Genomic DNA, 288358 nt, shown 5'->3' on the forward strand with positions numbered 1-288358 from the left:
CACAGAAGCCAATTGGGGGCCCAGGTGAGGCAGAACATTATGGTGGAAGTGTGTGGTAGAAAAACAGCTCAAGACATGGCACCAGGAGGGAGAGGGAGAGGGGAGAAGGGAGAAGGGAGAGGGGAAAGAAAGACACCACTTTACCAAGGACAAAATATATCCCCAATTATCCACATCCTCCAGCCACACCCTACCTACCCTACCTGCCTTCAGTTATCACCCAGTTAATCCCTAGCTGGATCAGAAGATTTATGTACTGATTAGGTTAAGGCTTTTATAACCCAATCATTGCACATCTAAACTTTCTTGCATTGTCTCTCACATGAGCTTTTGGGGGACATCTAATATCTAAACCATAACATGCATGATGTCTTAGGTCTTATGTAGAACCAAGATAGTGAACTCTGCATATATGTCATTCATTCACTCTGCACTTATTGGCCATCACTACTTCAGTCAGGCCTTGGGCCTGTCTTCAAGAAGCTCACAGTCTTGTTAGGAAAACCGAGAAATAAAACTACTATCAAAATTCTATATGGAAAGTGCAGGGTGAGATGGAGTTGCTGCGGGTCCTGAAGTGTGGGCTGCAGCAGGTTAGTGGCCATGATGGTCTCTGTGGCTATTTATGAATTTTCTTCAGAGCAAATGATGTGAGAATTGGTACATTAGTGGGGGAAGACAAGTATGGAAACAAATACTACAAGGACAACAAGCAATTTTTTTGGCATCATTGGCTTCACTGTATGACTGATGATCCTCCAACAACAAAACCACCTACTGTTCATAAATTCATTTGGAAACCAGAAGTTCAACATGAGTGGCACTCCAGAACAGTATGTACCTTATTCCACCACCAGAAAGAAGATTTCAGGAATGAGTCCCACCTTGAACACCTTACAGGTAAAGACAGTGAAAAGCGGTTTCAACATGTAACATATGGAACTTTTCATGGACTTGTACTTTTTCTGCTTACCATTAACTTGAATAAATTGTTTAATCAAGTTAAAAAAAAGAGATCAGGTGTTATAGACTCACAGGTAGGAGCAATGAGCCCATATTGGGATTGGTGGGACAGGGCTGAGTGGCAAGCAACGGTAAAAGGTTCACAATGGAATTGATGTCTGGAAGGATAAGCAGGAATTATCTAAGTAAAGAGAAGGCCAGTGACCAGAACATAATTTTATGAAAAGAAAAAGTGCAAAGACAGTGACATAATGAGGATATTGCAAGACTGGGGAACCCAAGAAGTTTGTTGTATGTTGAGTTTATTCATTCCACTTGTTATTAACATACTTGTCTTCTGAGTCTTTGGATGGGAGGGGGTGCTATTTGTAATGATTTTTTGCCCCCACACCAAGCAGAAGGCACAAAAATGGAGTGCAATAAATATGTGCTGAATGAATGGCCAACCATATAATATAAGGAAGAAGAGTTAACAGTCCATGAATGAGGAAGGTCATACTAGCAGGCAGTGAATGAAACGAGAGATTTAAGAATTATTTGGACATTAGAATGCATAGGACTTGGTAATATTACTAGGCAACTCGAATACTGCCTTGGAAAGAAATAAGCTAGGCCATGTTGCTTGCTACTCCAGAAAATTTTGGAGTTAATTTGGTAAGAAAATACATTTTATTCAAAGCCAGCTTTGAAGGAAGATAGACAAAACCTAATTGTTTCAAAAGTTCTGTCTTGGAAATCCCTGAAAATTAGCAGAGACTTTAAAGGAGAAGAGGCAGGGAAGTGTAAAAGGCAGGAAATGTATAGATGTAGGTTTAGTTAGCCTGTGTTGGCACCAAGGACAATTTGTACTCCCATCATCTTTGATGCCTTTCAGGGTGGGGATTATTAGCCTCTCCAGCCTCACTTTCAGCATGAGAAAGCCATTCCCAGTTTCAGATGAGGGCCCCCAAATTCAGTTTTTCAGTAATATACTGCAGATGGAGTAAAAATATACTTGACTGGAGTATAAAATGACTTCCTAGGTCTTTATTGGATTGTAGGTAGATGATAATAGTAACGTCATTAATAATAATAGCTAATATGCAGCACTTTGTGTAGTACACTGAATGTTTTACATGAATATATTTCATATCATTTAAACTCAGCAATCCAGGGATGTAGGTATTTTTATTATACTCATTTATTAGTGAGAAAATTGAGGCTATTAAGAGATTAATTTGCCCAACATCACAGGGGGATAGTGATGGTAGTAGATTCAAAGCGAGAAATTCTGATTCTAACAGCCATATACATAACCTCCTTTTCTTACTTCAAAATGTGACCAATACACGGAATGATGGTCCTGTTCAATATGGATCAATGGATTGTATGTATTTCTTTATACATAGAGACCAGATGGTGACGGTCTCTCTTTTGTCACACTTTTAAAAGCTTGGTTCTTGTCTGTATTTTCACTTTTCCCACTTGGAGTTCTTAAAGTAGGGTGGAAGTTTAATAAAACAGTTCACACAAGAGAGAGAAGGCTGGCACAGAAACGACGTTCTCGAATACTCTGGAAGCGGCTGGAACGAGGGGATGTGGGTTCTGGGTTCTGTCAGGATTCCCTCCCCCCACGCCCGTTATCAGGTGTGTATGGGAGCCAAGTCTCAGGTTGATTCCAGCAGTACTCAACTCACAGTGAAGGTGCTTCTTCCGACTCCTAACGAGCCCAACACGCTGGAAGTTACCCAGAGGTCGCCTCTTTCTTCGGGAAACATCCCGCAGGGTATCTGGCGGTCTTTCCCAGGGAAACCGCCTGCGGAGGCACCTGGGCCAGTGCCGGGGAACCTGCGACGAGCCCGCCTGGCGCCAGGGGGCGCGGAAGCGCGTCGCCCCCGAGGCCCCACGCCCCGCCCCTCCCCGCCCCAGCCCCGCCTTCCTTCCCGGGGGACCGGCCGCTCCCGGCTCCCGGTCCCGCTCCCGGCGCAGGCGCAGTCCCGCGCTCCCTCGGCGGCACCCAACGCAGAGCGCCCGCCGCCGCGGGGTGTAGCGGCGTTGGCCCGCCTTCCCTCTCGGCTTCTTGTTGCCTCTCGGCGCGCTCCCTGCAGCTCTGCGAACGCCCCTGAGCACAGGCAGCGGCCGCCGTGGGTTCGTCAGGTGAGTGCGGCCGCGGGAGGGAGAGGCCCGGGGCGTGGAGCACCGCCCCCCTCGGCGCCCGCGCACCTCCTCCCGCGAGCCGGCCGGGAGGGGCGACCGCTGCAGGTGCAGGTGCCGGCGCGGCGGAGGGCGCGGGTACACGGCCCTGCTGCCCTGGCCGGGCGAGCGCCTCCTCGCCTGGGCACGAGGGCCGTAGGACCTTCCCACCCCAGCAGCGGGATTGGGGGCTTGGTCGGCCGGCCTCCCCCTGAGCAGCGGCTGGACGTCGGGGTGCGGCTCTCCCCTGCTCCTAGACTCGGGCGCATTACTCATTAACTGCGTGGTCCCGAGCGCCAGAGGCTGAGAGCCCGGAACCTAGTTACCTGTCGGCGGGCGGGAGCAGCCCTTCTTGCTGTCGCGGAGCGGGTGAAAAGACAGTTCCCGAACTAGTCGGAAGCGGGTCGCATTACGGGACGCCGCGCGGCAGCTGGTGTGGAATGAACCAGTGGTTGTGCAGCGAGGGTTCTACCATGCCCCCGTCTTAGTAAAAGACTTGCGAGGCACGGTGTCGAGGCGTAGAGGTCACCCTCGGGAGGTTTCGATGAAACCCGGTGGAGTCCCGCCTTAGCAGGGAGCTCAGCTCAGCCTCACTTTTCTGGGGAATTGAGACGAGCTGCCCAGATGTAGTTGTAAGGACACTGCCCTCCTAGTTTTGACAGCTCGCCCCCACTGCCCGCGGAAAAGCCAGTTTAGTGGGAGGAGAGGTGATGTTGCTAGATGGACTTTGCAGCAAGTGAAGAGTTTCCAGTTGTTACGGGGATTAAAACAGTATCTGTAATGGCAAAAGGATAAGGTCTTGAAAACCAAGAGGCGCTGAGTTAATATCGATTCCCGAAAGACAATTTAATATCACGGAAATGTTGCCTGTTCCCGGGCTACCTGTTAAACACTCCACTGTTTTCCCCAACCTCCTTCCTTTCAGTGTGTGGAAAGAGCCATGCAATCTTTTGCTGTGAAATGATTGCATAATTGGAGGAGAGACCGATAAGAGGATTTAAACAAAACTGTACCATTGTAAATCTGTTGAAAGACCTAGTTTCTGCTAGTTATCCTTGTTTTATTCATGCAGTTTCTTTTTAAAATGGTGAATGACGAATCAAGGAGAAAAGATGCAGAATAGGTTTGTAGATAATCAGAGTAAATATTTGATACTGTTAAATATTTCACCAGTTTTATGGGGCCTTGTTCTATTAACATTTGTTATTTATTTACTAATACTGTGCATTTTTATAGGACTTTTCATGTTTGGACAGAAATTGTATTCCGAATCTGGTTTATGTGATCTAATTCTAAAACCTTTGTAGAATTTATAGAAATAAAGTCAACAGTTACATAATTTTACTACAATAGTGTATTTCTTACTATTAGAGGAAGTTTTTACATTTTTTCTAGTACAATAATGTTATGTATTAGTGAATACATACTCTTGTGAACCAAAGTGTTTGATGTAACTCTTCCTTTTGTGTTTCATTAACCACCTGCTCTGTGATGTATTGAATACATCTAACCTTCCATCAAGATGGTTATTTGATGTTCACTTGCTTCATGGAGTTTCTAATTAGTGAGGTTTCTAATTAGATCCAATTGCACCCTTTGAATTAGTGTAGTTACACACATACTTCCTTTAATATACCTTACTGCTGATTTTCTCTAAATCTGTTACCTCCAACACACACATAGATGCTCTACAAATAATTTTGTAATTGAAAAGATTTTAGAAATAGTTCATTTCTCATTTTTAATATGGTAGAACAAAAATTTGTGGGTTATGTTAGCTTTGCATGTATTATAGTGGTTAGTATACATTTTCTCCCTTTGTCAGTGTCTCTCTTTGAAAAAATTAGTGAGGTTGGCCTAATGAAAAATTATTTAACCATCACTAAGCATATAATGTTTAGTAAATCATTCAATCTCTATGAGGTTATTTTCTCCATTTGTAATAGTGCCAGGTTGAAACATATGAAATTGCCAGTGTTTGGCAGTTTTAATGTTTACTGTCTAATAGGAACTTCATAATGGTGGTGTGAGGATTTATTGGGATATTCCTTGTGAAATGTGGGAAAGAAGGAACAGACATTAGCTTGGCAGAATGCTGAGCATGTGTTTGATATTTATTTCTCAGGACATTCCTGGGATATAGGTGGTTTATTAAATTTTGGGAATTAGGAAATTAAAGTGTAGAGTGTTGAAATAACTTGCCTATAGTTATTTAGTTGTCATTGATCATATCACTGGCTGATGGCAAAACCAAGATGAAAAATTATGTGCTCAAAGTGGAACTTTTAGTTCCTTATGTTACTGGTCTGCACCTGTGGAAAAAGAGCTTTGTATCTATAAGGAGGCAATGAATGAAAGGTGTTGTTATTTTTATTTCTATTTTTAAAATACCCAAGGATTCTGATGATAGTGGCACCACTGCTGCTACACTGTTGACTCAAGTCTAGTGTTTCTCATGTGCTAAGTCCTGGTATACTCACTATACTAACCTGTTTACTCTCACAGTGAGTTAGGAGATAGGTAATATTTTATGTCACTTTTATAATTGAGAAACAGACACTGAGAGGGTATATAAACTGTGCCTAAGATTATGTGGATAATTATATCATAGACCTAGATTAGAATTCAGCTGGTTGTCTCCAGTACCATTACTGTTATTCGCTATACTCCATCACTTCTTTGGGTTTAGTTGTAAGACTGAAAAATTGTTTGCTTTTAATCATTCTCCCATATCATGTGTTGTAATACTGAAGAACTGTTTTTAATATAGCTTTTATGAGATGCTTATTAGTGTAATATGTAATTCTCATGTCACCAGAGGTTTTTTAATCAAATATTCATTGAACATCTATTCCGCAAGTCAGTGGGGGTTGAAGGAAAATATTCATAGAGAGTCTGGAAAGTAGGTGGAATATAATCATTCCCATATCTTTTATAGGCTTCTCAAAATTTGGATGCATATATATTTATGTCATATATACATATGGATAGATAGTTATAGAGAGCTATAGGTTTGTTTTAATGAGTGCCAAATAAGAAAGCAAGACTAGTTGGGAAAGAAGGCAGGATAAATAGTAGGTAGAGACATTTGTGTGTTGAGGTAACGAGGGAAAGTTTTAAGGATGTTCTGAAGGTGTATTAATTTTCAAACTAAACTTTTGTCCAGTATAATTCTGGTTAAAATGCAGTTCAACAAAGGACAATAATTCATTTACTGTACACTTGATATCCTAAAAATGAAATGTCTTGAGTTTTTGAAAAATTCTTTCTAGCTAGTTTCTCCCTTTTTTTTTTTTTGGTACCATCTTTAGCTATACAGGTAGTACTTTTTAATTTTTCCCTTTATGCTTCCATAATTTTGAGTACATGCTTATATTTTGGTATTTATTAGTTTTGGTATTTGTGCTGTATTTGTAACTGCTTCTAGCACACTAGAATGGTGTTTGACAGGTGATCTCTATAGTCTGCCAGTGCTTGGAGGGCAGGGTTTAAGTTATCTCCATCTATTTTGTAACTTTAGCATTGGGCTTGATACCCAAAGATCTGTGCTGTGTTTCTGATGATCACTGAAATATATCTAGATCATTCAGAGTGAGAATTGAGGGGACTAAAGAAAGGAAGAGGGAAATACTTAAAACAGGTTGCATTATCTTATTATCTCTATTTTTCCTTCTGATTTTTCTTTTAATTATAAAACTGAGCAAGATAGTTTCATAAGCTTAAATTGTATATAGTCTTAGTTAAAAAAAGTGAAAAAGTAGTCTTTATTTTAGAATATTGGCAATACAAAACTAAATAGCTATAGACATAAACCAAGATTACTTACAAGAGGAAAAAAAAAGAATTGTTGAAATAATTCAAGTTTATGAGAGATTTGTTACTTGTAGTTAACACAGGATTGTAAATCTAATCATAGTGGAAGTTGATGAAATTCTGCTAGTGGATGTGAACATATACACACAGAAACTGACAATCTAGTAAACATTCTATTCAGGAAGATCAAAGTGCCCTAGATACATGAAGGAGCATGCAAATGATAGCTTAGAACCAGTTAAGTAAATGAATTATTTTTTGATCTGTCCAGATAAAAGTAATAGTATCATTTTGGGGGCACCTTGTTGACATATGGGGATAAAGTGTAAAAGGACAACCAGAATAGGTTTGAAAAACAATGAGTAAATGTGTATTGATTCACTGTTGGGAGGAGTATCATATTTCCTATGTTTACCTCAGAAAGACTAGTTTTCCCCCTTTGGTTTTATCACAAATAATAATCTGTAAGATAATATACTTAATGATTTATAAGATAATATACTATCAGTATATTTTTGCTATTTTCCCATCACTTAATTCTTAAATTTTTATAAATATTTCATTTATATTCTATTTTACAGTCTGTAAGACATTTTTATATTTATAACTAAGCCTTTTGATTTTCTTAAATATATACAGGAGAGACATTATCACCACCACTGTAGGTGTTAAAACTAAGGGTTAGAGACATTAAGTGACTTGCCCAAGTTCATACATCTAGTTTATGATTGAATCTGAATTAGAGGGAAAGTTTAATGAAGCTAGTCTGAGATAATGCTTAGTTTCTTCAAACTTTAAAAATGCAGTTTCTCCAGTCTTGATGCTATCTTAGGTTCTTATCATTTTATCTCTTACCTTTTTCAACAAAGGTAGCCTGGAATAGCTGTCTCCACTCTTTACTGCTTCCCTCTCTAAAAGACTCTTGTATATTTATCAAATCAGTGCATATTGAATGTGTATTGACAAATATTCTTTTATGTACAGAATAAGGCTTCCATTATTAGGAAGAAATTTAGAGGACTTGGGTTGTAGCTTGATGTAGAGTGCCTGCCTGCCATGCGTGAAACCCTGGGTTCAATCTCAGTACTGAAAAAGTTTTTTTTTTTTTTTTTTTTTTTTTTAAGGGAATAATTTTTTATATTTATTTTCCAAAGATTTGTAATTAAATAGTATAAACAATATGCTGTTAGTAGCCAGAAAGTTCAGAGCATTTTCTGAAAACCCTGAATATAAGCCTCTGCAATAACTAATATCACTAAACATGTCAAGAATACATTCAAGTGGTCTGTTTTAATAAAAATAGAAAGATGCCTTTTTCATTAAAATAGAAAAATGCCTTTTTTTCATTAAAAATATTGATACATAATACATATTTATTGGGTACAGTGTGGTATTTCAATACATAAATACAGTGTGTAATGATCAGAAATGGCACATCCATTTCCTCAAACATTTATCATTTGTGTTGGGAATGTCCAGATTCTACGAGTTATTTAGAAATATACTTAATTGTTGTTGATTGCTTGTTGATTGTAGTTACCTTACTGTGCTATAGAACATTAAAAGTTATTCTTTTTTTTTTTTTTTTTGGTACCAGGGATTGAACCTATTGGCACTTAACCACTGAGCCACATTCCCAGCCCTTTTTATTTTTTATTTAGAGGCAGGGTCTCAGTAAGTTACTGAGGCTGATCTCGAACTCGAGATCTTCCTGCGTCAGCTTACCGAATTGCTGGTATTACAGGCAGGTTGCACCACTGTGCCTGACTTTATTCCTTTTTTAAAGTTGTATCCCTATACCCATAAATTGTCCTTTCTCATCCTTGTTAACCTTACCCTGACCCTTTCTGGACTCTGGTAATCATTTGTCTACTTCTACTTTTCTGAGATCAACTTTTTAATCTTCCACATCTAAGTGTGAACATATCACATCTTTTTGTACCTGACTTTCTTATGATGACCTTCAGTTCTTGCCATGTGATTTATAATGATCTCCAGTTCCAGCCATGTTACCATAAGTAACAGGATTTTATTCTCTTTTATGGCTGAATAATATTCCATTCACACTTTTTTAAAAAAAAATACATAGAGATAAGATTATTTGGTAAAATTGAGCTTCTATGTATTTTGATTTATGTGTTTTTCTAAGTCCAATAAGGACCTGAATAAATATTTCAAATCTCAACATAGAGTCAAAATAGGACATAATGATAGCAAAAACAATAACTTAGAGGAAAAGAACAGAAAGGACACAGTGAAATAGCAGATATCTAGTTCAAGAACAGTACATTAGAGATTTCAGGTTTTTTTTTTCCTCAAAGAAAAATGTTCAGAGATTAAATAGTACTTCCCTTTGGATTTTTACTTTTTATGGTTGATACGAATGAGACCTACTTAAAGATTCTTTGTCTTCATCTAACCTTTATCTGTCACTGCTCCCACCCCGCAAGTTTGTCCTAGTTTATCTTAGATGTAGTGCAGTCAGATGTTGAAGTCAGTCACACCAGGCTTGAATCCTGCCTTTTATTTATTGGCTGTTTGATCTTGACTAAATTAATCTCTATGAGCCTCCATAAAACAGGGATAAGAACCATTTCAAAGGAATGCTGTGAGAATTAACTAGGTGTGTGTGTGTGTGTGTGTGTACAGATAGAAATGAAACTTTTGTTCTGAACCTTTCTATAGATTTATATTCCTCCCCCACCATTCCCAGGGTATTACTTACTGTGGCATTAGATCAAACCTTCTTAATTTCTTGTGTAACCTGTTGCATTAACAATTCTCTCTAGTTTTTACTCTGTAGCTAAAGCCCTTTTTGCCTTGGGAGTCATTTTTTCTGATTATATTACAATATACCTATACTTTCTAACATAAGGATGTGATCATCTCTTCGTGATAAATTCCAGGCAACATTTTCTATATTAAATCAGGGTTTTAATGGTCTGTCACTTAGCTGCCTCTCCAGCCTGACTTTTTCCTGGGAGTCTCATGTACATTTTACTTCTCCTTAAAACATTCCTTTCCTTCCTTCTTTCCCCATACCCTCAGGGTAATCATTCAGTGGTTCACAATAGGTTATGTGCTATCTCTTTAGTTCATTATTAGAATTTAGGGCTGGATTTTATTTATTTTTTATTATTTTTATTCTACTTAGTTGTACATGACAGCAGAATGCATTTTGTCAAACACAAATGTACAACATTTCAATTCTCTGGTCGTACACAATGTAAAGACGCACCATTTGTGCAATCATGCATATACTTAGAGTAATGATGTCCATCTCGTTCCACCATCTTTCCTACCCCCACAGCCATCTCCACCCCTTTGTCAGTCTAAAGTTCCTTCATTCTTCCAATACCCACACCCCTCAATCAGCATTCATTAGTCAGAGAAAACATTAGTTTTTTGGGATTGTCTTACTTTGCTTAGAATAATATTCTCCAACTCCATCCATTTACCTGCCAATGTAGGACTGAATTTTAATCTTAGTGTTGGAGTTGCTCTCAGGAGTTGAACCTGTTGATCATCCTTCCATTCTAACAAGAATATTTGATAATATATATGCCATAAAATAAATGTATTTGATAAATATAGATAGTGTTTTTAAACAAGTGAACTAATTAATGAAATTTTTAATGCTTTAATTCATTAGACACTTTTGAAGTAGCAATCTAATTTTTAATGCCAGGAGGTGTTTCTTCCATAATTCATATTAAATTTAGGATGTTATTTGGTAATTAAAATGTATCTGGACTTTCCTCCTAGTCCCCTACCTCCTACATCCCCCAACAGTCTGTGAATAAATTGAAAGATGAAAATAATACTTATGTAATCTTTAAACTTTTCTTTTAATCTACCTTTGAATATTTTTTATTTTTGTGACAGTAAAAGTAAAGCATTCTACATATGTAGTATAATATATAGATGTTTGCTTTGTTAAGGAGGAATATTTCAGAATAATAAACTTTTAATTTTTAATATTGTATTTAAACAACCAAACAACCATTCCTTTTTTTCTCCTTATTGATGATGTTTGTACCGATATATTGTGATAAAAATATTTGGCAAATAGCCATTAAATAATGCTTTACAGATCTTTATAAAAATTCTATTTTTTATTATAAAAACTATTTTAATTGATAGGTGTCAGATATAATGCTAAGCCCCTTATGTGTATTGTCAAACTTAATTCTCATTTCAACTTTATGAGTAGGTATAGTTATTCTATCCAGCTTTCAGATGAGAAGTTGAAAATTAGATTCTGGGGTTATGTTATTTGTAACTGGTCAAGCTAGGATTTGAGCCGGATTCCAGAGTATAAGCTTTTTTGGTGAGGTAGCAAATACCATTGGGAAGTCAAACCCTGGCCTTCCTTTTAATAGAGGGGTACACTCACCACTTCATCCCAACAGAATCATTGGGTCCAATTCCATCACTATATATATATATATATATGTTTAGAGAAGGTAAATGACTGCCCAAGTTCCTAGGAATAATTTAGAGCATGGTGAAAACCAGAACCTTAGCTTTCTTCTTTAGTTACTGGTGTTTCTAATTCATTTGTGATTCTATATAACCTCTTGTGTTGGAAATGATTTACTTTCGATAGTGTAGTACTTTGAATAATTTTAGTAAGTACAGAATTCAGATTGTTTAATTTTCAGATATATTAAATTGGCTTGGGAAAAAATAAAAATCACAGCTTTGATTTTTTTCCCCTAGACATAAATTCTGTGTTTCCCACTTATCAAAGGTAAATTAAATAAGAGGAATGTGCTTTTTGTGGGAAAATAAATTTAATTTATCCATTTAGACTACTTATAATATTAGGAGTAGATAATTTAAAAGTTTTAACTAGATTAGTGTTAGATAATATGCTGAGATAGATATATTAAGACTTTTCTACGCATTTACTTAATATATGTTAAAATATATGTAAAATTCATATCACTACTTCTTGACACATAGTGAACCTTCAGCAAAGATTGTTATTTTTGCCATGAGAATACTGATTTCTGGGAGAAAAAAATAACATGAAATACATATTAGAAAACAGTGGCATTGTTTTGATCAGTTTTTTCCTTATGAGTGGAAATCAGCTTTGTTACAGTAATAAGGCAAGACAAGTTGTGTTGGTGATTAATCTGTAAGAATTTAATGTGGTCATCTTTTTCACCTATTGGTTGTCCAATAGACTTATCCTTGCCAAGTTTAATTTATGAATTGGGATAATCTCCAATTGAAATTAATTCTTTTTGAATCACTCATTGCTTACTGCAAAGAGTACTATTACTTAAAAATAGTAGCTTATTTTACTCATAAAGACAAAGTGAAATCGATCTTAACATGTCCATAGATTTCAGAGAGCTAAAGACTTTCAGATCAGTGAGATTGGCAGCTCATTGCCAGCTAAATTACATTTTCTAGGAATTTCACAGACTTGAATGAGAGGCTAACTTTAATTTGAAAAGAATCTTTCCACAAGTGACTGGAATATAAACAATGTTGAAATGTATCCCCTAGAATAGAGGCATTGTAGGTAGAAGCTCAGCTAAGAGGTGCTGTCCAAATGCTAAAAGCATTCTCTCTTCATTTATCCTTTGAGCTAGAAAACCAAGATGCAGATTTCCTGATGAGAACTTAGACACAGGTTGCCCCAGTAATTTGACAGAAGCAGGATTCAAACCTACCTCTCTTGGAGTCTTATCTCTTGTATTCATAGTCTGTGCTTCATCTTATGGAATATTCATTATTTCCATAAATGTGTTGCTTTTATACTTAGGCATACTTGGAAAATGCTTCCAAGGGCTTTGTCTTTTTCAATATTTCCTATTTTTTGTTGAGGACTTTTCTTTGATTTTCTTTTTTTCTGGGAGTTCTTTGCCTATGATTTATTTGTCTCTCCTGTGTGATTTCTTCGTACCTTTTGCATCTTCTGAGGCACTTATCACATTATTATTGCTTCTACTTGTCAGTCTTTCTTGCTGTATTGAAGCTATTTGAGGAGGATTGATTAAAGAAAAAATTTTCCCCTCCAGAGCCTGGTATGTAGTAGGTCTTCAGTAAATACTTGTTAAAAGGAATGGCTGAAATATTGTATTTATGTATAGGAAAAATAGGATTGGTGTTTCAGGGATGATGGATTATAATTCCACATAAAAAGAAACATTTCTACTAGAATAGTTTAGTAGTGGAATGGGAAATAGTTCTAGTGGTTAAGGATTTGGACTTTGGAGATCCAGACAGAATCCACTGAAATATCCCAGAAGTGCACTGAAACGATACCTAATATTTAATAAATTCTCAGTAAAATCAGCTGTTATTATCATGAGAGAAGCCACTTTGTCTTTCTGTGTGACTGGGACTGGTAGTTGGATGGCTCAGCTCTCCAATTCCTCCATCTCCTCCTGGGCCCTTTTGTAGTTTTCTGCTCTCAGTCTCCTTTTGCTGTGCTGGAAATAGAACCCAGAGCCTCTGCGTGAAAGCATGCACCTACCACTGAGGTGCACCTCCAGTCCCTGCTTCCCCTCGATTATTTTGAACAAATAAACCAAGTAATCTTACTTCATATATAAATACTTTAGTGTATATCTTTTAAAAAAAACAAGGATTTTTAAAAACAAAACCATAATTCCTAATAATATCATTTGTTTGTACTGCTAGTTTACTCAAATAAGAATCCAGAGTCTATACATTATAGTTATGTCTCTTGTATCTCTTTTTAAAATTAACCAATTTTCTCTCCTTATCTACTCCACACCCTCTTTTAATAGTTTTTTTTTTTTCCCCCTGACAAAACCAGATAGTTTGGGGCTAGGGTTGTGGCTTGTGGTAGAGTGCTTGCCTAGCATGTATGAGACACTGGGTTGGATCCTCAGCACCATATAGAAATAAATTTTTAAAAAGGTACATCAACAATTAAAAAATATTAAGACACACACACACACACACACACACACACACACCCCAAAACAAAACAAAAACCAAAAAACAGATAGTTTGTCCCTGAGAATTTACCAAAGTCTGGATTTTTCTGCTTTGGGCCCTACAATATTATTTAATATGTTCCCTTTTCTTCTGTATTCATTACAAACTGATGAAGATGTAGAGGCTTGATTGTTTTGGGGGTCTTTTTTTCCTTGGGGTAATGTTTTGTGAATGGTAGTGGTATTCATTTCTTATTTACCACATAATACACAGCATCTGGTTCTCTCCCTTTTTGTGATAAGATGTGCTCAGTACTGTCATTCTGATTCATTAACTATAAAATTCTTCAAGCAGCCTTTTCTGTTATGGTTTTAATAGCTATTACTAATTATTTCATTAGAATTGTGAAGGTATGTTTGGAAATAGATTTTTTTCTTTTTTTTTTAATTTTTTTTTCTCACAAACTGTTTAGCTCCTTGATATACAGGAAGGTAGGGATAAATACATCATTCTTTCCTTTTATTTACCAATTTTGAAAATAGTGAATTGGTTCCATAGCAGTGATCAAAGGAGACCAGTGAGGGTTTCTTTGTTTGTTTGTTTTATTTTTAGTATCATTATGAACTCATGGACTTAAAAATATTTTGAATTTCAGTTCTTTGAAGATGTTCTCCTTTTTGATGTTCAGATGTCCCATCTTTGGTTAGTGGGAGTCCTTATATTATTCCAGTAATTTTTGATAACTTTTTTGCTTTCTAGTGTAAGAAGATGTTCTAGGGTCCTTTTGTAGGTTACTGCCCCAGGCTTGTAATCAGCTGTTTTTCCAAGGAGCTCTTGTTTATGTTTTTTTTTTTTTTGTTTGTTTGTTTAATAGAAAATGGTATTTCTCTGAGCATGTGGGTACCCAGTGCTACTGAGTTTGTCAGTGTTGCTGTACTTTTTCATCAGATATAAACATGGGACTATTTTTTAGTAGAAAGTTTTTCTGCTATTTTTGATTCAAATTTAGAGCTATGAGATTTTTAACTTCTTTGATTTTATACTTGTGTCCTTTTTTCTCAGATGCTGAAAAATCTTAGCTCCAAGTGACATTAACAAAACATTTGCTTCATCTTATATGTGTAATAGTTTCAGAATAACAGTACCAATGTTACCACTCATCACTGAAAATAGTTTGAGTTTTTTCCACTTCCTTTTGTCCGTAAACATTCCACTAGAGTTTTATACTTATATTACTGTGTTTTAAAATAATATGAAATAATTCTTTTGTATATGGTTAAGGTATCACCTCAATATATAGTTAGGTTTCTTCTATTTTTAGGGACTCTTAAAATTTAATCTTGTTTTATTATTTTTATGATTTTAAGTTCAGTTCAAATCTGTCAAGCAAGGTACAGTCAGAAAGATCTAGATTTCATGCCTGTTCATTCCTATCTGTTTTCTTCCTCCTATAGATAACTATTTTTTATTAGTGTTTGGTTTGCCCTTCCATTTCTACAATGTAAACATATATACATACAAATATATATCATATACATTTTGTGTAAATTTATAAATATATAAATAAATTGTACTTTTATTCTCCTTTCCTAGATAAAAAGTAGATTATAATACCTAGGTACTTATCCTTTAAAAAAATTTATCAGAATATCTTCAGGGTCTCTTCATAGCAGTGTGTAGATATTATTTATTTTTCTATAGCTATATAGTGCTTCATTATGAGAATGTACCCTGGTTCAATAAAATAGTCTTTTGCTCTTGCAAATAATGCTGTTAGCCTTATGAGTATGCATTTTTTTTTTGGAGGATAAAGCTTTAAGAGTGGCATGATGGGCCATGCACTAACTGAATATGCCATTTTTCTAGTTATTATCACATTTTCTCAGGATTTATATCATTTTTCATTTCCAGAAATGGAAATGCGTTTATACCCTATGATTCAGTTAAATCTTCAAGGTATAGATAGGTGAATTAGAAGTATATGGGATAGCTGGGCACAGTGGCACATGCAGCCTCTCTAGAGACTTGGGAGGCTGAGACAGGAGGATTGAAAATTTAAGGCCAGCCTTGGCAATTTACTAAGACTCTCAGCAACTTAGCAAGAACCTGTCTCAAGAAAAAGGACTGAGGATGTGGCTCAGTGGTAAAGATCCTGGGTTCAATCTCTAGTCCCCCTGCCACTCCCCACCAAAGTATTTGGGATAAAGGAAAGGAAGTGTCACAAATAGTTACTGATAAAAATGTCAATTGAATGAAAACATTGCAAAGGGGTTCTACCTTAAAATGAACTGATTAATGATTTAATATTCAAGTGAAAAGAAATATAGATTTTCCTTGGGGTATGTGTAATTATGAATAAAGGTGAAATTTATTTATTTTGGGTGAAAATAAATTATAATGGAGTATTAAACACTTTAAATTCCTTGCTAATCTGAGTTATGATTTGACATAGTGGATATTTTGCATGAGGAAACAAGGGTTAGTTAACATTTTGAGGACTGAAATTACCATTTGTAATTAATAGTTTATTGCATTTGAAAATGGCATTTGTAGATGCCAAACCAACAATTTTGGTCATTCATGTATGTCCTAGAGATCTGTCATGTAGTAATCTGTACTTTTGAGAAAATATATAAATATTGAGTCACCTCTTTCTCAACTTCACTGAAACCTTTTTATTCTCTACTTGAAATTTTAAACATTTTATTGGAGATATGAGAGTTAAATTTTTCATTTAGTTTAACATGTTTTTGTATTTTAACGTGGAAGAAATTATATACTCTACTGATGCTTGTATTTGGGAACTTTAAAGTTCTGGGAAGTATAATTCATGATTATCAAAGTACAACTGTAGTAGAAGTTGGGTTTAGATTGTAGAGGAATTTACTTTTCAGGCTAGTAAGTTTAGACTTTATTCTGTAGACAGTGGAAACTAAAGGGTTTACAGAATCTTGAAATGAAAAAGTTGAGTGGATATGTCTTAGTTTTCGTGTAAACTTTGTAATGTAATTGGGTAGTTTTATAAAATGTTTTTGTTAGCAGAGAACCTACATATACTTGTTATTGTTAGTGGCTATTATAACAATATTTATTTAGGTCGTGCTGTGTGCCAGGCATGTAGTATTCTACTAAGCACTTTAATGGATTGTTTCCTTTAATCCTCACAACAAGCAGAACATTGGAGGAAATTTTTTTGTCCTCATTCTCATTCCATCAGAGAAGAAATTTTAGGTTTAGGGAAATGGAACACATTATCCAGGATTGGATCCTGGTTCTATTTAGGACATTGTTGAGTCAATCAGTAAAATTTGATTGAGGTCTGCCCATAAGATGTTAATTTGATCAGAGTTAATATTCAGATTTTGATGATGATTATGTGATTATGTAGGAGATTGGCCTTGTACTTGGGATACAGTTTTATATATACTGAGATATTTAAGGGTTTATGGGTATCCATCTGAAACATTCTCAAATGGTCCAAAAATGTCAACAGTTTGATAATATGAGTGAATGAGCATATAGGAGCTCTGTAATATGTAGGTAAATTTAGAGAGAGAGAGAGAGAGAGAGAGAGAGAGAGAGAGAGAGAGAGAGAGAGAGAGATTGATTGTGTGTATCTTTACTGCCTTTTTAACTTTCTGTGATCTTGGTTAGAAAAAATATCAAGCAGATTTTTATGTATTCTTCATACTTACTTATCAAGTGTATTTACTTTAGCAATATTAGTTACCATTTTCAAGTTTCTTCCAAATCAGGTGGTTTACCTTTGGTAGTATGTATACTCTAAGGTCATTAAGTATTAAGTGATTGTAGGTCTTTCTTCTTTAGTCTCTCTTAAGTTTTTACTTTATTATGGACTATAAACACATAATTTATGCATCTTAATTTAGTTTTAAATATCAGCATCAAAAATAACAATCTGCTTTTTGTTTTAATAGGTTATCTTATGATGAGGCTTTTGCTATGGCTAATGACCCCTTGGAAGGCTTCCATGAAGTAAACCTTGCTTCACCTACTTCACCAGACCTTCTTAGTGTGTATGAATCAGGAACTCAGGAGCAGACTACCTCACCAAGTGTCATCTACCGGCCACATCCTTCAGCTTTATGCTCTTCTATCCAGGCTAATGCATTGGATGTTTCTGATCTTCCTACACAACCTGTATATTCATCCCCCAGACGTTTAAATTGTGCAGAAGTATCTGGTATCAGGTAGGATTATTTAGGATTATAGTTTTTAAAAGATGGGCAATTTGCTTAGTTACTTTTAAGTGTAACTATTTTTGAAAATTTGAATAACATCAGCTTCACTGTGTAGAGTGATGTATAATGCTTCAGAACAGGGGTTGAAAAACTTAATGTAAAGTGACAGATAGTAAATATTTTAGCCTTTGTAAGACATATAGTTACTGTTCCACCTATTCATTTCTGCCTTTATAGAGTGTAAAAACCACCATAGACAGTATGTAAATGAACGAGTGGGCTGTGTTCCAATAAAACTATATGGACACAGAATTTTGAGTTTCATATAATTTTCACATGCTATGAAATTGTATTCTTTTGAGTTCTTTTCAACCATTTGAAAATGCAAAAGCCATTTTTGGCTCATGTGCCTTATGAAAACAGGTGGCAGGCTTGATTTAGTTTGCAGGCTATAGAGCCGACCCCTGTTCTTAACATTATCCAGTAGAACTTTTGGTAATGTTAAAAATGTTCTGTTTCTCTGTTAATCTGCAGGAAAGCTATTAGCTTCATGTGGCTGTTGAGCCCTTCAAATGTGACTAGTATGATTGAAGACTTGCTATTAATTAAATACAGAAGCTACCAAATTGGATAATGCAGTTTTAGAGATATGGCTTATGCCATTTCTTTGGTGCTTATGCTAATACTTTCTGAAAACTGTTTCTTTTCTTTATAGCATTCATGTTACAGACCCAGCATCTTCTGTTACCTCTGGAGCTGCAGCTGAGTTCACTAAATTAACTACAAGGAAGGACAACTGTAATGCAGAGAGAGAGTTTTTACAGGGAGCTACTATCACAGAGGCTTGTGCTGGCAGCGATGATATTTTTGGGTTGAGTACAGATAGTCTGTCCCGTTTACGAAGCCCATCTGTTCTTGAAGTTAGAGAAAAGGGCTATGAAAGATTAAAAGAAGAACTTGCAAAAGCTCAGAGGGTAAGGAAAAAAAAATATTCTTCCATATATCATGTTAGAAATTACTGCTTCTCCATGGGGTAGGGCAACTAATTAATAGGTATCTTTACAGTTCTAAACATACCCTTCACATGTGCCCAGCCTCAGCTTCTGTGTTTTCCTTGCAGCATCAAGGAATATGAAATTGGCTGGGTAGTAAAGAAGCCCATCTAAGAGGACTTATTAGGAAAATGTGATTCTAAAACTCTTCTGGTCTCCTGTATTGACTAATCTCTGTATTACATTATCTGTAAGGCAAATTTAGTGGATTATATTCCAGATGCCTATTTTTTCCTTCTTATGTCTAATTGGCTTGATACTCATTTATTTGAAGTCATCTGGTCTAATTCATATTGTTTTGAGAATTGTTTTAGTAATATCACCTTTGTTATTCTGCTGTTTTTGAATATTTTCTGTATTTTACCTTGGAGAATTTTCTTTTCTTGGTAGATTATTCTGTTTCCCATTTGTTGTTCTTTAAATTTTTTGCTATTTATTTCCAAATTTGTGGCCATATATTACTTTCTTATGAGACAGTCTTTAAATTACAGAGGGAAATATATAACATTAAGAAGCAAAATATCTCAAATGAACATCTAAGTTCCCACTTTAAGAACCTAAAAAAATGAGAGTAAAATAAAATCAGAGCAAGTTGAAGGAAGGAAGTAATAAAGATAAGAGTGGAACTAAATGAAATTGATGAGAAAAAATAGAGAAAAATGAATGAAACAAAGTTCTTGTTCTTTTAAAGAGCAATAAAATTTAACATACCTCTGGTAAGCCTGACAAAGAAAAAAGACACAGATTATCAGTAGCAAGAGTGAAACCGGGATATCACTACAAACCCACATGTCTAAATACAATAAGGGAATAATATGAATGACCTTACATATTTAAGATTTGATAACAGTGGTGAAATACTGATTTACACATATAAATTAAAAAGGTAGGGCAAATATTCTATAGACATATAACTTTCAGCGTACTGTGACATTTCACAAACATGTATTTCACCTTTTCCCAACTATACTTGTCTCTCAAGAACAAGAACATAACTTTTTTTTTAATCCCCACTTCCTAGCATAAAACAATATAATGCTTACTGTATATGCCTCCTTATTAGTGCCTCAATAAATAGATGATTGTTAAACAGCCATGAAGATATGTCAAACTATATTTTAACAAAGAATGTTATCAGGAAGAAAAATCAATAGTCCTTTTAGTCTTTTCCCAAAGAGAAGGGATGTGGTGAGATGTGATTGTGTTTTGCTGCTACCATTTGGCTCAGACTTTATTTAATATACAGTATTTTAGTGAAATCACAGATACAGAAGTAAACTGTTAAACATATATATCTACCTTTCAAAGCACGTTGTGTTTACTTATTGATCACAATAAATCTCTTAGCTCATTTAGGAAATCTTTAGTTGTGTTTAGAGGTTGTTGAGATAATTGAAATAATAATGATGTATATGCACATATATAGTGAATTTTATTGTGATGAGTACAACATAGTTTTAATGTTAAAATTCTAGAAAGGACTCTTGAATATGAAAATATTTTCTGAATTATGGCAACTGTGATTCAAAACTTACGTCAACAGCCATTCCTGTTATTCCAATTTTTTTTTAAGAGAGGCCAGATTTTTTTGACATTTTTTTCTTTCTTCTACTTTTATTTGTTTCTATTTAAAGTGAGTTTCTTATAGGCAGGATATAGTTACATCTTGATTTTTTATCCTTTCTAATAATCTCTATCTTTTTTTTTCTTCTTCTTCTTTTTGGTAGTACTGGGGATGGAACTGAGCTATACCCCAAGTCCTTTAAAAAAATTTTTTTTTTTTTTTTAATTTGAGACACGGTCTCACTAAGTTGCCAAAGTTGGCCTTTAAGCTTAGAATCCTCCTGTCTCAGTCTCCTAAGTCACTGAGATTATAGCTGTGCACCCCCATAACCAGCCTTTTAATTGACATGATTTGAGTATTTACATTTCATGAATGTTGATATGGTTTTTAAAAAACTTCTATCATACTATTTGTTTTCTATTAGTTGCATATGATTCTTCTTTCCCCCTTTCTTCCTTTTATGATTTCTTTTGTACTCTATATTTTTTATGAATTGATCTTTTCTTTAGCATATTGGCTATGTATCTTTGTTGTGTTAATTCAGTAATTGCTTTAAGGGTTTATAGTGTACATATTTAACTTGCACTATCTTCAGTGATAGTATCCTACTTCACATACAGTGTAAGAATCTTTAAAAAGTATATTTCTGTTTTTCCCATCCTATTTTTGTTGTTATTGTTGTTGCTGTTACGTAATAATTGTATAGTATAGTGGTTGCATGGTGGCATTTTTGTATGTGAACATAACATAATTTGATCAGTTTTGCTCCCTGATACCTCCCCTTATCCTTACCTTCTCCCTCCCTAACTCCCTTTCTCTACTTTTCTGCTTTCATAATGTCCTCTACCCCCACCCCCCCACCCCAGCTTCCACATATGAGAGAAAATATTTAATACTTGTCTTTCTGAGTCTGGTTTGTTTCACTTAACTTGATGCTCTTCAGATCCATCCATTTTCTGCAAAAGATGTAATTTTGTTGTTCTTTATGGCTGAATAAAACTCTATTGTATATCTCATCTTTTCTTTATCCTAGTCTAGACACCTAGACTGATTCCATAACTGGGCAGTTGTGAATTGTGCTTTGATAACATAGGCACACATGTATTACTAAAACATGCTGACTTTAATTCTTTTGGGTAAATACCAAGAAATGGTATAGCTGGGTCATATGATAGTTCTACTTTCAGTTTTTTAGGAACCTCCATACTGATTTCCATAGTGGCTGTCCTAATTTGCATTCCTACCAACAGTTTATCTTTTTTCCTGAATCCTTACCGGCATTTTTTGTTATCTATATTCTTGATGATTGTCATTCTGATTAGAGTTAAATAGAATATCAGTGTAGTTTTGATTTGCATTTCCTTGATGGATAAAGATGTTGAACATTTTTTCATTTAGTTTTTGGCCATTTGTACTTTTGAGAAGTGTCTGTTCATTTTATTTGCCTATTTGTTAAATTGGATAATTCATTTTATTAGTGTTGGATTTTTTGAGTTCTTTATATATTCTGGATATTAAATACTCTGTCAGAAGAGTAACTGACAAAGATTTTCCCCCATTCTATAGGCTGTGTCTTCACACGGCTAATTGTTTTCTTTTGCTGGGCAGAAGCTTTTGAATTTGATGATATTCTATGTATTGATTCTTGATATTCCCTGAGCTACAGAAGTTTTATTCTAGAAGTTGTTGCTTGTGCCTATGTGTTGAACTCCTTCCCTTATGTTTTCTTGCAGCAGTTGGAAAGTTCCTATTCTTATACCTAGGTCTTTAATCTAATTTAAGTTGACTTTTGTACAGGGTGAGAGATAAGGTATTGCAGGGGGACCAGCACCCTGCCAGGGTAGATTCCTGCTCAGGAGATGTGATCCACCTGAGAGAAGTAGAAAGTCTGAAATAATTACTAAGAAATAGAGGCAGAGCCAGAAATTAAATAAAAAGGAAGCAGAGTTAGATCTTCCAGTCCTAATAAGAGCTAGAACTGAACAACTAAAAAATGGCTCCATTTTTAAAAAAAAAATTTTGTTGTATTCTATTTATTCTAATTTGTTATATATGAAAGCAGAATGCATTTCAGTTTATATTACACAAATATAGCACAATTTTTCATGTCTCTAGTTGAACCCAAAGTAAAGTCACACCATTCGTGTTTTGATACACGTACTTAGGGTAATGATGTTCGTCTCATTCCACCATTGAACCCAGGGCCTCACACATGCTAGGTGAGTGTTCTTCCTCTGAGCCACAACTCCAGCCCATCCAATTCTTTATTTAAGGGGAAGCACATCAAAGGCAAGGTTAAGGTTTCAGTGGAAACTGTGGAAACCTTCTCTGTGTTGCAGGGGTCTTGCAGCAAACAGGTTGATTGGCATCTTGGCAAGCCATACTCATCTCCGAGAGGCTGAGTGGCTGTGTGGCTTCAGGGGGTCACCCCATCTCCATTGCACTGCTGAACTTAGAGGCAGCTAGGTAGGAAGCCACGTGAACCAAGTATTCTCAAACCAGCAATATTGCTGCTGGGGGTTCTCACTGGGAGTTCTCCATACCAGGCTTTCCTGCTTAATGGCTTCCTTGTCTTTTAGGTTCTTGCACAGTTCAAGGATGGTTCCTGGCAATAGGGATCTAGTTTCATTCTTCTACACATGTATATTCTGTTATCCCAGTACCATTTCTTAAAGAGGCTATCTTTTCTGCACAACATGTTATTTGTTTGCATTAAACAGTTGATTATCGTTTATAGGGATTTAAATAATGATACATAGGTACCCATGTAGCTGTCATTTCTAGTGCTATTCTTTTCTGCATATGTATCTAGATTTTTAACTGATATCATTTTCCTTCTGCTTAAAGGACATTCTTTAACATTTTTGTTTTCCATGTTTGCTTTTGTCTTTTAACTTTTATATATATGAAAATGTCTCTTTTTATTTTTGTTTTTGAAAGCTATTTTCTCTGGATAATGAATTTTACATTGATAATGTTTTTCTTTTAGAACTGTAAAAATGTTGCTCTAGTATCTTAAAGCATTATTCATTATTTCTTACAAGTAGTCTGCTGTTATCCTTACTTTTATTCCTCTGTATGTGATGGGTTTTCCTCTAGGCGTTTATGAGATTCCTCTGCAAGTATTTTGATAATGATTTGCTTTGGAGTAGTTTTTTTTCAGGGTTTTGTGTGTGTACGTATGTGTGTGTTTGGCATTTGTTGAGTTTCTTGAATCTGAGAGTTTTAAGTTTTGTAAAATTTGGGACATTTTGGCCAGTATTTATTCAAAAGTTTTACATTTCTCATAATCTCACTCCTCCTTTCCAATTCCTGTTACACATACATTAGCTTACTGGGTTTTTGTTTTTGTTTTGGGTACCAGGGATTGAACTCAGGGATGCTTGACCACTGAGCCACATCCCCAGCCCTTTTTAATATTTTATTTAGAAACAGGGTCTCACTAAGTTGCTTTGAACTCATGATTCTCCTGCCTCAGCCTCCTGAGGTGCTAGGATTACAGGTATGCACTGCTGCGCCCAGCTAACTTACTGGGGTTCTATTTATTCATTTAAAAATCTTTTTCCCTCTTGGTGTTTCATTGTGGATAGTTTCCTGTGCTGGGTCTTCAGTGTCACTGTGCTTTCCTTCTGCATTTTCTAATCTGTTAATATCATACAATGTATTTTAAAACTTAAACATTGTAGTTTTCATCACTAAGAGTTTGCTTTGGATCATATACATTATGCTTATCTATGTATAGGATCTCTATATATGTATATGATCCAAATATATATATATATATTTATATATACATAAATATATTTTAGTTTTGCATAATTAGTCTTACCTCTATTCACTCTTGAGCATGTGAAAGACAGTTTTAAACTTCTCTAGTGTTTAATCTCTTCAAATAGCAATCTAAGGCTCGCTTGATTTGTTTCCCATTTCTGGAGGATCACTGTCTTTTGTTCCTAAATGTTCAATATCTTGAAGATTGTTGTTTCATATATATTACCCAGTTTCTTAGTTGTGTCAGGTGGTGGTAAGTTTGACCTTTGTTACTCTATCTTGATTTGAAATGAAAGTTGTATTTCCTATTTGTATTATTTGATTTTCTGTCCCGTCCTATACAAGTACACCCCCACATAAAAATTTACACTTCCACATACATGCTTTAGTTATTATGTTTGTGCTTATGATTATGTGCTGAGCATATAGTGAATTCTCAATATATTTTGTTAGTTAAATCAATAGTTCACATGTATACAGGTATAGTGGTGTATGAATAGGCACACATGCATAATATATTATTAGTTGAGGTGATTCTAGATGTTTATAAGTACCTCCAAAATTTTAGTGACTTGACCTAATAGAGGTTCATTTTTATTCATTTAGTACTCTGAAACAGGTGTTTGTAGTTGATAGGCACTTCTTTGTGAAATGGTTTTTATAATCTCTTAGAGCTGAACTACCTCTTCCCAGCAACAAACCCATACACTGTGAGTAGGGGAGCCCCCCATGTGACCACTGGCTTTTAGGTGCAGGAATGCCAGAGGTAATGGTGTTGTCCTTTAGTTGTTTGGACTTCCACATGTTAGTGCTTAAGACTGGCTTTTGGTGGAATTCTCATGTGTAATTTGAGCTTTGGTATGTCCTTATGAAAATGTAGACTTTTGTGCTCCATTCCAGACCTGCTGAAACAGAATTATTTTGTTGAGGCTTGGCAGTATGCATTTTCATCAAACTTCTCTGTTGATTTTTTTTACATTCACTAAAGGGTGAAACCTGCTGGGATTATCTTCAACTTTTACTCTTCCTTAAAAGAGAATTAAATGGTGTGAAAATAAAATGCAGTAGGATAACTTGCAGCCATAGGAAGTTAACTCAAAAACACATACCTAGTACCAATTAGCATGGGCCTACTAACTGTAGCCAAGAAAGTTTGTAAACATTTGCCATGTTCATTCATCAGCGAGTGTTTCTTTTTTTTTTTTTTTTTTTAAATTTTTTTTTATTGGTTGTTCAAAACATTATAAAGCTCTTCACATATCATATTTCATACATTAGATTCAAGTTGGTTATGAACTCCCAATTTTACCCCAAATACAGATTGCAGAATCACATCGGTTACACATCCACATTTTTACATAATGCCCTATTAGTAACTGTTGTATTCTGCTACCTTTCCTATCCTCTACCATCCCCCCTCCCTCCCCTCCCATCTTCTCTCTCTACCCCATCCACTGTAATTCATATCTCTCCTTGTTTATTTTCCCATTCCCCTTACAACCTCTTATATGTAATTTTGTATAACAATGAGGGTCTCCCTCCATTACCATGCAATTTCCCTTTTCTCTCCCTTTCCATCCCACCTCATGTATCTGTTTAATGTTAATCTTTTCTTCCTGCTCTTCCTCCCTGCTCTGTTCTTAGTTGCTCTCCTTATATCAAAGAAGACATTTGGTATTTGTTTTTTAGGGATTGGCTAGCTTCACTAAGCATAATCTGCTCTAGTGCCATCCATTTCCCTGCAAATTCTGTGATTTTGTCATTTTTTAGTGCTGCGTAATACTCCATGGTGTATAAATGCCACATTTTTTTTATCCATTCATCTATTGAAGGGCATCTGGGTTGGTTCCACAGTCTAGCAATTGTGAATTGTGCTGCTATGAACATCGATGTAGCAGTATCCCTGTAGTACGCTCTTTTAAGGTCTTCAGGGAAAAGTCCAAGAAGGGCAATAGCTGGGTCAAATGGTGGTTCCATTCCCAGCTTTCCCAGGAGTCTCCATACTGTTTTCCAGATTGGCCGCACCAGTTTGCAGTCCCACCAGCAATGTACAAGAGTACCCTTTTCCCCACATCCTCTCCAGCACTTGTTGTTGTTTGACTTCATAATGGCTGCCAATCTTACTGGAGTGAGATGGTATCTTAGGGTGGTTTTGATTTGCATTTCTCTGACTGCTAGAGATGGTGAGCATTTTTTCATGTACTTGTTGATTGATTGTATGTCCTCCTCTGAGAAGTGTCTGTTCAGGTCTTTGGCCCATTTGTTGATTGGGTTATTTGTTTTCTTATTGTTTAATTTTTTGAGTTCTTTGTATACTCTGGATATTAGGGCTCTATCTGAAGTGTGAGGAGTAAAAATTTGTTCCCATGATGTAGGCTCCCTATTTACCTCTTTTATTGTTTCTCTTGCTGAGAGAAAACTTTTCAGTTTAAGTAAGTCCCATTTGTTGATTTTTGTTATCAACTTTTGTGCTATGGGTGTCCTATTAAGGAATTTGGAGCCCGACCCTACAATATGTAGATCGGAGCCAACTTTTTCTTCTATCAGACGCAGAGTCTCTGATTTGATATCTAGCTCCTTGATCCACTTTGAGTTAACTTTTGTGCATGGCGAGAGGAGGGGATTCAGTTTCATTTTGTTGCATATGGATTTCCAGTTTTCCCAGCACCATTTGTTGAAGATGCTATCCTCCCTCCATTGCATGCTTTTAGCTCCTTTATCAAATATAAGATAGTTGTAGCTTTGTGGATTAGTCTCTGTGTCCTCTATTCTGTACCATTGGTCCACCCGCCTGTTTTGGTACCAGTACCATGCTGTTTTTGTTACTATTGCTCTGTAATATAGTTTTAAGTCTGGTATCGCTATACCGCCTGATTCACACTTCCTGCTTAGAATTGCTTTTGCTATTCTGGGTCTTTTATTTTTCCATATGAATTTCATGATTGCTTTATCCATTTCTACAAGAAATGCCGTTGGGATTTTGATTGGCATTGCATTAAACCTATAGAGAACTTTTGGTAATATCGCCATTTTGATGATGTTACTTCTGCCTATCCATGAACAGGGTATATTTTTCCATCTTCTAAGATCTTCTTCTACTTCTCTTTTTAGGGTTTTGTAGTTTTCATTATATAAATCTTTCACCTCTCTTGTTAGGTTGATTCCCAAGTATTTTATTTTTTTTGAGGATATTGTGAATGGAGTGTTTTTCCTCATTTCCGTTTCAGAAGTTTTGTCGCTGATATACAGAAATGCCTTTGATTTATGCGTGTTGATTTTATATCCTGCCACTTTGCTGAATTCATTTATTAGTTCTAGTAGTTTTTTTGTAGACCCTTTTGGGTCTTCTAGGTATAGAATCATGTCATCTGCAAATAGTGATAATTTAAGTTCTTCCTTTCCTATTTTTATGCCTTTAATTTCTTTCGTCTGTCTAATTGCTCTGGCCAGTGTTTCGAGAACTATATTGAATAGAAGTGGTGATAGAGGGCATCCCTGTCTTGTTCCAGATTTTAGGGGGAATGCCTTCAATTTTTCTCCATTGAGAATGATGCTAGCCTGAGGCTTAGCATAGATAGCTTTTACAATGTCGAGGTAAGTTCCTGTTATCCCTAGTTTTTCTAATGTTTTGAACATAAAGGGATGCTGTACTTTGTCGAATGCTTTTTCTGCGTCTATTGAGATGATCATATGGTTCTTATTTTTAAGTCTATTGATGTGGTGAATAACATTTATTGATTTCCGTATATTGAACCATCCTTGCATCCCAGGGATGAATCCAACTTGATCATGGTGCACAATTTTTTTGATGTGCCTTTGTATCCGGTTCGCCAGAATTTTATTGAGGATTTTTGCATCTATGTTCATCAGAGATATTGGTCTGTAGTTTTCTTTCTTTGAGGTGTCTTTGTCTGGTTTCGGAATCAGGGTGATGTTGGCCTCATAGAATGAATTTGGCAGAGCTCCTTCTTTTTCTATTTCCTGAAATAACTTGAAAAGTATTGGTATTAATTCTTCCTTAAAGGTTTTGTAAAACTCCGCTGTATACCCATCCGGTCCTGGGCTTTTCTTGGTTGGAAGTCTTTTGATTGCTTCTTCTATTTCATCTATTGTTATTGGTCTGTTTAAGTTGTGAGTATCCTCCTGACTCAGTCTGGGCAAATCATATGACTTAAGGAATTTATCAATGTCTTCACTATCTTCTATTTTATTGGAATATAGGTTTTCAAAATAATTTCTAATTGTCTTCTGTATTTCTGTAGTGTCTGTTGTGATATTGCCTTTTTCATCCCGTATGTTAGTGATTTGAGTTCTCTCTCTTCTTCTCTTCGTTAGCATGGCTAAGGGTCTGTCGATCTTATTTATTTTTTCAAAGAACCAACTTTTAGTTAATTTTTTCAATAGTTTCTTTTGTTTCAATTTCATTGATTTCCGCTCTGATTTTAATTATTTCTTGCCTTCTGCTACATTTGCTGTTGTTTTGCTCTTCCTTTTCTAGGGCTTTGAGATGAAGTGTGAGCTCATTTATTTGTTGGTTTTTCCTTTTTTTGAGGAATGACCTCCAAGCGATGAATTTCCCTCTTAAAACTGCTTTCATTGTGTCCCATAGATTCCGATATGTTGTGTCTGTATTTTCATTTATCTCTAAGAATTTTTTGATTTCTTCCTTTATGTCTTCTGTAACCCATTGATCATTCAGTAGCATATTGTTCATTTTCCATGTGATGTAGGATTTTTCCTTCCGTCTTTTATCATTGATTTCCAGTTTCATTCCATTATGATCAGATAAAATGCATGGTATTATCTCCACCCCTGTATATTTACTGAGGGTTGCCCTATGGCATAATATATGGTCTATTTTTGAGGAGGATCCATGTGCTGCTGAGAAAAAAGTATATCCACTTGATGATGGTTGATATATTCTATATATGTCAGTTAAGTCTAGGTTGTTGATTGTGATATTGAGTTCTATAGTTTCTTTATTCAGCTTTTGTTTGGAGGATCTGTCCAATTGTGAGAGAGGTGTGTTGAAGTCACCCATAATTATTGTGTTGTGGTCTATTTGATTCTTGAACTTGAGGAGAATTTGTTTTATGAACGTCGCAGCACCATTATTTGGTGCATAAATATTGATAATTGTTATGTCTTGTTGGTAAATGGTTCCTTTTAACAGTATATAATGTCCTTCCTTATCCCTTTTGATTAATTTAGTCTTGAAGTCAATTTTATTCGATATGAGGATGGCCACCCCTGCTTGCTTACGAGGACCGTGTGCATGGTATATTTTTTCCCAACCTTTCACCTTCAGCCTGTGTATGTCTTTTCCAATCAGATGTGTCTCCTGGAGGCAGCATATTGTTGGATTTGTTTTTTTAATCCATGTTACCAGCCTATGTCGCTTTATTGGAGAGTTTAAGCCATTAATGTTTAGAGTTACTATTGATATATGGTTTGTACTTCCAGCCATGTTTGATTATTTATCTTCTTTTTTTTTTTTTTTTAATTTAGTTTGTTTCTCCATGGTTAGCTTTCCCCCCGCCCTCTGTCTTTATAGAGGCACTTCCCACTGATGGTTTTGGTTATTGTTTTTCATTTCTTCCTCGTGTAGTGTTTTGCTCAAGATGCTTTGCAATGCTGGTTTTCTGGCTGCAAATTCTTTTAGCTTTTGTTTATCATGAAAGATTTTTATTTCGTTATCGTACCTGAAGCTTAATTTTGCTGGATACAGAATTCTTGGTTGGCATCCATTGTCTTTCAGTGTTTGAAATACGTTGTTCCAGGATCTTCTCGCTTTCAGCGTCTGTGATGAAAAATCCGTTGTTAACCTTATTGGTTTACCCCTGAATGTAATCTGCCTCCTTTCTCTTGTAGCTTTTAGTATTTTCTCTTTGTTCTGTATATTGGATATCTTCATAACAATGTGTCTTGGCGTTGGTCTACTGTGATTTTGTGTGCTCGGTGTCCTGTATGCATCTACAATTTGTATATCCGTTTCCTTTTTTATTTCTGGAAAGTTTTCTGTAATTATTTCTTTCAGCAGGTTACTCATTCCCTTGGTTTGAATCTCTGTACCTTCTTCTATCCCGATGACTCGTAGGTTTGGTTTCTTTATGTTATCCCATATCTCTTGGATGTTTTTCTCGTGGTTTTTAACCAGCCTTTCTGAGTTGGCTAGGCTCTTTTCAAGATGATATATTTTGTCTTCATTATCTGATGTTCTGGCTTCTACTTGCTCCACTCTGTTAGTGATACTCTCAATTGAGTTTTTAATTTGGTTTATCGTTTCCTTCATTTCTAGAATTATTGTTTGGTTTTTTTTTATAATCTCAATCTCCTGATAAAGATGCTTAACTTCTTCTTTTATCTGTCTATGTAATTCATTTTCAAAGTGTTCTTTCACTGTTTGGATTTGCTGTCTCGTATCTTCTTTAAGGTTCCATTCCATCTGTCTAAGGTATTCCTTGAGTTCTTTATATGACCATTTTTCTGCTGACTCTAGGTCCTCCTGAATATTTAGGCTGTCCTTCATTGTTTGTACTCCTTTTCTTCCTTGCTTTTTTATGCTGCTCATGTTACTTCTTGTTCTGTTTGACTGCTGAGTTACTGTTTACTCTTATAGATTTATTTGATGCTTGAGAGGAAAGATATTAGAAGGGAAGGGAAGAAGTCACTAAAGAGAATGAGAGTAGGCAGGTAGAATTCAAGGAAGGGGGAATAAGAAGATTGAAAAGAAATGAAAAGACAAAAGAAACAAGAATAACAAAGATTAGATAATAAAGAAAGAAAGAAAAGACGGAAAAAAAAATTTTAACAAAAATAATAGTGATAATAAAAAATGAAAATTAAAATTAAAAAAAAAATAATAATAAAATAAAAAAAATTAAAAAAAATAGAAACATTGAAAAAAAATTAAAGAACAACAACAAATAAAAATTGAAAATGAAAGAAAAAGAAGAAAGAAAAAAAAAAGAAAAAGAAAAGAAAAAAAAATGATAATAATAATAATAATAAATGCAGTCCTAGAGTTCTATTAACTTCTCTTCCAGTAGGTGGAGCTGTGCCCACTGGGCCAAGCTTCTCCTCTCAATAGGTGGGAACCATTCACTGTGCAGCAGCTCTTTCTCCTAGACTGGGCGGGTCTCCAATCCTGAGTGTCTAGGGCCTTGTCTTTTGTTTCCTCAAGCCAGGCCGTGCTCACCTGTGGCGCTCACCACAATACTGTCTACACGCCAGGTCTGCTGCTCCTGGGAGCCCTGTTTTCATGAACACCTGGGCTCACTCTCCCTGTTTGCCTCCCTCAGACCCTAAGTTTGTAGAGCTTGGGGCTGAGATCCCCCAGCGAATTTGCTTGCCCTCCTGTAGCCACGCCCCCGGTAGCTGGTGCAAGAGACCTCAGTTGTCAGCACTGGTGGGAGCGGTAGCCGGGAGTTCCGCGCCGCGAGTCCCGCGCCACTCCTGGTTCCCTCGGTCTGGTTATTGCGTTCACAGGAGAGCTGGGAGTGGCCCTTAAGGTTTCCCCGCTGTGTGGAGAGAGATGGCTAGGGGATTACACACCTGTCGCGCTGGTTTCACTGCAGTTATCTCCTCCGCCCATGACGCCATTTCTCTGCCATGGTGATATCCCATGCAAATGGTGACCGTTTGTTCCCTTTGCCGGATGACCAATGCAACGGGTGGGTCCTGACTGTCTCTCCCAATCCCCGTTTCAGTCCTGTGGCCACTGCCTATGAAGGCTCGGTTGGCTTTTACCTCTGTAAGTTCCTAAGGGCCGGCCAATTATTTCAGCGGGATCGTTAGTGCTGAGTCACATGAAGCAGGCGAACCGGAGCTTAATTGCCTCCGATTCGGGCTCTGTGTGTGTGTTCTGAGGGGCCCAGCCTGTACACCCCAGATCCACGTCAGCTCAGCATTGCCTAGTGATCCTGAGCAAACAGCATTTAGACAGTTTACGGCTCCCTATGCCCTCACAGTTGAAGATGTCAGAGACTTGATCTCTCTGCGCCTGCCACCATGTTACATCTCCTCAGTAATATTCACGTTGCCCTTACAGCTTCCTGGTATAAGCAAGTTCTTGGGATTATACAAACTGCTGCTTCTGTTTCCAGTCCAGATTTCTAGAAATGAAACTCTGGGCCGCGCTGACGAGCGTCCGCGCTTGTCTGCGACCGTAGCAGAGCCGCCCTGGCAAGCGTCCGCGCTTGTCTGCGCCCGTAGCAGAGCCGCCCTGGCCTCCGCAGCTCTTCAGCCCGGTGCCAGGCCCCAGGGCCCAAGCGGCTGCCGCCGCGGCTCTCCGTCCCCCTCCTCCGGAGCACGGGTCCCCTGGCAGGGGGGTGCAGAACGACCCCAGAGCAGGCTCTGCCCGAAGGTGCAGCGGCGAACAGGCCACAGAGACGCTCGAGGCTGCAGTCCAGCCTTCGGAGGACAGGGCTCGGCACGCAGCCCAGCTGCAACCTCTAGGTGCGGCTGCCGGACAGTTTATACGGAGCCATCAAGACAGCAAGCAGAAAGCAAATGGCGGCTCCCGCGGAGTGGATTTTCGGCACAGAAACCACAGCCCCGCCAGCAATCCCAATCCACAAACTCTCCCTGTATAAAAAATATTCAAAAAAAAAAAAAAAAAAAAAAAATAAGGCGGGGCGCACTGAGCTTTCTTTGCCTCGGGTACTTACAATCCACTGCTGATTGCACATTCAGCTTCTCCGCCCGGAGCGAAGCGAAAGAGGAAGCAGATGGGAGCAAAGCGCCCGCGGCTCTGAGCAGCCAAGCGTCTCTTTTTCGATTTCTTTGTTCTTCCTGCTCCTTGGCAAAGTGGTCCACTACAGATTAACGGTGAAAGGAGCTTTAACAGACTGTGCGAAATCTCTATTAAAGCCGCTGCTTTGAGCACCACGCTCAGCACTTCAGCAACCCCCGTACGCAGCGGCCATCTTCTCTATCGTAGCTCCAGCGGCTGTAGCGAGTGTTTCTTGAGTAACCAGAGTATTTACAGGATTGTATTAGGCTGTGTTGTATGCAAAATGTTAGATATGAACCTGAGTTTATTAGGGAGAAAAGACTTGTTTACATGGTAGTGTTTTATGGATTCTGAGCTGTACATTTTTTCCCATTAACTTTTCTGAAATCAGTGTGAGTCTTCTAGTTGCTGTCAGCTAGGCAAAGATTGTGGCAGTTGTCATTGCCTACTTGGGTGCAAACTTGTTCACTGTTGTTCATGTTATCAGTTTAAGACTTTTTCCCTCTGGTATACTGGGGATTGAACCCAAGACTTTATGATTGCTAAACAAGCACTCAACCAGCCCTCTTGTTATTAATTTAATTGAATTATGTGAATTGGGTGCTCTATTTTTTTTATCTTAAATACTGTGTTAAAAACATCTTCAGAAGGATTTCACTATAATATGACATTGAAACAAAAAGAAAGAGACAAAAAAGCAATGTAACATGATAAAATTCTGTTTATCAGTTTAGAAGAGTATTCCTTATCACATAAAATGGATATTCTAAGAGGAAAAAAGCATGGTGTGATAGTTTTATTAGCAGTGTATTTTCTTTCCTGATGTATAAAATGTTTATCTTAAGAATCATGAAGTCGCTGGGTGTGGTGGCACACGCCTGTAATGCCAGAAGCTCGGGAGGCTGAGGCAGGAGATCGTGAGTTCAAAGCCAGCCTCAGCAACAGTGAAGTGCTAAGCAACTCAGTGAGACTCTGTCTCTAAATAAAATATAAAAAGGGCTGGGGATGTGGCTCAGTGGTTGAGTGCTCCTGAGTTCAATCCCTGTACCACCCCGCCATACACACACAAAAAAGAATCATGAAATCTTAAATTTGTTGAAATATACTTCATTATAGAGTCCTGTTATTCTCTATTCTTAATACCTCTTGAATTTTCTCTAAAACCATTTTAAATCTGTATCTCTTGCCTAAAATATTACAGGAATTACTGTGTTCTTTCAGTCCAGTTTTTTTTAACTTAGCCAAACTCTAAAAGTCATCATTCTATATTACAAATTTGATTGTTGTTATATTAAAATCTTTCATAATCTTTTAGATAATTTCCTCTTGCTTTTAAGGTAAGTCCCAATTGTGTAAAAAAAAAAGCCTGCCATTTAAGGCTTTTCAAGACAGATCATAAACCTAACTTTTTTTTTTTTTTTGTGGCATCTACCCTCTTCATATTTGGCTATATAAAGCACACTTCTTAATTTCTTCCTTTGCATTTGGAAGATTCTTCTAGTACGTACACATTACTATTTATAAAATTGCCTTTGCAACCCTCATTAGGCAATGATGTCATGAATTTGGTCTTTTTTCTTTCACATCTCTTTACCTAGATGAATGCCTGATGTGTTGTTAACAGAAACAGTATTTATTGAAAGTATGAATTTTGAATAACTATATTACAGTACAAGGTTTTGATAATGAAAAGTACAAGTGAAGATCTAAAAAATATTCACATGAAGTACACATTTTACTTCATATTAGTAGATTGAATTGAACCCGGAGGCATAAAGAGAAAGTTATCAGCTGGGTGTGCTGGTACATGCCTGTAATCCCAGCAACTTGGGAGGCTGAGGCGGGAGGATTGAAAGTTCAAGACCAGCCTCAGCAAGTTAGTGATACCCTGTCTCAAAATAAAAAATAAAGAGGACTGGGCATGTGGCTCAGTGGTGAAGTGCCCCTGGGTTTATCTTGGTAACAAGAAAGAAAGTTATCAGTTATTCATGGGGAAAGAATTCAGGAGGATGGGATCAGCATGGCAATGAATGGAGAGCAAATAAGACCAGTTTAACTCACCTTAGAGCATGGATCATGGGAAGTAACTCTGAAAAGGAAAACGGCATATGTTGCAGAGCGTATTAAGGTGAGGTTTACTCTACTTTGGTAGATAGTAGGGAACTACTTGAGAATTTTGCTTTCATGAATGACATATGAATTGATCTGTTGGTTTGAAAGCTTCTCAAGGGTATAGTATTTTATTTGTTTTTGTATCCTGGAAATTACCATACTGCTTACGTAGTAGAAAATGTTGAGTGAAGTTAGATTTCACATAAAGTTGTAAAAATTAGGATTTGAAAGGACCTGACATTAAATTTATGCATTTATTAATGTGTAAATTAATGTAGGGAGAGCTGGCATTTAAAAAAAAATTTTGTGTTAGATGGACAGCATGCCTTTATTTTATTTGTTTGCTTTTATGTGGTGCTGAGGATTGAACCCAGTGTCTCACACGTGCAAGGCAAGAACTGTGCCACTGAGCTACAGCCTCAGTCCCAAGAGAACTGGCATTTTAATGATGTCTTTCTGTCCAAGAACATGGATTTTTCTTTCTATTTGTTTAGGTCTACTTTTGTGTTTTTTCATGACTATTTAAAAGTTTTCATTGTGCCTTGTAGTCTTTAGCATTTTAAATTTCCTTTGTCATCTTCAGTGATTTCAGTCCTGTCCTGTCCATTTTATTTTTCTTATATTGTTTTTGGTATAGTTCTGCCCATCCTTTTATTTTTAATCTGTCTGAATCACTTCACTTTAGGTATGTCTGTTGTACAGAGCATAGGGATGGATTTTGCTTCTTTGCCAGGTCTGAATGTCATTTTCTTTTAATAGATGAGTTATATCCACTTAAATTTATTAATAAAGATGCTGTTTGGGCCTTTTTTGTCACATAACTTTCCGATGTTTATTGTATGTGTATATGAACCTTTTCACTATGTACCCGGTTTGCTTTGTATTTTCCTTCAGTTTTTCTTTTTGGTCATTTGGAAGGCTTTTATTTTCATTCCAGTTGTTACTAAAGTGATAGTCTTTGATGTATCTAACAAATAGTTGTGACAAAACATGAATATTACTTTTATTTTTTAAAACTGGAACGCCCATAAGTACGTGGAGAGGTTTGTGTGAAATATTGAAAGACTGTTTGGGCGTTAGGTGTGTCATTAGGAAATCAAAGATTTAAGATAAATTGGCCCTTCAGTAGAGACTGTCTTTGGTCCCCACCACAAACAATACTAAAATAATTTAATAACTATTTCTTTCCTTTTTCTCTATAATTTAATTTTAGTTACAGGTACCATCATAATGTTAACCTCTGTAATCTGAACTATGTTCAAGTTTATACACATTGTTTTGTGAGCCTCAAGTTGTATCTGTTTACTTTCAGCTAATTTCTTAAAAAGTTAGGAGACTTAGTTTCATCTTTCACCTATTTTTTCATTTCTGTATTCTCAAAACTTATGTCATTTATATACTGTTTTGTTAGCTTTATCCCATTTAAAATATAGACACTTTTTTTTAAGAGAAATTTTAGGTTCATAGAAAAGAGGAAAGTACAGAGTGCCCATTCAGAGCCCTTCACCATAAGCATCACCCACCAGAGTGGTACATTTGTTATAATTGATAAAACTCTGTTGACTCATTATCCCTCAAAGTTCTTTGTTTACGTTTGGGTTCACTCCTGGTGTTTTATATTCTGTGAGTTTTGACAAATGTAAGATGTGTATGTATCCACCATTATAGTATCATAGAGAATAGTTTTATTGCTTTAAGAATCCTCTGTGCTCTGCCTGTTCATCCCTCCCCCCCCCCCAAAAAAAAAAAAAAAACACCCTGGTAACCACAGATATTTTTTAAAAATTTTCATAGTTTTACTTTTTTCTACTATGTAAGACAGTTGGAAGTATGTATGTAGTTTTTGAGTTTTTCAGATTTTTCACTTAGTAATATGCATTATAGGTTCCACCATGTCTTTTCATGGATTAATAGCTCATTTCCTTTTAGCACTGAATGATGTTCCATTATCTGGATGTAATTTAATCATTCACCTACTGAAAGACATCCTGGCTACTTCCAAGTTTTGGCGATTATGAATAACGCAGCTATGAATGTCAGTGTACAGGTTTTTGTGTGGACATGTTTCCAACTTGTGGGTACTTACCAAGAAGTACGAGTGCTGGATCGTATGGTAAGAGTTGTTTGGTTTTGTAAGAAACTGCCAAACTATCTTCCAAAGTGGCTGTGTTGTTTACATTCCTACCAGTGATGAATGAGAGTTCCTGTTGCTCCACACACTCACAATTTGATGTCATTAGTGTTCAGAGTTTGGCCATTCTAATAGGTATGTGGTAGCATCACTTTGTTGCTTTAATTTGCATTTCCCTAATGAGAAACGATGTTGAGCATCTTATGTGCTTAGTTGTCATTTATGTATCCTCTTTGTGAAATGTCTATTCTGGTGTTTTTGTCCATTTTAAAAATTGGATTGTTCTTGTCTGAATGTTGTTTTAAGCGTTCTTTGCATATTTTGGGAGCAGATATGTCATTTACAGATATTTTCTCCCAATCTGTGGGTTGACATCTCATTCTCTTGATATCTCCATCTTTTAGTCATAGTACTATGGTTCAGTGTGATTCCTTCTCATCTCCAGTCCTTAATTAAAGCTTCTGTAGATTTTTTTTTCCTTATTCATATTCTCTGCTCCATCATTCAGGCAGGCTGATGAGAGATTTTCTAAGGTCTTACAGATTTATGATACTTTCTGGCCTTATACGTGGAAAACACTTTGGCTGAATATAAAATACTCAGTTTACGTTTTTTTTCTTCAATATCTAAAAAATGTTACTTTGTTTTCTAGAGATGTTGCTGTAAAACTTTGATGTGATTTTTTTCCTCCTTGTATTTGGCTTGGCTTTGCATTTAGCTTTTTAAAAATTTCAACTGATAAACATAAATTGTTAAGTATTAATGGGAAACCATGTAATGTTTCAACACACATATAGGTGGTAGTGTGTTTAAGTCAGGTTAAACATATCTCCACAAAAAGTTATCATTTATTTTGCTGCAAAAACATTCAAAATCCTTTCTTAAAGCTTTTTGAAATGTAGAATTTATTTTTATATTTATAGTCGCATGTTTTTGTGCACCAGAACATCTTATCTTCTAACTGTAAGTTTATGTATTTGTGTTTTTTTCACATATTAGTGTGAATTGGATTTTCCTTGGCCCTTAGGAGGAAGTTCCTGTGAAGGAGTAGGATAAGCCTGGATAGCTTTCCCCTCTGTTGATATTGGCATATTTGTGTACACTTCCGTCTCTCAGAGGTATACCTTGTTCAAGCAGGTTTTCTCCTCTAGCTCAGTGTTTCTAAATGTTACAGGTGTAACATTTCATTACAAGATAGTTTTCTCTTTCCCTCACACTCTGTGATCTGTTTCTTTTTGTAACCTTGCCACCCCCTTTCTCCTCTTGTGTCGGTTCCTTCTCTCTGCTTATCGCCATTGTTTTTGTCTGGCAGTTTGGTTTCAAATTCCAAGCATTTTTCCCTTAGTATGAGACTCTGTCCTTGGCCAGGAGCTCTTTGCAGACTTCCAAGATCCTTAAGAGTTTAGAGCTTCTCAGCACCATTTGCTGCCTACAGAGTGGAATATACATGTTTGTTTTGTTTTGTTTGTCTTAATTCATCTACAGATGGGGCCTGTGAAAACCTTTCTGGTTTTCTCCATTTGTCCTCAGATTTGTTCTCTCAACAGCACTTTTTGAGTTATTTAGTGATTTTGGGGTTCTGAGATCCTTTCATTTCCTGTGATTCCCTTCTGATCCTGCATTGTGGGCAATATGAATCATTCTCTCATATTCTGAAATTAGTGGGGATTCTCTTTTACCTAGTTTTGATGATGATATAGTCATTAGGTTCTTCTGATTTTCTAATTGATATATTTGGTTTTTAGGAGTTATCTTTAGGAGATTTAAAAACTGTGCTCCTACTACAATTACAACACAACTATCTTGTATTTTGTTTCTGTAATTGTGACTTTTGTGTGTGTGTGTGTGACTGCTGTTTAAGGAGCTTGCTTTTTTTTTTTTCAGTGTTTGAAAGATTAATTTAGAGCTAGTTAGACATTTGAAATTGCATATTTTTAGCATCTTAATAATTTTTAGACATCTGTTTGTGACCTGTAGAGAAGTCACATGTAAATATAGGTTGTAACTTTTGTCATTAACATTGTTTTTGATTTTAAATGCTAATATGCATTGTTTACCTCTGGTTACTGTGTTAAATGGATAATCTAATAGAAATTTTAGATTTATTATAGTATGGCACATAGGTATCTATATGTAAACAACTTTTAAAATAAATGTGAAAAAACCACTGAACTTTAATTGAAATTAATAAGCATAATTAAAAACATTCCTTGCTGGATAGAAATAAATATGTTCAAGAGAAAAACGAAGGGGAAAAAAAGAGTGAAATCATTTTATTACTTATAATATATATTCATATTTAATCTTTGGGTATTTTATGAAAGAAATGTGAAATTTTAGTATATGTTAGTTGGATTATTTGTGATTTTAGACTATGTAAAATTTTAGCCTTTCATGTAATAAGTACTAGATAAACATTTTCAATGTGAACATGTAGGAGAAGCTAGTGTTAATAATTTGTAGTTTTATTAGCAAACATTTATAGCCTTTTGAATCAAACTATATACTGTGGAGTCCCCAAATAAAATTATTAATTTTTCACAGGAACTGAAGTTGAAAGATGAAGAATGTGAAAGGCTTTCAAAAGTGCGAGATCAACTTGGACAGGAATTGGAAGAACTCACAGCTAGTCTGTTTGAGGTTGGTCTGTTTACATCTTGGCCAACAGCAGCATCTTGATTTTTATGTATTGATAGAATTGTTTTTTGAAGAAATCTTTCAAAGGATATGCTTAACTTCATGTATATTCATAAGTCCTCTAAGCAAAAAAAAAAAAAATTCTTTAATAAATGTACAATCTGTAACTTAAAGAAAAACAAAATAAATAAAACACTATAAGCTACCCGTATCAGGTAATTTAAAATTATATGTGTTTAAAGAAAGGAGATAAACTTAAATTTTAAATATTTATAGGCTACTTTAGAGTAACTTTTTCTGATTCCGCAACAAAAATGACCTCTGATATGGGGTAATGTGAGGAATATTAGAGAGTATATTTGCTATGTCTAGCCTGCCACCAGGACCAAAATTTCTACCCAGCTGAAGCATTGATTCTCAGTAAGAGTATCAATGGCCCCTAGAAGCAGAAGTAATAGTGTGTGTGAAAGGGAGAGAAAGACAAAGATACTCAATATTATAAAGAATTTGCGCATGGAATTATGAAAGGTGGCAAATCCCAGGAGTTGCAAGGTGAACTGATACTCTAGAAACTCAGGTAAGCAGATGGTGTAGTTCCAGTCGAGTTTGAAGGCTTGCAAATCTGGAAGAGCCAATATTCTAGTTAGAGCCTGAAGGAAGAACGAGTTTTCATGCTCAGGAACTTTTTGTTTTATTTTGGACTTCAGCTGATTGGACGAAGCCCACCCATATTATAGAGAGCATTTGCTTTACTCAATCTGATAATTTAAATGTTAATTTCATCTAAAACAACCCAAAACCTAGAATACTGTTTGACCAAATATTTGGACATACTGTGACCCAGTCAAGATGACAATAAAATTAACCATTATAAGGAATTGCCACCAAAATGCTAATAATAGTCCTTGGTCATTTTGACAACTTTTAGTATCTCTAGGGAAAAGGATAGTACTTACATGGTAAAGAACCATTGCCATGAAGTGTCTCCTTTGGTAAGACCGCCAGCCTTTAGAAGTTTCTTAACAAAAATGTTGATGTGTTACCAGAATGAATAATGCCATCATCATCATTTAGCAATGTTTTTTACCCCTAAACATTTATTATTTATTTATTTATTTATTTACTGTGGTGGTGGGGATTGAACCCAGGGCCCTGTGCATGTGAGGCAAGCACTCTACCAGTTGAGCTATATCCCCAGCTCCAAAGATTTCTTCTTAAATTATTTATTATAATAAAAAAAATTGGAAAAACTCCATTCCATTCCATTCCAAATATGTACAGAACTCTAAAATTGCTTTTTGTTATTTTTATTCATGTGACATTTATTTCAGTTTTAGAGGTATGCATATTTTCCTACATATAATATTAATATATTTTATATTTTTCAAATAACACTTTCATTCACTAGTTGAAATGATAATCTATGATGTGCATGTTTCATAATTTGTTATTTTCTTGAATGGACATTTTAAAATGAATATATTTATTTCTTCAGTTACCTAGTCATCAGAAATGAGAGGAAACTAAATTTAAGAATGGTGGTCAATGGAAAGTTAAAAATCTAGAACAGGAGTATTTGATGTTATATTTTATAGTGAGACCAGGAAAGAAAGTATGTTGATAAAAGATGATTTTAGTAATGAAATTTGTATTCAAATTATTTATGAATTATGAAAAAAGTGCTGACAGTTTTTCTGTGGCCTTAATTGTGCCTTGCTAATCTTAGTTTATCATTATCTTATGAAAATATTTTTTTCTTGCATTTTTATGTGTGTATAATTTTTAAAATATTAAAATTATTCAGAATAAACTCCATTTGTACACTTTTAATAAACCTGACATGTAATTTCAAATTAGGAGTTCATTATTATGTTTGATGAATAATTTTGAATATTAATTATAGTTTATATGTAGCAAAATTGAGTCTTAAAATAACAAATATGTACAAAACTCTAAAATCGCATATATTTGTACTGTCTTCAATTTTGAGATAAGATAACAAAATTGTCAGTTGAAAGAATACTTTGCACTCAATATGGAAAAAATATAGGTAGTCATAAGATTTTTTTGTTTTGTTTTATAAGCCAGTTTTTTTTTTGTTGTTGTTGTTATGCTTTGTTTTCTTTCAACGGTAAAGAAAAATAAGATATAGAAAGTCTGTTGAGCAAGGCTAGTATTCAGATTTATTACCCTGACTCTTGCTTTAAATACTATTAAAATAATAACTGGCACTTCTGTTTGTCTCAGGCCATAACATTGTAGTCATTATGAGGCCTCTCTTTCCTTCATCCCACATTCAGGTTATTAGTAAAGTCTTGTGGTGCTACCTCTAGACTATAAAGCAAAGCATATTCCAAGCCACTGTTATTTACCTAGATCAATATATGTTGAACTTTTTGATTCTGTACCCAGTCAGTGATAGAGAAATTTGAGCATGTATCTCATATTTATTGCGGGCTCCCTATGTGCTGGGCTCTGTTATAAAAGCACGTAGACTTTTTATAAGTTGTATACATATGCTAACATTTATAATAATATATTACATACATTTAAGACAAAAACAATAATAAAACTACTTAAATTTTTATAATAGTACCAAAATATTTTATTCTCACCAAAGCATTATATGTATTTGTATTTTTATATGTAGTGAGGAATGTGATTGAATGTTACTTTGTTTTTGAAAATTGATTTTAAAAATTTATGACCCAGATGAAAGTCTAGTCTGAGTTTCATTTTTAAAATTAAATGTAATGTTGCTGGTAACTCACAGATTTATCAATCCATCTGTCATCAGTGTAGTGGCCCCTGTAAATCATGTATATGTTTTTTTTTTTCAGTTCTATTACCAGTTATGGGAATTTTTTTTTAAATCCTCCAGCGAATTTCTGTCTTCCCCAGTACTAACAAAGTATTATTATTATTTTTATTAGCACATTATAGTTTTATATAGTAGCTGGGTTCATCTCAACAAATTCTTACATGCATGGTATCTGACCCACTCCATTTCAGTCCCTGTTTGTTGCTGCCTCCCCACATGTTCCCCATTCCCATTCTATTCCACTGTCCTCCCCTTGCTCATTCCTCATCCATCCTTGATGGGTGCCTTTCACACACACTTAGTAAAGGTAAAAATCCTTGTAGTGTGTTTATTTATACACATAATATGATTTCTTTTCTTTTTTCTTTTTTTTCTACTGGAGATTAAATGAACCCAGAGGTACTTTACCATTGAGCCACACCCGCAGCCTCCCACGCTTTTTTTGAGACAGGATCTCATTAAGTTGCTTTAGAGCATCTCTAAGTTCTTAAGGCCTCAGCCTCCTGAGTCGCTGGCATTACAGGTGTGTGCCACTGCTCCTGGCTGTAACAGATTTTTTTGCAAACTAATCAGATGTTGTGTTTAAACATTATTAAAAACAAACAAATGAACAAAACAATAACAACAACAACAATAAAAACCCTGCCACCTCCTTTATTTGAATCACTACTGACCAGGTAGAATAAAAAATCTGTTTTCACAGTTTTTAAATACATACACAAATTGTTTAGATCAGAAGTCTACAGATAAGAGCCTCAGGATAAAAGCACCCTATGTTTCCTTTTGTCTAGCCTGTGCTAATAATGGGTTTTATATTTGTAAATGGTTGGAGGAAAATGTAACATTTTGTGACATGAAAATTTTAATATCAGTATGTAAATTAGGAGACAAGTATAGTAAGAATAGAAATTTGTTAGTGGAAACACAATATAGGAAGGAATAAAATCTGAGATTAATTATGTAAAGTGTTTATATATAGGGTGTACAAATTAGAGTGTTTGTGATTGAAATTAAGTTGTTATCAGTTTAAGATAGTGTTATACCTGGAAAATGTTCAGTGTAAACCCTGTGGTAACCAAAAACAAAACAAAACAAAAAACTAAACAAAATTTAGATACACAAAAGACAAAAAGAAAAGAATCAAAATATATGGCCACAAAATATCATCAGACCACACTAAATAACAACAAAAAAGAGAGGAGCAAGGAAACTACAACACAGACAATAAACAAACAAACAAATAAATAAATAAAAATAAATTTAATAAAATGGCAAGAGTAAACCCTTACCTTACAATAATTGCTTTAAGTGTAAATGAACTAAACTTTCCAATCAGAAGGCTAAGAGTGGCTGAATGGGTAAAAAACAAAATGCCAATTATATACTGTCTGTAAGAGACTCACCTTAGATTTAAGGACACATATAGTCTAAAAGTGAAAGGCTGGAGAAATAAAACTGGCAAAAGAACAGAAGTGCCAGCATTCCATTGAAAACCAGGTAAGCAAAGACATGAGAAAACAGCTATGGGTCAATATTCCTGATACACATAGGTACAAAAATTTTCAATAAAATGATTGAAAACTGAATTTAGCAGCATATGACAAGAATAAATATACCATGACCAAATGGGATTTATCCCTGTGATGAAAAGATGGTTGAACATGGGTAAATCAATCATTATAATACAGTCGTGTTAACAGATGGAGATCATGTGATCATCTCAATAGATGTAGAAAGACCTCTTTACAAAATTTAATATCCATTGATCATGAAAACTCTCAACAAAATAGGTATTGAAGCAGTGTAATTCCACACATTAAGAACTATATATGAAAAACTTATAGCTCACATCACTGTCAATAGGAAAAAAGTTGAAAGCTTTTCCTCTAAAATCTGGTACAAGGCAAAGGTTGCCTGCTCTTTGCCACTTTTACTTAAGACAGTACTGAAGTCCTAGCCAGAGTAATTAGACAAGAGAAAGAAAAAAATCATATATTTGAAGGTGATATTAACATATATAGAAAGTCCTAAGGATTCATTAACAAAAGTTAGAACTAACAAATGAATTTAGTAAAAATGCAGGATACAAAAATCAGTGGTGTTTCTATACACAGTGAACTATCTGAAAAGGAAATTAAGAAAATCCTGTTTGCAAAAATACTAAAAAGAATTAAATACTTAGGAATAAACTTAACCAAAGAGATTAAAGATTTGTATGCTGAATATTATAATATGTGGATGAGGGGAGTTAAAGAAGACAGATACATAAAAAGATATCCTATGTTCATGGCTTGAAAAAATTAATATTGTTAAAATGTCCATAAAACCAAAAGTGATTACAGATTCAGTGCAATCCCTCTCAAAATCCCAATGATTTTTTTTTCAGAAATAGAAAAAAAAAATCCTAAAATTCTTTCAGATCTGCCAAAGAGCAAAAGCAGTTTTCTTTTTTTTTGTGTGTGTGTGTATGTGTATACACACATACACACACACACACACATTTAAAAAATATAAATATATATAAATTGTTGATGGGCCTTTATTTTATTATTCATTTATTTATATGTGGTGCTGAGAATTGAACCCAGTGCCTCACACATGCTAGGCAAGTGCTCTACCACTGAGCCACAACCCTATCCCACAAAAGCAGTTTTCAACAAGAAAGAAAAGCTGGATATGTCACACTTCCTTATTTCAAAATATATGACAGAGCTACAGTAGTCAAACCAGTGTGGCACTGATAAAAAGACAATTGGAACTAAGTAGCCCCCAAATAAGCCTATGCATTTATGTGAAGGGTGCTTATAAATACACGGTTGAGAAAGGATAGTGTCTTCAATAAATGGTGCTGGGGAAACTGGATATACACATGCAGACAAATGAAATTGGATCTTTATCTCATGGCATAAACAACAACAATAACACAAAATAAACTCAAATTGGATAAGGAAAACTTGAAACCACAACACTACTATATCAAGAGCACAGGCAACAAAAGCAAATTAGACAAGTAGAATTGCATCAAACTTCTGCACAGCAAACTGAACAAAATGAAAAGGCAGCCTACTAAGTGGGAGAAAATATTTGCAAACTATGTATCTGATAAGGGGTTAATATACAAGGCACTCAATAACCAAAAGGAAAAGACCTCCTTCCTCCCCCCCAAAAAACCCCACAATTGAAAAATAGGTTAAAGACCTGCCTAGATGCTTTTCCTTAAAATCAATACATATGGCCAACAAATATATTAAAAGGTGCTCAGCATCTTTTTTTTTTAAGAGAGAATTTTTTAATATTTATTTTTCAGTTTTTGGTGGACACAACATCTTTATTTTATTTTTATGTGGTGCTGAGGATCGAACCCAGCGCCACGCGCATGCCAGGCAAGTGCGCTACCGCTTGAGCCACATCCCCAGCCCTGCTCAGCATCTTTTATCATCAGGTAAATACAAATCAAAACCCAATGAGATATCCAAAATATAAAAGATGTTGTCAAGTATATACAGAAAAAGAACCCTTGTACACTGTTGGTCGGTGTTTTAGTTTTGTGTTCTGTGACCAAAAGGCCAGACAAGAACAACTCAGAGAAGGGAAAGTTTATTTTGACTCATGGATTCAGAGGTTTAGTCCATGGTCAGCCAACTCCATAGCTCTGGACCTAAGGTGAAGTAGAACATCACGGCAGAAGGATGTGACAGAAAGAAGCAACTCAGGACATCACAACCATGAAGCAGAGAGAGTTCTGCTCACCAGGGACAAAATAGTAAACCCCAATATGAGGCAAGACATCATGGTGGAAGAGTGTGGCAAAGGAAAGCTACTTAGTTTGTTACAGCCAGGAAAGAGCTGGAGAGCTAGTACGAAATGAATCAGGGATAATATAATTCCACCGGCATACCCCTACTGGTCTACTTCCTCCAGCCACACCGTATCTGCCTTCAATAACCACCCATTAATCCATTCAGATTATCAATCTATCAAATGGATTAATCCACCAATCTGGTTACAACTCTTATACTCTTAAAACAATTTTGCCTCTGAACATTAATACATTTTCTTACACATGAACTTTTGGCAAGACACCTCATATTTATACCATTAAATTCTGCCCCTGGCCTCCGAAAGCTCATGCCTATCTCACAATGCAAAATACATTTAATTCATTTCCAAAACACTCTATCGTCTCATATGTTGCCATTTTATTTTGTTGACTGCTGTGCAGCATTACTCAGAAGACCAAGTCCAAAATCTCATCTGAGACTCAAGGCAAACTCTTTATCTGTGAGCCTCTATAAAGATCAAAAGCAGGTTACATATGATGGCACGAAGTACTTCCATTCCAAAAGGGAGAAGTAGGGACATGGAAAGAAGATGAGACCAAAGCAAGAACTAAGTCCACCTGGGCTAACAAGTCCTGTAGCTTAGGTCCAGCATCAAGGGGACATGGCATCATGATGTTTTCTCCAAAGGGCTTGTGTGGTTCTGCCCCCATAATATTGCTGGTTATAGCCCACGTGGCATTTCTCTTGGTTTGTTTCTGCTTGATTTCTGCAGCTTTGGCTTTCTTCTTACATCTTCATGCATTGCCTTCTCAGGGATTCCAACTCTGCTTTACTTTGCCTGGCTTCCCAGGTCTTCCTTTGACATTTTGGTGGAAGCCTCCATGACCCCGTGACTCCATCATTCTGCATTCATGCAGAACCAGCACCACATGGATGACACCAAGTTTTGCTGCCATGTTGAACAGTAGCCAAGCCTTCTGGCACCGTGGCTATAGTGGCCTGTGAGTGGCTGAGCATGGTGAAACAACTTTTTAGGCCACCCCTTGTGCAAGCAGGGTGCTCTCATTGTCTGGTCTCAAAGGAGTTTTTATTTTTACACCCTTGAGCCTGTGATAGATGTGGCCTTGCCAATTCCCAGTATGCCTTCAAGCTGTCTTTTCTATTGTCTGGCTGTGTGAAGTATTTAGCATTTCTTCAGTAGTTGTAAATTCTTCAACAACCACACTTCCTTGATCCCAGTTTTACTCACAATTTTCTGGCCAAATTGCAAGTTTTTCAGATCTTTCTGCTTTGCTTTCTGCTGCTGATTATCACTGTAAACTTGGCTAAAGGGCATCAGCAGTGTCCATACCAGTGCCTGAGTGGTCCATTCAGCCTTTGCATTTAACCTCATGCTAAGTCTCAGGATATGGGCAAAATGTAGACAGCTATTTTTGCCAAAAGTTACATGAATGACCTCTAGTCAATGACCTCTAGTTCTCTAAACTTGAGGACTCAATTTTAATAGAGTCCTCCTTCCCCTCTGAAACTTGAGCCAAATCTTTACTGTCAGCATTCCTATTGACATTCTGGTCTTCTGAGATCCCATCAGTCTCACCCATCAAGCTCTGCTTACAACATTCTAAGGCTTCTGCATCCTGCATCTCCAAACTTTTCCAAAATCCCCCTGCAAACCAGTTCCAAATACTTATGGACCACATGGTCAGGTTAGTCACAGAAATGGCCCCACTCCTAGAACCAAATTCTTGTTTTAGTCAGTTTTGGGTCATTGTGACCAAAACCCCAAAAGGATGAGGAAAAGTTTATTTTGGGTCATGGGTTCAAAGGTTAATTCCATGGCTGGCTAACTCCATAGCTCTGGGCCCAGTGTAAAGCAGAACATAATGGCAGGAGGGCCTGGCAGAGGAAAGCTACTCAGTTCATGACAGCCAGGAAGCAGAGAAAGAAAATAAGTACAAGGAGCAGAGCATAATATAATCTCCAAGGGCATGCTGCCAGTGACTTTCTTCCTTTAGCTGTACCCTGTCTGCCTAAAGTTACCACCCATTAATCCATTTAAACTATTAACTCATCAAATGGATTAATCCATGGATGAGGTTACAGCTCTCATAATGTAATCATTTTACCTCTGAACACTACTGCACTGTTTTACACATTTCATATCCAAATCATAACAGTGGGTATGTAAATTGGGATAGCCATTATATAAAACAGTATGGGGGTTCCTCCTCAGAAAAATTAAAAATTACCAGCAATCTCACTTCTAAGTGTATATCCAAAGGAAATAAAATTAGTATCTTGATGCCTGTACTTCCATGTTCATTGCAGCAATGTCTCAATAGTAAAGATATGAAAATAAAATCTGATGTTTCTGTATATCTTGGAGTATTATTCGACCTTAAAAAGGAAATTCTGCCATTTTAGATAACATTGATGAATCTAGAGGACACAGGTTAATTGAGAAATGCCAGATACAGGAAAATGTTGCCCAGTCTCCACTTAGATAAAATTTAAAATAGTTGAACTCATAAGCAGAGTAGATTGGTAGTTGTTTGAGGTTGAGGATTGGAGAAATGAGAGATGTTGGTCAAATGGTACAAAATTTCAGTTATGTAGGATGAATAAATTCTGAAGATCTAATGTGCAGCCTGGTGGCAGACTATATTGTATCTTTGAAATTTGGTAAGGTAGCTGCCATTGCAACCATATCCCTTAAAAGGCAACTTTTGCAAGTGGTAGCATGTTTAAAATGAAATTATATGAAATGTAACTTTCATTGCTCATAAATTTTTATTGAGATAGGCACATTCATTTGTTTATATATTACCCATGGCTGCTTTCACACTGCAAAAGATAAATTGAACATTTGCAACAGAAACTGTATATGGCCCTCAAATCCAAAAATACTATTTGGCCCTTTACAGAGAATGTTTGCTGATTCCTGGTATAGATGATTTTTTAATATCACTTTGAGCTTCAGAAGGACAAAGTGATGAAAAGTTCCAAACCTTTGAAAAATCTGCCTTTTGATGACTTTTGTCGATTTGCAAAATTTTGTGCATTATCTCTTTAGATACTGCTTCTGCCTCAGCCTAGTTCTTCTTTCCTTTTGGGACCCCAATTATGTGCAGAGGTATTTTTCATTATCACTTGTCTCTAGTGGAAAGGTCACCTCAAATTCCACCTCGTTTTTTTGTGTTTACTTTTTCTGGTCTTGACCTCTAATTGTTCAGTTTTCTTAGCTCTCAATGTTTTCAGACACATTAAAAACAAAAATAACCAACGAAACCTTGTTAGCTTTGCTAATTGTTCTCTATATGGTCCAAATTGTATAGTCCACTATTATTGAAAGTAGAGTCTATTTCCAAATATTTAAATATATTTTCCCCCATAATATGAGTTACTTTTATAGCTAATGTCACTTATCTTGAAAGGTCAGATTAGATTTGTTCATTATTTTGAAAATATCTGCCAGATAGTCTTCAGTTCACAGCTACTTATCCTGGAAAATTTTGGCAAATCTGAAACAATTATTTTTAAAAAGAAAATGTTCAACTCATTTAGTTATTAAGGACCTTGCCAAGAAATCAGCATAATGGTGCATGGAATATTTTTGTGGTTAATTTCATTTCATATAAATCATTGATAGTGAAGATTCTTATATTTAAACTAATGTGATTTATGAGTTCATAGGCACACACAAACCACAACTCTTTACAGTACTGTAAGAGCAAGTGGATGAATGGGATCACCATTGTAGGGAACTTCCACTCTTTGACCCAGCATTTGGCAGACCTAGTGAGGTGCAGTTTCAAACTACTTTATTTACTAAATGTCTTTAAACCTCCCTACCTTCTGTCTTTCCCTTAGAGAAAGTATAAGTAGAAACTCTGAAATATAAATTCTTATATTACAGGGAACTATATAATCCCATATTTTTCTAATCTTCCTGAATCCTGAGAATCATTCCATACAACAGCATAATTTTTAAAATATTTTTTGTTGTTGTTGATAGACCTTTATTTTATTTATTTATATGCGGTGCTGAGAATTGAACCCAGTGCCTCACACATGCCAGGCAAGTGTGCTACAGCTGAGCCACAGCCCCAGCCCCATGGCAGCATAATTTTTAATTGAGACCATGTCATACCTCTTCTTAAAATAAAAAAAGCCTTCCTTTTACACTTAAAAATAAAATCTGGAATTCTTGCCCTGATGTTTGATTATTAGAATGTAAGCTCTCTAAGAGCAGGGACCTTGTCTCTCTTCCCAATGTATTATCAGCACTAGAATGGTACCTCACAAAGAGATGTCATGAATAAATGCTCAATAAGTAAATATTGTATGTGTGGAAAGGAATTAAATACCTAGAGTTTCATATTTTCTGATTTTCCCTTTTTAGGTTGCTCTGTACAAAATTTTCACTTAGTACTATTTTGTGAATGTTTTTATTGGAAGTTCTGAGGCTTCTCAATTGTCATCCCTATAAACTACAATATTATTGATGCATTAATATTTTTGTCCCTTATCTTTGCTATGATTAATATGAATATATATATACATGTATGTATACACACTTATACATACACACATGTATACATATCATGATCAAATTATAAACACCTAACTGCAAGGAAGTTGGCTTTGACCTGTGAGCCATTATCTTTTTTTTCATCAAAGTCACAATCCTTATAAAAGCATTATCAGAATGATTGAACTCAACTTGGCTGCCTCAGTGGTAATAGGTACTAAATGGAGTGTACCTGTTTTTAGTTCCTAATAATTTGTCTCATGTCAACTGCTGTTTTGGTAGTTGATATTGAATTCTTAGTTTCAGGGTAAATTTTGGCAGTATGCATTTGCTTCAATTATAGATGCTTGGCAGTTGGCTTTTTTAGATTTTTTTTAATAGATGGACACAGTATCTTTATTTTGTTTATTTATTGTTATATGGTGCTGAGGATCGAACCCAGTGCATCACATGTGTGAGACAAGTGCTCTGCTACTGAGCTACAACCCCAGCGCTTGTCAATTGATTTTTGAAAACAAATGTTAAATCCTTTGTTTCCAAAATTTGAGATATTAACTTTTTCAGGAAGCTCACAAGATGGTGAGAGAAGCAAATGTCAAGCAGGCAACAGCAGAAAAACAGCTGAAAGAAGCACAAGGGAAAGTAAGTTTTTATGGCTTTTAATAGAATGAAATTTAAAGAAATTACTAATAATCATTTTAAGGATACATTAATACTGATTAGATTTTTGTTCTGGTTGTAAAAGTAGTACTTATTCTAGCTTTGAAAGCTATAGAAAAATGTAAAGAAGAAAATAGTTGCTACCTAGATATAATTAATAGTGAACATTGGTGTCCATTTATATTAGAACCAAATGATTTAAAGCCTTGTAAATCACATCTTAAAGTGAACATTTATTTTCTTAGCTTACTGAAAAGCCACATAAATGTTAGATGTTACTATTTTAGTAAGATCTATTTTTTACTATTAAAATTATTAAAATCTACTATTTTAGGAGTGAACTACAACTGATCATGAGTTATTAAATTTTGAAGATTTCAAAAGTTTATATACATTAAATATTTTGTTTTTGATCATTTTGATGACTAGTAATTGTATTCAGACCTTGTAGAAACATCAAAAAACTTGGATATACTTTCATTTTATTACTCCACAGGAAAGACAAATTAGGCTTATTTTCCATCTTTGAAAGTGTCTTGAGCAAATTGCTAGCATTTGGCTACATATGTCATAAAACATATTTAGTGTGTATTACTGTTGGTTTCTCTTCAAGATTGATGTACTTCAAGCAGAAGTAGCTGCGTTGAAGACACTCGTGTTGTCCAGTTCTCCAACGTCACCCACACAAGAGCCTCTGCCAGGTGGAAAGACACCTTTTAAAAAGGGGCATACAAGAAATAAAAGTACAAGCAGTGCTATGAGTGGCAGTCATCAGGACCTCAGTGTGATACAGCCAATTGTAAAAGACTGCAAAGAGGTAACTGGTCAAGGACTGTCCCCTCTGACTCTATTGATACTTGTTAATTCTCATCACTGAGGTCAGTTATGATTTTTGCCAGCAAAACTTTTAGTACAAAATATGAAATATTAAGATGGGGGAGGCTTTATCTAGAGCTGGCTGCTTTCAGGGATTCTTCACTTCCATTTTCTACTTGACTGCCCTTGGAGTACCTGCTGGAAACTTGGTAAGTTTCTTAATCTCAATTTTTCATTTAGGGAACAAACTGTCTTGTGTTATATAAAGGAGAGTGGGTGGCTTTAGTAACCTAGTTCTTAGGTTACTAAAATGTATTGCTAGAATGCTCTTGTAAATTACAAATATAAGAAATATGTGAAAATAAAACAAGGTGTTTTTGGTTTTTTTTTCAATGTTGGGGATTGGACCCAGGGTCTAGTGCATGCTAAGCAAATGCTCTACCACTGACCTTCATACCTAGCTTTAAGGTGATTTTCTTAAAAATTAGTGTATTGCTTTTATTTAATTCTGAGAAAAGTAGAATTTTTTATTATTAAGAGATTCTTAGAGTTAATTCAGATACTTAAGCAACAAAAAATAGAAATAATGGCAGCTTTATCATTTTAGAAGACATGTTATAAAGATAACTGAGTTAGTGTGCTAATGTTTTGAATACTTAAGAGTAAAAATTATGTTATTATAAAATATTTTTAATTTTATCATTGCAAACGATGGCAAAGCATTTCCCAGGGGATTCATCAATAATTCATGGAGCACCACTTCCTTGTGTTTTCTTTTCTTTCTTTCTTTTTTTTTTTTTAGTTGTAGTTGGACACAATACCTTTTTTAAAATTTATTTTTATGTAATGCTGAGGATCGAACCCAGTGCCCCACACACTCTAGACAAGTACTCTACTACTGAGCTACAACCCCAGTCCCATCCCTGTTTTTTTTCCTCAAGAGCTATATTTTACATTGTTGAATTCAAATCCATCATAATCTCGAAGAAGCTATTTATAATTTTTCAGTTAAATTTTTTCATGGAAGCCAGGAATTTATTAAATTATCTTAATTGAATTGCATTTTGTTTTGTTATTAATGAAAATGCTAATTAGAAATACTTGGTCAAATCTGGATGTTACAAAATATAAAATATACATTGCTTTCTTTGAAATATTTAACAAACATTTTTAGTCATAACTTTAATTTTGATTTCTTTGAACTTAAATAGCATTTTTAATGGCTTGTTCCCACTTGCATTTTTGCTATAGTTTCTCACTCATGTGTAATTTTGTTCTTTTCCCCTGTGTTTATACTGACAAAATTTAGATGTTTTCTCATGGAATATTTTAAAGGTTTGTTTTTTGGTTTTTGAAATTCCTTAAAATAAGAATAGGCAGCATATAACTTCAAAATAATAGCTTTTTGCTTTTTTAGGTATTATCTTATATTCTGATGTGTTATGAAAAATGTCAAAAAGTTTTAATAAGACAAAAAATTGGCCTAATGTAACTCTTAGAATCAGATGTGACTATCTCAAACAAAATATGCCCGTGATTCTGTAGAAAACCTGATGGGACATGCAGTCATGTTATTAGCAACCTATCTTCTGAAAGCCTTTAAAACTCATTTATGCATGCAGACACACACTCAAGGCAGTCTTTAAGATCATACTGCTCAGATTTTTTGAGTGTAGACTTTACTATTTTCTTACTGTATAGCCTTGGGCAAGTTACTTTATTTAAGTCATAACTTCCTTATCTATAAAATGGTGATTGTAATAGCTGTCTCACACAGTTCTGTGGATTAAATTTATAAAATGCTTACCATAGTTGTTGCAAGAGTCAGCTTTTAAGAAATGGTTTAAATTACTGCCTTTACATTAGACTCTTTCCTTAGAATACCATATCTGCCTTGGGGTTTATGTTCATTTTTTTAATAAACTTACAAAGAAAATGAATATGAAAACATTAAGTATTTATCTGCTAATATTCTTTATCCTTTTGCCTTTAATTTGATTCAAGGAATTTATGAATTGGGATGAAAAAATTCACATTGAGATTGTCATTATACATCTTAAAAGAAAGTCTGTAGTAAAGCTTGGATACCCTCAGCCTTTTGTTACTTTCACATAAAGAAACTGCACCTCTGATTAAGCTACTTAGAAGCCAGCCACAACTGTAGTCCCATGTGTCATACATAGGGTATTAAGTGCATCTGGAGAAGAGTGGCTTAGGATTGTAAAAGAACAAGGGAGACACTTCTCTTTGGGTGGCTGGTGTAGGTGTAGCTTTGTCTTCCAGCAGATGGTGTTGAATAGGTAAGTAGAGGGAATATTAGGATCTGCAGGGAAGAATACTTGGGGAAATTTTGTTATAGGGAGAAGGGAAAGAAGAGGAATAGCTAAAGAAGTGGTTAGGAAAATGAGTACCAGAAGTGGATTATTCTCAGTAATTCAAATGGTAATTACTAGATGTTGATGTACCAGAAATATCTAAACATATTTTAAGATAGTCAATTTAGCAGCCTAATGTGTGCTTCTTTTTGTCTTTTTGCTAATACAATGAACATTTTGGCAATTCTTCTAGAAATATTTTCAGGTAATAGCAGAGCAATTAGTGTCATTTTTTACCCCATATTAAGTTTCACAGTTTAGTCTCAGTTTGAGCAGTTTACTTCGTTAACTTGGCTCCACTTTATCATTGTTTTCAGAAAAGACTTACCCGTTTTTATATTAAAACAGTGTGCACCTTTGTCTTAAGAACAGCTCCAATGTTAATTTTGGGGGACCAGAGTTGAGGAAAAAGGTAGAATCATTGGATACCATAGTGGATACATTAAAAAGGGTCAGTCAGTCATTTCAGAGTCATTTTTTTTTTCTTAAAGAAAAATTGCTAACATGTTTTAAAACGAATCAGGGATGTTTCAGTTCATTATTTTAAATGAGCGTTTACTTTTCAGTAATGTTTAAATTAGATTTTTGTTTTATAAAATGGTTTTGTGTTTGTTCTTTTTATAAAGTTGTTTTGTGCTTTCTTTTGGTTTGTTAGGCTGATTTATCTCTGTATAACGAATTCAGATCTTGGAAGGATGAGCCCACAATGGACAGAACATGTCCTTTCTTAGACAAAATCTATCAGGAAGATATCTTTCCATGTTTAACATTCTCAAAAAGTGAGGTAATTTTTTTTTCTTTTTTGTAGGAATGCATTAAAGTTGTTTCTGTTCTTTTTACTAAGTCATGTTACATATTTTCATATTTCTTACATTAGTAAGTTATTATAAAATGTTATGTTTTGCCATTTTTTCCATTCCATATTAGAGTCATAGTTGTTGGCATTCAGTTACTGAACATCTTTTCTTCTTTGAGCAGAGGATCATTCACACTGAAGTGTGTGTTGCACTGAAGTGAAGTGTAAATACATTTAGGGAGGAGGGCTTATTTCTTGATCGGCAGTTCCAGGTTTAGTGTAAGGGAAGTTCTCTATACAGTCTTGTTAAAAGTTTTGTATGTGATAAAAATCCATGTTTAGTTTCTGCATCTTTTTAAACAGGAAAAATAACGCCTTCTTTGCCTTTGCCACAGGGTTAAGAGAAAGAAGTGAAGTAGATTATATATAAAAACTTTTTAAAAATACAAGTCATATACAAATGTAAAGTCATAATTTTACTTTGTTCTTCCATATAAAAGGTTTGTCTTCAGATATTCTGTAAATTAATGTTTAAGAAATTTAATCCTAAGAGTTTTGTATTAAGTCTTTTAAGGATTTAGTTATAACATTACTTTTAAGGAGAACTTAATATGAACATTGTAACACTTTTGATATGAATGTGTGTTTATTATAGCTCTGTAGCTGGTTTCAAATAGGCCATTCAGTATTAGTTATCTTGCTAAGCTGAAGAAGCTTGCTTTTTTGTGTGTGTGTGTGTGATGGTGGGGATTGAACCAGGCTTTATTTAGGTTGTCAAAATGCTCTGCCACTGAGCTCCATCCTCAGCCCTCAGAAATTTACCTTTGTTACCTACTAATCAGTTGTTACCTTCTCCATCTGGAGACTTAATATTTGATAATGCAATTATTTTTTGCAGTCTTTTATAAATATAAATACATATTGAGAAAATATATTGTCTAAAATTAGTATATGTTGCTGTGTTATAAATGACATGTATGTAAATTAGCAGAAGAAAGCATTAGGATATTCATTCTGAAATGGCATTTACAGTGGGGGTTAATTGTAGGTAAGAAGTGAACAGAGACTGGAATTAATACCTTAGATAATGAAAAAAGTTACTTCACTACAACTAAATTGCCTTTCATACCAGTATCTGAATTATAAAAGAAGTTAAATCGAGAATATGTATTTTTTTTTCCTTTTTGTTAGGTAAGGCCAAGTTAGTGAAACTTGGGGAAAGATTAATTCATAAAATTAGTTAACCATAGAATATAATTTGGTGCTTTTCTGCCAGCATGGCATCTAATACTTTTATTTTTTTTTTAAGTTGGCTTCAGCTGTTCTGGAGGCTGTGGAAAACAATACTCTAAGCATTGAACCAGTGGGATTACAACCTATTCGATTTGTGAAAGCTTCTGCTGTGGAATGTGGAGGACCAAAGTAGGTTTTCACATTTGTAGCTTGTAAAAATAATGAATTTTTGTGTGTGTGCATTTGTTAATTTTTTTAGTTTTAATTGTGGTTACATCTCCTTGGGTTTCTATTCAGAGCCCCAAAACAGATTCCCAGACAGTGTGGGAGATAACATTTCAAATTTAGCATCAAGAGAGTCTTTTAAATTACAAAAATATACATATATGATAGGGATCCAGGTAGACTAATGATTAGAAACATGGTTTTTGTTTTTTTAACCCCATGTTGTGACCCATTTAGTGGATTGTAGGCAGATTTTTATTTGTTATACTTGTGTATAGCTGTGTACACTGGGTGTCTGTGTGAAATATTTCTGAGGGTTACCATAAAAATAATTTGAGGAGATACTGAATTAGACCAAGTCTTATCAATAAAAACAGGGTGCCAAAGAAATTGGTTCAATCCTCACCTTGCATATTGCTAATATAAAGTGTTCTCACTTTTGTAAATAATCAGTTCTGTCTTTCATGTGTGAAAAGTATTTGGGATTTACATGTGTGTGTGTGTAAGTATGTTTTTTTGTGGTGTTGGGGATTGAACCCTGGGTCTTCTTGCACCTGGTGGACATGCACTCTACTTCTATCCCCAGCCTGCTGTTTGGGGTCAGAGGTAAGACTGCCATATTTCATAGCAAGGCAAGCTGTTTTCGTCCAATCCCATGAGTAGGAAAGATTAAAACCAGTTTTTAGATAGTGCTGGTTTTAGATAAAGGTAAATGTTTGGCCTAAAACCAACACTGAATTGTACCCTGTTTTATGTTTTAAAAATGACTTGGAAAACTTTTGAGGAAGGTACTTAGTTAGTATATAAAAAGCAGATCAATATGGGAGACTGGAAAGCCCAACAGAGCTTGTAGAAAGCAATAATTGACTTTCCTCAGGATTATTGTGAAGTCAGAAGATGAAAAGACTGGTTGAAATTAACTAATAAGTCTGTTAAAATCTGTTGTAAAAGTTCTGTTCTTCCATTTCTCACGATGTGCATACATTCTCAGCAAGCTTAGAGAATGATTGTATTCATGTGACTGTTTGTGGAGTCTGTCTGTGAGCCACACATCTACCCAGAGTCTGTCCTGTGTCACACTCCCCTTGTGACACACCTCTAGCACAGTGGCCCCTGAATCATAGGAAAGGATTTAAATTCTACAAACACCCAAGTATTTTTAACTTAGTCCTTCAACCCCTCAATTGAAGAATCAAATTTTGTGATAGCATTTTTTTATACTTTGAAGCTCTATGTCATACTTTATTTTAAATATAGCATATAATAGTTTTTATTGTATAATTTAAATTTTGTGTCTATGATATATCACACATATAATACATTTGCAAATACCATCGAATGATGACAAATAGGGGTATTAGTGAAAATGAATTTACAGTGTTTTAGTAAAACAGTTACATACTTAGAGAACAGTTTGCCAGTTTAAGGATACTGTGCTTGTTGGCATGAGCTCAGAAGCCAAGGAGTTTGTAGGATATATCATGTGGAAAAACTGAAGGAAGAGGTCTTTTTATTATTTTTTAAAATATTTTTTTAGTTGTAGATGGACACAATACCTTTATTTATTTTTATGTGGTGCTGAGGATCGAACCCAGTGTCTCACACTTGTAGGCAAGCCATTTTCCATTGTACTACAGCCCAGCCCTTTTTATTTATTTATTTGTTGGTATGAGGGATTGAACCCAGGGACACTTAACCACTGAGCCACATTCCCAGCCTGTTTTTATTTTTTTGAGACAGGTTCTCAGTAAGTTGCTAGGGCCTTGCCAAGTAAGTTGCTGAAGCTTGTGATCCTCCAAGTAAGTTGCTGAACCTTCTGATCCTCCTGCCTCAGCCTCCTGAGCCTCTGGGATTACAGGTGTGTGCCACCACACCTGACATATTGTCTTTTTAAAATGAAATGTAAAGTGTGGCCTTTACCAAGATTCTTGTGGTCTGGTTATGAAGATAGTGACTAAATAAATGTCATAGTGCTATAGGAATTTTGAGGAAGGCAAGATTATTCCAAATGTGATCAGGGACTCTTGAAGGGAGGAAGATTTGATCTGTTTTTATATCTATTCCCAGAAGAATAGTGTATATAAAAATAATTTTTATCAGCTTGATGCTACTTTTTCTTCTTGGGTAAATTATAATTACAAGAACTTCTAACACTGGAATCTTAAATTTATTGACCTTTTATTCTCCCCAAGTTAGTAATTAATACTTTGAAATAGTTATAAGTCATTAAAACAATTTGCTAATAAAGGAACAATGGAGACAAAATCCTTAAAAAGATCAAAAGTGTTTTGTGATTTTCATGGCCACCTCCAAAATTATCCTGTTCCAAATAACAACAAATTCCTCAGGGTGTTTCCTTACTATGGAGGTACATTTGTATTATGTTTCTTATAGAGCTGATATTTAATGTTTATATAATACATTTTTCTTTATTATTATATAACTTACAATGTAATATAAAATGCCATTTACCACTTTATTTTACTTAGAAAAGTGTTAAATTTTTTAAAAAATACCTTTATTTTTATTTATTTATTTATTTATTTAATGTGGTGCTGAGGATCGAACACAGGGCCTTAGGCATGCGAGGCGAGTGCTCTACCACTGAGCTACAACCCTAGCCCCATGCAGTGTTAATTTTATATTGATAAGAGTAATAGTTGTATTTAGCCAAATTCTTAGCTTCCTAGGGTGGCAAGTCTAGCCTGATAAGCAAGTGAGCTTCATCTCATGGAGCAGTAGTGACAAGTGGCTCATTACTGATGCATCAGTCACTGAATGTCAGCTGTGTGCCAGGCACGTGCTTTGTGCCAGGCACTTAAAGATGAATGAGACACTGTCTCTGTCCTCAAGAGGCTTACAGTCTCATCCCTGACAGGGAAGTCCTTGTGCCAAATAGGAAAGATGGTACAAAATGCAGTGTGCTGTTTATATGTGTGTTAAGATTCAGTATGTTTGTAATGTGGCTTAGTCCTTTCTACTTCTGCATTAAGTGCATATAAGCCAACCAATTAAACAAGGAAAAAAAAAAAAAGTACCTCATCCAGAAGTTGTTACCCTGCAAGCTATTGAGAACAGGGTTTGGGGGGTTTTTGTTTATTTGTTTTAAGACAGGGTTTTGCTACATTGTTGAGACTGGCTTCTTTGAATTTGTGATCCTCCTGCTTCAGCCTCCCAAGCTGCCCGGTTTACAGGTGTGCAACACCCTGCCCAGCAAGAACAGGTTTTGAGACTTGAACAGTCATCATTAAGTTCTCAGCTGAGAAGTTGAAGTCCTTGTACTAAGCTGAGCACTGTCCTAGGGCTGATTACTTATTTTAAATTTGTTCTAGGATAGGACATATCACACAGAAATATTTGGTTTCTGGTTCTAGAAGCATTTAGTGTTATGGTATTAAGCATATATTAGAATATAAACTCCTTAAGGACACAGATTTTGTTCTTTTCATCACTATAGCCCAGCATTCAGAAAAGGGTTTGTTACATAGTAAGTTCTCAAGTATTTGTTGTTTACTGAGTGAATATATAACTTATATTAAGGGCAGGAGCAAAATGCTTTTAATTTTAAAAAGTGATATTTATTATTTTACAGAAAATGTGCTCTCACTGGCCAGAGTAAGTCTTGTAAACACAGAATTAAGCTAGGGGACTCAAGCAACTATTATTACATTTCTCCTTTTTGCAGATATAGGGTAAGTGACTTAACCACAGTTTATTAATAAAATTCACTTTGATGCACGGCAATTGACTCATGACATTTTTTCCCTTTCTGCCTAGATCACTTCTGTATGTAATTTTTTTACATACATTCGATATATTCAGCAGGGACTCGTGAAACAGCAGGATGGTGAGTGTTCTTAATTTGCTGTAAGTATGTATATGAAGGTTTAGCAAAATGTATGACAAGTAATATCAAAAAAACTTTATTTTTTTACATTTATATTGAATCCCTTTTGTAGTTCTAATGAAATGTGTAGATAATTTGGGAATAAATCTCTCTTTAAAATATATATATATATATATTTAGTTGTAGATGTTTGTTTTTTATGTGGTGCTGAGGATCAAACACAGTGCCTCACACGTGCAGAGCGTGTATTCTACCACTGAGCCACAACCCAAGCCCCCAAAGTGTCTCTTTTTAAAAATAAAATATTCAATCTCTTTATTTGCCTCATTTTACACTCTTGAATTTTAAGCCAGTCCAGTTTTAATTTGTAAGGTATATGCGATCAATCAAGTGGTAAATGTTGAGGAGAGTACAAAGATTATTAAATTTGATTCTTAAGAGATGAAAATGAGAAAGCTCTAAAAGTGGTCAGATTTGTTTAAAACAATTGTTGGAAGCCACGAAGGAGCTCACGGTAAATTTTTTCTGTATTTTCTACTTTCACGTGTGAATTAATAAAGCAATCATGAGATGATTCTGAATGGAATAGATTGCTACATTCTAAACCAGCAGAAAGTGCACATGATGTTCCAGATGAGCCACCTCATACAAGTGTGTTAATATTTTTAATACAGTCTTCTGTGACTGCTCATGGTTTTATAGTCCAATGTCTTAAATATCAAGCATAAAAACTCATATGGCCTGACAGCTTTGAAGCAGTTTTTCTTGAGCACATGTAGTTTAGGGACAAGTCTATGCCAGTTTTGCATTTGAAATTGTGGGAGATTTTCCCATTTATATATTTTTAGGTACTGAAAATGTCTTTCAGTCACATAAACTAGTGAATCTCAATTCTATAGAAAAAGTAGTCACGCTGGGTGTGGTGGTGCACACCTGAAATCTCAGTGACTTGGGAGGCAGAAGAATCACTAGTTTGAAGCCAGCCTCAGCAAAAAGCAAAGTGCTAAACAACTCACTGAGAACCGTCTCTAAATAAAATACAAAATAGGGCTAGGAACATGGCTCAGTGGTTGAGTGCCCCTGCGTTCAATCCCTGGTACCCCCTCAAAAAAAAAAAAGAAAAAAAATTCATATCAACAAAACTTCAGTCTTTCTCAAACTCTGGTTTGTTGGAAAAATTGTATTTATTTAGAATCCCATATAATTGAACTTTAATGCCTAGAAGAATAGGAATGAAACCTGCCCTTAATTAAGCTGAATTTCAAAAGTCTGTGTAACATTAGTCTTTGAGCTGTATAATACTTTTTATGACTTTAAGAACACTGAAATCTTTTTAAATAACTGCTGGATAATATGATTTAAAATGGAGAACAGATGATTTATGTTGTTAAATTGTCAGCATATTTTTTTTTCCTTGTTAAAATAAGATTTGTAGGAAAGTCTGAAAGATAATTTACTTTATGAAAATAAGAAGAAAATGACATGAGTTATGGCGGCAAAGGTGATGCCTTCTCTGGTTTCTGTCCTCTTGGACTTCACATATTTGGTACTTGTCATAGACTGTGGGTTTATAGTAAACAAGTATTTTAATTTTAAAATCTGTTTTCTATGCCTTGTATGAAACAAGGATTAATGGCATCTAAGTCTAAGGCAGGGTTTCCTGACCTTGATACTACACCTTGACATACCAGATCTAAAAATTTAAAATGCTCCATGAAATGAAGCATTGGGGCAGATATGATGCCACAGGAAGAAAATCCTACACCTGACTTCATGCGTTAAGTTGTAGTCACAACACAGGCAAACTAAAAATACTCAAGCTATATGGATAAAGGGGTATGTAAGACATGAGTGAATTCATGTTTAGACTTGGATATCTTCCCCAAGAAACCTTATTTATATGTAAATATTCTCAAATCCAAAAATATCCCAAATCTGAAACACTTCTGGTCACAAACATTTCAGATAAGAGATACTCAGCCTGTGTTGACATTTTGAACTGAATAATCCTTTGTCAAGAAGGGTATGTGTTAGTGCATTGTAGAATATTGAACAGTATCCCTGGCTTTACTCACTAGATTCCAGCAGCAGTCCTTAGATGTGACAGTGAAAAATGTATGCTGACTTTGCCAAATGTGCCCTGGGGGACAAAGCTCCCCTGGTTGAGAACCACTGATAAATCAATCCCATCTGACATAGACCTTGTATTATTTGAAATACTAAATAGATTTTTCTACTTATAGTGGAAAATTATAAAAGAATATAGAGTTGAAATTTACAGATAATCCTTTACATTTATTTTTAATTTGAGCCCAACACAGACTTTTCCCTATTATTACAAAGAATGTTACTGAGTTTTCTGGTTTGTATCATTTTCCTTTTTTCTAGTTCACTCTCTGTTAGTGTTAACGAAGACTAAAATGCTAAAATATAGCGTACTAAAGCAAGAAGATCTATAAGTTTAATTATAACTTGAAAAATTGAACATTGAATTATACTCACTTCTGAGGGAACAAAATTGACAGTTACTCAAAACACTGAAGTATATACCTTTTGGGGGCTAAAATAATAGTATTTGAAGTATTGAACAAATAGTTCTGACAAAACATGAATATTACTTTTATTGATAAAACTGGAATGCCCATAAGTACGTGGAGAAGTTTGTGTGAAATATTGAAAGACTGTTTGGGCATTAGGTGTGTCATTAGGAAATGCCCAATTTGCATTGTTACCTAATCTTAAATTTTTAGATGTTTTGTTATGATTTACACAACTGTCTTCTCTGTTTGTATAGTTGATCAGATGTTTTGGGAAATTATGCAGTTGAGAAAAGAGATGTCATTGGCAAAGCTGGGATATTTCAAAGAGGAACTCTAATGCTCTGCGTGGGACCATGCATGAACCTCCCGGAATATCTGAAAAATGGCTGAATATTTTTATGGTTATTTGATATTTATTTCTAAGGAGTGGGCCCAAGACTTTTTCCCCTTATTGCAGATTACACCAAGAAGTACTGTGATTTCTTTTTAACTGACCTATGCTGTTTCTGCTTATTCTTTAGTTGAACACACTATAAAGAATTGCAGGTGTACTAGTGATTGTAATTTATAGCTGCAAAAAAAAAAAACCAATAAATAAATATTAGATTGAATGTTTGTGTTCATATGTGAACAACATGGCAATAAACTTGAAAATTAAAGTAAAGTGGAAAAAAAAATCCTAGGAGAAAAGTTTTGATTAAGAAGAAATCAGAGGGCTGGGGCTGTAACTCATTGGCAGAGCATTTACCTAGCATGCATGAGGGTTTGATCCTTAGCACTGCATAAAAATAAACAAATAAAATAAAGACAGTCTGTCCATGTACAACTACAAAAAGTAAATTTTTAAAAAAAGAGGAAATCAGAAACTTGAGCATTGCTATTACTATTAAAGGAAATACTTAAAACTTTACCCACAAGAAAATTCTAGGCCCAGGTGATTTTACTAATCTTTAAGGAATGGATTATTCTAATGTAAATTCTCTTCCAGAGAATAAGATTCTCCTATATCAAAAACAATATGACCTTGATAGTAAAACATAGGGATGATACAAGAAAGAAAAATCATGGGTCCATGTTAGACATGGATATAAACATGCAAATGCCTATAGAATATACCACACTGACCACGTGGCATTTATTCCAGAAATGCAATGCTGATATATTAGAAAACTGATAAAATCTCATTCACCATATTTGCAGAATAAAATTTGATCAGTAGTTGAAGAAAAACATTTAATAAATCAATGACCACTAATAACAACCAAGTTAAATATAAGTGAGAGAATACTTTTCAACTTGTTAAGGGTATCTACAGAAATCTTATAATAAATATCCTGGGGAGGAAAGTGCTAGAAGCATTCTCTTTAAAATGCACCAGAGAAGGGTAATAATTATCCTCATTTTTTATTTCATATTGTAGTAGAAGTTAGCCACTGCAGTAAGATGAGAAAAATAAAAGTGTGATAATTAGAAAGAATAGAGTAAAAGTATCATTTTCTACAGATGGTGTGATTGTCTGCATAGGAAAGTAAAAAAAGGTGTTCCATCAGATTATTAAGCATTAATTGGAGAGTTTAGTAAGATAGCTAAACATAAGGTCAATATATAATTGTGATTTACACTTTTATACACCAGCCATAGAAAATTTAAAAAGAAAAGAAAATTAGAAAACTGTTTTTTACAAGATGCCAAACAATTGCAAGAAGAATTCTAAAGTGCCTAGTAATAAATCTAACCAAATATATGCCAGACTTGGTTATAGAAAGTTATAAAACTTATAAAGATAGTAGGAGGATTAAAATGATGTTATGGTTATGAGAAGATATATATAGGATTAGGATGATATATCATTATATCATTTTAATATAAATAAACTGTCAGTTCCCACCAAATTGGTCTATATAGAGATTTGATATGTCTTCCAACTAAATCCCACCATTTCTCCTAGGTTTGACAAACTGATTAAAAAAAAAAATTTTTTTGACAAAGTTAAGGATGAAGAGTGAGCAAGGTATTAATGAAAAAGGAGCAAGAATTTTACTCTATTAGAAGGACTTTTAATGAAGCTGAAGTATTGGAGTGTGCTATTGGTGCAGAAACAGACAAAACGACCAAAACAAATAGAAAGCTCCAAGTTAGACTCTCACAAATATAAATCTTATACTGACTGGAAGCATGGTAGAATCAACAGTAGAAAAGACTTTGTAAAATGGAGACAACGAAAAAGAAATGAAGATAGGAAAATTGGATCTCTTCCTCACACCATGCACAAGAAAACCCTGTTTTATTCATCTTTTTCTTTCTTTTTTTTTTTTTTTTTGTGGTACTGAGGATTGAACTCAGGTCCTTACAAATACAAGGCAAGCACTCTACCACTGACCCACATCCCTAGCCCATCAACTCTTGTTTTGAGTGCCCTTAAACATTAGAACTTTTGATGTAGAAAACATTCAACTATGAGAAGGTATTTGTAACACAACTAATAGTAGATTGGAATCAAGTATATACACAGTTCTACAAATGAACAAGAATAAAGCAGACAACAGGAGAATGGGCAAAAGACAAGCAGGTCTTCCACAAAATTAGAAATACATAAGGGCCAATAGACATTAAAAATTTTTCACCTCTGTTAAGGAAACATGGAGACTGCAATGACACCTTTAAGTTTATTCAATTGGCAAAAATTAAGAAACCCAACAAAATCTAATTTTTAAAATTTCAGTCAATAGACTCATTTATTGCTTTTGGGAGTGTGAATTGATATATCCATTGTGAAAAACCATGCATTTGAGAGGCTGAACATTTGTATACTCATGGGCCAGCAAATCCTCTTCTAGGTATATTTTCAAAAGAAATAACTGTACAAAATGCCCCAGAATACATATGTAAGAATGTTCTGGAAAAAAATCCAGATATTTGTCTATAGAATAATATAATGTGTTCACTAAAGAACTGTTGCATGGCAACAAATGAATGAATTCCAGGTACTAGCAGCACAGTAACCTAACAGATGGAACAAAAAAGGCCACTCCCAGAAATCACCATGATGATTCTCTCATAAAGGTCAAAACCTACTACAACTACACAGCTGTTTAGACATACATATATATATATATATATATATATATATGTCTAAATATATGATAAAACCAAGGTAGTAACAAAGTTCAGGGTATCTTTGGGTGTGTGGGAAGAGACAAAGGTAGGAGAAAACAAATATCTGAGTAAGTCACCATTAATGTTCTAGTCCCTGGGTTGGGTTGTGGGTTCAAGAATGTTCATTTGTCATTAAAAGTAAATGCATGAATGAATAAGACACTTGGTGCTGTTACGAACCAAGGACTATGATTAGCTCATTTTGTATGCACCTACATTCCAAAACAAGACATAGCAGGAACTCTATGAATTGAATTTCAGAGAGAAGAAAGAAATCACATTTAGATCCTAGGTTTTTGGCTGGAGCTTTTGCTGCAGTTTATTCAAATGGAGAAATCTATGGATGGGGCAAATTTGATATGTGTGAAAAAGACAAGAGTTCAGTGTTTGACAGAAGTGACAGGCCCATTAAGCATCAGAGTGGGATGTTAAGTAGGTATTGGATATATGAGTCTAAATTCAATGATAAGCCAGGTCAAGAGATAAGTTTGGGAGTCATTAGCTAAAGGACCAGAGGAGCTGTAGGGGATACAGAAGTACATAGTAACTTGAGCCCTAAGTTACTTATGTCAGTGGTAAAAGTCCTCAGAGACGAATGAGGAACTGTTAGGAGCATTACTGCAAAAGAATTACTGTGTTAGTCAATTTATGCTTGGCAGATTATTTCTACACAGGATTTAACTGCCAAGATTACTAATCCTTAAAAAGAGGAAGACTTTTGACAAGTCTTTATCTTGGTTAGAGCTGGGAGGGGACCTGACCTTATATAAAGGGCTCTAGATTGTGGGGAGAATCACTCAGCAGACTTACACTCTGGCCCAGACTTGGCTTTCCTAAAACAAGGAGGTCATGAAGGTCACCACTTCTCTCTGGCCTCTGTAAAGACTGAATCAAGCGTTCTTCATCATCTCTCCCAGTCCTAAGACAATCACAGCCTTTGACTGAGTATGTACATTGAAAAAAAGAAAAAAAAATGTTTCTAAACATTGAGTTGTGGGAAGCCATTCTCTCACGTGATTTGAGTTACCTCTCTGGCTGGGTGAGAGGCGCTTAGACAACTGTGTCAGAGCCTTCACCACCCTGTCCCAGATGTGAGGGCTTGTCCCTGTGGAGGTGTGCCTGGCCACTGACCCGAAGACCAGTCACTGACCCTGACCTTGGAATGCTGCCCCCCTCAACCTTCATTGGATGGGATTTTCCCTTGAATTTTTGTTCCCTAATAAAAGCTCACTCCCTGGCGTGTGCGCTCTCTCTCTCTCTCTCTCTCTCTCTCTCTCTCTGGCTAGCCTCTTGTGTTAACCTCGCCACAGCATTAGGTGGCTGGAGGCGGGAGCTAGGAAAAGCCGTCTCCGGAGCTGGGCATTAAAGGTAACGAGAATTATGTCTGTTTAATTTTAAAACTCACTAGTTAATTTTTATGCTTCGAACCTCTTTTATGAAGCTCGCGTGCTGGTCGCGTGGCAGATTGAGTCTTAGTTCTTAAATGAACTTGGAATCACAGATCCACTGACCACCATAGCCACTGAATGGACCCCGTGTGTTCTTGTTTTGTGCATCCAGCATCTTAAAACAGATCTGCTTTTATCCAGAGATTTGTTTTCAAAAGCATTTTTTTTGTAGTGTTTTCCTCTAGCTGTGCTTTTTTTTTTCCTAAAATACACACAAGAATCCAAAGCACTATGAATCTGTTTTTATGCTAGTAAAAGGTTCTTCATTTTCTTCATGGAATGCAGCATGATTACCATCTCAACAGACAACTGGGTTTCTTGTCTTTTTATAGGTAGACAAATAGTAGTGGGTATGACTTTTGTACAGGCTTTCTAGAAAGAGAAAATTCCTCCTCGCTAAATTCATTCATTCTCTACACAGTTGAGAGGCTTGGAGGTGCTACTCTAGGTGGGGATACAGCATTGAACAAGATAGGCAAGATTCCAAGGCTCATGGAGCTCTGCCTAGTGAGAAATGGACAACGAATTTTAAAAGATGGGGTAAATGTGGTATAGGTACTTAAAATAGGGTCCAAGGCTAGAGAGGGAAATGAAAGATGACTTCAGATTTGGTGGTCAATAAAAGAAATATTAGGAGGTGACATTTTAAGCCAGGCTTCAAAAAGCTGGGCCCAGTCATGTGGGGGAAGAGAGCAGGGAGAACATTCTGAAACTGCTGTAAAGTTCCTATGGAGGCAACATGCCTGACATATTTAAAAAATGTGGAAGAGGGGCTGTGGCTATAGCTCAGTGGTAGAGCGCCCGCCTAGCACGTGTGAGGCACTGGATTTGATCCTCAGCGCCACATAAAAATAAATAAAGAAAAAAAATGTGGAAGAGTCCTGGAGTGCAGTCAGTGTTAGAAGAGTGGTCAGAAAAGTAGGAGAAGTGGACAGGGGTCAGACCAAGTAGATCTTTATAAGCCAAGGTTGGGAATTTGGAGTCTTCTGTGACAGCTCAGATGACAGTTCTGCACTTTGCTGGCTCTTTCTTAGCTTGGCCTTCAAATACTGGTATCTCCAGAGTTTTGCCTGGATGTCCCTCCTGTTTATCTAAATGTCCTTCAGATTTCACCTAGGGCTATTGCTTTAAAAACTATCTACATAACAATTGCTCATAATTCTACATCTTTAATGACATCATCCCTTACTTAGCTCCACAATTTTGTGTCTATCTACTTGCCAACTCAGCCTTCCCACTTGAATTTCTAATAGGAATCACAAACCTGAACATGGCCAAACTCACCCAGTCACTTAAGCAAAATTCTGAGGCTTGTTCTTGTTTCTCCATGTCTATCATCATTAACCCCAATTCCATCCCTCAACAAATCCCATCAGTGCTCTCCAGAATTTATCTAAAGTCCATTCACCCACTCAGCCCAGCCTTTCACCCAGACTTCTACCGTAATCTTTCATCTGGGGTCCTTGCATCCATTTCTGCCCTCCTACAATCTGCTACAGCAACTGAAGTGATTATTTCAAAACAAAAATCAGATAATGTCATTTCTCTACTTAAAAACCTTCAGTGTCTTCCCGTCACACTTAAAAAAAATATTCAAACTCAACAGAAAATCTTGATCAAGTTTTTACAGTGGTAGTTATTAATAGATAACAATAAAAATTAGCTTTAAAAACAATTCATAAATCTTTTTTAAAAACTGTAGAAGAGGATCAAACTTGCCAAAATTTAAGAAGACTAGAAACACTTCCTAAAGATAGTCTTTTAAGGAAGTTCACATACAGTTTACCTCAAGGACTGTGGCTTTCTGACTCAGAAAATCGGGTCAAATGTTTTCTCTTCTGTGAGGAAGTTAAAAGTAAGGACTTAAAAATAAGGGGGAGGAAAGACAGTGGAATGAGATGGACATCATTACCCTGAGTACATGTTTGAAGATGCGAATGGTGTGACTACTTTGTGTACAACCAGAGTTAGGAAAATTGTGCTCCATTTGTGTAATGTGAATTGTAATTCATTCTGCTGTCATATATAACAAAATTTTTTAAAAAGTGGGGAGAGATCTAATGATCTCTATAGAAAGGAGGTAGTGAAGTCAGAGAAACAGTAATGAGGGAGAAAAGGGAATGGGAAAGAGGAGGAATAGCAGAATGAAATTAACCAGACTAATATATCAGCGAATTCACTTTTATCTGTAACCATAATGTACCAATTAAAAGAAAAGAAAATAAAATAAAGGGACAAGGTCTGAGTGCTGTATTATAGAGCTGAAGGCCTCAGGGACAGCCTCAGGAGGGAGACAAGTTCCCATCACCCCATTCCCACATTTACCACATCTGTAGACTTAACTATGGTACCTCATCTTTTCTTTCTTTATCTTTTGAAGTTCTTTAGGAAACAGTCAATACCAAAACAAACCCAAACCACAGCTAATTAGGTTGCTATTCAAGAAAACAAATCCCTACTGAATTTGTACAAATGGGAACATCAAGAGAATAAGAAAACGTTAGCAATGTAAAGACAATAATGAAGGTAATATTTGTTACTGAGTGGAAGAAGTTTCAACTTAAAATTCCATTTGTCACCAGATGGATGGTACCCTCAGCTGGTTGCTCTGGACTCTAAGCAGGTATATTTCCATTCCCCTACCAACTTCCTTCTAAATTCCCTTGACTTTCCTTAGACCCTACTGAATGTCCAAACTGCTGGTGCTTGTACATCAGCCTCCTAACCAGGGGTCACATCCAGACAGCTTGCAGGCTCAGTAGTGTTTTCACATGGGTGCTATTCACCCTTGATGATGTTTTGGTTTATTTTTATGTTCCTTTTGCTTTAAAACAAATCAGTTTCCAACTTTTATAAATGAGACTTAAAATCTGCATTTCAAGTTTCTCTTAAAATTAGCCCTTTGGACAACACTTAGATGAAATTGTGATCCCACCCCCTGCATTTGGAAGGCTCTACCTATTAGCAGGACATGTCCTCTCTGGTTTGCTCTGTGCTCTGATTGTCTCCCTGACACCAAGGCTCAGGGTCGAAGGTCTGTGATCAATATGGTTGCATGGTTACTTTTGCTTATTTTGAACCATTTTACTCACTACCTGACCCCAGAAGTGTTTGAGTTGAGGCTCCATTTCTCTCTCTCTTTTTTAAATCAAGCTTTTTAATTTTATTTTTTATTTTTAGTTGTAGTTGGACACGATACCTTTATTTTATTTATTTATTTTTATGTGGTGCTGAGGATCAAACCCAGGGCCTCATGCATGTCAGGTGAGCAATCTACCACTGAGCCACAACCTCAGCCCCGAGACTACATTTCTAACCTTAGCTTTTCACCTCATTAAATGGAATCTAATTTCGTTCTCTCTGATGTTTCTTGTCATTCCTTACTCTGCTTCTGAGAACTTGAAGTCTCTGGGTGGACTGTTGGATAGGATCCAGAATTAGCATTTGGCCATGGATTATATAGTGTGACGACTTACTTCTAGTGGCCATAAAGTGTGGCTTGAAGCTTCCCTTGAAGTCTTAGATTTAGCTAGAAGCTCCACATTATAGTCATGTTAATTCATATTTTACCTGAAAGTATAAATCCTTCAAAATTTCACTTTTTGTCTCCCCAGTCAGAAGCCAGTTCTTGGTTTACATTATGTTACTTCAAACTTTACTACTGCCAACCTGGATTCTTTACCAGCCCTCAACTGGTCTAACCCGCACCAGCCAACACATTCTAACACAGCTATCTCTCCAAGTTTGCTGTAATTATATGCCCCACACCCAGACAGAAAGCATTAATAGATAGAATGAGGGGCTGGGGTTGTGGCTCAGTGGTAGATCGCTCACCTAGCATGCATGAGGCACTGGGTTCGATCCTCAGCACCACATAAAAATAAAGAGAAGTAAATGAAGGTAAAATAAGATGTTTTAAAAAAATAGAATGAACATGCATGGGATCATATTACTTTAAAAATCTACCACTCTTTTTCTCCAGCCATTTCCATTCTTCTCTTTCACTATCTGGGCACACAGCTCCTGCACTTGTGCTCTCTCCCCTCCAGGCCATTGCTCATGTTTTTAAAAGCATATTCATGAAGTCTCTTCAGATCCCAGTTCTGTGTGGCACCTTGCCAGATCCTCCCAGATTAAAGTGTTCTTTCCTTCCTGTGTTCTCTTGGGATATTTTCCCAAGATTCTATCAGTCTGCCTTGAGCTTTAGTTCCATGTGATTTTCTCATACCTGAGATCTGAGCTTGTGGAGGGTAAGGACCATTATTTACAAGGACCCTTTATTTTCTGTAACCAGCGGATAGCTCCCTGCAAGTTGAACCGAAACAAATTGAAAATTCATTCCTTTAAACAACTCGATTTTAAACCCTTATAGATCTGGGAACCAATGTGACCTTAAAAAGAGGCTTCTAAACCTCTTTTATACCCCCAAATAAAATGTTTGTTCACCTTCAAGGAACAACATATAAGTGTGAAATTTTAAAGTACATGTTTGGAAGTATATACTACATCACCTAAACTAATTCTAATAATGAAACAATAGACAAATTCAGAAAGAGGGACATTCTCCAGGACAAGGGGTCTAGACTATAGAACCATGAAAAACTACCCAACCAAGCAAATGAAAAAGGCAGTCCATGAACATTTATTGAATCCTGATCAGAAAACAAAAAGCCATAAAAGATATTTTTGGGAATGGTGGCAATTATAGATGAGATGATGGTATTAAATTAATATTAAATTTCTTTGGTATAGTAATGATTTTGTTATGTGGGAGAACGACCTTAATTGTTAAGAATTGTACACCGTGTTATTTAGGATGTCATGTCAAGACATTGGCAACTTATTCTCAAATAACTCAGTCTCTTCCACCCCCCAGAAATTTATATATTAAGAGGGGAAAAGCAAAAGTGTCAAGATAATAATAATTAGTAAATCTAGATAAAGAGTATGTGGATATTTTGTGGTACTATTTTTGAGTTTTCTCTAGATTCACAATTTTTTTTCAAAATAAAAAGCTTGGCTGGGGGGATGCCAGGTATGTGGGCACACACCTGTAATCCCAGAGGCTTAGGAGACTGAGACAGGAGGATCACAAGTTCAAAGCCAGCCTCAGCAAAAGTGAGGTGCCAAGTAACTCAGTGAGACCCTGTCTCTAAATAAAATACAAAATAGGGCTGGGGGTGTGGCTCAGTGGTTGAGTGCCCCTGAGTTTAATCTCCAGGACCAAACCAAATCAAACCAAACAAAATGGTAAGTAAGAGGGTAGAAGAAACTTTAATTTCCTAATTGTATTATTCTTAAGCTGTTACTAAATAAATAATAGCTAAGTAGTGAAGAAAACATTTATTTTGGTCTAGCTTTATATTTTGTAGTGGAATCAACTAGTAGCAAACCATATATTCAGTTGTAAGAATTATTAAATTGATAATGCAGATTTTGTTACTTTTAAGATAGACTTTTCATACTTGCTTTATGCTTTTTTAAAGAAAATCAACTAGAAGAAGTAGATTAAAGTATGTATTGAGGAATATAAGTTTTCACTGTAGGTTTGGAAATATTGGACAAATCCTAACTTTTCATTATCCCAAGCCTTTCTAAGTCATCTACTATTTTAGGTATCTAAAAGTAGATACCCCCTTTTCTAGGTTAAATGAAATTACTGTATTTTCTTGGTGCTCGCTAAATGGATCTGGTCGATAAAGGTGGAGATATAAATATATCAGTGTAAAAGGACAAATAAGAGATAAGACCATGCATTTATTGCCCACTTATGTAATTGCATGTGTCACTAAGGACAAAGGTCCTTAAAGCAAGACAAAAGGCAAAGTAGAAACTGCTCTCTGCATGAAGATAGATGGGCTTGCTGCCACTTCCCTCTTTGGGATTTTTTTTTCTACATGGTTGTATATTCTTCTAGTTTTATAATCATGTTTGAGAACTTAGCCATTTTTCTGAGCACGAGTTGATGGCGGAAGAGATGCTTTGCTCCAATAAAAAGAAAACAAGGATCTTTCGAGAGCATTCATAGACTGGGTCCAGAGGACAGCCCTTTCTTCCTGAGCTCTGACAACCCTTGCTTTAAGAGGAAATATTGACTAGGACCACAGCACCATGGATGTAGTAGGTGAAAATGAGGCCCTGCAGCAGTTTTTTGAAGGTAAGAAGAGTCTGGTTTCCAACGGGAAGTTACCACTTCTGAGAAATGTCACTTTCGCAATTGCAATTGCACCTTCCCCTCATTTACTTAAAATTTGTCTTGAAAGAAACCCTATCATATTTAGATAACTCTCCTGAAGCTGGAAATGGAGCTTGTTTGCTTCATTGTAGGAAAAGTCGGTAGAATGGATACTGATTTTAAAAAACAGAGAATTTCCATCTTACAGCTTGGTTGTTAAGAATCAAAGAGTCAGCATATTTATTATTTATTACTTGTGTCCTCTGTGTTTTAAAAAATGTCAGATTTGTCTTATCTCTAAAGTGACCGAATAAAGCCCAAGAAAAATGTAAGATTTAACTTAAAATATTTTTAGTTAGTATAAAATACAAAACAGACTAAAACAGCAAAGAAACACCTCCTTCCTCATTCCCATCTTTCTGTTTTTCTCACAACATTTTAAAAGTATGTAACTGAATAGGATTTGTTTTTTCAATCGAATATCGTTTTTTTCTCAGGGGAAAGACATGCTGTGGACTATTACACAGGTTTTCTTCCTAGTGAGATCCTAAATGGCAGGACACCTGTTCCTCTTTTGCTGGGTTGATATTGATATTTGCTGGGTTGATATTTTGCTGGGTATGCTGGCAATGTCTGTGAAGCCTCGTCCTCTGTGCTGTTCTTCTATGTGCCAGAGGGAGGCTCCATGTCGGGTGGCTTCAGTGTGATACAGGTTAGCCGTGCTCAGACTCCCCGTGAAAGGACATGTGGCTGTAGGTGTTTCCCAGGAGCGAGAATGAGGAGAACTGAGGGTGCTCCAGGGCAGACGTGCTAGAGGACAGTCAGCAGTACACCAGGGACGTGCACCTGGCAATTCTTGTGCTTAGTAAAGTGCCTGGCAAATAACAGATGTTCAGAGGTTGAATGGAATACAGAACAATAAGGAGTGACAGGTCATATAAAAAAAATAGTCATTCTAGTCATCATTAGAAGGAATCAACATAATGCGGTAGTTTTCGTGGTTTGGATTTTGCCATAAGTGGCAAAAAGGAACATAAGAATAAGAGAATTATCATATTCCCTCCATCCCACAGTTCTGCTCGACAGTGGCCAAGTTAGCATTGCCCACCGGGTCATGTTTGAGTTGTTGCTTCGTTGTTATTGCCTGATTTTACATCAGCTGTAACTGTCATTTGACCAGCAGGTTACAAGCTCCAAGCTACAGTTGCATCTGCACTTTTTTTTTCTTTTAAAAAAAGAGAAATTATTAATGTAGTTTATAAATGCAAAAAGTCTACTTCACTTCCTTCCAGAACAAGGACAATTTAATCTATCTTCTGTTTATTTTTTTCTGGAAGAGTTATTAGATCCTGTAGGATTCCTATGCTGTCCTTGTTTGTAATATTTTCAGAGATCGCTATGGTTTCTATAAATTTCCTCTGTAGCTTGTGGTAATACCTGATTATTACAAAGTATATTGATGGGGGAGGAGTCCATTATCTACAAAAGAAAAGAAAATGCTCAGCGTTTTTCTTATTATCTTTGAGTGTATAGCTGGGATAGGTGGCAGACTTTATGAATAAAAAATACAGGCATTAGCTTAAGTGACTCCCTTCCCCTCAAAATCACAGAGCTAATTGTCATCTTAAAAAAATTTCTCCACTATTCAGCAAGCATTAAGCACCTACTCTATGCCAAGTCTGACGATCACCTCCTTTAAGTGGTAGCCCGTAGTGCTTTGAAACCTCTCCCTTGGATTTTAATGATTTCCTTTCCCTGGACCATTTTCAAATCTTCCTTAGAAGGAAGGCAGCAAAATTAGATATGGTGTTGTGACGAGAAGGGACAGTTGGTGCCTGTCACGCTCCCGTTGATATTCTGCTGTTTCTAATCAAAAACAATATCATGAGAAATTTTTAAAAAACAAGGTCCAAAAGCCAAGAAAACTTTTGGCAAATTGTTATACATCTGAAAGCATTTTTCTCCATTTCCTCGGACTCTTTGTTCTAAGAAACTAAGCTCTAAATAATGCATTTTTCCTTAAGAACATTTTTGTATTCAAGAACATCTGGATTGAAAAGCTCATCTTGAATTAGCTCATTCTGACTTTAGTTTTTGTTATACAATGGCCAACTGAAACTCCAGCTCCCTGCTGGAGTCTCTCTGGGTAGCTCTTAGGACCAGAGGCCGAGGAAGGGCAGGAACCTGCACACAGGTCCTCAGAGCAACAAAGAAGACCTAACCAGGAAGCTGCTATCAAACAAGCTTTGGACACTTTCTTTCCTGTCTGTCTGCTAAGATTTACATTCTCCAGGTAGCTGTTATCAAAAGAAGGTGGTGGGGATGCAGGGAAGGTGGAAACATTTGCTACCCACAAGCTGTCAGGAACACCACGGCAGAGTCCAGTGTTCAGGGAAATGCTGAAGACCTTGGAGCAGAAAAGCAGTGATGAAGTGCCCTGTCAACATGGGACGAATCAAGAAAGACTTCAAGGGAGGCGAGGCTGAACTGTTGTAGAAGAGAGACGTAGCTTGGGAAAAATGTCTGCATGGCATCAGTAGATAGCAGGCATTCAGTAGTACTTGTAGAATCAATGAAAGAAAAAAGCAGTGCAAAGAACTACACCTTTCAAGAGGTATTGAATTCTAACTAGATTTGGGTCACTCAACAAGTTCAAATGTAGGAAAAAAGAAAAAAAAAGTGATTGATAAATGATCTAATGCCACCTTCTACTTTCATAGAGTCTTGTGTTCAGAATGCTTTCACAGAAAATGTCAGCAGTTTTGATGAGTGAGAAAGGTTACTTTCTTCAAGAGTAGGTTTGGTTCATCTCTAAAGATGGAGTTAGACATCTTGTTGCATGTAGCACATCTAAACTTCCCCCGCAGGGGTGGGAGTTTGTTCATCTGTGAGGCAGCTTCTCCTGTGTGGAGACAGCATGGACTTTCAGAAGGAGACTGGGAATAAGAATGTACCAACATCAAGAAGAACCAGACAGATCTTGCAAGAGATTTAGGGTTATTTCAACATTTCTACCTGATGTTGGTAGTTGGTTAGAAACTGTGTTGCCTTGGAACAGAACATCCAGAATAAAGAGGCTACTGGCTTGGTGCCACCAAGAAGAAACCCCTTCTTGCATGCTGGGATCCCCAAAATGAAGGTGGTTTAATTACAATTTAATATGTGCCATGATGAGATCAGAGCTGACCCTGGTCACCTTCACACATGCTGCTGCACTAGAAATCTGCCAGCCTTATTGCCATCTTTAGGGAATCCTGAGACAAAGTCACATGGACAAACCCTTCTGAGAGCAGGTTCCTCCCACCTTCTTTGATGTTATTAATGTGGTCATCATTTTCAACTTTGGAGTTAGGATGGAACTTCTGGCCAACTCAACAGTGTCTTGGAAGCTAAACATTCAACATAATGGCAATTTTGGAAAACATATAAAAGAAAATGATAGTCATTAGTATTAATCTCTGTTTGATTTGGTGTTGACCTTATGTGTTTTTTAAAACAAAAGTGGGGATTATATTATTTGTACTCTTTAGTAATGGTCTTTTTCATGGAACATAGAGTGAATGTCTCTTATTATTAGTTATTCTTGCTGATCTACAACAGAGATCCACAAGCTATGATCCATAGCCCAAATTTGGCCTGCGGCCTGTTTTTACAAATAAAGTTTATCAGGACACATCTAATCATTCACATATTGTCTATGGCTACTTTGATAGTGCAGTGTCAAGAGTTGAGTGGTTGCAACAGAGGCCATATGGCCTGAAAAACCTAAAACATTTACCATCTGGCTCTTTACAGGATATGTTGGCCAACCCTTCCTCTACAACTGAATGACTGTTATTTATTGAATACTTAGTATATGCTGGGTATAGAATCATAGTTAGGAACATGGATTCTAAATCAGCCATCCTGGGTGGGAATCCTGGCTCTGCCATTTATTTACTACCTCTGGATTAGAGACCAGTCCTCTGCAGGACTTAGCTCCTTTATTTATAAAATGGAGATAATTGTATTATCTCAAAATGTGGTTGAGGAGCCTTATGCATGGCACAAAGAGGTCAGTAACTGTTAGCTATTATTATTCTCATTGTTAATTATCACTTTTCTCCACTTACCATCAAAGCAGCTCTGTGCGGTTTTTATCCTCCCATGAGAAACACGAGGCTTATGGAGGTTAAGCAGCTTGCTGAAGGGTCATCCAGATAGTAAGTGGCTGCAGGATCATCATTGATTCCTTCCTTTTTTTATTCACTCAGCCAATCAAAAAATACTGGAGTGTCTCTCATGAGCCGGATGCTGTCCTAATGTACAGAGTATCAGTGGCCACAAACAGACCCCTGGCCCTAAAGGGGCACCTTTTCTAGCTGAAAGAATAAGAAGGAGATAAGATAACCTAGGGAGATACATAATAAAGATGATTTCAAAAATTCCTTAATTATAATAAAAATAGATGATGAGAAACTGAGGCAGGAGGATCGCAAGTTCAAGACCAGTCTCAGCAACTTAGGGGAGACAGACTGATGCATGGAGAGAGTGGGTTCCTAGAGCTATAGTGATCAGGAAAGACTTCTGAGAAGGTGACAGTTGAGGAGCTGGGAACTGAATAATGATCAGGAGCAAGTTATGCAAAAGTTTGGGAGAACACTCACGCACAGTTACTGAGTGTGGAATGGTTTGGAGTGGAGTGCGGAAGGAACAGTGAGGTGCAGGTGGTTGGAGTGTAGTGAGTGACAGTGGGGAGGGCGACAGCAGTAGAGTTTGACATTAGTTTGGGCTTTTATTGTCAGTGTCATGGAAAACTAGCTGAGAGTTTTAAGCAGTAGAATGGGCAGAACTGACAGATGAATGGGACGCGAGACTGAGGAAGACAGAGGAAACTGTTAAGGACGACGCCTCCATGTTGGATGGTTCATAGTGATAGGAAGATTCAGATGTGGAAGATGAAAGGAAGCACAAGTTGGTGTTTGTGTGTGTGTGTGTGTGTGTGTGAGAGAGAGAGAGAGAGAGAGAGAGAGAGAGAGAGAGAGTAATCATTTGGAACATTTTACATGATACCTTTTAGATAGTGAAGTAGAAATAGGGAGGAGGTAGTTTGATCATTGAATCTGAAACCCAAGGAAGGGGTGGTGCTCCTTATGTCAGTCTGGGAGTCCTCGGCATGCAAGGGGTGCTTAAAGCTTCTGAGATTGGACGGGATCACTGAGAAGTTAGTACAGGCAGGGAGAAGGATCCTACAATGATGTTGAGGATCCAGTGAGAGCAACTAGCAAAGGCATGTTAAGTAAGGTGACAGGAAACCCAGGAGAGTACAGTGTTAGCTAGGATAGTGTTTTAGAAAGTATAGGCACCAATGGTGGAAATGTGTCTGCAGTACTACATAACTGACCAAAAAACTGGGGCAAAAGAAGTTTGTGGGTGACCTTCCTAGGTGGGAAGAAAGCCCAGTCACTGGGTTTGAAGAGAGACTGGAAGGCGAGGGGCTAGAATTGATAATACTTTGGAGAAACTCTGCTCTGGTATTAACAGAAAAATGGGGCAGCAGCTGGAAAGTGCAGAGGTCAGAGGGGTTTTGTCTGATCATTGGTGTGGTTTTGATTTTAAGACAGGAGATGTGAAGTATGGTTTGCTGGTGGAAATGATTCAGTATAGAGGACAAATACATGAGGCCGAGAGGGAAGTGGGTAATGGTGGGAGGGGAACCCTGGGAAGGTAGGTGTTTTAGTTAGCTTCTTTGCTGTTGTGACTAAAACCAGCACAACCAGCAATATAGTAGAGGGGGAAAGTTTATTTGAGGGCTCACAGTTTCAGAGGTCTCAGTCTGCTGACAGCAGGCTCAATTCCTCAGGGCTCGAAGTGAGGCAGAACATCATGGTGGAAGACTGTGGCAGAGGGAAGTGGTTCACATGATGATCAGAAAGTAGAGAAAAACTCCACTCACCAGACACAAAATATATACCTCAAAGCCATGTCCCCAATGACCCATCTCCCCCAGCCATACATGACCTGCTTTCAGTTTCCACTCAGTTAATCCCATCAGGGATCAATCCACTGATTAGGTTAAGACTCATCACCCAATCACTTCCTCTCTGAACCCTCTTGCATTGTCACACATGTGAACTTTTGGGGGACACTTCACATCCAAAACCATAACAGTAGGCAAGGACTGCACCTGAATGCCTGGCAGGGAGAGTGTGCCCTTGAGAAGCAGGAACACCTACTCTAGTAGGAAGAGGAGAATAGCAATAGCTGGGAGAGAAGTCAGTTTGGTAAATATCAAGGTGAGAACCTGAGATTGATTAATTCTGCTTTACCTATGAAGTGGAGATGTCCTAAGAGGGAACTGGTGGTGGGAGGGTGGCAGGCGACTATTTGAAGACTTAAAGAAGGACTAGTTGAGAACTTGAAGAAGAAGGAGAATAAGTTACAAAATTATCGTCTTAGAGAGCATATTAACTTCCTAGGGCTGCCATAACAGATTACCATAAACTTGGTGTCTTAGCACAACAGAACTTTATTTTGTCACATTCTGGAGGCCAGAAGTCTGAACTAGAGATGTTGGCAGGGCGGTGTTAACTTGGAAGGCTCTGGGGGGAATCTGTTCCATGCCCGTCTCCTGGCTTCTGGTGCTGGCTGGCAATCCTTTGTGTTCCTTCACTGATCTCTGCTTCCACCTTCACCTCTCTTTCTCTGTGAATCTCTTTCCCTTCTCTTTTCTTTAAGGGACACTTGTCATTGGAGTTAGGGCACATCCTAATCCAGGATGATCTCAAGATTCTTAATTACATCTGCCAAAAATCCTTTTCCAATGAGGTCACATTTACTGGTTTTGAGAGGACATAACTTTTGGAGGGGTAGCACTCTTTCAGCTCACTAAACACAGTAGAAAAGCCAGTTTGCCAGGGCAATAGTAGGGTTGCTAGTCAGTGCAAAGTCCAGACTCAAAGTCAATGACTTTAATGGAGATCAGTCATAACACTTGTATGATTTTCCCAGCCACGTTCAGCTACCTAGGTGCAGGTTGAGCGTAGGTGAAGGGCTGTGCTTAACCAAAGTTGGGCTTTTCCCAGGTGATGCCACAGAAGGAGAGACAGGAGGAATGACAAGAATTTGCATGGGAGGGATTGGAAGGACGGATACTGGTATCTGAGTTGGGTAATAAGAGAAGAAGTAGTGAGAAATGGAGTGAAATGCAAAAATATGGGAATAAGGTCAACGGAAGGGGATCTGTGTGTGTGAAGACCTGTTAGAGCAGGGGCATAAGTGTCAGTGAACAGAGGGGTGAGCTAGGCAGAGGATACAATACTGATGTCAGAGGGTTATTGGTGATGTTAAGGACTTGGAAAGGGGTCATTCGAGGCGGTGTCTCAGGTGAGGTGGAGAAAAGATAGAGGTGAAGAGCTTGATGGTGAAGCAACCAGCAGTGATGGCAAGAGTAGTGTTGGAAAGGGGAAGAGAGGAAGGTGCTTAAGTATCCAGTGGAAAAAGGAGAATGACCAAAATGCTGATAGTCGCCATTAGTAGGAGGTGACCTTGTTGTTTGGCATATGGTTCAAATGAACTAAAGCTTATGAAGAAGAGAGGAGGAAAATTAGTCTGGAAACAGTACCAGAGACTAAGTAGAACACATCACCCTTTTTCAGGATCCAGGAACTTGTGAGAGAAAAGAAACCTCTAAGTGAGGTGCTCCATAATTTATCCATTTCTTATTGTCACACACTGAAGCCAGAACTAAACTTTTTACTTGTTCCTTGTAATGGAATTTCCCCTCAAATCTTTAATTACCTTGTATGAACCTCCCTAAAATAAAATTGATGACACACAGGATATTAAAAGCAATTAGGTCTTTGATTAGTTAATTATTGCCAAATTATTTGCTGGAAATTTCTAAAAAAAAAAAAATCAATCTGCAGACTGTACTTTTGCTACTACCTGGTATTAATTTGCAGTTTTTACTTAGAAAAAATTACTCTATGCTTAGAGTCCTTAACCTGAGATAATAAGATTCTCAGGGGAAAGAGGACAGAACCCTGTGAAATAGAGTAGAAATATGGATTTATGAATAATCAGTCCTACCTACAAGGAAGGCTCCATAGCCTCCATCAGATGCTCAGTGAGATCCATGACCCAGAAGAGGTTAGGAATCGTGGCAGTTGTCCCAGCTATTGCTGCTGCTCTCACCTGTGTCAAAGGAGGAGGAGTCAAAGCCTGAAGCCCTTGACCGGGAGGGTGTTCTCAGAATCAGGTGGGAGATTCTGGGCTGGGGCACGTTTCAATAATCAGAGTCTAGAAACTAGAGGCGATAGTCAAAATGTTGTTGAGGGATGGGAAAGGGTGATGTAACAGCATGATTAAAGGCAGTGATGAAGAAAATGCTAGCTGGTCGCAGTGACATATGCCTGTAATCCCAGTGACTTGAGAGTCTGATGCAGGAGAATCACAAGCTTGAGGCCAGCCTGGGCAATTTAACAAGACCCTGTCTCAAAATAAAAAATGAAAATTAAAAGGGCTGGAGATATAGCTCAGTGGAAAAGCATCCCTAGGTTTATTCCCCAGTATGAAAAAAATTACTGTTTCCTCTTTATATTCTGAGTTGTTACTATATGAGTAAACACTTATACCCAAACCATATCATAACCAGAAACGGGTGGCGGGGGAAGAGAAGGAATGAATTCTCTGTAGTCTGCTCCCAGTTTTCCTGGTTGAAAAAGAAAACCAAGTGACCTATCCCTGAGAGATTGACCTGACCAGGAAAAGATGACTGGTTTCTTTGATCTGGGTTTTTTTCTATTTTCAAGGATTATTGCTGAAAATCCAAGGCCAGAGGCACTTGAGGAGATGCTTCCAGGGACTGAGCTGGTGCCTAGGCTGCTTCTAAAAAGATCCTGGGGGATAATTAACATTAAAGGAGACTATCAAAATTGATGTAAAAGTTAATAGAAGGGAAAGGAGAGGGTAATAGAAACCTTGAGGGATAATAGTGAAATCAAGGTATTGATGGGTCAACATGGAGACTCCATATTTTTTCCCCCACTCTCCTCCAGACATTCTCCTGTCTCTTCCAGTTATCACCAAACTCTCATAAATACTCTCTTTATTCTTTACACATGTTCTCTTTTCAACCCACTTTAATCTGGCTTATGCCCCCATATGTTCTTTTTTAAAAAAATAAATTTATTTTATTTATTTATATGTGGTGCTGAGGATCAAACCCAGTGCCTTGCACACACGAGGCGAGCGCTCCACCACTGAGCCATATCCTCAGCACCCCCACATGTTCTTTATTCCCCTATTTTTAATTGGTGCCTTATAATTATACATAACAATGGGCTTTGTTGGTATATATTCATACATGCACATGACACAATAATATAATTTGGCCAATATCATTCCCCAATATTTTTCTCTTTTCTGTTCCTCTCTCTACCTTATTTCTAATCTCCTGACTTTCCATTGATTTACATGAGATACCCTTCAACCCACCTTCCTTTTTCTTTATCCTCTCTAGTTTCCACATATGAAAGAAAACTTTATATGACCCTTGACTTTCTGAATTTGGCTTATTTTGCTTAACATGATACTCTTATGTTCCATCCATTTTCCTGTGAACAACAATTTTGTCCTTCTTATGGTAAATAAAACTCCATGTTATATATACCACAATGTAATATCACGTTTTTAAATTCATTCATACGTTGATGGACACCTAGGCTGGTTCCATAGTTTAACTATTGTGAATTGTGCTACTATAAACATGGGTATGCATATATCACTATAGGATGATGACTTTAATTCTTTAGGAGGAAATACCAAGGAGTGGTATAGCATGGTGGTTCCATGCCTAGTCTTTTGAGGAACCTCCATACTGATTTTCATAGTGGTTGTACATTCCACCAACAGTGTAATAGTGTTACTTTTCTCTCACATCCTCCCCAGTGTTCATTATTGTTTGTATTTTTGATGGCTGGCATTCTACCTGAAGTGAAAAGAATCTCAGTGTGGTTTTGACTTGCATTTCCCTAATTGCTAAAGTCATTGAGCATCTTTTTCATTTAGTTTTTGGCCATTCGTAGTTCTTCTTTTGAGAAGTGTCTCCTTAGTTAATTTGCCCATTTATTAATTGGGTTGTTTGTTGTTGGTAAGTTTTTAAGTTCTTTTGACATTCTGTATATTAACCTTCTGCAAATTTCCTAATTCTTAAGCCTTTGATCCATTTTAAGTTGACTGTTGTTCAGAGTGAGAGAGAGGGATCTGGTCTAATTCTTCTACACATGGATAACCAGTTTTCCCAGAATCATTCGCTAAAAAGCATGTTTTTTCTCCAACGTATGTTTTTGACACCTTTGTCAAGGATCAGATGACTGTAGATGTGTGGGTTTGTCTTTGTGTATTCTGTTCTGTATCATTGATCTATATGTTTGTTTTTACACCAAGCATTTTTTGTTATTCTAGCTCTGTAGTATAATTTGAAGTCAGGTATTGCAATGATTCCAACGTTGCTTTTTTTGGCTTAGAATTGCTTTGGTTATTCTGGGTCTTTTGTTCTTCCAAAGGAATTTTAGGACTTTTTTTTTAAGTTCTGGAAAGAATGTCATTGGTATTTTGATGGGTATTACATTGAAGCTATATGCTGCTTTGGGTAGTATGACTATGTAAGCAATATTAATTCTGCCTATTCATAAATATGAAAGATCTTTCCATCTTCTTGTGTGTTCTATAGTTTTCATTATAGAGGTCTTTTACCTCCTGGGTTAGATTTTTTTCCCTAGATATTATTTCTATTTCCTAGGTTTTTTTCCTTTTGAGGCTATTGTGAATGATATTGTTTTCCTAATTTCTTTCTCAACAGATTCATTATTGGTGTATAGGAAAACTTGATTTCTGTATGTTGATTTTCTAATCAGCTACTTTGCTGAATTTGTTTATTAGCTCTAGCAATTGTCCAATGGAGCTTTTTGGATCTTCTAAATATAGGATTATATCATCTGCAAACAGTGATAATTTGACTCCTTCCTTTTCTATTTTCATCCCTTTTATTTCCTTTCTCTTTCCTAATTGCTTTGGCTACAATTTCTAGTACTATATTGAATAGGAGTGATGAGATCCTTGTCTTGTTCCAAATTTTAAAAGAAATGCTTTCAGTTTTTCTCTATTCACTATGATGTTGACTTTGGGTTTGCATGTATAGCCTTTATGATGTTGAGGTAGGTTCCTTCTATCCATAGTTTCTTCAGTGTTTTTTTTTTTAAATCATGAATGAATGCTTAATTTTGTTGAAGGTCTTCTCTGTATCTATTGAGATGATCATATGATTTTTGTCCTTGATTATATTTATGTGGTGAATTACTTTTGTTGATTTGTGTATGTCAAACCATCCTTGCATCCCTGGAATCAAACCAACCTGGTCAGATGTACAGTCTTCTTAATATGTTGTTGAATAGGACTTGCTAATATTTTATAAAGAATTTTTGCATTTAAGTTCATTAGGGATATTGGTCTATAGTTTTTTTTTTCTTGGTGTGTCCTTATCTGGTTTTGGTATCAATCCATATATTCTTTTGAATTTTTTTTTAATTGCCACATCACATTAAAAAAACAAAACAAAAACTTCCTCCCTCATCCTCCTGGAGTTCTCACTGGGTTTTGCCACTTTCACCTACTGTTTACTTATGGAAATTCTCTCCTATTTCCTTCCATCATATCTTTGCTCCTGGTTCTCATCCAGCCTCTCCATTTCCCCTCACTCTCTTTCAGTCCTCCTCCTCTGTGTCTGCCCCATAATCCTGTTTCTGAAATGCTTTGATTGAGCACCACAAGCTTACCCAGGGGTTCCCATAGATCTATAATCCAAACCCCATCACCAAGTTCTAGACCTATGTTCACAGTTGCCTAATGTACACACATGTCCTCAGCTTCCCCAAATTAGTATAGTCAAACTGGAACTCATTAACCTTCCCCATCCAGATTCCCATCTTCACTGTCTGCTACATGTTGCCACTTCTCCAACAAATCTCCTGTCTTGTTAGTCCATTTGGTACTGTTATAAAAAAAATGCTATTACCCATAGGTAATAGGTAATTTATAAAGATCAGAATTTTATTTCTCGTGGTTCTGGAGACTGGGCAGTCCAAGATCAAGGTCCCTGCACCTAGTGAAGGCCTTCTTGCTGCATCCTCACATGACAGAGCAGAAGGGTAAAAGAGCAAGCTGGCCAAATGCTGCATGAAGCCTCTTTTGTAAGGGCCTTAATCTCATTGCCTGAGCTTGGAATAATGGTCCTAATGTAGCATTCCAAGTAGTCTTTTCTCTGGGGACGCCTCCATATTCATATCTGTGAGAGGCAGTTTGATGTAGTGGTAAGAGCATGCCTAGGGCCAGAGTTCTAATCTTTTTCTTTTTTTCTTCAGTAGGGAATGAACCTAGGGTCTTGTGCACGAAAGTATTCTGCCACTGAGCACATCCCCAGCCCCGCCAAGTTCTAATCTTGGTACCACTTCTTTCTAGCTGTGTGATTTTGAAAGAGTTCTTTATTCTCTTGGACCTATAGATCTGTATCTATAAAACTGAGACAATACTAGCATTGACAGTGTTATTGTGAAGGTTAAATGATAAGGCTCAAACTAATACCTGGATTAGTGCCATGTTTGTTGTCATCATCATCAGTAGCAATACAGTCATTATTGTCATCTATGTACCAGCTACATTGAGCTTTTCATAGAATCTTGAATACACTTTGCTTTCTCATAACATGAGGCTTTAACTCCACCCACTCAATGCACTTTCCTTCTTCTTCATCTAGCAAGCTTCCCTGGCAAAGTTAGAAGCAAAAATTCATGTGCTTATTCAGTGCTTCATCTGTAGTTTTGGATTAGCACCCTTCACATTTGATACCTGTGAGATGTTAATTCATGTGTTTCATGTCTCTCTCTCTAGAAGACAGTGAGTACTTCAAGATTAAGACTTGGCTTTCTCTCACTTGTCTTTGCAGGGATGGTGTCTTACAGGTAGTAAGGTTAATGAGTTACTCAGAAGATCTTTGTTAAAGTCTTGACCACTACTTCTTGTGGAAAAGCAGGAACCTTGATCATAATATACATAGTATCTTGGTTTGTGCTTCTTTTCTTCATAAATATTTTAATATTAGAATCAACCAATCTGGGGAAGAAGTTGCAGCTCCTCATCAATTCACATTGTTCAGGTTCCTCCTGGATCTGTTAGCCATCATGGTGATTTTCCTCTGTTAGGTGATACTATTTCTCTTTAAAAGGAATTCTTTATTGGCAGGTAGTAATGGAGGTAGTGTGATATCCAACATAAAACATGGTAGAGATGCAAATTGGGGATGGAGAAGGATGGAAACCAGAGTCCACAGGGAAAAGTTCAGGTTGGAACTCAAATTGGGTCATGAGCTGAGCTGAGAATCAGGATCAATACTTGGAAGTCACAGGATAATAGTAATAATCAAACAGAGGAGAAGAAGCTGCATTCCTGAGTGAAATTAGAGGCTCTAGTGCTAGGAAATATTGTTATGGTAATAAACCTGGGTTGTAGGAATGATATCGGGAATGTCTGATGACAGCATCTTTCCCATCTGAAGCTGCATTTAATAGGCCACCCACCTCAGCTCTGAAAACTGAATACTATAAATCACACACATTAAACTTGAGCTCCTGATTTCCCTTGCATATGCGGTGATGAATGAAATTAGTGCTTAGGCTCAGACCTAGATTGCCCTGGGTTCAAATCCTGCTTCTATTGCATAGTAAGACACTGCCTCGGGTCTGGAGTGTAGCTCAGTGGTAGAGTGCTTGCTTAGCATGGGCAAGGCCCTGGCTTTAATACTCAGTACCAAAAAAATAAAGGAAAGAAAGATGATGTCTTGGCAAATGACTGGGCCTGTTTCTTCATCTATCAAATGGGAGTAATAATTACATCATAAGAGAGAGACGTGAGAAATAAGTGAGATGAAATATATAAAGTCTTTTGCACGGTACCTGACATATAGTTATTGATTAGTGAATGAAGTAGTAGTAGTACTATTCTATAATTTGGAAAGAATATTTCTTCTTATGAAGGAGCTCCACTAAGCAGCCTGTGATAAGTAAGAAAACCACTACCACATAACAGATGCTTGACTTTATGTTAGACATTATCAACAACACAATCAACAAGTATATGAGATGGTCACTATCTTACAGATGAGGAAACAGGTTCAGAGGAATTTCCCACCTTGTCCAAAGTAACACTTATTATATATTTGAGCTTGGATTTTCACAGAAATCTGTCTGACTTTGAAGGCCTGTGCTTCTAGCTGTTTCACATGCTGTTTTCTAAACAGGCTGCAATGGAATATCTATAGGGGTAACTGTAGAACTTAACAGTTTCTATTAAAATAACCGGTTGTATCTTTCTCTCGGTCTCTCTCTCTGACAATTTGCATGCATTCTGGACTGTGAGCAATTGGTACATTACTGCCATCTGGCATTTTTTGGCAAATCCCAGCTCTAGCACCAAAAGATCAGGTGTTAGTGGTAAAAAGGCAATGGTTTATGTTTACAGAGAAGATGGATAGAAACTCAAATGATAAGGCCACTAATAAGGACACAGAGGTAAAAGAACACCAACCCTGATCTGTAGTACTGCTTGGTGTATAACAAGGGAATTTAGGCAGCAGGTTTGCTCAGAAGTGTAGTGGAAATATTTACTCGTAATCTTGTAATTTTGAGTAGCCAGACTCAGGACAAAAAGGCCCAGCAAGAAGACACCCTGATATATTTGATGCCCTGGTGTTAGCAATATAAGAAACAAATGTTGCATATAGCAATAGAAGAAATATGATCTAAGGAGAATATCATCTGACCTGGTATTTGGAATTGATGTCACTCTCATAGGGTTAAAGCTATCAGTAGCTTTAAATGTTGAGAGCTGGGAGATGTACTTCCTAAGAAACCCTATAGTGTGCTGGTTAATCGAATAAACCTTCATTCACACTGACTTGGCTGAATCTTGGTTCTTTTGCTTCTCATAAGTATGACTTTGGGCTATTACTTAACCATTTAAAGTTTCCCATTTTTTCCCCATCTGTAAAACGGGGATAATAACATCTATCTCTTAGGGTTAAGAGGATTGATGACAAAATGTTGAAATGGTGAAATAAATGAGAGTTATTGATTTTTATTGTGACACTTCCAAGTGTGAAAAACCAAATTGCTTCCCTTATTTATTTTAAAACATGAATGTGTACAAGCTGTCCATACATTTCTTTCTTAAAGAAATACTCCTGTCACTGGGGAGTTATTACAACTTTTACATGTTCACATTAATTCCAGAGCCCTTATAATCATAAAATCCATTTATAGCCCTTAGTTGCCAAGCAACAAAGGACAAAGTACTGAGTATTTCCTTTTAGTGCAAAAGGTTCAGCTTTTCCATGTTGCTCTCAAAATCAACATTTTTCAGAAAAGACAGAACAGTGAAACTTAATAGCATATTTCTAAGGCTTAGTTGGCATTCCTTGTATGGGGATAAAAATCAAAGCTGAAAGGAATAGATTGTTATTATTGTTCTGTTTGGCATAGCCTAAAGCATTTTGTGCTAATTATGCAGCAAATCTACAAGAAGTTCTGAAGTCAGACTGCAAATTCATTTGAGGAAGAGAACTCTTTTCCTTTTACTTATGTTCTGTGATGCTCTGGCTTCCAAAGCATTGGTTCTTTTTTGTCTGTTGTTAATGATCTTGCAGGAAAGGCTGAGGTGGAGTTAAATTCAAATGAAAGAATGTTATCTTTTGACCTTGGTAATCACCAACTTCAAATAGGTCATTCACCAGTGCTTTGGCAAGGTCTGGAAAGCGGGCTTTTAAGGCTCATAACTGAACTAAATTATCTACTTCCTTAAAAGGGATCAAAACTTGCAATCACTTCGGTTGTTTTTATCCACAGATAATCAGCAGGTAAAGGTTTGGGAGTCCAAAATAATCAAAAGAATATTCTTTGCTGGATATCCTGTAAAGAACTCTAGTATAACTTATATTTTTAAAAGCTCATAAAAGCATGTATGCAAAACAGTTTTTAAATTTGCATAGCCATTTCTCTATTCATCTGTATTAAAACAGTGCAAAAGCAGATTCAAATGTTTTATTGGGTGTTTTACTGCCCTTGTCCCCATATGTCTCCTATGTATGTAGTGGGCTTCTATGGAATGCAAAGACTGGAAACAATGGTCTTCTTCTTTCTTCCCTTGTTGAGTTAGGACACTTGTTGCATTGAAACAAATCTATGGATATAAGTCATACTTAATGTTCTACCTATAGGAAGAAGCAGAGAGGAGACTTATAAGCTATTATAATTCCAGGAGGTAACAGTCAAGTCTCTTCTGCTGAGAGTAAATGTCCTTTGGAATGATTTTCATGCATGAACCTAAGAGTAAGATTTAGCTTGTTAGCATGAGCAGTCTGATTCCAATTGATGAGAAGTGGGAGATTTTGAAATCGATTATCCATGTGTCTCAACCTTTGAGTACCAAGAAGCATTTGAACTACCACTTCCTCTTATTATCTCCATGAGGATAAAACAAAGACCAAAGGGGAAAAAAAATTGCTTCCCTTCCCTGGGAGAAGCAGGTTTCTGTGTGAGAATCTGAAATAGCCTGAAATGAGGTTGAGGAGGGCAGTTGTGTGAAACAATGCTCCAAATTTGTTCTCTGTTGGATGCTTTTTATGGAAATATGGAAAAACCAAAAATCCCAAATCTTACATTGCTTATTCTCTGTTTCATTCCTAACCCATCTTTAGTTTCCTTCCCACTTTTGTTTGTATTATACTGTTTATAGAGCTTAATATTTCATATACTTTTATTTCTATCAACTCATTGCCCTAAAAAAATGGCAGATGTGTCTAAAATCACTTTGACTTTAGACACTGCCTTCTCCACACTGCCTAAAATCACCTTGATAAATACCAGGGTTGAGTTGAAATCCTGGTTCTTTTGCTCCAAATGCAACCCCATCTGCCCCTCACCCTGCCTTCCCCAAAGAAAAAGAAGATAGATACATACTGGCTTACGAGCTTCCATATTCTGGGGCTAGATGTCAGAAGAACATAAAGTAAAGATGCCCAGTCTTTGGAAAATCCTCTGGCTTTCTATCCCCTCCCCACTTTACCCCGGGCCCCTCATAATCTCTCACAGACTGGTCATGGGATGCCCCAATTCACCCCCTCTCCCAACAGAGGCAGCAGTTTCTAACTTTTAGACCTCACTGAACCCCCTCCCTGCTTTGATGAAACTGATCTGCCTGGAGTTCAGCAACTGGTTCACTGTTGAGTCTTGTCTTATGGGGAATACAGGTAGGGGGAAGAGAAGGAATAAGAGGAAGCACACTTACCATATGCAAGCACCTTAGTGGGATTATATGTGCTATTGTGCTTAGTCTGCAAATAGCGCTCTAAGGTGTGAAACCCACCCCCTTCCTCCTGATGGTGAAATAGGCTCCATGAAGTTAAATAAGGCTGGAATTTAACCCAGGTCTGCCTGATTTGCGGTTTCCCACATCTCATGTTCTTCTGACCTCCAGGTCAACCAGGGTCCCTCCTTCTGAGGCACTCCTCCCTCTCTTGTTCACAACTGTTCTCTCCAGGTCCTGGCTTTGGTGTCATCCCCTCAAGTCTTTTTCTGTGTCTGTCTTATATGGACAGAAGGAAAGAACTGGGTCTCATTCACTTTGTAGCTTCAGTACCTGGAGACTGGCACACAGCAGCCCCTCCAACATATTTGTTGAAACAGCAGGTGAAATCCCAAGCCTAGGCCCTTCCCAGGATTCCAGATCACCTGGATTTTCTTCCCTTATCTCTTGTATCTAAGAAAACCAGATCCTAATAATCCTAAACCTGGCTGAAGACTCAGGCAGTGTTCTGTTGGGCTGTTCCTCCCTCTCTGCTTGGCTTGGTTGGACCGGAAGGCAGTGCTGAGGCACTCCTGAAAGCCACAGGTGTGCAGCTTCCTTGTTCCATTTTCCTGAACTTGCACCACACAAGGGGCAAGATTGAATTTTCAATACTGTATTCCAAGTGAGTCGAACTTGTGAAAAGCCTGTGGCCTCTTTAGCTGTCCTTCCTTCAGGAAGGTTTCCTCCTCCTCCTCCTTCTCCTCCAAGAATAAACTTGGAGTGAGGATTGAGAAAATAAATAGTAAAATTTTCTTCCTCCTCCTCCTCCTCCACTTTCTACTCCTTTCTTTTGTCTTCCTATTCTCCCTCTGTTTTGGCTTTTGGCAAAATTAGACTTTCTAACAAAACAAACCAGAATAATTCTTAAAAACCTTGGATATAAAATCAGTGAGATTACTTGATGTGTTCCCCTGTCACTTAATTTTTTTTTTGTCAGTTTCTGTTTCCTAAATTATCTTCTATGGTTCTGTGGTGGAATCATTGATACTGGTTAATAGGCAGTCAGTTGTGTTTTATTTTTCTTCTGGTATTTTATTTACTCCTGTATTCATTAACAGTAATGTGTGTACTGAAGAGAAAAATGAATGAGGCATGAGAGTCTAATCCTCGTGTTGTCGGGCTGGGAGGAAGAATAGTTTTAAGTATTCAAAACTAACAAAAATGGATTCCCAGACTCCCAGGAAGGCCAGGGGAATCTTGCTTAATTTATATTTCAAATACTAATGTAAAGGGGAAAGATAAATGAGCTTGATAATCTATTAGTGAAGACAATGAAACTACTTCCATCAAAATAGAGGTCACATGATACAGCCAAGAGGCCATCTTCATTTATTTATTTATTTAGTTAGTTAGTTATAGATGGACACAATACCTTTATTTTATTTATTTATTTTTTTAGTTACAGATGGACACGATACCTTTATTTTATTTATTTATTTTTGTATGCGGTGCCAGGGATGGAACCCAGTGCCTCATGCATGATAGGCAAGAGCTCTACCACTGAACCATAATCCCAGAACCCCCGAGAGGCCATCTTCTCTTCTTTGAATCCCACATAAATTTTTAGATTGTTCACTAAGAAGCTGTGCAAATACCACAGGGGCAGCTCTCCAAAGATATCGAGCCAATCAGCACTCATTTATTATTTACTCTGAGTGACTCTTGAGTTTGTGAAAAGGCAATAAGGAACACATTCCTGTGGAATTTTAATAACATTAATGCTAAGAGAACTTAGACTCAGCATTTTAAAGTTATAAATATGGCAGACACTATCAGCTGACACACCTACCTTCAGAAGCCTGATCTGTTCAGTTAGAGGAGAGTCCTTGAATCCAGGAAGGACAGCTCTGACCCAGCTCTATCAGATGAACTGTTATTGGTTTAAACCCGTTTTTATAACCTCCATTCTCTCCTCTTTTTGATTTATAATTCAGGGATTGCAACTTTTTTTTTTTTTTTTTGCAACCAACATCTGTTTTATAAAGGGAAAATGCCTACATTTGCTGAAGTTTAACATTAATAATAATTTAACATGTTGTTTATTTTTTTATTAGGAATAATAATAAAATAGTTTTTACTAACTTTTTGTGGATTTCTTCAACCCTGCCTTCTTCTATTACTTTTTATGATTCTGCAGAAAGTAAGGAACACATATGTTATTTTATAGTAAAAACACCCGAGCCCCTGCAATGACAGCTGGGTTATTGCAATCTGGGTAATACTTAAGCTCAATAAGACTTTTTGCTTAAAAAAAATGTACTTTTTGCTTCTCTGAAAAGTGGAGATAATAATCATAGTGCCTATCTGATAGAATAAGCTTGGTGTGAGGATTGAGAAAATGAATGTAAAATTCTTAGCACAGTATTGGTACATAATATGTTCCCTAAATTTACCAAGTATTCTTCCTCTCCATGCAGCTCTCAATGAGTTGCTTTGTGATTCTTTTGCACCCTGCTGGCCTTCCTCTGGGCACTCCACTCTCATCAGCATTCCTCTTAAGTTTCATGTCTCGGAGGCTTGATCTGCACCCAGAGGAACAGGGATCTTACCTTCTGATTTCTGTACTCTCTGATTTTAGTATTATAACCTTACATCAATTTCTTTGTCTTTCCAACACTTCCTTATCACAACACAACTTAAAGACCTATATCTTTATTATCTATTCATTCATAGACCAGGTTTCTCTATATTATATTTACATAATTAGCAAAAAAACAACAACAATGTAAAGCTGCATGATCAACCTACTGAATTTCATCTTGTCACAATCCAGTCATTCAAGATTAGATGCAACATATACTGTGCCTTGCCTGCCTCCTTCTGGCTGGCTGCATACCTGGACAGTTTGCATTCTCTGTATTTATCCAAATTACAAATAGCATTATTCTGAAGGATGAGAATAGTGTTTTTACACTAAATATTAAGATTTTTTTTACCAGGTTAGCATTCTGGGGAACAGTTGTTCTCCCAAATACAAATTCACTTAATTCTGTGAAATACTAATGTAATTCCCTCTCCCTTTTTTGGTCTGAGTTATCATTACTAGACAACCATGGCCATCCATCTTCGACCTACCCTAACCTGCTGCTCTTCCAAAACGTCTCCTTAGGTCTGACTTTCACACTCTGCTGTCACTGTCTGTTTGTGCTCCCCTTCCCTACCTTGAAGGTGAGGCTGAGTGTTGCTCACCATTATATTTCCAGTGCCTGGTGCACAGTACACCATTAAATATTTATTGAAGGTAGAATGAATGAGTGACAGATTTTGTTAGGTGTCTACTTGAGATCAAGGCACACGTTTCCATTGAGAGTCTCCTATCAGCTGGTCAGGCAGCTGAACAGGAAGGGGAAGGAGGTCCATCTGCTAGGCTAGTTCTTGATGCAGCACAGTCTCCCTGATGTCTTCTACTTTTCTCAGAGTCCAGCAGCCAAGTTTATAATAGTTTTTTAGAATTCTGCATCTTCGACAGTCATAGAAAACCCACGTGAGGGCAGATCCTGTTTCACAATGTGCTTGAACTATTTTTTTTTTTTACTCAAGTTGGATAAAGATTAATTTTCATTTTATCTCTCAATTATCAGCCAATAAGTTCCAGGTGATTCATATCATGTTAAAGTCCAGAAAGAACCTTTGAATTCAGTCACTCTTTGCAACAGTGGGTCGTGTTACCTCTGCTCCATGAACTAATTAGATTCTTCCTAGGTCAATGTAAGACTCCCTATTAGGAGAGCAGGAAATTCCCAGGATTCTAGGACACTAGGTGGAGTTTTCTTGGGGGCACTGCCCTGCTGTTTACTTCTGTCTCCAAGAGTGCACATAGCAGGATTGACATGACATGGCCTTGAGCAGATGAACTCCTCCCCTCCTTCCCAGACTCCTCACCCAAATCTCATTCCTCATCTCAAGGAACCAGCATGACTATCAAGATAAGTCCTGTGGAATTGCCTAGACTCCTTCTAACCAGTCACAAAATCCAGTGTTTTATCCTCCCAGGTACTACTCACGTATGATGTGGTACTGGTCATTGTTTAATAGCCAAATATCTGTAGGGGGGGGGGTGGAAACCTGAAGGTTTATTTATCGATGGCCAATTTACAAGGTGTAATTACTCTCTCTGTGACTAGTTTCCAGCTACTAACATGATGTCACAAAATAGGAAGTTGGGATGCGATGCTCACAGGTGCAAGCTGGCTCCTGTTGAGTCATTTAGGTGTCCTGTACTGCCTTGTGTACATTTCCACGATCACCTCAAGTTGCTTTGGAAGATTTTTATGTTATTTTGCTCATTGACCTGTGAACGTCTCAAATATAGAAAATAACGATAGTGACAGAGTACAATTTATTATGTTGTTATCTTTGCTAAGCCCTTTGTGTGCATTATCTCATTTGGTTCTCAGAAAAAAACTCTGAGTAGATGCTCTTACTAGCCTTATTTTACAGATAAAGAAACTGAGGTACTGAGAGGTTAGATAACTTGCCCACAGTTGCTCAGCTGAGAAGTGTTTCAGCTAGGATTTGAGTCCAGGCCTGCCTGTAGAGCCAGGACCCTTAAATACTGATGCTCCTTTGCCTTTGTGTCTCTAGTTCCTGGCACTGTGTGGCCCATAACAGGTGTCCACTGTGTGGAGAGTGATATCATCAGGAAAGGCTAACACTGACAGTGTTCTCACCTATCTCTGCCCTAGCCTTGCATGGCTGCAGTCCAGTCGCCCAACTGTTGGCTGAATGACCTTTCAGAATTTTAAACCTGATCATATCACTCTTCTGCTTAAAATCTGGTGTCTTCCAGTCTCTAGATAAACTGTTCACCATTCATAAGTACATTTATTCCTTCAAAGTTCTACGTATCATGCAGTAAATGAAATAACTACCATATTCTAGATGCTTAAAATCTGTATACTCAAAGAGAATTTCAACCCTAGAGGGGCTTATTGTTGAGTGAGAGAGGCAGACACACAACACACAATTGCTACATGGTTAAAATGAAAGTCGTACAGCTGGTAGCAGGTCCAGGAAGGGCATCGCTGTCTCTGCTGTGTTCTTCACCCGCCTGCTGGATTTGGCCGGACTATTGGCACACTTTCACAGGAGTCCTGATGCTAATTATTTGAATTTATTTGCACCCTTTCTTTTCTGTTCCTAGAATGTTAATCATTCCCTTTCACCTTGCTTGAAAGTCCTCTCAAGTGTCACCTGCAGAAAGTCCTTGCTCCGAACCTGCCAGCCTGGTTGAAAGGCCTCTGTAGTATTCAAGCATATGTTCATTCGGACACTCTAGCTCATTTTCTCAGCCTCTCACTGTTTCTGATTTTATTCCTGGACACAGAGACGACACTAAGTAAATTTGCAAATAAGTGAATGAAACATATAGTCAGTTAATGATTGGAAATGTTTCTGGGAAATGTTATCCTTACTCATCTAACTCTAAGCTGGTTGTGCTTCTGAAATGTTAGATTTTAGATCCAGTTCAACTTCCAATGGATTTTCAAGGCAAAATTCTCCTTGGCAAATGTGAGAAGGGGAGTATTTTCTTTCCTCTTCTCCCTATTCTTCTTCCTCCTCGTCTATTACCATTTCTGCTCTAGTGTCTCATGAACACGGCACGTCAGAGGGTAACTATGTTTAAGTCCGAAGAGTAATTATTTGGGAGATCCTCCTGATTGCTTTTGAGAATTCTTCAACAACAACAACAACAACAACAACAACAACAAAAAACAACTATAGTTGTAACAACACATGTTGACATCTTGCCTGTCTTCTGGCATTGTTGTGTGTCACAGAGGATGAAATAACTGATGAAGAAAGGAACAAGAGTATGTGTTAAGCTTGTAGAAAGTGATTTGGGAAGGGGACCTATCCAAAGGAAACCAGAAGGGTCTTTACACAGGACTTGTGGGTGGTGGATGGGCAGGTGGGTGGAGGCGGCAGGGAGAATGAAAGGTCTTTGCAGTGCCTCCCATGCTCACACCTTGGAGAGGCCCCAGAGGCATATATATGTTTATTAGTAGGTCCTGTGAGTGCAACTTGGCTTTGCCTGTGTACTCCCTCATAACCTCACAACCCAGTACTTTACAAGGTGGCAGGACAGGTCAGCCTACTGCAACTGTTTCTGTGCCTGGAAGAGGAGGTATAGAACTAGAGTGAAGAAAGGCCTTACTTTTCAAAAGCAACCAAATTCAGCTGCTCCATACTCCCAGGGGCCCTGGGAAGCTTCTCTTGTGAGCAGGACTGTGGCAGCCCTTCCCAGCCTCAAAGGCATATGTAGAAAAAGGTGGAATCAAGGTATGCAGCTGAGCCTCCCAGACAGGAAACAGGATGTCCAGGGATGCACTCATCGCAGGCTTGGGTGTTATAAACAAGTGTTTCAGATATTTAGAGCAAAAGTGATTATTTTTAAAAGCACAGGATTTATTTTAAGAGCCAGTTGAGAGTTGCTCTCTGTGTGTAAAACCTCCTGAAAATAGTTTTATCTGACACTGTAGATTTATTTTGTTGAGTATTTCCTCTGGGTTTGGAAAGTGCAGATGTGATTTTAGAGTCCTAGACAAAGCCAGTTACTGCAGGGATCATCCTCCTTGCTCATGAAGGTGCTTGGTCAGCTCATGCCAGGAAGGCCCTGGGAACTGGGGCCCATCTATTTCCACCTGGGGAGTGTGTGCAAGTGACACATTGGTCAGGTCTTAGAATCTATGAGCCACCTATTTCTACCTAGGGAATTTGTGTGTGTGTGCACGTGTGTGTGTGCGCGCGTGTGCATGCACATGCATGTGTGTGTGTATTGGGGTGGGGGTGCTGTATAAAGCAGATGGGACACCAGCAGGGGCTTCAGTGGGAAACTAACCAGATTCCTCCCTCCATCTGTTTTTCTTAGCGATTGGCTTGCCCAAAGCCCAGAGAAGCAGTGGGAGCAAGCCAGTCCTCTTTGGTTGCTTGCATTGCTGGCAGAGGTGGAGGGGTACAGTGTGGAGGCAGGGGGGAATAGGGGTGGTGGTGAGAACATGCTCAGGATTCAAGGCAGGACTGGGTTGGCTTTCCTGTGTGTCACTTATAAACTGTGCAATTCTGGGCAAGTTAGTTAGTCTGTTAATCACTTGGCTTTATCCCTAAATTGGGATCAATACTAACATCCACATCCTGAGACTATTATGAAGATTAAATAGGAAAATGCAGGGAAAGTGCTTATCCTTTTGCTTAGTCTAGAATAAGAAATCCAAACTCTAAGTGTCCCTGTCTGGACAACTGCAGTAATGTTCAAATTTATCTCCCTTCTGTTCTCGTCCCCCTATAACACTTTCCCACGAAGCAACTACAATAACCTTTAAAAACATGTAAAGCATACCTTGTTCCTTCACAAAGGTTTTCCTTTGCTCTCACTTCCTCTCCTACTCCCTTGCTTTTGTGATCTAGACACTGGAATGATTCCTTTCTCAATATACTGAGCACAGTCCAGACCCGGCTGATGCCCTTCCCATTCCCTCTGCCTGGCATCCTCTGGGGCACCTCCTGCCTGACAAAGGCCACCAAATCAAAAAGAGTCTATCATACATACCACCTGCTTTATTTTCATCAGTATCTGGATGTATCTGTTTACGTATTTAATTTTTCATGTCATGTATATCCTACCTTACCCTCACTGTTGCTACCTTTCCCTCCCCCAGAATGCAAGTCCCTTATAATATTCTTTTATTTTTTTCACTGCTGTGTCCCTGGAACTTGGCACAGTTCTGGGCACATGGTAAGTGCTTAGTAAGTATTGGCTGAGTCAAGGAAAGGATAATGCGTCTTGTCCTGCCATCTCTACCTGATCCTTTCTTCAAAGTTTAACTCCAAGACTAAACTCCAGGGCAAGGTCATTTCCAACCATCACAGTTTTTAGGGATCTCCTTTTGCGAATTTGAGAGGCACTTGGGATATGTTCCATCTGTTTCCTTCTTAGCACATGTCCCTAAATACAGTTGGTGGTGTCTCTTCTCCACTTTCCCACAATTCTAGAACATAGGTAAAGAAGAAAATCCTCCAAATTCTTTTTTTTTAATTTTTTATTGTTGGTTGTTCAAAACATTACAAATTTCTTGACATATCATATTCCACACTTTGATTCAAGTGGGTTATGAACTCCCACCTTCACCCCATACACAGATTGCAGAATCACATCAGTTACACATCCATTGATTTACATATTGCCATACTAGTGTCTGTTGTGCTCCGCTGCCTTTCCCATCCTCCACCCTCCCCCCTCCCCACCTCTCCCCTCCCCTCCCCTCCTCTCTCTCTACCCCCTCCACTGTATAACCCTGAGGGTCTCCTTCCATTTCCATGCAACTTCCCTTCTCTCTCCCTTTCCCTCCCACCTCTCATCCCTGTTAAATGTTAATCTTCTTCTCCTGCTCTGATCTTAGTTACTCTCCTTATATCAAAGAAGACATTTGGCATTTGTTTTTTAGGGATTGGCTAGCTTCACTTAGCATAATCTGCTCTAATGCCATCCATTTCCCTGCAAATTCTATGATTTTGTCATTTTTTAATGCAGAGTAATACTCCATTGTGTATAAATGCCACATTTTTTTTTTATCCAATAGTCTATTGAAGGGCATCTAGGTTGGTTCCACAGTCTTGCTATTGTGAATTGTGCTGCTATGAACATCGATGTAGCAGTGTCCCTGTAGCATGCTCTTTTTAGGTCTTTAGGGAATAGACCAAGAAGGGGAATAGCTGGGTCAAATGGTGGCTCCATTCCCAGCTTTCCAAGAAATCTCCATACTGCTTTCCAAATTGGCTGCACCAATCTGCAGTCCCACCAGCAATGTACAAGTGTACCCTTTTCCCCACATCCTCGCCAGCACTTGTTGTTGTTTGACTTCCTAATGGCTGCCAATCTTACTGGAGTGAGATGGTATCTTAGGGTGGTTTTGATTTGCATTTCTCTGACAGCTAGAGATGGTGAGCATTTTTTCATGTACTTGTTGATTGACTGTATGTCCTCCTCTGAGAAGTGTCTGTTCAGGTCCTTGGCCCATTTGTTGATTGGGTTGTTTGTTCTCTTATTGTCTAATTTTTTGAGTTCTTTGTATACTCTGGATATTAGGGCTCTATCTGAAGTGTGAGGAGTAAAGATTTGTTCCCAGGGTGTAGGCTCCCTATTTACCTCTCTTATTGTTTCTTTTGCTGAGAAAAAACGTTTTAGTTTGAGTAAGTCCCATTTGTTGATTCTAGTTATTAACTTTTGTGCTATGGGTGTCCTATTGAGGAATTTGGAGCCCGACCCCACCGAATGTAGATCGTAGCCAACTTTTTCTTCTATCAGACGGCGTGTCTCTGATTTGATATCAAGCTCCTTGATCCATTTTGAATTCACTTTTGTGCATGGCGAGAGAAAGGGATTCAGTTTCATTTTGTTGCATATGGATTTCCAGTTTTCCCAGCACCATTTGTTGAAGATGCTATCCTTCCTCCATTGCATGCTTTTAGCCCCTTTATCAAATATAAGATAGTTGTAGTTTTGTGGATTGGTTTCTGTGTCCTCTATTCTGTACCATTTCCAAATTCTTTTTATTGTGGCCAGAATAAAGCATGAGCGATATTGGCGTGAAAGTCAGTTGATGTATTGAATATCAAGGTACCTGGAAAACACTTCATAAGTTCATGAAGAACAAGACAACATGCCCATCACACAGTGTCCTTGACATCCTTCTAAATAATGGGTTTGAGTGCGTTTGTGTATCATGGCATTTTAGAGAGCAGTTGACTTCAGCGGAACTGGCTCCTGTCTGCATTTTGCACAAATAAACAGTCTCAGTTTTTCTCTTTCTACAGTGGCATGAGGTGCTCCCATACAATTATTTGGGAATTGTATGGCTGCAGGGGAGGTTCTCATGCCACTCAAATGGCAGTGATAAGACAAAGCTTAGTCAGAGGGCTCTGAAGGAGACTCAGATTTCAAACTCCTTTGTTGTTAGGGTGCAAATATGTTTGCCCACCCACTAGAAATGGCAGAAAGGATGGGGTAAAGAAGGACACACAGAACAGGGAGCATATGCCCCATTTAGGTCACTGCTGGTTTTTTTTTTGTTTTTTTTTTTTTATACGGGGGATTGAACCCAGGGGTGCTCTACCACTGAACCACATCCACAATCCTTTTTATTTTTAATTTTTGAGAGAGAGTCTCACCAAGTGGCTGAGGCTGGTATCTACCTTATAATTTTACTGCCTTGGCCCCCAGAGTCCCTGGAATTGAGGGTGTGTGCCCCTTTGCCCGGCTGTAACCTTTTAAGTCAAGGACCATCGGTCCAGTCCTTTCAAGTAATTCATTCACTCATTCAGCCAATACACTTTGACAGTCCACTGTGAGCCAGGGAACAGGGCCAGGTGATGAGTTACAGTGATGAATGAGACAGCTATGGTTTTTGCCCTCTGAACTGTCTCTGTTGAGCAAGATATTGGCAATCATTAAGAGGTTTTGATTTGGGAATTATTAATTGAAAACTTTAGAGATAACATTTGCTTTCAACCTTGATTTTTATGTGGTCTGAAAAACTCGGTTTTTATGTAGTAATTTTGTGTGGGTGCTTTTCATTGTCTCCATCATGGTTTAACAACTCTCCTTCCAAAATGTACAAACATATGTCCCTTTTTTCTTCAAATAATGTTATGTTTTATCTAAATCTTCCATATATGTAGGAATTTATTTTGATTCAGGGTGAGATTATAGTATGTAACCTATTCATGTTTCATGAACATGAAATGATGCATTTATCATAACCTAACTACCTATAAATCTATTTGACTTTATTTATGGACTTTATTTTGTTCAAAAGACTGGTCTGTTTATTGCTACAATAAGAAATTTATATTACTTTCGAATATCTTTCTTATTAATAAAAATCCCTTATCCTGCTGGGTGTGGTGGTGCACGCCTATAATCCCAACAACTCAGGAGTCTCAGACTGGAGGATTGTGGGTTCAAAGTCAGCCTCAGCAAAAGCGAGGTGCTAGGCAACTCAGTGAGACCCTGTCTCTAAATAAAAATGCAAAATAGGGCTGGGGATGTGGCTCAGTGTTCGAGTGCCCCCGAGTTCAATCCCTGGTACCCACCTCCCCTCCCAAAATCCCTTATGCCAGTAGTGGTGGCACACACCTGTAATCACAGCAACTCTGGAGGCCGAGGCAGGAGCATCAAAGCCAAGCTGGGCAACTTAGTGAGACTCCTCTATCAAAATTAAAAAAAAAAAAAAAAAGGACGAGGATGTAGCTCAGTGATGAAACTCCCCTGGGTTCAATTCCCAGTACCAACAAATAAATAAATGCTGCTTATTTACTCATCTATTTTTTTCCCTAGGAATTTTCATATAAACTGTAGATTCATTTTGTTATTTTAAGAAATTTTAAAGTGTGGTTGTATTAAATTTATAAATTAATTTAGGAACATTTACATATTTATACTATTACCTCTTTTTGTTCTACCAAAATATGATTTTTATTTACTCAAGACTTCCTTTAATTATATGAGAATTTTAGAGCTTTCTTTTGATTTTATCAAGCTTATTACTAGGAATTGTATTCCTATTCTAAACGGGATTTTTCTGCATTAACTTTCCCTAGTAGCCGTTGTTTTGATTATAGAAATCTATTGATGCTTTTAAATGGTACATTTGTCTTGGCCTCCTTATTGAAGTCCATTATGTGTAATACATTTTGGTTGGTATTCTTTGGCTTTATAAATTTAAAGTTATTGTCCTCTGCAAATTGCTTTCACCTTTCTGACATTTATCCCTCTCATTTTGATTTCCTGATTACATCAGAAGCTAATGTATTAAATAATAACATGGTAACAAAAAGGCTTTTTTTCCCCAATACTAATGGAAACAATTCTAGCTTTTAAATTATTAAACATGACTTTGGTTGTTATTTGATGTGTGTTTTCTAGCACACACATATATATATATGACAAATATTATGTGTATATGGATGTATATAATCTTAAGGATCTAGTCATTGGAATCCATGTGGAATATTCCGTGCCTATTGGCATTGATCAAGAAGGTCAAATACTTTTTACTTTTAGAATGTGAATGGTAATATTGAATCATCCTTGTGTTCCTTGATGATAAATTCTCTTAATCTCAAATTCCACTTGGCAACATTCCATTTAGGACTTGAGTGTAATATTCACAGACAATATTAGTCTGTAGTTTCCTTTATATATTTCACCTATGTCAGATTTGGGCATTGGTTTTCTGCTGACTTCATTAAAGGTATCTGGAGACTTTTCTTCTTTCTCTATGTTCCGAATTGTGAAATTAGTGGAGGAATTATAACATTGCTGAAGTTCTAAAAGATGACATATGCCATTGGATCTTGCTCTTTCATGTAAGTGTAGGGTGAGGGCCATGGGGGAACATTTTCTACGTTTATTTCATGGATACTAGTCATTTTAGACTTTTTTTTTAATCTTTGAATTTATTTTGGCAATTTTGTTTTTAAATTATCTTAGAATGTCATTTTGTACAAAGTTGTACAAAATATTTTTCCAACATGTAAAATGATTATTTTTGAAAAATGTGAAATAACTTTGAATTCTATAACCTAACCAGTGTTGGTAGTGGGGGAATATTATTTATCACCTATGAATATTTACAGATAGAAGAATAAATAGGTGGATGGATAGACAAACTCTAGATAGGACAGAGGGGTGGGAGGGAAAGGAGCGGGCAGAGGATTAGCAAGAATGGTGGAATGTGATGGACATCATTATACAGAGTACATGTATGAAGACACAAATTGGTGTGAACACACTTTATATACAGAGTTATGAAAAATTGTGCTGTATGTGTGTAATAGGAATTGTAATGCATTCCATTGTAATTTATTTTTTAAAAATCAATAAAAACCTTATAGTACATTAATGTACTATAGTAATTCACCATATTAATTTTACTTGAATTTAACAGAATCAAAAGAAACTCTAGGGATTACAGAATTTAATATAGTTGCTTATTTACCCTTAGAGATATCAGTTCCAAAGGATTCTTCCAAGGTTAAGAACTGAGAAAGTTATTAAAAATTTGGAGTAGTTTTTTAAAACCTGAATGTACTGCCTACATTTGAACATGTAGGTAGTACCGTGTTTGAATGTGATTTATTCCCCTGAGCTCCTGCAGTTCAATCTCCAAATCCACGTGTTAACGGGATTAAGAAGTTGGAAACTTAATCCAACTGTGGTATTGAGGTGAGACCTTTGAAAAGTGATGGTTTAGATAAGGTCATTAGATTGGAGCCCCCGTTATTAAATCTGTGTGGCTTTATAAGAAGAGTCCGAACATATCTAGACATATATATTCCCTGTCTCTTGCTGTGTACTACCTTGGAACTCTGACGGCCAGAAGGTCACTAGTGGAACTTAGCCAATGTCAGCACCATACTCTTGAACCTCCCCAACTGCAAACTAAATAAGCCTCTGTTCTTTATAACTTAGCTTGCCTCATGTAGTTCATTATAGTTAAAAAAAAAAGTGACTAAAAAAGGTGGTGAAGATGCACTCTGAGATGTGAGGACACGATTAGTATTACATATTCTACTTTCAAACTCCTAATTTTTATTGCTTATATTATTCTTCCTTAGAGTTTCTTACTTTTAACTTTCCATCTGTAGCTACTCTTTCCTAGATGTTCAGTCAAAATCCCAATTTATACGAATTCATGGTTCATGAGTTTATTTCCTCTTCAGGTTCTGTTTTACCAAGTTCTTTATTTTGAATTATTCTTGATTGGTGGAATTTCATTGTCAAGGAATGATTTTCAAGAAAGGCTCATGAAAATTTTATCCCCTGAACTTTTTTGTTTTGAAATTGTCTCTCTTTTGCCTTTATCTTTGGGAAAAAAATTCCTGGGTACCTGATTTCTTTCTCTTGAACCATTGCAGAATTTATTAAATGTCTGCATAACATTTCATGGAAAGAATGTCAATTCTATATTCACAGTCAATTATTCCCAATCTTCTGTTATTATAAAAAAGCATGCCATGATATTCTTCTGCACATTTAAAAAAAACATTTATGTGACTTTTCCATTAGAGTAAATTTAAAGTAGAACTCTAGGTCAATGTAAATATGCACATTAAGATATTTAGAAACGTACTAAATTACTCTCAGAGAGATTATTTAATTTATGCTCCTTTCAGCCAGCCGTGAACAGAGGGACTTATTATTTCCATTGTCATTACCAGTGGGTTTTAGTAGTTCTCTGAATATATGTGAATTTGGTAGGCAAAAAATATTTTTCTGATCTTTTAAATTCTGTTCCTTAGTAAGATTTAAGATTTCGTACTTTGTAAACTGCCCTTTATCATTCTCTACTATTTTCCTAGGGGAGGTGTTGATGTTGATGGTATTGTTGAAAGAACATTTTATATATGAAGAATTTTGATTCTTTTCATATGTATTAAAAATATTTTACAGTTTGTCTTTCATTTTTTTTCTTCTATTATACTTATGATAATCAAAGAGTGCTAAATATTTTGGGTAATAATTTTTATAAGAAACAAAATATTTTCCCACTTTCAATTTTCCACACATTACAAAAGGAAAAGTAGTACAGTAGAGAAAGCTGGCAGACGTACCATAAACAAGGGATGAATATTAACATAAATAATGAGGCATTATTATCTTCCTGGTGTAAGTCACTAAAAAGGACATAATATCACTTATGTAATAGTCTTGCCAAACACATGTAATTTGAATGTAACCATTCAAATGAGAAAATATGAGGCAAACTAAAGTTGAATAGAATTTTATAAAACATCTTTTTTAAAAAATCTAAAAACTCATGGCAACTGAATGAATTGTGTTATCCTGGATTAGATTCTTTCTTAACATTATTAACACTTTAGACAACATTATTGAGACAATAGGCAAAATTTGAATATGGAATGTAAGTTATAAAATAAAACTGTATCACACAATGGAATTTTACTCAGACATAAAGAAGAATGAAATTATGGCATTTGCTGGCAAATATATGGAACTAGAGAATATCATGTTAAGTGAAATAAATCAGTCCCCAAAACCCAAAGGTCAAATGTTCTCTCTGATATGTGGATGCTGACTCACAATAGGTGGTAGGGATAAAGAGGGGAGGTTCCTCCATGGAGTGGAATGGGGGAAAGGGAGGGAGGATGGAAATGGGAAAGACAGTAAAATGAATCAGACCCGTGAAACTCCACATGATGTACAACCATAAAAATGGAAAGTTATACTCCATGTATGTGTGATATGTCAGAATACATCCTACTGTCATGTATAACTGAAAAGAACAAATAAAAAAACTGTATAACGTTGACAGTCCTGATTTTTATAATTGAATTATGATTGTGAAAGTAATGTTTTTGTACTTGAAAACACACTATGAAACATCAGGGATAAAAGCAACATATTTTCAATGATTCAGAGAAGTACGATAGGAGAGTGTGTGGTATGTGTTTATATATGTGCATGTGTATGAGGCGAGGAGGGAGAATAGTGCAAGTGTAATATAGTGCAAGTGGTGAATCTTGGTGAAAGGCATATATGAATTCCTTTGTTTTCTTATAGCTTCTCCATAGGTTTAAAATTAATTCAAAACAAAATGTTAAATGTTCCTTTTTCCTCAAAAAAAAAAGTGTAAAGTGAAATTTCTCAATCTTCTTTATCATTTCTGGTTTTCATATCTTTTCATAAGAACTTTTTTTTTCTATGATTTCATTTTCACATTGATCTTTGATCTATCTGAAATTTGATGTTGAAGTAAGAAAATGAACCAGGTTTTCTTACCTAAATGTCTAGCCAATTTTCCCCACAATGTCTACCGAATAATCACCCTTTTCTTGCTGGTGGTCAAAGTATATACATAATACGTACGAAAATTCCATATGTCATACATATATGTAATATTTCTCTGCCTTGGATTTGCATTCCTTTGATGCATTCATTTGTGTATCTCAGTACTCATTACTCCTCCTGGTCATTCTTGCATATGTATTCTTCCAAATGTTAAATATTTCAGAGAATTGTTTCAAAACATCTAAATGTGGGGATTATTTTATTTGAGCAGCACGCAAATCAATTAGAAAGGCTTTGCAATATTGAACTTTTCAACCAACAGTGTAGGTCTTTCCATTTTTTAAAATCTCTTCTTAAAGCCCTTCATGGAGGATTTTTTTAAATTATTTTTTTTAGTTAAAAAAAAAATTGTCCCTAAGTATACATTTAAATTTTTCATACTCTTGTAATTTTGAATGGAACCCCTACCCCCACCCATGATGTCCATATAAATAGTTGGCTGGTTATTATTTTTTAATAGCATCAGTTTTAACATTTAATTTTGATCAACCAATCTATTTAATTTTTTGATCATTTCTAATTGTCAGTTATTTATCTGGTTTGCTAGGTATAAAGTTATGGTATCAGCATATAAAGATGGTTTTGTCTTCTTTATAATATATATTGCCACATTACATTTTAGATTCTTTGAAAATTCTAACAATATATATTATAATCAGGCAGAAACCAACAAATTTATTTTCATTTTCCAAATTAAGAAAAAGGACAGAACAGTTGTATTATATTTTAAGAGGTCTACAAAAATAAAGTGAGATGTTGAACTTTTTGTTGAGCATGACAAAATTATTCATCAACCAACAAACCAGCCATATAACTGTTCGTCTGTCCATCCATCCACCAAACCTATCCAATAAATGATTACTGCTTGTCTCTTCTATGCCATGGATCCTTGTGGATACAATAAGGAAAACATAATCCTTGCTTTTATAGAATTGAGGGGCAGGGAGAGTAAGAGAGAAAAGCACAAGTGCACAATTTTTTTTTATTAGAGTATTATATTTATACATAGTAGTTGGGTTCATTTGGACAAAATCTACATGCGTGGGATTTTATTAACTCTATTTGAGTTCCCATATTCCTCTTTCCCCCCTTTCCCCCTTTCTCAATTCTCCTTTCTAGACTCTACTGATCTTCCTCTCGCCCATTTATTTATTTATTTTTGATTGGTGCATTCTACATATACATGAAGGTGAAATCCCCCATGGTGTATTTACATATGCACATATTGTGATTTTGTTGAATTCTGGATTTCCTTCCCTTTCCCATCACTCCTCCCTCTCTATTGTCTTCTTCTACTCCACTGATCTTCCCTATATCTTTATGATTTCTGATCCCTCCCTTCATCACCACCTTCTTCCCCTTAATTTGTTAACTTCCAAATCTGAGGAAACATTTGACCCTTGACTTTCTGAGTCTGACTTATTTCGCTTAGTAATGATATTCTGTGTTTCCATCCATTTACCCACAAGTGCCTTAATTTCATTCTTCTTTATGGCAGAGTAAAACCCCATTATGTATATAAACCACAATTTCTTTCTTTCTCTCTTTTTTTTTGAGGATTGAACTCAGGGGCACTGGACCACGGAGCCACATCCCCAGCCCTGTTTTGGATTTTATTTAGAGACAGGATCTTGCTGAGTTGCTTATTGCCTCACCATTGCTAAGGCTGGTTTTGATCTCATAATCCTCCTGAGTCACTGGGATTACAGGCATGCATCACCATGCCTGGCTAAACCACAGTTTCTTAGTCCATTCATCTATTGATGGGTATCTGGGCTGAGTCCATAATTTGGCTGTTGTAAATTGTGCTAATATGAACACCGAAGTGATTGTATCACTATAATAAGTGATTGTATCAATATAATAATATTTTAATAGCATTTAAGGTAAAGAAAGCATTCAGTGTTTTGGAAGCACATAAAAGGGGCACCTACCCAGCCTGAAGACTTGCTGGAGGAGGGTGGCATCTAAAGAGATTTCTGAAGGAAATTCTTAAATGGAAGAAAGACAGACCACACTCTCAATAAATGCATTGTGCTATGTTGTTGCTTTGAAATCTTGGGGTATGAGTTTGTCTAAGTGTTTAACAGTCATTCTGAAATCTTCATGGCTCTTAAGATTTTCAATTTGCCTTTGCAGCTCAGGGGCCCAATGGCACTCTGGAGAACCCAGCCCTGGACACGAGTCTGCTGGAAGAGTTCTTGGGCAATGACTTTGATTTGGGGGCCTTGTAAGTAATGAGAAAACTGCTCTCCCTGTAATGTTTAAGAAATTATGAAATAATTAAATGAACTGGGAATGATCCCTCCTTTTCCATTTTTTTTCCCAAAAGAGTTTGGTAGGATCGGTATTATTTCTTCTAATTATTATATAATACCAACTTTCTATTATAATATCAATCTTCTTTGGCAGATTTCACCAGCAAGGCCTAGAGTTTTCTTTGTGGGAAGTTCCCCCTGTTCCCTTCAACCCCTGCCCTTGCAACTGATTTGATATCTTTGGGATATGGAACTCTTCAGGTTATTAATTGGTAGTTGTCAGCTTAGGCAGTTTGTGTCTTTCAATGAATTTGTCTGGTGCATATGTCCATTGGTACAAAGTTCTTCATATTTCCTTATTATATTTTATCTATCTATCTATCAGTACCAGGATTGAACTTAGGGGCACCCAACCACTGAGCCACATCTCCAGCCCTATTTTGTATTTTATTCAGAGACAGAGTCTCACTGAGTTGCTTAGTGCCTCACTGTTGCTAAGGCTGGCTTTGAACTCACGATCCTCCTGTCTCAGCCTCCCAAGTTGCAGGATTATAGGCATGCACCATCGTGCCCAGCCCTTATTATATTTTAATGTGGTGATGATTCTCTTGTTCTTAATATCAGTAGTTTGTACCTTTGTTTTTCTCTATCAATCTAACAGGAGGTTTATCAATTTTCCTAGCTTTTTCACAGAACCAGATTAAATTTATACTCTTAATTGTTTTTCTGTTTTCTATTTCACTGGTTTCTGCTTTCATTCCCTTCCCTTCTTTTTTTTCCTTCCTTTTAAAATTTTTTACACAGGGTCTTGCTAAGTTGCCCAGGCTGGCCTCAAACTTGCAATCCTCCTGCCTCAGCCTTCCAAGTTACCGGGATTGTCACTGCACCTGGCTACTGCCCTTATTTTCTAATGTTAATATGGATAGTTCTTTCTTTTCTTTTTTATAGTTGTAGATGGACAGCTTGCTTTTATTTTATTTGTTTCATTTTTATGTGGAGCTAAGGAGCGAACCCAGTGCCTCAGGCGTGGTAGGCAAGTGCTCTGCCACTGAGCTACAGCCTCAGTCCCTATGTCTTTCTTTTTTATTCTTAATTTAGACACAGTTAAACTCAATTTTTTTTGTATATAATTCTGTAAGTTTTGACAAATTCATAAAGTCACATCACTACTCTCCCAGTCAGGACACAGAACAGTTCCTTCACCTGCAAAATTTCTTTTCCTTTTCCCCTTTGTCGTCAAACCTCCTACCCTAACCCCTGGTAACCTCTGAATTGTTCTCTATCCCTATAGTTCTGCTTTTCTCCAGGATATCACATAAATGAAACACACAGTATATAACCTTTTGGATCTTCCATTTCTCAATGAACAGATTGTCTTCTTATCAATAGTTCATTCCTGTTTATTCCTGGGAGAGAATTTGCTTATCCATTTATCCATTGAAGGATATTTTGATTATTTCCACTTTATGGCAATGATGAATAATATTTCTATAAACATTCATGTACAGATTTTTGTGTCATCAAAAGTTGAAATTTCTCAGGGCTGGGGATATAGCTCAGTTCGTTGTGTGCTTGCCTCACATGCAGAAGGCCCTGGGTTTGATCCCCAAAACAAACAAACAAAAGTTTAAACTTCTCTAGAGTAAGTACTTAGAATAAGGACTGCTAAGTCATAATGAATGATCCAATATATGATCATTCATATGTTAAACTGTAAAACTTGCCACCTTTTTCAGAGTGACCATACTGCTTTATTACCATTAGTCATGATGAGGTTTCTAGCTGCTTCTTTCCATCATTCATTCTTCATATTGTCAATTGAAAAAATTTTAACATAGCCATCCAAACAGGTTTGTAGTGGCATCTCGTTGTGTTTTAATTTCATTTCATGAGCTTATTTGCCATTCAGACATTTTCTTTGGTTAAGTTTCTGTTCAAATCTCTTGCCCATTAAAAAAAAGTTAGAGTTACTTTTATCTTATTGTTGAGAAAATTTAAAGTTTATTCTGTATATAAGAATTTTATTAGATATGTTATTAGTGAGTACTTTTTGCTGGTCTGTAGCTTATGTTCTCATTCTCTTAACAGTATCTTTTTTTTTCAGAGCAAAAGTTAATTTAATTTTAATTTTAATGTTCAGTTTATAGAATTTTTCTTATATGATTTGTGCTTTATATCTAAGAAATATAGAGTTTGCCTGATCCAAGTCCCCCAATTTTTTTTCTGAGTTTTAGAGGTTTACATTTTACATTTATGTCTGTGATTCATTTTGAATTAGCTTTTGTTTAAATAAATAAATAAATACACACATAAAATGTGTATACATGCAATGTTTTATGTATATGTAATGTATTTTATATATACACACAATGTTATATGTATCTCACTACATTTGTCTATTCATCCACTGGACACTGAAGTTGACTATGTGATTCCATCATCTTGGCTATTGTGGATAGTGATGCCATAAATATAAAAGTACAGATCTTTTCAAACTACTGATTTCATTTCCTTTCTTATGTACCAATGGTGGGACTGCTGGATCATATGATAGTCCTATTTCTAGTTTTTGAGGAACTTCCATACTGCTTTCAATAATGGCTGTAGTTACTTTTGACCCATAGTATTTGAGTTCTCCTTTCTCTACCTATTTGCTACCATTTTTGTTGTTGTTTGTTTTATAATAGTTATTTTAACTAGGGTGGGATGGTATATCATTGTGATTTCATCTGCATTTCCTTGATGATTAGCAGTGTTGAGATTTTTTCATCTATTTGGCTATTCATAGATCAATTTTATCTCTCTTTTCAAATAACCAGCTTTTGGTTTCATTGATTTTGGTCTGTTGGGCTTGTTTTCAGTTTCACTAACTTCCATTCTTATTCTCATTCTTCTGTTTGCTTTGGGTTTAGTTTGCTTTTCTTTTTTTTTTTTTTTTAGTTTCTTGAGGTGGAAACTTAGTTCTTAACAGGAGACCATTCTTTGCTAATTTAAGCAGGTGACACTATACATTTTTCTTTCTGTTTGGTTTAGCTGCATATCTGTGTTTTGATATGAGCGTACTGTAGCTACATACGTTTAAAAGTTTTAGACACTGTTATAATTTTTGCTTTCTACTTTCATACATGTTGAAGAATTTAAGAAGAAGAAAAATCGTTCATTATAGTGACCTAAGCATTTATCATTTTTGTTGGTCCTCTTCATTTGGGAAGCTCTAATATTGTTTCTGGGGTTGTCTTTCACTGTAAGAGCCCCTTAGCCTTTTTTTTATTTATAGCAGATCTGTTGGTAATGGGTTCTTTTAGTCTTCCTCCACTGAAAATGTATTTATTTTACTGTCATTCTTAAAGTAGATTTTTTTTTTAAAAAATCTTTTAGTTGTATATGGGCACAATACCTTTATTTTATTTATTTAGTTTTATGTGGTGCTGAGGATTGAACCCAGTGCCTCACACATGCTAGGCAAGCACTCTACCACTGAGCCACAACCCCAGTCCCTTAAAGTATTTTTTTTTTCTAGATGTAGAAATCTTGATCAAAAGGAGCTTTTTCTTTTTAGCACTCCTAAAAGGTTGACCCACTATCTTCAGGTCTCCATGATTTCTGATGAGAAATAGACAATGATTTGAATTATTGTTCCCTGTACAAAATGCCCACCCCCTTGGTAGAAGTTTTCTTTATCTTGGATTGTAATGTGTCTGAGTACAAGCATGGTTTTCTTTGAAAGTGTACTGTTTGAGACTTGCTCAACTTTGAAACTGTAAACTTGTACTTTTCATTACATCCGGAAAGTTTTCAGCTGTTATGTCCTTATATTTGTTTTTTCTGTACCAATGTCTTTCTTTTCTCCTTCTAGGACTCCAACAATCCAAATGTTAGACCTTTTGATATTGTACACAGTTTTCTGAGGTTCACTTCATATTTTCAATTTTCTCGTCTCTTTTGTTCATATTGGATAATTTCAACTGATCTGTCTTTCTGTTCACTGGCCCTCCTCTGACATTGTCATCTCTGTTCTGTCACTGAGCCCACTTTGGCATGACTATAAGTGTCCCTGCCAAGACAGAGAGCAAAATCAGGCCAGAATCTCAATAGTCAAGGGGAAACCTATTTGTGGATATTTCTAGTACCTGGCTCTTACTACTCTTTGCCAATGGAAACATCCTTGCCAACAGACTCTGGGAAGAAGAGAGCCTCAACATTTTGTAAGCAGGTGAGTTAAACACACACACATCCCTACAGAGCTAGTGTGCTGCCAAGCGTCTGAGCCCATATACTCTGAGCCAGCTCTTTGGCTCCAGGAACACCAGTTGCCCCTGCACTTACCCTCACATGGCTCACTCTGTCCAAGCAGCTGGTGTGAATTCAGGTGATCAATGTTGTATTCTTTGTGTCCATAGTGATAACAGGCATTCCTGCAGGCCTGCAGATATCCACTTATAGGCTTCCCTGTTGCAACTGAGTTCCAGACTTAGTTTGCCCCAAAATATTTCCTCCTTATCTTTGGGGGTGTTTTGAGGGGGCAGGTTGTAGATGATGTAGAGAAGGAAGTTAATATTGTTGGGCATTTACTAAGTGTTGGGCCTTGTTCTTTGCACTTTATACAGTCATTTATTTAACCTCATATTTGATGTTACATATTTCCTTCTCTTAACAAAGCAGCCAAATAGATAGTATTTTTGTAATATTAAATTTATTGTGTATATTTTACAGAGGAGGAGTCTGAGAGGTTAAGTGAGACTCCCTAGCTCAATCAGTAGCAAAACTGGGATAAAAATCTGCCTGGCTCCAGAAAACATGCCCTTTCTCCTGCATATAGTTTGTAGATTAATGAATATTTTAGGAAATGTTTTGAAGAAATCTGAATCTCAGGGAAATATATTTTATTTTATTTTTTTCCACATTTTTATTAGTGCATTTAAATGATATATAACAGGATTCATTATTACATATACATTCATGTACATGGTATAACAATATAATTTGGTCAGTGTCATTCTTGGGGAAATATTTTAAAAGTGTCTAAAATTATCTATCAAAAGGTTTGATTGGGCTCGGGAGGCTGAGCCAGGAGGATCAAGAGTTCAAGGGCAGCCTCAGCAAAAGCGAGGTGCTAAGCAACTCAAAGAGACCCTGACTCTAAATAAAATACAAAATAGGGCTGGGGATGTGGCTCTGTGGTCTATTGCCCCTGAGTTCAATCTCTGGAACTGCTCCCCACCCCCCAAAAAAGGGTGTGATTCAGAATGGATCTGAGCCTCAGTTTTGTAAAGATTGACGGGGAGTTCACGATCATTAAAGTCCTCAGATCAGATAACCTGTCTCTACTTGGTAAGTGCTCAGGTGCAGGCAGGGAGGTGGGGCTGCAGTATGTCTCTGTGGGAACAAGCAGAAACAGGTCTAGTCCCGGGCCGCAGGGATGCTGGCTGGTTCAGTGGTCATCACAACCTGCACAAACACTCTGTGTTCTGAGTATTTCTCACACCAGGCTCTTTAGGCAGGTTGGCAGGATTTCTCCCAATTGCCCCCATGGCCAGGGTTTTCTTGGTTTTTGCCTGAGGGAGCCCAGCTGAGATTCCAACCTGGGTTTACTACAAATCCTTACTTACTTACTTTGTTCTAAATTGCCCTGTATTGTGCCTTTAAACAATGTCAGTGACAACTCCTTATCTAAATGATCTAAAATACCACTAGGCTACAAAATTACCAGGAGCTGGATTGAATGTCATAGACAGATTTTTCAGAACTATATAAATGCATTAAAAACAAGAAGTATTGGTTTTGTAAAGCAAATTTCCCCCTAAATGCTCTATAGGAAATTTGTTCCAGGAGCTGCTGTGGGGAAAGAAAGAAAATTCCATAATCAGTAAATAAACTTGTGGCTCACTGGCTTAAACCAAATTAAATGAGCATCTTTTTGTTTTTTCAGAAGCACTTCTCAAAGCTTTTGATGCGCTAATGAGAAACTGGAGAAGGGAAATGATATTTCACATTCCTCAAATTTATTTAGCTACAGACCCCTTTTAGTAGGCAAGTATTCACATATGAGATTGGGATTTGCTACTTAGGACTTTCTCATCCTTCTGTGAAAATCAAATTGTCAGGCAGAGTTGGGACCAGTCCTATCAGCATGTGAAGGTTCCTGCAAATTGCCCTTAATGCTTTATCTCCACATGTGATAGAGTCCAGGTACCTAATTGTCTAGAGGAGCAGGCTGAGGCCCTCTTTGATTTTCTAGGTTATTCTACTAGGTACACCGGTTGTAAGCGCAAAATGATAGGTGCAGACCTCAACAGATTCAGGGAAGCCATTTATTGTTCTTCAGGGACTTGGGCAGCGTGGGAACTCATTTTCTGGATGCGAAAATGGCCATCGATTACAGAGGGGATTTTGGTTTTATAGGGAACAATTAGGGAGTTTCATCATTGGAACTTGTGGGTGTGCCGTTTGTTTGGCAGTCAGGGGCTAGTTATGAAGGTTAAAACTTTTGTCTCTGGAGGGCAGCTGTAAAAGGTTGAAATTCATTGTTACCTGGAGAGATAGGAGTCCAGATTGTGAGGGTGGGTATTTCTTCTTCTGGAATTTATTGTCTTCCAGAGTTTCAGTATATGCCTCCATCCTTCAGGGCCTATTGTTCAGTATTTACTGTGTATAAATAGGACTAATTTGCAATGGGGGAAGGTCAAAGTGCAGAGCCTAATATTCAGTATTCACCCGATGTTATCAGGAAAGGATTTACTGGAAGGTCAATGCTTGGCTAGTTTCCACTCCCTCCTCCTGAGCTGCATTATCTCTCAGCTTCTCTTTGGGGGTTGTTTTGTAGGATTATTATTTTCCATAACTCTTCATAGGTGAGCTGGAGTGATGGGATATCCTGGGAAGTGTCCAGATGTGGAATGCTACTTGGAGAGGGGGAGCAAGAAATGTAAGGGGCAGTATGAAACTCCAGAGGGTGCAGTGGAAAATACACAAGATTGGGTGTGAGAGAGAGTGTAGAGAAAGGAAAGTTCTGGGAGAAAAAGGCTAGCAGCTATGCAAGACAGGCTTCATTTCCTTGAGGGAAAAAAAAAAATTGCCCAGAGTTCACCGGCTGCTTTCCTGTACTCAAAGTAGGAGCCAGAGAGCCGTGGCATTGGTATCTCCTGGGTTCTAAAAGTGTGGCATTTCAGGCCCCACACAGAAACGCTGAATCAGAATCAACATTTTGACAGGATTTCTGTGGGTTTCATATCCACATTATGGTCTGAGAAGCTCTGCATTAGGTCACATGAACACGCCTCCCTTGCCCACCTCTCAAGTTCCAAGCCAATACAGTCACATATCACTTAACATTGGGGATACATTCCAAGAACTGCATTGTTAGGAGAGGTCTTCACTGTGGTAACAACATGGGGTATACTCACATCAATCACTCACAGGAAAATTTGAGCATCATAGGTTGCTACGATGTCTTTAGTGGGTATAATCTTACAGAATCACTGTCAACGACAGGTAGAAAGGATATGTAGCACATGTATAATTAGTAGTTTGGTTTGCTTAAGTATGCTGGATGGGGGTTGATATCCTAATGAGCTTTAGGTTGGCCTTGAGGCCCTGCATACAGGGTAAGAGGGAACCAATTGAGTACACTGAGTTACCTGGGGGGAGGGTGTTTGAATAGGTGACTTCCTAAGAAGGGGTTATGTAGAGACACATGAAGTCATGAAGGAATCTGCTCTAGGTTTCATTTTATTTCGTCCTAATGGATGAGCTTCAGCATCTGATATTAGGATTTTACTTAGGACCTAGCTTATTGGGGTTGGATGACATAAAGAGTTAGGAGCTGATTACCAGCCGCATGTCTCAATTTTGCCACCTGTGGAGAGGGCCAATAAGCTCTTTAATGTGATGTTGCAAGAGGGCGTGAGGTACAAGTTGTTCTGTGAGAAGAACTTGTTAACAGCTGAGTTCATTGGCTGACTTGACTCCTGGGTTCAAACTGATGTAGAAAGAGGAAGATTGGGCCAATGCATTACCCTGTATTCCTCCACTCTAAGGATATATTTGTGCAAAACAAAATAACCTGTAATGATTAATTGAATTAGGATGGTCTGCATTTACATCCTGATATTTAGGGGGTAAACTCTAGTGGTGAACCTCCATCTCCAGTGTGGAGAGTAGTGCAGGATGAATAATCTTAACCTGGGTTTCATCACCTGTGGATTAGAAACAATAACAGTACCCTTTTACATGGAGGTTGTAAAGAGGAGGCGAGATTACACCTGCAAGACTCAGCACAATGGTTGTGAGTCTGAGTCCAGAGGACTCAGCAGGGCAGAACAATCTCAAATAATAGCATTTTTCTTGAGGTTCATCAACACCCTTGATTTTAACAGTTTGCTTAGTTTTGAAGGAAACTATCATTAATCCTTCCTTCAAATTCTCTGAAAAGAACTGCAAAATTTCTTTAAATATATTAAATTGCATTGAGAATGGAAAGGATTAAATTACCATGAAATAAAAAAGAAGCTGTGGTTAAGTTTGGAGAGTAAATTATAAGGAAAAGTTAAAATTTTTAAATCTCAATTTTAAAACCATCGATATACACTGCTGTCCCGGAACACAGGGATTCTTTCATATTTCTCTGAAGAGTAAATTTCTTGTTTTAGTAGGCAACTGCTTTGCTTAGACCCAAACCATAAACGGTCTCTGGGGAAGTAGCCTACATTTCTGTTCCTGCCCCACACACATATCCATAGTTCAGCTCAGCAAGAGACTTGGGCAGTTACGCACAGAATCCGAATTCCCTCTTTCTGTACCTCTGTTTTCCAATATTTCCCTTGCAATTTTTTTTTCACCAGCCATGACTGTCCCAAACTCTGTCTTCTTGTTCTTCAGGCCAGAATAATTGTGGGTTTTTATTGATGTTTTATCTATTCTATATTCTAACATTGATCAGCCTTCAGGCAAAAAGCTATAACCAGGTAACGCACTCTCTGCCATTGCCTTCTTCAAAATTTCAATGCTCCTCCAGAGTCTTGTTGCTCTTTTTTCCACTTTCCATTGTCTTTGGATATATATATTTGGTACTGGGGAGTGAATCCAGGGGGGTGCTCAATCACTGAGCCACATCCCCAGCCCTTTTTTGTATTTTGTTTAGAGACAGGGTGTCACTGGGTTGCTGAGGCTGGCTTTAAACTCTCCATCCTCCTGCCTCAGCCTCTCAAGCTGGTGGAATTATGGGCGCGTACCACCACGCCTGGCAGTATTTTTTTTAATAGTTTTTTCCCCTTTTCTGGGAAAATCAGGTCTGGTAGGAGCCATATCAGAGCAGTTGCTGATTCTTTTTTTTTTAAATATTTATTTTTCAGTTGTAGTTGGACACAACACCTTTATTTTATTTATTTATTTTTTATGTGGTGCTGGGGATGGAACCCAGGGTGCTCTACTGCTGAGCCACAATCCCTGCTGATTCTTTTGCATTCGTATTTATCTAGTTGTTGGTTCTCTGTCTTTAGGGTTAAAGGCTTTCTGAAAATATCTGGTTTTTTATGTTTGTTCTTGTTTAAGAAGTTCTGTGTGCTCACCATTATTATGAAAGGATGGATTTCAGTGTAGAGTGATCAGATAAGGGTTAGCAAATTCCTTGGTGACTTCAAAATATTTTCTTCCCTCCCTGAATAATTTTTCTTGAGAATGATATTCCAATTTCTTTTTTGGGAAATCTGCTTGGATGCATGCAAAGCAGAATTGAGGAAGGGTCTCACAGTTCTACATTTAGATTTTTTTTGGTGGTGGTATCAGGGAGTGAACCCAGGGGCACTTAACCACTGAGCAACACCCCCAGCCCTTTTTATCTTTTGAGACAGGGTTTTGCTAAGTTGCTTAGGGCCTCACTAAGTTGCTAAGACTGGCTTTGAACTTGTGATCCTCCTGCCTCAGCCTCCCAACCCACTGGGATTATAGGCCTGTGCCACTGTGCTTGGCTACATTTAGATTTTTAATGCATCCCTTCATATTCAGCCAGCAGCTGGTCTTAACTGTGCCTGGTCACCCTGTACTACTGTGTCCCTGGTTCCATTTCTCCAAAGAATAAACCTTTTCAACTTATGTTGGAGTGATGGGTGGGGAAGCTGATCTAAAAGCCCAATTGTTTCTTAATCAAAACTTCAACTAAGCTTTCTGTTTTCAGCCTCACTCTTATCCCTTACTTAAGAGGCTCCAGGTACCTCTAGTGTCCTGGGCTTTTTGGAGTCCTCTTTGATTGGGTTACTTATCGTTGACTCCCATGTCATTCCCAATCTCCAGGCATTTTTATTTTTTGCTTTTTTCCATTCTGCTAATTCATTTCCCACCCATCCTATTTGTCCACTACCTACCCTATTTTTTAAATATGGTCTGCTGTGGTCTCTATTCAAGTTCTCTATATCCTTTTGTGTTTATGCTTCTGTATTTGCATTTATTTGGATGGTGTTTTATAGGAAAGTAAATGTATATTTTTTCATCCCTTATTAGTAGGGAGTAAATAAATAATAAGGAATCAGTTGGAGGAGTCAACTTTTCTAGTAAATGGTAAAAACAAACTTTTCTCTTTGTATTTTACTGGAATCTTAATCAACTGGGAAAAACAATATAGCTTACTCTTCAAGCAAGAGAATCTAGCAGAGGTGGTGATGCTTGTGTGAGAGGTAGAATAAGAGGTTTTGACTGTAAAGAACTCGTAGGTCTTTCATAACAGAGGTTTTCATGGTGAAAAATGAAATTGCACTTCACCTTGATATATAAAACAGAAAAAAGTGATTATTTTTCCACCAGAAATATTTACAAAATGTTCTTTTGTAAAACCTGTGAGCTCCTTCCAAAAACTTTGGGATTCTTCAGATATAGATGGAAAGCCACTGCAAAAAAATGGCATTAGCCCAAACAGTGTGAGCAGCCCTCTTTATGGTGTAAGCATGTCCAGAACAAAATGACACTCATTAAATTTTCTTGAACACCGTTTCTGTTCCCGGTATTATGTCGTGGGCTTTAGGGACATCATCTCAATTCTCACAACTACACTGTGAAGCAGGTGTAATAATTGGTGCCGTCTTGTAGGTGGGGAAATGGAGTTTTGGAGAACTTAAGTACTTGTTCATGGATACACAGTTAGGGAGTACAAAAACTGGAACTCAAAGCCTGGGTCACCTAGCCACGACACAGGACACTGGGCATGTTCTGATGGGCTTTGCTCCTCAACCCCCGGATTCACCTGGAACCATCACGTGGATTCTGTTCACTGAGGGCTGCCTCTGTTCTTGACAAAAGTATCATAGAATAGTGTAAAACAAAACAAAACAAAAGCAACCCATGTCTCTAATCCTCAGGCAACGCCAGCTCCCAGATACCCCACCCTATTCTGCATCAGACCCCTGCTCTCCTCCGCAGGTCAAAGGTGAGTGCGACCCACCTGCCGCACATCTTGTGCTGTTCCTATTCTTGGACTCAGAATAGCAAGAAAACTAGGCCCTTGATTGTGTCTTCCCCTAGGCGCGTGCTCCTGGACCCTGAGGCCTGCAGTTGTGCAGAATCGGGCTACCTTCCTCCACTCAGGAGCTGCAGCTGCCCCTGGGATGCTGCCTGCGCACCCGAGCACGTCTGCAAGGAGCGACTCCGGCGGAACCCCGGGCAGCTTTCACAACTGCTACCCAAACACGGGTCATCCAGCTCAGGACCAATCCGGGTCTTCCCATCTGGGGACAAGTTGTTCTCACCATCAGCAGCTGTTGTGCCACGTCTCCGGGTAAAGCTCAAGATATTTAGTTACAAGAGACCTCGCAGGAAGCCTCAGAGCAGCCCGCTGCCCTGTGACGTAGAGAACCGGCAGCCCGAGCCTTTCCAGCAGATGGCAGTGTTGAGACGCAGATAGGCCACGGCGGGGCCCGGGTTCTTGGCTTAGAAAGTCTTTTAATTAAAAACCCACTAAAACCAAGGTCCTCATTCAACAAAAAGCTGAAATGTCAGAAATCTATAGGGAGATTCCAGGTAGCGGAGGGAGCCGTGTGCTTATGCAGGCTCAGCCAGACGACTCAAGGGGATTTGTAAATGAGCTCTCAGAAAACTGTCAATCAAACATTAAGAAATATTCTTTTCTTTTGCTTTTCTCCTTTTTATTCCGTCTTCTGGGTCTAGAAGGTGGCAGAGAGAGGAAGAGTTATCAAAAATCGTGGTAAAACTCTACATTGAAAACATGCTCAGGTGTAAAACCTGCACCTGTAGTTGAAGTCTCTGAGTCCTCTGCCTTTTGAAAGTTGTAAGGTTATTTTTTTTTTCAGGGAGGTGAATATCAGGTTCATTGGATAAAACAAAATTAAGTTTCAGACTAGTAGGGTTCAAGTCATCTTAACTAACAGGCATTAGGCTTAGGAAAGTCCAGAGTAGAGACCTGGGAAATTAAGTGGGATTTAATGTAACATGTTGAGCAGAGAAGCCTAACCTCCCTTTTGGTTCCTTGATTTTAGAGCCTCGTTGCCTCCAGCCAAGAAGAGAAAGTACACACAGATATTGGATGACTCAGAGGACTGCAGAGTGTGGGCCCACCACTCCAGACCATGTGAGCAAATCTGGCTGTGACAAAGTCAAAGCCCTCAGTGTCTTAGCCATTGGATCAAAGCTTTTTACAAACCTTTGAGCAATCCTACAAAATTATGTTCTCTCTCACGGAGGGCAATGATAGGCTCTGGGAGTTAATTTCTTCCTTCTTGATGTTCTTCATGCAGGTGGGGTCACATAAGTGCTCCCAGGAAAGGTTGACCTTCTGGTGCAAGTGAAATGCCAGTCTTTCAATTTCAGGAACAATGTGTCTAAGAAGACAGGCTGCAGGCCTGCTGGTGTGCCCACTGCTTTCTTGAGTGCAGTTCTCCTCAAGTTTAATGTGCATAGATTTACCCAGGGGTCTTGGTAAAATGAAGATTCTGACTCAATCCATCTGAGCTGGGGTCTGAGACCTGAGTACCCAGATGAGGCCAATACTATGGGTTCACAGATGACCTTCCAAAAAGCAAGACTTTAGAGTATTTCTCCAGTGGAAGGAAAATGGAGAGTTGAACTTTCTTTGCACTCAAACCACATTGGCAGGTTTCTGATTGATCTTTGAAGTTATGTAAAATCATCTTAGAAGTCTTCCATCTGAGGCCCAAGTGGTCAGCTTGGTTTTTTTTTTTTTGTTTGTTTTTAAATCTAAAATGTGATGCATTGTGCTTTGAGCTTAGAGACCTGATCAAGTTGGGAACAATCTGGTCTTTGGGAGTCTAAGGACTTGAACTTTCAGAATTTTCTTTAGCATTTGCCATAGCATTTGCTAGGGAAAAGTATAATACTCCAGGCCAAATTTGTTAGTTACTGTAAATGCTCATATGCAGGCAGTGTGAACGGTGCCCCAAATTCAGGGATTAGGAATCTCTTCTCTCCCCATGAGTCATCTTGGCCAGGACAACAAGTTTTCCTCTTGGGGCTCCTACTCCTACTCCTGTCCCTGAGCTCTAGAGGATTACACCACTCTGAAAGGTGGCTTTCTCACCACCTGACGTTGCTTCCTTTGTCTTTAGCCACCCCTGGTTGGAGCTGGTCCTTTCAGGGATGTCTGGCTTCAGCTTCAGCGTGGGCTGGGGGCGTCCTTCAGTGGACAATGATGTCACCCCCTCAGCCAAATCCCCCATATCACCATTCCCTGGGAGTGCTATGTCATGACTGTGCTGGGTACCCAGCCTTGTAAAAGGTGAACCTCTTACATGGATCCACCTTTTACATGGATCCACCATAACCGACATCTAACCCCTCCCTCCTAGAAAAACAAAATGCTAAGTAAAGCCCCACCTTTTGATGACATAGAGCTCTTTGTCCACCTTCCTAAGCAAGGATACCCTAGTTTCTTCAGGGATCCCTGCATCTAGCCTGCAGCTTCTTTATGATTCTTAAACATAAAGCCTGAACAAGTTCCTAGCCAGACAAGGGAACCATCTGTTCACTTTCCTCCAGATGCACCAGCTCACTGGGGGATACGGGGCAAGTCACTCAAACCTTCCAGGAGTTTCCTCAACAGACTGGATTGTTGCTCTGGCCACTCCCAGAGTTAAGCTCCATCCTGTGATGGTTTTTCTGCTGCCCGTCCCAGACAGGGCATTGATTTTTTTTTTTTTACCATCTTCAAGTCCTGGGAGAGTAACTGAAATGTCTCAACACATAGGAAACCCTGAAGTCCCATTTAAAGGTCAGTAAAAAGGCTGGCTAAAGATAATTGGTTCCAGACAACTGTTCAAGAATGAAAATGAGCAGGTTCCCAGGGCCAGAGGGAGGCAGGGAGACAAAGGCAAAGACTTAGTTAATCCAAATGCCATGTTTTCATTACAGTTTATATTTTTAGCACAAGTTTTAGTGGCGATCTCCCACTGATGTTGCAGAGGATAGGAGTTTTTACAAGGTCCTGGGAAAAGAACACAGTAAGAGAGGAAGGGGGGAACTTCTGCAGTCTTATAAGCAGCAGAAAGTTTGCCAATTATTAATGGGAGATTTCTAAATCAATCATTTAGGCTTTTCTGGATCTTTTCCTAAGAGGTACATGTTGGCCAAGGGTTCCAAGATCCCATTTATTGAGGTCTGAATGTAGAATTCTTGGGTTGGTAGGAGCAGATGTAAAATCTTGCTTAGAGAGAAAACCACTTGTGGGCAGGCTCCTGTTAGCTGGTGCTTGGCCTCACTCAACCAAATAAAAGAGGTTCAAGGTCTCCCTGAGAGGCTTCAGCCTTCTTATGTTTTGAACCTCAAATGTGAAAGGGGTTTCCAGCTCCAAAGCCAGAGCCGTTGGCCCATGATGAGAGGTACATTGGCTGTGTTCACCCTCTAGAATCAGGAAAGTGCCTGTCTCATGTCTCTGGCATCTGGGAACTCTCAGATAATCTTTCTTGATTATCAAATGATAATTATAATTTCCACTTATCTCAGAGATTTGTTTAGAGCAAAGTACACACAATATTTTGAAAGGCGTCAGAGGCAAGCTTTCCATTTCCTCCACGGGGTGGGACTCAGGCATTTGCTGCCTTCACATTTCTGTTTCTCTCTGTGTTAGGTTTTCTCAAGAGATCTTGCATGAAGGGCAGAGGAGTGTTCAAACCCTAGCTCTTCCACTCAGCAGCTATGACACAGGGCAAATGCTGTCAGGACTTAGAATCTCAGTTTCTACTCTGGTTAATGAGATTAAGAAACCTTGCTTCACAACCACTCTAGAAATGTTTGGTGGCCTCTCTTCAAGCATATCTGCCAACCCGAGAGTAGACCTGGAATAGAACATATCATATCATATTATTCCATTTCTATAAACTCCTCTGTACGGTTAGATTTCAGGACAATTATCAGTTTTTGACAGGAGAAATTACTGGAAGAAGGGCTTTGGGGGGGGGGGGTCTCCTAGAGGTCTGGAAGCAACCTGTTGCTTGATAAAATGGTCATTACACAGAATTCATTTCATAAGAAAATAAAATTGTGTACTCATGATCTGTGTACTTTTCTTTATATGTAAAATACTCAGATAAAAAAAAAAGTTTATTGAAAAAGAAAAGGATCCTCACCTTGGAGATGACTTTAGGAGCTGGTGAAATACTAGGTGAAATGTCTGGGACCTTGCATGAATACAAAAATCAATCTTATTGTTAGTAGTAATAATAAGTCCCAGCATTAGGCTCAGCTTCTGTCTGGAACTTCAGCGTGGGCCTGTGGTCTCTGGGGCCTTACCAGTTGATAAACAGCTCACAGGAAAGCTATGACTGTGTCACTTTTACTGTTTTGAAACCTTTGCTGTTGTGTTAGGCAGGGCAGGAAGTGCTATGATTTCTGAGGATGATGCCAATAGTCCCAGTCCCCTGACCACCCTCCCTATCAGTGTCTGGAGGAGTGGAGCTGGCCTTTGGCCCTGTACCTGGGCACACTGACCTTGCTGCCAGGCTTGAGTAGGAAGCTGGCTGTGTTAGCTGGTTTGTGGCCAAGTACTGCCAATAGTTACATAGAGTTATGTGGAGGCCAAGCAGCATTTCCCAAGCATATCTGAGTCCCCTCGCTGCAACAAGTATAGGTGATAATGACAGGGACACTCATATCCAAAGGCAGTGTTGTTTAAATGCTGTGGTAGCAGTTGCTGGACTAAGCACTTCACAGACATTATTCCCTCATGGGATCCTTACACCACCCCTGGGAGGTATATATGGCTATTCCCACCTTGCACATGAGGACATGGAAATTCAGCTTAAATCATTTTCTTAGGAATGTTCAGCCATTAGGTAGTTGTGATTCAAACCCTTTGACTCTCCGTTGACCTTCTCTCCATTGTAGGAGAAATGAAAGAAGAAAGGAAGTACTGGTTTCCCCCTTTCTCTGAATTTGATGGAAGCAGAAATGTGGAAGGGCTTTATTTATTTATTTACTTTTTCAAAAAGATTTTAGGCCAGGTAGCTTTTTGAGGAGTGAGGGAAGGAGAAGATCCCAGCTTTGCCCACCTCCAATGTCCTTAGATGGGAAGAAGTTTTTCAGGATTTTCCAAAATCTCTCTAACATGGGAGATTTGGCCTTATAAAAACCAAAAAATACATGTTTCACTTAGGTGACATTTGATGATGATACGCCAAGAATATCTCATTTTCTGTGACATTTGAGATCAAAAGCAACTGGAAGCAGGTCTATTGATTTACTTATTTCAAGAAGACCTCAATAGAAGCCTAAAGAAAGGAAGAGTTAGATGAGCAAAAGAAAACCCAGCCCTTTGCTACTGCATTTCCCAAGCTCTGGGCTAAGTGGCACATTCAATAGAAGTTAATGTCCTATTTCTGGGTTATTGCTGACAGCCTGCACCTGGTCATACCAACGCCCACTGTTTCCCTTTCTCTCCTGACGTCAGGCATGAGTGATGGTAGGGGGTGTTAGAAGAAAAGGGAAACAGAAAATGTACCAATAGCATTTTACATAAACACAATCTGAGGTTGAATTGCACAGTTTGGGAGGCATATTCAAATTAAGACAGAGAGCTTGCAGGGATTATTCAAAAATAGTGGTCATCATGTGAAAAGGCTGTTATTTGACCATTTTTGATGAACAAAAGTGGCAATTTCATAGAGTTGATATTACATGCTAACAAGAACTCTGTTACTTTATCTTGGTTTGAACTTCTCAAGGTGTTTTCACTTTATCATTTTATTCTCTATCTTGGAAGATGGGCAGCACACATTTTAATTTCAATTCTACAATGGAGAGAAGTAAGATAGTAAGTGAATAAACAACTCATCTAAATTCAAAAGGGTGGTTAAAGTCACAGAATCTTGGTGCCACCAAGACCTGTAACAAATTAGGGTATTGGTTGCAATTAACAAAAACAAAAACATCAAATTGCCTTATACGCAACAAAGCAAAAGAAAGAAAGAGCAACAAAACAAAACAAACCCTTTAAAACCAGTGGCTCTATTGGCTCCTGTAACTTAGGAGGGTACAATTGGATCACAGAACTCAAATCAAATCATCTGACCAGGTGCGCCTCTTTATTAACTGCTTCTGCTGGCATAACTTCATTCCCAGATGGGCTTTTCCCTCATGTTCCAAAATGGTGCCAGCAGCTCCTGGACATGTTATCTCATGGGTTCAAACTTCATGGAGAAGAGCGAGCATCTTTGAACCCACATTTCCCAAAGTGCTGAGATCTACTCTGCTTGGGTTGGATTAGCCCACGTGGCCACCTCTGATGCAAGTACTAAATATTTACTTTGATCCATTTAGACCCTCCTAGGGCTGAACATAAGACTTCTCTGAATCACATGGTAGAAGTAGTAGATTGATATTAAGGATGAAATTTCCTACAAGTGTCCACCACCTCCCCATAGCGGTCACTGATCTCAAGTTACTTGTCTTACTGATGATGACACAGGCAGCAACATGCCTCCTGCCTCCAAGCATTTGACACCTGTCCCAAGGTCACTCTGCCTCACACATGGCCATGCAGCTGTCTATGAGTCTAGGAAGAAGAGTCTAGTAGGAAGAATCTAACTCACCTGTTTCTTTGCAGTGACAGGTAGGAGTCACAACAATGAAGTACAGGACCTTGACGGCGAGGGACAGAATGGGATGCCTGTAGACCAGTGCTCTCCTTCCCTGAAGTGGCAGCCATACCAAAGTGTTCCTTGGCATAGTTTATTAAACAGTCATTATGAAAAACTGTAAGTGGCCTCCCCAATGCCTGGGGGGGTAGAGGGCTAGAGGCTGAGGGGGAAGGGCAGTGCTGGATCTCAGTACTGAACCCAAGTATTTGGGCTTGGGTGTCACCCCATCAAATGGGATGGGTCAATGAGAAAGTGTCTGTCATACATCTGTTTTGCATCCTGGCTGAAGGATAGTTGGAACATGGGCTTCTGGCCTTCAGGACCCAGACTTATAACTCTAACTCATTATAATTTACCTACTAAATGCTGGGGAGAGAGGGAATCTTTCTGGGATCTCATGCCCAGTTTAAACTAAAAGCTGGAAGATTGAGTTTTCCCAATACACTAACATTTAGTCCAGCAGTTAATTTATAATACCACAAAAGACATTTTTGGGGTCACATAAAGTTGTTATCCAATGACCAACTCTAAAATCAGTATTGTCAACACATTGCATATTTTGAATGTTTAGCCTGCAACCATAGTTGGTGGTTTCTTTATATTAAGAGACTGAAATCAAATCATACAAATTATCCTAAAATTAGAAAAATTTCACCTTATTTTATAACATTACAGTTAAAAAAATAAATGTGCACTCATGCATTATTGTTTTTTAACATGCTTCTCTTTATTCCTTAGGGTATAATTTATCAACCCAAGGCTGCTGTTATTTTCCTTCGTTATAAATACCTTATTGAAACACTAAAAAAAAGTCAATGGTTAAAAAAATAGGATTTTGAAGTAATAAATATAATATGAAATGAGATACATTGAGCGATAAACTTGAAGACCTCCTGGTATTTTCCAAATTCAAATATAGCAAAGTTTATCATTAAGATGTTTATGTTGGACTAGAAGGAAGAAATATTTCTCTTAAAACAAAGCCTAAGCCAGGGTGTGATTACAGGCACACCCTTGTAATCCCAAGACATCTATTGATTAAATACCCCTATAATCCCAACAACTAGGGAGGCCAAGGCAAGAGGACTGTGCATTTGAGGCCAGCCTCAGCAATTTAGCAAGGCCCTAAGCAACATAGTGAGACCCTGTTTCAAAATAAAACAATAAAAAGGGTTAGGGATGCAGTTCAGTGGCTAGGTGCCCTGGGAGTTGGTGTGTTTAATAGGAGGCAAAGGACACCAGTTGTTGTATAATTGAAATGTCATGACTTCATATCTTTGCTATTGTGTGAGATCAGAAAATGAAAGTATGAAGCTATGGGTTTTGGTTTTGAGTCTCAATCTTTATTTGATTTTCTTGGGGCACAATCCACATTCTCTCTGAAGCATTAGTACCAATGTATGATAGTGTCCTACACAGGCACATGATTTTTAAAACCCTTAATACTTTTCCATCTGTATGCATCTGAGTTGATTGATCTTTGAGGTATTATCTCTCTCTTTTTACTTGAAGAGATTTATTTAAAACTTTGTTTGAACTGCTTATCTCTGCTCCAACAAACTGGAAAAAAGGGAAAACAGAGATGATATCAATTCAAAGGTAGAGAGGCAATTTTATTTTGAATACTTTGCCATAACTCACTTTTCCTAAGCAAAAAGGAAGCAAATTTATCCAGATTATAATTCAGGCTCTCTTGATTTTACTAGTCATGCCATTGAGAGAGAAAAATCACTTGTTTTTTCTTTGATAATTATGTAGACTATATTACAAAATATCTCCCTAAATTATGTAAAAGCAATGGAGTTAGGGATTAAAATGTATTTAACTTTAGTTCTGAATGATGTTTCAAAGTTGTGCTATAAAACAGTTTTTTAAAAGTCAGTTTAATTGACTTGATGTTTAACTTTTGATGTCAAAAACATAATTGCCCCATAATTCCAGTGGCTTGGGAGGCTGAGACAGGAGGAACACAAGTTCAAAGCTAGCCTCAGCAACAGTGAGGTGCTAACTCAGTGAGACCCTGTCTTTAAATAAAATGCAAATAGGGCTGGGGATGTGGCTCAATGGTTGAGTGCCCCTGATTCAATCTCCGGTATATACACCTCCCCCCAAATAATAATAATTGCATTCTCAGGTAGATTTCTATAATCAGAGATTGGCCTTTAAGGCCCAGAATCATCTTCAGTATAATTCTTGTTGGTTGATTCAGGCTTTCTTAAATTACAGACTAATGATCATGTCTGGGGTATAAACCTTACCTTCTTCTTTCAGAATTTTTGACAGTTAAGCATGGAACATCACAAAAAAAAAAAAAAAATTCCTTTTTTCTTCAAACAAAGACAGTTTTTTTTTTATTACCCTTAATAGTAAGTTTATACAATTCCATCCATCAAGGCCTTAGAGTGTAAATTAGCAGATTAGTTCTAGAAACCTGGCTCAATATAAATTTCGCAGATGGCCTAACACATACAGGTTTATCAAATTCTTCATGCAATGAATTTGCCTTTTGCTATTGGTGGGCACTATGATTGTGAAGCCTTTAACTTATTAGCTACTGAAGGTAGTCAATGACTCAGTGACTTGATCCATTGAGGAGGTGCTTAACTTACAAAGAACATGAACATTCTTTTCCTGCAAAACCCAATAATGGTTTCTGTTTCTGGAACTAGAGTAAAATTTAGAAACTCTATGTTGTTATTATAATGGCAGCCATCCAAATTGAGATCCCAGGAGGCAAAGATCCACAAAGTAGTGTAGTACTCATGGTTCCGTAGTACTCAAGTTTCTTTCCTGAGAAAAGAAATCCATATTTAGGAACCCTGAATTAAAAATCATTCCATATCTACAACCTGTATGGGAAAAAACTCACCAACTTTTATATTCTCCTCTCTACTTCATAATGAACACACTTAATTTGTTTCCTTTGAATTAACATTTTTAGAATATTTCATTAAACATCTTACACTCAAAGGATTGCTATTAAAAAAGAGCATGAGGAGCTGGGGTTGTGGCTCCTTGGTGGAGCACTTGCTTAGCATGTATGAGGCACTGGGTTCCATCCTTAGTCCCACATAAAAACAAATAAATAAATGTATTTGTGTCCATCTACAACTAAAAATTGAAAAAAAAATTAAAAAGTAGCAATGATAAAACAAACAAAGCAAAAGTCTGATTAACTATGTGGGCATTATCCCATTCCTTCTTCAACAAGGAAAGTCACTATGGTAGGTTTCTAGCACTATTACCAGATTGGAGAATAAAAAGGAAATGACTATACTCTATTAAAAAACAGGTTTCCAGTTAGCAGAGTAACTGGATTTGATGACTTTGGTTTAAAACTATTCCTGGTAATTCTGACCAGTTTGCTTTTTCATACCTGTACCAATGGACTTAATATTCACTCATTTGAGTAATGATGGCAGAGCTGAAGAGACTTTTTTTTTTTTTAAAGGAGGAAAGAAATTAATTCTATACCAGATATTCCTAGTAACACGGTGATTTCTCAACTTTTCGCCTACATCTTTGCATTGTGTTGTGGAGTCAAATTAAGGGTTTAGAAAGCACAAAAGGGATAGGGAGTCTAAGGAAACAGTGCTTCTATTTGGCAATAATTGAACTGCTTCCTTGTGAGAAGAAGATTAAAAATCTGGGAGAGAGCCCACTGTGTTTTGAAAGATTATTTTCATTTCCTCAGTAAAAATTCAAGACATCTATTGATTAAATATAGCAAAAGGCACCTCCAACACTATATTTTCTTGAAATGTTTTTACAATTGATATCATCAGTGAAAGAAAATGTATAGAAAATATTTGTAAAATTGGTTTTTTTGATTCCTCTTTTCATAGACCTGATGTGGGCTATCAAGTTGTCACAGACAAAGGATTTAATTTCTCGCCAGCAGATGAAGCTTTTGTTTGCCAAAAGAAGAACCATTTTCAGATAACCATTCACATCCAAGTTTGGGGAAGTCCAAAATTTGTTAAAACCCAAATGGGCCTAAAGCCAATAGAAATGTTTTACTTGAAAGCTTTTGGAATTAAGGTAAATTTTTAAATTTAGCTTAATATAATTCAGTCAACATTTATTAAGTGTTCCATTTATCTATTGCTGCGTAATATACCATCTCAAAACTGACTTAAAATAATAATTATTTATTTGGGCTACAAATGGGCAACTTGGTCCAGGGTTGGCTTTATGACAACTCTGTTCAGGAGTCGTCTGCTGGGCAGCTCAGCTGGGCCATTTCCAAGATGGATCACTCACATGCCTGTCACATTTGGGCTGGCCACAGTTTGGAGCTCAAATGGGACTGTAGCTGTGGGGTCTTAGCTTTTCTCCATCTTTCTAAGAGATAGTTTGCACTCCCTCACTGCATGGTGAATGGGTTTAAAGAATAAGTTTTCCTAGACACAGGAAGTGGACCCTGCCAATTTCTGAAGACTGAGCTCAGACACTGGCACAGCATCACTTCAGACTATAGTTTTTGTAGTTTTCAGTGTATAAATCTTGTCCTGCTTTTACTTTTATTTTTATTTAATTTATTCTTCATTATTTTATTCTTATTGATGCTGGTGCATTTTTCATATGGAGTAGACTCGTAGTTTTTACCAGATTCTCTAAGAGAAGTCTGACTTTAAAAAAGACAAAGAACCAGCCAGGCACGGTGGTACATGCCTATAATCCCAGTAGCACAGGAGAATAAGACGGGAGGATCACAAGTTCAAAGCCAGCCTCAGCCTCGGTGATGTACTAAGCAACTCAGTGAGACACTGTCTCTAAATAAAATATGAAAAAGGGCTGGGGATGTGGATCAGTGGTTGAGTGCCCCTGAGTTCAATCCCTAGTATCCCCAATCCCTGCAAAAAACCAAAGAACCACTAATTTAGACAGTGTCCCTTTTCCATGGTTTAATAGAGGGGAAACTGAGGCCTGGTGATGTTATGTAATCCATTCAAGTAAGTAAGTGACAGAGCTGAGTTTAGAATTCAGGTAGTATGACTTCTGAGCAGTCAAAAGGTATTTATTAAATTATCACTTCATAGCCAGCTCCTTAGCAGGCACGAGTATTCATTATCTACATATTTCATTCTGATGGTCAGCTTGGGCTTGGGTATGGGATATCCTAAAATGAGGCTTGGTTACTGAATACAGTGGTATGGTTGGGATCTGGAATGTCTCCCAAAAGCTCATGTGTTGAAGGCTTGGTCCTCAGTGCAACAGTGTCCATGAGTGGGGTGTGACCTGCAAAAATTCTAACATCCCCAATGAGATACTCGATTGCATGGATTAGTAATTAAATGGACTACTAGGAGGTGGTGGAAATTGTAGGCAGGTGGGGCATGGTGGGAGGAAGTAGGTCACTGGGGCCATTAGGGATGTTTCCTTGTCCCTGGTCCTTTCTCCCACCCTGCCTCCCCTTCCTCTTTCTCTGCTTCCTGGCTACCATGAGGTTTCTGCCTTGACGGCAGCTGAACATGGACTGAAACCTCTGAAACTGTGAGCCAAAATAAATCTTTCTTCCTCCAAGTTGTTTTCCTCGGGTATTTGTCACAGTGATAAAAAGATGATTAACGCACACATCAACTCTTGTGCTCCCAACACAGCTCTTAAAACAAACAACAACAAAGTAAATAAATACAAACAACAAGGAAATAAATAATAAATAATAAAACATACTTTTCTTACTGTGGAGTAAAATATTAATAAATTAATATTTTATATTGTTTCTTCATATTAGAAAAATTGAAACATAATAGAAATGTAAGAAGAAATAAAACTCACTCATATTCAGGATGCATCATTTGGTAGCTTAATTTTTCTTGTTATTAAAATTAATCTTGGCTGGGGTTGTGGCTCAGTGGTAGAGTGCTTGCCTGGCATATATGAGGCACTGGGTTCAATCCTTAGCACCACACATATAAATAAATGAATAAATAATAAAGGCTCATTGACAACTAAAAGTAACACATAACTTTAAAAAATTAAATGAATCTCATTGCTAATATTATGTTTTGAAAATACATGATATTATTAAGAACCCCATAAAATATTGTTTACAAAGATGATTCAGTTTTATATCCTAGAGATGCATAATGTAAATTTCTATACTATTGGAAGTTTCACTCACTTCCAATATTTTTAGGGTTATTAATAAAACTGCACTGAACATCTATCTATATGCACCCAGCTTTGCATGAGGTCAAATTCCTAAGAGGAATCAAAGATGTGAACCTTATGAAAACTCTTGACGTAGGCTGCTCAATTGCTTTCCAGAAAGATTGTTAAAATGCAAGTACCCACAAGCTACATATTACATGCCTGGTTTCATTAGGCTCTTGCCACTATTCATGGAAATAAGTATGCAGTAGGAAAAAAAGTATGTAGTAGGTGCTGAACAAATGTCACTTTCTATATTCTACTTATTTATATTTTATATTGTTTCTTCATATTGGAATATAAGCTTCCCCAAGAGCAGGTATTTTTGTTAATTTTGTTCACTTCTTATTTCTAATGTTTAGAGCAGTCCCTGGAACCTAGTAGGTGCTCAATAAGAGTTTATAGAATAGATGAAAAAAATGAAGGAATGCATGCCTTTGTGCTGCCTAGCTCCTGTATTTGCCTCCCGATGTTTCAGCCATCTATAGCCTACTCTGTGTTCACTGCTTACCTGAAATACTCTGTTGTCTTGTGTTGTCATTGTTTAACCTTGTAGGTCTTTGCTTGTTGTGTCATCAATGGTGCACTGCTTTAAGGCAGGAACCATGATTTTATATGTTTTTCCAGTGATTTACAATCCCTGCCCAAAGTCTAGCACGGTGCCTTGAAGACCTTTTTAAGTACTGAAATATTCTCTACTAGTGAACATTTTTATTAGTAAATAAATTAATTTGTTAACTCCTTAAGTAATTTACTTTTTGTTGTTCCATATAGGTTGAAGCCACCAATCAAATAATTGCTATTGAACAGTCCCAAGCAGATAGGAGCAAAAAGATTTTCAATCCTGTTAAGTAAGAATTTCTTTTCTGAATTCCTAGGTGAATGTTTTGGGAAGATCTATCATCTAATTTGTTTTGCTTATTTAAGATGAAATTCACTGTTAGAATCTAAATTAGTAATAGTATGTCAATATTATAAGTGCATATTTACCAACAAAAATAAGATTGGTAAAACACATTGAAATAGTATAGAAATTCTTTATTAAAAGATCCATTTAAAAAATAATTCTTTATTACTAAAAACCTTACTAATAAATTTGGTTCCGTAAAGTAGATTATAGCTATATCTTCCTTTCAATTTTTTATTTAAATTAGCATGGTGCTGATTGGATTAATTTCAAGGTTCCAGATCCAAGCTGTGTATACAATTCATTTTTCTTATTTTTTTAAGACTACATTGATAGATGGCTGAATGGATTCCAAGATAGAAAGCATGCACCACTGGTAGAATGCACAGCAATATGGCAGTCCAAAGTTAGAGTTCTGTCTCTAGAATGATTCAGAGTGGGGTTTGCTCTTTGGTTCATTTGGCTGGGAATGCAGTCAAGACCAGCTCAGGGTTTCAACCCTCAGTCAACCCCATTGGGCTGGGAAGAAGATGGTCCTACCACCAACAAACCAGGCACTTGGACAGACAGACTCAGATGGCTGGTATATCTGGTTCTCCGTTGCCTGAGCAGGCTGGGCATAGCCTTCCTTTGGAGGAGGCTGCCTCCTGTCACTAGACTAGGGAAGGACAAGTACTTAACGGGAAACCAAGGCCTTCAGGAAGAGCCTAAAGAAGTTGCTTGCTATGGAGGTGAGTGCTATAGCAACAGCACAGATGAAAGGCATCTTTCCTCCCCGCTGTGAAAATAACAGAACTCATGCGCAGTGTATGGAGAGCACAGCCCTCATGCGGCACAAACTCTGGGCGGAGCTTGTGCTGAGTAAGCATTTCTTGGTGGCTTGAAAGTCATTCCCTGGCCTTCCCTGGCAGCCACTCCTGACCCTGCTGTGGAGTGTTGACTAGTAATTGGTGGTTGGAATAAACTGTCCTTCACGGTGTGATGAGCCCTGGGCTCTAAGCACACTGGACCCACTTGAGAGTTTAAGGAGTGGATTGGATATGATCAAGGACTCTGTGTTCTCTCATGATCTCTTGGTGTTTCTGCTGTTCATTTTAGAATTGACCTACTGGCTGACCAGGTCACTAAAGTAACGCTGGGACGTTTACACTTCAGTGAAACCACGGCAAACAACATGAGAAAGAAGGGGAAGCCAAATCCTGACCAGAGGTATTGGTGCCCCTGCACACACCAGGTGGCCAGTCACACTATTTGACCAGGAAGTAGCCTAAGGGCTCTCTGGCAAACTGAGTCTCCTTAAACTGCTTTCCTCCTTTCTCTGACTCTTTCAGTTTAATAGTATATCCCATTTACCATCGGTGTCTTTCTTCTCCCATCCTCACTCCTCGTCATGCCCACCCTCCTGACCAGCCTTGATCCCACCATGTCTCATTGCCATCTTGAATGGAAGACTGATAGCATTTCTCAAATGTGTGTGCTGGTCATGAAGCACAGCTGTAACTTTTTTGATTAAAAAAGAAAATAAAATTGCCTGCATGATTTAGACTTGGGATTCTCAAAGTGTGGTCCCAAGAGTAGCAGAGAGAGCAATACCTGGATGTTAGAAATTCAAGGTCTCAGGTCTCACCAAAAACCTACTAAATCAAAAACTCAGGAAGTGGGCTTAGCAAATTGTTTTTTTAACAAACACTCCAGGTGACTCTGATACAATGCGTAAGTTTTGAGAGCCACTGGTTTTAGAACTGAGGTTTTGGTATTGGGCAGAATTGAGTTTAAACATTTGATGCTGCCATTTACCTTGGGCATGTAACTTAGACTCTCAGAAACACGTTTTCCTGTCTTATAAATGGTGACACTAACAATTCCTACTTGAATAAGGTTGTTTTAGGGACCCAAGTGAAATAACAGGTAAAATGCATACCCCAGCATGAAACATTTTGAGTTCACAATGGCAGTAGTTAATAACAATACTTGTGATATTTATTATTCTTACTGATTTATTTTAGATACATGAGCAGACTCTTGTTCTATACCAATCAAAGAATCTATGTAGTGTTATAAAAGAATTTGTTAGCTCTTTTTTTTCATGCAGTTTTTAAAGCCAAAACTTTTCTAGTAGGGATAGTCTTTGTTTTGATTGTCAAGCAACAGTTTAATCTTTTTTTTTTTTTTTTTTTTTTGGTCGTGATACACAGTTTATTTATTTTTTTTTAAATTTTTTATTGTTGGCTGTTCAAAACATTACATAGTTCTTGATATATCATATTTCACAATTTGATTCAAGTGGGTTATGAGCTCCCATTTTTACCCCATATACAGATTGCAGAATCACATCAGTTACACATCCATTGATTTACATATTGCCATACTAGTGTCTGTTGTATTCTGCTGCCTTTCCTATCCTCTACTATCCTCCCTCCCCTCCCCTCCCCTCCCCTCCCCTCTTCTCTCTCTGCTCCCTCTACTGACATTCGTTTGTCCCCCTTATATTATTTTTCCCCTTCCCCTCACTTCCTCTTGTATGTACTTTTGTATAACTCTGAGGGTCTCCTTCCATTTCCATGCATTTTCCCTTCTCTCTCCCTTTCCCTCCCACCTCTCATCCCTGTTTAATGTTAATCTTCTTCTCATGCTCTTCAACCCTACTCTGTTCTTAGTTACTCTCCTTATATCAAAGAAGACATTTGGCATTTGTTTTTTAGGGATTGGCTAGCTTCACTTAGCATAATCTGCTCTAATGCCATCCATTTCCCTGTAAATTCTATGATTTTGTCATTTTTTAATGCAGAGTAATACTCCATTGTGTATAAATGCCACATTTTTTTTATCCATTCATCCATTGAAGGGCATCTAGGTTGGTTCCACAGTCTAGCTATTGTGAATTGTGCTGCTATGAACATCGATGTAGCAGTGTCCCTGTAGCATGCTCTTTTTAGGTCTTTAGGGAATAGACCGAGAAGGGGAATAGCTGGGTCAAATGGTGGCTCCATTCCCAGCTTTCCAAGAAATCTCCATACTGCTTTCCAAATTGGCTGCACCAATTTGCAGTCCCACCAGCAATGTACAAGTGTACCCTTTTCCCCACATCCTCGCCAGCACTTGTTGTTGTTTGACTTCATAATGGCTGCCAATCTAACTGGAGTGAGATGGTATCTTAGGGTGGTTTTGATTTGCATTTCTCTGACTGCTAGAGATGGTGAGCATTTTTTCATGTACTTGTTGATTGATTGTATGTCCTCCTCTGAGAAGTGTCTGTTCAGGTCCTTGGCCCATTTGTTGATTGGGTTGTTTGTTCTCTTATTGTCTAATTTTTTGAGTTCTTTGTATACTCTGGATATTAGGGCTCTATCTGAAGTGTGAGGAGTAAAGATTTGTTCCCAGGATGTAGGCTCTCTATTTACCTCTCTTATTGTATCTTTTGCTGAGAAAAAACTTTTTAGTTTGATTAAGTCCCATTTGTTGATTCTAGTTATTAACTTTTGTGCTATGGGTGTCCTATTGAGGAATTTGGAGCCCGACCCCACAGTATGTAGATCGTAGCCAACTTTTTCTTCTATCAGACGGCGTGTCTCTGATTTGATATCAAGCTCCTTGATCCATTTTGAATTCACTTTTGTGCATGGCGAGAGAAAGGGATTCAGTTTCATTTTGTTGCATATGGATTTCCAGTTTTCCCAGCACCATTTGTTGAAGATGCTATCCTTCCTCCATTGCATGCTTTTAGCCCCTTTATCAAATATAAGGTAGTTGTAGTTTTGTGGATTGGTTTCTGTGTCCTCTATTCTGTACCATTGGTCCACCCGCCTGTTTTGGTACCAGTACCATGCTGTTTTTGTTACTATTGCTCTGTAGTATAGTTTGAAGTCTGGTATCGCTATACCGCCTGATTCACACTTCCTGCTTAGCATTGTTTTTGCTATTCTGGGTCTTTTGTTTTTCCATATGAATTTCATGATTGCTTTCTCTATTTCTACAAGAAATGTCGTTGGGATTTTGATTGGCATTGCATTAAACCTATAGAGAACTTTTGGTAATATCGCCATTTTGATGATGTTAGTTCTGCCTATCCATGAACAGGGTATATTTTTCCATCTTCTAAGATCTTCTTCTATTTCTCTCTTTAGGGTTCTGTAGTTTTCATTGTATAAGTCTTTCACCTCTTTTGTTAGGTTGATTCCCAAGTATTTTATTTTTTTTGAAGATATTGTGAATGGAGTGGTTGTCCTCATTTCCATTTCAGAGGATTTGTCGCTGATATACAGGAATGCCTTTGATTTATGCGTGTTGATTTTATATCCTGCCACTTTGCTGAATTCATTTATTAGCTCTAATAGTTTCTTTGTAGACCCTTTTGGGTCTGCTAGGTATAGAATCATGTCATCTGCAAATAGTGATAATTTAAGTTCTTCTTTTCCTATTTTGATGCCTTTAATTTCTTTCGTCTGTCTAATTGCTCTGGCCAGTGTTTCGAGAACTATGTTGAACAGAAGTGGTGAGAGAGGGCATCCCTGTCTTGTTCCAGATTTTAGAGGGAATGCCTTCAATTTTTCTCCATTCAGAATGATGCTAGCCTGAGGCTTAGCATAGATTGCTTTTACAATATTGAGGTATGTTCCTGTTATCCCTAGTTTTTCTAGAGTTTTGAACATAAAGGGATGCTGTACTTTGTCGAATGCTTTTTCCGCATCTATCGAGATGATCATATGATTCTTATTTTTAAGTCTATTGATGTGGTGAATAACATTTATTGATTTCCGTATATTGAACCAACCTTGCATCCCAGAGATGAATCCTACTTGATCATGGTGCACAATTTTTTTGATAAGTTTTTGTATCCGAGTGGCCAGAATTTTATTGAGGATTTTTGCATCTAGGTTCATTAGAGATATTGGTCTGTAGTTTTCTTTCTTTGAAGTGTCTTTGTCTGGTTTAGGTATCAGGGTGATGTTGGCCTCGTAGAATGAATTTGGAAGTTCTCCCTCTTTTTCTATTTCCCGAAGTAGCTTGAAAAGTATTGGTATTAGTTCCTCTTTAAAGGTTTTGTAAAACTCTGCTGTATACCCATCCGGTCCTGGGCTTTTCTTAGTTGGTAGTCTTTTGATGGTTTCTTCTATTTCCTCAATTGATATTGGTCTGTTTAGGTTGTCTATATCCTCCTGACTCAATCTGGGCAGATCATATGACTTAAGAAATTTATCTATGCCTTCACTATCTTCTAATTTATTGGAGTATAAGGATTCAAAATAATTTTTGATTATCTTCTGTATTTCTGAAGTGTCTGTTGTGATATTGCCTCTTTCATCCCGTATGTTAGTAATTTGAGTTCTCTCTCTTCTTCTCTTCGCTAGCATGGCTAAGGGTCTGTCGATTTTGTTTATTTTTTCAAAGAACCAACTTTTAGTTTTGTCAATTTTTTCAATTGTTTCTTTTGTTTCGATTTCATTAATTTCAGCTCTGATTTTAATTATTTCTTGCCTTCTACTTCTTTTGCTGTTGTGTTGCTCTTCTTTTTCTAGGATTTTGAGATGAAGTATGAGATCATTTATTTGTTGGTTTTTTCTTTTTTTAAGGAATGAACTCCAAGCAATGAATTTTCCTCTTAGAACTGCTTTCAATGTGTCCCATAGATTCCGATATGTTGTGTCTGTGTTTTCATTAATCTCTAAGAATTTTTTAATTTCTTCCTTGATGTCTTCTATAACCCATTGATCGTTCAGTAACCTATTGTTCATTCTCCAAGTGATGTATTCTTTTCCCTTCCTTCTTTTATCGTTGATTTTCAGTTCCATTCCATTATGATCAGATAGGATGCATGGTATTATCTCTACTCCTTTATATTGTCTAAGAGTTTCCCTGTGACATAATATATGATCTATTTTTGAGAAGGATCCATGTGCTGCTGAGAAAAAAGTGTAACTGCTTGATGTTGGGTGGTATATTCTATATATGTCAATTAAGTCTAGGTTATTAATTGTGTTATTGAGTTCTATAGTTTCCTTATTCAACTTTTGTTTGGAAGATCTGTCCAGTGGTGATAGAGGTGTGTTGAAGTCTCCCATGATTATTGTATGGTGGTCTATTAGACTCTTGAACTTGAGAAGAGTTTGTTTGATGAACATAGCTGCACCATTGTTTGGGGCATATATATTTATGATTGTTATGTCTTGTTGGTGTATGGTTCCCTTGAGCAGTATGTAGTGTCCCTCTTTATCCCTTTTGATTAACTTTGGCTTGAAATCTATTTTATTTGATATGAGTATGGATACTCCTGCTTGTTTCCGAAGTCCATATGAGTGATATGATTTTTCCCAACCTTTCACCTTCAGCCTATGTATGTCTTTTCCTATCAAATGCGTCTCCTGTAGGCAGCATATTGTTGGGTCTTGTTTTGTGATCCATTCTACTAGCCTGTGTCTCTTGATTGGTGAGTTTAAGCCATTAACATTTAGGGTTATTATTGAGATATGGGTTGTTCTTCCAGCCATATTTGTTTATTTCTGTTACTAAACATGGTTTGTTTTCCTCTTTGATTATTTTCCCCCCTTTAGTGTCCTACCTCCCACTGTTGGTTTTCATTGTTATTTTCCATTTCCTCTTCCTGTAATGTTTTGCCGAGGATGTTTTGAAGAGATGGTTTTCTAGCTGCAAATTCTTTTAACTTTTGTTTATCGTGGAAGGTTTTAATTTCATCTTCCATCCTGAAGCTTAGTTTCGCTGGAAACACAATTCTTGGTTGGAACCCATTTTCTTTCAGTGTTTGAAATATGTTATTCCAGGATCTTCTAGCTTTCAGAGTCTGTGTTGAAAGATCAGCTGTTATCCTGATTGGCTTACCCCTAAATGTGATCTGCTTCCTTTCTCTTGTAGCTTTTAAAATTCTCTCCTTATTCTGTATGTTGGGCATCTTCATTATAATGTGTCTAGGTGTGGGTCTCTTATGATTTTGCACATTCGGCGTCCTGTAGGCTTCTAGGATTTGGGGTTCTGTCTCATTCTTCAAGTCTGGGAAGTTTTCTCGTATTATTTCATTGAATACATTGCTCATTCCTTTGGTTTGAAACTCTGTCCCTTCCTGTATCCCAATGACTCTTAAATTTGGTCTCTTGATGTTATCCCATATTTCTTGGATGTTCTGCTCATGGTTTCTTAACAGTCTTGCTGAGCTGTCTATGTTCTTTTCAAGTTGAAATACTTTATCTTCATTGTCTGATGTTGTGTCTTCTAAGTGTTCTACTCTGCTGGTAGTATTCTCAATTGAGTTTTTAAGTTGGCTTATTGCTTCCTGCATTTCTAGGATTTCTGTTTGTTTGTTTTTTATAACCTCTATTTCCCTGTATAGTTGATCTTTTGCTTCTTGGATTTGTTTATGTAATTCATTGTTGAAGTGATCTTTCATTGTCTGATTTTGCTGTCTGATGTCTTCCTTGAGACTCCAGATCATCTGAAGCATGTATATCCTGAATTCTTTATCTGACATTCCATCTGCTGCAGCTATTACCTCTTCTAACGTTGAGTTGACCTGCAATGCTTGTGGTCCTTTCTTTCCTTGTCTCTTCATACTGTTCGCGTTCCTTTCTACTTGGTGAAACTGTTGTGCTATTGAATTTTTCCCCTATATATTTATATTAGTCTTGTATAGTTGCAAAGTCTCCCTCGCAGGCGCGGGCGGCGGCTCTGTCCCTCTGCGGGCCGCTAGGCTTGTTCTGTCGGTGGTCACAGTTCTGTCTACTTTTCAGGCGCAGGCAGCGGCACTGCCCCTCTGCAGGCCTCTGGGGCTGTACTGCCAGTGGGTCGCAGGTCTGCCTACCTTGCAGGCGCGGGGGGGGGCGGCTCTACCCTTCCTCAGGCCACTGGGCCTATTCTGTCTCTCGGTTGCAGGTCTGGCCTGTTCTGATGGTGGTCACAGTTCCCTCTACTTTGCCGGCGCAGGGGGAGCGGGCGGCTCAGCCTCTCAGCAGGCCGCTGCTCCTCTTCTGCGGGTGGGTCGCAGGCCCGCCTACCTTGCAGGAGTGATTGGAAGCTCTGTCCCACCGCGGGCCACTGGGCCTTTTCTGTCGGTGGTCACCTGGCAGGCGCGGGGGGTGAGGGGTGGCTCTGCCCCTCAGCAGGCCGCTGGGCCTGCTCTGTGCGTGGTCACAGTTCCCTCTACCTTGCCGGTGCAGGGGGAGGGGGCGGCTCTGCCTCTCAGCAGGCCGCTGCTCCTCTTCTCGCAACAGTTTAATCTTAAAATCACCTCATCAGTTTTGAAGAAGCAATTGGAGTACAGAAGATGAAAATTGCCTTGAGAGCAAATGGAAGGAAGGTTCAGGTCTTTGACTAAAGTTAAAACCTGAGAAGGTGCCGGAGGCACAGTCCAGAGGTCAGAGTGGGTATGGTGGGCTAGTCCTGCTGAGACCAAGCCCAGGACAGGGTGACTTGTGTGTCTCTGGACACAGGGACCTCTGGTGGCTTCCTGTTGTGTTTGTGAGGGGTCCTGTGCTGAGGGCCCAGGAATGGTGAGGGAGGCCAAATCAGCACAGGTGGGCTAAGCCCATGTTCCCGCCAGTATCTCTTCCCACAGAGGGCCTGCAAAACAGCTCACAGCCACCTCCAACTGGACATGGGGCAAGTGGGGGACAATAGCATAGATCAAATAATTGCTCTCTCATTTCACCCGGGGACGAAGTTTAAAGCAAAAGGGAAAAGACAGTCTCTAAATCAGCAAACTCAGCTAGGTAAGTTCACTACTGATTAACTGTTGCATGAATTGTGTCTCTGTTCCTGATGTGTTGATGTTGGTCTGCTGTTTCTGAACTAGATACTTCATGTTGGTGGTTGGACTGTATGCTGCTAACCAAGATCAGTTCTATCTGTTGTCAGCCCATATCTCTGAAAGGATCATTGTAAGGGTAAGCTCAATTCTCTAATTATTCTGCATCCTGGCTTCTTTTCTCCTTTGTAGAAAGGATTTGAATTTCCAATGACATGCTTGAAGTACTCTATGTCTTAATTGATGATAATGATGATGATAATGATAACATTAGAAACTACTACTTTTGTTTTTACACAGTGGCTCTCAACCAAGGCCAATTTTGACCCATAAGGATCATTTGGCAATGTTTGGAAACATTTTTAGTTGTCACAACTGGCATCTAGTAAGGTGTTGCTGCTCAACACCTTACAATGCACAGGACAACCCTTACGAAAAGAATCATTCTTCCCCAAATGCATATGATCCTGAGATTGAAAAATACTGATTTTTGCTCTGTGTTTTAGGCACTGAACTAAACAATCTATACATGACATCATTAGACATTGTTAGACAATCTACATTATATTCTTGAAGCCCAGAGGAATCGAGGCTCAAGAGGGTAAATAACTGACCCGTGATCCCACAGCCTGTAATGATGGAGACTGGATTATAACCCAGCTTTCTCTGACTCCAAAGCCCACAGGGTGAGCAAAGTGCCAGGGGGGTTGTCAGTTGCCCCAAAGTAACTGGTGACCCCAGGGAATCTGGGCCACTGTCTAGCTCATAGGAATGGCTCAATGCGTTTTGCAGAAGGATCACAGCTGTGGACAAGAGTCTTGGCAGCCAAACCCAAACATCAAGCTGTTGGCAGCTGCAGCAGCAGCTGCGTGAGGTAAGGCTGGCCACTGCCGAGAATGCCAGGGCATGAGTTAACAGGTAACCACAGGCCCGGCAGCCCTGGGAGGGGCCGTGTTGTCATCACTCTTTTGAAGTGATACAGGGAGGACGTGCAACTCCAGCAGGGAAAGTCATCAGGGACGCTGTTCATCTAAGGCCCTGGGGGACAGATCTGCCCACTTGGGAGTGGTGTCTCTCCTTGCCTGCTGTTCTGAAACAAAGGGCCCTCTGTAATTCTTTCAGTCAATTAAAAATAAAAAGCCACCTATTAGTGGAAATCCTTCAATGACCTCTCAGAGTTTTAGTGGAGGTGAAGTAATGATACGGAGTCAACACCTCATGGGTTTGGATGGCCCTGTGAAGGCCACCATACATGCCCCAGGCTGTTTTTTTGGGGGACTTGACATCATCTGAGGCAAGTGAGGTGCCTCTGAGCAAAGGCAGACAGAGACCTGTCCTGCCACAAGCCCAGCACAGAGGTGCCTGTCCATCCCTCACAGAGGTCAGGGTGTCTTAGGCATCTGATGTAATCTGGGATTCCCTGGCTGTTGCAGCAAATCTGATTTAAAGTCTGGAAATTGAGATTGCTTATTGTTTCTGATGTTGGTTTGGAAGAAATAAAGACAGTGTCATTGTTTTCTTTCTTACTACCCGCCCCCTTTTTTGGTACTGGGGATAGAATCTAGGGGTACTTTACCCTGAGCTACATCCTCAGTCTATTATTATTATTATTATGACCATCATCATCATCATTTATTTTGTGACACGGTTTTATGATCTTGCTAAGTTGCTGAGGCTGGTCTGAACTTAAATCTTTCCTGTTTCAGCCTCCCAAGTCACTGGATCACAGGTGTGTACCAACACGCCCTATGATGTGTCACTATTTTCCAAGTTGGCATAGACCAGGTATTGTGATGGTGCTGTTCTGAGCGGTGTGACTTGTGCCTGAGTCAGACAGGCCACTAGTTACCTTCATATTTTGAATAATTTACCTGGCAACAAGGTCTCTCCATTTGCTGCTGGCAGCTCCTGCAAAGCTGAACTGCAGCTGCACAAGTCCTCATTGCACAGGAGCAAGGAGAGGGAGAGGGAGGAGGTTTTCTGCTTCCTGGCTTTCTGTTAACCAGAACCTCTTGTCTAACTGGCACCTCCTCATACCAAAGCACAGTGACAACTAGCATATGTGATGACTTTGAGAAGTTGAAAGTTTCTGTAAGTCACCTTCAATATGAATATGAAAATCATTCAATTGCACTCAGCATAGATCGGGTGTATTGTTATTTACTAAAGTTTTATTTTAAAAAGATGATTGGGCCTCTCTCTCCTATAGAGAGATGGCCTTTATTTGTCAGCTCTGACACATAAACTCTCGTGTGTATCTCTTAAAAAAACAAACAAACAAACAACAACAACAAAACAAAACAAAAAAAAAACAGATGAGTGTAAGGTGTTTCTCTAGCTATAATTTTTGGTTAAAGAGAATATTCTGTAGTTGTGTTGGGCAACACAAGGTTACTCTAATATTGATACAGAAACCCTCATACACTCAACTGAAAATATCTCATGGATATTATTTCATTCTAACTCCAAAAAACACACAAGTGAAAATGAATGTAGAAATTTCAGTCTATTTAATTAATATTTAAACCAACCAACCAAGAGAAAAGTTGAATTTAAGGAACGACATTACTCTTTGATTCAGTGAGTTTTAGAGGTGTCCACAGCAAACATTTCCCTATGCATATGATTTGGGCAGAGGACAGATCAGTCTATATTCTGTACAAGAGTCAAATATGGTCCTAAGAGCCACGGCTCTGTTCTGTTAGTTTGACCTTCAGAATAAAGACAAATTCAATAATTAAAAAAAATTACAGGACCTGGCTACATTAAATGAACCTCAAACTGCATTTAGCAAATTGAAATTCATTTTGTGGACTAAGGACCACTTCTCCAAATGGTAGAGATAAATGTTTTACTCTTTGGTAGAGGGTGACGGTATGAGGGCCACACCTTGATGAGATTTAGGCTCCAGGAGATGTCCAGGAAGGACACACCATGTTTGTCACAATTCTCCTTGGAGAGAGAATGGCAGGCAGTACCCAGTAATTGTTCATCTGCATTGTCAATCAAAACAGCTTTAGAAATACATTATGTTCCTGTGGTGTAAATTGACCAATTTAATGGAAATTAAGGTTTATTCCAGAGAACAGATTTATTTCCCAGGTCTTTGTTTTTAGGACCTTTCTCCAATGGAGTTCCTTCAGTTTCCTTTGTTAATGACTAGGTTTTACTTCAGCTCCACTTTCCTTCTGAAACACTTAATTACACCTGGTTTGGAGTGCTGTGTTGCAGCAGGAGGGCAGATTATGTTTGTCTGCTTTTCAAAGACATGCCTAGATTTCCTCATTTTGATAACTAACAGATTATTCCAGTTCCTGTCCCAGAATAATAGAAATGGCCACATCCCCAAAACCCTCCTCCTTTACTTCTCTGCAAACCAAACTGAAGGGGCAAACAAAAAAGACCCAGGGGTAGGGAAGATGAGAGGCACGTTGTGGTTGCAAGGATGGGGATAAAGCAGAGCCATCTGGGTCTCTCAGCTCATTTTCACTGGCTCTTAACTATTTCTGACCACAGACCTACCTTCCCTCTCTTAGCACGCATGCACACATCCACCCACCCATCCCTCTTTTAGAGATTAGATGAATTTTTATTTAACCAAAGGCATCAGTTTTTGTGGAGTAATGTGTATTTTGCCCTGTGGTTGGACATGCACAGATGTCAGCCGTGGAAGGGATAACCAGAAATACAGAGTAAAGTCCTCAAACCACATCAGGAGTAAGCATCCCCTACAAACACCACCCCCTGGGTCCACTCCCAGTGTTTTTGGTTTAACAGGTCAAGGATGCCTGAGAAGACCCATTCCCCACAAGCTCCTGGGAAGCGCTGATGTGCTGACCTGTGCACCACACTTTGAATGGCACTGGTGGAGAACACTTCTAGACCCATTTTTGGAACCCCTTTAAAAAGTGCCAAAACCAATTTCCTAAGAGCTGCCTTCCTTAGGTCAAGCCCTCCTATTAACTCCTTGCTGCTGCTTTAGAATCCCACGCAATGGTCAAGCAAAGAAGTTCCAATCCTTTCCAGACTTTAGGACTTCAGTTACTATACTGCTGGCTCCTATTCCAAGCACCTGCAGGGGGCACTCTTTACATTGCCTACTTTACATTGCCCAGGGAATGGGGCAGCTCTGTGGGTTTGCTGCTGACAAGGGCAGATTATGTGATTGCAGGTTAAACAGAGATTGCTTTGTCTAGTGGAGCGTGACGAGGATGCATTTGTGACTCTTTGTCCTCATTTTTTGCTAACTATTCACGCACGCATGATTTCAATCAATTCCACAACAACCCTGAGATGGGTATATGATTATCTTTATTTTCCTGTACTCTGGTACAGAAAGATTAATGACTGCCCCAAGGTCACATAACCAGTTGATGTCATAACATGGACAAGAATGTTCTGGTATTTCCAAAATAAATGAGGCTGTGAGACAAATAACAAAAATATTTTAGAAACATTCGTGAATTCATTTTGGTGTTTGATATTCATTATTTACTATTAGGGCACATGTGAATACAAGCTTGTAATTCTGGAAAGAGAAGCTACATTACAGTTGGCATTGACACTTGAAGATTGTGGATTCCAGAGAAGGGAAAATAAGTTCCTAGATCTTATAGTTTTCCTCTCCTGATGAGGACCCTTCCCTAGGTCTATATATTTAGAACATTGTAAATCTGGTCCTTTTTCAAATATGATTTTAACATATTCTAGGGATTTGAGTTTTCATGTGATGAAAGTCAAAGGAGAGAGAATGTTGCAATTGTTTCAAAAAATTAAATCTACTTATATCTGCTGTTCCAGTATCAAGTTACCAAAATGATAATAATTATTCCAAAGCTCATTAACATCAACAAAAAGATCCATCACTGTCCTATTTTGTTTCCTTGAATTGGCTCATTATAGTCAGCACAGAGCAAAATACATCAGCACTTTATGTGGCATACCTTTGGATTTAGTTGGCTGCCCACTCTAAAAGGATTTGAGTCAAAGCCAATTTGCCATTCACATCCAAGGGGGCTCCAGGGACCTTGCAGAAAAGCCCTTTGTTCAAGTGAATTTACAGAGAAATAATGTTCATAGTTGTTACTTTATATTCTTTCACTGTTCTTGTCTATCAAGTGTCAGTAGATGAGTCTTCTAAGCAGCTCAGGGCTCAGAGAGGTGTGAATGAAATAAGAAGTTGAAGACACCTGAAAAGTTCTTCCACTGAAACCAAATTAAGAACTAAACTTTGCAACTTCTTCCAGTTATTTTAATGAGTAACACATGGCTATGGTAAAGCAGTAAGTACCAAGAGAGTATGTAGTGAACAGTTAATCTCCTTCCCACCCTGATTTCTTAGGTCTCCATCATTATTAGCTTCAGAGACCACCCATGCGTACTCAGATGCCTAGCTTGCAGGGTCTCATGACCACCAGAAAGGCAAAGAGTGAAGTCACTCTATTTGTACTGACTTTTTAAATCATCAGGATCCCAAATGTTTGTTTGGATGTGTGATAACCTTCCACAAACGCTCAAAAATCACAGAATATGTCATTATTTTAAAAGCAAATTAATCTTTTAATTTTAAGAAGTTTGAGGGAGTTAGAGACCCTTACATAAAGCTATTTGAAAATAAACTCAGTAGCTGCAGGGAAACAGGGAAGAAGGAAAACAGTGTGATGGAGAATTCTTTGGCAAAGAATTTTAAGGATAAAGTCTCCAGAATTTTGGCTACCATAATCATTTCACTTGGTTGTTTAGAAGATTTCCCAGGCTACTTCTAGGCCACACCATGAAATAGACAAGTTAGCGCCATTATGTATTCATCAGAGGAAGTATAGCTCCAGGATTTGTTAGCTGTGTGTTTTCAGGCAATTTTTTTACCCTTTCAGAATGTCAGCATCAATAAAATGAGGATAATAGTTCCTATATCACGGAATTGCAGTGCAGATCAGCACACAAAAGTGTAGCTATTATTATTCTTCATTACTATCGATGTTTAGGGAATAGTTGAGGTGTATTAAATATATTTGTATCATCATTTGCTTGTTGCTTACATATGAAATCAGTGCTTTGGTGAAACTACAAAGGGCTGGCTAAATGAAAGTTACTTTTATTCATCTGAACTTTCATAAACTTATAAAGCATCCTGATTTAATGTTCTGATTGTTGCATTATTATTTGTTATTATTATTCATGGAAAAAGAGTCATTTTTAGTTTTCTTCTACTTCTTCACCATCCACCTGGTATAATCTAAATTCCAGAGAAATATAGTAGAGACGGGATATTCCAAGCCATAGCATATAGAACCCCTGCTATGGGGGTCAAAATGGCTAGAGATGCCTCCCTGGCTCTCCTGGGGCCCTAAAGTTATTCCGTTATGTCAGAATGTTCTATCCAACATAGGAATCTTATGTGAAAGCCTAAGATAACATTCTGTTTTCCTTTGCTCCGAAGACTAACCATCGTGTATTCTTGATACCATAACTTTGGTTGTACCATGTTTATATATTTTTCCAGGCCTCTAACCCTGGGCAGTTTGAAAATGACAGTGATGCATTATGGCAGCGAGGACAAGTTCCAGAATCTGTTGTCTGTCATGGTCGAGTAGGAATAAACACAGATGCACCAGATGAAGCCCTGGTTGTCGGTGGCAACATGAAAGTGATGGGGACAATCATGCATCCCTCTGACAGCCGGGTGAAGCAGAATATCCAGGAGGTGAGCTCCAGGGCAGGCCGAGGGCTCCTCCTCGGACACCTTAGGTGTGCTCCATGCTCCTGGCCTCTGACCTGCGTGCTTGGGGCATCTTTACGTGTTGCCTGTGAGACTAGCATGCTGCTTAAAATTGATGACTGTTGGTGCTGTTGGGTGTCTCTGCTGAAACTGTGAAGCAGTTCCTACCCAAGAGACTGGATTTACCTGACAGGAGCAGTGAGCAGTGACAGCATGTCATTGGCTTCACACATGGCAAGGTTCAGAGACGTTTTCTACGGGCCATTGCCCTTCCTTCTATGCTTGTCAACTGCTTAAACTTGCTTTCTCCTTTCCATCTCCCTGCCTGAGCATGGCCTCAGTCCAGTTCCGGATCATGTTTCTTCTGGACCTCTCTAGCCTGCTCCTCCCAGGGTGTTGGCCCTGCTGGCCATTATCCGCTGCCCCCCCCCACCCCTGGCCTCTGCATCATCTTTGAGGAGCAGTTAAGAAGCTATTGGGTGAATCCCATGACCCAGGGGATCCAGGTGAGATCCCCTGGGCCATCAGACTGATCTGGTACCTTTCCCCTCTGTGGAGAGGCAGTAAGCCCAGTAGAAATCAGAATCAGACCTATATATCAGGAAGCCACAGCTCCACTTGGGAGTCTCCCCAGCTGTGTGATCCTACATAAAACACTTAACCTCACTGAACTCAGGGTCTTCTGTAAGATGAAAATGTGCCTTCCTACCTGACCCTCCTGAGTCTTTATTGAAATTTTTAACCAGTTAAGATAATAAGTACATAACTATCTTGGAAATTTACAAGTGCTGTGTGAACCAAATGGATTAGGATGAGGATTCCAATCCCTTGGCCAGGCCTCTCTTGGTTCCAGTCCTTCCATCAGTTTCCACTCACTACTTCTGTCCCTACCCTGCCTTAGCATTTGTACTACTCCTCCCAGAAGTATTTCTGAGGCTGTGGTAGAACTGTGTTTTTAAACCTCCTTTCCTCATTCTTTTTTTTAGCTAATAGGAGAACTAATCTGTAAATCGTTGGCCGTTGTTCCAGACTGCATTCCTTTCCCAGTGCAAATCTGCACTGGTTTTTCTAAACCAGCCAAGGAATGTCCTTTGCTGAGAGGATTCCAAAGAATGGTGGTAATTGTAGACTTTCACACTGCTTGCGAAGCTGCAGTTCATGTTAAAAGAGCTGTGACCCGCTGGCTGGTTGGGAACTCAGGACTAGAAAGTTCTCACATGTTTCCAGATATCAGTACTAGAGATTGAGCCTTTGAATTTTAGAGAGACGTGAACTGCATTTCAGATAACAGCAAGTCAAATATACCCTTGCAACTGACTGTACAACTCCCTACGGAGTCTCATTGAAATTTAAGTGGAATATAATAAGCAGGGACTGTCCTCTAGGCTTACAGAATCCTTTACCAAAGTCTTCAAGTTTTGCTTCTTGGTTTGAAGGAGAAAAAACAAACAACAACAAAACAAGCTTCTGTGGAACTTCTTAAATATGTTCAAAGAAGCCTTCATAAAAAATGAAATGTCACCCCAGTCCAGATTCTAAATGTGAATTTCCTCCATCCCCTTCCTGCTCACAGTACTCTGATAGAACAAAGAGATTTCTAGTGCATGGTTGGAAGATTGGAGACTTATTCTGACCCTACCAGTCCAAGGCTTTAGCCCAGAGATATTCTATGTCTCTGTTATCTGTGAAGAGAGAATGCTTATATTCATTTTACCCATGTTAAGGGAATTTTCTAAAGTCATATATGTGAAGCATTTTTTTAGCCATATAATGCTAAGCAAACGGTATTATTAATTTTGCTTGTACAAAATGCTCCATGCTATGTAATTCATTTATTAAATTATTTCATACTAATATATTAGTTCTATGCACATTTATGAAATGTATATTCCCAGAAATCTCATCTGTCTCACTTGCCATGTTTTACAGAGATGAGAGAGATGATGGTAATGTTGATGATGGTGCTCATGGTGATGTGAGCTTCATCTTCACCTCTCCCTTAGTCAGTTTTTCCCAATTAAAAAAAAATTAATTTGTTCTAATTAGTTATATTTTTTAAATTTTCAATTTGTTCTATGTTTTTCCAACTTTTAATAAGAGGACTATTCTAAATTCTCTGAGAGAAGAGTTGTCTTAGACCATTTGTGCTGCTATAGCAAAATACCATACATTGATAGAATAGAAATTTGTCACAATTCTAGGGTCTAGGATCCAGCTACTGGCAGTATGGGTGTCTGGTGACAGTCTGATTCTGCTGCCAGGGAGGTGCCTTCAATGCTGTGTCCCCATGTGGTAGAATGGATGGAAGAGCAAAATGGGCCTGAGCTACTTCCCATCAGCTCTGTTAAAAGTTACTAATCCATTCACAAGGGCAGAGACCTCATGACTTAATTATGTCCCCAAAGTGCCTTGCTTCTTAATTCCACCACAATGGCAATTCGATTTCAACATGAATTCAAACCAGAGCATTGACCTTGGTTGATATAATTATGTGCAGAGGACTGAAGACATTTTCTCCTCCTCTAAGGGTGCCTGCCCACTAGAGCTGGCTTGTGGATGAGCTGCTGTACAACATGGTGTCCCAGCATGTAAATCAATACTGTAACTGGGGACAATGAGTCTAGGTTGCTACCTTGCCCTGACTGTGTGCTCACACAAGGCAACAAAAGTTGCTTTGTGGAGAATGAGCAGACATGCGTGTGGGATGCAGAAGGGAAGATCTCTGGTGTTCACCCAGGCACACATCCAAGACGCAGGGAAGAAAACACAGAGGTGACTGAGACCCTGGTGGCTGCAGCGCTGGGAAGATGAGGGCGCAGCAGTTTAACTTGCTCAGTGTCATTGTGTCTACTGACGTGACTGCAGATTGGAGAAGGAAATGAATCTCTGACAGCGGAAACTGAGTGGAATCAGGTTGAAAAGTCAAGCCAGAAATCAAAGGGATGTGAAGAATATTCATGTCAATGCAAAACAAAACAAAAAACCATGAGGAAGTTGAGAGCTGAATTGCATCAGTCAAATTCTGTGGTGGAAGAAATTGTGGCATGATATTTAAAAATAAAATCTAAAAAAAGAAATCCGTTAAGACGAAAGCCTCAGAGGTTGTTTTGTTTTTCTCCCATGCATACCAGCCAGTGTACTAGTTGAGGACAAAATTGGACATGTGAAAAGCTTAAGAGAGTCAAGCATGCAAAATCTCCCCCCGGGCCACAAGCCAAGTGCAGAAGCTCCTCAGCTTGGTGAGCTGGTGTCCCCCATGCTGCTCCTGCTCCAGGCTGGGCCAGGCTGAGACCCTGACCAACTCATGGAGCCCAAGACCACCTTCCCTGAACACATGGGAGTCCTGTGGCCTGAAAGTTCTCTGTGATGCAGTCCTTGAGTTTATGACAAAGAGACCTTGGATATGACACAGCCTGATGATGGCAGCCAATTCTTTTGTGGTCAAAACTTTCCAAAGCTGCTGTGGGCAAGATCACATCAAATACCCAATTCCAAGCTCCTTGCTCAACACACACTGGTGCATTACATGCTCACCTGTGTAGGGCTCCTGTGCCGAGAAGGCACAGTTCTTGCCTCAAGGGTTTTTCAACTGGACACAAGGGGAACAGGCAATCCGGGCTGTCAATATTTGGCTTTGGGAAGTTCATAAACCAGCATTAGCAATCCGAAGAGGTATTCTTTGAAGAACAATGTTATAAGGTGTTCAGTTCTCCGAGTTAACCCTCAACGTTTTCTTTGGCTAAAAATCCATTTAAGACAGCATGGTAAAGTACTAGAGAACCCAATTGCCATGACTATGATTCTTAGCAATGTCTTTGGGGGAAATATAGTCAAGGATCCATGTTAAAAATCAAGAGCCATTTTCCCTCTCTGTGGTGTGGACAGGCTAAGCAAGGGCACAGCCTCTTTGGCTTCCCATCTGCAAGAAAGGAGCCCACCCTCCCTCCATGTTATTCTCTGTGGGGGTTCATGCAGGCTGTGCAGGATCCAGGAGATAATGAGAAGAGGGCACAGGACTGCCAGGGCCTCAGAGGGTGTACACTTGGGTAAACAGTGCCAGGCCAGTCCTAGATAGCTCCTGATTGATCCCCTTTCTTAAATTCATTCTCTCTTTCTCTCTCTCTCTCTCTTTGGTGCCAGGGATTGAATTCAGGGTCACTTAACCCCTGAGCCACATCCCCAGCCCTATCTTGTATTTGATTTAGAGACAGGGTCTCTCTGAGTTGCTTAGCACCTTGCTTTTGCTGAGGCTGGCTTTGAACTCTCGATCTTCTGTCTCAGCCTCGGGAGCTGCTGGGATTACAGGCATGCACCACCACGCTCGGCCCCTTTCTTCAATTCTGTCAGTAATTGTCCTTTCACGTCACTACCTTCCTTCTTTCTATTTCTTTTTTTTTCTTTCTCCACGGAAGATTTTTTCAGACTCTTTGTTAGGTACTGCACGGACCCTGAAATGAGTAAGACACAGACCTGACCCCAAGGAAGAGAACATTTATTAAAATCTAAGCTCCAAATAAGAAGTACTCATTGACTCTCCAGTACTGAGGATAGTATCAGCACATAGTAGCTACTTAATAAATATTTGTTTAATGAGTAAAGGAGCTCACAGGGACACATGTGCAGACCATAATGTAAAATTGTGATTACCGTATTTTACCTGACCTGGAAGGCCCTCCCTGCTCTGGCCTCCACCTTTATGATCACATTCTTAATGACACACTCGGCCTTGTGTAGACATCTTTCAGGGGATTTGCTGCCTTGGGCCTTGGTTTCTTGTGTTCTCTCTGCCTAGCATTCTCATCTTGGGTTCATTCCTTCCACCCCACCCCCTCTACATCTTTTCCCAACTCTTAAAATTATTAAGGTATGTGGCAACTATGAGTTGAGCACCCACAACATGCAAGGAGTTGTACTGGAAATTGGTCACACAGTGATGCACAGAAAATCATGGTCTCAAGTGTGTCTTCATTCTCATGGGGTGTGTCTCCAACAGGGAAACAGAGGACAGAGTGGACATAACTAGTTGTCTGGTGACAACTGTGACTGGTGCCATGAAAACGAGCAGGGCAATGAACACATCAGAGCATAGGGACCCTTCCTAGTCTTGAAGGCCAAGAAATCTTCTGAGGAAGGGGTATGGGGGAGATGGGGGTGTAAGATGTTGGGCTTTTAAGGCAGGGTCAATGGCACAAACAAAGGTCCTCAAGGGAAATCAGAACATATTTGAGGAGCCATATTAAGTCAAGATCTTAGTTGGACTTGACCATCTCTAGGAAGCCTCTCATTTTGATCTCCTAAAAATATTTTGGGTACCTTGGAGCATCTCTGATTTACTAATCATAATTCCATCATTGCCTGCATTTCTCCCATTGTAATATAATCCCGTGATATGCTTATCTTCCTGTCGAAGCCACAGACTTTTAAAAGACAATCATTTTTTTCAAGTCCCAACACTTAATAAGTCATAATATGTCCAAGGTGATTGGTAAATATTGGTTGAATCAAACTAATAATAAATGAATGGAATTTACTTCTCGATAACAGTCATTATAAAAACAGTGGTTTGCTTAAAATTATACTCCTGGATAAAACTAGGTAAAACTAGTCCATTTAGCCAATTAGTCGCTAGCCACTGTCTTCACAACCAGCCAAACTTATGAAGGTCTAGGAGTCCTAACTGATGGTAGAGGAGCTGTCCTGCCACCTCGTGGGGTGGTCAAGGGAGAAGTTGACAGTCATGGCAGGGTTTCTGAAAACAGCAACTATAGGGGCTTGGGGTTGTGGCTTAGCGGTAGAGTGCTTGCCTAGCATGTGCAAGGTGCTGGGTTTGATCCTCAGCACCACATGAAAATAAATAATAAAATAAAGGTATTGTGTCCAACTACAACTAACAAAAAATTTTAAAAACCCAGCAACTATCAAAAGCATTTTTGATTCTTCTATCACATGGATGGATGCCCCAGGCAGTATATTTTGATTGCCAGAACACCATTGGTTTTATAAGTAAATTTGGGGGACAAAGAGCTGCCAGTTTTTTATTTGCCAGATAAGGGCATTAGATAATGTTCCTGCTATTTTCATCAATTCATTAAAAAATAAAAAAAAAAAAACTCAAAAGGGGAATCCTTTTATTCAAATACATTTAACTTTGGGGAAAGTTTATTCTATTTTCTTGATTTGTTATCATTTTTTCTGAGGTCAAGTGATATTTTTTTGAGTACCTCACAGTGAGTTGAGAATACCTTTAGACATAAGAACACGTATCTCAGAGAATGATGCCATCATTCCCCAGATCTCAGAGGGATGGGGAGCTCTGGGTCCACAAGGACTCGTGGTTGGTTAAACCAGGTTTTCAAACCACTTGGAGAATTTTTCTCCAGCAAAATGTTCAAAGGCAATTCAATGATTATAGGAGGGGAGGCTTCCTAGAGATGGTCAAGTCCAACCAAGATCTTGACTTATTATGGTTCCTCAAATATGTTCTGATTTCCCTTGAGGATCTCTGTTTGTGCCATTGACCCTGCCTTAAAAGCCCAACGTCTTACTCCCCCCAGTATGGTCCCCCCATACCCCTTCCTCAGAAGATTTCTTGGCCTTCAAGACTAGGAATGGTCCCTTTGCTCTGATGTGTTCATCACCCTGCTCGTATCATGGCGCCAGTCACAGTTATCACCAGACAACTAGTTATGTCCACTCTGTCCTCTGTTTTCCCTGTTGGAGACACACTTCTAATGAATGAAGACACACTTGAGACCATAGTTTTCTGTGCATCACTGTGTGACCAATTTCTAGTACAACTCCTTGCATGTTGTGGGTGCTCAACTCATAGTTGTCACATACCTTAATAATTTTAAGAGTTGAGTGGGCTGGGGATGTGGCTCAAGCGGTAGCGCACTCGCCTGGCGTGCGTGCGGCCCGGGTTCGATCCTCAGCACCACATACAAACAAAGATGTTGTGTCCGCTGAAAACTAAAAAAAAAAATAAATAAATATTAAAAAAATCCTCTGTCTCTCTCTCTGTCTCTCTTTCAAAAAGATTTTTTAAATTGTAAAAAAAAAAAAAAAAAAAAGAGTTGGAAAAAGATGTAGAGAGGGGTGGGGTGGAAAGAATAAACCTGAGATGAGAATGCTATCTATACCTAAAGGTCAGAACTAGAACTAAGAACTGCATTTTCAATTTATAAATACAATTTTTGCTATGAATCTGTGCACTCTTTTGAAAATGATTCCTTGTGATTGTGAATAGCCATTTGTTTTTCTCTAAGTAAGGAAGCTCTTCTCAGAGAGGGTTCCCTACTCAGAGGAGAGAAGTAAGGCAAGAGCAGTACTAATGGAGCATTTACCCTGAAATTTAAGCTCAAAAACTCTGGATTCATTTATTAGTCATTAAATGGAAATCACTAATATAAACCATAAAAATTTGGCTTCTCTGAGAAATCCAGAAATTCCTCTTAAACTCATTTGGAAGAGAAGAACAGTGCCATTGTCAATATTCCAGAATTTCTCTGTGTCACTCTGGGCATTGATTTGAATAGCAAATATCTAAACGGTGAAATCTGCTCTTTAATTAAATTAGGTTGACACAAATGAACAGCTGAGAAGAATAGCACAAATGAGGATTGTTGAATACGATTACAAACCTGAATTTGCATCTGCAATGGGAATAAACACTGCCCATCAAACAGGTACACACACAAATTCCCATTTTAATTTTGGATTGTCAGCTATTAAATTTTTAATTCTCTCTTTATTTGAGATTGTGTGCTATTGCATTTGACAAAACCCTGATGATGTAACTCACCTGCTGTGAAACCCATAGTCACTAGCATAGGAAAGGTTAAAGGATTCCTGTGTCATCTTTACAAAACACCCACACTTTTGCAACCCAAGGTTCTGGTGGAGTATTTTGAATATGTTGTTTCTTTTTCTTGGAGTCCTCTTGCTCATGAGATGAGGGTTTAGGGGCAGATAGCAGCTCAATCTGTGGGAGGCATAGCATGGGGCAGTCTTGGGATGGAGAGAGGAGGTGGAGTGGGTCTAGGTAAGAGAAAGAGTAAGAAGTGATGTGTGCTCTCCACCCAGGAATCTTAAAGAGGAAAGGAACATTTAGGAGCAAAGACCTATAAGAAAAAGGAAATCAAGCCAATGCCCCACCCTGCCTTGTATGTACAGAGATTTTAAGGTGTTTAGTTAACCTTTCCAATATTTGGCAGAATTTAAAAAAAAAAAAGCAGAGAAAATGACATTCCTACTTTAAATCCTGTAGTGGTTCTTGGCTCAGACTTTCTTTGCCTCAAATGTATTGTAGATCAAAGTGAAAACTGAGAAGGGATAAGAATCTATTTCCAAAGATGCCCCATGGCCATCAGTATTCTATTCTGATACAGACCTGGAGCTTTTTCTCCTGGAAGGTCTGTCTGCTGTGGATTAAAACTTTTGGAGTGTTTTGTACACAGGAATGATTGCCCAGGAGGTGCAAGAGATCCTGCCCAGAGCCGTAAGAGAGGTTGGTGATGTCACCTGTGAAAATGGAGAGAAACTGGAGAATTTCCTCATGGTGGATAAGGTAATCAGCCACTCAGTCTACATGTGCGCTTTGGCGGTCACCCCACAGATTAAAAACCCCTTTTAATCAGGAAATAGAACATTGAAAAGAGTTCTTCACTGAGCTGTGGAGTGAGTTGGTATCAATTATCCCACAATGGCCACAGGCACCAAAAAGAAGGGACATAAGGAGGTTTCTGCCACAGGAGATGTCAAATGTCGGAGGCGAGGGGTCACCTGGTGGGTCAGCTTGAACTGGTCTTTCCACCTTATCTTAAAAAAGTCATAACATCGTTTTGGACGTAATACATATGGACAGCTATACTTTGTTAACACGTAATAATAAAAAGTAGAAGTCCCATAAAGGAAAAGAAAAATGAATATGCCATAGTAAGGATTCCTCTTGAGCAAGTGTTGTTGAGGGGAAACCAGCACTGGAAAGTCCACTCAGCACGAATCCTCTTAAAACAAGGGCCAGACATCATGATAAACACCAACAGAAAGTTTTTGACTAGACTTCATTTTGAAAACAGGACTAGCCAGTCACAGTGGCTCACACCTGTAGTTCCAAGTACTCAGAAGCCCAGGAGTTCAAGGTCTGCCTGGGCAGCATAGCAAGACCCTGTCTCAAAGAAACAAAACAGAACTAAAACTTATGAAAATCTCTCTTATGGAATACAACTTAAACCATAAGTACACAATGTGCTCCTTCTCAGAATGATGAAAGATTGAATAGAGTGTTGAATTATTTTAAAGTAGTTTTTTGATGAAATTAGGTTGGACTTTCAGAGTACAGTCATAAAGTAGGTCATTTTTATAAAGATACTTATTCCCTCCTCCCCCCACAAGGGCCTGTCTTAATCCCTTCAAATCATTCTCTTTTGAAGGAATGTCATCATGCCTCTGGCTTAGCTCCCCTTCACTGGGTGACAGGTCTCAGTCTGCCAGTTCCTTGCTTGTGGCCACAGTGTGTGTGATTTGTGAGGTTCCCTGATACTATGCTGTTGATCCTGTGAAATCTGCATTTTTTGCAAGGTTGGCAAATTCATGGGGCTGCCGGCTTGCTTTACATTACCTTTTTATACTTGATGCCCAGAGGAAAGACTGATTGTCATAGGGATTTTGTAGTAGAGGAGAGATGTTTAAGTGGAGATGAATTTATAAATGGTCATTTCATGGGGACATTGCTTCCCAAACTTCAAAGTGCACACACATTAATGGGATTTTACTAAAATGAAGATTTTTTATTCAGGGAGATCCTGCCGGTCTCACCAGCCTCCAGATGAGGCCGGTTCTGCCAGCCCTGATGGTCAAAAGGCACACTGTGTCTTTTCATGTTAGACCCCCTCCATTGTCTTCTACCTGCAAGCCACAGACAGCACTTAGATTAAGAGCGTCTCAGAGGCCTGCTCAGCTTTACTCAGCACTGGGCTGCAAGAGTTGAGTGGCAGAAGTTCACTTATTGCCTTCCCGGGAACATCTTTTAGGTAAAAGAAATTTTCCAGTTGCTCTCTCCTAGATCTAGGCTCTCACTTCATTTGACAGGTATAACATGAGATATTTATTTACCTATTTTCCAAATTTTTTTTTTGTACCAGAGATTGAACCTAGGGGTGTTCAACCTGTGAGCCACATCCCCAGCCCTGTTTTATTTTCTATTTTGACACAGGGTCTTGCTAAGTTGCTTAGGGCCTCACTCAGTTGCTGAAACTGGTCTTGAACCAGCGATCTTGATGCCTCAGCCTCCTGAGGCACTGGGATTACAGACATGTGCCACCTTCCAATTTTTTGTTAGAGTAAAAACACATACAACATAAAAACTATCATCCTAACCATTTTTGAGTGTACAGTTCAGTGGTATTAAATACATTTATAATGTTGAGCGACCATCATCACCATCCATCTTCAGTACTCTTCTGATTTTGTAAAATGAAGCTCGGGACCCATTAAACAATAACTCCCCATTCTTCCCCTCTACTTTATACCACCTACCTTTCTACCTTCTGTCTCTATGATTTTGACAAAATCTAAATACCTCATGTAAGTGGAATCGTACAGTATTTTTCTTCCTGTGATTGGTGTATTTCACTCAGCATTCTACCCTCGAGGCTCATCCCTGTTGCAGGATGTAGATTTCCCTTGTTTCAAGGCTGTATGTAAAGCCATCCATTGTATGTGTAGACCACATTTTGCTTATCCATTCATCCGTTGGCGGATGCTGGGTTGCTTTCACATTTTAGCTACTGTGAATGATACTACTATGAACATGGATGTAATATCTTTTTGAATCCTTGTTTTCTATTTTTGTGGCTATATACCCAGAGGAAGAATTGCTGAATTGTGTGGTAATTCTATTTTTTAAGTTTTTGAGGAACTGCTACGCATTTTCCAGTGAGTGTATCATTTTATCCTACTTACAGTATCCAGGGATTCCAATTTTTCCACATCCTCACCAACACTTGCTGTTTTGTTTTGTTTTTATTTTTATTTTCACGGTAGCCATCTTAATGGATGTGAGGTAGTGTCTCATTATGGTTTTGATTTGCATTTCCCTAAGGATTAGTGACACTGAGAATCTATTAATGTGATTTTTGACCATTTTTATATCTTCTTTGGAGAAATATTTGTTAAATTTGTTGCCCATGTTTAGACTGTTTTGTTGTTGTTGTTCTGGTTCAGTTTTAGAAGTTTTCTATTTATTTTGGACATTTGTCCCTTAATGTAATTTGAAAATATTCTCTCCCATTCTATGGGTTATTTTTCATTTACTTGATTGTGTCTTTTTATATACAAAAGTTTTTAATTTTGGTGACATCTAATTTGTTTTTTCTTTTATTATTTGAGTCTTTGGTGTCATATTCAAAATTGCCATATCTAATGCTACGAAAGTTTTGCCCTATATTTTCTTCTAAGAATTTTAGGTTTTACATTTGGGTCTTTGATCCTTTTGAAGTTAATTTTTGTTCACGGCATTAGACAAGAGTTCACCTTTATCCTAATACATACAGGCATTCAGTTTTTCTGGTACTTTTTGTTGAAAAAATACTTAGAAGTATTTGTTTGATAAAGTCACCTTTCCCTTAGTAAATGATGTTGGCACCCTTGTCAAAATTATTTTACCATATGTATGTTTATTTCCAGCTTGTCTATTCTATTCCATTGGTTCATTATGTCTGTCTCTATGCTGGTTTCACACTATTTTGATTATTGCTCCTTTGTAAATAAGTTTTGAAATTGAGAAGTGGGAATCCTCCAGCTTGGTTCTTCTTTTCAAGATTTCTCTTCAGGATGTCTTGAGATTCCTTTTGAATTTTAGATTGGGTTTTCTCTTTCTGCAAAGAGCACCATTGGGATTTTCATAGGGATTGCCTTAACTTGCAGATCACTTTGGGTATTATTGACATTGTAACAATGTTAAGTCTTTCAATCCATAAACATGGTATATATTTCCATTTTTTTATATCTTTCCTAATTTCTTTCAGCAATATTTGGCTGTTTTCAGTATAAATCTTCCACCACTTGGTTAAGTTAATTGATATTTTTTATGCTATTATAAATGGAATTGTTTTATAATTTCCTTTTCATACGTTAATTGTAGAAAAGAAACTAATTTTTATTGGTTGACTTTGTTTATTGCAGTGTGGCTGAGGAACTTGTTTTTAAACAATAAAATACTAAAGTTTTCCAATAATTTACTTTAAAAAAAAACAACATAGAAAATACTTAGAAGTATTTGTATGATAAAGCCACCTTCACTCTCTTGCATTTTTATACATCCTCTGGAGTGAGTGCACAGGTGTCAGTCACAGGTGCAGTTTATCATCAGCCTGCCAAGGTGGAGTCTTGTGGGGTTACCTATCTTATAGCAGCTATGTTTCTTCTGAATGTGATCCTTCTCTAGAATGCTCAGGAAAGAAGTGTTCCTGAGCAGGAAAGTATAGGTAATATCATCTTCCCAGGGCCTTACGACTGTCATTATTCAGCAAAATAATTAGTTCTCCTCTCTGTCCTCCATAATCTTCCCATTCTCCAGTAGAGTTGAATGGGAACATTTGGAAATTATTAGCAACAGAAGTTCTCTGGGCCACCCTGCTTCTCCCAGGAGAGGTTACAACCCAAGTTCCTTCCTAGGAAGGGAAACCCAGAGCTCTGGGAAAGTAAGGGACAGCATTCCTGTTCCAGGCAACCAGGTTCATAGGTCACCTGAGGAGAAAACCATGCCAAACCAGGATTCAGTGTATAAATAGAGTTTTACAAAATGGAAAATTTGCAATCCTTTCCATAGCAGAACTTTGTAGTGATGTAATCTATGGGGTTGTTGCTAAGGCCATCTTCATTGACAGAATCTGCAATACCAAAAGCAGGTGCACATTTCCCCACTTTGATGAGATAGGAGAAGCCCAGGATTGCTCTAGGACTCTCTTCTGAGGATAGACTTCATTTGCTAGTTAATCCTCAACATTGGAATCCTTTACAACATTGTAAGTGCATCATAGAGCATCTCCTTTATTCTTTCTCATTAGGAATACAGGGAATTTGGCTCCTCTTCTGCCATGATCTTTGTTAACTGTAAAATAAGCAAGATGCATAGAGAGCCACTTGATTTCCTGGCCTCCTACCCATTCATGTGGGCCATGTGGTGACTTTGATTGACACCTCCACGGCTGCTTGTTTTAAGGACTTTCTGGGCTTCATATGATGAAGTAACTGGCACAGTTCAGATTCAGATAGTCTCTCCAACCTTCTCTCCATTTCTTTTTCACCACCTGATTCTTTTTTATAAAGAAATTTTCATTGAAGCTAAAGTGAAAACTAGAAATGCTTATGAAAATGTTGAAATGTTGTTCTTCATGATTGCTATATCAGTTCCATGAGTACTTTGCTACTTCATTCCAAAATAGAAAAAAGAATAGCTGGATCTTCATAGACTATCCATATAACTAACCAAAGTTGAAAATTAGTGATGTTTGTCATAGTTGGTATGAGCAGCTTACTTCTTCCCCTTTATAGGACATATGACCTTGTAAGATAAACTTTTCTTATTGGGGTACTTTGCTGCTTATTATAAATTTCACTTGGCTGCCATGTGCCCCAGTGATCGCTCAGTGATAGGAGATGGATTCCAGTAAGAGAGTTCAAGGGTTGATCTTGAGAGCAAGGGGACCCAGGAGATTAGCAATGGGGAATTTTCCTGTTTGCGTGTTCATTTACCATTTTACTAGAAAACTTTGTTTCTTTGATTATTTGGGAGCAAGTGGTTATATTTCTTAAGCTTTATTATCAAGTGTGATCAGTATAAGAGCAATGTACTCCATACAGGTAAGAACTGCCTTAAAATAATTTACAACTAAGCTTATATAAAGATGAGGTGTATCTTGAACAATTAGTCCTCAAATGATTTATGTTTCTTTTTCATATAAGATTGCATGTTATAAGCCATCCTATTATGACTTAGTGTGTGGCTACTTTTTACTTATTTATTCTGTTTTTTCCTTCAATCACAACCTACCAGGAAATTGTCTATTTGGATCATGTTATGATTAAGTAATAATTGGTTCCTGTCTTCATGTAGCTTCTAGTTAAACAATGGGTGATGAGATAGGTACACATATTAAAAAACTCTAAGTGACAATGTGAATACTGTGAGATACGCAAAGCATTCTTTCAATTCAGAGAAAGGAAGAGAACATCTGGACATAGGGATTCATGGAGGGAAAGGAATGGAAAGAGCTTAGACAAGCAGAAAGACACTGAGGACTGAATGTGTGACCAAGAGAGAACAGGAGACCTCTTGAGCTTCCTGTTTTCTCATCCACCACATCCAAAGAGACACCAAGTCATATTGTCTTTCTTTGGTAATATCTGTTGTATCTCCGCTCCCATCTTTATTCTATCCATTTTTCTCCCAAACTATCATAATGACTTCCTAACTGACCTGGCAGTTGCCAGTAGACTTATCTTCCTTAAAAACCAAACCAACCAGGTTGAGGATGTAGCTCAGTGGTACAGCACTTACCTAGCATGCATAAGACCCTGGATCAATCCCCAGTACTGCAAAAGCAAAACAGAACAAAACATCAAATCAACCAATACAAAACAAATGTCCGATCATATAATCTTCCTTTACCAGTTTTGGCTCTTTATTCGCTACAGAACCCTCTACAATCTGATTTGAGTCTTTTATTTCTGACTCAGTTTCTAACACTAACATCAAACTCTTCACCCTGCATACCTTCATGTGAAGCTACATTGAGCAACAGGTTTCTCAACTTTTGTCAGGTAGGCAGGGCACTTTTTAGAACAAGGTGTGTGTGCACATGTTGTATCCCTAACTTGAAAGCCTTTGCCACCTCTCACCACTCACCTCTCACCTCCATATCCTTTCCAAAGTCCAGCATTTCCATCTCCTTGTAGGGCTTACCTTCCCTCCCTTCCAGGAGCTTCTGTTGCTTCCCTTACCTGGACCCACAGGCGTGTGTTGTTGGTGACACCTTCCCATATCAGCCTTTTTCTCTGTTTCTCAGATCTGCCATTGAGTGTTATCTGTCCTAATAACTCTTCCTTTGGACAAGCTCATCATTAGGATCTCCATGCACAGGCCTTCTCTGAACACCCATCTGAAATCATCTCTGCATCTCTCAGTTTAATTTTTTTTTTATAAGGTACAGGGTCCACTAAATTAGAAAACAGTGCCCCTCTGGCTGCAGACACCATCCGTCCTCTCAGCTGGGCCTTGGTGCTGTGAGCAAGCTGCAAACTTGTTCACAGAAGCTTGGAGAATATTTGTTCCATACTGAAATTATCTGCTTGTTTGCCTACTTGTTCTTTACTAATCTCCCCAAATAGCTGTGTGAGAAAAGAAATCTCATATATTTTTCAAAATTGTTTCTTCAGTACTTTATTTTGTTTTTTATCCCAGAGTTTCCAGGACTGTGGGAATTCAACAGATATTGGTAGAATGAACTAATGAGTTCTGTAATGTCTTGGTTGATCCTGTCTCTACGCTGCCTCTGAGGACACATCTTCTAGAGGATTTATCACATTGTGTTGTCATTCTCTTGCACTAGATCGTGGGATTCTATGGTTAGAGACTATGCCTCCTCAACCCAGTGCTGATTAGGACAGGATCTGATTTGTTGTAGATTCCCTTTGTTATAGTTGGGAATAACAAATTCCTTCAAAGCCTCATATGTTGAAGGCTTAATCCCCAAGACAGAAATATTCTGAGGTGGGGGCCTTTGGGAAGTGATTGGATCATGAGGATGCCGACCTCATCAGTGGATTAAGTCACTGATGGGTTCAAAATTGAATGGACTACTGGGAGCTGATGGACCCTGTAGGAGGTGGGCCCTATCTAGAGGAAGGAGGTCACTGAAGGCCTTCCCTGGAAGGGTATACATTGTCCTTGGCTCCTTATTTTCTCTCTCTCTCTCTCTCTCTCTCTCTCTCTCTCTCTCTCTCTCTCTCCCTCCCTCCTTCCTAACTGCCATAAAGTGAGCATCTTTCCTTCACCATACACTTCTGTCAGATGTTTTGCCTTGCCTCAGGCCCAAAGGGATGGAGACGGTTGACCATGGACTGAGACCTTTGAAACCATGAACCCAAACAGATATTTCCCCTCTTATTTTCCTTTTTTCATTCATTCTTTCTTTGGGGGAGAGGGTAGTAGGGATTGAACCCAGGGACACTTAACCACTGAACCACATCCTCAGCCTTTTTTAATATTTTATTTAGAGACAGGGTCTCACTGAGTTGCTTAGGGCCTCACTAAGTTGCTGAGGCTGGCTTTGAACTTGTGACCGTCCTGCCTCAGCCTCCCAAACTGCTGAGATTAAAAGGCATGCACCACCATGCCTGGATAAATGGTCTAAGATAGTTCATCACAGCAATGAAGATCTGATTAACACTCTTGACAAGAATTTGTTCATGTTAATGCCTAATGTTTTGAATCTCAATGAAAGGGAGAGAAGTAATTCAATTACATAAGGAAGTCTGAAGGAAAAGTGATTTTTCAGTGGGGGAAAGATGAGTTCAATTTTGACTTTGAAATGTCAACTGAACACTCAGATGAAAGTGTCCAAGGAAGTGACCGGGAGTGTGGAACTTGAGGGAGCAGTTGGGGATTGAAAGGAGGCTGCAGCCATGGATGAAAATATTAGGAAGGGGAAGATTAGGGATGAAGGTTACAGATGGAAAACCTGTGGCCAAGTCTGGCTTGCCGATAGTGTTTTCCCTCATGCTATTTAAAAACTTTCAAATTTGTTGCCTATATTAAAAAATGAGGAGATCTTCATACATTTCGGATTTTTGGCTTCCTTGAAATGTCAGAAATTCTGGGGACATGGTGCTGGGGCAAGGCTCTACCAATAGGGGCTTCCGGCACCTTCCTGTTGCTGGTCCCTGTTGTGTAACAGGCCCTATGGCCTTTCAGGCTCATGTAGAATGGGAAGCAAAGGAACCAAAGCAAAAATCCTGAGGACACATTCAGTTAGAGATAACAGAGGAGGAAGAGGAAACCTGTGAAGGCTGAAAGGATTGGGCAAAAGAGGAGGAAAACCTGGAACAAGCACAGTATTGAAAGCCACGTGAGCTGAGGATCCAAAGGAAATGGGGAAGAGGTAGATGAGATCCTGTCTCTTCCTGGCTCTCTCTGGGACCTACACCAGCCTTAACTTAATGAAATACTGGGATTGTCAGTCTTATTTCATAATGGCAAGCCATTTTCCAGATCCCCAACAATACCTGGCATTATCTGACATTCCGTTGTGCAATTCTGATGGACTTAAAGTAACATCATATTGTTTTCCATCTGTCTCTTTCTGATTACTAATACAGTTGTGTATCTCTTTCTTGTGTTAGTTACTTAGGTTCCTTCTTCTGAGAATTGTTTGGCCCAGTGTTCCATTGGTTTGTGTTTTTTTTTTTTTTTTTGGGGGGGGGTACGGGGGATGAGAATAAAACTTTTCACTTGGCTCTATTATTTTATTCTTTCCCAGCACTCTCGAAAATAAAACAAATACACTAAATCTATAGCAATAGCTTGAGAGAATAATAATTATTTTCTATTTCAAGGCCTTGGCTTACTTCCTAGTGTTAATTACAACTTCAAGCTCTATTATTTTACTTGTTGTTTATGATTATTATTAGTCAGTCTTCCCCATTAGAAAATATGCTCTATGAATGCAGAGACTGCATCTACTTTATCTGTTTTGCCTACTATTATTGTTTAGGAGAATTCTTAGGTGTTTGAGAGGTGCATCATAAAGAAATATTAATTCTATTCATTAATTGAATATTGAACTACATGTGTCAGGTTACAAAGCTGGCCCTGGGGAATCACAAGACACCACCACTGCCCTCCAAAGGAACTCAGTTGGGAAGCCAAGAAATCAAAGAATCACAATAAACTGAATGTGTGCTTGTTCAGCTGGAAATTTGTTTCAGTCGAAGGATTCAATTGCATTTAAACAGAAGTAACAAATATTAAACAAGAATTCTAAACTAAAAGAAGGGCAACAACAGTACATATAATTTGGAATAATTTTGTGAAGCTCATGCTCATCCCATGTGAGGCAGAGGTCAATATATGACCTCCCAGGAAATGAGCCCAAGAGTCATCCTCTTTGCAAGAGAAATATGTTTGGGAAGGAAGGCTCTCCTTCAGGGACCTGTTAAAAATTCACCTGGAAGCCAGAGCTTCATACCATCTCAAAGGTCTGCTTTTCTGGTTTGGGGATTTTATTATTTTAAAGCCATGTTTGGGCCTGGTAAGATCTCTACAGAATAAACTCATGGACAGGGATCCAAAGCTGAGTTTATTCAAAGCCCAAACAATGACCAGACACACCCATTGGCTAATGACAGTTTCTCTCTCTTCAGCAAGCATTTTTGTAATGCTCAATTAAGGCTGGGTTATTCTCATGATTGTATTATAAAACATCAGTCCATGCAACATCAGGTGCATCATTTACCAGAAGGAGAGATTTTTCAAGTCTGTGGCTCCTTTTTGGGGAAGACATAAAGACCTGTGTTAGCAGGGCTCAGTAGCACATGACTGTAATTCCAGCGGTTTGGGAGGCTGAGACAGGAGGATCACGAGTTCAATGCCAGCCTCAGCAAGATGTGAGGAGCTAAGCAACTCAGTAAGACCCTGTCTCTAAATAAAATACAAAATAAGGCTGAGGATGTGGCTCAGGGTTGAGTGCCCCTGAGTTCAATCTCTGGTACCAAAAAAAAAAAAAAAAAAGATCAGTGCTAGTGTTTGTTAATTCACCCACATTTCCATGGGCATTTCCTGACATGGAAAAGAAAGTGTATATTCCTTCCTTTTTTTTTTCCTGAGAGGAAACCTTATATAAAAGATGAAGGAGAAGTTAGTAACTCTCTTCATTTCACTAGAGAGCATTATCATGACCTCTCAAAGCCTCATGGCATAAACCACAGCTGTGACAATATTCATTCATGTGATCATCAAATAGGTACTGAGTTATTGGTCTGCTAGAGAATCACCCACAGGTGAGATATGGGCCCTGTCCTTGGTGAGCCCCCTCCAGGTGTTTACTATTAGGCAATTAAGACACTAGTGTAAGGAAGGGAGGAGGAGGAGGGCTTCATGTTGAGGGAGCAGCCAGTCCTACTTCCAGGCATTAGAGGAAGCGTACTATGCTCAGCGATTGGAAATGGTTCAGTGTGGCTAGAGCATAGGTTTGAAGCAGACTGTGGGGAAAGACAAGTTTCAGTTAAGATCCTACTCTATAGAGGAAGAAGAATGGGGGGCCAGGGAAAAGAGGGAAAGGGGCCTGAAATAAAATTTCATGCATGTGTGACTTTGTCAAAAAGGAACCCAACTATTATGCGTAACTACAATGCTATAATAATAATAATAAAAAAAGATCCTACTCTAAATAATAGCTCTGATGTTACAAATGCCTGTATTGTTTTCCTGTGCACACAGACTTGCCAAACTGCCCCAAGTGTTCATTTAGAAAATGTGCTCATGCTGTCCATATGTATGCTGACCAAAAAGCAAGTATTTCAAACAGGAAGTAAAAGATTCTTGTGTGATTTGGAACATTTGCCACTTTTTCCTCCACAGTCTCATTAGTAGATTTTGGTGGTGAAAATTGGTTTGATCATTTTTTCCATCCTAACTGTAAAGCTGTGTTTCAGCAGAGGCAGTGGGCCCCATTTAAAATTGTTACTATCTGGACAGAGCTGAATAATCAAATTAGGTTCAATTATAAAGAATGTTTATAACCAAAGGTGGTCATCAAGTGGGGAAACTTTTCAAAATGCCTCAGTGTACACCCATCACAACCCTACTGTATTAAAAAAAATAATTTCTCAGGCATTTGTGATGCACATTCCTGATCATACATTTGAGAATGTATCACCTTTGTAGAAAAGGACATTTTTAGAAAAATATAGATTATATTTTTTAATATGCTGGTCTCACTGTGGTGACAGAGGTCAGAAATAAGAACATTTAAGTAATCTAGCAAGAATCAATCCCTATAACGTGTTCTTGGAATTTATTTTTTAGTAATATTCCATTGCATCCATAAAGTCAGGACAAGTCATAATTATAATCAGAAAAGTAGTAAATTCCCTCTCCACCTTTATTTCCCCTTGAATAGGAAAACACATGAATTATCTCCTTGTCTATCGGACCTACCTGGAAGACATATGATGCTGGCAGATTTGAGCTGAAGAAATTAGAGCTGGCTTTTTATCATTATTGACAAGTAACTGGACAGTTGCAGCCACTGCTCATATCTCATGAGACAGTATTAAAAGTCCCATTGAAGAAGACACTGCAGGAATAACTCACTGTGGTTTAGTGGGGACTTTATCATCATTCTTTATGTTCCACTTTGGTTGGGGCTAAATCACAAATTAATGTATCAAGCAAATATTTAACTTGAAAAAAGGAAGAAGCCAGTTGCTAAGAAATAGAAAAAAGTAGAATTAGTTCCAGAAAGGATGGGAAGGAGCAGGCAGATGTGGGAGTGTTAGGACATGGAGCGGATAGCGCTGATAGATTGCCTGTCAAGGAGCAGGTCACAGGAAGGGGTCAGAGAGGATGATTGGGCTTCTGTTTGGGACTGCTGGGTTGACATTAACTGACCATGTGATCCACTGTAAATAATACAGTTATAATTATAGAATAAGGCTGTCTACAGTATAAACACAGTAAATAATCATTTAATGTCCGTTATGATTTAGAATCACAGACTGCTGTTCTTATCTTCATGATTTATGCCTTATTTTTATTAAAACAAATTTAGAAGTCAAGAAAAATTTGAACCAGGATTCAAACATTTAGAAGAACTTTTTTCAGGAGATTTTTGTTTCTATGTTTTGGCATTTATTTCTGTTAATAACCTTTTTAGTGAAAAATTTCAAATATATATAGAATTGGAGATGTAATGAAATCCCAAGGTATGTCTCACTCAGATTCTAGTTACAAATTCTCATCCAATTCTGTATTATTTAAATCCCCTGCCGACTACCTTCTTCCAACAGCTGGATTATTTAAAGTGAACTCCCAAGTTGCTAAAGTTGGGATCCTAAATGTCTCCAGAGGCCATTGGTCGCCAGTCTGTGACACTTGGCTGGGGCAGGTGGCAAGGGGCGGTAGAAACTTTAGAGAGCAGGGTCTAGCAGAAGGACATTAGGTCTTGAAGGGTGTGACCTTGAAGGGGATATTGGGACCTCAACACTTTCCTGCCTCTTTTTTTTCCCTCCCAACTACTGTGAGTTGAACTGCTTTGCTCTACCAGGTACTTTCCCACCATAGTACTGTTCTGCTTTGCTACAGGTCCAAAAGCAATGGGGCCAAGTGACCATGATTTGAAACCTCTGAAACTGTGAGCCACAATAAACCTTTCTTCCTTATTAGTTTATTTTTCTCAGGTATATTTGTTATAGCAATGAAAAGATGACTAACACAAATATCATATCATATTCTTATAGATGCCTTAGTATTTTTTTTCTAAAAGGGAAGAACTACCTCTTAAAAACAGAATCACTTATCATACTAAAAAACTTATAGGAATTCTTTAATATCAAATCCAGTCACTGTTGAAATTTCCCCAATTGTTTTTATAGATGTATACATGAAACAAAGAAACAAGCATATACTTATGGTTTTATCATCCATTGAGAATCATTGCCTAGATCCATTGTTTTATTAAGAGTCAGAAAATATTGATACTCTGTCATTGTTTTAGTCAACTTTTTTTTTGCTGCTGTGGCTAAAAGACCTAACAAGAGCAATTTTAGAGGAGGAAAAGTTTATTTGGGGCTCACAGTCTCAGTCCATAGATAGCAACTCCATTACTCAGGACTCCAGGTCAGGCAGAATCATGGCAGAAGAGTGTGGCAGAGGGAAGCAACTCACATGATGATCAGGAAGCAGAGAGAGACTCCGCACTTGCCAGATACAAATAACATACCCCAAGGGCACACCCCCAATGACCCATCTCCATCAGGGGATTAATTCACTGATTGAGTTAAGGCTCTCATAACCCAATCATTTCACCTCTAAACTTTTTTTTTTTTTCGTCTCACACATGAGCTTTTGGAGGACTTCTCATATCTAAACCATAACAATCATTTTTTATTCATTCTCTGGAATTCTAAAATGAAGAACTTTCTCTTATTAAATAGGTAGCTGATATGCAGGAAAGGAAAGATAAGCTTCACTCTTTCTTTTATTCATAAGCTTTCATAAAAATGAGTTAAACCTCTGCTATCCTCCAAAGGGTAGAAATAACATGTTTCAAAAAATTGAGTAGGATTTTGGATGCTTTTTAAAACACATTTGGTTCTTTGATATATTACAGTGATTGGTCCTTTGATGTCCCATCTTTAGCCCAGGGGACTTTCTCCAGTTGCCTCTGGAGTCATTTTGACACAACCTCACGATTCTCGTAGTTCCCTTACCTTCTCAGTTGTAAGTCATTCCAGGAATCACCAGTTTCCCAGAGTCCTGGTTCCTTTCAGCAAGAATGATATTTACAGACCACATGAGAGTGCTCATTGTTAGTAGTTGGAAATGTTTTTTTTTTTTTTCCTATTCTTTTTTTTTTTTTTTTGTGAACATAGCTAGGGATTTTTGTTTTCTTTTAAAAAATAGACTGTGTCAGGAATTCATAGTAATATTTCTAACTTAAATTTAATATTGCAAAGAATTTTACTTTAATGTTTGGCTTTATATTTGTATCTCTCTCTTAAAATGTTAAAACTTGCAGTTTCTAACATAATTAACTTAGCTATGTATTTGTTTCATCCAGTTATAAATGGGTATAGTGTATGCTTGTGTATTATCCATTGCTATTTTTTCTGGCTCTATGATTATTGAAAAGTTTAAGATCTCTGTTTTTTTTTTCTTTCTTCCTTTTTTTCCCCCTCTTTTGGGATACATCGCACTAAGAATAGACAAATTACTGTGCTTTCAAGACACTTAAAATAAGTCCTCTCTGTGAGGTTCATCCAGAAACTCAATACAAAATTGCTTCCTTTGTTTGCTTTTGCTTTTTATTTTTAGAGGATGTTTTGTAGTTTAATTATGTTTCATAATTATTTCAAAACTCACATTATTCTAAAGGCAAATTTATAGAACAAGGTATATTCCGAGAGCCTGGATTCTATTCATTTCACCCACCTCATTTTTTCCTTCCCATTATGTGTAAGAATTTTAAATTAGTTTTTGGTTTATCCTTCATTTTTTCCAACGCAAGAAAATTTGTGCATATTTTTGTATCCTCCCCTTGTTTTAAACAAAAGGTAGCATACTATACACACTTTTCTATACCTGTTGTTTTCTACCCATAGTATATCCTATACTTTGCCCCATAACAGTATATAGAAATATTCTTCATTTATTTTTCAAACAGTTCCATTATATGCTATTATGTAAATGTATCACAGTTTATTATAAAAACCCCTTATTGGTGTACATTGGGTTGATTTTAGTCTGTCCTCTTCCTCTTCCTCCTCCTCCTTCCTACCTTTCACCAGGGGATGAGGTCTAGAGTAGATTTCTAGGAGTGGGATTACTGGCTTAAAATATAAAAACGTAATTTTGTTAGATACTGCTGAATTCCACTCCATAATGATCTTATTAATTTGCAAGATTTGGGGGGATAGTTAAAGGGTATCTGATAAGACTTCAGGAAAAATTTAAGGTTTGGGGGTAACTTTTGAAAATTCAACAGAGGGATGTCTTTATTTATTTATTCATTTTGAGTTTTCTTAAACTAAGCATAGTCCTCAGGGATCAAGCTTTCAGCCATTGTGCTTCCCAAACAGGAAAACATTCTATTTTTTTTTTTTTTTTTGCAAGCTCTCAGTACACCCTTCAATTTACTTTCCTGTGGTCCAAGGGCACAGGCATGTGCTAAGTACTGGTAAGACATGCGCATAATCAACACAGTGGCTGCCCTCCACAGACTCCTACTGAGTGGGGAAACTGGCGCATAACACCTGGACACCACAAATGGCCAAGTGACAAAATCTAACATGTTCTGAGGACACTGTAGAAGAGAATGGTGTATTCTGGCCAGTGGCCTCTGGGAAAGTCCTGGCAACAGTGGGATGTAGACTGGCCTTGAGAAAGACATCTCTAACAAAGGTAACTACTAGAATTAGGAAAGGTTTCAGACCCCAGGCATGGAGACATGGGGCTCTATTAGAGCTCTGTGACTCTGGGACTTTAAGAGTCTCCAACGCTTTCACAAGACCTACCTGTCTTTAAGCCACATGAACTAAGCCTTAGATCTGTAAGGTTCAGCTTTTGATTCTACTCTGACTGATAGCTTCCCAGAGTGTTTCCCCTTAAGCTTGATTTTACGCAATGAGAATCTCAAAAACATGCAGCCCTGAGTTTGACCTCCCAACCACAACCACTCTAGAGCCATTGGCCTGGGGCTCATTTCTTTAGGCAGTGGACTAGCCTCTTAGAGATGCAAAGAATGTTTTGGCAGAGGAGATATCAGGGTGTCAGGATGCCAGCTGACAAGAATGTCCCAGTTTTTGTTTGTGTGTGGCTGAGAGACAGATATTTATGACAACTGAAGAATCTAGGTGTTGGGGAGGATGGCCTGGGTTCTCTGGTTTGGCAATCTCTCCTTTCTCTTTCTGATGAGTAAGTGTATTTCTTGGAACTAGAATAAGTGTGTGTGTGTGTGTGTGTGTGTGTGTGTGTTTAATCTTGTTTGAGAGTTCGGTTAAAATGTAAATTGTTCATGATAGTGATTGAGAGGTTAAAGCAGACATTTAACTCAAGACTTAGCCTCTCACAGAGAAAGAAGCTTATTACATTTTACCTGGGGCCTCACCTCTACAAAAGGTGGTAGTATAAGTTCCTTGCTTAGCATCTGGATGCCCATTCTAAGTGACAACTGCCATTTTAAGGAAAAAGTTTCACTTTCTCGCCCAGGGGTGTTTCTGAGAAAGATTCCCCACTCCCTCATACCAACCCAACCCTTCAAGGCCTGTGTTAGGACCCGCCTGGCTCTGATTCCTGAGCCTACCCCATAAGTCCTGGAACCCAAGCCTGTTTGTCCCTCTCCCACTATAAAGAGATGGCCTATATTTGTCAGCTCTGACAAATAAACTCTGCTATGTATCTCTGCCTGGTCTCTGTCTTTCATTCCTCCCTTACCGTCTCTCCTTTCTAGCTTTCCCTTCAGACAGGACTTCGAGAAAAGCACAGGTCTTTCTTCCTCCCTGCTTTGCCTCAGCAATTGGATAAACATTTTACTAGGGAGAGAGTTGGAGTCACTTCTTATGGGGATTTAGTGGTGAACACACAAATCAACATTCGGAAGACTGTTCTGACTCTTTTTATGACTTTTAAATATAGCATAATAGCTATTGAAAATAAATCTTTGGATCTTGAACTTGACAACGTCCTTCAGCTCCATTCTCTCTTAGGTTACAAGGACATATTTCCATTTTATTGCAAATTGAACAGAAGCAGTTTTACTACACAGCCAACAGTTTAGCAGACTGCTTTCAGTTTCAAACCTCTCCAGATTTATCTAGAATGAACTTGAAGTTGTGGGTAAATAACCGTTTCCACAGGGTGTTCTGACGGTCTTAGGATGGATATGGACAGTTACCTGGTGGCCTGAAACTGTATCTTTATGTACTTTGTATCATTTCCCTTTTTTAGGACCAGATCTTCATGGAAAATGTAGGAGCTGTGAAGCAGCTCTGCAAACTAACCAACAACCTTGAAGAAAGAATAGAAGAATTAGAAATATGGAACAGGAAGTTGGCCAGGTTAAAGCGACTCAGTAGTTTCAAGACATCAGCCAGTGAAGCGAGTTCCATCAGGTGTGTCCAGTGTGTCCACTAAAATTTGGGGGAAGGAGAGAGTGGGCTCTTTAAATAACTACATCAATATAAAGATCGGTCTTTCAATCAAGCAGCAATCATTGCTTTCTGATCACGAAGTCCCTATTTTTCCCTTAGAGTGTTTCGAACACAATGGCCTTATGTGATACTTTTCTTATTTTTTTCTGTTGCTGCTTTAAAAATCAAACAAAACATGAGCCATCTGTTTACTAGCGCTCGTTATAGGAAGTGCTCAATTTTAGCAGAAGGATGGCTTCTCCTTTATGAAGAGAGGTGGTTATTTCCAAATTTAGAACACCAAGGTTCGTCCACAGGGGAAAAACTTCTTATTCTTTGTTTTCATTACTTAAGGAAGTAAATGCACATTTTCTGAGATCTATTTCTGAGGAAAAGAGAAATGTATTTCTTAATGCATTCATTTATGCTCACAAAGGTTACTTTTTTTTTTTTTACAAGTGCCACCCTCCCACCCCGACCAGCCCAACTGCTTTGACTTTTCTCTTTTCAAGTTATTACTGCATTACAAAAGAAAGTCCTGCTGATGTGTTAGCGACAGCTTGGGCCTTTGTCATATAACTCCTGGAGAGGCATTTGAATAGTAATCAATTCTTTCTCTCTCTTTTTAAAGCAAATTTAGTAGAGCTGTTAGTACATCTTCTCCAAGAAGGGCCATTCCCAAAAAATCCAACAAGGTAAATATTTTTAAATTTATAATAACAGAGGTGATATTTTCTATATGAAATAAAAGTCTTTAGAGAAATTGATCAAGAATTTTTTTCTCCCATTTATTTATTTGCTGGTGGAATTCTCTAATTTGTATCTCATATACTTTAGGTCTTTGCACTAATGGTCATTCATACTAATGTTTTAATGGATATTAACTGTTTTTTAAAAGAGTAGAAGTTGAGAAAAAAGAATGTAGAACATGTCTATTTCAGAAATATGATTTGGCCAGTTTTGTTTATACTGTCCTGGTCAGGTAAAACTCAGTAGCCCCTACTTGAAAATGGCCATATGCTATAAAATCTATGTGTTTGCCTTGACCTCACCTAGTTCCTTATGAAGATCTCAAAGGGACTTCAGTTAATCCTCAAATCCCTCTTTTCCCTTCTAAATTTAATACTAAATATGTTAATGGGGGAATAGCATTCACTTGCTTGCAAAGGTTAAAATGTGATGGTTTCATTAATTAAGACAACTCACATCAAGTAAGATAATATTTCCAATAAAAAGTGAAGGTTAATTGTGTATTGACTTGAAGGATGCCCTCTCCATCAGAGACCTGTGAGCCAGTAGCTTAGTCCCCTCCTAAATTACTCCTCCACTCCGTGCAAGTCACAGAAAGCTGTGAAATTCAGCTTCCTCCCTTATCCACCACTGGTCCAAAGGTAGTGCTTGCCAGGGAAGATATGCCCTGTTAAAGGCTGACCCCATGTTCAGGCCACTGCTTCAGCTCACTCTCTACTCCCCTTGCTATACTGCGTTGAAGTATTATAAAAGGACTCAGAAGTATTTTACAATTCTTCTAAAAACTATTAAATTATTATACTGCTGACAAGCTTCTTGGTGTACCAATAAACATAAATACATGGGTAAATGTATTTATATACACATTTATACACACATACACACATTCTGAGCAAGTTACTTAATCAAATTGAGAAACATAATTCTAGTCTCCACCTTACAAAGATCTTTGATAGGATTAAATGTGCTAAATAGGTGCTAGGTACATATTGCTCTATAAACACAAAGCACTAAAAACGTGGGAAAAGTGCCCCTTTATACTAACTAATTTGCAAAAAGAATGAAGGAAATAATATCTACATCCAGGACAGTCCTTATAGGTACAGTTTGGTTACTTGCAATCTCTATAGCTCCCGTCTTAACACCCAAAGCTTCTCTTTATTTTGTAGTTATCTCAGAATGTTATATATGTCCATGAGAGTAGGTCCTGGGTTCACCTTCCTCACTCTGTGTCCTTAGGGACAAGTACATATTAGTGGCTCAAGAAATACTTGCCAGATGAATACATGAATGGAAAGTTCAGTCTGAGGGTATTCCCTGAAGGTTCACAATTTAAACTAAAAGCATAAAATGATTGAGTGTTTGAATGTGTGGATGGGGTGGGAGTTGGGGTGTGGACAAACTCTTTGACTCTTGCAGTTTTTCTAAGAGGCCAGTTGGTAGTAGATAAGTCAGATGTGATCTCTTCTTCTAAGGAACTACAAGGCACTCAGGGAGATGGGGAGAAAATAAAAAGAATGGTTTTAGCTGGATGTGATAAAAGTTGCAGAGGCTCAGGACACTGCCCTGAGTATATTATGAGAGCCTGGCTTCATAGACAGTATGTTTGGGCAACAGCAATGGATCTGTAGGAGAGGTTTCAGATGGAATGGCAGAAGCAAACCCTGGGAGCTGGAACTGGGTTCACTGAAGGACTAGGTGGGAGTTGGTTAAGGAGGATTGTGAAGATAAGTCTGAAAAATATATCTTAGGCTCAGAATTCCTGGATCACTGGAAGGGTTAGTACATTCAATAAGCCATGAAAACTTTTCAGATAATAACAACAGTGGCAAAATGTTTCCTTTTGTTTTTAGGGACAGAAAAATGGAGACAGCATAGCATTGTGTTTAAGAGCACAGATTGTAAAGCCGGATTTTAAAAATTCAAATCCTGGCTCTGTGACTTATTAGTGTGTGGTCTTGGGGTGAGGCATTTAGCCTTCCTGTGCCTCCTTTTCCCTGTCTCTAAAATTAGGATGATAAAAATAGCTGCCTCACAGGGTTATCAAGGGTGCTTGTGAGGATATGGGCATTGGTGTCTGCAAAGCACTCAGAAGAGCGCGTGGATCGTAGAAAGTGCTGGACACATGCTCACTGAAGTTGATGTGTTCAGACCTGCTGTTCTAGATTCTCATATGTTGGTGTGTAGCAGACTCACCCAGGGAATTTAATAAAGTACAAATAATGGGGAATGTTTTGCTCCTGCTGTGATGTCTTGGTAGGACATCTCAGCCGTGTCTGTGAAGTTGACTCTCCCTTCTAGGCCATCACCAACCCACTAGGTGACTTTTCTTCCTTGGGGCCTCCTTGAGTTATTGGGTCACTGAAATACATGTGGGGTGGGGAGTGGTACTCTTGGGTTGGTGGGGACGTTAATAAGCAAAGTGCTTTCTGTGAGCAGTTGATGGGCCTTACCAGATGGTAAGAAGTTTAGCTGGGAGGGGCCTCGACTTCCACATTGCTCCCTGTGCTGGCCAAGACCCATTCTGGAGAGAGCTTGAGGTCACCTGATCTAGCACCATCCAGTTGCTCTTCTGTTCCTCTCTTCTGCACCTCCAAGAGCTAGGGAGGTGCACCTCCAAGAGCTAGGGTGGGGTGAGGTAGAAAGGACTTAAGAATTCAAGTTAGAATTCAAAGTATGTGGAGGAGAAGGGAAGAGGGAAGAAATAGCCACAGATAAATATTTCAATTATCTTACTTCTCATAGAATCCCAGCCCCTCCCCCTTTTGGATGAGGCCTGTTTAAACAGAATTTTCCAGGGCCTTTAGGTTTTTAATAGTAATTCTTACACACATCTGAATTGGAGAACATTACATTGTTAATTGGAGCCACCCAATGACTCCAAAATATTGGCATATATTATTTTATTATTCCTGTCTTATTATTGATAAGGAAAATGAGGATCAATGACATTTAGATGATTTGTTCAGGATTGACTCCAAGTTGTACTTCAGGTCTTGGGTTATTTCCCTATGCTTGGTTAAAGAATTTTGAGAAAATCATGGAGATTTAAAATAACCAAGCCCCCGTGAAGAGTAGGATAATACTACTTAATTTAACAATAATACAGCATACTGTTAGGACATACCCAGAACAGTTCTACTAAGACACAGGAATGGTATATACCATTGACTTTTTGATATTCAGACTAACTTCCAGGGGCCAAATGGATGACTCAGTTATAATAATCCAAAGGGTTTGTGTACTTGTTGAAAAGTGTATAGTTAACCTCACCTTTTTACATTGAAGAATATTTTCTTTTTTTTTTTTTTAAGAGAGAGTGAGAGTGAGAGAGAGAGAGAGAGAGAGAATTTTTTTTTTTTAATATTTATTTTTTAGTTTTCGGCGGACACAACATCTTTGTTTGAATGTGGTGCTGAGGATCGAACCCGGGCCTCACGCATGCCAGGCAAGCGCGCTACCGCTTGAGCCACATCCCCAGCCCCAAGAATATTTTCTTTAATCAGATAACAAGCTCAAGAAATTCAACCTAAGACCAAATCGAAGCTATTTCTTAATTGTCTCCACTCTCCAATATGCTTGCAACTGAAATGTGAGCTTCCTATTCATAATTCCCAGTGCAAAGCGAGTATTATATATTAGCTTTCTTCTGGGGATACAGGGTAGGAAACTCATATTTAATGGGCAGAGAACTTCTCAGCCAGATTTCCTACCAGTTCCTCAGCTGTCAATCCTGTAATTCTCGACCCATTCCTTGTACACAAGTTTTTATGCCAACATGTATCAGTCTTTAAGGTTTGTCTCATTCTGTAATTTACTGATTTTATTTTATTTTATTAATATTTATTTTTTAGTTGTAGTTGGACACAATATCTTTATTTTATTTATTTATTTTTATATGGTGCTGAGGATCGAACCCAGGGCCTCACATGTGCTAGGTGAGCGCTGTACCGCTGAGCCACCATCCCAGCCCTGTAATTTACTGATTTTAGTATCTTCTATAGTGTTGTACACAGCAGAGCTCAATAAACACGTGTTGAATAGGTAGATTTTTGTAAGAATAAATAAGACACAGGTCCAGAGTTGTCCCCTTATAAATAGGCAGAAGAATTAGATACCAATGAGAGAGCTCATTGGAGAGCTTAGTTGGGTTTTATGCCATAGAATCTTTTTCATGTTCTGTCATGGTGCCTGAAATTCTTTGGTGGGGATTTATTTCTTTTCATCCTGAAGATACTTTGATTTTTAAAAGTATTCTAGTAAAAGATGGACGTTTGGGTTCTCACAGTGTCTTGTCATATAGGTGGTCTTCTCTGGGAACACTGCAAGAATAAGTGCCTAATGAATGGCATAGACTATTGTCTGCAGGGTATGGGGAAGGGAGAATTCTGCAGCTTGGAAGGGAAGGAAGGGCCTGGGGCTGGGCTTTGAATCAAAGTTGTTTTCAGAGAGGCGAGTGGGGGTGGGCATGGGGTGGTGTCAAAGACCCCTGCTGGGAGCAGCTCTTCCAGCTTCCTCCTTACAGTTCATGTGCTGATGTATCACTGTTCATTAATGAACTTTTTTGTAGGTTTATTTTTCAGGAAAAAAACAGTTTTGTCCTAGCTGGGTTTTCCAGACCTTGGTTATAATTCTCATTGCTGTGATGGCATTTTGGTAAGAAAAACTTCGATGTTATGTTATGTCAAGTCTTCTTTTCCTTCTCATCTTTCTTTTCTCACATGTGAGCTGGGTACTGACCTAATTTACTTGGAAGACAAGGAAGGAGGGCTTAAAACTAGGCACTGACCTTCAATAGCTTAGAGTGAGGGAGCCCCCTTTAAAATTCATATTTTTAAGAAGAAAGCACTGGCTTTCTGCAATTAAATATGAGCTGAAGGATGACAGGTATTTTTTCTATCAACTGTTATGTTTTAGCAGCACGTTCTTTAGTGTGTGTCTGTGTGTTTTTCTTAGCTTTGCAAATAACTTTCTCATATGGGGAAGAGGAGTGTAGGAAATCATCTGTAATCTACTCTCTCTGGTTACCCATGATCATTAGAACTTCTGGATTTTTCAGTGAACACAGTGAACCAAAGGGTTACCAAGATGTATAAAAAGGCAACCAGCGTGATGAAAGTATGACCAAATCTCCTGAGCAGTTGAATCAAGTGAAAGCAGTAAGGATGACAGTGTTTGCTAAGCAAGCTGGATGGCTTTTGACCACTGTCCCTCTGCTCGGAGGTGGGAGGAATCCCTTGTTGGGATGCAGGGTGCTTGCTCAAGCCTGTCTCCAGCCTCCTGCTACTGCCCCAGTGGCCCCCTGGCCTTTGATTACTGGTCATCTTGCCTGTGTTCTCTGGGCCTTTGAATACTCCTTTTTTGTTTTTAGTCTGACTATTCACATGGTGAAAGAAAAAAAAAATGCTTTGTGAGTGTGGGAAAGGACTGGGCCTTGTCTTAGGGAAGATAACCAACCGTTCAGAGGGAAAGCAAGCAAAGGCCCCAAGGTTTTTCCAGTTTCTTGATCTAAAGAAGCTTCCCAGCAGATCTCTTTGTGCCCTTTGCTCCCCACAGCATTTCACTCTCTCTCTCTCTTTTTTTTTTGGGGGGTGGGGGGGGTACTGGGGATTGAACCCTGAGCCTCAAGCTTGCTAAGCATGAGCTCCACCTCCAGCTTAGCATGACTTGGTACTGCCCACTACGAAAGAGGCCCAAGAATTTGATGCTACTATACAGAATCCCCATTAAGTGCCTTTACAGGTTTCTCACTCTCCCAAGTGCTTGTCTTCTCCTGGGATTTCCAACTCAGGAACAGACACACTTACCATGGTCAGCCCAGTGGAAAGGTGATAGGAAACCTAATTAGAGGTGAAGAGACTGCTTTTAAAACATATTTGTTGGATCTTATGAATTCCAATATTGTTGACCACTGAGACCATGAGTGGGAGGTATTTGGCTTCTTGTTTCTGGCCTGTGGTGTACCTGAGAAGAGTCTGAACCAGGGTTTACCCCAAAGAAAGGAGCAGATGTCAATTTCATTCTATGACCCGGGAAAACTGCTGGCCAAGTTTGGAGAACCAGGTGTGAAGTCAAGTTGGCAAGAAGTCCATTCAGTAGACCCTGCTTCAAGAAAGTACACAATGGAGACTGAAAAGACATCAGTAGACTTTCTTGTGTGGCTCTTGAGAATGCTGGAAATAGCCCTCAAAGAGAACCCAAAGTCTTTGGATGCCTGAGCATTGTTGGTATAGTGTCCCAGAGCCTAGACCCTTCAGGGAAGCCTTCCATTTGGATATGCAAGTTCTACTAATTGGAGGGGAAAGCACCTTTGTTATTTCGAAGTCAGTGTGGAAATGGGTGCTTAAGACATTTCTTTTCCTTTCTCTGCCCAATTTGGATGTGGAAAGACAGGCAGCAGGAAGAAGTCAAAGGTGGTCAAAGGGTTTGGCCTCCACAGCTGGCTACACCCGTGCCTCCTTCCATCTCCCTGTACTTTGAGGTAGATGGTCTTCACCAGCAGGAAGTGAACTTTGCCCTGGCTATTCCCTGCAAGGAGCCAAGGGCTGCCTCCTGCTCTTTACATGCTTCCTCTTGTAATCTTCCACTAGTGACAGCCGCATCTGAGACAGCTTGTCAGAGCTGCTCTATGGAAAAATCCATCAGTGTGGATACCCCAGGAGCCTCTGAGCGGCAGGAAGCCCCGGGCTTTTTCTCACCAGGGCAGAAAAGCCTAACTGTGCTGGTTTCCATGGTGTTTTTGTCAGCTATGGCTGCCCCTCCCCCTCGTGCCCATCTGTGTGGCCTGTGAGAGTACATCTTTGGCCAGCTGGATGTGTGAGATATATATGGAAACAAATCTTTCAGATAATGCTTTTTTTCCCCTCTCTTAACAGTGCTTTGATGATAGTCTCCCTTTACATACTTAGCTTGAAAGATCAAGACCAGCGTGTCCCAGATCTCCCTCCAAGGTGAGAGTTCAGATCTTATATTCCTTTGGGAGAAGGATTCTTGAAGGTCTGTCTCATTAATCCTTGCATTCTCTTCCAGCAATATCACAAACTCTCAGGAGGCAACTCTGCCACCCACAGTCTCCCCCTCAGGTAAGGTCTTTGCATTCCTGTCTCCCATGTGAAATGTCAATACAAGAAACCCGCCTTTTGGTTAACGGTTAACATGGATGCTTCCCTCCCCTCTGCTACATGCCCAGCAGTGCTTCCTACATCACTGGCAACCACACAGACCTCCTTACAAGTACCTGAAATTACTTTCTGTGAGATCCTGCCATGCCAGGAAACTTACTGCTGCCCCATCTGGGCAATGAAGAGTCCTGTGCTGAGACAATCCCAAGAGGAGAAGAAAATCCAGCAGAGGCGAGGGGCAGGTAAATGATGTTAAAAGAGAAACAAGGAGGGCTTTGAACTCCAGGTTTCTTCCCTGGTCAATATCTACTTGGATGTCTGTTAATGCTTCCGGATATAGTTTCGCTCTCCTGTTTGGAGTGGCAAAATCTTTCAAAATGCAAATACCCAAACTGGCAATCGTCAATAATATTGAGTTCCTTGTTCAGGGATGACATTTTGGTAGATTCAAGTCTTTATCATTTTCACCAAGTGGAAAGGGTCTCATTTGCCTGTTGCTGGCTAAGATGGTATAGTAGCCATCTTGGATGGTAGCCATGGACTGGTCTAGTCTTCATTTTCAAGGGGTTTTTGACCCTGTAAGTTCACTCCAAGTGAAATAATTATATGCAATGTGGGTTGAAATTTTGGTTCATTTAGGACTTAAAAATTGGTGTGGTATTTGGGCTCTCTGTCCAAGCAGACTATGGCAAAATATTGAGAGACTTTGGTCACTCTAATTTAGAGTTTTTAGGGCAGGCTCTAAGATAGTGAAAAACAAGGTTGGCATTCTACATTCAGAGAACCTTCTTCCTTTTACTTTTACACACAAACAGTTGTATTTCAAGTTAAAAAAAATTATAGAAACTTGATCAAGGATTATCGGTGTTATTATCTCTGTAAGATCAAGTGCAATTCTTCTAAATTTATACTAAATTATTATTTTTGAAGTCTCCCATATGCATATTAATAAATATCTAAAATAATATCAATAATAATGCTTCTAACAGTACATATTAATATGGCTTACTTATTAGGATGCTGTCAAAACAACAACACTCAAATAGTAGTGTCTCCATGTGGAAAGAATTTCTTTCTGACTCACTCTGTATTTCAAATGTGGATCAAAAGAGGGCTCTGGGTCATCATTCATTCAGGATCTAGCTGATGGAGATTCCATCTCAGTACACATTCCCACAATCTCTGTAGTAGTAAGAAAACAGGTCATGTTGTACACTGGCATTCATAGCTTCCACCCAGACACAACACACATCACTTCTACTCACACTTTATTGGCCAAAGCAAGTCATATTAGTCCTATCTAATTTAAAAATGGATGGGGAAATGAAAACCTAACTCATGCCTGAGAAGATGAACCAAAATATTTTTAGGCAGTTCTAATACCTGACACACTGAACATGGTCAGTGGATAAAGTTTTGAGGCACTAATGTAATTTCCTTTCTTTTTGATATTATTTCATACCCTAGTCTTGGATAAATAACTCTTACAAATCACTATGACTATGGCATAAGAAGGTTTTACTCTAGTGTCATGGCAACTTGCATCAGAAAATCAATCAATCCCCTCAAACCTGCAAGACAGGCCCTGTAATTGTCCCCATTTTTTTTCCCAGTGAGGAAGCTGAGGCAGAGAGTCCTCCCCATCACCCTCAACACCTATAAGAGGCAATGCTTGTGCTGCTTTTCTCATGAAAACACTGATTTGAACAGATACATCATTACAGAATGAAGATAAGGCTTCATTTTGAAGAAAGAAATTAGTTTTAGTCGTCATCATCTTTATATTTTTATATATTAAAAATAAAAAAACTAGTACTATCACAAACATTCCTAAAGCCTCCATCCCTTGTGAAAAGTATGTGGAAACTTGTGGCTGGCAAGCCTTTTTCTCACCTTGGGTGTCCTTACCAGGGACACTTGATATCCTTTTTTTGAGAGCAGTCCTTAGAAGGGACCATCCCACCTATGAAAGATGTATGGATAGCAATGGATTCTGAATAAGGAGAGGATGTGGACTGGCCCAGTCTTCATTTTAAAGGGGTTTTTGACCCTGTAAGTTCACTCCAAGTAGCAATGGCATCAAGAGAATATTGTGAACTGAGCTTATTGACCAGATAAAGATTTGCTGCTTTCCTTCCTGGGACAATGAGTGCCTGCTGATCTTGTTTCCGTATCTATGGAAATTCCTAAAGAGGGCTGGGATTGTGGCTCAGCTGTAGAGCACTCGCCAGCACAGGCAGGACCTGGGTTTGATCCTCAGCACCACATAAAAATAAAGGCATTGTGTTGTGTCCATCTACACCTAAAAAATAAATATTAAAAAATGAAATAAAATATATTATTAAAAAAAAGAAATTCCTAAAGAAAGAAGATCTGCTCCAAGGTGCCTGGCTATATTCATCTAGACAGAACTAGCAGCATCTCTAGCTAAAAATGAAATTTAAGTTCAACTTACCAGGCTCCCTGACACACTGGGAAAATTGTTCTCTCTTCCTTTGTTCAACTGGAGAAAAAGAGAGTTGAAATGTTTGATTCACTTTCATCTTCAGGGAACCTGGAAACTTTTAAGGACTTAGAGTCACAGATGACAGAGAGCAGATAGACCAGTGATATTCTATCTTTATGACCTTGTGGAGCCATTATTAACATGCTTTTACAATGATTTGATTGAGAAAAACATATAGGAAAAATTCAACTGTCACATCCGGCACAACAGTTTATTCAGGACTACATGAACCAGTTGATGAGAGGATTAGGAAAAAGACCAACAGACACAAGTAGAGAAAAGATCAGGGCTTGGTGGAGAGAAACTGACCATGAGCAAGCTTGGCACCTTTATTATATAGATTTAAACATCAGAAAGATTTATTATGAGAAAGCTTCTTCAAGATAAACAGAATCGAAGCTGAGGGTAGAAGCAGCCCAATTAGAACTTATCAGCTTGTGCCCATAATTCTCTACCTCCAGGCCGCAGATATTTTAGCCCAAGGTTATGAACTAGTAAAATTCCTTGGCTAGCAAGGAATTTCTCTTTGAATAGGGCATCACCACCCAACTGGGTGGTTTTGGATGGGTGCTTTTGCACCAAACAGTTCCCTAAGGGAGGTGTCCACCTTGGTCTTTGGACAGTTCAAAGACCCATAATTCATTCACTGCTCCTGACATGTAACTATATATCCAGTTAAGTATTGAATTGAATTATGTTTATTAATCCAACTACTTGACAAATTTATGGGAGAGATGTCCACAGACAATATCATAGACCTTTTATAGAATCCCTTAGGGTTTCAAAGGCCTCAGATCAGAAGAACTTTTGATTTATGTTAACTTACCCATTTTACAGCTGATAAAATGGAGGCAAAGGATCTGGCTTCAGATTCCCCAGTTGACCATGTTTAGTTGTATATTTCAAAGAGAGTAGAAAGATTTTGATTGTTCCCGATACAAAGAAATGATACATGTTTGAGGTGGTGGATATATCATACCTTGATCAGATCATGACAAATTGTATACATGTATCGCGACATCACACTGTACTCCATAAATATGGACAATTATTATGTGTCAATTTAAAAAATTTTGAAATCCAACCAGAAATAAACAAACAGACAAAAGATTCCCCAGTAACGAGCAAGGTCAGAACTGGAATCTGGTTCCCTTATTTCCATGTCTTGGTTTGCTTCCCATTCACCAACCTACCTCCATTTATTTGGATACAAGTTGTACACGTAACTGAGATTAACTCTAGAAGATGCAGAAAGTACCTACTCTATGGTTCTAGAAAGCTCCTGCTGTGTTCTCTTCCCCTCCAAGTTTGTCCATGCCCATTGAAATGTCCCAGAAGCAGGGTATTTTGAGGGTCTGAGCAAAGGATATTTGCTCTGCTGCTGGTACTTATTTCCCCTCTTCCCATGGCACTGTATAACTGTGGGGCTCCTCAACACAAAAGAAGAGAAAGTCAGGCAACTATTATTTCCAAACCAGATGTTTCTGAAACATTAAAGACCAATTAAAAATTAAGAAACAAAGATAAAAAAGAAATTCAAGGAATAAAAAAGAACTTTAGAAAAGCTCTCAGTGGGATGCAGAGTAATATCTAACAGTTTACTGAGCCCCAAAACACATTATCAAACTTCTCCCTGAGGAGCAAGATTACAAATAAAATAAGTGAGAAGAAATCAGCATTTTTATGACATGATGAGCTTAAGGTATTATTTTTCTTTTGGTTCTAAGTTGATTGTGGAAGTCTGTGTGAAGTCTTCAGAAAACTTATCTTTGCCCTCTTGCCCTGGTCTTACCTCTACCACACACACTTAGTTAAAGGTTTGGGTAAGACTAGTCAGGATTTGGAAAGTATTTTATAATATTGAGCTTCTACTCTGAGGAACCAACTGAATGCAATGGATTTTATTTTAATCCATAGAATCAATAAAGACTTACATAGACAGAAGAGTTGGATATTAAAAAGCAAAGATCCTGTGGGGGGAAAAAAAATCTATGGGATTCTCTAGATTGCAAGAGTTGATGAGATTAAAAAAAAAATCAAAAGACATCTGGAATTCATGTACTTTTTTTTTTTTTATTTTGTGAAAAAGCTTTTTTATTCTAAATCAAATTAGTTCACCAATCTAATCATAACAATGCTCAACATTTCCCATTTTGGCAATTTCTATCACTCTCAATTTTTGGTAAATCTGCCCTGTGTTCCCAACATCATCGAACCCATGGCCCTCAGCAACCATTCCAGAAAACAAAGATGATCTAATTATACTACCTGTTCTTAATTTCATCTAGTAAGTTTAAAATTCTTTCTCTACTAAGAATCATTAATAAAGTGTCCATGCTTCTTATGAAAGGCTTGCTATCATATAATGCTCCTGTTTGTTTGAAAGCAAGAACAGTTTTCCACTCTAGTCTTCATCATATAACTGTTAAAGGGGAAAAAAAGAAGGAAGATCCATATTTCTTGTTTTTGTTTTCTTATTCCCCAAACCCTGAATTTCTTCTCAATCTATAATGAACGAAACACAAAATCCACATTTCTTAGTGGAACTATTTTTCTTATTTGAGGTTTTTTGTTCAGATCCTGAATTTCTTCTAAATCTACAATGAAACAACCAGTGGATTGACAACATTGGTTCTGAGATAGACCCACTTGGTAACGAGAAAGTCCAATTCCAACTGGGGAAATTTACCTGAGTCCCAGCCTTTTCAGTTTAACATTACACCTACCACCTAGAAAAATAAATCCAAGTACCCATCTGGGTTGAGAAAAGAGTTACTTGTGACTTTATAAAAAATGGAACTATGTAATGTAAAATTCCAAAAAAGTCAAATGGTGCTACATAAGACATTTTTCTTTTTCTTAGGAAAAAGGAGTTATATGGAAACTTCTCATTATCTTTTTCTTCTCTTCTATGTCCAAAGTTCAAAGCAGGTCATACTATAGGGTCCATCTCACCTTCTTATCTAAAAAACTACTCGTGCTACTTTTCTTCCAGTTTTGGCCACACAGAAAACTAACTCTACTGTGCTATATGACTCCAGAAAACAGGATGAATAAAACTGTAATACAGCAGCCTCTCATCTTAGGAAGGTGAACAGGGTTCCATCATGGACTCAAACTGGGTTGTTCGCTTTTACCATTCTTTTAACTAAATGTAAGCATGCACTCACTTAGCTGCTACACAATCTGGTCCTTCTGTAGAAGAATGAAAAAATTTAAAAAGAGCAAATGTTCCAAGACTTGAAAAAGTAAATAACAGGTTCTGTCTCCAGGAGAAAAACCCCTCCTTTCATCCAAAAATGTGGATTTACACATGTAAAAATATGTATTTGTTCAGATTCTCTTTAGGTATCAGATATGAAATCAATCTTGATATCTTGTCTTTATGCTTCTTTATCACACCAAAGGGTTAACTGCAAAACTGGACCTTCATTTCTATCCAGTAAATCTGTCACAAGATGAACCAGGATATAGAGATATATGTAACTTTTTAACATCTTTTTCTTTTCAAATTACAACAAATATTTGGAATTTACTGCTGCAGTCTCAAATGTGCTTATCATAATAGTGGCCGAAACTGGAAGACATTTTTTTAAAAAACCTGAAGTCATCCATACTTGCCATTTATTAGTCTTCTTGTTTGGAGCAAAAGGCTAAGAATTCACAAATACCACAACCTAAGCACCTGTTTCAAATTACACGTCAGCCTTCAGCTTGCAAAATAATTTTTTGATAATTAAGCAAATTGCAGAAGACCCATCAATTGCTTTTTTTCTTCCGGGAGAAGTCAGCAGGATAACTGCACCCTAAGGGCTTCTTTCTGTGTTGAATTTGAAAGGTGGAACAAAAGAAAAGCAATCTTTTCCAATCTAAACCATGGAGGTAATGTGTAGAAAGGTATCCATATTTCAGTAGGGAAAGTGGCTGGATAAAAGAAGCAGGACTACCCGCTCTAGAAGACAACATAGAAATACCGGCCACATCCTGAGTTCAGAATTTTGTTTTGAGATGAATAAAAAGCACCTAAATGTAAGGAAAGTGTTCATCCTGTGTGACAAGAATTCTCACATGGTCCATCAGACGCAGTCTGCTTCCCGGGGGCCTGCACGCCCCCGGCCCAGAGGCCAAATGGCCAAATGGCCGAGGCGCTCCTCACTCCGCCATCTTCGCTTCTCCACATTTTATTTTTGAGACCAGAACTCTGAGAAGAGCAAATGGCCAAAAGAAAATGGCCTTCTGTGTTAAAGGACTCAGCAACTGATTGGTGGGTTCATGGACTTTTTTTTTTTTTCCTGTGGTGCTGGGAATCAAATCCGTGGCCCTGTGCATGTGAAGCAAACACTGTACCCACTGAGCTAAATCTCCAGTCCCTGACTTCTTCTTAATAGGAATCTGACTTAACAGGACAAAAGAAGGATATCCAAGATGCTATATTGGAACTCAGCCATCAACAGAGTTTTATGAGGAGTACAATATCCACCTTCTACCATGGCAGAATATACTTTGGTTGAACACCATCTTAAATCTCTCGTCTGCATAAGTTTCTAATTTAGTTTATGGGGAGGTCTCAGCTGCCAATTGTGAATTATATCTCCAATTTTATAATGAAAATCACTGGGAATATATGGTAAGCTCAAAGTGAATATTGCTGGAAGACATTTGTAAATTGAGAGTATTCCTATGATTCCAGGAAGATTTATAGCTTTCCCATAACCAGCCTTTCAGAGTTGAAGAGTCTTGCTCCAGAGAAGTAACAATTTGGAGGTGTTTTTAGAGGATTTAAAATTTATTTTCTACTTTTGAAAAACAATTTTCATAATTGTAATCTGTAATATTATCTCTTCTGAGCCTCACTGTTTTATTCCTGTTTAAAAAAATACTTTATCCTATCAGATTCTAAATTTTTAAAAAATATATATTTTTTTCAGTTGTACACAATGCCTTTATTTTTTTAATTTATTTTTACGTGGTGCTGAGGATCAAACCCAGGGCCTCGCATGTGCTAGGCGAGTTCTCTTCTGCTGAGCCACAACCCCAGCTCCACTAAATTTTATTTATAGGGGGGTCTCTGTCTCCAAGAACCTGAAAACACAGCTCAGTGGAAGCAAGGTGGATCTGTAGTTCTATTGCCAGAGTTTATAATGAGCCCCTTCCCTGAAAATTGAGCAGAAAAGTAGAATCCTGAGATGGTAACACTAAGGTACACGAAAACCCCCCCAGATAATCTGTATTTAATGATTTTGATTATCAACACTACTGATCAGAAACTAAATAATAAAACTAACATTAGCTTATTATTAATCAGAGAAAATTGGTTTACATAATATACACAATATGAGCAAGACCTTGTGCCAGGAGCTTCAGAGGATCAGAGTATTAATAGAGGTTCCCCATTCTGAAGTGGTCAAAAAAGGACCAAAAAAAAAAGAAAAGAAAAGAAAAAGTTAAGTGAAAATACTGAGATACTCTTAAGTCTAATGCACTTGAGTATAGTGATCGATACATCACTGATTGATGGCCACATGGGTGGTTCAGTAATAAATGCTACCATATTTCACCACATAATTGTCGCCACTGCATAAATGTTGCACCTACTTTTTCAGTCTAAAAATTGTCAGTGTATTTCCGGAAGCTGACTTGTGCGCTGGTACCAATGGTAGACCCAATTTACTCAAGTGATGATGTCAGAAAACCAAACCAAAGACAATGGTGCAGAATCTTCTGACCCGGAAGATTAAGTTTTGTAAGTCCACACTTCACAGCACTGTTGTAAATTTTCTCAAATGTAATATTTTGACAACAATACAGCACATCAATAACAACTAATGTGTTAACTTTTTTTTCCTTTTTTAGACCAGAAAATTATAAAGAAATGATGTGCATTGATTTGGACTATTCAGTTTTAACATATATTCATGAGTATTCTGTGCATCCTAATCTTGCACCAAAGCCGGTTTAGTAATAAATGATTTTTAAGTAATACTGGCACCAAACTTTTTGGCAAAAAATCTGCGACAATTATGCAGTAAAATGTGGTATGGCATTAAAAAGGAGGGAACTGTGAGCTACAGAGTCAACGTGGGATGGTGTCTTAGTTTGCTACTGTCACATAAATTACCCTTGATTTATTTTCTCATAGTTCTAGAGGCTTGAAGTCCAAGATCTTGTCTGAGGGTCTGGTTTCTTCTGAGATCTTGCTTCTGGCCTGCAAATGGTTGCCTTCTTATTATGTCCTCTGGGCATGAGTGCCCTGGTGTCTCCCTGTTTGTCCTAATCTGCTCTTAAGGACACTAGTCAGATTGGATTAGGCCACCCTAACAGCCTCATTTAAACTTAATCACCTGTTTAAGGGCTCCATCTTCAAATAATGTCACATTTTGGGAAATGGGGTTAGAATATACGATTGGAGGAATGGGCATTTCAACTCAAAACAGAGAGAGGGTGGGAAAACATTCAACTTATAAAGATAAACTAGGGCTTACAGGGTTTATTCTCATCCTGAACAAACCCTCTAGACTGACAGATGTTTTTCCTCTTTAGAAGAAAAAAGCAATTTGTTCCCGGTAAGAGATGAGCTCATCCGCTCTGACTGGCAGAGTGACTGTAAGTTGACATTTAAATGACACTCTTTTTGGTTTGTGGGGCCAGGTAGAATCATGAGCTGTAAAAGCATTACTGGAGTGGGAAACAGGAACAAAGGCTGTAGCCCACCTGCCACACACCCATCCGCTGCACATACCCATGGAGCTAGGTTTCTGTAATCGATGCTAGCTTGACCAATAATGAGGCATTAATAATGATCACCCACCAGCAGACAAATTGTGGTTGATCTTTGTGGGTTTAAATAATTTATTTGAAGTTCTCATTTTCTTCTTTTATTCTGACTATATTTTTAGTTTTGTTTTTTTTTTCTGTTTTCAGAATCGAATTGTGTTTCATGTTTCATCTTCATTTTCAAAATTTGGACTTAGTAGGATTTCCATGGTCCAGAAATTCTTCTGGATCTTATGGAGGCTGTTTACTGGAGCCTGTATTTTTATAGGCTTTCTTAAAATTTACTATCCCAAAAAACAAACAAACAAATCTTGGACCCTTCTCCTCCTCCTTTTTCCATTTGAATGTAAATAGAATCCATTTATCTGGGAAACTCTTATTTTATATTCTGCAGTTTGGGGACTATGCTGGTACACAGTCCTCTTTCCCTGTACAAGAGTTTACTTTGTTTTCTTTTTCTTCTCAATTCAGGGATTGATACAACCATTACTTCTATTCAGATTATGGAAATCCAGCAAATAATAGATCATCGGTATTGCAGTAGAAGTCTTCTGTGCGGGTAGGTGAGCCTCCCCATGATGCGCTCGTTGTTTCCAGAATTTATTCAGGGCTTCAGTTTTGAGACTGGAATGAAATCTAAAGCTACATGTTGAAACCAATGTGTGCTTACATTACTCCTTAAGTGAAAACACATTGGTTACATGGTGGAGAAGGGAATCATAAAATGGTTGGTATTAGCAAATGTCAATAAATCACAGCCCCAATGATTCTAGTCTCCTGCTTTAATGGACAAGTCCAAAGCAACATGTCTAGGAAGCATCTCTGTGGCTGACTCTCTGAGGGCACATGCCACAGGGACAGAGATGCTCATTAATTTTATAAACCACAAAGATAGACATGGCTACTCATGGCTCCAGGTTATAAGTGAGCTGACATTTTTATATTTTAGTAACTAGGGCTCTCATTATTTTAATTGCTGAAAAACATACGACTTATCTTAGCTTTTCAGTAAGGAGGAAAAAAAATCTAGATTTTGCAAAAATTATCAGCAATATCCATTTGCAGTGCCATATGCCATATCACCTGTATGGGGTGATGATACATCTAGGATAGAATGCAAGCCCCTCCAGCAAGCACAAATGCAAGTTGTTGGCATTAAGAATGGGGAGTGAGGTTTTCTTAATTTGTTAAATGTTTTACTGGGCGTCTATTGGGTTTAAAGGCAAGGCCTATATTTTGAACTGGTATCACAAATCCTGTGGATTTTCAGCCTTATTTATTTTTCAACCTGATAGAATTTGGCTCTAAGTTGATGGTCCTGAGTTATAAGAATAACCTGTTTGTTGCTTTCTGATTTGTTTATGATGCATCTATTTGTATCACATTGAATTCTCACAAAAGCCCTAAGAGTTTGGTCTTATTTATACCTATTATGTAGTTTTCAGAGAACTTGAAAAAGTTTGTCTAAGATCACTCATGTAATAAGTATCAGAGATCTTAATTAACGTAGCAGGACATATTGAAGAAGAATTAGACGATACAGGCTCAAATCCTAGGACTTGGGTAAAATGTCTATTCTCTTTGCATATTCATTTCTCATCTATAAGATGAGTCTATTATCAACTGAGCTGGTTGCTGTGAAGCATGCAGATATTGGGAGGCACATAATAGGAAATGAATTCCATTCATCTAAGCTCCACAGTGGAACAAAACACTCTTCATCCCAAGACAGTTCTTCCTCTCTCTATTTTTAATACACTCATTCACTGAAAGAACACTGTTCTTAACTTGGTATAAAAGTAGCACTCTTATCTTTCTTTTTTTTTTTTTTTTGAGGTAAAGTAAAAATTGTCTGTATTCAAAGTGCACAATGTGTTGTTTTAATTTGATATTTATATTCATTGAAATGGATATAATTTTGAAATGCCAGTTCTTTTAATTCCGTATATTTTTGCTTTCACATTTTTAACAACTTAGTTTAATCTAAAATGACTGACTTTTTTCCCCACTTACCTGATTTTAAGTTGTTTCTTCATATAATTCATGTAATTAAGTTGGTTATAATTTATCTTAAGTTATTTCTCCATATAATTCACAGGAAGACCAGTCATAAGGAACACTTTGTTTTAGATACAAATATGCCATTTTTTTTTCCTGGGATTTTTCATTATAATGTGAATTAGTGGAACTCTCCACTCCCCCAAGTATCTCTTAAATTTGGGAAGTGAGAAGAAACTTATGGATAAACAATTCTATCTTAAAATTTTCTCATTACTAAATTGTAATCAGGGCTATGATAATTGTAATAGATTCAGGTTCTAAAAGTACGTATTTTCTTTTCCTACATTTCCATATAGGTCGTTTTTATAACTCAGGACCATTGACTTAAACTCTAAGTTCTATCAGGTTAAAAAAAAAATAAGGCTGAAAAACATATTCATTGTTTTAAAGGAAATGATTTAAGGTTAAAATTGTATTTATTATTCCCAGTCCTCCTTCCCTGAGTCTGAAGCCTTTGCCTCATTTGTCTTCTGAAATCTGTATCTCTGTACTGGGGACTGAATTTATTTCTTCTGTTTTTAATTTTGAATATTTGGTCCGGGATTTGATTTTTTTTCTTGTATGATCTAAAAAAGTATAATCTTTGTAGTATGTTTAATATTAAGATATGAACGAGATCATTCTGAAATTTGACAAGCAAGTCTCTGAAAATCAAAACATTATACCAGGTTAAACTCGATTGCCTATATTTATTATTTATTATATAATATTTCACAGTTTACGTATAAATATTGAGTGGCAGAAAGCCTTTTAACATCTTTCTTGCATATTTTGATTTGTGGTTTTAATTTTTTCATATTTAGACCTGGAAATTATAATTACAATATTCCTGTTAATAAGTACACACCTACCAATGTCAAATTCTCTCTGGAAATCAAGTAAGTACATGGTATAAAATACAAATTTGAACAGTAAGTCTGAATTTAGTTCACAATTTAATCAATAAGTTTGGAGATAGAAAGCCATCAGTCAGCATTTACTAATGATAGGTGGAGAGGTGGCAAGTGGAGGGAGGGTTTTCAGAATGAGAACTGGGAACATCCATGTCCCTCCAGGAATGCAAGGGCTATACTCACCCCTGTGCGGCAGGAGTAGCTTTAGTTCCAAGTTCATGAGCTGCAAACTTCTGCTGATTTCTCTTCAGATTGGGGTGGGAACAATGGTAATAACTTGACCCCTGAATGGGGGGGCTGCATATTTTGATGAGATCCTGGTAGCAGTGCTAATTAATGCAGGTGCCACCCCTTTGCTCCAGGACAGGAGAGAATAAAAGAGGAGCCAGAGTTTGGAACTGGGCAGACCAGGGTTCAGATTCTGTCGCTGTCACTAATCCTATGGTCTTAGAAAAGTTACTTATTTTCTCTTAGCTACTATTTCTTCCTCCATAAAACGAGTCCTGCATTATGCCATGGCACATAGAGCTGCTGGGGGAATTAGGGTTAATACTGGTGTAGTGAGCAGCTGCCATTTGCTGAGCACAGGCTGTGTGCCAGGTACTGTACGCATTAATCCTGGGTCGTAGAATCCTCAAAACAGTTCTCCCAGGATGGCATTTTTTCAGTTTATGTTTTATAGATGGGAACTCTTGACGTATGGAGATTTAAAAAAAAAAATGTGCTCTAAAACACAGCTAGTATGTGGCTGGCCTGGGCTTCCAACACAGCCCTCCCTCTCCTGCCTCCCCTGGGAGAGGAGATGTGGAAGGGCATTGCCCTTTCCTGACTCATAGTACCACTCATAGAACTCAATTAATGGTAGCTTTTAATTATCTACCTTCCCTTCAAAATCACAGAACTCTAGTGTAACCTATTCTTATCTAATATTTTAAGTAATTATGGTACTTTGATTTTCAGCTCACTTCACTCAAAAATTGTGCCATGAAGAAATCATGTCTCTTGATTTTAGTCTCTCCTTTTTCCTCCTCCATGTCCCCCCAGCCCCGCTCTTTATCGTCCCTCTGTCCTCCCTACTCTGCCCTGCTCCTACCTCAGTTATTTCCCCCTCCATCATCCTCCATGGCCCCGCTGTCTCACTTGGGCCCCACTGTGTGTCTCACTGTATGCCATCTTTCATCTGCTTTGCCCACGTGAAGAGGCTCAGTCCAGCTGCTTACCTTGGAAAGATTTGTTTCAAGCAGCCAATGTTTCATGACAGAATCCACCATCTTTCAAGGCACACACAGAGAGAGAGAGAGAGCTAAATGTACTATTCTTACAAGCTAAATGTACCATTCTTACAAGCTAAATGTACTATTCTCTAGCATTCCTTGAATAACCTGGAATAGCATTTCCTTACTCATTTCTAGCTTTCAAGGAAGGAAATAAGATTATATGTTATAACTTCTGAAATGGCAAAAGATCACCTTGAGCCATTAAATCAGGCCTTTTGGCTTATGAACCATTTAAAAAATATGGTTCATTTTTAAAATAACACATATAACAGTCCTGCCTTATCCACCGTTTCTCGTTCTACAATTTCAGTTACCCTTGGTCAACCACTGTTTTAGTCAGCTTTTTCACTGCTGTGACTAAAAGACCTGACAAGAACAATTTTAGGAGGAAAAGTTTATTTGAGGCTCATGGTTTCAGAGGTCTCAGTTCATAGTCCATTCAGAGGCAGAACATCATTGTTGAAGAGTGTGGAAGAGGAAAGAGGATTCAGACATGGCCACCATGAAGCAGAGAGAGAGTTCACTGGCCAGAAACAAAATATTTACTTTAAAGGCACACCCCCAGTGACTCACCTCCTCCAGCCACACCCCACCTGCTTTCAGTTACCACTCAGTTAATCCCTGTTAGGGGATTAATTCACTGATTGGGTTAAGGCTGTCATATCATTTTTCCTCTAAACCTTCTTGCATTGTCCCACACGTGAGCTTTTGGGGGATAACTCACATCCAAACCATAACAACCACAGTGAAAAACTATTCAATAGAAAATTCTATAAATAAAACATAAAACTTAAACAATATATTATTATGATTATTCTATATTATTGCTATCTACTATTGTTAATCTCTTACTATGCCTAATTTATAAATTAAGTTTGATCATATGTGTATATGTGTAAGAAAAAAACAGTCATACATAGGGTTTGGTACTACTGTCTGTAATTTCAGGCATCTACTGAGGGTCTTAGAATTTGTCCCCCCATGGATAAGGGAGGGGATTACTGTAAACTCAACTGAGATTATAAATTGTTCCCATTTGAGCAAAAGTATTGTTTCCAAAGAAGGATGGATCTCATCCTTTTAGTGATGATTCATGAGTCAGTCTCTAGAGAGGAACCATCCTTTCTTGCAGGGCTTCTACTCTGATAACTTTAAAACCTGGTAATTTCTCATGGGATTCACCCCCAAATCTTTACTTATGTTTGTTACTTTGTTATTTCAAATAATATCTACCTAGACCAGGAGTTGGCAGAATCTAAAATCTTAGATACTTCGGGTAAGTGTAAATTTAGCTGCAAGTGTGAAGAGAGGGGATATGTCCAAAGATTATTTAAAAATCTCTGGAAATATTAAGTTCTGAAGTGAGGCAATCTCAGTCTTGACATTAGATTTTACAAACCATCATATGGTGTTTCAGTAGTTATCTGAAGGTGGCTTGCTTTCTATAATAATGAGATGTAAGCTAGTCTATCAGTATCCCTGAGCCTTGTATAATAAAATGGCTATGGTGAACTTCAGAGGGATTTCTGAGTTACATAGCCAATGGGCCCTCTTTGTATCTAATAGGAGCTGGAAACTGCTTCTTCAATTGTCCTCTCTTTCCTTTGTGTCTTGAAGCACAACAGAGCCATTGATAGTCTTCCAGTGCAAATTCACCCTTGGAAATATATGCTTCAATAGTAAAAGGGAAACCAAAGGATTCCAAAACCAAGGAGAAGTCTTCCAGGAGATGACACAGGTAATGTTTTCTGACTCCTTGACATTAGTTTGTTCCAGTGAAGGATGGTTAGAACTGTGGCCTCTGTTCCCTGCTGAGGGAGGGACAACACTGAACCTGGTCACAGGGCTTGGCTCAGCCTTTTTGTGTCCTTTAGAAGCTACAGACTGTTTTAGTGACACCTATCTAAAGCTGTTATTGCAGACACCTCTCCTGCAGTCGCTAAGGAAATGCCTCCTTGGGCTGTGCTCCTTCTAGTGCAGTGTGGAGTGTGGTTATGAAATGGATCTCTCTCATTCATTATTTAGGGATACCAGCACATTTGGAGCCTCCCTGTCGCCCCATTCTCTGACAGCGCATACCATTTCCGTGTGGCTGCACCAGTAAGCTTGCTTTTTTTCTTCTTCTTCTTCTCTTTTTAATAAGAAATTGATCCCTAAATAAATAAGTAAAATACTTCACAGTTAATTTTTACATTCATCTTTCTTTTCTCCTTTTCTGATAGGATCTGGCTGACTGTTCAACAGATCCTTTTTTTGCTGGGATATTCTTCACAGACTACTTTTTTTATTTCTATCGACTCTGCGCCTAATTTATTCAAGTTTGGGGATTTCACCAAAGAAACATGCTCAGAAATTCAGTCAACAGACACAGAGATCCCCTTGCAACATTTTTTCGTCTTTTTCTTTGAAACGTTTTACATTTATTGCTGAAGGACTCTTTTAGGCTTTGGCTTCCAACAGTTTGGAGACATTAATGAGGAGAATAAAGTGTTTGCTGGAACCTGAGAGAATGTGGTGTTTGATTGTGTCATGACGCTGAAGAAAACATATCCCCGAGAAAACCGTACTGTTGCATTTGAAAATACTGCTTCTGGTACTAAGGATGCTGTAAAGTCAAAATAAGCAGGTCTAGTACTACTTTGGTCTTATTGTGTTTTGAGGCTTATGGGAAAAAACAAAAAGCCATTTCAACTTGGACCTGCTAAACAGAGATTCTGGAGAATATGTGATGTGGTGGGGGTGGGAGTGAGTGGTATCTGATGCTAAGCTCACATTGAGGCAAATGTGTGTGTGCGTGCTTGCAATACTAGAGTACAGATGTAGCTTGCCAATGAAATGGATTTAAGAGAAAGAGTTGCAACTCTTCTTTACAATGCTCCATGGGCCTAAACTTGCTGTGTGGGTGGGATATGCCCTCTTATGAAGATGGAAGCCCAAATACCACAGGGCCTGCTGAAACTGTTCAAACTAGCTAATCGAGCATATACTGCCTTGCTCATGCATTCCTTGGACACCACAATAAAGGTTCAAACCTGCAGTTCTTCCCTCTCCCTCTGCTCCTGAAGGACCTGTGTGTTTTCCCATCTGGCCTCCTAAGATATAACATGGCCTCTCTTTTTGGAAAGGTAAGCAAAACGTCTTTTGATGTCTCCTGATTTGTTGGCATTATAATACTTCCAAGCTTCTGTTCCTGTGCTCTGGTTTAGAACTTGGAAAATCAAGCTCCTCTCCCTGTACTTCAGGGAATAGGGCAGTTGAATGGCTATTCTTCCCTTATCTTACTGTTGGTCAATTTGAATGAGGCTATTTTGTTTTTTACCTTCACAATGGTAATCAGCTGTAAGAATACACCTTCCTCTTTCTTATTTTTAGTTATTACTAGATAAGTACCATGTGGATAGAAATTAATTGTGAGACCTCAACATTAAGAAAAGACATGGTTCTTTCCAGGCTTGGTGATGCATGCCTATAATCCTCAGGGTTCCAGAGGCTGAGGCAGGAGGATCACAAATTCAAAGCCAGCCTCAGCAACTTAGCAAGGGCCTAAGCAACTTAGCGAGATCCTGTCTTTAAATAAAAAAATAAAAAAGGCTGGAGGTGTGGCTCAGCGGTTAAGTACTACTGGGGTTTTAACCCTGGTACCAAAAAAAAAAAAAAAAAAAAAAGACATGGTTCTTAAGATTTTTTTTTTTTTTAATTATTTTTAGGGCTAGGGCTGTAGCTCAGTGGCAGAGCACCTGCCTTGCACATGTGAGGCACTGGGTTTGATCCTCAGCACCATATAGAAATAAACAAATAAAATAAAGGCATGCTGTCTACCTACAACTACAAGACTTTTTTAAAAAAATATTTTTAGTTGTAGATGGAACAATGCCTCTATTTTATTTATTTATTTTTATGTGGTACTAAGGATCGGACCCAGTGTCTCACACGTGCTAGGCAAGACTTTTACCACTCACTGAGCTACAACTCCAGCCCCATCACAGAAGATATTTTGAAATAAATTTCTTAACACAAAGAGTTTAACCTCTGAAGCCAGGTGGTCCATTCCTTGAGTTCAAATCCTGACTTTATCTGTGTCTCCTCTGGCAAGTTATTTGAATTCCTTAAACTTCCATTTCCTCATTTATAGACCAGAACAGTGAGTATTTACAACAGACAGGATTAACTGAGATAAAGTGTGTAAAACATAGAAAGCTTCTTACTAAATATGAGCAATTATTATATCCACATAGAACAGAATCAGGAAGATTACAATGGGATTATGAAGGGATTGAGTAACTAAATACACATAAATCAAGCCATTTTTGTAAAAAATAAAAACCAAACAGCACATAGAACATATGCCTTTGTATTACATAACATTTATAATTTTATTATATTTTGAAAAACCATTTCTTCTTTCATGTTTAACAGCATAGCCTTTGTAGAAAATGGAATAGGGTAGTTAATTCTTGGGAGGAGTATTTCAGATTCCTCCAGTTTCTTAACTCAAATTCACATTTGCTTCTCCTGAGCTATAGTATTGGCCTGTCCCAGCATGACTTGGGGTTAGATACTGGAGTTGTCATTCCATGTCTTTTGTTCCCCTGGTGCTGGGGATTGAACCAGGTATGCTTTACCACTCAGCTACATCCCCGCTACTTTTTATTTTTTATTTTGAGATAGGATCTCACTAAGTTGCCAACACTGGCCTTGAACTTGTGAACCTCTGGCCTCAGCCTCCCAAGTCCCTGAGAGTATGCACATAGAACAGCAGGTGATTAGTGTGGGAGAGAGAGTCCATTAATCTGACTCCTCTTCTCCCAGTTCTTATTCATATGCTTATGCTCAGGACAATATGGAGGTTTCAGATATCTACTGAAGTTCAGTCATATTTGCTCTAAGGGGGTTTCCATACAGTATTCCCAGTAAATTCCATTAGAAGACTAGATGTTGAAAGTCTTCCAGAAGATAGTGAGCCACCTGTGGCACCCTGTGTCATGCTGGGATTAGTTAAACTTGCTGGGAGAAGAGACCTACTAGAAAATTCTCTTTGTATTAAGAAAACTAAGATTTCATCTCATTCCAGTCAGAAAGCAGCTATTATAATATAAGCAACAATAAGTATTGGCAAGGATGTGGGGAAGAAGGCACATTCATACATTGCTGGTGGGACTGAGAATTGGTGCAGCCAATATGGAAAGCAGTGTGGAGATTCCTTGGAAAATTGGGAATGGAACCACCATTTGACCCAGCTATCCCTCTCCTCGGTCTATACCCAAAGGACTTAAAAACAGCCTACTACAGTGATGCAGTCAAAACAATGTTTATAGCAACTCAGTTCACAATAGCTAAACTGTGGAACCAACCTAGATGCCCATCAGTAGATGAATGGATAAATGGCATATATACACAACGGAATATTACTCAGCAATAAAAGAGAATAAAATCATGGCATTTGCAGGTAAATGGATGGAGTCAGAGAAGATAATGTTAAGTGAAGTTAGCCAATCCCAAAAAACCAAATGCTGAATGTTTTCTCTGATATAAGGAGGCTGATTCATAGTGGGGTAGGGAGAGGGAGCATGGGAGGAATAGACGAAGTCTAGGTAGTGAAGAGGGGTGGGAGGGCAAGGGAGGAGTAAGGGGATTAGCAAGGATGGTGGAATGTGATGGACATCATTATCCAAAGTACATGTATGAAGACACGAATTGTTGTAAATATACAACCAGAGATATGAAAAATTGTGCTCTATATGTGTAATATGAATTGTAATGCATTCTGCTGACACATATAAATTAAACAATTAATTTAAAAAAAAACACAACACTTTCCCAGCTGTGAGATGTCCACTGTGGACAAAGCTGCTTCAAGCCTAAAGGCTTTTATTTTTTTATACCAGAGAATTATGACTTCAGTGGCATGACTTCAGATTGAAGTAATTTAAATGCCTGTCTTCCCTCCAAAACTCATAACCCCAGTGTAATCATGAGAAGACTATTAGTCAAATTTTAACTGAGAGACAGAAATTCTACAAAATATCTGATCAGCATTTCTCTAAATTGTCAAGGTCTTCAAAAACAAGGCAATGCTCAGAAACTGACACAGCCGAGAGGAATGTCAAGAGACACAGACTAACTATAATGTGGTATCCTGGGTGGGACCCTAGAATGGAAAAGAATAGGTGGTGAAAACTAAGGGAATCTGAACAGAGAATAAACTAAAGGATAGGCTTCAGTTAATGTGTCAACATTAGCCTATTAATTGTGAACAGTTACCATACTAATTAAGGTAAGATGTTTATAATAGGGGAAGAGGCATGGAGTTTATGGGAATTCTGTGTACTTTTTACAATTTTTCTGTAAATCTAAAACTGTTCTGAAATAAAAAGTTTATTTTTAAAACATTCAGAGAATGTTTTAAAACATCTTAAGGAAGAGCTGAGCTGAAATATCACATGCCACCAGGTGCCATTTGTGATAACATAGGGTAAGTTCAGCCATGAAAAATAGATACTGTTTTTTAACTTCAGGTCATTCAAAGTACCTTAATTCCCTGCTTTGCCAATTATTTAAGATCACATTCTATATAACACTTAATAGCCCCATAATATAGAATATTGTAAAATAATCACATATCATAAACAAATAGAATTCTAATAATTTCTATGAGTTCTAATAAGATACTCAAATACGACTTTGAAATCTCTGACAGGTTTTTGTTAAACAACTGAAATATAAAACTCCACTTACAAAAACTTGCACGCAGGTGTTTAACCCACCAGTGATTTTTTTTTGTTTTTTTGTTTTGTACTAGGGATTGGCCATTTTAAAAAATATTTTATTTAGAGACGGGGCCTTGCTGAGTTGGTAAGTGCCTTGCCATGTTGCTGAGGTTGGCTGTTATGGTTTGAATGTGAGGTGTCCCCAAAAACTCACCTGTGAGACAATGCAAGAAGTTTCAGAGAAGAAATGATTGGATTGTGAGCCCTAATCGGTGAATTAATTCCTGATGGGATTAAGTGGTGACTAGAGGCAGGTGGAGTGTGGTTGGAGGAAGTGGTTAATTGGGGGCATGGCTTTGGTGTATATATTTGGTGGAGAGCGGAGTCTCTTTCTCTGCTTCTTGATCACCATGATGTGAGCTGCTTTCCTCCACCACCCTCTCCCGCCATGATCAGTCTCACCTGGAGCCCTGAGGAAAGGAGCTAGCTTTTTTGGACTAAGATCTCTGAAACTGTGAGCCCTCAAATAAACTTTCCTCCCCTTTGGTTATGCTAGTTAGATCCTTTAGTCACAGCAGCAAAAAAAAAAGCTGACTAAAACAGAAATTGGCATTCGTTGGGGCTCGAGGTGAGGCTGAACACCAAGCCTCATTAATTCACTGATGAGGTTAAGACTCTCACAATCCAGTTATTTCTCCTCTGAAACTTTTTGCATTGTCTCACATGAGCTTTTGAGAGACATCTCACATCCAAACCATAACAACAGATTTGAACTCAAAATTTTCCTGCCTCAGCCTCCTGAGTCACTAGGATTACAGCCCACCAGTATTTTTAAACAAAAATCTCATAATATTCTTAACATGCCTTTTTAAAAATTTTTATTCTAATTTATTTCTCCTATGCTATTTTTGAATTTCATCTTTAGTGATAAATTTCCAATAACACATTGTTTGAGTCATAGAATTACAAATCTTCAAAAGAAAAGCAACAAAACTCCCAATTCTGTTGACAGTTTATCAAAGCACTTTCAAAGACCTTTTCTCATTGGATACTGACAACCCTGTGATGTTAAAAGTAAAGGCAATTATTCCTATTTCCCCATTTTACAGATTAGAAAGCAAAGGCACCAATAGGTCCAGCAGGAACAAGAGGTCCCTTTCCACTACACTACTTCTCTCATCCTTGAGAATTTTTTCCTTTCTTGTGACTCTTTGGAGTTGGAGACCGCCAACTGAGATATGGACATCCCCTCCCCTCCCCCACCAAAAGGCACTAACATATCAACGACCCTGGTAACGGATATTTCTTTAGGAGTAAGCTGATTAGAGGCCATTTAGTCATAATATAGAATAAGGGGAGGGCAGAAGGACAGTCATGGTGGAATCTCCTGCCACCAGCCACTAAGTTACATGTATTTGTGCCAGAGCTTAACAGCTCACTTTAGAGTGCTGCATATCAGCCTCACTCTGAGGAGCATGGCAGTGAATTCTTCCCTTGGCAAAGCTAAAAGTGTTTTGGCTTTCATTTCTTCAAGGGCATGTAGCATTGATTTTTGTGTCTGATTCTAAAGAGCCAATTGAGCTCTTAAGAAACATCTGAGGATTTAGAACCTAGTGCATTTTTGATGAGTGGTTGTTTAAAGCTAGTGGAAACACAGCTTTGGAGACTTTCAATTTACCAGCAGTGTTGAGTACACAAGTCCATCTTTTCTTGGCTGGATTCTACAAAGGAGACAGTCTTTGTCAGTTCTTATGCAGCCCGATGAAGGGATGGGAGCCAAAGATCACAGTCTCAATTCTTCAATTTCTTTATGGTCCCCCACAAATATGAAGTTAGATCCTATTTTAGAAAGACTCTCGATGACTTGTCTTCACCAGAGTCAATTTCTCGAGCCATTTGTAAGTTACACCAGTCTGACCTACAGTTTAGAATGCAAATTAACCGGGAAGAGAACTAAACACAGGGTCAGGAGACTTGGTGCTAGTCCTGGTGCAATTATTTGTCATTGGTGTCACCCTGGATAATTCTCTTAATTTCTCTGGATTTCACTTTCCCAATTGCAAAATTGGATTCATGATAGTCTTACCTACCACCAAGGATTTTTGTGAACATTAAATGAGATGATTATGTGAAGACTCTTTGTAAAGTGGTTTGATACTGTAAGAATACAGGAAGATACTGTGAATAGGAATCACTAAATTTGGTCTCTGGGATGTTGTTGTTGTTGTTGTTATTATTATTATTATTATTATTATTATTATTATTATTTGTGTGTGTGCGTGTGTTGCTGAGGATTGAACCCAGGGCCTTGTGCTTGTGAGGCAAGCACTCTATTAACAGCTACATCTCCAACCCCTGGGAGATATTATTTTGAATGAATAAATAAGACATTGACAATTCTCTCCTTTTGAGTTTCAGTCCATTATGCTTAGGGTAAGTTACCTGTATGTCTAATTACCATCTTCTCCACCTAGAAAACATGTTGCCTAGCACATAGTAGATGATCAGTTAACATGCAGTAGATGAGAAGTACATAAAAAGAGAACCATTGTCCTCTTACCAGGGAGGAAGGCAAGAAGATATAGTTAAAACAAATTTGAGTTCCTCTTACTCTTTCACTGCGATTATTTTTTATTGTTACTACTTGGGCTAATAGGATTATGATTATGTTATTATTATTTGGAATAAGAAGTTATTATTCTTTTCTTCAAGCACATTTCAAAAACCTCTGAGCGACTTCCAACAGAAACTACAGAAAATCAAATGGCTTATTGCCTGTTAGAGGATTCCAGAACCCTGATAGTCAGCGATAGCTTATTATTCATCATTTATATTTATACTGCTGCACTTAATTCTGTACAGCACAACTGCATAAGCATCTAAATTAATTGCAGATTAATCAGAAAGCATTTAGTGAATGTTTCCTTTTGTATCCAAACATTGAGCGCATTATGTCAGTAATTAGGCTGCTGTAGTCTTTCCACTGATGTGAATTTTAAGATCTCAGGCCCATCATCCTATGCAGTTGCTGAGAAACACTTCCTGTTAAGTGTGGACACTCTAGGCTGTCAGGAGCAGTATCTGGAATTATCTACAGTAGAGAAGCTACTCAAGACTATGTGAAAAAGAAAAGGCTGTTAGTCACACCTCCTAGAGGTAAGACAAGAAACAGAGTAAAACAACCACACACACCAGAACACCCCAGTGCAGAGGACCCTTCAATGTTACCTAGCTCTGCAGCACTTAGCTCATTTTCACTCACTCATTTCATGCATATCCCTGGGGACTTTCTATGTGCCAGACTTTGTGTGAGGTGCTAGGGAACAAGAGAAGCATGGGGTCGGCCCTGACCTTTTTGCACCATTGTGGACTAGCCAGACAGCCACACAGTGAGCCATCACCTGATACTGCCAGGTAACCATGGCATTGACATTGTGCTGTGAAGGAGCAGAATGTGAAGGAGAAAGAGGAAGGTGAAGGGTAAGAGTAAGGTAAGAGTAAGCCTGGTAAGAGGATGGAAGGGAGGAAAGAGAAGGCTGCAAGCCCAAAGAGACACCTGAGCTATCTGGGTCCAAAAGGTAGAAGTTACATATGAAGCCACTTTTTATAATTAAAAAAAAAAAAAATCTGATTTTAAGTGCACCAGAAACTGCCAAATGAGTAATTCCCACCCCACCCACCTTATCCAGGGCCTCTGCTGGCTTTGCTTATGGGAGAGGTGCTCTTGTTTCTGAAAGACACCACTTCTTTTCCTCAGCTCCCAGAGCCATCCATCTGTCCCAGGAGAGTCAAGGAAACTGTGGGGAAAACAAAACATGCTGGGTGGGGCCCTGGGTGACTCAGTGAGCTGGCAATGAGACTGTGGGTGGGGAAGCTGGGCCTCAGGACAGTGACTGACTCATCAGCAGGTAGTGCCCTCTCCCTCTACGGTAGGGACTTTTTTAAAAAAAGGTTTAATTTCTAAAGAAAGGTCACTTCTCATTTGTAAGTCTCAAGCGATCATGATGGGAAAGGTTGGAGAACTTAAAAGCCCTCCTGGCATGCCTTCCCCCCTCTGTGGTAGCAGCACCCCGATTTTTCTTCTAGTGAACTGCCATGCTTGGGCTCTTTACTTCTATGAATCAGGTGAGGCTGATGCCATCCCCATACTCCACCCAATACCCAGGTCTTGGCAAAGAAAAGATCACATTCCCTTGGCAACAGTGACTGGTTTAGGGTAAACATATGTCGCCAGTTAGGCCCATCAGAACGCCCCCTGAGACTAAGCAAAGAGATCCTCTATGTGGGAATGGTTAAGCTAGTAAGAGTAAGCCTGGAGCTGCAGGAGGCAATCTTGCCATCATGTTGGACCGCCTGCCAGAGAATGAAGCCAACATAAAGAAAAGAGCTGAAATATTAGAAAGATTTCTAAGTCAGATATGCCCCCATGGACTTAGGTGGATGCATGCATCTTCATTTTGCTTTTTAGCTAGATTGAATTTGGATTCTCCACATTGCCAAAATGATTCTGATAAATACCAGCCCTTTTAAATGAACATTTTCAATGCAGAATGCCCAACTGACTGATTCTTGATACCTTACTTGTGAGAGTTTTTGTTGTCACTCTGCAGGGTTTGGAAGGAATCTCATGGAACTGCTCTTGCCTGGAAGGCCATGCTGTGTATCCATTTCTCCTTTTTCCTACTGGGTGGCTAAATTCAAAGTGAAAAAAAAAATCAAAGACAAAACTAATCTTGTGTTTGTATGGTACTTTCCATTTTACAGTTTTACAATTATTTCTGTCTTCCATTCTCTTTTTTCAAGAAATAAAAAATTACACAAAACAAGTAAAGGACATCAGATTTATTGTATAATGATGCAGAAGAATTCTACACCGAAAGCAGACGTATAGCCAAGCTTCATGGGAACTAGTCAATCACCCCAGGCTAATCCCACCATCTTTATCTCATCTGGGGACCACATGGCATCTTGCCTAATTCTTTCTGCAAAGCTGCTTCATTCTTCTTTCTTCAGACTAGCTCACTCAGATCTGCTCACTCATTTGCTCGTACCCATCATGGCTAATCCCAAATGTTCTCTTGTACTCTGTTATGGTTGGTATATAAAATGTCCCCCAAATGTTCATGCATTGAAGGCTTGTTCCCTAATGGAGCAGTGTTTAAAGGTGGAGTTTTGGGGAAGTGATTGAATAGTGAGGTCTCTGACCTTACCAGTGATCAATCTATTGATAATTGAATGGACTATTAGGAGGTGGTGGAAACTGTAGGCAGGTGGGGCTTGATTGAAGAAAGTAGGTCACTGGAGAATGCCCTTGGGGACTGTATGCTGTTCCCATGCCCTTTCTGACTGTTATGAATTGAGCAACTCTGCATTGCTGTGCTCTTTTGCCATGATTTTCTACCTTACATTAGGACCAAGGCAATGCAGCCAGATGACAATGGACTAAAATTTCTGAAACCACGAGTCCAGATAAACCTTTCATCCTTTAAGTTGTTTGTGTCAGGCATTTTGGTCACAGCAACCAAAAGCTTGTGTTAACTTTTTACTTGGTTCTCCAAATCTAAATGTCTCAATCTCTCAAATTTCAAAATCCATGAAAAAGAATCTGAGGGTTAAACATGGCTCCACTGTCTACCTGGGGTTTAATCAGCTGCGGCCAGGTAAAAGGGTCATATGGTCTGTAGTGTTGCCCCTTACAAGATGGGGGTGGCGGTAGATAGATTCTCTAAGGAGGAAAGAAAATTAAAAGCACCTTCAGTACAACCTTTTTATCTCATTTGATCCCCTTATTTATGTGAAGCAGAAATTATTACTATTTCCATTTCATGTAAGATTTAGGGTAAGTGGCTTGCTTCTCTGAGGCTATGCAAACCAGGAGGTAACACACATAGGATCTTAAACCCACCACTTTTCACAGCAGATCTCAAAATAGTTTCCTCAGCACGGTTCTTTCTACTGTGGAATTGTATGGCCTCACTTTCTGGAATATCACAATGATATCTAGTCTTGATTTCCAAGGTTTGTTTTAATAGCACTAACACGTTGTTTTAAAGAAAACAGTGTGGGGATCCAGAAAAAGGTCAAGAAAGAAACTCTGAACTATGGATCTTGAACACCGCTCTGCTATCTAGCAATAAAGAAGTGAGAGCGAAAATTCTTCTAGGAAAAGTTCAAAGGAAAGCATAGGGGGAGAATGGGAGACCTGTGCTTGGGACCTGTATGTGGCTCATGGGCAGCTGCAGAGGTTTGGCTAAGATGGCTGGCAATTTGCTTTCCAATTGATAGGTTTGAGCAGTAAAGATTGCCAGCAGAAGAGTGGTTCTTGGTATGAACGGTCCTGCCTGGGGGTTCTGAAAGCCTGGGTGGTTCAAATCCAGATGTACAGCTCATGCTCCCCTAAACTTAGACATTTCTATTCTTCCTTTGTTTTCCATATCCCACCAGACAGGGTGGGAAGAGCAAAGTGAAAGCTCATTAATACGCTCACAAAATTATAAAATTTTCATAATTTTAGAGTGGCTTTTCTTCCCCTTTTCTCTTTTGTGGCTCCCTGGGAAGTTATTTTTAGTCATGTACCATGGCCAAATTTAGTGGCCCACCCACTGACACCTACCAAAGATGTCACCTACCTACCATAGCTGACACCTACCATAGCTGCTCAGGGTGCTGCTGTTACTGACCCTCAGTGGCTGCAGCTTGGTTGCCTCTGTCAAGCCGCGTGGAGGACTCTGTCCCCATCACCAATACAGGGCTGGATCTGATGGTGTCAGTGCTGAGACAGATCTTTCTTGGTAACATCATTTTCCTGGGATTCAGCCCCGTTAAATGCAAGTCACTTGAATCAGGGCATGATCTGAAAGTTGGACCCTGGTATTAGAAATGTCTCCCATCCAGAATTTGCTTCTTGTCCTAGAGCCAAGCTTCTGGGCTTCTCCTTGCTTCCTCTAGGTTGAGTCCATGGGTTTTTCATGTAAAAGAATATAGGGATTCACCCTCTGGCCAGCCAGGCTTGAATTCCGAGTGAATATAGATTTCAGAGCAAAATATAAATAAATACGTGTAAACACATGGGCACCTTCTGCCAGATTGTCCACTGGTATCAAAACAGTGTTTTACAGAATCCTGTCTCTGAGGGAGAATAAAACCAACTCATATGGAACTTTTGGGAAATGCAAATGTATCTTAGGACACACAGTTTTTCCTCAGCCCTCATGTTTCTGGGCTTGGGAGGACTTGGTGGGGACCAAGGACCAAGGTCCTCCTAGGAAACTCTACATCTGATACCGAAATGGTTGGTGCTCAGCAGCTAAATTCTCAAGGAAGGGGTGCCACTGTCGCTTGGATACACTCATTTCTTTTTTCTTATGTGTTCAAATAATTATAAAACCCAAAATATCACTATTTCTAAGGGGCACGATAACCCAACTGGAATATTCTCCAGTCGAGACAATCCTTCAAGTAGAAGATTTTTCTCTTCTTTGACCCACTTCAGCACACACAGATCCCTGACCTTTAAAGTTTTAGAACAATGCACAATTATTTAAGTCTGTGCACTAATACTCCATTGATGGGTTTTAATTTTATTTTATTCATGTCTTAGTCATGAACATTCTGGAACAGACTGTTTCTTAAACCAAATTTAGGACATCTATTTAAAATACTTGTGCAATGCAAAGAGGTTTTTGTAGATGGTGATTTGCAAATGGAATCATCCCTTTTCTATTATGGCACTTTGATGAGTTATTGAAGTATATGTGTTCCCATGGTTAATTTTTGATCAGGAGAATGGAAATTTCATATAATGATAACTATTCTGAAAAGAAGGAACAATGGTAACAACGATGCGTGTGTGGGAGTGTGTGCATACGCGTATGCTCATAAAATGGAGTCAAGCTAGCCCAAAGTCAAGAAGTTCTTACATTCTCTCTATCCAACCCCTGGTAGGCTAACAGGTTCAAAATTGTATTAAAGACCTGATAGTTAGGAAGTTGATACTGTGATCAACTTAGTTAAACAGGTATTCTTGAAACACCATATGTGTCTCTTGTACATAAGTAGGGATTTAATCAAAGACAGATTTATGATAAGAAGCCCTCTCATTCTGAGTTGCTTCCTTTAGTTGTTGCTCTCAGGCACATTGAGCAGGAAAGATTAAAGTCCACTTCAACTCCACTTGAGCTGTACTTATAACCAGTTGCAAATTTAACATTCTTTCCAAAGGGCTGAGATGGTTTCGTATATGTGGGTTTACATTTCATTGTTTCGCCCACCTCAAAAATGGTGAAGGACTTCATAAGGTGATAACTTTCTCAAGTGGTTCCTCCTTGAGCAAAGGGAATGACTCCCTAGAAATGCATGTGGTTGGAGTCATCCTCCATACCTGTGAGCCCACACAGGACCCACGGAAGGAGGACTATGGAAACCTCTAAGAAGGCCCTGTCCTTTAAATTTGGCCATCTTTTATTTCCTTGGCAGTCTATGAAAAGGAAAAAGAGCTCCAAATCACAACAGGCTGTATTTGTTTAGTGTTTTAGAGCCGGGCTCCTCAAACTTGAACGTGCATACAACTCACCCAGGGATCATGGTAGAATGCAGGTTCTATTTCAGCGGGTCTGGAGTGAGGCCTGAGGACTGGTCTTGCTAACAAACTCCTGGGTGGTGTTGATGCTACTGGCCTGCAGACCCACTCAAGGATCAAGAGAGTTTGCTAAGCAATTCCCTCTGTCCCCTGTTCAATCATTATCATATGCCGGTGAGGTGCTTGGCTCCTCCCCATTTCCAGAAGTGGAGGCAGGTTCAGTGAGACCACTTCCTTAGAGCTGCACAGCTGGTAAGACTGAAGCTCAGCCATCCGAGAGTCCTGTGCTTTCCCTCCCACAGTTCAGCAGCCTTCTCAGCATTGTCTGTGACATTGCAGGGAAATGCTACCTAGCAGAGCTTTTATTTTCAGAGAGCTTATTCACCAGCATACCACTATATTTATTCCTACTCCTTGTGTCTTGTTAGATAAAATGTTTTATGTTGCTCTTTAGCAGATTTGGAATGGCGATTCCGACATCCTGCATATTGTTAACCTTCTCTACTTCATACCATCCACAGGTTGGCCTAAAATCCCTGGTTTCTCGTATTTAATGATAAATACAGGCTTTTAAGTGATGTTTGGAGAGTCAAGTGTTGATGAATATATAGAGGACCAAAGGATTATATAAGCAGTATCTATGGAATTGGAATAAGAAATTAAATATCTTCTCACTGATAATAACAGCAACAAAATGATAGGAATAAAAACAGCATAAGCTAACGTTTATTAAAATATAGTGGATAAACACATGGACTTTGGAACTTTTAATCCTGGTTCTGCCTCTTACCAAATGTGTTACTTTGGGCCAGTTACTTAACTTCTCGTGCTTTGATGTTAAGAGGAGATGATATGATTTTTGTGACAACTGAAAGATTTGAGAACAAAAGGACCAGTACCTATTAAGTGCTCAATACATATTAGCAATCATCATTACCCATCATAGTCCAGTCTTCTTATTTTTAAGATCAAAAAGCTGCAACATTCTTTGCAGGCCCGAGGTGAGGCCGGACATCATGGCAGAAGGGCAGGGTGAGGAAAGCTGCTCAGCTGTGGCAGCCCAGAAACAGAGGGAGGACAGATGTAGAAACTGATATAGTTCAAGGTCATGCTTCTAGTGACCTGTTTCCTCCAGCCATGCCTCACCTGCCTTACAGTTTCTACCCAGTTAGTCCATTTAGCTATCAGTGGATTAATCTAGCAAATGGATTAATCCACAGATGATATCAGAGCCCTAATCATTGCCTGAAACCCCACCTCTAAATCCTGCTGCTCCGGGGACTGTATTTTCAGCACAAGTTTTTTTTTGGATATTCCAGATCCAAAACACAACAGAAGACACGTCGCCACACTTACTACCACCCTTGGTGTGCAATGGTTCTCTGATTACAGGCAGCATTGCACTTGACCCCAGTGACTTAAGTAGCCACCACACTTTATCTTCTTTCCTAATTTGTCCCAGGAGGAGTCTTAGAGTATGGAATGAAAGACAAGGAACCTTAAGCTGAGCCATAGGTGCTGAAGAACTGGTTAAAGGGGTGCCTGGCTAAATAGGTCAGGAGGGCTCTTAAAGTCCCAGTGCTTGGGCTGCTCTCCCCAGGTACAAGTGTCCAACCCCATCCAGAGATTGTTGGTTTTAGAACCAGCATAGTTCAACTGGCTGATATGCTATTGGCATCTCTGACCCTGAGAACCATAAGGAATTTGGTTGTCCTGGGCAGGGGGTTGGGGGACACTGGTTAGTAGCTGACCCTCGGACTGCATTAGGAGGTTCTGTGTTTCAACTGCATCTAAAATCCTTTGTCTTCAGAGAATTCTCTGGCTCTGAGCTTTGGTACTTTTGTTTGGAGCAGACTCTCCCTGGTCTTCAAATTTCAGGTAAGTCATCTGATATATAACTAAGGGATAAACACAGAGAGTAAAAAGATCTTTTATTACTTGTGTGAAGCCAGATATGTGCAAATAAACAGCAAAGAAGTGCAAATGAATTTGAAAGAGGAATTGTAAAACTCCAAAGGGACCATAACCCATATTTAAAAGGCACAAGTTACTGAACATTTCACAGATTTGTATTTTCATCTCCATTTAGAACACAAATTTATGGTCATTGGTAGCAACAACAACAACAACAAACCTAAGCCTCTTATTGCAAATTATCTCTTACAGCAAATTATTTCTGTTATTACATAAATCCTTCCTTCGACAATATTATCAATGAGGCCTCCTGTGGGTAAAGCCTGTGTGCACAGAAAACCCAGAAATGTTGAAAATGGACCTTCATGGTCATTCATATCAAGGGAGTTCATTGACCTCAATACTGTTTTTGGGGTTACAGCGGATAAAGGACTTCAAATTGCAGTGTGTAGGATGGATAATGTTGTGAATCTTTATCTTGAGACAAGGAAAGAAAGTAAGTGTTACTGGCTTCCCCATGCATAGACTTGAATGCATTTGGAATTAGACAAAGTTCATTTTAGAAGAATGTTGTCCTATCAGAGTGATATACATACGAGGCTTCAGATGTTGAACACAATTAGTAAGCTTACTGCTGAAACTATAGTTCTCTTGTACAAACTTTTTCACTCTTCAGAGGCAACTATTTTCTACTGTTTTAACTCATTGTTCTTGTACGGGGTCCATATTTCTAAATAATAAGCGTTTGCTGTCTTTGTTCATCAATTGTAGACATTAAAGTAGAGGAGGACTTTAGCTCCTACCTCCCACCCCATCTTTTAATATATTTACATCAAAATACTGTAACAATTCATTATTCTGGTGATACAAATATCACTCACAGTGGAGCATGAGTATGATTATAATTTCTGTAAATGTTTGTTGCTATTGCTTTCTGGACTCTGTTTCCTACAGCTGTGGGGACATTTTTCACCAGGCACACTTACTTACTTTGTTAAGTCGATGACTAGAATTTGACAGGCACTGTGGTCAACGGGCATCTCCACCCTCTGCACCTTTTCTGGCAGCACATTCATCTAGATTGATTCCTTCTGGCTTCTGCCCAACCTCAATGAGCTGCAAAACGTGAGGCCCCACCACAGTCCAAGAATCATATGTAGGATTTATAGATGGCAAGAACAGAGAGCAACATAAATAAAGGCAAGGGGAAAGCTCGAGCATGGGGTTGTCTAGAAAGAGCCTTCTGAGATCTTTGGATGCTGCATGCGCAGCAGGGTAGATGTGACACCAAGTCAGGGAGTAGCTCTAGAATCACAGTGGGATCTTCCATTCTTTTCACAATAAGTGATGTCCATTGGTACAACCTAAAATTTGATTTCATTCAGAAACATGCAAAATTTGCGATCACCTACCCCGCATTTAGCCATCAGGCCCCTTTGGTCTCCTTTTCTTGCCACTGGTTAAAAAAAGTCAAGCACCTGTGTGGAATTGCACTCCAGCCCCCATCACAGATCCGAGAAGAACTGAGCACAAAGGGAATCAGCATAGGCAGAGACACACACTCACACACACTCACACACACACACTCTGAAGAACTGAATATAAATGGAGACACACACACACACTCACAAGAACTAAGCACAGAGGGAATCAGAGCATGTGTGAGTCCACACTCAATGCTGGTCTTCACTGGGTTTTTAATTACCTCTTTCCGGTTTTTAAAGACCTTGAATACACACATCAGAATACATTTGAAACTTCGAGATGGAGATATATGATAAATGGTATTTGCCAGACTCTGTTTTTAAGTCTTGTCCATGAGCATGAGAACCACTCTGATTGCTGTGACTGCTGCTGCTTTATCCCTTTCGTTGTGGCTAGAGAAATAGAAAAGGGAATCAAAGAGGGAAGCATTGGCAGGCTAGGGATGGTGGGAAGCCTGATCCTGTTGGCATTTCTGCTTTCAAACCTGGATGTAGAAAAATAATCACCAATGCAAGTTACTTTAGATCCTAAGCCAAAGACATGAATAAGAAAATGCTGGGAAGTAATTATGATAGAAATTGAAAAGTTCCATTTCAGTTTTCTTGTTCCATGCGCCTGCTAGGGACAGAGACTACAAAGTAGTGAGGCTTCTCATGGCAAATGAGGTGACCCATCTCAGTGCTCCAAAACTGCAATTGTTTCTAACAGAATTTATTTTTCCAAAGTATGGTCTAAGGAGATTTGACTCAAGACTGTGGATTTTAATCAAAGTGGTATCTTGTTTGAAATCGCTCTCCAGAGAAATGGAAGTAACTTTGGAGCTCTCTATCAACATTTATTTAGGTTCCTCAGATTGCAGTCCAGGATCCGCTGCCTCATTTGTTTTAATTCCAGGGTCAAGGACAGAAAAGATTTTACTTAACTGCTAATGGAAATCCTTAATCTGAATGAACCTGAACCATTTGGCCCAGGAAAATTAGCACACCATGTCAGCAAATGACGTTCAAACAGTTTAAAATAATCTAATCTTCCAGAGCTCTGTGCTTGACTGATGGAAACGAGAATTTGAAGAGAACAAAGTGGAACCTACGTGCTTATAAATGTGCTTTGGGGCAGAATGGTTGCAAAAGCGATCACATTTTGTTCCAAGAGGTTTCACTGCACAAATACTTCATCTGGCCTTGCTTACAGAACAAAGCCATAGAGCAGCATTAAATGTGGGACAAAAAAGGAATTTGATCTACTTAGCCAGCTGGTACATCTCCAGATTATACAGAGGGAAGAAGAAGAGAAAAATGTAAAGCATAATGTGACACACAGCAATTTCATGAGATTACCCAATAAAAGATGCCTTAAATTTAAATGGATAAGAAAACAATAATGGCAAAATTTGGGGTGGGATGATATTTGGAAAATATAGAAAAAAAGACTACAGAGGTATGACCAGGGTAGGAACTGGCCTCTTTGGCTGTTCATACAATTTTATTTTATGTCAATCATTCATTCAGCCAATATTTAAGTACCTGCTAAATGTAAGGTCTTGTTTAATAGGAGACTATGTCTGTGGATACTTTTCCTTAATCTCCTTTCTTATTTTTTCTTCTATACTATAAGATCCCTGCTTAGTACCTGGACAGCCATCTTAAGTGACAGCTGCTGTTTTAAGAAAAATTTTCTTTCCCTCCCAAGGGCATTTCTGAGAAGGGCTCACCACTCCCTCATACCAACCCAACCCTCCACTGACTGCTTTAGGACCCGCTTGGCTCTTATCCCTGAGCCCACCCCATTAAAGTGCTGAACCCCAAGCCTGTTTTGCCTCTCTCTGTCTATGAGGAGATGTGCCTTTATTTGTCAGCTCTGACAAATAAACTCTCATGTGTACCTCTGCCTGGTCTCCGTCTTTCACTTCTGGCTCTCCCATCTCCTGGTTCCTCACTTTCCTTTCATATACCCCATTTTCAACTGCATTGCCCCCGAGGTAGTATTAACATAATGGTCATACTACTAAAAGGCTATGTAAACTTGGGGGAGTTATTTCACATTTCTGAGTCTTGATTTTCTCATCTGTAAAATACCAACATTATTAGTGCCTATCTCACTCTAAAATCCCCCACTAAATGTTAAATATGAATGATATTATTAGAGAATAATAATTTGCTTCATAAGTTGCCAAAGATAATTTAGAATACATCATTAGGAAAAGCAGCCTTAGTCAAAAGGGAATCTAGGATAATGTCCATACCTTCCAGTGATTTATATTTCTTGAGCATAAAAAAAAAATCATTAACATTTATTGAGCATGTGCTATACAAGGATATAAGAAAACCTTTTTCAATATGAAATAATCCTCTGGGGGTGGGATGTAATTATCCTTAGGTTCAGTTGCTGTGACTCTATAAAAGATAGATTAACAGGAAAGAAGTTTTATTTCATATGCACATGGCGGGAGTGCTCACAGAAATGAGGTGAAACCCCCAAAGAGGCAGTCAAACCTGGAGACTTCTATACCATTTTAACAGAGAGTGATAAATTATGGAGACATGACAAGACAGAAGAAAAGATGTTTACATTTCTATAGGTGGTAAATTTGGAGATGGAAAATGTATGGGGAATCTAATGGAAGATAAAGTTTGTTACGCATATTTATCTGGTGCTGTCTCTTGGCTTATAAGAGTCAAGAGTTTTCTCTCCTAAGTAGAAATTATTTTGCTCTTCTTGGTATGAGAAAAAGTGAGATGACTTCACAAAGGCAAATGAGGAAGGTGGAGGATTTTTCTTGGTCTGCTGTTTTTACTTTATTGCTTTCATCATAAAATAATTCTTATGCCAAATGGCATATTTTGAGGTGATTTATTTTGATCCTCTTTATTCTTTACTTGTCTAATAACCTTCATGCCCATTATAGAAACTTATAGACTCTTTGCTTACAGAGATTTTTTTTCAAAAATCATCAAATCTAAATTCTCAAAGCCCAGTTTCAACTCCTCAAATCTAACTTATTAAGCAATTGGCTCTATTGTTTTGCCTGCAAATTTGTCACAAGTATAGATTATTTGGTTTACCTTGTTAACAGAGCTCCCCTCAGAGTTCTTTGACAGGTTCTTGGTTTCCCATTAAATAGCTCTAAGTGTGTTTTCTTTTGGGGAGGAGATTCTAAAACAATTTTGGGGTTGATGAACCCAAGATTGATTGATATGTGGTCAAAAATGTTCAGTTCCTATCAACTCTTAAACACATAGAGGCCAGAGTAGCTTGAGGCTGTGGCAAGTATGAGGGTAAATCTAATATTGAAATATAGAAATATACAGTCAGGGTTAGGGTGTATAGCTCAGCCATGGAGCACTAACATAGTATGTACAGAGTTCTAGGTTTAATCCCCAGCACAGCAAAGACAAAAACAAACAAATAAATAAACAATCACTTTAATATTTTCACACAAAATCTTTACCTCTTAGGATATAGTCTAAGCTCATTTGCACAGGGGGAAATCTGGTGCAATGGTTGGGTATGCAGGTCTAGAGACAGCCTACCCAGCCATTGGACAATGGCAGCCATCTTGCTGCTAGGGGGAAGACTGGCCTGAAGGAGGATCCAATATGGTGAACCTCAGATATAAGAGAGTAAGAAACTAAGACCTGACAATGATCAAGCTGAGCTCAAAGCCAGACTTATCTTCCCAGTTTTTCAGACACATAAGCCAAAATATTTCCATTTTGCATTAACCATTTTAGGTGTTATAGGGTCTTTGTTTCTTTTGTCATTCACATCCTGTACTTCATATGTTGAAATTTTCTCTAATCTTCAAGCTCAGTTTGAAAGTACCTCTGTAGATGCAAAATCTTTCTTATTTCCTGAAGTTTTTCTTATTCCCACCAAAATGGCGTATGCCTCCTTCTCTCCCTCCCTTTTCCTGTAGCACTCAATTGGCACCTCACTTAAGATCCTTATCAATTATGCCTTGGGACATTAAGTTCCCCAGGGACTCTGGAACTCCTAGGTTGCAATCCTGATTTAAAACCCTACTAACTGTATCATATCATGGAATAAAAACAGCTCAAAACAAAGATTTGGGCTTGAGCCATTTTCCTGTTGTGTCACTCATATTGGTATCCAATTGTCCCACCCATGAGGAACAAACATTGTTTTTAGACCTAACTTTGTACATTGCCTTGGTGTCCTCCCACTACCTCCTTACTCCTGTATGAGGACTGATATTCCTTTTGCCTCCCTCTTATGCTCAAGTCTTCAGCCCTGCAAATAAGTTGGAATCTGGAATTCTTGGATCTTCCCCATTCTGTGGACACTTAATCAGGGTTACAACATAAATATACAACTTCAGTAGCTGACTTCATCTCTCTGGAGTCTGGAAATGGCTAGGGCTTGAAGACAGATAAGTTTACTGCAAAGGTTTGTCTTGACTGCAAATGATTCATTTTGACACAAAGACACCTCTATTCCCCATTCTTTGTTACTAAAAACAAAATAACAACATCAACAACAAAACAACAAAAAAACTGCTCCTTTTTAACCTTACCATTTGCCTTTTCTTTCCTGAGAGGCAGTCCAAAGGGTTAACTGTTGACAAAAATCCTTCATTTAAATGAACAAACTCTGAAGAGTTTATGGAAAGAATATTGTATCCAGATGTTCATCTAAGATATTGTCCTTGAGCAAATGGGAAAATAAAACAATATGATTTAATAGAGTCAAGATGCATATAAGCAGAGAACAGAAAGGATTAAAGACTTTTAGACTATGGCCTGGGTTATGACTCCATTTCTGCCACTTAACATATATGTGACCCTGGGCAAAGCACATAATTTCTCAGTGATCTCTTAGGAAAAAAGGATTAATAATAAGCTACTCTATCTCTATTAAACTGAGCCAAGATGACAAGCAAGCTGGCTGGAGCATAGTCACTTTGCTAACTAGATAAGCTATCCTTGTTGTTAGTACTATTACCAAGTGGTCCAGGGTGTGAAATCTAATGTTTAAAATCTTAGTGAGAGTTTTATACAACACTTGGCAAACATTGAAATCCAATGTTATTGAGAAACCTAAGTGTAATTCTTTATGAGTTGGCCACATTCATTTTGTGGGTAATGTAAGGTCTGAATAACTGAAGTTGGTTCCTGCTATTGTCATGTTTAGAACTGACAATTACAATTAGATTTGGTAACAATAATATAATCATATAAACATAATTCTTGTGCAGATGAATAAAGTAGAGCATAAAAGCAAGTAGAAAATCAATTGGTATTATTGAATAGGGTGTTAGCTCAAAGGTTCTTTAAGGCTTATATATTTGGACTTGAGTTTATCGAATTATAATAAGCATTGGGTTTCCCTGCTTTAGCATGAAGTAGCTTTTATTCAAACTCCTTGCCATAATATGAATTTAGATTCTTAGGTGCTATTGGATTTGTCTCCCTAAAGTGTCCCTTTAGCAAGATACTTTAGCTGAGGTCTTCCTGCAAATAATCACCATGTTGACTTTAGCACTAATGTTGCAAAAGCAATCTGGGTAAAATTAATGGTGCCTCAGCACAAACCAAAGCCATGGCATCACACCTGTTGACCATTGACTATATCTTCACCACCAGCAACTCTCTACCTTGGCTCCCTAAACATCTCCATGTATGCAGGACCTCTGACAGGATGGCCATGTAATGTCTTTGGGAGGCTAGGCCACTGAAATATTGAATGCAAGCAAAGACACCCTTCCCACAGGCCTAGCAGGGAGGTCCAGAGCCTCTGGACTTAGGTTTGGCAACATGATACTCAGGATGAACTAGGTCAAACTTGAGATTAGAGACCCTTCCCCTGGTTCTGGATTGCAAGAATTCTCCTGCAAACTTTCCACCAACCAGGTGGATTGGGGACTTAACCCATCTTGTCCTATCATCCCAGATATGAAACACCTATACAAATTTAAATTGAGCAAGAAATATACCATTTATTTATGGTAACTTTGAAATAACTATTATGTTTTTAGACATCTATTCTTTGAGAAAAGTAGAAGAGGAAAAGAAAAAAATATGTATTATATATACATACACTGTAGATTATGATTTCTAATCTACTGTAATATAACTGCATCAATTTCATTGAAATAGTCACAGAATTGAAAACTTAGAACTTAATGAGTTAAAAGAAAAATGAAGTTGATTTAAAAGAAATGAGGAAATGCAAAAGGAAAATTCTGGCACCTTTGAGATTATGGACAGAGATGAACATCTAGTACAATAATAATGAGCATGTGTTTGTCTTGTCACTGTCTAGACTGTTTATTCTGTGGAGGATGTGTCATTGAAGTGTACATCTGTATGGCATATGTTTTGTCCTAAAGCCAATTTTAAGTTTATTATGCTCTGCTAAGCCCTTAATGACTTGCAGGGTAGAGGTGCTTTTAATGCAATTGATGATACCATAGAAAAAGCAGGATCAGAATTTGGAAAGCCTTTGGCACGTTCTTTGGATAATGGATAAATATAAGCAGAAAGAAATCTAATAGGGAAAGAAGCAATTCACTAAGAGAGAAAAAGCAAATGAGGTAGAAAAGATTGATTTTGCACACATATTATCCACTTAGTCATTGGATCAAAGGACACAAATCAACAATTCCAGTGAACTCTTTGAATTCTCATTTTCTCCAAATAATACTCCTCATTTCAAATCCGCCCAGGTCATTACTTTCCTTTAATTACAGGGATCCAGTCCATCCTAATTATTCTACCTCATTTATGTGGCAAATATTTATGGAATACTTCTTACATGCCAGCATCATATACACAAAGAAAACACCATATGATCTTTAATGTAACGGAGAATATACCAGTGCAGCACCAAACCCTGTTTCCTATTCTTTCTAGGTAAACAGCTAGTTAGGAACAAACTAAAGGAATTTTTAAATAAGTTCCCTAGGGTCATACAGCTAAAAACATTGCAGAGGTCTCAAGATTAAAGTTCAAATGCAGGCAGTAGGCTGAAAGCAGACCATTAGTTGACATTCTCTGCATAAATCCCATGCCTAACTGATTTTCAGGAAGGACTTCACTTGAAGTCAAAGCTTCTAGTGGAGGGTTGGAGACCTACCCTGCAGTTATGTAAGGTCATGTGATAGAGCCTAATTGTAGAATGTGGGTGGGAATGGTATTTGCTCTGACCCCTAATAACCTCTCTCATAATCCTTTGTGGGCTCTTCTTCCCTTGTCTGCCAGCCAAATGCTGATGAACTAGAGGAAAACTCCAAGACTATCAGGGATGAGGAAATCACAGGATGGAACAAACTGGAGACCTGAATGACTGTGTGGAATAAATCACTCCAACTGACTCCCATCGGATTGTAATAGGAGTACCAAAGGGTACTAAGAGTTGAGACTTGTTTCAGCAATTCAACTACCGTGACTAATACATGTGTCGTAAAAGAAGAAAAAATTCATAGTACAGTTGGAGAAAAATGTACAAACATCACACCCCATAGTAATTTGTTCTCCCAGAAACATTACAGGATTCATGAACATGCTCCATGAAGATATTTATAAAGTCATTGTCCTAAAAAGAGCCTGGCAGATCTTCCTACATGTGATGCTTGGAACAAGAATAAAACACACAGATGTTTCAGGGGTCAGCTTCACATACTTAAGTGTGAATAAGCTTGAGAAGTAGTCAAATGTGTACCACTGGGAAGTTTTAGGAAGTGGGCCCAAACTAGAAACCAGAACACCTAGAACAAAAAGCAATCAGACTGACTCTTTTAAAAACTTTCCTGGCTAAACACTAAATCTCTACAGGAAAACTTTATTGAAGTCATAGTACACATGTGGGAGATTTTACCTAGCTGTCTCTAGGTTACCCATTCTAGTGCTGATTGTCAAGAAGTTCTTGGATATATAATATTTCCCTGTCCATTTTCCCTTAGAATTATCATTTGAAGGCAAAATTTCTGGTTCAAAATCCTACTGCTATCTTAAGTGCTTTATTCCTTTGATATCTGAAAGTATTGACCTCCAAGAGTCCAAATTATTTATTGGAAAGAGCCAACTATATAAATCCTGGAGCCCTTTACAAAATGAAAAAGGTGAGGCCTGCATTTAAAAAGCAAGGGGAAAAAGTGCTGTTTTGGTGCTAAAATAGGAACTTTTAGCATGCCAGCAGTGTCACGCCTTGGTTGGGAAGAGAAAGTTGTCCAAGACACTGCAAGCCACCCCCCATGTACTTGGCATCTGGGCTTTCACCTGCTGAGTTGCCCACTGAATGAGCTGGGGAGCTCCCAGTGCAGGGTAGCATGGCAGCAGGTACGTCACCCTGTACAGGTGCCCAACTTGCACTCTGCCAACTCCCACACCCAGACTGGGGCCAGAGTCCTCCCTGCTCTCCCCATGAACTGTTGGTCACCAAGGCTACCACAGGTGGAGTGTGAGCAGCTAAGAGCCCAGGAAGGGGGAGGAAGCACCATCTCTGTCCTATCAGACTTCATCAACAAAACACTAATTTGAAGATAAAATTTACTAAGACTCTCAAGTCAGTGACTGCACACTAAATCCAAGTGGAGAGCCTTCTGAGTGGGGGCCCTGCGCCACTGTACTACTCATAGACCCAGGAGTTGGGCCCTGATTGCCCAGCATGTTCTTCATGCTGAGCACCAGGACATGTTAGAAAACAAAATACAAGTCCCTCCTCTGGTGGAGTTTGCATTCTAATAAAGTCCTTACTGGAATGCTGATAAGTATGGGATGGGTCAGACTTCAGTGAACAGCTTTACTGGAGGGAAAGGTTCGCTAACAGTCAGTTCTGAGCCTACCATAAAGAAGTGAACTCTGGACCCTGTTCTTCCACCTTTCCTCGCACTCTGGTGATACTAGGAAGTTAGCACTCTCCAAGCCTGTTCCCTCATCTGTATCACGGGAACAATGACACCACTTCTACAGGCAAAGAGCCTACATGGGCACATGCTCATGTTTTCTACGATTGCTTTTCAGTAATAGTATTGGTATTATTAATGTAGATGAGTTGTAGCTTAAATGAACAGAAATAAAAATGCACAGAATTTGGGAAATGGGGGAAGGAGAGTAGGCAGGTGAAGGCAACACTTAACTCGTTGCAGCTAATTGACCCCACTTTGGGTTATGCTCACTTATTTAATGTCAGCTGAATTAGATTAGATTCTCTTTTCTTTCACTAAAGAGATTAAATGATTTGGTGCTGGGTGAAAAAAAACATCAAGTAATACAGCATCTTTCTATTTTTGTTAAATAAAACAGGTTTTAAAGTTAAGTGGAGCTCTGTTTATTTCTGATTGTTAGACAAGAGGAAATGATTGCAGGTGATGGACTCCTCACTGAACCATGAGTCATGAAATTCAGGCTTTATATTCATTTCCACCATTGATCTGAGTGCATGTGCTTTACTCTCTGGAGAATTCTATTTTGAGAAGTAGGTAAAATTCTCAAAACACTAGCAGTTTGTAAAAAAGAGAAAAAAGCAATGCAGATGCTGTTTCCTGCTTTAGGAATGTATCCAGAAATTGTTTGAAATACAGCTGAATTTCTACATATCTTGATCATGACCTTCCAGAAAGGCATTCGTAAGTCTGGAATTTCCCAGGATGCTTTGCCAAGAATTAGTGTTGAGTTACCAGAAAATCAATATGACACGTAGTACACATTTATCTAGATAGTAATTCAACACACACGCTTGCACAAGCATTCTCGTGCACACTTTTCATTGTTTATGAAACTCCACTAAGGAAAAAGGGGGTGCCCTAGCCAGAGATGAAAAGGGTTTATTTTATATATTGTTCCCAGCTAGAACGATACCTTTACTTATGATAAAAAACAAAACCAAACCAAGCCAAAAAAACTTTAGTTTTTTTTATGTCCATCCTGGAAAATAGATTCTGTTTTTCCTTTCAGATCTATTTATATGACTCATCAAGCAATTCCCTCGAGCCCTGCCTAATATCTCATTAATATGGACTGTACCCAATTTAAATCTTGTCCATTTTTCCCCTCCCTCCATTTTCTTTTCTTCCATTCCGTGTGTGTGTGTGCATGGGGTAGCGGGTGGGGGGATGGACAGATACCTTGGCCATTTCCTTTCAGCATCAGTCTTTATTATAGAGATTCAACCCATAGCTCTTTTCTGAGAACATGGGCAAAGTCTCCACAATCTTGTCGGGAATCATTCCACACTGTCTGATTCTTCTTCCCTGGGTCTGCATGTTTCCATACTGTCAGAGGTCTTTTCTGTGCCTGGCGGAAAGCCCAAGATATTTAGACTGTCTTGTATAATAAATTCTCTCATCTCTGGTTATTGTACTCCCTGAAAACACACACATTACAAGGGGATGCCAGGGTTAAAATCTCAAACATGCTGGGGGAGGAGAGAAAGGGACAGAAGCCTGGGAAAAGTGGTTAGGAAACTTGGCTCTTCCTTCATCTCAACTGTTACTTAATCACTATACCTTCAACCAGATCCTTAAGAGCACTCAAGAGAATTCTTGGTCTCTCTCAGGAAACAGATTACTCCCTCTGTGTGAAATCTTCCTTGGAAAATAAATTAGAGGGGTGGCGGGGAATTGGCTGGGGGGAGAGAGAGAAATGTTTCAGGCTCCCATATGTCTATTTCAAATAATTTATCCTCTCCCTGGAGCACTTGAGCTTCTTCATTTCTTGGGTTTATTTAAAAGAAAATCCCAGTAATTACCAATATTCAACAACCTAGGTTCTGCCCAATTTTGGATCAAATAGGTGGTGATTATCAGGCACCACGCTGGAATTTTCTCATTTGTTCAACGAAAAGTGAGGAAGTGATTCAATATCTTTTTATTTAAATCATCTCTACTTTAATACAAGGCTTAGGAAATCCACCAGTATTTGTCATTGAGGTTTGGAGCGCCCAGCAGTGAGCTGGATGTATTCTGTTGTGTCAGTTTAGGATGTTATAATAAGTATGGCCCGACACATTTGATAGCACCATTTGTAAGTTCTGTGTGTGTAACATATGCTATTCAGAGGGATACTTAGATGTCCTTTTCCACCAACATTCTGTCCACACTTGAATGCCTTTATGGAGCTCCCCATTGCTAACTATTCTTCTGAGCAAAAAGCCGAAGGGTAGGAAGAGAGATGAATGGGAGGAGAAGCTGACAGGTATTTTGAGGGCTGCTGTGTGCCAGCCATCACCCTGGGCATAGAGCATGGAGGCTAAGATTCTGTTTGATGTTAGTTCTGCCACTTATTCAGTGTGATAATTTGGGGAAGTTGTTAACCTTTCTAAGTCCCATTTCCTTATCTGCAAAATGGGGATTCTTATGTGACAATAGTTACCACTTTTTGAGCACTTTTTGTGTCAGGCATCATTACGTGCCCACATCAACTCTATGAGACAGACACTAGGAATAAAAGAGAGAATTCTAGTAAAGTGCTTAGCACATAAGTATTTAGTAATAGTTAGCTATTATCATTATGATATTTTATTATTATAATATAATATACCTTACCTAAAATGTATCTTATTTAATTTTCTTTTAGCTTCTATTAAGTTGGTAGCATCATCCCTAATTTTTAACCAGGAGGATATCAAAGGAGGCTAACTAACTTGCACATACTTGCTCAGCAGTTAAGAGAGAGCAGTAGGATTCAAGTTCAGGTCTTTGGGATTCCAAACTTATTCTCCTTTCACAATGTTGCAAAAACATTATTTACCAGTCCATTATATAGAAATACTGTCTTCTGCCTTGTGGCTGCATCCATGACCCTGCTTCAGAGGTGTGAACTTTGTCCCAATAGCATTGTTACAAAGAGGAGTTGGCATTCCAGGGCTCAGGCACTTGAGGTAACATTTGAGAATCATTTGTTGTCATTATGAGTCCATCCTTGACTTCTCACCTGGGAGAGCTTCTGGGATCCCTCCTATTCACCACCACCACCACCATCTCTACCATCATCATCATCACCTCCACCACCATCACCATCATCACCACCACCAGCATCACCATCACCATCACTATCACCACCATCTCTACCATCACCATCATTACCACCTTCACCACCATCACCATCACTACCACCACCACCACCATGCCCTGGCTAACTCTTGCTGATCTTGCAGAGCTTGATTTAAATATCATGTCTTAAGGAGCTCTTCCCTAAGCCCCAACCTTCTATTCTTTTAGTCACTCATTCAGCAAATTTTTAGAGAGGGCCTACTGTGAGTCAGTTGGTCTTCCAGAAACATCAGTATTGAACAAAGTTAATGAGACTCACTTCCCTAATTTTACTTTTGTTCTTGTTTGGGTAAAGTTCTCCATGGCATCCTGCAAGTCGACCTCACAACATACATTCTTATGATTATTTATTTGTAAGAATTTGAGTTAATTCAATTCTTCTCCATTAGTTTCTACATACAAAGAAGGCATAGGTCATATGAGATTTTTCTCCATTAACACAAAGCTATGCACTTATTAGACAATAGATACTGTCAAATAACCGTCTAGCAGAGGGGCACATTATTTCATCATTCCTCCAGGGATTCCTAGTGACAGGCATTCTCAGTACCAGCTCCTAGGATTTCCTCAGGTTCTTTGAGCTCAGGCAGTCAACCAGTGAGAAAACAGAAAGTTTAAAAGAGAAGGGCTCCATATTGTGATCTACTTGTTGAAAATAGTTCCTGTTCTGTGGGTATGAAAACACAAATCTTTGCACAGTGCTAATGGAAGTATAAACTGGTGCTTCCATTCTGGTAAGCATCTTGAAAACTTTAACCAAATTTAGTATTAATGCAATGTTCCCAACAAATATAGCTGCCATCCCAGGGATATTTACATACAGGTGCATAAAGGTATATATAAGAATGTTACTTGTTGGCTGAGGATGTGGCACACTTGCCTAACATGTACAAAGCTCTGGGTTCAACCCCCAGCATGGTAAAGAAAATGTTAATTGCAATCTCATTTGTGAGTGTATTCTATCACTGAGAACCAGAAGGGTGAAATGTTGTGGGTGCACACAATTGAGTATTATACAGTAGTTAAGAATAATGGATTAGATATGCATATGGCAATATAGAACCTAGCAACATATAGCCACACTAATGCTTAGTGGAAAAATTAGGTAATAGAATAAGATGATTAATATAACCATTTGCCTAAGTTAAAAATCCATGCATACAAGACATTACATGTTTTGCAAAACATGTGCAAACAAACAAGAAAAAACTCACATGAAACACATTAAACTGATTGCCTGTGGTGAAAGAAGACTGAGGGCGGTGATGGGAATAAATGTCAATTCATTTAATAAGTTAACTTATCAGTGAAATAAGGAAGAGACTTGCACAGACCAATGATGTCACTGAACAGAAAGTTCAAAAGCAAACAAAAAAAAAAAAACCTCTGTTTGCCAGAGCATCCACCCTGTTTATAGCACCACTGGTGAGGCTTGTCTGACAGTTATGTCTATGCCCTGATGCCAACTTTAGGTCACATGGCTTGCACAGGTGTTTTGGAGTATCATAAATTTATTTCTTCTTCCACGATGGTCACCCTAGTTCTGTTTTCACCATTGCAGTAAGTCAGCGACTCTGAATGCCCAATGTCTGCTCCTTTCCATCTGACAGGGGACTTTGGCAACTCAAGGTATGTCACCGAGGTTGGCTCAGCTGGCTCTACTGAGTTTGTGAATCCCTGTGGATGATCTCTCTCTGCCTTGCTGTGAGAGCTGAAGTCTCATCTGCTCAATATTTCAAATGTGGCATCTAAGGCAGGCCCTGGTCTCCCAGTCATGTAGAAACATTGTCATGACTACTGTTTTTAGTTTGGTGCTTGGTGCCACTTTAGTACAGCAGGGGCCTTTGACTGTATCCATTTTTCTGAACACGGGCATGATCCTTGGTCCATCCACCCCTAGCATTATGATCCCCCATTATGGACACTGTTGTTTTGCTACAGCTCCTGAGTCACTGTTTCTAGAACTTTTGGCTCTCCAGGCAACAAGCCACCACAGAGAAGCCCCTCCACCATGGTGTGGTATTGAGCCCTTATTGTACTGCAAAAGATAACAACTGTGCTTCTCTTGTGGTGGTTGACAGAGGCTGAACTCTCCAATGTAAAAGTCGTTGGATTGCAATGACCCAAGGGACATCCGGAATGTATTTTGGGAACTGTGAATCCAGAAAATCAGAGTATAGCCTGGGAAAGCCAAATGAGGGAACTGTGGGCTGGATGGAATTGAGTATGCTGAACTCTTCCGACTTGGCAAAGAGATAGGGGCTATTACAAGAAAGCCAGACAGATCATTTGTGAGGCACAGTCACAGAGAGCCTTGAGTTTTTATTTTTTTATTTTGGTTTCTGATATTATATCTAAGGGAGTATACGTTTAGTCCTAGAGATTGGGTTTAGGCCTAAGGTTGGAAGAGGAAGAACTTCATCACACCACTTTAAACTTGTGGTCTATTATAGGACCATAGTCAATAGTGCTCTGTAAATGAAAGTTTCACCACAAATCCTATTGATTATATAAAATATTATAGAATGTTTCTTTTTAAAAAATTTTTACTTGTTTTAATTAGTTATACATGACAGTAGAATGCATTTATGCACTTTGATATATCATACATAGATGAGATATAATTTCTCATTTTTTCTGAGTGTACATGTTGCAGAATCATATTGGTCATGCAGTCACATATATACATACAGTAATAATGTCTGTTTCATTCTACTATCTTTCCTATCCCCACATCTCCTCCCCGCCCCTCCCATCACTTCCCTCTACCTAATCCAAGGTAATGCTATTCTTCCTTAGTGCCCCCTGCCTTATTGTGTAGAATGTTTCTTTGATGACAACATTGATTTGTAAAATGTAAACAGTTATAGTAAACTATATATATATTGCCATTTCTTTTATAAATATATATGATATATATATATATATATATATATGTTTGTATATATCTGTCTTATATATGCTAAGAGACTCAAAAAGTGGAATTAGCATGACTATATATATTTATAAATATATATGCATATATTATATATTACATATGTGTGTGTGTGTGTGTGTGTATAGCCAGCCCTTCCATATATACACTTACACAAGTACATATGCTAAGGTACTCAAAAAGTGAAATTGGCATGACTATTTCAAACTCTGAGAAGCCTATGATAAAGTACACACACACACACACATGCACACATACACACACACACACACTCTCTCTTATCCCCCACCTCACAAATAGAATCAGAGGATACAAGGGGTTTTTCTTTTTAGCAAAATAAAAATACCTACCCTTCCATATGTATAAATATTGGTCTATATTATCCTTGTTAATGGTTTCATGGTTTTCATTATGTGGATATGCTATAATTATTTATCCAATTCCTATAGCTAATTAGTCAAGTCATTTCCAATTAATCAATATTGTAAGTTCCATAGTAATTTGCACCTATTTGTTCCTCTTAGCACATTCTCCCAACTATTTGCTTTGGGTAAATTCCTAGAGGAGGGACTTCTAAGTCAAAGGTTATAAAAAGGTTTTTCTACATGTTGCCAAAATTTTTCCAGAAGATCACACTAATTTACACTCCAACCAAAAAGATATTGCAAGAGCCAGGTTCCTCAAAGCCTCACCATTCTGACACGGGTTCTTTCTTTGAGGCCTGGGCTCTGTCACCAGTAGTTTGACCTGTTTCAAGGTTAAGTGTGTGTGACATCTTATGACTTTAATGCTGGCTTCCCTATCTCGGGACAAGTCAGTTTTCTCCATAAGCTAGTGAGTGCTTATCCTGGTCTTCAAGGTTGAACTAAACTGTCCTTTAAGTGTGTGTTTGAAGTTCTGAGTTTAACTTGCAAGGATAAATTGAGCTTATTTCCATGCTGAGTAAAATTGATGGCCAGGTGAAGGATCATGTGCCATCAGAGCCAACCTAGATTGCAAAATCGTTGTCAGACCACCACTGAATGACATCCAGGTTATTATCACTCATCTCAGAATTTAAGATAAACAAAGTTATTAATGTTCTTAAAAATCGATCTACTATTCAATCATACTATTTGTTTTAAGCATTTGAAAAATTTTGTTAGTAACAAACTATGTCACTTGTATTTAATAATATTAACATTTTTTTAATATTGGAAAATCATTATTTATTTGACGGATAACTTCTGAATTAATATAAAGAAATGACAGCAACTTGTATTTATATTCATTCAAAACATTTTCATTAAGCACCAAGTAGAATAGTTTCTGATCTTTTATATTTAATAATATTAACATTTTGTATTTGCTTCATCAGTTTTCTTTGCTGAAGTAGTTGTAAAATAGTTACAGAAATTATGACATTTAATCTCCTAGGAATAATTATCTTATAATTTATGTTGTTTTCCATTTCTGAATATTCTGGTTATTATTTCTATAAACACACACACACACACACGTGCACAAAACTCAAATAATTTTCTTCCTGCCGGGACTTACTTGTCCTCTCAAGAATTCATCTTCTGTCCCTTACTTTAAAAAATGTTGAGAACAAGAGCTCCTAGCTTTGTCCTTCCAGCTATGGGGATAGAGAAGCAGTTCATTAGCTCAGACTGGGTCTTCTGTCAGTCAAGGACAAAGTCCTGTCTAGAGATTCTGCCTTGATCCTCATGTGACATAGGTGTCTCTTTTTAGCCTGATTTTTGGAAATTTATATCAAGTGCTACTCAACCTACTTCCATATTTTATGGAGTTATTTTAAAAAAAGACAAAAGTGCAAATGTGACTTAGCTCATCTTATTGTTCTGGGGTAAGTTTGTTGGATAACTTTTAGTGCCTGAGAATCAGGAGACCATGGCTGCTTCACCCCACAAAGTAAAGAAACAGGGGTTGGCTCAAGTAATGGCTGAAGAAGGATAAACATATGAGTTAGTGGCAAATGCTGAGGATTATACCTGCAAACAAGGTCCAGGGTTTGGCTAGGGTGGCATGGGCTAAGAACACTTTCAAATTAGGCAAAAACAAGTCCAAACCCCAGCCAGCTCTGCCATGTTCTGAGTGATATTGGCCCTATTGTTTTTCTTCACTAAATCTCAATTTTAGTATTCATTTTGGGGTCATTTTTAGGATGAAATGAGCTAATGTATGTAAAGCTCTTAGTATGTGTTGCATAAACTACTTAATAATTTAATCTGTTATTATGATTGAGACAGGGGATCATCTTTCCTGCTTTGACATAGCTTAATATACTATTAAGGCAGTGTTAGGGATTCTACAGCCCATGCACCTAATTCAGTACTGCTTATGAGCAGTTTTACATTTATAAATGGTTGCAAGATGATCAGAAGAATGCAAATGATAGTGTCCATTAAGAACATTCTGTTGAAATGCAGCCACATTTATGCATTGAGAATGGTTGTTTTTGTGTTATAAAGGCAGAGTTGAATAGTAGCAATTCCCTCCCTTCTCTGTGCTTCCTATGGGCCCTGACCTTTCCAGTCTGGCCTTACTTTTGGAAGCAGTGGGTTGCTTGTTTACACATTGATTAGACAGTGGGCTCCTGGAGGCTGCAACTTTCTTATTTGTCTTTGCATCTCCAGTGCTTAACAGGATGCTGGTCACCTAATAAGGGTGTAATAAAAGGACATACAATACCTGATTGCAGAGAAGCAGAGCAAGAGTTTTTAAACAAGTGCACAGAGCTTTAGAAGAGGATCTGCTGCAATTTTCCACCTTCAGATCAAGTTGGGGGCCAGGTGGATGGGGGAGGTGAGGGAGGAGACAGACTGCAGTTCTCTCCATTTGATCAGTGTGTGAAAATTAAAGAAGATCAACCCTGATCATCGAAAAACTTTTGAAGAGTTTTTATTTGGTCTTCTTTTATTTTTTCTTCAAATCAATTGCCAATCAAGCCTCACACCCATTCCTGTCTTTCCTTTCCCTTTCTGCCTCTTTGCTTCCCTCCTTCCCCCTTCTCTGCCCCAAGGCATTTTTTGTTTTTATTTTTAATTATATTTTTGGTGGTTTGTGACTTGATGCAGAGCCAGGCACTGAGTCTGCATGGTGTGGAGTTCCTTCTAGGCTGTTTTCCCAGGTGATCAGGACTGGCCAGAGCCTGTCATAGTAAGAACCTATTTTGGGCAGAAAACAACATTGACTCATAAGGTGCTATTTTTACATTCTTTATTTTTCTGATGGTAACCATACTCCAGAAACATACTTGGATTGAAGCTTAAGCATGACGCACAGAAGCCTAAGGAGCATTTGGAGCAGAGTATAATTTTAGTTCTGACCACCGGTCATGCTAATAAGCAAGGAAACCTCCCACTGAGCAGTAAGCAAACTTCTGATTTGTCTGTGGTTTCAGTGCTAGGTTATTTTGCTCAGAAAACTAGAAGGGTTTGCTGGGTAAGGGAGGTAAACACTTGGTTCAAATAGACAGACTAACCCAAAAGAAAGACTAATTTCCTTGGGGCCAATCTCAAATGGCTTCCTCCAAAAAAGGGGTCACGCAGGGGAAGAAAGTTGTGTGTGTGTGTGTGTGTGTGTGTGTGAGAGAGAGAGAGAGAGTTAATTTTGATACTATACAATGAAGGATACAGAATGTCATTAGGCCTGTAGACCCATCTGAGGGTTATCTTACATTCATGGCTGTCCAATGTAAATGCTGTGTTTCATCAACCCTAATGCATATTTTTTTTCATAATTTAGTATCTCTAATATCAAGATGAGCTTTACAATCTATAACATACTATAATTTAATTGGTAGTGATTTTTATTTTCCTAGCAATACACAAAATTAATGGTGTGTGTGATGACCAATGATGTCCTAGATTCAAGGACATAATATCTGACTTGGGTACTTTCTCCATGCTTATAGCTGGAAAAGCAGAGTATACCTGTCAAAGTCTTCCAAGGTCAAAGAGCCAAAGTACTCCATGGAAGCCCATCCCTGGCACCTGAAGTATTGCTAAATTCTTCTGTGTCTCTCTATGTTACACAGTTAGCATTTATTGAGTTCTTACTACAGCCAGACAATATTCTAAGCACTTTACCTACCCATCTGTTTTCACAACCCTGCAAACTAGATGTTATTTACCTGTTTCTATCAGGGTCCATCCAGGAGACAGAGCTATTTAACCAGGAAAAACAAAACAAAACCCCTGAGGTCTGCATCACAAAGAAGAATACCTGGAAGATAAGCAAAAATAGCAAAATACATAGAACATGTCCTTATTTTTACATATGAAAAAAATCAAGATTCAAGAAATAGTAACGGTAGTGAGTACATTATCTAAGATGACATGACTCTGGTGAGCTACAAAACCAAGATCTGAACCTCAAAGTCTGCTTGATCCTTTACTCTATATGCTTGTTGACTACATAGACCTCTTTGCCCTCTGCCGCCCTTCAGCTGTTTACCTATCTATCTTTTTCATGTTTTTAGCCAATAGCTATCTCTTGAGTAGCTACTGTATTTCAGGCACTGTGCTTGCTCTGGGGAAAATGCCAGCAAATAAAATAGACCTTGTGCTGTGCTCAGGGAACTGGCAATCTATCTCTACTCAATACTGTGGGTCTTTCTTTCTCTTTTGCCAGTCTGTCTCATCTGCAATTGTGTATTCTTTTTTTCAGTTTTTTAATGTCTGCCCTTCTTTGCTTTGTTGTCTTGGTCTTTTAAGCTTTTAACCTATTGTGATCCTTTTTCCCTTTCCTGTTATATTCTTTTTCCTTCTTCATATTTCTCATTGTGTTAATTGGCCAACAGGTAGACCTAAGTCTAGGTTCCGTTTTGTTTGCTCTTATGACAAGTTTCACAAGATTTGTTCTGAAAAACTTGTAAGCGGATGAGCTAAAGAGTTTAGAGTTCTCAATCTTCAAACACAGATGAATAAAATATAATGCATTAGGCTTTTACTTAATGACCTTTGATTTGCTTTGTGTGGCTAGCTTCTCTGAAGGAATTAGTCATTGAGAATCCAAAGGAAACAGATCTGAGAAAACACAGCATTTGTAACAGTTCTTAGAAGCAGGATTTCCAATCTATCAATCATGACCAGCCAATTTCTTTCTGTTTGAAGAGACACAGTATGTGTAGCCGGTAAGGCTACAGAATCAGATTACCTTGACTTTGAGCTCCAGGTCCTCTAGTTCCCTGCTATGAAGCACTGGGCAAGTTGTTCCTTCTCTCTATGCCTTGGTTTTCCTCATCTGCAAAATAAGGACAGTAGTACTTGCACTACCTCACCAGCTTTGGGGAGAATTAATATACAAAGGCATTTGGTAGAGTGTCTTGCTTGTAACAGATGTGATTAGTGATCATTATTATTTATAGCACAAATTATGTCATGGAAATAATGGTCTTCATTTCTGTTATCTTTTTATTCTGTTTATCTATATACTTGATTATGTTCTCTACCCTTTTGAGTCATAAGCTCTGCTTTCTGTGGATCTGCTCATGTAAGTGCTGAGAAAATATGATGTCAAAAAACAACCAAGTTTCTCAGTTCTTTTTGTTTGTGACAGAAAACCAACTTGATTGGGCTTAACCAGAAAGAGTTTCGTAACTGGGAAGACGAGGAGCAGACCTGGCAGCCATGAGCAGGTCCAGGGCCTCCAGGGTGATCAACTAGGCGACTCCCCAGGTCAGTCTCTCACCTGGGTTTTTATCCACTGACTTCCTTCCCTTCTCCTATAGTCAGGCATTCTCCATGTGATAACCATGATGTCCTCTGTCAACTTATGATCTTCAACATTATAGCTACTCTGGGGAACCATACTCAAAAGCCCTCCTCAGGCCAGGTATGGTGGTGCACACCCGTAATCCCAGCAGCTTGTGAGGCTGAGGCAGGAGGACTGCAAGTTCAAAGCCAGCCTCAGCAACTTAAACCATAAGCAACTTAATGAGACCCTGCCTCAAAATAAAACAACAAAAAGGGCTGGGGATGTGGCTCAGTGGTTAAGTGCTCCTGGGTTCAATCCCTGGTACCCATACCCCGCCCTCTAAAAAGCCCTTCTAGTTCAGTGGCAGAGCACTTACCTCACACATGTGAGGCCCTGGGTTCCATCCCCAGCAAGGCAAGAGAAGAGCGAGTCACTCTTCTTACTGAGAGTCTATGCATATCTCAAGTTGAGACCTCTTGTAGTCCTTGCCGTCCTGAGTAACTTTCCCCAGGGATTGGGGCAACCTGGGTCTCTTATTTATCTGAAATGTTAAGTCCAGCATAACCAGGGCACAGGTAGCCAAGCTGATGTTCTTTTTGCTATTTCTTTCAGGTAAATTTGGGTGCCAAAAGTATATATAGGACTCTTAGTAGCTGGTTATGGTAACCCAGTATTCCAAGGCTGGCCTGCAAGTTAAGCCCTCACTGTGACCCCTCTGCACCACACTGACACTGTACCTGCCTAGTGACTGGTTGTGTGTTAAGGAAGGCAGTATGTGATAGCACTGGGCGAAGAAATTATTAGACCATGGGTTATTACCTACCAACTTAGTCTCAGAAACATCATATTTTCTGCCATTTCTTCTAGCATCTTATTTCTTATATTTGTCTTTTCAATAGACCTTTTCCAGCTAAGCAGATGATGGATTCTGGTGAACATATTTTCCAATGATCTACTCTAAATCCCTAAACATCTTTAGTCACTGAGCTAAGCAATATGAAGAAATATATTAAGCTCCTTAGGTTTCTAAAACTATGTAGAGACTTGTGATGTACTTCAAAAGTCTTTTTTGAAGTACATCAAATAATTTTTTTTAAAAAAGCAGTTATTGACAAGCAAGGATTAAAACATAAGTATCTTAGTCACACAGGTCATAGCTCTGGAGTATAGCTAACAAAGAGGCCACTACAACGTTCCTGATCCTAAAGAGCCTCTTGGACTCTGGGGCCATGTGAGCTTTTCCTGTTCTCTGTTCTCAACACGGATTCCCTGGACACAGTCTCTTTTCAAGGTGTCCCCACAGTCCAGCAACTCCTTGGCCCTGTGCACAGGATTCTGGCAAAGGGAGAGGGGTGGATTTGCCGGGAAGGATGAGGTTGAGTTTCTTAAAGTGAGGCTAGCCACTGAGAAACTGGGTGGAAATGGAGGAGCTTGCCTTGTGGGACCTGCGAGCTGAGGGAGGGGACAGCGAAGGGCCAGCAGGGGTGGCTGGGCTGGGAGCAGCCACAGGCGTCTGATCCTGAAAGGTTGGAAGCCATGGTCCCGGAGGCAGGGGCCTCTGTTTAAGGACTGTGGTCCTGGGTGGCCAGGACAGATGTTCTGAGCTCTGAAATCTTAGGCATGGCCAGGGACGGGATGGTGGTGCCCTGGAATCCAAGGAGGCTCCCAGGAGGCCCTCTGTAGGGGGCCCTAATGAAGTGCCCTGGGTCCTACTGTGCTTCTGTGGCTGTTACCCCAGAAACTCCCCAGGGTTACTGCTTGTGCTGCCGGGAGGGACAAAGGCTGCCCGTGGGCGGTGGACAGGCTGAAGCAGGCAGGGTGGGATGGCCTGGCCGCAGCCTGCTGTAGGGAGGGAGGAGGAGCCTGTGTCCCTTCACTTCTCAGAGGCCTTGAAGGTGCCTGAGGAAAGCTTGTGTTTTATTTCGGACAGAAAAAATTGGTCGAGGGCCATGAAAGTAATTCAGTTTTATTCCCTTTTTTGGTGTGATCTTTTTGGAAGGGAGAAATACAAAATGTTCTCATTTATCTGCTTTAAAATTAAAAGCAGGGGCCACTCGAGTGAAAACAAGAATTAATGAGAAACACATCTAGCAGTTCCCCATCTATTAAACTTCAGACAGGGATGACATGCTAAAAAAATTTTTTTTAAATGTTCCATAATGCTTTTAATTTTTTTAAAAATTACATATCTCTCTGAATTCTTAACCAGAGGATATGGAGTACAATCTAATCATCTTTGGGTGAATCAGCATTGTACTTATTTAGACATCAATTTCAGTAAATGTCTCCAGTCTCTTATGCTTTTTCTAATTTTCTTTTTCTCATCTCTGTTAAGTTCTCATTTGTTGCTCCTGTGAATTATTTCTTTTAGAAGCAGACTACAGTTCCTTCTTTTTTGTTCTAATTTTTTGCTCTTACAGTAGGTAGGAAAATAGATGAGTTTACCGGAATCCCCTCTGAAGTGAAGGCAGATGAATGACGATTAAAGCCTTTGCACCCTGACTTCTAGACACAGGTGCGGAGATCCACCATGAGTTCATGTGGACGTGCTTGGTGGTGGTTGTTTCCCAAGGAATTTAGGCCAACGCATTAAATATTTGTGGACTTCTTTTTATATGCCAGGCACTAGGCTACACACTGAAGGTCAAGAAGAAATCCCAGTATCTTTCCTTGAGACCCAGATAGTTCTTGGGGCATGACGGTCCTGACAACCAGATTCCCCTGACAAGACACTCAAATCTTATAAGAAAGTGTCAACAAAGTGCTTCTAGACCACCAAAGAGGGTGGTCTCAGCCAGATCTGAATAGATAGGGAAGGCCTCAAGGAAAAGTGGAGGCCTTAGATGGAGTCTCCAAAGATTTTATTTATATTTTAATCTTAAATAAAATTGAAATTTATCAAGCAAATAATACCATAAAGCAGATACAATATTGAGTCATAAAAGCACCACCAATCTTATATACATATTTTTACATGGAGCAAAAGAATCAAAACTATAAATGGGAAGGAGACCAGGCAGCTTTAGAAAAGTGTTGATCTCTGGGAAAGAGGCAGAATAATATTAGGGAGAGAGCCAGGTGCAGTGCAGCATACCTGTAATCCCAGCAGCTCGGGAGGCTAAGGCAGTAGGATCACAAGTTCAAGGCCAGCTTCAGCAAATTAGCAAAGCTTTAAGCAACTTAGTGGGACCTTGCCTCAAAATAAAAAATAAAAAGGGCTGGGGATGTGATTGAATGGTAAAGTGTGCTGGGTTCTAGTCCTCAGTTTTAAAGAGAGAGAAAAGAATTAGGGAGGGGTTTCAAAGGGCTTACAGCTCTGTAGCTCTGTCATCAGAAACAAAGTAAATATGCTAAAATTGTTAACAATCATTAGATCCAGGGGATGTGAATTAAGGCTATTTGCTATATTGTAGTCTGAACCATTCAAATGTTTCATAATAAAATAGGACACTAAGGGGAGAGGGATAGTGGGAACACTTTCTATTAAAATACAGTATGGTTCTCCCTCCATCACCAGGAGCCTGGAACCCATCCACCTACTGCATTCAGCTGTGCTGTCACTGCAGTGTGAGAAACACTGGTGTTTATATGTGTCTGGCTCTGCAGTAGGTTTATTTATGCCTAGACCATCTCTTCTTTCTCATTGATTATAAACTCCTCAAAAGCAGGAAGCAGAACCGTTGAGGTCTCAGGGGACTTCGGATCTTTCAGAACAGGGACAGTTTAGGTTTTCCTTTTGTATCCCCAGAACTAGAAGTATCTTGCTTGTGGTTGGAGTTGAATAAAGACTAGTGAGTCCAGGCTGACTTTCCTGAGTTGCACCTGTGGAGCTCAGACACTGGGGGTGGAGAGAGGCAGACACAGACACCTAAGTGGACTGCACAGGAGGGTGACCCAGAGTGGCAGGTGTGCCACCCAGGTCATTAAATCTCAAGAGGATGGCTGGGGTGGGCATAGTACAATTAAATTTCCAACATAATGTTGTCCCTCTTTGGGTAAGAGATTGTTCACCTTGGAGACTTGACTGAAATATGAATCTTCTACCTAGAGGGAGTAACTCATCCCCCATCATCACATTGGCATGTTTAGTTTATCAGATTGGCCCCAAGACTTGGCTAAACTGAGAAAAGTCAGAGTAGTACTATTGAAGATTGGCTTTTGAGACACAGAAACGTCTAGATGTTTGAATGGAGGCTGGGAAGCAGAGTTTGGAAGGCGCTTTGGGAGGTCCTACCTATGGGAGGTCCTAAGGCACTATGAAGGCACCGAGTGGGACCCGTGATGGGAGGGAATAGTGTACATGATAAGAAGAAGGTAAGACAGGGTCTCAGGTTTGGGCACAGGCAAGCATTGACTGGTTCACTAATCAGTTCATACAACCTGATTGTGCTTTTGGTAGCCTTGTAAAAGCTGTCAGAATCAAAATGGAGTCACTTAAGCTAACAAAATGGAGTCAGGAAGCCATAAAGGAGGGACTCTGAGGCACACATGTCTGAAAAATCGCAGCCTTCACAAAGGCCACAGCAACCTTACACAAAGAATACTGCTGCAAGGACATCTACCCAGCAACTGCCTATTCAACTTTGGACCAGTGCCACCCTTGCTATTGATCCTTGTAACCAAGGATAGTTGTTGCAAAACAACTTATGTAACCTTTCTCATTTTTGCCTTTGAAAATTTCCCCTTGCCTCAGCCTCTCTAGATATGCCTACAACCTGTTATAGGTTATGTCACATAACCCAGATTACAAACCCCTGGTTATTCTTGAAAGAACTTATTTCTTTGGAGAGCCTCTCTGTTGTGATTTCAGGTAGGCAGCCTCAATAGCTTCTAACAGAGTAATCTGTGAGTACCCACAGTCTGCCTGGAAAAGGTGCTGGTGGTACTCATGACTCCAAGGTCCCAAGGAAGCCTCTTGGTTCCTGCATTAAGCCCCCTAGGGAAAGAAGCTGAAATTGGTATCTGGACCTGCTTATGCCTCCCCGTGGCTAGGTAGGCTCAGATTAAATGCCTTGGTTGTGCCTCTGGCTTTTCATAGTTCCCTCTGATATGGCCTGTGAATGGCTGTCTTGACAATGGCATAGATAAAAGCAGCTTTGCTGAGGGTAAACTTCTAGAAAGGAATGGTAATCCTGCTCACATTCTCTGGCATACTTCACACACCCTGAATTTTTCTTCCCTTCCTTCTCACTCTTCAAGACGTGTAGAGTTGTATCGGCTCCTCAAGGAAGGCTCTGGTGTGTCCACATTTCTCCTGGGTGGGTCAGGAGGACCCTTTCCTGGGCTCCCCATAAAACCCCCTTGCGTTGCTATCCTTCCACTTACAACACTGTCATTCATCATTGGCTATGTGCTTGTGTGGTGGCTGAGAGCAGCTAGTTCTCTCCTTATTCACTTTGTCTATACTGTATCAAGTGCACAGAGGATGCTTAGAAGATTAGTTGAATGGAATAATCTGATAATGAACAGGAGACTCCTGTCCTCTATTTGCTACATTCTATTCCCCTGATTTTCTTTTTCCTATTCATTTTATTTTGTTGTATTGAGTACATGAGCAGTACTTAAAAGTATTTTTTGTTAAAGATTCAAGCAAAAATACATAGGGTAAAAGGCACAGGTCCACATGTATTCCCCCACCCCACTCTCTTCCCCAGAGATTGCCACAGTTACAAGCTGAGTTTGTTTCCTCTGCCTTTACAAACAATGTACATATGTGAAGAGGTTCAACATTTGGTTTTGTGAGTCTGCAGTTTGCTCTTATCACATAATGATGTATCCGACACTCCATGTCAGTGCATATGAGCCTATTGAGTTCTTTTTAACTCCTGTGTAGGAATCTGTAGAGACTAGAGAGAGGACTGGAATTGGTTTACATAAAATATGCACATATTGAAAGATGTTAGCTGGTTCAGAACTTGTGAGGGGCCAGGAGACCTAGAGCCTGAAGCCACACAGGCAGAGCAATGGCCCACCACACTCTGAGCACGTATTCGGGATACAGTGGAGCTTCTGTAATGAAGACCCCACTGTTACTACTTCCCAGTCAGAGAGGCTGAACTCCCAGAGCCCCCCACCCAGAACTGCACTGAAGAGCCCAAAGATCTCTGGCCACCCTTGCTGGGAAAGTGCTTTCCTCTCTAGGAATCTTCTCTGGCTTTATTGTCCTCATGGTCACCTTTGCAACCTCAAAGAGAGGAAGTAATAGAATGATCTCTGGGAACAGCTCAAATCTTGGGCTGCCAAATTGAGCCATGCATGTAGCGGTACACATGAACAATAGACCAGTTAAACCATTAAATCAGAAAATCGATTTCCCACACAATGGCAACAAGGATTGAAATAAGTAGGAATGAACCACCCAGTTTCATTTGAATCCTGGTTTCTAATATTCGGATGTCATAGAGTCAGAGAGAGGTCGAGTCGGTGACAGGCGGGTTTGCCCTCCTTTGCTGCTGTGCCAGGGAAGGTGAAATGCAATTCCACTTCAGTGCTTCTCCCAGGCACTAAAATTTATTGACAGAATCGTAATTAAAATGACAGGTGTGCTCTTGAATTAATTAAGTGCTCGTGTTTATGGAGGGTATCCTGCAACGCTGAGCTTATTTTACAGTCTAACTACTTATGCTTAGTATTCTCTACTAACCTCCACCCCATCCCACCCGGTACCCCCCCTGTGCCCCCCCTTACCCTCCTCTACTCCCCACTGGCATGTGGTTTTTCCAATGTGGCAGTATGTGTAAAAGCTCAGCTTTATTAAGCTCTTTTGATGACTTCCTATAATATTACATTTACAGTGATCATGTGCTCTGAACCCAAACTCAAATACATGCTTTGAGTAAAACAATTCAGGTGTTTTCTGCTGGTTTTATTGGTCCTCCTCTCCCATAATCTCAAACTCGGTAATTTGGTGAGGATGACTCGTTTTGACTGTATTTTGTGGTGATATATGTACCTTTGAGTCGCATTCACTTAAAAAATATATGTTCCAATTGGGTGTGAACCCTTGGCAAGTACTTGGAATCTCTTAGTCTCTTGGAGACAAGAAAATATGAGAAGAGATTGGGAAAGGGGAGAAGAAGGTAAGATTTGAATGAGTTAATATTTCAGAGAACCTTTTGGGGAAGAGTAAACTAAGCTGTCCAAATGCAACAACTTTTCTTTAAACTGAACTCTTGGGAGATCTGGAAACCCATTTTGTTTAATTCTGTCTGGAGGTCTCACCCTGGCTAGCCCAGTGCCTGGTACAGAGAGGCAAGGCTGAATCCTAACAGCCATCACAGTAGCGGGTGACATTTATCAGTCATTTTGCTATGTGGCACTGGGCTAGACATATGCACAATTCACTTTAAATCTGAAAAATATTTTGCATAGATATCATAATATGTATTTTATAGATTAAGAAAATGATGATTTTTAAAAAAATCCAAACACATGCAAATTCTTCCCCTACAAAACTCCTTTAAAGAGAGTCTCTTTCTAACGATGCCTAAAAATTGCACGATTCAAGGTTGCTTCATTTGAGTGAAGCTCTGAGCCTTCTTAACACACAAATGCTTTGGGAGAGGAATAACACAGTGGTGCCTCCTCAGTGTGAACAGGTTTATCAGATCTCCTGGGAACTGGTTGTGATAAGAGGCCAGACAAGTAGTGTAAGGACTAGAGAGACCCTCACAGTGGGGAAGAGATTGCCTCTGAGGAAATTTAGGAGTCAATGCACAAAGAAATGAATTTTTCTCAGAGATGCTTGATCAAATACCCAAACCTACTGGCAGGAATAAGATTGGAGAAAAGTCATGTGGTCAGAAAGGGGCTCTGGGTCTTTGAGACACCCTGTGGAAAAGGTCCCACAAGGGTAGAAAATGCACAACAAGGAGCAGAAGGTACAACAAGACCAGAGTCACTGACAGTTGCCATACAAGTGTGTGAATGCACTGTGTGCACACAGTTATATGTCCATCTCTGAGGCACGGGCCTGCGATGCCAGCCCCTCTGTCTCTAGGTGAGGGGTCTCATCCCTCAGGTACCTAGACCTTCCCTTCCTGCTCACGGAAAAATGTTTTCCTTTCCTTCTGTTCCTATGACTTTTCCTAAAAATAGATTTGAGGTGGGGGGCCAGGTTTGAGGTGGCAGGCCAGGTTTGAGGTGGTAAGCCGAGTTCCCTAGAGAAGTTTCATTAACTCAGGCTCTAGGCCACCGGCAGGCAACTGATCTGCCCAAGGAGCAAAGCACAGTTAAAACAAGTCTCCACACGAATAGCAGTGAGATGCCGGCTTGGCTTGCTCAATACAGTTCCTGCAAGGCCAATTAGATAGGAGGAGATCCTCTTGGGCCAAGCTTCCCACAGTAAAGTCTTCCATTTGCAATGAAGATTGTATGTTCAGTCCAAAGGCTACACTGTCAGGCCTGAAAGAAGGGGCTGCTTACCCCATACTTCAAACTCAGAAAACCACATCATGTGTATTAATTGTTTTAAAAAGTAAATCTAGACATTTCTTACAAAGAACACAATTATATGGTCCCGGTTTTGCTGTTATAAGCACTGAAGTGTGATATATTATTAAAACTCTTGTTTTGGCTTTTTTTTTTCAGTTTTTGTTTGTTTGTTTGTTTTACAAATAGCCTTGAGAAGCCCAGCAGATACTTTGGGTAACTCCATTTTTCCACTTCAAAGTTAAGATAGGAAAGAGATTGACCATTTGTTTGCTTGCTTTTCTTATCACTTAATGTTTGGCATCTCTTCTTCTTTCAAATACAACAATTATTTTATTATTTTTCTTTTCCCACCCATAGTATTCCCAGGTCATTTCCACACCCCACTTCATCCAGCTGTGTTGTCATTTATTAGCTAGAATGGACATATTTATCCAACTTTTTAATACTCTTTCAAATCATTTGGGGATACGAAAATTTTCAAGGGCTCTTCCACTCTTGTGTCCTCACTCTATGGACAACCTAGGGTTCCTATTCCCTTTGCCCCTCCCTCTTCCTGAAGCCCCACTGGCCCTCCTCCTGTAGAGCCCAGAGAGCCAAGATCTGGGTGGAAAAGTTATTCAACTTTGATTTTATTGTTTGTTTAGTCCGTTGATTCATTTCATGATGCTCCCAAGTAGTTCCTATCCAATATTTAGAAGACATTATATCCCTCTCCCAAGAGGAATAGTCTGAATAAGTTGATTGGTAGCAGCTGTTGCTAAACTGAGTGTGGGAACACACCTCCTTGGGAAGGCAGTTCAGGAGCCCTAGAGGAGGGAGGAGGTAGCATTAGGAAAAGAAGAGACAGGGAGGAAGCCTGGGGCCCCAGGCTGTCTATGGATTGAGTATTTGGGGTGAGAGGGCCTGAGGCCTCTGCAAGACTTCACATCTCAGAAAGATTTGTGCAAGAATTTCTACAAAGCTAAATTCCTATATTCTGCTTAACAGCTGAGAATATAGCTGAAGTAGGCAGGACAGACTAAAATGGATGGCCTGGGGGAAGCCTCAGTGGGAGAAGATACATGATAAAATATTTATAGATCTTGAAAGAAGAGATGTTAAAAGTTAAATAAGAGCGTAAACAAAGGATAGTTCTCCCAGCTTTCTGAATTCTAAAGTGCACAATGAAGATAGCCAAAGTATATGGGGCTTCTTAAAGGGGCTCTTTGTATAGAAAAGTGAAATAATGCCAAAATGGAATTTCAAAAAAGTGCAATGTACTGTAATTGACTACATTTAACAAATGCAAACCTAAACAGGATGACTGCCAGCAAAAATGAAAATTAAAGGGGAAATTTTATACCCCAAATGTCAAGATACATTTGAAATCACTCATCATACAAAGAACCAGAAAAATCTCAGCACGAGTTAGAAAAGGCAGTCAACAAATGTCAACAAGGAGATGAGACAGGCTGGTAGAATTTTAAAGGAGCTATCATAAAAATGTTCTAGCAAGAAATTATGAACATACCTGAAACAAATAATAAGAGAGAAAGTCTAAGCAAATCTAAGAAAATCTTTTAAAAATGAAAACTTTAGAAGTGAAAATTTTAATTAAAAAAAAATGCTTCATAAAAAAATGTGCAAAGGAGGGGCCAGGGTTGTGGCTCAGTGGTAGAGCACTTGCCTCGAACGCACGAGGCACTGGGTTCCATCCTTAGCACCACATAAAAATAAATAAATAAAATAAAGAATATTGTGTGCATCTACAACTAAAAAATATTTTTTAAAGAATGGGCAAATGACCTCAACAGACATTTCTCAAAAGAGGAAATACAAATGGCCACTAAATAAATGGAAAAAAATGCTTAATATTACTAATCACGAAGGAAATGCAAATCAAAATCACCATGAGATGGCACATCACCAGAAAGACAAAAAATAACAAATGCTGGTGAAGATTTAGAGAAAAGGGAACTCTCATATACACTGTTAATGGGAATGTAAATTAGCATAGCCATTCCTGAAAACAATGTGGAAGGAGGTTCCTTGAAAAACTAGAAGCCAAACCACCACATGATCCCATCATTCTGCTAGTATGTCTCCAAAGGAACTGAAATTAACACCTCAAAGAGAAGTTTTCACCCCCATGTTTTTTGCAGCACTGATCACAATAGCCAAGATATGAATCAAACTAAGTGTCCACTGGTGGATGAATGGATAAAGAAAATGTGTTACATACACAATGGAGTGTTATTCAGCCATATAAAAGAATGAAATCTGTCATTCGCAGCAACATGGGTGGAACTGGAGGACATTAGGATAAGTGAAACAAATCAGTTACAGACATACTGCAAATGTGGAAGCTAAAAAGTTGTTCACAAAGAAGTAAAGAATAGAATGGTGGTTATCAGAGCTTGGGGAGGTAAGGAAGGGGCCTGAAAAGCAGATGATTAACAGGTACAGGAGTGCATTAAGATAGGAGAAATATCTTCTAATGTTTTATAGCACAGTAGAATAACTATGACTGAGGATAATAAATTGAATATTTCAAAATAGTAGAGAAGACTAAATATTCCTGATACACAAATAAATAATATCTAAAGTGATAAATATGCCTATTATTCTGATCTCATCATTGTATATTGTATACATGCATCGAAGTTATCTTGCTGATATGTGCAATTACTATGTGTCAATTAAAAATAAAAATATATTTAAAATATAATTTTAAAAAAAAACCTCTCACTGGATGGAATCAATAGCAGAATGAATAACACATGGGAGAAAGTCAGAGAACTTGAGGCTAGAAAAAATAGAAATGACCTAACTTGAACAACAAAGAGAAAATTGAATGAAAAGGAATAAACAGAGCCTTATGCATCTGGGACTCAGTATAACAGGTTTAACATTCATAGCATAGAATTTCCAGAAGAGGAGAAGGAGGGTGGGGAAGAAAAGGCATTCAAACAAATAACGGCTAAAAACTTCACAAAGTTGGTTTTGAAAGACACAAAATTTCAGATTTAATAAGGTAAGTCAATCTCCATTGGGGTAAAGTGAAAGCAGTGCATGCCCAGAGACATCAGGATCACTTGTTAGACAGGTTCAAGCAAAGAAAGCAAAGCACCATCTTCAGAAGACCAATGATTCAAATGACAATAGATTTCTCATCAGAAACCAGAAGGAAGTGACAAAACATTGCTCAAGTGACAAAGGAAAAGAACCATCAATCCAGAATCCCGTATAAGTGAAAATATCCTAGGGAAAATAAGTGAAAACATACCCAGATGGAGAAAAGCTAGGAGACTTTGTTCCAGCAGACTTAATGAAATTTAAAATCCTTCAAGCAATAAATGAAAGAAAACTGGAACAGCAAGAATAAAGAAACAACCATGTAAACAGTAAAAATATGGGTGAATAAATTATCCTTTCTTTTGTGTGTTCAGAGTTGTGTTAGATGATTGAAGCAGAATTTTAACCTCATATGGTATGGTTTTTTAAATGTATATCGTGGAAATATTTACGGTAGCATAAGAAAATTATTTAAGAGAATATTGAAGATAATTATTACACTATAAAGAGGAGAAGATAAAGTGGAAGGTTTATGGTTTGGATATGAGGTGTCTCCTGAAAACTCATGGTTAGATTTTGAAAGCAGTAGCCTACTCAGTGGATTAATTTGATGGATTGGTAATTTAAAAGGACTATTGTACTAGGTGATAACTGTAGGCAGGTAGGGTGTGGCAGGAGGAAGTAGGTCACTAGAAGCATGACTTTAGGGTTTATATTTTTGTCCCTAGTGCCTAGATTTCTCTCTTCTTCCTGGCTGCCATGGACTGAGCAGCTTTGCTTCTCTACACACTTGTGCCATGATTTTCTGCCTCATCTCAGGCTCAGAACAGTGGAGGTGGTTGACCTTGGACTTAACCTCTGAACCCGTGAGTCCAAATGAACTTTTCCTCCTCTAAGTTGTTCCTATCAGGTGACAAAAAACTGACTAACACAGGAGGTGAAATTTTATACTTTACTTAAACTGGTGAAATCTTGACATGAGAAGGCTGTGATGCATTCCATATGTACAGTGTCATATCTAGAGCAACCACTAAAATTTCTACACAAAGAGACATGCTAAAAAACTCTATAAAGTTTTTAGAGAAATTAAATGGATGAATTAAAAATATTTTAGATAAGAAGAAAAAACGTGACATCATTTTTTCCATCTTTTGGTGGTCATATAGTATATCTGCAAGGTCTAGGACTATCTATATATTTATTACAGAGGAAAGTTTGTCACACTGAAAAGGTAAAGGGATCATAAACCCTTTTAACAAACATGAGATTTCAAAAAGCAGGTAGATCTGGGACTGTTTGGATTAATAGCAGAGACTAAGCTATTGTTTTAGAAATATGTGACTGTCACACAAATGCATTGAGGCGGATGTCTTCATTAAACTGAATCCTGGGGGAATTCATCACAGTGAGAATCTCTTCAGATGTTCCCTATGTTATTAATGAAAAAGTTCACTTCTAGCTTTCTCAGGGACACTCAACAAGGTTGTGTTCATTCTGGGAAGTGTGAGGTTTACTGTTCTCAGTTATTTTAGGAATAATATATGGTAGTTTTACAAATGATGTAATAAATATACTTTGAAACACACACATACATATGCATAAATGCATGTTATGCATGATAACATATATACTGGGAGTTTAAAGAATAATAATAATACTTCTTTTTCTTTTCTGATATCAGAACCACTTGAGAGGAAGATATAAAGTTCACTTAGATGAAAATCAGATACTATTTTTTATTATTGAACATACATTGGAAAACACAATTAGGGTATATAGTTACAATGAACTTCTCCTTAATTAGACAACATATTCTTCCAGTCACAGCAGGATGAACAATTGCAGACCTCCCCACGGAGAAAAGTTCCTGAGTACTAAATGGCATGTATACCTCTTATAGATGGGTTGTATGCAAACAGAGATGGCAGAGTGTGCAAAGCTGAGCATGAATGTTTCTTCTCATAAGATTCACCCATCACATATTCAGTTTTCTTCCTGTGGAAGAAACAGGCAAAAAATGAGATGAGAGACAGGAGTATTACTCTAGTGGATATTCTTTCTTCACACACAAAAAATTAGCCCAAGAGAGAGCTGGATAACCCCTAATAGAACAGCATATAATCCACAGATGGATTCTTTTCAAAAACTAAATAGTTCAAACATTTCAAGTTTTGATCCTTTCAGGAAATTGATTAATAGTTTAACGTGTTGACCCATCATTGTTATTAACTATAGATAATTTAATCTGTTCTCGAATCTGTCCTTGGTTCAATGTTCCTCTGTGGCATTCCATTAATACTTTTTTAAAATTAATTCTTCAAAAATGTCTTACTCAAATATAGACTACAATTAAATTTCTCAGAATTGAAAGAACTTGAGTTTCGGATTGAAAGGGCCAACTATGCACCCACCGCAAGGATGTAAAAAGAAACAGCAGTATGCTCTCTTATGAAGGCATAAAGCTAGAAGAGAGAAGAATATCTTAACATTTCTGATCAAAAATTATTTTCACACTAAAATTCTATATTCATCTGGTGTGAGGGCTTAATAAAGCATTTTCAGATAGTGAAGATTCCATATTTACCTTCCATGCATCATTTTTCAAGAGGCTGATCAGAGCATGTGCTTTAGCATAAACAGGAAGTAACGCCAAAGTAAGAAAACCCTGGCGTCCAGGGACACAGGAATCCCATCTGAAAGGTCAGAAACCCATGACATCAGCTGTGTCACAGACCTGGACAGCAGGTAAGTCAGTGGAGGGAGAGCTTGAATGGAACTGATATTTTCTGACATGTTTGAGCACTTGAACAATTATATATTTGAGTACGTAACAGATGTTTGAGTATGTGGGAAAAAATGAAGGCACAAAAAACACTAAGCAAGTGAATTTATAAGACATGTATTAACTTTCAGAAAGATCAAAAGTTTTACCAAAACTAATAATATACTACTTGACTTACTTAGAAGATAGCAATATTTACATTGTCAAAACAAGGGGTACCCTAAATTTTGGTTAAAAAAAAACACCTTTTTTGGCAGTTCTGGGAATTGAATTCACGGGTGCTCTACCTCTGAACTACATCCCCAATCCTTTTCAATTTTTCTTTGGGACAGGGTTTTGCTAAGTTACCCAGGCTGGCCTGGGTAAATTTCCTGCCTCAGCCTCCTGAGTAGCTGAGGTTACAGGAGTGTACCACCGTACCCAGCTAAAAATTTTAATTTGGTTATACTGTGAAGATAGTGAAGGAGGAAAAGACTTGGAGAAGAAAAGGAAAAGAGCTTAATCTTAATCTTCTATGATAGGAAGTCAGTAGATAATGTCTGTGTCAGTTTCCTGTTGCTGGGACAAAATACCTGAGAAAAAACAATTTAAAGGAGAAAAGATTTATTTTGTCTCATGGTTTCAGAGGTTTCAGTCCACAGTTGTTCAGGCCCATTGCTATGGGCCTGAGGTAAGGAAGAACATCATGATGGAGAAGGTAAGGTGGACCAAAGCTGCTCAACTCCTGGCAGCCCAAAAGAAGAATGGGGAGAAAGTGGTCATAGGGGTGAGGTAGGGTGGAGGAGTGGGTAAAGGGGCTGGGGGCAAGATAGGGGCCACAAGGGCATGTCCTGTCTCCCTTCAATGAGGTCCCACTTCTTAGAGTTTCTATCACCTTCCAGTAGTCCATTCAGCTATAATGAATTGATCCATTGATGAGGATAGACCCTCCTGAACCAATTACTCCCCAAAAGCTCCATCTCTGAACATTGCTGCCTTGGGGACCAAATCTTCAACACACAAAACTTTGGGGGACATTCCAGTTTCAAATTAAAACAACATCTCATACGAGAAAATCCAAAATGTCAGCAAACACATAACATTCAGAAGTTTGGAGGTAAAGATCAAGTCAACCATCTGGAAGAATTAACTGTATTTTGAAAATAAAATTGTTGGGGAAACAAGAGTGAAGGACAAATCCACACAAGCCAAACAAAATAAATTAACAGAACCCTTTAACCTGAGCTCTACCAGTTGTGACTGTACCTGCAGACTTCATTCGTAAGCTTCTACCAAGACCCTTGAGCGCTGTTCCAGGCATAGGAGCAGAGGATAAGGGGCTCTGAGGTACCAGAATAACCTTTTACAGTTTACTTTTTAGGCTACGGTGTAATATTGTATTTGAAGATAGCCTTAAACTGCCTTAACAAATGTGTGTTTGAAAATAACTGGCCCAGATATGTGGCACTAGAGAACACTCCAGAGCAGATATACAAGCCAATAAACCACCCAGCTTTTATTACTGCTTTCTGGAGTGTAGCTTTTAGATTTGCTAGGGACAGGAATGAGGAGAAAACACTGTTGGCTACAGGCAATGCCCCTGGCAGTTAGGTAGTAATAGTCACAGGACATGGGGTTCTTGGTGAAAAAATATACTGGCCCTCAGAGTTATTCCCTAACAGGTTTGGAATATGGAACAACAATATAAAAAAGTGATAGACTTGCATCCTGGGATATACATTTAAAGAACAAAGAAAGTATACACAAAGAGAGAGCAACCACCTACCGCATCCAGGTGGAAAAATTCATACATGTAAGGGAATGTATGAAAAAAAAAAAAAAAAAGAATAACTTTTGCAATCCTGAGCTGGGGCAAAGCACTTACCTAGCATGTGCAAGGCCCTGGATTGGATTCCAGCCCAAGATTTGATCCCAGAACTGGAAAAACAGCCCTAATCCAAGGATGCTGGGAAATGTTTATATTCATAGCATAAATAAAAAATGTGATCAAAAATATAAAAGGCCAATTTATACATGGAAGTTAAACCAGACATGAACTGAAAAAACCCGTTTCAAATCATTAGAGGATTAAAAATTTCCTGAGATAGTCCCAATTTCATGTTATTTACTCTTTTTTAGAAAAAAGTGGCTTATGAAAAGTTTAATAATATGATTTGATTGTTATGTTTTTATATAACTTTCTGTATAAATAAATTCACTAATTTGGGTAGGGTTTCTTTTATCAGACTAAGAACTGGAAGTTGGTGGAAATGGTATTGAGTTGCTTCTTTTAGGGTCCATTGCTTCAAAATCCAAATAAACAAGAAGAAATTTTAATATCTTCTATTTACAACAAATGGCAATCCTGTTAGCATTAAAGCTTCTTCCATCAGCCAGGGTGATTGTCCCTGGAGTCTGAGTTGGAAAGTGGACAACATGAAACGGAGGCAAAGCTGCCAAGGAGGAAAGGTCTGCTCATGGTGGAAGGATTTATGAAACACTTGGGATACGGATGAACTCTGAGCCAGTTCTGTGGTTCTGGAGAGTCAGAACGTCCAAAGTCCTGCTTCTGAAAAAGCTCTTCTTTCAGATTAACTTTGGGGTAACTTGATATTTTTCACATGGATGAAGTAGCTTTGGAGCTCTGAAATTTCCCAAGTGCATCATACATTAGGCCAGATCATGAATCACATATTGTGAGAACTTACTAGTTATTTTAAAAGGGAATGTATGGAAAATGAGATTTTTGATAAGCATATTTAAAAAATACTTTTAATTCTAAATATGCCATTCATATATTCATTACCTAAATAATATAATTTTTCAATATTAGAAACTACTGATATAATAGTTAAAGGAAAAATGTCATGACCATCTCTATAGGTTAGTAAAGATGTTTGACATCATGTATGTATTCTAAATCAAAACCTTAATAATATGATTATATATAGATACAGAAAATATTTCCTTTTTGGGGCGGGGTACTGTAGATTTAACCTAAGGGTGCTTTACCACCTAGCTACATCGCTTACCCTTTTTTTATCTTTTATGTTGAGACAGGCTCTCACTAAGTTGCTGAGACTGGCTTTTGACTTGTGATCCTCCTGCACCACTGAGATTACAGGCATGGACCACTATGCCTGGCATAAAACATTTTGTAACCTATTTTTAAAAAGTTTCCATTCTCAAACTAACTGCTGATACCATGCTTAGCAGTGAAATTCTTCTTTTTTTTTTCTTTGCAGTGCTGGGGATCAAACCCAGGACCCTGCATATGCCAAGCATGCCCTCTACCACTGAGCCCTTAATGGTGAAATTCTATAAGCATCCCTATTATATGCAGTGACACATGGTCATCACTTGCTTTGTGTTCTATAACTAAGAGCAATTAGACAAGAGAGATGATAGTAAAAATAGAAATATATCAAGAACCTATTATGTGTCAGTTACTCCATTAAGTTCTTTTTATGTTTTTTTTAAACATCATTTAATCTTCACAACTTTATAGATAACTACTATTGCAACCCCAACTTATTGATAATGTGTCCCACCTGTACTTTATCTAGCAACACCAACTATTAGAGAATAAACTCAAGAAATACCAGAGTTTTCACCAGGCTAGGAAACACTCAAGTCGCAATTCACCTTCATGGGAAGACAGAGTGGACACCTAGAGAATCGGTCACCAGAATAACTATTCCTTAAGAAGAAATCCAGTCCTGGGATATGGGTGAAATCTGAACCAAGAGTCTAGAAACTAGATGAGATCACCAAGGAAGCAAGTGTAGAGAGAAAAGAGAAGAAGTCCAAAGACAGAGCCCTGGGGACTTAAGTGTTAAGAAATCTGGGAGAAAAGATGGAACCAGTAAGAAAATAAGAAATGACCAGTGAGGTATGAAGACAATCAAGAGTAGGTGGTGTCCTAGACATTAAGTGAGGAAGGTGTATCAGGGAGAGGAGTAAGAGCCACCTGCCAAATGCTCCTGAGAATTGACCTCTGAATTTAATGGTGTCAAAGTCACCGGTGAAGTTGATAAAAGCAGCTCCAGTGGAATCGTGGGGACAAAAGCCTGACTGCAGTGGTTATGAGACAGAAGGCAAGGATGCGAATTGCAGAGAGCAAGTAAAGAAAACTCCTTTGAGGAATTTTGTTGCTAAACATAACAAGGAAATGGGACAGTAGCTGAAAGTGACTGGGACCAAAAGAAGTGGGTCTTGTTTGTTTGTTTGGTGCTGAAGATTGAACCCAGGGCCCTGTGCATGTTAGGCAAATGTTCCACCACTGAACTATCTCCCAGCTCTTTTTATTTAGTATTTTGAGATGGAGTCTTTCTAAGTTGGTAAAAGTTGGCCTTGAACTTGTCTTCTCCTGTCTTGGACCCCCAAGTAGCTGAAATCACAGGCCTGTTTTTATTTTTGATGGATAAATAATATAATGTTTAGGGATGTATGGGAACAGTGCAGTGAGGAAGAAAAAAATTAGTGCAATAGGAGAAGGAAAAATGATCTACCAGAACAATGTCTTTGCATTTGTGAAAGGGACTGGGATTGATATGTACCTGGAGGTGTCATAACAGGCAGCGAATGTGGGTACAGGTGTTGCTATGAAGTATGTTGAAGAAGTACACTCAAAGCACCTCATTTTCTTAAGAATCAGCAAGGAAAGTAATCATCTGAAGACAATGATGGGCAAGAAGTTTTTCTGAGGGTCTGAGGAGAAAGGAAAAGATGGGAAAGAGTTTCAGGAAAGCAGAATGGCAAATGGATCAGGGAAACACAGTGATTTTGCCAGGTAACAGTAAGGCCATTTGATGTTTATAGTCATGAATTTGGAGTGGGAGTAATCAGATAGAAGGGTGCTTCCCTTCAGTCAGATGCTTTGCAGAGTAGGTTGGGTTTTGGCAAGTTAATGCAAAGTGAGAGAGAGGCAAAGGAATTAAGAGTTCATGCACCAAAATGATGATCAAGAGAAGTGAAACGGTGGGATTGTGAGGTACAGGACAGATATTTATGACCAATGGAAGTTCTGATGCAGTCAAAGGATTATTGAAGTTGAACTTTAGATGGAAAAGATAAGAGGTAGGGAAGTGGACTTGAGATTAAAAAAAAAGAGTGGCGATTGTTGGTAATAAATAGCAGAATTGCAATATCCCATCAGAATGAGAGACTGAGGTAGCATGGAAGGAAAACCATTGGAGAAAAGAAATTAAAGGAACTATTGAAAGAATTATATTTGCATACAATGAAACTAATGAGAATTAAGGCAGGAAATGCGTTGGGGAGAATGAATCTGAGCTCTGCCGTGAAGGCTTTTGATTTGATTGAGTTTTGATAGACAGGCTAACAAGTACCATGGGCCAAGATATTTGCTGTGTTGGCAGAGACCCACCAAACACATTTTAACACATTCTCAATTCTAGCTGGTCTGCAGAGGTCTTCAGGTTTGTGCTGCATGAGAAGTAAGGGTTAATGTATTTGAAACTATCCCCTGGCAGACCTCCCAGAGCAAGAGTTGGCTTCCTGCAGGGTGGGACCATTTGGCAAAGATCCTGAGAGAATACCAAAGTGGAAGAACAGGACTGGAGACCAAGGTTCCACAGATCATACACCTGAAACTGCAAGACTGGAGCCCCAGCTCTGTTAATGGCAGGAAAGATCTGGTAAGGCCCACCTGATTCTGAGACAGCAGAAGAGGAATAACACAAGAAGACTTGGATCCCAGACCTCCATTGTACCTGAAGAGATGTTGGTGCTTCCCAAGCAAGCAGCTTATTAGCCCACAGAGTATGAACTGCAAACTCTTGTTAGTTCACTGTCCCAGAGTATGATAGGTAATGGAGGAACAACACCTGATCCTCTTCCTGTCAATCAGCTTCTCTGAATAAATATCCCTCCAGGTCTAGTGTGTGTGGTAGGCCATTCATCCTGTGTGTGCTTTACCAGCATATAAGATCAAACTCTCTCTTCTTCTTCCTATCTTATATTTCAAGAATAAAAAGAAGGAAAGGACAAGCTTTTCCCCCTAACCATACATCCAGGATCACAAATCATAATGACTTGCTTTGTAAAGGTTTAAAGAACAAGCCTGGGAAATCCAATAGAAGATGGAAGCTCAAAGCATTAAGGCATTTTGCAGTATTAACAATGGGTTGCTGAGGCAGGGTTGGCAAGAAGGAAGTATCCCATGCATCCATCACACTCCCAAAGTCATGGCAGACATCAAGGTGCTGATTTGCCCCAGAAGACTTTTTTTTTTTTTTGCAGAGTATTCTAGAGAACTATTGAACTTAGCTAGAGTTAGTATCAAATATCCTCCAATGTACCTTTTGTGATAAAGAATGCTTGATCATGTAACTCAAAGAATATGGATCCTTGGCGTCTAATACTGACTGGGGACCACCAGTGCAACATATTTGAAATTTTTATTTAAAAAACAATAACAATCCATAATTTTTGAAAAGCTATTTTGCTTCTCCAATAAATGTGTAGTCTAACAGGATCTAACAGCCTTGTCTCTTTCCTACCTCATTACCACCAGTCACATATTATCAGTCTTGGCTCAATTACTGATAATATTTAAAGCTGAATATAATTCAAATCATAGTTTTATAACACCAAATTCCACCACAAAACTGATCTCATAATAATGAGATTATTGATTAAAAAAATGTGGCATCTTATGGTGGATTTTAAAGCCAGACATGTGAATTTGTATCAATTACCATCTCTTTGAACTTAATCAGGGTTCATAGTATCCCAAATCTATTTCTTTTCTATAGAATGATAACAATTAACAATGGTGTACGTAATTTTAATCCACTTTAAATATTTAGTATTATATGTAAATTATCTAGTATGGAGTTTGGAATAGAATTAGTACCCAATTAATGGTAACTATTATTATAGATCTATAAGTAACATACGATCAGCTCAGTATAGGGCATGTGCAGGTTTCCTATGCCCTGAGTGGACTTCTTTATTTACAATTGTTTGCCATTAAATAGGAAAAAAAAAATCAGGCAGCTGCTTCCATGTGGACTTCTGATCTTGTGAGTCACTGTTAAAAACTTTGATGTCCTGACCGAAACCTTGATAGCTTCACAAGCTGTTTCAGAAATGGGTCACAGTGATTTTTTTTTTTTTAAATCTCTTTTAATGGGAAAATGAAATGGTGCTTTTATGTGTGAATGCTGTAATTTGTTAACCTCTCTGTTTCTTATAAATGTAAGTCTTTCTATAAAGAAGAGACCAGGTCAATTTTAATCATAACCACACCCCTGTGATAACTGAAGTTATCATTAAACTGTAATGGTGACTCCCCAGAGCTGTCACCATGCTTCCTCCAGAGACCCAAATTTCTAAGCCACAGAGGAGTAATCACCACTGCTGAGGAGGCTCTCCTAAGACAGAAAGGAAACTGGAGGAATATTCTAGTTCTTTTTGTCCACCCTCCAGTCTCCTATCAGTACTTTCCATTGTCCAACCAACAGGGTCACCTGACAAGATGGCCTGACAAATGCAGAAGCAGCCCCCTTTGATAACAGCATGCCAGGGACAGGAATGGATCTGAGGACCAACGGGAAAACAACTGATAGGCAGGCCTTCTTTCCTTGAAAGGGCCAAGCTCTTTGCCGGGTCAGAATGTTTACAAATTCTGTGTCTTCTGCCTAGAAATCTTTTCCTTCCACTATTCACCTGGCTGCCTCTTTATTATTCTCTGGCCCCAGTTTAAACATTACTTCCTCAAAGAGGGCTGCCCTGGCTACCTAATGTCCCCTGTTATTCTTTCTTTAGATCCCTCTCTTCCTATAACCTTTGTAAGTGTGTACAAATCTTACAACTGCCATTTAATATCTAGCTCTCCAGGGGCAAGGCATACCTGTTTGCTTTCTACTACATAGTCAGAATCTAGCACAGTGCCTGGCACATAGTGAATGCCCAACACCCAGTAAATAGCAGCTATGATTATCACTGTTATTTTTGATAGTAACTGGATAATCGGATGGAAGATGGCAGCCCTTTTTGGAGTGTATGCTCATTTATTTCTGATGCCATTTTCTATTTTATTCTTTCTGATATTTAGTAAATGCAGATTGCATGTTCCAGCGTCATGAACATTTTGAAACACTGTCTAGAATACCACATTTCTACATCTTAAAGGCCATTAGGAGAAGGGCTGATGCATACCTTGAACTGTCAAAACAAAAACTATGTTGGCAAACTTGAAATAAACAGATTCTTTCTGTCAAATGATCTGTAACTGAAAAGAGAAAGATGGGTATGGTAGTGCCATTTATCATCTGCAAAATCTGTTTTTGTTTTGCACATTCTGGTTTGAATCTTGATTTTTTGCTCTTTAAAACTATGGAACGATACATTTTCCTTGACATTTCCCAGGATATCTTCATTATTTTTCTTCTACAATCAACCTATTTTTTCCTCCAAAAAAAAAAAAAAAGTCAGATTCCTCTTTTTGCTCCTCTATAGCTTTAAGGGGAGAAGAGAAATACTTCATCTCTTATAGACAAAAGAAATATGGACTTCACATGAAGAAAGGCTGTGGTGTCTTTATAGACTCTCCCTGAAGTTTCCAGGCTTTCTTAACTTCAGTTTTCCTAACCCCATCTGCCTTGTTCTGCCTCTTTTATCATGCAGAGAAAAATCCCTGCAATCTCAGTAAGTGAGGGGTTAGAAATGCAATCAAGCTGGCAATGGGGTGACTAGGTGACTTCTTGCGGCAAGAAGCATGTATGGATCTCGTGTCCACTGCCAGGTTCATTTTGCCGTTACTCTACGATTTATTTATTCAAATGCCCATGGTGTATTAGACACTATGCTGGGGCTAGAGACATAATAATGAGTAAATTATCATTCCTCTTCTCCAGAAGCTTAATGTGTAGCATAAGGAACCAGACAAATAACAAATATTTACAATTCATTACATCAAGTGTTTTAAGAAAGGTAAACAGAAGGCATTCTGGGAAGACATAGCAGATCCCTCACCCAGTCTTGTTCAGGTGTGAGGGTAGGGGGTGGTACAGCAAAGTCTTCCTGGAGGAAGTGATGGTTGAAAGAGGAGTAAGAGCTGCTTACTATTCAAAGAATAGACGAGTTTTCCTGAAAAAGAAAACAGTATGTGCCAAAGTTCTTAGCACGGTGTTATCAGGGAATTGTAGGTAATCGAGGGCCAGATGTAGGCCAGGAATGGGAGCCAGAGGTGAACTGAAGAAGTAAACAGGGAACTTGACAGTTTTTACCTCGGGTAAGAATCTTTTTTTTTTATCATGAAGTCCTTCTGAATTAGCTTAAAAGAAACTGATGATAGATGTGGAAAGAAGGCAGAATTTTTGCTGTCAGACAACATGGTTTTGAACCTTGGTCCTATCACTATTTTGTGACCTTGAGCAAAATTACTTACCCTCTGTGCTTCAGCAATAAAAAAAGAGATAATATCTGCTCTAAAGGATATCATTAGCACTAAAGAATATAATATGTGTAGTCTCCATCACGTAGCAAGGTGCCATGTTAAACCTCAATAACCATTATAGAATAAATTGCTATAATCAGGAATAACCACACAAAGCCTTGAGTCACATACTTGAGTGAACATAAACTAGACTCTGGGTTGTCTCTAGTTACCAGAGAGCTATTTATCCTGCCTGGGCCTGTTTGAATCCTTTTGTTTAGTCTCTTGGGCTGTGTAACATATATGTTTCACAATTTGGTGCTGTTTCACTGCCTAATAAATGAGTTGTTTGGAGTGAATTATTATGTCTTCAAACTTATACCCATTTCATTTTCTTCATGCCATAGAATTTGTGAGCTAAAAGAGGTTATAGGACTCATCTATGGAAATTGGGAACGGAGCACAATTTTGGAATAGAAAGGTAGGCAAATGAATTGAATATCCATCACTAGAGAAGTGACTCAATAAACTGATAGGTCTACTCTGCAAAATACTCTGCAACAGCTACAGGGAATGAGATAATTCTCTATGTACTAATATAGCTGGGTTGTCACGATCTATTGTTAAATCAAAAAGCAGGCTGCATAAAGATATTTTCAGAGTGATACAATCATTCTTCATATATAAAAACATATACTTTTATAAATGATATTTTTTGCTTTCTATGGTTACATGTATAGTGTGTAAACATAGGGACTCTGGAAGAATGTACACTAAGATGATAAGCAGATACATATTGTGACAAGAGAAGTTTTGTCAGGCAGGGACAATATTCCAAGGAGACATTGGCTTTTTCAGAAACATTTTAATTTTTACAAGTAATGTTCACACTGTGTGTATAATTCAAAATCTATTTTCAAAAAACAAAGAAATAGAAAGGACTTGAAGGTTGGATGAAATAGGCTTAAATCACAGCCTCAGCAGTTTATTAACTCCACAACTTTTGGGGGAAGATGTGGCACTTCTGTCCTATTTCCTCATTAATAAAATGAGGACACCCTCACCTGTCCTATGGTTCCTTGTACATTACCTGCATTCCATGTACTCATTACATTAGTTGCCAATGTCCCCTGAACTGAGTTCAATGGCTATTTTTACAAACTAGGAAACCAAATACAAAATGATTAACTCATTTCCTACAAGTCACACAGCTGTCTAATATGAGAGCAAGAACTATAGCCCAGGAGTCCTGTATTATAATGAAGTCAGCATTCTATGCTAGTGGAAAGTTGGATCATGATGTGTAATATGGTTTCTTCTAGTAATAGTTCCAATGTTCAGATTCCGTGGGGCAGGTTTGTTTGTAGATTTGTTATGGACAGCATTATATTCTGGCTTGGGTAACTATTGGACAAACCAAACCAAGAATGGCTAGGCAGGGTGTGCCCAATAGACCTGCAAAGTTGTTTCTGGCATGACTGTTATTTTGACCTTATTAACTCAAAAGGAGACAGCCGATTTATTCTTCTCCTTTTGTCTCTCTTGCCAGAGTATTTTGAGATGCTAAGATGCTGTTTATGTGACTTCTTGGTTGGATGAGCTTGTGGATTTGAGTAGTGTCAATAGCTTTGACCTTGATAATGGAGTCTCACATTGGCTCTCCCTTTTCTGCTTTGCTCTCCTGTCCTTCACACCCAGAACTGCATTCCCATTGATACAGAAGAGCCATAAGTTCATTGCCTTGGGCTCTGTTCTCTGGGTAACTCAGGATAAGACAACACCACAGAATTCCAAAGATGAGAGTATGCCAATGTAGCTGTCTTTGGCCGTTTTCCCTTATTTGAGAATCCTTTCTGTGTTCTCTCTTAATTACATTCTAAATGTGTGACTTTGGGAAAGTTCTTTAATTTCCCTGAGTCTCATATTCTTTAACATAATATACTAATAATGCCTGAATTATGAAGACTTGGAAGGATTAAAAGCAATGTGATTGTAAATCAGTATAGTACTTGGCATGCAGTGAGTGCTCAATAAATGTCAGTTGCTGTTACTATTATTATCATAAAAATCATTCTTATTTACAACAGATGGGATCCCAAACACAGGAAAAGGAAAGGGGGCTCAAAGATTCTTTAAGGAGGTTGGAAAGATACATGTGTGCACATGTGTAAGTATGTATGATAATATCTCACAATTATCCCCTACATTCCATTACAAAATTAAAAGATTCAGCAAAGGAACCACAACTTCTTTTAGAGTTAGACTTAAGTGATCATAGTGAAAATAATCATTTTGAACAGAGGGAAAGGGAAGAACTTGGTTAAATTAAGACTGAAATGTCTCAGTCTCTTACTTCGTCATCTTAGTTCCCTTCCCCAGGGCTAGCACAGCCCAGCAATGTCTGGAATGCTCTCATTTGAAAGCTCTGTCCATTGATTCTGAGCTGTGCGTGGGGTTCCTCATCATAGAGGGCCTGACTCTCATATTTCTCCATGCTCTGATCCCAGAGCTTCAGTGGTATCACTTTAAAAAAAAAATTTATCCATGAAGATATTTGTGTGATTGAATTTTCCTCTGTCTCTGGCTGTCAAAGATTTTGGTATTGTGATGTTTGTAGGAAACTATATCAACTACAACCATTTTTTCATTGTTTTTGTTGGGTAAGTTTTCACAATAGCAGGGAAATCAGAGTGATTTGTGGATTACTAAATTATTGGGCTTTATTTAACATGTAATTTTTTAAGTTTTTTTTTTGGTGCATTACAACTATGAGTAATAATGGGGTTCATTTTGACATATTCATACATACACATAACATAATTTGGTCAATTTTATTTCCCAGTAACTCACAAGCCAATTTACCTCCCCTTGGTACTTGTCCTATACTCTACTGTTCTCCCTTCTAATTTTATGAGATTCCCCCTGCACCACGACTTACTTCTTTTTCTCTCTCCGGTTTCCACAAATGAGAGAAAAAATATTAACATGTAATTATTATGACCACCAAAGCGAACTAAGGTCTTAATATTTCAGAACTTCATATAAGAAGTAAGCAGAATGAAAAATTACTCTGTCCACCAATCAAACCTAGCAATTTTCAGAACACAATCCTGACTCCTCCAATCTCAATTTTGTCTTCTGAGTCTGAAATTCTGGTTCAATGACCTTTTGGTGTTTAATTTTCTGTTACAAGAGCAAAATGTCCCTCATACTACATATAATTGTGCAAAGCAAACCTCTTATCTGATGTTCTCTTTCTGAAAAATCCCTTTGCTTGCTTGATAACAGAAAATTAAAAGCCAAATTTTAGGCTACATATGGAACCTTAGTTTGGTCCAATTATTTAAAATCTCTTTAGGCAATTTGATCTGGTCAGTTAACTTGGGTAAATGCTAAAAATGCTTCAATACTTTTTTGCTCCTCTCCAAGATAGTGTCTTGGAGTAGTATAAGGTATGGTTCAGGTGTAAAAATAGGGGTCCTTAAATCTATGCAGGGCTTCGAATCCTCATGGCCTGAGATGTGCAGTGGCTGGAACAGTGGCAGGCTACCCTCATCCATCACTGAGTATGGTGGAGGAAGAAAGTTCTGTGGTTCATTAGATTGTGACACAATGCTGATGGGCATCTCTTACTCCCAGCTCCTCTAACTTTAGCTAGGGCTTTGTGGGCTGCATCAAAATTCAACTTCTTCTTCTACCCAGACCTGCTTGCTCCCTGCTTTTCTTACATTTATCCCTAATAAACATCATGTACCCCTAACTGCATCTCATGTAGAGAGTCCAACTTATAACACTCCTCTATTCACCTGTCCTCTGCTCCTGCCTTCATGCCATCCCTACACATCCTGGGGAACCAACTTTGTAGGTTACTTCCAAGGCCCCCAGTCTTCCTGTGTACAAAACATGTGTGACACTAGCTTGAATATTCTTGGCCTCTCATTCCTATCTGGATATTTTTTTAAAGATAGTCCCTAGCCTCTGCTCAAAGCATGTTATTGAAGGAGGATATGACAAGATTCTGGCCTCTCATCTCCATGATTTCTAACCACTTTCTCTGTGTATCATCCAAAAAAAAAAAAAAAAAAAAAATTCTCACATCAAAAGGATTGGCCCTTTTCTCTTTACCCTGGACATAGAGTAAAATTGTATGACTGGACTCCAGGTCTGTCTCTAGACATGATAAAGTAAGTGTTAAATTCTAGAAATATTTTTCTTTCTCAAAAATGCCTGACTTTCAAGTCTATTATCTTTTGCATACTCAAAACACCTATTTTGAATGTCAGAAACCAAATACTCTTTCTTTCTCTCTGCACTTCTGTATGACAATCTTAACTCCTCCCTCCTTTTTTCTCACAGTCTCATGGTCCTACCCTCAAGACAACCTTATATTCTGATTTTAGCTGGGTTGTAACCAGCTCTTGGTGTAAATGTATATTATACACTGATTTCTAATCAATCAATACAGGTTCTTACATGAGGTAAGATGTGCAAAGAAACTGAACTCTATTATGTCCTAAGTCCTATCTGTTCTACCTCCAGGAAATCCAACCCTTAAGGCAGCAGGGGAAAATACACCATATTTTGGTTCAATCCTGTAATGTCAGTCTAATCCCTGCTTGGATGCCTCAGGTAAATGTTTAGCTTTTCCATGCACCTAGAGAGAAGGACTAGTTTTCAGCCATGGAGAAGACAGTTGTCAGATCCTTGCTAATTTCTGTTCTGCACTTGCTGATTTGGATTGCTCTATGGCCCAGTGGTCATTGAGGCAGAACCATAATGGTCACAGTTTATAAGGAGACAATACCAACACCTATCATTTGTGTTAATGTTTTCTACTGCTGGCTTCTGGTGCATAAGCTTAACTGTAACCTTAGGCCTATGTTGTCTTTGGCCTCTTCAGTGCCCCTGTTTACTTTTCTGCCTGTCTTTAGCCAGCTCTAAACTCCAGGGAAGCAGGAGCACACCTGTGGCTCATTGACTGGCCTTCACTTATTAAAACTTCCGTGCACTAGTTCCTGGCTTCCCCCAGAGGCCTGCAGCCTCCCACATTATGCCCATGCTAGGGAAGTCGGCCATGAACCTTGATGCCTTTGGATATTTCCTAATTCTTTGGGTGTTTTGAAAAGTGCTTCCTTCTGCTTGCTTTTTTGATGTGCTTACTGGTGCTACCAATCCTAGGGAGAAAGGGCTGGTACGAGGATTCTGCTCTCTGATTTATTTAACTTCCTTCAGCTTTGCTTCTCCCCCCCACCCCCTGCTTCCTCTATAATATGTTCTCATCCTAGTGTAAATAGAAAGGCAGCCAAGAAAGGCTTCAGAGCAGTCTCTTCCCTACTCAAAGGAAGAAACTTTACATTTTACACATTCAAGTCTAATTCTCTGTATGCTAATAAAGCTAAAAGAAATTTAAAAATCATTTCTTTTTTAGGAAATCTTGACTTTGGAGCTTATTATCTTACTTAGCACTGGAACCCTTGTCTTTATAAGCTGAGAAGTCACCAAGAAAGATTTATGAGATGTGGAAATGTATATGAAAATATCTCAAAAGATCTGCTGCATAATAATAATAATGTTAATAGCTATCGCCTATGCTCTAGTGATTGTGATTTGCTCTTAATTTTCATAATAATACTGCAGGAAGGTATCATTACCCCAATTTTGAAGGTGATGAGACCCAAGAGGGCTGAACAATTTGTCTTAGCTCTTTTAGTTAATAAGGGGTGGATCCAGGATTCAAATGCAGGTCTGTCTGACTCCAAATCCTTTTTTTCTAACCACTATAATCCTTCCACTTGAATACAACTGGCTACACAAGATAATTTTGATCACACAGAACCCTCCTTTGGTGGCTTAACTTTTCTGTTCAGGAAGAATCAGCTGGGCAGTGTTCAAGAACCAGGTTTTGAAGTAGTGCTGTATTTCTCTGTTTCATTAGCTGTAAAATGGAGATAACACTACCCCTAACCCACCCCTAACCCCTTATTATGAAGCTTAAGTTAGAATGAGGATTTGGTACAGTGCATGGCACATAGAAGGTGCCATAACTGTTAGCTACTGCTATTATGAAAGTCTCAGAATGGTACTGTCTTGATCATTAAGCTTCAGGTTTCAAAATCAAATATAAGAAAATAGTTTTCAATTTTCTTATTCTAATTTGTTATATATGACAGCAGAATGTATTACAATTCATATTACACATATAAAGCACAATTTTTCTTATCTCTGGTTGTATACAAAGTACACTCACACCATTTGTGTCTTCATACACGTACTTAAGGTAATGATGTTTGTCTCATTCCACCCTCATTGCTACCCCCTGCCCCTTCCCTTCCCCTCCCACTCCTTTGCCTTTTCTAGAGTTCATCTAATCTTCCCATGCTCCCCCTCTCAAGTTTTCGATTTTTGACATTCATAAATATTTAAACTGTGTTCTTCTGTTTCTTTTTTCCCCTTTATTTCTTAGAAATCAGCCTCTATTCACTGTAGGAAGGAAAATCCTGCTGTGAATGTTTAGGCAGAATTGAAGCTTTGGGTATGTCACCTTGTCAAAAACATTGCTGATTGTTTCAATCTGTTTGTTGTTTTGCTCTATGGGAAGAAGTAATTGCTGCAATGAAACATTTTCATGAGTAGTTGTTATCACTATCATTATCATTATTAACAATATTGTGCCTTTGCAGAGAGGAAAGGAGAATTTCTATAGGACTGTGCCTGGCTTCTCAGGCACATCCACATCTTCATCCAGTTTCCAACAGGTGCTCGAAAAGTCACCAAATCACTGTGAGTCTCAGTTTTGCTGTTTGTGCCTACCTCCCTGGTACAATTGATAATCACATTAAATGAATAATATGCATCAAATACTTAAATATTAACTGACATATAGAGTTCAGTGACAGTTTTTTTTCTTTCTTACCCTTGCTTTCTCTGTCACTTTTGACTATCTTAGTAGAAAGGTGACCATCACTGTATATGTGAAGTGTGTGTGTGGGGGGGGGGGGGGCAGGGTAGGGTATTTTTAATCTTGGAGATCTGCCTGTTATATAGCAAATGTTAGGAGTTAAATTCATTTATGGAAATCTTAACACTCAGTACCTCAGAATGTGACTTTATTCATAAATAGAGTTGCTGCAAATAGATTACTTAGAACCAATTCATAGAGTAGGGTGGGCCCCTAGTCCAATATGTCTAGTTTACTTAAAAATTGGAAAATCTGACCATTTATATTGGTCTTTTGTGAAGTACCTTTTCAGTTCTTTGCCCACTTATTGCTTGGGTTATTTGGGTGTTTTGTTTTGTTTTGTTTTGTGTGTGTGTGTGTGTGTGTGTTAAATTTTTTTTTGAGTTCTTTCTTTATTGTGGAGATTAATGCTCTATCTCATGTGCTAGTGGTAAAGATTTTCTCCCATTCTGTAGGCTCTCTATTCACATTCTTGATTGTTTCCTTTGCTGTGAAGGAAAGAAGCTTTTTAGTTTTATACCATCCCATTTATTGATTCTTGATTTTACTTCTTGCACTTTAGGAGTCTTATTGAGGAAGTTGGTTCCTAATGTTGTGGAGAGTTAAAAATGTTTAACATTTCTAGCAATTAAAGAAATGCAAATCAAAACTAGTCTAAGATTTTATGTTATCCCAGTCAGAATGGCAATTATCAAGAAAACAAGCAATAATAAATATTGGTGAGGATGTCAGGAAAAAGGTTCACTTATATATTGCTGGTGGGACTACAAATTGCTACAACCACTCTGGAAAGCCATATGGAGAGTCCTTAGAAAAGTTGGAGTAGAACCACTATTTGACCCAGTTATCTCACTCCTTGGTCTATAGCCAAAGGACTTAGTCAGCATACTATGGTGATGCTACAGTGACAGAAGAATGTAATTATGGCATTTGCTGATAAGTGGATGGAACTGAAGAATTCATGTTAAGTGAAATAATCCAGTTCCCCCAAACAAAAAAACAGAATATTCTCTCTGATATGTGGATGTTAATTCACAAGAAGGGAGGGAAAAATGAGAAGGTCATTGGACTAGACAAAGGAGAATGAAGGTAAAGGAGGGGGAATGGGAATAGGAAAGACAGTAGAATAAATCAGACATATATTTCCTATCCTTATATATGAATACAGGATCAATGTAACTCCATATCATGTACAACCACAAAAATGGAACCCTAACTGGAACAAGTTACACTTATTCTATGAATTATGATATGTCAGAATACACTCTACTGTCATGTACATATTGAAAGAACAAATTTAAAAGTTGGAAAATCTAGACACAGATGCACCACACACAGGGAGAACACAATGTGAAGATGAAGATAGAGATTAAGATAATGTTTCTACAATCAAAGGGAGTGCCAAAGACTGCAGTAAACTACCCAAAGCTTGATTAGAGGCATAGAAAAGATTCTGTCTCACAGCCCTCCTTCAGAAAGACTTGACCCTGCTAACATGTTGATTTTGGACTTTCAACCTCCAGAACTGTGAGACAATAAATATCTGTTGCTAAAGACCCTTGGTTTGTGGTATTTTGTTGTTGCGGCCTTAACAAACTAATATAGCAAACAATAGGAACTAGAACTTCCTCTGAAATGTTTAGCTTAGAGATTCTAACATTTATATTTGTTCATCTTAAAAATTGAATTCAGCAATCAAAATCAAGGGAGGTAAACAGAAAGGAAACAACTAAAGATGAAGAATGTAAATGGTATACAAATCCCTCATGGCATTTAGTTCATAGAACATTTCCATTAAAAAAAAACAACAACAACATTTTTGAATGGTTTCTGATGCAACTTTTACCAGTTCTACCTTAAAATAATTAGAAACAGTACAGAAAAAAAGTGACAATTGCAATAATACTAAAATCTAAGACTGCTGGGGATGTGGCTCAAGCGGTAGCGCGCTCGCTTGGCATGCGTGCGGCCCGGGTTCGATCCTCAGCACCACATACAAAGATGTTGTGTCCTCCGAGAACTAAAAAAAAAAATAAATATTAAAAAATTCTCTCTCTCTCTCTCTCTCTCTCTTTAAAAAAAAAAAAAAAAAAAAATCTAAGACTGATGATCAAACTTTCGCCAAAATCCAGTTATACATATGTGTCACAAGTGGATGGATCAAGAAAGAGAAACCCTTTTCAATGGTCTACAGTTTATAAATGTGTTCTCTTCTGAAACAGAGCAAACTGTTGGCCTGAATGAAGGTGGAAAACACTTCTCTCCCACTGCTCATCTGTGGGCTGCTTCACCCTGGCCTTACACATAAGTGCACAGACACATCCTTTTCCTATCCCTAGTAGTGTATATTTTTCTAAATCCAGTCAGAAATTGTATTTAAAAAAAATTTTTTTAGTTGTAGTTGAACACAATACCTTTATTTATTTATTTTTTTTTTATGTAGTGCTAAGGATTGAACCCAGCACCTTGCACGTGCTAGGCGAGTACTCTTACCACTGAGCCACAATCCCAGCCCCATAAATTGTATTTATTGAGTGTAAAAGATCAGATATTAAGTGAGAGGAACCAGTAATGGGTTTTTTTCTAAATAAAGTGTTTGTGGGAGTCATAGGGCTGTTGACAAGTATTCTATTCTTCCCTCTTTTAGGCATAGGCACAAGGGAAGACTGCATTTTCCCACAGCTTTTTTGGTTCAGGCAGAGAAAGGAATAGGAAAATCTCAGTGACCAATATTCTTACATTGTGATTTTTCATGAACTACACCGGTTCCAAAATTGTAGAAAGCAATTACCATTCTCTCTCTCATTCCAAAGTATGTGCAGCCACATTGTTCAGCATAGCCTAGCAGAGGCCTTGCAATGAGATTAGCCAATTCCATTAAGGATTCCAATAAGAAAATATCAACATGCAGGTGCTCAATATTCCCATATAAGCCAACTTCCTGTAATTGAATACCTGAGAAGAATTTTAAGATTAAAATCCTTTCATATTAAAGTAAAACAATGTAAAGAATCAAAGGATTCTATGTCTGAAATCAGATTCTCTGGTTCTTCTGAATTACAGTTTAAAGAAATTAAATTCAGCTCTAATTGTGCATTCTCTCAAGCTAATATTTGCTATGCTTTGGCAGAACTGAGGTTCCCTTGGTTGCTGCACCTTTAGCTGTCTCTCTTGGGATGGGGTATGATTCCTTTGTGGCTTCAAACATTGAAAGTCTTTTCTGTGGACCTTACAATATCATGAACCTCCTAAAGAGTTAATGGGACATAACAGATTGACACAGAACCTCCCCAATCCCATAGGGGTGGGGGGATGAAGAAAAACAAAACAACAACAACAAAATAATAATCTCAAAGCCTTTATTCCAGGCAAAAAAGAAAAAATATCCCAGGATCTCAGAAATTAGTGCTTCTAAAGCTCACAGCAAACTCTCACCAGACTCTGTGGCTGGTCAGCAGCATCTTCTAAGATGGAATAGACCTTTGGAAGATCTTGATCCTAGTCTCACCAGAATGCCACTCAGACTTGGTTAGCTATTATTTGTACAAACACCATACCTACTGGGACTGGAAAAAGGGTTGGGAGGTGGAATCTATTTATTCGATCTGTCTCCTCTCCTAGAGAGTGGCATTTGAAACATTGCTGAATTCTTCCTTTCACAATGGCAAAATTTGCCATTTTACATATTCAAAGCCTGTTGATTTCCATGTGTGCAATACCCTGTTGCTACAAGGAGAGAGGTTTCCCTAGAGACAAGGCCTGCACTGTTTTGTGCAGGAGGCATATTTAGGCATATTTTATACTAGGAGGCAATGCCACTGCCTCTTGCCTATAGTTCATAGGCCCATGAACTATACCTGCTAGAGAAGGTTTCCCCTAATCCTCCCATTTGTTTAGATGCTCTAAAATCTAATCCCTCATTCAGCTGGTCCGCTTAAGCATCTTCTCTGCTCACCCTGCATTTGCATGGTAGGACCGGTGCTGTGTAGTTAAAAACTCATCCTCTTCTGCAATGAATGCAGGAAAGTGTTAATAGAGTCTTGATGTAAAGAAATGATAGCAAATAATTAAAAACAAAAACAAACCCATGACATGCCTAAAAATGGGTAAAAAATGTAGGTAGAAAATCCCCAGAAGAACAAATACCTGTGGCTGGTCAGCATAAAAATACTCAATCCTAGTGTAAGGAATATAATAATAAAATATTAGTTTTGCCTATATATTTAGAAAATATTTAGAAAAGTCATTTCAATGTCAGGAAGAGACATGAGCATGTGAGACACTGTAAATCAGTGTGAATGAATGAATAAATAAAATGAATGAGAAGCTGGATGAATGTATACAGGCTTTCTAAAAACTTTTCGACACTCTATGTCAACAGTCTTTAAAAAGTTTGAACCAATTATCTCAGTAATTTAGCTTCCAGGGAATCTACACTAAAGACATAATTAATTAGAGATACAAGCAAAGATTATTTTGATAGTATTTATAATAGTTAAAAGTTTAAAGTAAACTAGAAATCACAAAATAATTAATGTTATAGTATATCTATAAGGTAGAGTATTTTGTAATCAATTTAAATAGCATATGAAAATAAATTTTAAATTTTAAAAAATCCCTTTACTGATAATTTTGAAATTATTTTCAACTTATAGAAAAGTAATAGTACAAAAGTATACATAAACCATTTACTCATATATAAAATCTTTAACATTTTGTCTTTATTGTTCTCTGTGTGTAAAGTACATCTTTTTTCCCACAAGAATTCATTGAGACTAGATTGCATGCATTATGCCTCTTTACCCATTAAATATCTCAGTGTGTCTTTCCTAAGACCAGGGACATTCTCTTCCAATAACCATAGTTCAGTTATCAAATTCAAGGAGTTTAACATTAATACAATTCTTTAATCTATAGTCTATATTGCAAAAGTGTTGATTGTCTTAATAAGGTTCTATATGTCATTTAAAGTAGGATCCTTTAAAGTCTAAAAGCACATACTGCATTTAGCTTCCATGTTTCTCTGGATTTTTTAAATCTGGAAGAGTTCTTCAACTTTTCTTTGTCTTTTAGGACATTGATATACCTATAGAATACAGGAAATTATTTTACTGGATGCTCCTCAGTTTGTGGGCATCCAATATTTTCTTGTGATTAGATTCAGATTATGCATTTGGGGCTAAAATACCACAGTAGTGATGGTGAATTCTTCTTGAGGAATTATTCATAATTATTGATATAAATTTTGGTAATTTGGTTTAAAAATTGTCCAGTTTCTCTATTATATTTACTTTACTTCCTTTTGAAATTAATAAGTAATTTGCAGGGAGACACTTTGAGACATTGTAATAGTCTGTAATCAAACATTTCCTCCTTTGATTTAGGATCTGTTGATGATTCTAGCCTGAATTACTTTCTATTATTATAGTTGAAAAACTGTGATTTTTAAATGCCATTCTTTCTTTCTTTCTATATTTATTATCCTTCTAAAAAGAATATCTTATCCTTTTCCCTCATCTATTCTCACTTTCATCAGTTTAGACTCCTAGATTCTTATTTTATTCAGTGGGTTGTAATCTATTAATGTCTTTTTGTTTGTGTCTTTTATACATGATACTATCAATTGTTTTTAGAATCCTTAATTTTTAGCACAACAATATGTTCCAATTTTCAGTACTTTCTGTGTGTCAGTCACAGAATCAGCCATTTCTCTATGGAGCCTTGGCTTCTTTTGGAAGGTAGGGGTATTCAGAAATCAAGATCTAGGTGCTAAATATGCACATTGTTATCAGAATGGCATTGATTGTAGGCCTTTATAGCAAATAGAAATATATATTTTATATATAGTATATGTTTTCTATTTTGACTATTTTGGAAATCCTACCTGTACTATATGTATTTTAGGAACCATGGATTTATAGTGAAATATCCCATTCCAGTTTATACACACAAGGTTGCTCGCTGCCTTCACCCAATCCATGCATTACCCCTTCTTCCACAGTTGGAGCTTTGGCTTCCAACAACATAAATCTGTTTATCTGAACCTAAAATACACAAAAAGTTTCAGATTTGCTATACCCATATAATGATGAAAAACATAACTATGAAGAATTCAATGTTAGCAATTTTTAAAAATATTCTGAGGTGATATGTTACTAGCTTTTTATTGCTGCATAACAAACTGTCTCTCAATTAGCAGTTTATTTTCTCACAGTTCTCTAGGTTAGAACTCTGGATAAAGAGCATCTGGGTTCTCTGCTTATGGTTTCACAAGGTTGAAGTAAAGATGTCGTCCATAGTGTGGTTCTCATCTGACACTATAGGTCCTTTTTCAAGACCATTCAACTTGTGGCTGAATTAAGTTACATGCAGTTGTAGGACTGAGGTTCATAGTTTCCTATGGGTTTTCAGCTCAAGACCATTTTCATCTCCCTTAGAAACTACCTGCAGGTCCCTTCCATGTGGTCCCCTGAAGAAGTCTTATATAATTAAAGATGGGGATGACTATCCCATTCCCTTGCTCATACAACATAACCTAACAAGGGAAAAACTAACCCATCACATTGATATGTTCCCACAATACTTGAAGAGAGATGATTTTACAGAGATTTAAGCTAAGAGATGGGAATTTTGAGAAAAAAAAATTCTGCCTATCATAATATATATTAAAAGTATGGCAGGGTGTCGCGACCCCCTCGCCAGCAAGGAAGGCACGACACAGGATTCTTCTTTCAGCGGTTTATTCAGGCCTTAATTCTAGTCTTCTCTCAAGCGCGCTTGCTTCCGCGCACCCACACACAGCCTAATAAAGCTTACTCAAGTCCAATCCAAAGCTGCCACGCGGGGTTTTCTCATAGGGTATTGAGGGACAGCGCGCCAACTCTTCCTAATAAGGAGTTGTTTACCAAGATCCACAACGGAGACCGGCGCCATCTTCTAATGGCGGCAACGGTCTACAAACACGGCTCACCACAGCAGGGTGTGGTTGCTCAGCTATCAGGAGGGTGAGGTTGGAAGATCATTTAATCCTAAGAGTTTTGAAATTAGCCTGAGTAAAACAGCAAGACAATGTTTTAGGGGAAAAAAAAAAGTACACTGTTCAAAGGTAACTGGACTACTGCACTAGTTCCGTTTTCATCAACAACCCAAACAATTTGGTTATCTGTTTGAATCACAGTGAGTTCACTGGTTTATGCTTGCATTTAATTTTAGAGACTTTTCTCTATCTTTGTTGATTTGTTTTTTTTAAAAAATATACAACATTAGCGTGTTTCCAAAAGTCAAGAATATAAAACTATACACATAAGAAAATATCACTTTTTCATCTTTCTCTTCTATCACACCGCCTCTACCTAATAGGCAACTAACCAATTTAATTTATTTTCTGGTTCATCTTTCCTGTTATTTTTGCAAAATTAGCTTTTAAAAAACCCATAAACTGTATTTCTCTTATTTCTTAGAAAGGTAGCATACTATAGAAATTCTTTTATACTTAACATATTCTATAAATGCACCTTTACAGAGAGGTTCTTTTTTTAAAAAAGGAGCTGTGGCTCAGTGGTAGAGCACTTGCCTAGCATGAGTGAGGCACTGGGTTCAATCTTCAGCACCTCATAAAGATAAATAAATAAAGGTATGGTGTCCATCTACAACTAGAAAATATTCTTAAAAATATAACCATGTGATACTACATGATATGTTTGTGTCATTTTTTTATTCAACTTATTTCCTATGTTTCTGTATTTAGGTGGTTTCTAATATTTTGCAATTATAAATAATGTTATAGATAGTATCCTTGTGCATATGTATTTTTGGATTCATGGGCTCCAGATGAGGCTGAAAATCATGGCGGAAGGGCATGGAGGAAAGAAGCTCAGCATATGACAATCAGGAAGGGGAGAGAGAGAGAGAGAGAGAGAGAGAGAGAGAGAGAGAGAGAGAGTTTCCCTCACCAGGGACAAATTATAAAACCCAAAGGCATGCCCTCAGGGGCCCACCTACACCAGCCATATCCTACCATATCAGTGGATTAAAGCACTGATTAGATTAAAGCTCTCATAACTCAATCATTTTTACCTCTGAATTTTTTTGCACTGTCTTACACATGAGCTTTTGGGGGGACATCTCATATCTAAATCATAACATTTGTCAAGTTTTAAAATTTTTGCTAATCTGATGGATTAGACAAAGTATCTTATTAGTTTTCAATTTACATTTCTCTTATGATAAATAAATTTAGACATCTCTTTATATGTTTAGAGATTATATATAATAATTTGTTTATATCTTATGTTCACATTTTCTGTAGGACTTTGGTATTTTTCTTCAATCTTTAATGTTCTTTAAAATTTAGGGAGATTAGTACTTTATTTGTGGTGTATGTTGCAAATATTGATTCTCAATTTGTTTGCCCTTTGCTTTTGTTGGTATTTTGTTTTGCCATAAAAATGTTTTGATTTTCATGTAGTGAAACTTATCCACTTTTAAGTTACATCTGAATTTTAAGCCATATATGCGTAGCATTCCTTCACCCAACCTATAGATCTCACCATTGTCTTCCTCTAGCATAGGTCAATTTTTTTTTAACACCTAGATCTCTTATTCATTTGGAATTTATTCTTGTGTGATATGATACATTGACCACATTTCTATCTTTATGAGAATTTCTATCAGGCACAGTGGTATGCATCTATAGTTCCACTACAGGAAGGCTGAGGTTCGAGGATCATTTGAACCCAGGAGTTTAAGACCAACTTGGGCAACATAGTGAGATCCCCATCTCAGAAAGCACACGCACATACATTTTCAATTCTGTGGAGAAATGCACCTAATAATAATTCAAAAAATGGAAGATGTAAAATTATGTTCAATATGATCCCCACATAAACACATAGAAAACAGAAGGAAATGCACCAAAATGTTACAAATATTTATGTCTGGTTAGTAGTATTATGGGGAGTTTAAAAGTTTTTCTTCAGTGTACTTTTTATATTTTCAATAATGAACAGGTTACTTTATAGTCAGGAAAAAAAAGAGCAAATGTTCTTTGATTAAAAAAAATGCTTAGGATTCTGTAAAAGAGACTTTAAAATACCTATTAAATTGAAGTAAAAAAGAATAGGATCAATATATACTTCTCCCTCTTCTCTTTGCACATCTTCTCTCTGCCTCTCATGTTTTTCTCTTCTATCTTCTCACTCTCCATGACTTACATAGCAGTAAAACACATGCAGAAAGTGAGCAAGCCTTCCACAGCATGCCACTTTATTGCAGCAAAAGCTACTTGGGGTTAATTCTTTTATAAAACACCCCTGCAGGTTATGACAAGAATTGAAGAGACCACAATGCTAATGGATAGTGTAAAGCCCTGTGGCATACCAAACACTCCCTTCCCCTCAGCTAACAGTCATGAAACAAGCAACCGGTACCCAATTACAAGGCTTTCTCTGTGTTATCCAAGAGAGTGTAAAATTTCAGGTCCCTTCATTTTAGCAGTTGAGTGGTCAGAGGAGAATTATTGCTTCCTTTATTTTATGGCCCTCGTGAGTCCCCAGGATGTGCAGTTGAAAAACAATGCCAGATGGCTCCGTAGGAGACACATCTAATGGTTCTCTGTTGTTCTTAGTCTCCCCAAGAAGATAGTTTGCAGTGGGGCACTCGGGATTGCCACATCCAGCGGTTAATAATAACATCTGTTCAGTGTTCACAGTGTGCCCAGTGAGGTCTGTTTTACACATGCTGTCTCTTTTTTTGTTTTTTGGGTTTTGTTTTTTTTTTTTGGTGGGGGGTTACCAGGGATTAAACTCCGGGGGCACTCAACCACTAACCACTCAGCCACATCCCCAGTCTTATCAACATATTTAGAGACAAGGTCTCACTGAGTTGCCGAGTGCCTCACTTTTGCTGGGGCTAGCTTTGAACTCGCTATCCTCCTGTCTCAGCCTCCACCTGGGATTACAGGCATGCATCTGGCCATGTGCTATCTTTTGAAATTATCTTTGCAACTCTACAAGGTAAGCACAATTATTATGTCATATATATACTTCATGTCACAGGTAGGAGACAAGTAACTCTTCTAAATCAAGCAGCCTGGAGTGGGCAGAATCAGAATTTGAATCCATACTTTTTAGGCTCTAAAGTAAGTACTTTGAAAGACTGTTCTGATGCCACTGGGTGAAATATTAGTACCAAGAAACAATAGATTAACATATTTCATTGTATCAATGAAACCTATGACATATCCACATGAGACAAGGTCTCCTTTGAAGATGTTTTTTTAAATAGCTTTTCTCAAAGAGGGTTCCATAAGGAAAGTAAACTCTACCCAAAAAATGACTTAATTATTATCTTCTAATTTTTTTTCAAGGATGATGGCACATAACTAATAGCATTCTAGATGCAAGAGAGAAGTTAATTCTTTATATGTAATGGGTATATGAAGGCTTATTACTTATCCATCTCAAATTTGAAAGGGTAATAAATATAGACTGCAATTATCAGCTGAATCCTACTCTCCAGGTTCATTAGTAATGTCTGAGGGAGGTTTTTTTGTTTGTTTGCCTTTTGTTTTAAACTGGAGATTTTATATTGATGATAAAAGGTAAAGTTTCTCACTATCCCAGAATCATGTCCTTCCCCCCCCCCCCAAAGAGAGTAACATTCAGGATAAGTGCTTGCTTTGAAACTGATATCACTACAGTTTAAGGAGTGTCTTTGTTCTTGGCTAGGTGACAATTTGGTCGTTTCCTGCTGGCTTTCATTTAAGCAAAACCCGCATATTTAGTTATCAATGATTGTTTAATGTTCCAGAAAATATCCTCATGCTGGATAGTTGAATGCCAAAGAATGTCTCTTTTCAAGTAAATATCAAATATTCCAATAATATTTGCCCTTTTTTGTGGCAAGGGAAAAAAGCATAAACTTCATGGAAGTTTTTTTTTTCAGGTAGTTTGTGGTGTTATAGTTAAAGCTTGGTCCCAGGGTTTCATAAACTGACTTCCAGACCACTCACATATTATCGAATCAAGCCTTTATTGAAGCACACCGGTGGCGGCTGACCAGAACATAAAGCTGTTCCCCTGATCAACCCCGAACAATTGCAAGGGCACTCCTTATAAGCCTGAAAACCGCAAAAGGGATGTTCGGGGGTCTAGCCAATGCAAGCAAGCCAGGTTACAGAAGCGGGACAGTGCAGTCAAGCAGAGGGAAGCCTAACCAATCACAGTTAGCCCAGTCACCCCCGTTACAGAAACAGAGTCCCTTTACCCTAGTTACAGAAACAATGCCCCATTAGGTAGTTCCGTGTTCTTAAAGGTTTCTATAGCAAAAGGAAAAGAACATCTTGCTCCAGTCATGACTCTTCTACTTGGCATGGTTGTTTTACAGGATGAAGTCATAAAACAAAATGGAGTCACATTTGCTCCTACTATCACAGTGGGATATCTTGTAGATTGAAACTTGAATTGAATGGTCTAAATGCTATCAACAACAGTGACAACATGAAAAATGTCACAGGGCATTCTAAATTCTCTTGTTTTTCATTCTTGACTATCTGATATAGTAAGATGATGCCAAAATTCCTGAACTATTTTTTGATTCACCCTCTATTTAACCTCCAGCCACAGGAGGATGGTGATTAAAAGTATGGGCTTTAGAATCAGAGAACAGCACCTTCATTCCTAGGTAATGATACTACCACCCAAGGGTGCTGGGAAGGTACAGTAAACTATCAGAATAATCTTAAGTACTGACTTTAGAGCCTAAAAAGTATGGGTTCATTTATCATAGCACCTGGCCCAAAGACATACTATCATCATTCTAATTACAGCCATGCTTAATATTTATTGAGTGCTCAATAAGTGTCAGATAATATGCTAATAACTTCTATGAATTATTTCATTTACTCCTCACAGCCTCCTTATCAAGTAGATAATATTATTATTTCCATTTTTTTTTAGGTGAGAAAACTGAGATGAAGAGAGGTTATACTCTTGTATGACAGAGTCTGGATTCAAACCTAGACAGTCTGACCACACTGCACGAATACTGTTCTGCTAGATAAATGGTAACTATTAGCCAAATATATGAAGCCTCTGTGATTCTCGCAAGCAACTTAAGGCACTAGACATTTAAGCAGTCATTTCTAACTTAGAGAACTAAACTCAGAAACCTTTCAATGGTGCTTATTGTCAGGACTAAGCAACAAGAGGAGCATCATCCATAATCAGTTACCATTCTCCTTGGGAAGGTAAAGTTTGAGAAAACATGTTTTTCCACCAGAAGCAGCAATGAGTTCATCATCAGTGAGGTGAAAATGGGAGAGCTGGTTCAATTCCCATTCAAGAACTAATCCTTCTCAGCTTTCTCAGTTTTCTTAAGACGGTATGTGGTAACTAATATATTGGGCACACTGGCTGATGCTCTATATGTGATCTTCTGTGTTTTAAATGTACCTGGGTTTTGTTTTAATCAGACATGGCAAGACATACAGACATGGAAATGACTGTGAAGGAAATGAAAGAAGAAGTTTACACTCACAGGTCCCTAGAAACAGCAGGCATGCATATAGCACATCACCCAGGGCCACAAAGGAAAGCTGCAGGGTCAGCCAGGAGGTAGAGGAAGAAAAAAGCATATGCAAGAACCTTTATGATGGTTGTCCCAGGATGGTGAGGCAGGGTTATCAGGATAGACAGGTTTAGGACCAGGTAGTCTGAATAATTTCCATGGGCTCTAGGGCATAGGGACTCTCTCTCTTTGTCTGATAGTCACTAAGCCCCTCAGGGCCTGTGCTCCTACTCTGAGTGCCCGAGGGCTTAGCAACTTGGCCTAATAAATGAAATGGTTGAGCTCTGGAGTATTTGATTTGCATTTGAAGAGTACAGTTTGCTATCTCTAGGAATCAGCTAGCCCCAGGAAAAGCAGACTGTGCCCAGGAGGAAGGACCCCCAAGACGTCAAAGTATCAGAAAATAAGAGACAGAATTAATATACTCCAGTTGAAGTGTCTTATTCTATTTGTCTCAAACAACTTTGTCCTTGGTCCTTCAGACTCTTTATATCTGGAATTCACGGCATCTTGGCTTGACATAAAATAAACAAGGAAGTCATTTCTGGGGAGCTCCGCTTTCTCCATGGCTGACTAGGCACCAATTTCTGCCCTTCTTTGTACTTATGAATCTTTGTGCTTTAACCATAGTTCCTGTTCAACCCCAAGTGTTGCAAGTAGATAGCAAAGGGGTTCAGGGAAATGACAAAAGGAGGGCAGCCTGTGCCCTTTTGGAATGAGAGAGAGAGAGAGAGAGAGAGAGAGAGAGAGAGAGAGAGAAGAAAATGGTAGCTTGGTGTGTTTAGGCAGAGAGGGTCTGGGCAAGCAACCCCATATTTTCATCAGGTGCTGTTTGATATGAAAGGGCCCCTGAGGGACTAATGTCCTCCATGAGGGTGAGAGGGGGACATCACTTGGGGTAGAAAAAAAAATGTGTTTTTTTTTTATAACTTTTTTATGTACATATGAAGTGTAAAATTAAATTGTCAATTCCAGTCTACAGAGAATATTTGGTAATAATAATATTGAGAAGAATAACAAAATAGACAAACTTTTGGTTAGACTAATCAAACTAAAAAGTGAAAAAAAATCAATAATAAGGGTTCTAAATACAATACTTTTAGAAATAAAACATTATATATAATTTGTGCCAATAAATTAAAAAATCTCAACAAAATTAGTAATTTTACTTGTCAAATTATTCTTTAAGCATGTCATGAATGTTCCTGTCCTAAGGTTGTTAAACATCTGTTTTCTCTGACTGGAAAATTCTTCACCCAGATAGCTGAATAATGTAGTTCTCTCACTTCCCACAGGCCTTTCTTTAAATTTACATTTTTGTGAGGACTTCTCTGGCCATTCAGTTTAAATCCTGACCCTTCTCACAAATTTTATATCTCTTTTCTCTTGTTCTTTAACAGTGGTTACTGAAGTCAGATTTAGTTAGGTAGTCAGTGTAGTTAGGTAAATCGGGTCTAATATTGAGTGAAATCTAAAATGGAGGCCATGCTGAGAATGAATTCCCGGAAAAGTTTAGCAACTTTTTAATGAAGTCCAGGAAATAGCCCCCAACAGATTTGAAGATAACCCATCACAAAGAAGTGTTAATGAACAGCAAACTTGAAGATCCTGCCCAGATTACTTCTTTGGCCCACCTGTGTCCCACCCCTCGGCCTTCCCACCTACATTCCATTACTGAAAGAACTCTAAAAAGGGGAAACAACCGCACTTCCACGAGGGTCCCCTTCTTCCTCCGGGAGAAGTCTTTTCTGCTGTCCTTTAATAAACTTCTAATTTCTACTCTCACCTTGCCTTGGCGTGCTTCTCTGGTATTATTCTTCAACATTGGGGAAGCAAGGACTCCACTGGTCAACAGTGGTAACATTACTGTCTAACACACTATATATTTCACTCACTAATCTTGCTTTTGTTGACTGCTTCTTTTAATGTAATTTATGATGGTGAAGTTTTTGTTTGTTTCTTTTGTTTTGTTCACTATTGTACTTTTATTAGCTAACTGCCTGGCACACTGAAAGTATTCATGAGTATTAAATAAATGAGTAAAAAAAAAATCCCAGTATTGAATTAAACTTGTATGTATGTATATAAATCACAATCAAATATAAGACAAAGATGATTTAGCATTAGAAAGATTTATAAAATTAAAGTGTGTTTATAACATTGAGAAATTTACAGAGAAATACCGGGTTTCTCTCATTAAACAAGAAAATTAAATCTCCCCCTCAAAATGTACAGAAGACAACTTCTACCTAATGAGATGAATCTACTAAAAAAATATAGAAAATATTAGTTTAGATGATGAAAGTTTAGAAGGATTTCCATTAAGAAATAAGAAAAAGGAACCTGCAATCATCTACTTTCAAGTGCTAAACTGGAGTTCCTAACCAAAGGAGTAATACAAGAAAAAAAGAAGCATAGGATTTGAAAACAAAAGACAAAATTTTCATTTGTAGATTATAGAATTACCTTTCTACAAGAATGAAAGGAATATTCAAAAAACTTGTAAAATTAAGAGACTTTAAAAGATTACCTAATCTAAAATCAATAGACAAAAAATGACATTCTTACAAACTAGCAATAATTATTTAAAAATGTGAAACAAATTTTTTTGAAAATATTTATTTATTTATTTATTTATAGTTTTCGGTGGACACAATGAAGCCAGATTTAAAATTAGGTAGTCAGTGTAGTTAGGTAAATCGGGTCTAATACCAAGTGAAATCTAAAATGGAGGCCATGCTGAGAATGATTCCAGGAAACGCAGGACAACTCATGAAATGTTAATGAAGTCCCAAGAAAAGGCCCTAGGCCAAAGCCCATCCCAAAGAAGTGTTAATGAACAGCCCCCAGCAAACTTGAAGGTGCTGACTCAGAAGTCCTTCCTGACCAGATTACTTCTTTGGTCCACCTGTGTCCCAGCCCTCGGGCCTTCCCACCTACATTCCATCACTGAAAGAAACTATAAAATGGAGAGACAACTGCACTTCCACGGATTCCACCTCTTGGGTCCCCTTCTTCCTCCGGGAGAAGTCTTTTCTGCTGTCCTTTAATAGACTTCTAATTTCTACTCTCACCTTGCCTCAGCGTGTGCTCTCTGGTGTTATTCTTCTATATTGGGGAAGCAAGGACTCGTCACCGGTCAACAGCGGTAACAGCATCTTTATTTTTATTTTTATGTGATGCTGAGGATCGAACCCAGCGCCCCACGCATGCCAGGCGAGCGTGTTACTGCTTGAGCCACATCCCCAGCCCGTGAAACAAATTTTTAAAAATTTAAAAGACATTTATAGAGAATATATTGCATATGTTCAAAGGGCAGGGGATGTAGCTCAGTAGTAGTGCCCTTGCCTAGCATGTGTGAGGTCCTAGGTTCAACCCTCAGTATCACAAAAAAAGAAAAGGAATAATAAAGTACCTATGTTCAAGAACAAGCCAGACTTAGTTTATGAGGACAGGCCCTAAGTTACCATGAGGCTAAAGAAAGAGATCTAGAATTTTCAGAGTGTGTTTTTTGGAGAACTTACTGATGAAAGTATGGTTTAGAGTAGCAGCAAGGCCAGTTGGATCCTCACAATTTGGGTCAGAAAGAGGGGCATTAAGGATTTCCATTAAGATAAGAAATAAGACAAGGCCGCCTGCCATGTCCTTAAATATTCATCCTAGAGGGAGTATACATGGTTTATCTTAAGCTAATATCAAAGAGTCAGGCACATTGCTGGTGCCAGGTTCATTGTAAAACCACACTAATGGTTTTGTCTATTTATAGTTTTCTGGGAAACTATGCAGGAAAACCAACTGGGGTTACTTTGGAACAGTCACAGTGATTATAACTTAAGATGGTTGCAGTCATGTCAAGACAAATCCATACAACATAAAATAAAATAAAGTACAAGCACAAAAATGAAATTGGGAGTTACACACCAGATCTTTAGGGAAAGATTAAAGGAGGAGACTGGAAAAGAAAACATAGAGATTTAAAAAAAAAATCCATGGAATAAAAGTTAATGCTTGCCCATTTTGGTGGTATTTATTACAGATATTCATTACATTCTCTATTTTGGGTGACCTCTCTTCCCCAAATATCAATTAATTCAGGAAGACATCTCAATAACCTCAAAAAAGATGTTACCAAAATATTTATGTTAAAATATTCCCATTGATTACTGAAAAAATTATCATCTAGTACTCAGGGCCACTATAAGTAGTTTTAGAAATATTACAATGTCCTTAAATATACTATTCTCAGCCTTTTAGTCATAATCTATTTCCTGGGCTTCTAAAGCACTTGAGACTAGATGACATAAATTACTGCAATTCTAGTTTCATTCTAGTAGAATGAACAGTGTATTCTCAGGTGGGCTTTTTGCAGAATTTACATACTAGTCTTTGAAGTTACAAGTAGGACAAAATGTTAAATGGCTGAGCAGAACTTGGCATGCCTGGACATGTAGGCACATCTTCCAAATCTTGCATTTCCTGTCTGTTGCCGACCCGTTTGGTGAGAGATCTTTGCCCAAACATTAAAGAAAGCTTTTTTATTTGGAATGACTCAAAAGTTTATGGCACAGTGAGGCAGTCTTGCATGATTTCAAAATCCTGTGCTCTTCTCCATTTTGAATTATGGAAATTCTAGTGGGTGGAGAGAGAGACTTTATGTGCCTGGTTTTATTTTATCTAATTGTTCCAGAGTTTGTGTACTATTCAGAGTATTCTTTGAAAGTTCATTTATATGTTAATAACCACCATCCATAGGGCAAAATTGATATACAAATTATTAATCAGTCTGTATGCATATTTTTTGGACAATTACTTTTTACAAATAATACCAGTCAATCAGACAACTATAATTACTTTGTGCCTTGCTAATACAGGTCTGGTAGAGAACTAACAGTTAGAGAAATACTTATTCGTCATTACGAGGGAGACTTTCTTGGAATGGTTTATGGGCATATGTTCCATTTAAATAATGAGAAAATTACCAGATTTCTTCACCAGATTAATACAAGTGTTTTGACCTAAAATGTGAACATTTTGGTTTGCTTTTTACCCACCAATCTACTTTATAACAACTCTCAGCATGTATATGTAGGAGCTGTGCAAACTCAGATGTGACTCAAGGGGGAAAAAAAACCATTAAGACAGATATCAAAGCAGGAGGGGGAATAAATTCAGAGTGTTTTTCTCTAACCCTTTACTGAAGTGGTTAGCTCTCAAACAGAGCCACTGTTCCACAAAACTGTAAGGCAAACAAACTGATTTGAATTTGGCATCCTTCTCTGTTTGTGCCCCTCTCCTCTCTCTTTGCTTATAGTCTATATTCCAATGGTGTCCAGTCCTTCCTTTCATAGTATTCCATATAGACTTGGGCAGTACCCAAGGCTTCTAAGTGATACTTTCTGCCATCCAACATCAAAATTCTATTTCTGTTGTGCTGAGCCCTGAGTTAACAGCTCTGGAATAAAGCAATTCCTTGCTAACTTGCTAACGATTAGTGATGACTCTATTTGGGCCAGTCTGCAGAGGACAACTCTATAAAAGTTGTCTAGAGTTCTCTGCTCCCTGGGCCTCCTCACACATCCTTCCATTTCCTGCTAAAGCCAGCACCTTTTAGGAACCTGAGAGGTTGCATGGTCACATAGTAAATCTGGGATCAAAGTCTAAGGTAAGAACCAAGTCTATCAACCCTAGTATGATAGTTACCTCAACTCATACACCTAGGTATAGGAGCCCTAAATATTGGGAAATGAGTGAATTGTAAGACTGACAAAGGACCAGGTAAGCTATGCATGTTTAAACCACAAATCCCTTTGGAGTCTCTCACTGGAAATGGTTTAAAGTGGAAACAATGATTGCAGCATTATCTACTCTCAGATCCAAAAGTTGTCTTCTCAAAACAAAACAAAAGTACCAAAGAATAGGTCATGTTGACTTTGTCTTCCTGAGTGTTTTGGAGGACATGGCAGTAAAGAGATCACAGATAAATTATAATATTGGAAAAATGCTTTATGTGGCTCAAAGCCCTGAGAGCACTCTGAATGTCATAATAATTCTATAAAGACTACCAGGGCTTCAGAGAGGATTATCCTGGGATTTGGGGAAGGGAGATACAGTGCAGTTACTGATAGCCACAGGAAGTCACCTTTTTTTTTGCAAATAATATTAGACAAACCACTCCTATATTTTATAAACAGAGAACAGTCAGAAAGAATATGGAAAACATTTTTAAGTGGATATTAAAAGATGAAATGGTTCTTGTTAAAATTTTAAAAGTAGTCATGAGGCATTTCCCTAGAATTCAGAATAAAGCTTGTACACCTAAGTCTATTTGTTTTTAAGCTTCAGTTAAAGACTTTAGAGCCCACCTTTGAGAACTAAATCCAAAGTAAATCCATCAGGAAGGAAGATTATATAGTAAATATACATATGTTTGGAATGAAGCTTTTCTTTTTCTTAGAAGTAATATGTACATGAAAGAGGATTGCCTACTAAATAGATCTGGATTCAACCCTGCTATTAAAACTAGGTGTGGAATATTTTAGTTTTGTCTTGAAAGGTATGTGTGTACATGTGTATTTAATAAAAATAAATTGTGTTATTTAGTGTTTTTTTTGTCATGAATACTTGACACAAACTACTTTTAAAGGAAAGGAGATTTATTTAGCTCACAGTTTTAGAAGTTTGAAGTCCATGATTGGGCAGCCCCTTTGGGTTGGTGAGGATGGAGGATGGAAGCACATCTTAGCAGGAGCATGTATGTGTGTTGTAGAGCTTACATTGCCAAACAGGAAATCAGAGAGAGAGAAAGACTGGGTTCCCATAATCCCTTCTGAGCACATGCCTCCAGAGTCCTAAGAACTTCCCACTAGGACCTGCTTCCCAAATGTTGTAGCACCTTCTAATATCCTGGGTACCAATCCTTTAATCACAGTGGGTTGTGGGGGACACAAACCATTTTTAAACCACAGCACTCATAAATAGTGAAGTGGATCAAAAATTTTAAAAATTCAGGTGATTTTGTTTTCATCTGTTATATAGTCATGGTTGCCCAATTCCCACTGCAACCTTGCATTCTGAGATGTGAGCACATACACACCCAACAGAAATTGCCTTTAGAGTGCAATATCATATGTTTTAATTTTTTAAAATTTGTTCTAATTAGTTACACATGTAGTAGAATGCATTTTGACACAAATGGAGCACAACTGCTCATTCCTCTAGCTGTACATGGTGCAGAGTCACACCAGTAGTGTAATTACACATGTATATAGGGTAATAATGTCTGTCTCATTCCACTATCCTTCCCATTTCCATGGCCCCTCCCCTCCTCTCATTCTCCTCTGCACAATCCAAAGTTCCTTCATTCTTCCTTATTCCCCCCACCATTATGGATCAGCACATGCTCATCAGAGAAAACATTTGGCCTTTGTTTTTTGGGGATTGACTTATTTTGCTTAGCATGATATTCTATAGTTCTATCCATTAACCTGCAAATGCCATAATTTAATTCTCCTTTAAGGCTAAGTAATATTCCATTGTGTATATGTACCACATTTTCTCTATCCATTCATCTGTTGAAGGGCATCTAGGTTGGTTCCATAGTTTAGCTATTGTGAACTGAATTGCTATAAACATTGATGTGGCTGCATCACGGTAGTATGTTGTCTTTTGGGTATAAATTGAGGAGTGGAATAGCTGGGTCAAAGGGTGGGTCCATTCCAAGTTTTCTGAGGAATCTCCATACTGTTTTGAAGAGTGGTTGCACCAATTTGCAGTCTCACCAGCAATTTATGGGTGTACCTTTCCCCCAAAATCCACACCAACCCTTGTTATTGCTTGTATTCTTGATAATTGCCATTCTGACTGGAGTGAGATAATATCTTAAAGTAGTTT

General features: G+C 38.2%; 2 protein-coding genes and 1 pseudogene across 3 annotated transcripts; all 3 read left to right on the top strand.

The window, feature by feature from the left end:
• Positions 1-554: 554 nt before the first annotated feature.
• On the top strand, positions 555-747 carry LOC124083876 (NADH dehydrogenase [ubiquinone] 1 alpha subcomplex subunit 12-like; annotated as a pseudogene).
• Positions 748-2963: 2216 nt separating this feature from the next.
• On the top strand, positions 2964-64315 carry Rab3ip (RAB3A interacting protein). Of its 2 annotated transcripts, XM_046430702.2 has the most exons (11): positions 2964-3099; positions 17814-18086; positions 18793-19051; positions 39986-40081; positions 51777-51854; positions 52486-52689; positions 55719-55847; positions 57169-57281; positions 60910-61009; positions 61095-61164; positions 63959-64315. In XM_046430702.2, the coding sequence occupies exons 2-11, from the start codon at positions 17839-17841 to the stop codon at positions 64039-64041; spliced, it is 1380 nt and encodes a 459-aa protein (XP_046286658.1). In that variant the 5' UTR covers positions 2964-3099; positions 17814-17838; the 3' UTR covers positions 64042-64315. The 2 variants fall into 2 exon arrangements, with proteins under 2 accessions (XP_046286658.1, XP_046286659.1); XM_046430703.2 differs by lacking the exons at positions 2964-3099; positions 17814-18086 and adding an exon at positions 37240-37423 and having other exon boundaries at positions 18913-19051.
• A 9493-nt stretch (positions 64316-73808) lies between these two features.
• Positions 73809-200513, top strand: Myrfl (myelin regulatory factor like). Its single transcript, XM_046430657.2, has 25 exons — positions 73809-74465; positions 109930-110020; positions 121394-121461; positions 121557-121809; positions 122528-122619; positions 128104-128254; positions 131983-132178; positions 135068-135144; positions 136299-136409; positions 143998-144088; positions 150452-150652; positions 158244-158352; positions 159124-159233; positions 176394-176557; positions 177207-177270; positions 181896-181981; positions 184201-184275; positions 184355-184407; positions 184518-184688; positions 193493-193555; positions 194198-194285; positions 196591-196665; positions 199575-199695; positions 199983-200057; positions 200180-200513. Exons 1-25 carry the CDS (start codon positions 74420-74422, stop codon positions 200264-200266), a joined length of 2718 nt encoding a protein of 905 aa, XP_046286613.2. The 5' UTR covers positions 73809-74419; the 3' UTR covers positions 200267-200513.
• The last annotated feature ends 87845 nt before the right edge of the window (positions 200514-288358 follow it).

Source organism: Marmota monax, unplaced genomic scaffold (genome assembly GCF_021218885.2).
Source record: "Marmota monax isolate L192 unplaced genomic scaffold, Marmota_monax_Labrador192_F-V1.1 WCK01_AAM20220418_F8-fsc00056, whole genome shotgun sequence".
Classification (NCBI taxonomy): Eukaryota; Metazoa; Chordata; class Mammalia; order Rodentia; family Sciuridae; genus Marmota; species Marmota monax.

Coding starts and splice junctions, on each gene's coding strand:
- Rab3ip (XM_046430702.2), top strand. CDS start 17,839: ATGGCTAATGACCCCTTGGAAGGCTTCCATGAAGTAAACCTTGCTTCA. Junction 57,282..60,909: donor GTGGAATGTGGAGGACCAAA/GTAGGTTTTCAC, acceptor ATTATTTTACAG/AAAATGTGCTCTCACTGGCC. Junction 61,010..61,094: donor CTCCTTTTTGCAGATATAGG/GTAAGTGACTTA, acceptor CTTTCTGCCTAG/ATCACTTCTGTATGTAATTT.
- Myrfl (XM_046430657.2), top strand. CDS start 74,420: ATGGATGTAGTAGGTGAAAATGAGGCCCTGCAGCAGTTTTTTGAAG. Junction 122,620..128,103: donor GGCCCACCACTCCAGACCAT/GTGAGCAAATCT, acceptor GTTTCTTTGCAG/TGACAGGTAGGAGTCACAAC. Junction 144,089..150,451: donor CTGAAAGGATCATTGTAAGG/GTAAGCTCAATT, acceptor ATATTTTTCCAG/GCCTCTAACCCTGGGCAGTT.